We start from the raw sequence: 288358 nt of genomic DNA, 5'->3' as shown, positions 1-288358 counted from the left end.
GCCTGTCCGGAGCCAGGTATTCTTAGCACCCTCTGCAGCGTCGCAGGTCTGACCGCCGCCGTGGTCAGTTGCTTCGCAGCTGCTGGGGACTGAGGGCCGGGGTTTGATTGTTGTGTTCATATAGGAGGTTGTGGCCAAGTACTGCACCAGGGTGGCCAATCCTGCTCTGGTGAGAGAGTGCGTTACCGGTTCTGGTCACCGGGATCAGGCTGCACTCCAGGCCTGTTTGTGCAATTTTCTCAACACACGGTTGTTGTTTTTTTCTGGTATTTTCCGGTGGAGAATTCTGCGGTCCGGGATTTGAATCACGGTCCTCTTGCACGGGAGGCGGATACTGTACCGTCCCCGCAGGAGGTAAATTTAAAAATAAATTGTAGGATTTTACGTGACAAAACCACTTTCTGATTATGAGGCACGCCGTAGTGGAGGACTCCGGAAATTTCGACCACCTGGGGTTCTTTAACGTGCACCTAAATCTAAGTACACGGGTGTTTTCGCATTTCGCCCCCATCGAAATGCGGCCGCCGTGGCCGGGATCCGATCCCACGACCTCGTGCTCAGCAGTCTAACACCATAGCCACTGAGTAACCACGGCGGGTCCCGCAGGAGTTGTACGCCTCATTTAATATACAGTGGTGCCCTATTTGATCAGTCAAGGTGGACCAATCTGAGCTCGGTTATACCGCACGGATGGCACTCGGCTAGAGAACCTGGTATTTATGACCTGCACATGTGAGGACATACATATTGGAAGATATATATCTTTCATTTTTTTTTATTTTAGGAGGGTTCCCGTACAGTGATAAAATAAAGGAAAAGACATTAAAAGAAAGAAAAAGAAAGAAAGAAAAAGGGGCGAAAAAAAGGAACATAACAGGTGATTTGAACTCGTGACCCTTCGATGTTGCCCGGAAAGATAGCTCAGTCGGTTGGTTCGTCAGGCCCCAGGCTACTTTCAAGCGCCACAGCTCCTGCTCCGAGCCTCACACTTACGTGGAAAGGGACTCATGTTGTCCGCGATTCCGAGTGGTTGGAAGGCATACTTTCTTGGAAAAATGGCTGCCAGAGGAGAAGAGCGAACTCGAGCGGCTTTAGAGACAAGGAAAACTGCCTTAAAATATTTAGACTTGAGGGAAAGCTTCGTTAACAAACTATAACACGGCAATCAGCACTCGAATACGACGAGAGAAATTATTGAGACGTGGAAAATTTCCTTGAAATAAATATGGTTTGCGAGACAAATGCTTGTAAGTATTGAACCTCTTAAAAGATGAGGGGAAATTTGCGCTCACCGAGAGGGCATCGTCCGTACGAGACCACCACCAGGCACCTCACTGAGACGTGGAGAGCTTTGCGGCCGGAACAAAGCCTCCCGTCCCCGCCGGCCAAGAGGGGGAAACGCGCTTTCCGATCGCTCAAGGTTGCGTGGACATATAGTATAACTCTAGCGTCTAGGAGAAGTTTAACCAGGTGCGATGGCGGCACGCATAGCGTGGCAAGCTAGCCGCCAGAATAACAATCTCAAGGACTGCTGCTGACGAGGGCGAAATACCTTCGTGTAATTATAATAACCCTAATAGGACTACTTTCGAAAGAAAAAAAGGAAACGGCCCAGAGGGCTATACTACGAGAGCAATGACTGATAGTTTTATATATATATATATATATATATATATATATATATATATATATATATATATATATATATATTCACTTCATCTATGGGATCGCATGCGCGCGCTGTTGCTTTGTCTCTGCGTGTAGTAGTTAAGGGAGCCAGTTTAAGGGCGGAGAAGAAGGAAGGAAAGGAAAGCAAAAACTGCAGCGCCGTGGTTTTAAAGCGCACCCGTGGTAGAGAAACGGAAGGCGATATAAGCGTGCGTGGCCATGATACGCACCCGACAAACTGCCTTAAAATATTTAGACTTGAGGGAAAGCTTCGTTAACAAACTATAACACGGCAATCAGCACTCGAATACGACGAGAGAAATTATTGAGACGTGGAAAATTTCCTTGAAATAAATATGGTTTGCGAGACAAATGCTTGTAAGTATTGAACCTCTTAAAAGATGAGGGGAAATTTGCGCTCACCGAGAGGGCATCGTCCGTACGAGACCACCACCAGGCACCTTACTGAGACGTGGAGAGCTTTGCGGCCGGAACAAAGCCTCCCGTCCCCGCCGGCCAAGAGGGGGAAACGCGCTTTCCGATCGCTCAAGGTTGCGTGGACATAGTATAACTCTAGCGTCTAGGAGAAGCTAGCCGCCAGAATAACAATCTCAAGGACTACTGCTGACGAGGGCGAAATACCTTCGTGTAATTATAATAACCCTAATAGGACTACTTTCGAAAGAAAAAAAAAGCAAACGGCCCACAGGGCTTTACTACGAGAGCTATGACTGATGGTTTTCTATATATATATATATATATATATATATATATATATATATTCATCTCATCTAAGCGCCGTGCAAAAAGAGTGAGAAAGGCAGAAAATTGTTTACCGCCGAATTGCTGTGAAGTCTCAAGATTGATTTGGCGGTGATTTAGGAATGTGTGTTAGGAGTGGTGGCGTGGGCGTTGTGGAATGCAGCCTAATTTCGGGGGGGGGGGGGGGGGGGGGGGGAGGGCTCTGCCTTCTACCTTCTGGATACGTGCCTGAGCGGAGAGTTTATGCGCTCCCCCGGACTCAAGGCGGAGCCTTCGGCGACTTTAGACGCTCCGGTTGGAGGAAGGTGCGACCGCAGATTTTTCTGACCTTGTGATATAGGGGGGACCAAGGGCATTAAAGCGGACTGCAGGAGTGTGCTAGTGTGCTCTGGTGTGTTTTAGCCAGAAAGATGTAGCCTTCTGACCTCATGCTACTTTCTTTATGCTCATGCTTCCTTATACTTTCTTATACTTATACTTCCTTATACTTATGCTTCCTCATACTTCCTTTAGCTCATGCTACTGGAACGTTGTACTGCACTCCGTGCTCCGACGGGTAAGATACCCCTTGTTCTGTGTAAATAATTTTGCAGTTCCAATGTAAATAAACCTTCTGTTCCGTTCCTCGTCCTCTCGACCTCGTAATCTTCACGAAAGAAGCAACCCTCGTCAAGAAGATTCGGACGACGCCGTGGGTCCGCTTAGCCTCCGTGGGACGCCCCGGTACCGTAGGCCAGCTACCCGTTAGGAGACGCGCCGGCGGCGTAAGCTAGGGAGCGAACCTCTGTGGGACGCCAGAGACCAAGGCCACAGCCCCCGGCTCCTACAAAGAGACATTTCGCCAGATAATACCACATCAAAAACAGTAGCAACTAGCAAGCAGAAAAAAGCAATTATTCTGCACAAGTAAAAAAGGCTAATTTTTTTTAGCCACAGGGTCGTTCCACCGATTACACCCCCTCCCCGTCCTGATTATGTTATATCCGAACCGCATTGGAGACATGGGCCGACATTTCAGACATGTAAATGTAAAAAAAAGAGCGAACAAGGCCAGCTGGAAAAATAAACGTTTTCATTTTTTTTATGATGACAGAAGGCTAAGGAAACAAATTTTATGATAAGTTTATAAAAATATGCAGTAACAACGGAGTTGGATGACTTACACACAACAGTTTTCATCATCATGTGACATCTTTTTTTAAAAGTTCGGGTATTGTCGCTGCTTTTAAAGGCTCGCAAAATGTCGCATGCGTGGTCAAACAGAGAAATCGCCTTGCTCTACATTCCCAGATATCTATGCGCAGTAAAATAAGAGGAAGCTTTAGCTCAGGCGCTCCTATATAAATGCACGAAAAAGGATAATTAGTTGTTCTCGGCAACCACTGCACCAAATTTGACGACGTTTGTTGCATTTAAAATAAAAACTTAATAACTAGTGATCGCTCATTTCGAATTTTTGATTTAGGTCGACAACTTCTTATTAAAAATTGGCAAAAATCGCAAGGAAAGAATTAGTCACAAAAGACAAAAGACAGACAGAGAGGCCCACACCACAATGACTTACATGACCGAGACGGACGTCAGATTAGTTCAAGGCAAGGATAACGGATGTCTTCTCTAGAATTCCGGCGTCGGTCTTCAGGAACACCACTGAAGGTGTCATAAAACGGACAGTACTGCGTAGCTGCAAAAGGAGACCTATTCAAACACTTCCTTTATATAGGCCGCAGCTAGTGTTCGACGGAGCTTACGAATTGATAGATAATAAGGGCACACTGAAATCTGATATTTTTTTTCTTTTTTTTGCAGACATCCTGATTACCAATTCGGCTCATTTGGAAATGGTATATTTACTTTCTTTACCGCTTCGGTTTCGCATTTTCTCTACATGTTGCTCGCTTCCCGGAATGTTTATTTCGTTTTTATTTTTGACACGAGCCTGCTCTTGCAGCACATATACACTTTCATGAAAAATAAAACGGTCAATTTATTTTGGCTTTGGTTCGAAGCCAGTTTCTCGCCCAAAATATAGCTTCGCGCGCTCTCTTTTGACGCGGTGCGAGCAAGGCCGGGATCTTGAAACATTCTCAGCCAATTCCATCGCTTTTCGCATTTCTTGCGTGGTAAGAGCGGCGCTTCGGCCGCGTTATCAGGGGGCTTTTGTTATCAATGTGATCAGTCGGCCTTGAGAGACGGATAATAAGTGTGACGTAGAAATGAGAGGAAGGAATAGCTGCGAAGGCGCGAAACCTGCTGTTGGTGCTCCTTCCGTACCATTATGAAGATGATGCGCTGTCTCTTCGGGTTTGCGACAGGCAATGCAGTTGCTTTCAATCAGAATATGTGAGGGCGTTGCACACAAAAAACTGCTTGAAGCCTTCGACTTGACCAGGCTTCCTGTGCGTGCGTCGTAAATGTCACCTATTAGGTTAAGACTAAAAAGCCCCCTTGTAAAGCACGTATGTAGGAAATAACAGAACAACAGTTTCGAGCCTTTATGGGGAAATTTATTTTGAACCGTTTCCGAGACGCGTGCGCCAATGCTCCTCCAATGCACCGAGGGCGCTCATTAATTTCTCAACCTGGAACGGGCCGCCAAGATGAAGCCCAGGTGATGATTTTCGCTTGATCCGACAGGCGGGCTTCCTCGCTCACTGGGATCACTTCCGCTTGGCGCTTTTCGCCGCCTTGGCAGCACTCGCCCGCTTGGCCCGGCGAGATCTCGACGAAGATCTGCTCGCAGCCTTCTTGGACTTGGCACGCCCACCTCCACGGCTCGGCGAGGAGTGGCTGCTACGGGCGTGGCGGCGCCGTTTCCCGCCAGTCTTGGTTGCCGTGCTCGCTGCAGAGGAGCTGCTCACCGAGCGGTGGCGTCGGCTCTGGCGTCCCCTTTTTCTGCCCCGCGTGCTCTCCGAGCCGGTGGTTGAGGTCCCTCGGCGACTACCTCCGTGCTTGCGGCCACCTCGGCCGCTGCGGGACGAGTGTCGGGATCGGCCACGGCTCCTTCCCCTCCTGGCATGGTGGTGGCTGCTGCTGCCGGAGGAGTGACTCTGCGAGCGGTGGCGACGCTTCGTACCCTTGGCAGCGACCGAGGAGGCATCGCTCGGCGAGAAGCTCCGTGCTCGCGTCTTACGGCTCATCCTCGGCGCCTTTTGCGATGGTCCCTTGCTGGTGGATGGCACGTCCAGATCGGCGTTGGGTCCAGCTTCATCGGAGGCCTTCCTCACCTTGACAGGAGCCGCGGTCGCGATGGCTTTCGCCGTTGCCGATTTCACGGACCGAGATCCCGTCGTTGGTTTAGACGGGTCCTTTGGAGGCCTTCCACGCGGCCGCTTAACGACGGGTGCCTCTTCGGATGGACTGCCCCCATCGTCGGCAGCAGCCGGCTTCCTCTTCGCCTTATGGGTCGTCTCGGGCGGGGCCGTTTCCTCCTTCGCTGGTTCCTCCTCGTGCGTCATGGCGGCGACACCTCAACGTTCTCCTCCCCCGGCGTCCGTCCTCCGTCGGCACTGGCTGACGCGGTCTCCCAGGCGTCGTCCTAAGCCTTCGGGCTGACGGGGAATCGGGTTGAAGCACAGGTTTTCCTAGGAGCCGCGCCTGCAGGGGTTCGGACGGCCGCCTGCCGTGGTCCCAGCCGGGATTGCTCTGCCCACTCGAGCTGCCTTCGCGAGACCCGAGGAACGGCGCGTGGAGTGGCCGTCTTCGTTCTCCTTTGTCGTGCCAATTTTCTCGCGAGCGGCGCTAGCTTTTAGAGCATTCCAATACTTGACATTGTTAGCGATGCTAGTACTTAATAAAGGTATCTTTTTAAGCACAATGTTTAGTGTAAGCGGATGCTTATGGAACAGGTTACAAGAGATAATTGTACTGGTGGATTTTGTATGTACACGTGTTGCTGACAGAAGCCTTGAAGTGCAGTTTTAACACTAAATTGTACGGATTTTAATGTGCATAGCTTGCGAAGTGGACTTCTGCTAGTGCATATTGAAATAGTTGGCAATGAATAGGTGTGAAATTATTCGTTTATTTCACTCTTGCAATATAAGATGATATAGAAATATAGATACCCCAACTATATTGCTGCACGGTAACGAAATGGCCACGTCTTTCTCAAATTGTTGCTTCACATCTGAGCGATACTTCTAATGAAAGTTTAAAAATTTTTTTGCTGCTTTATATGGCGTCACGACACGATGCCTGCCCCATGGCGATACTATACGTGGAATCCGTTCTCTTCCTCTTCATTAGTGGGTCATTGGAGATGAGTTCGAATAAATCGGTACTCGTTGGCCATTTTGATCCACTCCGTAATTTTATATGTTGTGCCCAATCACCGTAACTGCAATATGTACATATATATTTGCCGATATATAATGTTTGAATTACAACAAAAAAGAAAACAAGCAAATTCATTGTTCCAAAATAAAAAGTTTCACCAACATTTTTTTTTTTTTTTTTAGTGCGTCGCTGAACTGAGGATACGAAGTCGATAAAGTTTAGCTAAAGCTTGCGTAATATTGCTGCTTAAACTGTGGTATGGATTTTATATAATGCAAGAGTTTGTCGAGTACGATGATGTAAGCTGAGACGGCGTAAAGCCCTTGCCGATCGAAGCAGTTCCGGATCGTCTAGCTTTCGTGGAGGAGAAGAACAAGCTGAAGTTACGAGCAAGGTACAGAAGAATATTACTCTACCATTCTATAAAGAAAGACAATGCATGATGACAGCTGAAATCCTGCGTTTACCTTGAGGTTTTAAGGTTAGAAACCCACCGCGCTTCAAAAGAACACTGAGAGTGTGATTTTTCGATGCTTAAGACTCATTGGGTGCGAGTTATGTTTCCAAAGTTTCTATTGTTGGGCGATCGTGCAAGGTAAATAAACTTATCCGACAAAATCTTGACCAAGTTTAACACAGAGACCACGTGACCTTACACCGGTCAACACTCGAGCCGATTCTCTCCAACCTGTATGCCTTTCTGTAATTGATTTTTTCCCTATTACTCACCTGCTGTGTTCTAAAACTCAGCATGATGTTTTGTTTTTTTTTTATAAATCTTGGCAATTTATTTTACAGCTGCGCTTGTGAAGGTCCATCAAAGCAGCCTACTTAGTGAAAATACAGAACCCGCTGCGTCAAGATGCGGTATGATGGGTTCCATGAAATAATAATAATAATAATATTAATAATAATAATAATAATAATAATAATAACCTTTACTGCAAATAATTAATTTGTACATATAATTTAGCTAGGTCTGCCGAAGCCTTCGGTGGGCTTGTATGGCAGAAACCTGGTAGTCAGGGCGATGCATTATGTAACCTTACTGCAGACAAACCAAATGTCAAACTGAAAAAATAAAAATAATAAAAAAATAAAAAAAACGTATCACAGGTTCTTCAGGTAAACATGCCCAGTAAACAAGACAATGCATGATGACAGCTGAAATCCTGCGCTTACCTTGAGGTTTTAAGGTTAGAAACCCACCACGCTTCAAAAGAACACTGAGAGTGTGATTTTTCGATGCTTAAGACGCACTGGGTGCGAGTTATGTTTGCAAAGTTTCTATTGTTGGGCGATCGTGCAAGGTAAATAAACTTATCCGACAAAATCTTGACGAAGTTTAACACAGAGACCACGTGACTTTATACCGGTCAACACTTCGAGCCGATTCTCTCCAACCTCTATGCGTTTTTATAATTGATTTTTTCCCTATTACTCTCCTGCTGTGTTCTAAAGCTCAGCATGATGTTTCCTTTTTTAATAAATCTTGGCAATTTATTTTACAGCTGCGCTTGTGAAGGCCCATCAAAGCAGCCTACTTAGTGAAAATACAGAACCCGCAGCGTCAAGATGCGGTGTGATGGGTTCCATGAAATAATGATAATAATAATAATAATAATAATAATAATAATAATAATAATATTAATAATAATAATAATAGTAACCTTTACTGCAAATAATCAATTTGTACATATAATTTAGCTAGGTCTGCCGAAGCCTTCGGTGGGCTTGTATGGCAGAAACCTGGTAGTCAGGGCGATGCATTATGTAACCTTACTGCAGACAAACCAAATGTCAAACTAAAAAACTATAAATTATAAAAAAATAAAAAAAACGTATCACACGTTTTTCAGGTAAACATGCCCAGTAAACAATACTTAAGGTTCAAATGAAAACACGTATCACACAACAACCATTAAAACTGAGTAAACATGGCACAATATGTAAACAAAGTTACAACCTATCGAGAACACAAAAAAAGATCGTGAAAACAGCGTAGACAACAGTCTTACATTCATTTTGGCAAACATCACACTACAACAAAATAGACTTTATACATCTGAAAACTATTCTGTCATTGCCTTGAGGGCCTTTTTTAATCCCGACAAATTTGTCTGATCAAGTACTGCACTGGGAAGGTTATTAAACAGGTGGGGGATACAGCATACCTTCTTTGTCCTTTTCCATAACGAGTTTTTGTCCGAGAAACTACATATCTGGAATATCTACGCAAAGCAACACTTTCATGAACAGGTTCTCGGAAAGCATTACTCCAGAAATAACGCATCACTATTGTCGAACCTAACAAAGACTCAAAATCGGGCATTTCTAAGTCTCGAAATAAGTTATCCGTGGCTTGGTTGTACGCAACTCCCTTTACTATGCTTTTTAATAGGCTGTCAATTTTATGTTTCCAAGATCCGCTCCAATTAAAGAAAACAGCAAATGCCGTACCTTATATGGGAGTAACCTAAAGCATGAACTATCACTTTTTTTTGTCTTGGTAGGTGCATAACCCCTTATACGGTAAAGCACACATGCAACATTACGTAATCGCGCACAAATTCGAGCCATTTGAATATTCCAAGATAAGTCAGCCTCAAAGTATACTCCAAGGTTCTTGACACTGTCCGCATATTGTACTGGGGCACAAACACAATCTAAGCAATCAAAACCGCGAAGGAAGACATGTTCACTTGTTACAAGAGTCTTTAACGGATTTCTGAAAATACTAATCGAGTTTTCCGAGCACTGACTTCTATACGATTTTTTGGAAACCAGTTCATCGCATTTCTTATGTCGCTTTGAAGTAAAGCGACAGCTGCGTCGTACTGCATGTGCTTAGAAACAAGCAACGTGTCATCTGCAGACTGGAAAATCGTACATCAAGTAGTTAACTGTGCCAAGTCACAAACATACAAATTAAAAAGAAGCGGAGTCAAAACGGAACCCTGTGGAACCACTGCGTTAAGAAACGGCAAACAACGCTTTTGGTTGCCAATACATACAATCTGAGACCGATTTACCAGGTAGTTTTGTATAAATCCATGGAAATGTCCCCGAAACCCGTAATAGTGTAGTTTAGCACATAGAATACTGTGGCTTAACGAATCGAAACAACAACATTAATAATAATAATAATACTAACCTTTATTATGCACCACTAGACGGAATACATGTTAGGCGGGCCTGCCGAAGCCTGAATGCCTTGTGTGACTAGGCCCGGCAGCGTCGGTAGCAGAGATAAGGTCAGGGTGTATACAGGCGCTACCAACGTTGTCCAGTAACGTTGGGCGCTACCTTAGTGCCGGAAAAACATTGTGCAAAATAACAAAATAAAAAATGAACGGTAATACGTGTTATTCCAACGGAAAGTGAACATTTTTCACACTCAAATAGAGATACAGGTGAAGGTAAACCAAATTACACCAAGTAAACAAATACCCACGCAACAGAGCAACGGAAAACTCAAATGGAAAATAACAATTTCTTGAAATCTCTTTTTGACTGAACCGAAAAAATTTCGTCAGGCAGATCATTAAAAATTTTTGGCACGAACCCACATCGTCGTGCCTCACCATATCTAGTTATTGAAGGAACAACTTTGAAGCGCTTGTTGTCCCTCAAAACTCGCGGGGCCACATAATTCTCTCTGAATTGGTAATTCCAAAAATTACGAAGAACCACCGTTCGCTTGAATAAAGACCGAAATGAATAAAAACCAATTACCAAAAGGAAATTGTCATCTGATACCTGGCCACAGACACACGCGACACTTGTCAATATATTTTTTAATAAACTGTCAATTCTCGTTTGCCATCGCAATGCGCAGAAAGCGAACGCAGTGATTCCGTATCGTAATATACTGTACGCGAGAGCGTGCACTGCGGTCTTCATTACAGATAATGGCGTGAAACCTTTTATGTTAAGAGGCAACCAAGCGACACTCCTAAGTTGACACACAAAGATAGGCCAGATGATGCTGCCACGACATGCTGCTATCAAAAAAGAAACCGAGATATCGAACACAGTTTACATACGCAACAAGGGTAAGTACATGTACGTGAAACACAGTGCTGATCATGCAAGTATACTGGGATGTTTATTGCTGCGGTCTTTAAGGGATTCCTAAAACATATTAACTGCGTTTATTGATATTACGTTAATGCACTTTTTCGCAAACCAGTGCATTACACTATGCATAGTATTTTGCAGGATACCCATAGCCTTTTCATAATTTAAATGCTTTGTTAAAATTGCCCTGTCGTCTGCATATTGGTAGATAGTATATTAAACAATAGGGGTGATAATATGGATTCGGCTATAAGCCATTGTTTGTTACTGACGGTTTCCTTGTCGACCATAACTTTCTGCGACTTACCACACATGTAGTTTCCTAGTACGTTGTGAAATATGATCCTCTGAATTCCATAAAAATTAGTTTCGCCAGTAGAATGTTATGGTTTACTGTATCAAAGGCCTTGGATATGTCTATAAATAGCGCACAGGTGAATAACTTGTTTTCAAATGCAGAATATATTTCATCTGAGAATTCTTCTAATAGCGCTGTGGTACCTCGATCCGCCACAAAACCAAACTGCCTGGGCGACAAAATCGAAAACTTAGTTAAAAAAGACGTCATGCATTCGTACAGGAATTTTTCGAGTATCTGGGAAAGTACCGGCAAAATTGAAATTGGTCTATAATTTTCTGCATTATCTTTCCTGCCTCCTTTATACAGCGGTTTAACGATAGCTGCTTTTAGCGTCTCAGGAATTACTGCGGTTTCTAAAAAGCAATTAATTAGAAAAAGCAAGATGTTTGAAAGCACATCCAAGTTTCTTAGCAGAGCGCCTACTGATATGCCATCTATTCCTGGTGATTCATTTGCCGAAAACTAAAAATAACCCTTTTATGTCAGGCGTTTATAAGCTATAGCTAAAAAAAAGCGGACGCCGACAAAGATTCCTGCAACGTGCAATGATTTCCCTGTTGGGATAAACCGTTTTCAGAAGCACGCGTAAAGAAACGGTTGAATGCATTAACAACTCCTGTTTTGTCATCTGAAAATGAGTCAATGGGATTAGAAAGCACACTGCTTCCACTCCTAAGATTATTTATTAATGAGTATGTTCTCGCGTGACTTTTGCGTGATTGGTTGAATTTGTTTAAGAAATACAATCTTTTCGCTATTCGCAAGAGCCCGACTGCCCTGTTTCTTGCCGTCTTAGAATCAGACTTCTTCAATAGCGCAAAGGACAAGGACGAGACGAATGCAAATACACAGTGGTTTTAATCCCTCATTTTTAGGAGCACGTTTGCACCGCTTGCATAGCCAGCATGCATCAGCATTATCAGCATCAAGCCAGCTAACAATATTTCTGCACTTTCTTTTATTTGATTGTTTGATGAGTGGGCTTTAATGGCGCAAGCGCAAGTTCTAGCCAAAGAGCGCCATCTGAAATTTTGCTGATGGCGCCTAAGCACATATTCTGCACTTTTCTCTTACAGAATATGTACTTAGGCGCTCAAAGTGTTTAAGGTGAGTGCAGAACTTTACGTATACGTTATTGGCAGCACTGCCATCAATAAACAAAGACGAGTCGAAATTAGACATGTATTGGTCCTACATTTTTGTATTAGTGATCTGAATTTCCATTTTATTTATTTCTGTACTCCCAGCTGAGTCATGTTCTTCAGCTGCAGAAGGCTTGGAAATGCGGCAGGCTACAAAGTAGTGGTCAGCTAACCTCTCACTTATGACGCAGGCAGTCAAGGAATGTCAGATGCATGCAGCGTTATGTGGTCTACGCTGGACGATACTATTCGGTTATTCAAGCACTCTTCTCTAGTCCGTGATTTATGATGGATTCCAGACCATAAGATGACAACACTGATAAGTAATCGGACACATTAGTTGACGTGCTGCAGAGCGCATTTATGTTCAAATCTCCGGCTAAGCATAACTGCGCAGCTGACACCCATTTGCCCAGTATTTCGTCGAGCTTCGCCAAGGATCACCTGACACTTTTACGTGGTATACGATATAGCGGATGAAGGATTGAATCGGCATTTCTGAAATATTATTTTAAGGCTAGATATTCCGCATGAATGAATGTTATGCTGACTGAATGAATGTTTACGTTGACGAGAGTAAAATTATGTTGCAACCTCAGGCCAAACACATCTTTGAAACTTCTGAAATCAGGAATCACGCACAAACGAGAGGCCATGCAGCTTACACAATCTTAGCAATATCAGCTGGACTAATTGCTCGGATCAAAGGCGCTCCGTCGTGCTTCTTTACACAACTCCTGCCGCCTTTAACTCGCGCGAACTTGTAACCATCGTCCGTAGACACTGTTATTGCACGCCAAAACAAACTACGATTTGCTTTTGTCCAATTATCGTTGAAAAACAACTTGTCTAGAGAACCATTCTGCTGTAGCCGCCGCAGTTTTCCTCGCGATTCAAACCAATCTTCTTTGGCTGCTACAGAAATGAACCCTATCAGGACTGTCGGGATCGATTTACGTTTATTAGGCACGCGACGCACAGCCGCTGCATCAGTACTTGAAAAGCTAGATAGTTCTAGTTTGATGGCTACATCTGATAAAACGTGCCTTAAGTTTTCGTTTTGATTCAGTGGTATGCCTTCGATTTTCGAGTTAGCCTTCCTAGTGTACTCTTCGTTCTCATTTTGTACATCCTCGAAAAGCTCAAACTGTAAGGCTTGGGCCTTCACTTCTTCATTCAAGTCAACGATTTCTTCTTCCTGGGCCTTCTCGCCCTCTTTGTTAGCTTTTACGTTTTCTATTACTCAATCACACTGCTTCAACTCAAATGAGACTGACTCCTCTAATTCCTTAACACTCATGGAAAACTTAGTAAATCCAGTCTTGAGCAGAAGCAGGGAATCCACTTTTGCATGCAGAGTTAACAAAGAAGCAATACTCTCGTTTGTTTCTTTGAGCTGACAAGCCAAGGATGGCTCAACAGAACTGCCTTTGCTTTTCTGGGTACACACTCCATCTGCGATGCGTCACGCTGCCTGCCTACTCGACATGTTTTGTAGATCCAAGTTTCTCGCTTAGTTTGACTCTTAGATGCAAAAGTACTAGGTGCTATGCGCGAGCAGGGTTGACACAAGTGAAAACTATGCTTAAATTCAACGCATAACATAAAAATACCATCGTCGGGTAACGCACCGCGAAAAGCAATGCACTCTTCCAAGACCATGATGAATATGATACACATGACGAAAAAAAAAATACCTGTTTGTGTTTTTTGTGAACTTAAATTGCACTAGGGATGAGTCAGCGAGGCAGATGAAAACAGGACGAACGCAGGCTAACCAGAGACCAGATTTTCTGTCTTCATTCGTCCTGTCTTCATCTACCTCGTTGTCTCGTCCCTAGCGCAGCTTAAGTTCACGAAAAAATGTCTTACCAACTAGCCTCCCAACACACTCTCCTCGACTGTATGTGTTGCTTTGCATTTTTGGTGGCAATTATTACTATTATTATTATTATTATTATTATTATTATTATTATTATTATTATTATTATTATTATTATTATTATTATTATTATTATTATTATTATTATTATTATTATTATTTCAGGGAACCCATCATACCGGGTCCTGACGCTGCGGGTTCTGTATGTTCACTAAGTATGTTGCTGTGATGGACCTTCACAAGCGTAGCAGTAAAAAAAATTGCCAAGACTTATAAAAAAAAAAACATCATGCTGAGGTTTAGAACACAGCAGGTGAGTAATAGGGAAAAAATCAACTCTAAAAGGCATACAGGTTGGAAAGAATCGGTTTGTAGTGTTGACCGGTATAAAGTCACGTAGTGGTCTCTGTGTTAAACGTGACCAAGATTTTGTCGGATAAGTTTATTTACCTCGCACGATCGCCCAACAATAGAAAATATGCAAACATAACACGGACCGAGTGCGTCTTAAGCCTAGGAAATTCATGCTATCAGTGTTCTTTTGAAGCGTGGTGGTAAACGCAGGATTTCAGCTGTCATCATGCACTCTCTTTCTTTATACAATGCTAGAGTAATATTCCTCTGTACCTTGCTCGTAACTTCAGCTTGTTCTTCACCTCCACGAAAACTAGACGAAGCGGAACAGCTTTGGCAAGGGCTTTACGCCGTCTCAGCTTATATCATTGTGTTGACAAACTCCTCCATTATATAAAATCCATACTACAGTTTTAGCTGCAATATTACGCAAGATTTAGCTAAATTTTATCGACTTCGTTGCCTCAGTATTGCGACAAACTCGAAAAAATGTTGGCGGCAATATTATATTACAACAATGAATTTGCGTGTTTTCTTTTTTTGTAATTCAAACATTATATATCGGCAAAATACGTGTACTTATTGCAATTACGGTCATTGGGAAGAAAGTATAAAATTATGCAGTGGATAAAATGGTCGACCAGTAATGATTTATTCGATCTCCCCTCCAATGACACAATAATCAAGAAGAAGGGAACGAATTCCACGTATAGTATCGCCATGGGGCACGGGCAGGCATCGCGTTGTAACGCTATCTAAAGCAGCAAAATTCTTTAAAGTTTCACTAGAAGGATCGCTGAGTGGTGAGGCAACAATTAGAGAAAGACGGGACCTTTTCGTTACCATGAAGCAATAGAGTTGAGGGTATCTATATCTGTATATTATCTTATATATTGCAAGAGTGGAAGAAACTAAAAATTTCACACTTATTCATTACCAGATATTTGAATTTGCACTAGCAGAAGTCCACTTCATAAGCTATGCATATGAAAATCCGTATAGTTCTGTGTTAAAGCTGCACTTCAAGGCTTCTGTCAGCAATACGTGTAAATACGAAATCAAGCGGCACAATTATCTCTCCTAACCTGTTCCATAAGCAACCGCTAACACTAGACATTGTGTTAAAAAAGATACCTTTATTAAGTACTAGCATCGCTAACAATGTCAAGTACTGGAATGCTCTAAAAGCTAGCGCCGCTCGCGAGAAACTTGGCACGACAAAGGAGAACGAAGACGGCCACTCCACGCGCCGTTCCATGGGCCTCGCGGAGGCAGCTCGAGCGGCCAGAGCAGCCCCGGCTGGGACCACGGCAGGCGGCCGTCCGCACCCCTGCAGGCGCGGCTCCTAGGGAAACCTGTGCTTCAAGCCGATTCCCCGTCAGCCCGAAGGCTTAGGACGACGCCGGGGAGACCGCGTCAGCCAGTGCCGACGGAGGACGGAGGCCGGGGGAGGAGAACGTTGAGGCATCGCCGCCATGACGCACGAGGAGGAACCAAAGAAGGAGGAAACGGCCCCGCCTGAGACGACCCGGGCGAAGAGAAAGCCGGCTGCTGCCGACGATGGGGGCAGTCCATCCGAAGAGGCAACCGTCGTTAAGCGGCCGCGTGGAAGGCCTCCCAAGGACCCGTCTAAACCAACGACGGGATCTCGGTCCGTGAAACCCCCAACGGCGAAAGCCATCGCGACCGCGGCTCCTGTCAAGGTGAGGAAGGCCTCCGATGAAGCTGGACCCAACGCCGATCTGAACGTCCCGTCCACCAGCAAGGGACCATCGCAAAAGGCGCCGAGGATGAGCCGTAAGACGCGAGCACGGAGCTCCTCGCCGAGCGATGCCTCCTCGGTCGCTGCCAAGGGTACGAAGCGTCGCCACCGCTCGCAGAGTCACTCCTCCGGCAGCAGCAGCCACCACCATGCCAGGAGGGGAAGGAGCCGTGGCCGATCCCGACACTCGTCCCGCAGCGGCCGAGGTGGCCGCAAGCACAGAGGTAGTCGCCGAGGGACCTCAACCACCGGCTCGGAGAGCACCCGGGGCAGAAAAAGGGGACGCCAGAGCCGACGCCACCGCTCGGTGAGCAGCTCCTCTGCAGCGAGCACGGCAACCAAGACTGGCGGGAAACGGCGCCGCCACGCCCGTAGCAGCCACTCCTCGTCGAGCCGTGGAGGTGGGCGTGCCAAGTCCAAGAAGGGTGCGAGCAGATCTTCGTCGAGATCTCGCCGGGCCAAGCGGGCGAGTGCTGCCAAGGCGGCGAAAAGCGCCAAGCGGAAGTGATCCCAGTGAGCGAGGAAGCACGCCTTTCGGATCAAGCGAAAATCCTCACCTGGGCTTCATCTTGGCGGCCCGTTCCAGGTTGAGAAATTAATGAGCGCCCTCGGTGCATTGGAGGAGCATTGGCGCACGCGTCTCGGAAACAGTTCAAAATAAATTTCCCCATTGAGGCTCGAAACTGTTGTTGTGTTATTTCCCACAGACGTGCTTTTCAAGGGCGCTTTTTAGTCTTAACCTAATAGGTGACATTACTTTTACGACGCCCGCACAGGAAGGCTGGTCAAGTCGAAGGCTTCAAGCTGATTTTTCTCGGCGTCTCGGCCGGCCGAGATGTCCAGGGCTGGCAGTGCTGTCAGGAGCGGACTTGCGAAAATAAATTAGGGTAGGCCATGGTCCCAGGCGTCGGATATTAAGTACATTAGGTACTTATGGCAATGTCGTTCAAACATGTGTATTTGAGATGGTTATTGGGTCTATCCTGTTCAAGACCGAGAAACGGGGGGTGGCACCATGATGCGTCGAAGTATTCTTGCCTTGCAAAGAAAGACGGTTATCTGGAACAAAGTTCACCCTCCTAGCAGTTGGCTGTTTCATTAAAGCTTGCAGAAAAAAAATACTAAGGCCGGAGTTCGGTAATTGTTTAGTTAATTTTTGAAGATAGGCAAGTTCAGTCTATTTCTTTAATGTTTGAAGATGTTTCAAAAACTCACATTCCGCTATTGCACCCAAATTTTCCTGTACACAATTTGTTCAGTTAATTGAAGGCTAATGACATAGTTGGTTGTTAGGATTAGAGTAATTTTCTTAACTCGACGATGCAGGCGCATGCAATGATGCAGGTACAATGTCCGTAGCGGTCTGGCTCGCCGTTAGGTATTATGTCTGTGCGTTATTACAGCGAAGCTGTCTATGGCTATAGGATCTGGCGTATCACTTCCGCGCGTCGACCAATAATTTTTCATACGTGGGCCCATCCCGAAAATAGTGAAATACCGGGCCGACCCGTGGCGGAGATGAAGCAGGCGTTAAGCACTCCCAATACGTGGACCGATCCGGAAGATAATTCAATACCAGGTCGACCCGCGGTGGAGGTGCAGTTCGCCATTAAAGGGCCCACATGCACAGCTTCCCTGGTCATCCTTCTTCACAGAATGGAATGGTCCTGTGTTAATTTCTTCGAACTTTAGCAGTACAATACACTGAAATTAAGGACCAAAGTGGCAGAGTGAGTTTTCTCCAACCCCACTATATAGACAGTATACCCAGAATCTACAAACAAGTATATCAGTGGTGCGCTGGACTACGCATGCTATTGGGGCTACACTGAAACTTTCTGCGTGGAGTGCATGTTAAAAAAAATTAAATTATGGGGTTTTACGTGCCAAAACCACTTTCTGATTATGAGGCACGCCGTAGTGGAGGACTCCGGAAATTTCGACCACCTGGGGTTCTTTAACGTGCACCTAAATCTAAGTACACGGGTGTTTTCGCATTTCGCCCCCATCGAAATGCGGCCGCCGTGGCCGGGATTCGATCCCGCGACCTCGTGCTCAGCAGCCTAACACCATAGCCACTGAGCAACCACGGCGGGTGAGTGCATGTTATTGAGTGTCTAATTAAATATTTCATAAATGGCGTTACCAGTGTGAAGCCACAAATTGGCGGGGGGGGGGAGGCGATTGTTGGGAAGAAAGGTGCTACCTTCGGCAGTCCAAGATGGGGGGGAAATGAGCAGAGCAGGGTGGCATTGATTGTACCTGCTTTGACTTAAGAGAAGCGGAGATTAATTATTTCTGAAGAAAGGTTCAGGAACACCGATGAAAATAAATGGGTGTATAAAGTGCACAAATATATCTATCTCAAATTCATGGACAATGAATGCATAAAGAGGTAGATGAAGTTCGAAAACAAATACAGGGTAAACAAAAGTACAAATAAACAATGCGGTGTCCTCAATAAGAATGTTAAAAAAAGACAAACTGTACGTTTGACGAAAAGTGTTGAAAAAAAATCCGCGCAGATTTTCAAATGCTGCAAGAACGAAATCGCGATAGAAAATCTGTACGATAACACAAAAAGCGAACTCAACAAAAAGCCCGAGCGCTGAAACATACCGTAGATAATTTCCGCAACAGGACAAGCTACGTGCCTGCTGCAGCAAAAGCCTGGAAACAACTCGGGACATCGTAATGGTTAACAAGGTATTCAGTCAGCAAGAATCGTACGGAACGTCCACCTTCCAGAAACGAAGTGATTCAAGTTGGATGGAAGGATTGAGTGGTCAGCAGTCGAAATAAGCAAGGGATGTTCGGAGCATCGGTGGAAAAAAGTAGATAAGAGATCGATAAAACTGGATTAGTTATAGGCATGTGTATGTGTACAATATGGAGATGCAGGTTTTAATGAAGAGAGGAAAGAACAAGGAAATGTAGGCAAAAATGCCAGACTGCAATATACAGTGCATTGAAAATTAGGCTTTACAGCTTTCTTAAAATTAGGCACTAGGAGGCACGCAAAGACCACCTATGCAAATAAGTTATGTTACCAGCGGGACACAAAGTAAAATTTTAATTATCGCTGTGAGCAGCCCAATTAACTAAAATTGAAAAATTTACTTTTTGTTGGCTGCAGGGAGTGGTTTATGTTTGTATTGAAAAGTTAGAGGAAGTTGTGTTTCAACACAGTATCAGTTTGAAAAATTGTAGTGTGCCTTTGCTCCGAAATATCCGACTCCAAATTTAATTGTCGTTCGCATGTTTACGCACGCAAAGGAGTTAGGATCGGCGCAAAGCTCCTCTCTGGTCTGACGCAGGCCTCCTCTCTGGTGTGACCTGCGGCGTTTACTCTGACGACGGGGCGGAGCCATTGGCAAAGATGATAATTGTCCGGCCCCCTTCCCCTCTCGGCTGGCGAAATCAAGATATGACCGCGTGCCTAATTTTAAGAAAACCATCAAACTTAATTTTGAACATCCGGTATGTATAGTAAAACATGGTTAGCTCAAGCAGGCTCGGTGACCATTTAGAACTGGTAATGAAGGGAATGCCAAAAAATTAAAAACATCATCATTACCATTCAAAGAAGCAAGTGTGATTGGCAAGTTTGATTACAAAGTTTTATGACAGAATTTGAGCCGATAACGACGATACAAGCGTAGCGTTGTGCAAATAGCGCCGTGACGACCGAATATATTTATTTAGCATGTCGCAGTAACAATTTTCAGGGAAGTGAAGAAGCACTAATCCCGCCCACCATATTTGTTTATTAAGGCCGATAACCTAATGAATCTGCTGTATAGATAATGGTGAAAGACGGATGGAGTATTAATCTCGTAAAGGCACACAACGTACCAATTTAAGAGATATGCACCAAACCTTTAAGGCGAAAAAACTTTGTCTTAGGTTCGTTTGTTTGTGCACACGAGCCACAAATTTTGACGGCTCATTATAAACAGGGAACAAACACAACTGGAACGACCTCGGTTGGATGCACCACAACACCGTTAGAAGAGAAAGGCTTACGAAATGCGTTCGCTGTTGCAAAAAAAAAAAAAAAACGAGAGGGGACTTTCTATGGCAATTCAAAATCTGGGGTCCTACTTTTTCCAAGCATTATTACAATATATTCTGGGCTGCAGAGTTACAAAATACTGTTCTAATTAAGAAAGCAATTTTTCCGCGTGCTCTTTGTATACCCTATCAATTTCATTCAAGAAACTTTTTTATTGGCAAAGTAACAATGCAAGTACAGTCGAGCGCGTCTACAACGAACGCCTCTACAGTGCGATTACCTGTATAACGAAGTATTGGTTATATACCGGTCGAATCCTCATCTTTCTTGTGTGCCGTGAACGCCTCTGCAATGAAGACGACTACGACGAATTTGCCTGTACAACGAAGAAGTTTAGCCGTCCCTGGCGGCTGATTTGCTGCTTTACAATGAACACCACGTAACTGTGCCGGTAATGTCCTCCACAGACGGGACCAAGGTGCACTCACCACTCGCTATAGCCGCACACTCGACGAGCGTGGCTTTATCAGAAATAGAATATGGCGCACTGAATCGCTCTAGTCGTGCGCGTCTTGTTGTAGCGCATCAGTGGGTGCGGCGGCTGACGAATACGTCGCAGTTGACGACGACGCGATGGTGTCATCGTAATGACGACCGACGACGTCTTCGAAGCAAACAACGGGGGAAAGGACGCGAATGGTGAATTCATGTCAAATAAAGGTTTTCTTTTGCTGAATATGCTCAGCTTGCGCTATTGTGAGCACTAAAATGCACGACAACGAAGCGACCTGTGTAACGAATGATACTGGAGACCCCGAACACATCGTTATTGAGGCGTTTGAGTGTATGTTGACGCTGCCATGCACTGTGCGTCCCACGCATGCGACGACTGGCACATTCATGTCCGGTCTTGACCGGACAGGGAAATCTCAGTGCTTGCGCGAGTGTTCGGGGTCATAGAGTGAACGACCCATGGTCAGAACGCTGACGTCAATTAGGAACGCTGCTAGTGGGGAACGCGCGTGTTTGTCCCAAAGAGAAACCGCCGTGCAGCCCCAGCCTTTTCCATTACGCTTCAGATTTCACATAGCTTGACCTGAAACACTCGCTGTTTCAGGCCAGTAAGTAGGAAAGTTTTAGAGGAAAATGTGAAACATCTAAATCATTCAACCTGGGCTTTGTTTACATCGATAGTCGCCACGTACAGTCGTCGAATCGCGTGCAATCCCGGATTGCGCTTTGTCGCATTCACGTGCGATAATGCACGACCATATTTTGCGCCTTCGAACGTGCGCTCATCTATTGTGGAGGACCTACGAATTTCATCTTTTCATACGTATTCCTTTAAAATTCAAGCGCGGATATAAAAATACTAAGGCTCCTTATTCTGCAAAATGCTGCCTGTGAGCCCGATAGACCATTGATGGATATTGTTTCTTGGCGCAAGGGCCAGGAATGCCCAAAGAGCGCCATGACACTTGGTGATGAATGGCAATGAGTATAGTTAAATATGGTGGAAATCGAGTGGCTGTATATTGGCCTAAAATATTCGCTGTATATGGTGTAAAACATGTATCTATTAAAATAATGTCAATGAAATGTCAGTCCTATGGTTTTAAAAGTACGTTGTGAAGGATTAGATACTAAAACGTGTTAATTTATAGCAGCACCAGTGCCTCTGCAGAGCCTTTCAGCGCAAGGGCTGCGAGGCATGTGCTCTGTAAGTGACTTCATTGCAGCTACAGCCTCTAAGCAGAGGCTGTGCTACAAATAGCCTGGCCAAATGATTTCTATGATATTCGTTTCTTTTAAGAACTTGAGTACTGATTTAAAATCAAATCTACTTCATCTAAATCTACATTAACGTCTACTTCCACACCTAGTGCATGTCGGAGGGGTAGTTCCAGTTAGAATATACGAGTGAGTGCTATAGGTGTGCCCAATTCTTAATCTACAGAGCAGTACTTCCTGGTGTCTTGTTGTTTTCTCAGAGATCCAGTTCCCTATTTTTGGTTTGATTAGGTGCAGTTTGTTGGATACGTGAGTTTCCCATCGCCTTTGCCAATATTTCCGTAGTTTATACAGTAAAGATGGCTTAAGGTCTGCGTAGGGTACAGGTACATTAATGTTTGCATTACAAAAAGGTACAGATGTAGCTCTTTCGTACGCAGCTACGTTGCCCTCTAGGCCTCTTTCTAAGACAATTCTTCTTGCCAACAGGCTGATCAGTGGCCTATGGTCCTGCTCGTCCTTGGTTCCTGCGTCGTCTGCGGCCACCGTGGGTTAATTTACACGTGCGCTTGCACTCATTGCGAGTACATTGAAGCGTGTGTGCCCTGTACTGCCTGTTGCCTCTGCGCGGACTGCACGTGACTTTAACTAGAACCATATAAGGACACGCCCAACGGCACTGACTAATTTGGCAGCAGCAGTTGCGGCGACATGTCCTCCTTCTAAGACAATTCTTCTTGATTACTTCTGTACACTATCTAAAACGTTCATTCTGCCGCAACTGCTGCTGAAACGTTTTGTTCCACTGTTAGTAGTGTATGTTTTCCACTATGCTATACTACAGCGGAACTGGCGAAAAAAATTGCATCTCTTGAGGCAGTGGCGTAGCCAGAAATTTCGTTCGGGGGGGGCTCACTTTGCAGCTCGGCCTCCTCCTAATAGAATTAGTCGAGGGATCAAATTATATATATGTATATATATATATATATATATATATATATATATATATATATATATATATATATATATATATATATATATATATATATATATATATATATATATATATATATATATATATATATATATATATGTATATATCTGTCATTCAACAACCTTGTTTACATTTTCGTACATATGCAACGACCTGGGGAAAATCTCAATGACGCTGTCCTTTGTTAGAATGTATTGCGCAGGAGCAGCTGTCACCGGTTGTGTATTGCGAGTAATTGCTCCGAAATTATAGTCGCAACAGAGAGCACATATAAAAAGCAGGAGTTCTGCAAAATATACGACGGCGAGTCAAATGAAAGTGAGGCAATGCGAATATAGGACAAACGGCGTACTTTATTTAAAAGTAGTCACCATGAGTATTTAGACACTTGTCCTACTAACGAGTCGCGTAATTCTCGTCTCATAAAACTCCTTGGGTTCATGCCTCAAAAATCTGTAAATGACTACACGTCAGCTTCCGACACAAATCTGGTTCCCTTGAGCAGTTTTTTCAAATTTTACAAGATGTGGAAGACGCAAGGCAACAGGCCTGGGCTGCATGAGGGATGTTGCAGCGTTTCCCACTTGAACTTCGCCAGTTTTGTATTAACCACATCAGCGACGTGGGGACGGGCAATGTCGTGAAGCAAGATGTTCCCAGTGCTCAATTTTCCACGTCGTTTGTTCTTGATTGCGAACGCAGCCGATCCGACCTTTAACAATATCTGAAACGATTTAGAGTCTCTCCAGGTTTAGAAAATTCGATCAATAATGGCCCCTGACGATCTAAAAAGAAGTCAACACTTTTCCGGCAGAAATGACGGCTTTTGTCTTCCTTGGGAGTGGTGAATTCAAATGTTTCCACTGCAAGCTTTGCCGTAGTGTTTCAGGCTAGTAGTAGCGGCACCATGAGTCATCCCCGGTCACAATTGCAGACAAAAAGTCGTCACCATGATCGTGATAACGGATTAGATGAGTCAAAGCAGCGCCGAACTTCTCCGTCTTCTGGCGATGGTTCAGAATCTTGTGCATCCATTGCGCACCCAAGAGCCGATAAGCGAGATGTTCATGAATTATGGTGTGACCCGAGCCGTCAGTGATGTTCACACGCCCTGCCACTTCATCGATGCTTATCCTCCGTTCTTGTCTAATCGGCCTTTGCATTTGTTTAAAAAAATATAAATTATGGGGTTTTACGTGCCAAAACCACTTTCTGATTATGAGGCATGCTGTAGTGGAGACTCCGGAAATTTCTCCCACCTAGGGTTTTTGACGTGCACTGAAATCTCAGTACACGGGTGTTTTCGCATTTCGCATCCATCGAAATGCAGCCGCCGGGACAGGGATTCGATCCCGCGACCTCGTGCTCAGCCGCCCAGCACCATAGCCATTGAGCAGCCACGGCCTTTTCAATTGTGTTGGGGGTGATTGCACGGTGGCTTTGGCCCGGCCATGGACCGTCTTTGTAACTTTCACGTCCTTCTTTGAACAGTTTGCTACAACGCTTCACAGTAGCCAATGAAACGCAATGTTCAACGCATACGGCAGCCATACGTCGAATAATTTCTTTTTGGGAAACATCTGCATTTGTCAAAAACCTCGCGACACCAAGCTGTTAAACTTTTGCAGTGTCCATTATGTCACGCAATCATGTTCAACCGAGTGTATGAGAGCATTAAAGAACATTTAACCTCATCTCTGCATGTCACTTGTAAATGAGATGCGTATGTGCTAAGCGCATGCCTCGAAAATAATGAACCGAACCATATTTCGCGGGGCGGGTTGTCTCACTTTCATTTGACTCGCCTTCGTACATTAGAAATGCGAAGATACAATGGAATATACAAATGTGAAGATACAGCTTGATAAAGGGCAAAAAATTGTCACTGGAAACAAAGTTCACTGCGCATACACACAAAACCTCGCAACAAGATATTTAAATATACGTATAAGTCTCCAATAAATCTACGCACCTAAGAAAAAGTCACTATATATAATGCGTCAAACAAGGCAAATAACCAGGTTGCGCAACCACAGATTCACAGATCACAGCACCCCCCCCTCCCTCTATCTATCGCGCGCGACGGAAGGCGGCGCGCTTCCTCCCCGCTTTTCTCCCTTGCGCACACAAGACTGAGCCACCATCGTCGGCTTCCCCCCTCCCGCCCCCCCACGCTTTCACTCGCACATAGAGCATGCGGCGCGCGTTCAGGATGTTATCGCCCCTGGCCTTTATTTATACGCAACATGAGGGCAATGGCAGGAATGCGCCTGGAGTCTTCTTATAGCTGCTATGGCAATATTATAATAGTATCCGGCAACTGAAGCGTCCCGTGGCCCATTACTTTCCGCAAAAGAAGTAACAAAATCGAACTTTCACCATGCGACAATTTGCTGCGCCGCAACAATATCTTCTTTCTTTCTTTTGTGGGGTGGGGGGCGGCGAAATAGAATAACGCAAAGGAAAGCATGTTGGCTACAATCGAATGCCTACTTTGGGCACCTAGTGTGGCTACCGAAGGAATATCGAAGAAAACCGTGTGACGCTTGGTCCACAGAAAACCATACGCATACTGCTCGGTATCTTACACCGGCGAGACAAATTTTTCCGGAGAGGTTGCGCTCAAGCGAACGCGTTGCAATCCGTCGAGTCCCCGCAGTGCTGGCGGCGAGTGACTATGCATTGTGCCGCTTCGGTGCCGCTTCGTCCTTTCTCTGTGAAGAAAAAAAAAAATTCAAGGCAAGGCGCGCGACCGCAGCTGTTTCGTCGGGTTTGTTGTGTCGTACCCTCGGTGCGCGCGTTCTGCCGTTTTAAAACGCTCCGCGAAAAGTCGCGACACTTCTTTGCCGATTCTTAAAGCAGAGATCTGCTCAGTAAAAGAAGAAAAGAATGGCCTCTATTGAACCGCACGGCTGGCCATATAATGCGCGTGCTATTGTATATTTTCGCTGAAATACGATGAATGTGAGTTGCATGTACCGCTTTCGGTTCCGTTGCTATCGTGCGTTGATAAAACTGTTCTTACTTTGCTTGACAAACTGCTTGCACTGCCTCCGCGAGCTTGCAGCCTCGAACGGCTTCAAGGTTGCGGTATGTGCTAGCTGTCCGATTCCGTTTGTATTCGTTGCTTTTTCGCGATAAAAATAAAATCGGAAAGACCATGCTTGTGTTTAACCTGTTTTTGTAGCGGTTTTAGTCACTGTAGATATATCGATATTGTTATCAAATTCCAAATGGTTCCAAGAATTGGTTTCTTGCAGTTCACTTTTCAGCAGCAAGCTGTATATATATATATATATTGGCGTATAACTGACGTATACGTGTTGCGTGCACGAAATGTAACATTGATTTACTGACGACGAGGTACGGACACTCCAAATTTTGCTTTTATAAGCTGCTGGCAGGTTGGGATTGTATAACCCGTTCATCGGGAAGTTTATACTGCTTGGCTCTAGATTGTGGTTGCATTATCAGCTTCTCCAGTATGCCTGTGTGTTTTGTGATCTCACTTATTAAGCTGTAGTATTGATCAAACTGATTAAAGCTTAATCTGTAACATATATCTTTATGTTTAGCATTATGATGGGAAATATTGTGCGCCAAGTTACACAAGGAGTCCTGTTATTATTATTTTTTTTTGATGCTTGCAGCAAATCTGACAGTGTCTGTATGTGTGGTGTGAAGCTTAACAATTTCTTAAAATATCTTTTAGTGCATGCGTGTGTGTGTTTCAATAAAGTAACATGAATGTTTTAACACTGTTAGATGTGCTAGAATATAGAACAGAAGTGATGCTTTAGACCTGACCATGCAAACATCTAAAACAAATGGTCAGGCATGCTTGTGCAAGTTTATATGTTTACAGAAAAAGTCAATGTAATAAAGAGAAAAGAAACATATATGCAAGGCAGCAATGAACGTAATGTGCATGAACAAAGAATTGTTTCTTCATGTATATGATCATCTCAATGTTATTGCTCAGTGTTACTGACATGTTACTGCAGCATGTTGTCAATTAACAGTATTAGAACGAAACAAATGGTGGATGATTAAATATTCCTAATGTTAGTGACATTATTTATTCTGGGACGCAGGGAGTTTTATATAGCAGAACTTGATGCAGAATTATGAAGAGAGCATAATATGAAATATCAGAAAAAAAAATACTTGCATACAGGCAAATTTAACATTTTTTTCTTACTTGGCAAAAGTATCTCAAAAGTAGCTGTGAATGTTGTCTATCGCAGCTTGACGTGAGAAGAGAGTAGTTGCGAGGTGTGCCAAATGGTTATTGAATAATTACAAGGGGTATGTTGGTAATGTTGATAAGGAAAACAAGAGATATTAGGAAACATGCATAAATCTCTGTTGAATAAGCTCATTAATTGTGAGATTTTTAACAAACAATATGTGTAAATGCTGCAAGTTTATTATTGCTGATTTTCTTTTGTTGCTAATATTATATACCCAGCTCTACCAGATAAGAATTTTAAGAAGTCGTCTGCATTTTTAGTTTTTTTTTCTAATACTTTATATTATGCTGCCTTAATGCAAGTGCTGTGGCCTCTCTTGTTCTTGCTTCTATACCAAAGAGCTGTCAATCTTGCATGTTTATAGGCTCAGCCAGTCACATTTTCTTAACAATTTCTCCTAGTTTTGTAAGCCAGCAATGCGACTCATGCTATGTTGAAATGCAAGGTGTTTTCACCCACACTGACCGTTGTTAAAAATGGAAGAGTGTGACCAGTTATCCCAGTCACCAGTGTTAAACACTACAGGCTTTCTTAATTTTACTTGATCTATGGAAAAAGTAAAAGGGAACATGTGGTGGTGTCTAGGCACATGCCAATGACTCGGACGTGCTCTAGGTGTAAGCCCTGGGAATTGTATACATTTATTTGTTGCAGAAGTAGCAAGAAAACCCAATCGGCTGGGCTGAAGTTTTATTTTACGATTTCCCCCTGTAAAATTCATCGGAATTTTGCCAGCCTTCTTTGTGATATCCCGCTTCTGGACAATGCACCATGTGTTCTCTACTTAACACTGGAACGTTGGCTGTTGGGAAAAACTGCAGAGTTGCATTGTTTGCTCAACGTAGATATGTGCAGCTTGAAGCATCTGAATAGCCTGCTTTTTCTTCGACTATTTTACCATCTCGTTTGTCTTTACTTGCAAGGCTAGTGCTAGTGCCTGTAAACCTAGTCATGATCATAGACTGTCCCTTTTGCTTCAGAACTGTTTTCTTTACCCTGAATAAGGGCACTTTAGACTTTAGTATGAGCCAGTGCAAGCAGCCAGAATGGTACATAAATAAAAAACACGCTCTCTCCGGACGATGTAGCGTCGAACAGACTGACATTGTAGTTTATATCACTGAAGTAATATTCCTTTCAGGATGGATAGTGTGCAAAAATCACATCACAGTGGCTGCCACCACACCTCCAACAAAGCATGTAATCCTCCTCGTAATGTAAAAGTGCCCGTGTACCATGCATTGGGTGCATGTTAAAGAAACCTAGGTGGTCAAAATTAATCCGGAGCCCCCCACTACGGTGTGCCTCATAATCATATCATGCTTGTGGCACGTAAAACCCAAGAATTTAATCCTCCTTGTATTTGTTATGGTAAGCGTAGCAAGATCTCTGATGGCATCCCGGTGATAGTTTTCTAATGTGTGTCAAATGAACTCACCCAAACACAAAATTAGCCTCTTTTTTTTGCCTGGTTCTCTTTGCAGAGTTTCTGAACCAGATGCTTGAAGCAAATAGCGTGCATGTTACAGAGTGGTACCTAGGAATGTACACAGTGTCTCAAGCTACACCAGCGCTGATCGTAAGATAGAAGTATCAGAGCGCGATTTTCACCCGGTAACTGACATATTATGAAGCAGCTAGTCTGGCGTCTGTGGTCCATTTAGCCAGTCTTCTTCTTCTTCTTATTTTTTTTTTTTCAGGTGAATGTACATTGTCATTTTCATTTCATCAACTTCATAACTGTCAAGGTTGTAGAGCCTTTACACCTTAAGCTGGGGGCATATTCTGTAAGTGTCCACCAGTGGCGTAGCCAGAAATTTCGTTCGGGGGGGGCTCACTTTGCAGCTCGGCCTCCTCCTAATAGAATTAGTCGAGGGATCAAATTATATATATATATATATATATATATATATATATATATATATATATATATGTATATATCTGTCATTCAACAACCTTGTTTACATTTTCGTACATATGCAACGACCTGGGGAAAATCTCAATGACGCTGTCCTTTGTTAGAATGTATTGCGCAGGAGCAGCTGTCACCGGTTGTGTATTGCGAGTAATTGCTCCGAAATTATAGTCGCAACAGAGAGCACATATAAAAAGCAGGAGTTCTGCAAAATATACGACGGCGAGTCAAATGAAAGTGAGGCAATGCGAATATAGGACAAACGGCGTACTTTATTTAAAAGTAGTCACCATGAGTATTTAGACACTTGTCCTACTAACGAGTCGCGTAATTCTCGTCTCATAAAACTCCTTGGGTTCATGCCTCAAAAATCTGTAAATGACTACACGTCAGCTTCCGACACAAATCTGGTTCCCTTGAGCAGTTTTTTCAAATTTTACAAGATGTGGAAGACGCAAGGCAACAGGCCTGGGCTGCATGAGGGATGTTGCAGCGTTTCCCACTTGAACTTCGCCAGTTTTGTATTAACCACATCAGCGACGTGGGGACGGGCAATGTCGTGAAGCAAGATGTTCCCAGTGCTCAATTTTCCACGTCGTTTGTTCTTGATTGCGAACGCAGCCGATCCGACCTTTAACAATATCTGAAACGATTTAGAGTCTCTCCAGGTTTAGAAAATTCGATCAATAATGGCCCCTGACGATCTAAAAAGAAGTCAACACTTTTCCGGCAGAAATGACGGCTTTTGTCTTCCTTGGGAGTGGTGAATTCAAATGTTTCCACTGCAAGCTTTGCCGTAGTGTTTCAGGCTAGTAGTAGCGGCACCATGAGTCATCCCCGGTCACAATTGCAGACAAAAAGTCGTCACCATGATCGTGATAACGGATTAGATGAGTCAAAGCAGCGCCGAACTTCTCCGTCTTCTGGCGATGGTTCAGAATCTTGTGCATCCATTGCGCACCCAAGAGCCGATAAGCGAGATGTTCATGAATTATGGTGTGACCCGAGCCGTCAGTGATGTTCACACGCCCTGCCACTTCATCGATGCTTATCCTCCGTTCTTGTCTAATCGGCCTTTGCATTTGTTTAAAAAAATATAAATTATGGGGTTTTACGTGCCAAAACCACTTTCTGATTATGAGGCATGCTGTAGTGGAGACTCCGGAAATTTCTCCCACCTAGGGTTTTTGACGTGCACTGAAATCTCAGTACACGGGTGTTTTCGCATTTCGCATCCATCGAAATGCAGCCGCCGGGACAGGGATTCGATCCCGCGACCTCGTGCTCAGCCGCCCAGCACCATAGCCATTGAGCAGCCACGGCCTTTTCAATTGTGTTGGGGGTGATTGCACGGTGGCTTTGGCCCGGCCATGGACCGTCTTTGTAACTTTCACGTCCTTCTTTGAACAGTTTGCTACAACGCTTCACAGTAGCCAATGAAACGCAATGTTCAACGCATACGGCAGCCATACGTCGAATAATTTCTTTTTGGGAAACATCTGCATTTGTCAAAAACCTCGCGACACCAAGCTGTTAAACTTTTGCAGTGTCCATTATGTCACGCAATCATGTTCAACCGAGTGTATGAGAGCATTAAAGAACATTTAACCTCATCTCTGCATGTCACTTGTAAATGAGATGCGTATGTGCTAAGCGCATGCCTCGAAAATAATGAACCGAACCATATTTCGCGGGGCGGGTTGTCTCACTTTCATTTGACTCGCCTTCGTACATTAGAAATGCGAAGATACAATGGAATATACAAATGTGAAGATACAGCTTGATAAAGGGCAAAAAATTGTCACTGGAAACAAAGTTCACTGCGCATACACACAAAACCTCGCAACAAGATATTTAAATATACGTATAAGTCTCCAATAAATCTACGCACCTAAGAAAAAGTCACTATATATAATGCGTCAAACAAGGCAAATAACCAGGTTGCGCAACCACAGATTCACAGATCACAGCACCCCCCCCTCCCTCTATCTATCGCGCGCGACGGAAGGCGGCGCGCTTCCTCCCCGCTTTTCTCCCTTGCGCACACAAGACTGAGCCACCATCGTCGGCTTCCCCCCTCCCGCCCCCCCACGCTTTCACTCGCACATAGAGCATGCGGCGCGCGTTCAGGATGTTATCGCCCCTGGCCTTTATTTATACGCAACATGAGGGCAATGGCAGGAATGCGCCTGGAGTCTTCTTATAGCTGCTATGGCAATATTATAATAGTATCCGGCAACTGAAGCGTCCCGTGGCCCATTACTTTCCGCAAAAGAAGTAACAAAATCGAACTTTCACCATGCGACAATTTGCTGCGCCGCAACAATATCTTCTTTCTTTCTTTTGTGGGGTGGGGGGCGGCGAAATAGAATAACGCAAAGGAAAGCATGTTGGCTACAATCGAATGCCTACTTTGGGCACCTAGTGTGGCTACCGAAGGAATATCGAAGAAAACCGTGTGACGCTTGGTCCACAGAAAACCATACGCATACTGCTCGGTATCTTACACCGGCGAGACAAATTTTTCCGGAGAGGTTGCGCTCAAGCGAACGCGTTGCAATCCGTCGAGTCCCCGCAGTGCTGGCGGCGAGTGACTATGCATTGTTTCTTTTTCTCGTCTGCTAGCCAGAAAGCGTCCAAAACCCTGCCAGGCGAAAATGCTGTCGGCCAGAGAAAAACGAACGCGCATCCAAGTGCACTGCGCGGTTGTCGATGCAGCACGAGAAAAACGCATGCGCTCTGGCTGGATCGGCAGCCCGCGGGCTGCCAGAACAAAAAAAAAAAAAAAAAAAGAGAAAGAGGCTCAATGTACCCTCGCGAATAAAAGTCTAGGTAGAAAAATAAATAAGAACTTAGTTACAATGGTGGCTTTAGTGTCTTGACATGGATGCTTTGGCGCAGGTGAACAAAAAAATGTTCATATTCTTTTCTGTGACCTGACGGCACAAATGTACCACCACAACGCTTTGTCTCATCGGACCTCGCTGCGTGTTTTGTCAACTTGTCTGATAGTATGTTGATTTGGCTTGTCTCGTTTTATGGCCCGATGTACGACTTTAGAAAAGTCGATGCACCTTTGGCGTCAAATGTTTACAACAGCATCATCAAACCTGCAAAGTTCCGGAATTGAAAATCTAAAGCACGACTTTGCAAATCCCAGTGCACCTTTCGCATCAAAATGTTATGAGAACTTTATACCCACAAAGTTTCAGTATTGAAATCCAAGCGCTCCGTAGATTCCGCGGCCTCCGCGAGATGCCGAGACGAGTCCGCTCGCCATCAAAACGTCCTAGAAATTTTGTGCTCGATGGGGCTCCTTGCGTTACGATATGTGACTCCCGATGCATGGGCGTTGCCGCGAAATCCAGCCTGATTTCGCAATGTTCGCGCTAAAATGTCTTTTCGAGCGTGAATTAAGGACATTCTAGACAAAATCGAGCATGATTTCCGGCGCAGGGAGTTGTTTTGGTCGGCAGCGCATAACAGCACGAAAAAATTTCGGGGGGGGGGGCTGAAGCCCCATAAGCCCCCCCCCTGGCTACGCCCCTGTCTTGAGGCGTTGCTCATTGAAAAGTTGGACACCTTGATCGATGATTTAGTGTCATGAATTAACATCAAGCTACAAAACTTAGGACTAGCTGAGCACGCTTCGCTTTGCGAAAGTGTTCAATTCATGAACAAAGAACTCGACACGGGGAAATTAAAACAGGAAGAACTAGTAATCTCAAACAAGGCACTCTTGTCACGTAACGAATCACTTAAAGAGTGGCTGATTTAGAGCAGTATTCGAGAATGAATAATGTGGAAATCGAGAGAGAGAGAGAGCAAATGATAAATGAAAGGTAGGGAGGTTAACCAGAACTGAGCCCGGTTGGCTACCCTACGCTGGGGAATGGAAAAGGGGACGGAAAGATTAAAAGAAGAGGAAATTAAGGGGATCCCTACATCGCAGGGTGAAGGCTGCGGAGTCATTCTGAAGCGAACTGGCGATGTTATTTAGTACCCTATCTTACCCGCTCATATCGACACGGCTAACCGTGTTGCCTCTAGTCAAATGAGAAGAGCATCATTGCTCGCTTCTGTTCACGCATAAGAAAAATGAGTTTATCAGGAAGGCGAGAATGGCTAGGCTTCGCACTGACCACATTGGTTTCACTGGTGGCACTAGCATGACGATCTATGTGAATGACCACTTGACCATTGACAACAAGAAGGTGTTCTCGAAGGAGCTGGCACTCAAAAAGGAAAACAAATGGAAATACTTATTGACAGAAAACTTCCAGGTAAAAGCCCGCAAAACTGATGACAGCAGGGTCTATCGCATTATCACTGAATCCGACCTTCAAATCTTCACGTGATTCATTCTAAATATTTTTTTTTACTTTTTCCCCTTTCTTTCTTCATGGCCTTGCTCTCCCCCATTGACGTAAAATCTTGTCTTACCACAAATAACCGATCACTCATTCACTTCAATGCTCGTAGCCTTCGTAAGAACATAAATGCAATTAACTTCATCGCCTCACTTCAGCATGTCTTTTTTTTTTATTGATATGATATAAGGAGATGTTGGCGCACAGTTTAAGGCGCCGGCTACTCCTCATCTCTTCAGTGGTTCTGTCATACATCCTACAGGGTTCAAGGTGGCATATCAAATAGTCTTTTCACACAAGCACCAGGACATATCACGCAACGTTTCCACAAGAAGACTATGACGTAAGGAACACATGGTACATACAATATACAATGTAAATGTCTCCACACTTATGTAGATGAAAGTCTCAAAAGTACAAAAGATATTGTCGCCTAATAACACATTGTCTAGTCAGCGGGTGGTGCATACATCGTGTAAATGCATTATCACATACAGTCAAAACAGAACAGTCAACATAACATAATTCACAAACAGATGGATATATACAGTGACAATGAAATGAAGGGAACAATGAAAGCACTAATAACGTCCAGCAATCCCGCTGTCTTCAAGAAAAATCTTTAGTGCTTTTAAAGCACTCTTCTGTAAGGCCGTTGTTGGCCAAGGGCCCAAAAGTTTCCTTAAACTGAAAGGTCTGCGGTCTAATTTAATTAGCGCTGATTTAAGTCGGCTTCTTGGTGTGTCGTGATGTGGGCAATCTAGAAGGAGGTGATATATATCTTCGTCTACAAATCCACAATCACATTCGGGGGTTTCCGCACGGCCAATTCTGTGTAAGAAATGCTTTGTGTAGGCAGTGCCTAGCCTTAATCGATGAATAAGAGTTTCCATAGTTCTATCTAATGACAATGAAAATTTGAATTCAATAAATGGGTCAATATGATATAAGTCCGAGCTCTTAGAATTCTGGTCAAACCAAGTGTTTCTAGACATTTTGAGAGACGTTGTCCTTATAATGCAGCGTAATTCATCCTTTGATATTGGGAGCGGAGCCGTATCATCTTTGAGGTGCGCTTGTCGTGCTGCTTCATCGGCTGCTGTGTTGCCAGGAATGTCGCAATGCCCTGGTATCCACTGGAATGCTATTGAATGTTTCGCTTCGCTTGCCTTTGTGAGGTTTTTAAGTGTTTCATATATTATACTGTCACTGAATGTTTCCCCCTTTGTGTTGCAGAGTGATGTTAGAGCCGCCTGTGAATCGCTGAAAATTAACCACTTTTGCGCATCTCTTACTGACAATATAAATTTTATGGCACAGGATTGCGAACAGTTCAGCCGTTGTGGACGAAGTCGCACGAGATAACTTAAAGGATTCTTTTTTGTTGAGGTGCGGTATAATGAATGATGAAGTTGAAGAGGTTGCTGTACTGGAGCCATCTGTATAGACGTGTGTGTATCCTGAATACCTCATATATATCTGGTACAGCGCTAGTTGTTGAGCAGCTCGAATGAACATGTCTCTTTTGCTGAATATCCAATCTACTGACAATTCGATTTTTGGAACTGTAAGCAGCCATGGAGGATATTCGATGCCTGAGTTACAAAATTCATTTCTTGGCAATATGTGAAGATTTTCTTGAATTTCTACATGAACATAACTTCTATCTCGTTTCATTATGTCTAGAGCCAATGGGTGGTTTTTATGCTGGGTTTGAAGACGGAAATAATGCCGGCATGTTTCTGTAGTTCGTATAACTGGAAATGGTGATTGGCGAGCCTCAGCTATTACAAGAGAACTAGAAGTCGCTCGTGGAACTCCTAGGCATAGGCGTAGTCCTCTAGCTAAAAGTCTTTGAAGTCGCTCTTCTGACGTGTGGGAAAGTCCGTGTAAGATGGGCGCGGAATACGCAACTTTTTGTCGTATTAATGCATTGTGAACAGTCAGCATGGACGATACTGATCCGCCCCATGATGTGCCTGCAAGTCTGCGAAGTACAGTCACTATGGCACTGACCTCGTTTTCGAGTTTTTTTATGTGGGGTGACCAGGATAGCTGCCTATCAAGTATTATGCCTAGAAATCGATGCTGTGTGACAATCATTAGAGGGTGTCCTTCCAGATTAAGAGTGAAATTTTTTAACTGCCTTCGAGTGAAGGGCAATACAGCAGTCTTTGCGTGTGATAGTACCATTCCTCTCTCTCTCTCAAAAATTTGTTGATTATATTTATACCGTCTTGCAATGCCATTTGAAGTAGTTGAGCATTAGACCCAGATGTCCAAATACACACATCATCTGCATACAGTGAAAACTTTAACTGTGATGGCAGCCTTCTTGTTAAATCAGCCATGACGCAGTTAAAAAGGAAGGGGCTGAGTACGCTTCCCTGTGGCACTCCCTGTTTGACAACATGTTCAGCACTCTTTCCTTCACCCGTCTGAACAAATATTTTGCGACCTGATAGAAATTCAGACATCCATCGCAAGGACCTGCCAGACAGACCAAGTTCCAACATGCTTAGCAGAACATGAACATGACTAACGGTGTCAAATGCCCTCTTGATATCTAGGAATACTGCTATAGTCATGTTTCCACGTGCACGCTCGTGCTCCACACAGGTTACTATATCTAATATTGCATCCATTGTGCATCTATGTTTTCTAAAACCTACTAAGTAGTTGGACAGCACATTCGTTTCATTACACCACCATTGAAGTCGCGCGTCAATCATTTTCTCCATTACTTTGCATAAACAACTTGTCAAGCTAACAGGGCGGAAGGATTCAAGGCACAAGGGCGTCTTACCAGGTTTTAAAATTGGTATGATTCGAGCGACTTTCCAAGAGTCAGGTACAGTTTCCTTTATCCATAAGTTATTATAGATGTCTAAGAGAGCATTTGTACCTGTCGGTCCGAGGTTTCTTAGCATATTGTACGTAATGCCGTCCGGACCAGCAGCGGACTTTTGGCGACATGATGCAATTGCACATTGAAGCTCGCTTAATGTGAAAGTATGATCTAATTGAGGATGTTGGGCCCAGTAGCAAGCAGTAATTTTTCGCTTAGCCAACACTACTGAAATATCGAATTCTGCACATTGCGATGAAAAAGCAGGTCTGGAAATAAGCTCACAAAATTCATCTGCAACTATGCAACATGCAACATCTGCAACATGACCGGTTTTCCATATTATCAAGCAGAGTATTGTCATCGTCCAACTGATAGTCATGTTGGTGCCGCCATTTTTATTTCGCAAGAGGTCGCCTACACGCACAGATTTGATCTGGCAATTAGCGTGAATCATTGTGAGTCATTTTGGATAGAGGTCGACCGGTCATTCCTTAACCACAATAATAAGAACTTGATTTTTAGTTGCATTTATCGCTCACCGTCATCTTCCCCTAACGATTTCTTGCTTTGTCTTGATGTCGTATTGTCAAAGCTAACTTTTGAAAATAAGGATGTATTTATTGTAGGTGATGTTAATATTAACTTACAATTGGCACTGATGCTACGTCGTACACAACTTACACTGACTGTTTTACTGGATTTGGTTTTGAATCACTCATTGACTGTCCAACTAGAGTAGCCTCTCGGGGGAGCAGTACGCTCATTGATCACGTGTTGTCTAACATATCACCATCGTCTTGCCCTGGGGTTGTTGATACTGACATAACCGATCATTTTCCAATTTTTCTTACATTTAACAATGAAATACACGGAATGATAATAGCTACTTTACTTCGGTATCTAGTGCAGATACTTTTGTTCAAGCCATCAATAAAACTGATTGGTCGCCAATTAATTCTATGTTTGATCCGGAAGCAGCACTAAACAAATTTTGCTCTTTATTTTTATTGGCCGTCTCGCTAACACAGGCACTGTAAGATGTGGGAAAAATATTAATATCCGCACAACCCATGGATGATGGATGGTCTTTTAGAAAGTTTAAGGAAGAAGGAAAACATGTACAAGAAAACTAAACGTCAGCCCTTTAATACTGGACTAGCTAGACGGTAGAGTAGGTACTGTAAATTACTGAACGTTTTACTTAAACAAGCGAAAAAAAGGTACCAGGAGAATAAATTTGTGGAGAATAAGAATAACTCCCAAAGGCAGTGGCACTTACTGAACTTTTTTCTTAACAAGTCATCTGTTGACGCCTCTATAACCAAAATAAATTACAATGGCCTTACTCTTTCTGAGCCCAACGAAATTGATAATGCTTTCTCGGACTACTTTTCTTCCGTTTACACTAATAATGACCTACATGCGCAGTTCTATAATTATTTGAGCCGTACGACACAATTATTCTTCTTGTTACCAGCTACATCAAATGAAGTGTGTTTCACGATTGCTAATTTTAAATATGCAGGGCCTGGCTTAGATAAAATTTGTGTTAGGCATTTAAAACTAGCTGCGCATTTAGTTTCCGACACGCTCTGTAATATTATCAACCTTATGTTTAAACAAGGTGCATTCCCTTCATTAAAAAAAAACCGCTAACATAATTCCTGTTTTTAAAAAAGGCGACAAACAAACAGTTAATAATTACCGACCAATAGCAATTCTTTCCTGCCTTAGTAAACTCATTGAGAAATTGTTAAATTTGTTAAACGTCTTAATAACTACCTAACAAAGTTTAAGTTGCTAAAAAACAACCAATTTGGTTTCCGCCCTGGAAGTTCCACTAATCTGGCTGGGCTGTTTCTAACTGACTACATAAAAAATGTATTGATTCGGGAAACTTAGTCGGATCTGTTTTTTTAGACTTCAGTAAAGCTTATGACACGGTTAACCATCGAGTACTGTTTAATAAACTTGACTCTTATGGTATAACCGGTCCTGCGCTAACATTCTTAAATATTACTTACTTGACCGGCCGTACACAGTACATGTTGCAAATACTTTCTCTGTAACAAAATTTATTAACCAGGGTGCACCACAGGGACCAGTTCTAGGTCCTTTGCTTTTCCTTCTTTATATTAAGGATCTTCCGGATTCTCTTAACTACTCCAACTACGTTCATTGCGTTTTATACACAAATAACACAACCATATCTTCATCTGATAAATCTGTTGCTGCTCTCACTTCAAAGTCAAATATTGCATTGAGTAACATAATGAAATGGTGAAGCAATAATTACTCAGTTCTTAAACCTCTAAAAACTAAATTCATGTTGTTTAAAAGTGCTCAAAGGACCTTAATTTCTATTCCTGAACTAAACTTGGAATTCATTCAATTCCCGTTTGCAACGATGTTACTTTTCTTGGCGTACATCTTGACCCTAACCTTACATTTCGCTGGCACTTCCAACATCTCAAGCAGAAGACTGGGTTTGTATCCGTGCATTAATCAAAGCTTGCCCTCTTTTTTCTCGTGAGGCTCTGCTAGCGTTGTATTATGCTTTCATTCAGTCACATTAATTACGGCATTGTTTCATGGGGCAGCACGCACGCTTGTCACCTATCATCAATTCAACATATTCAAAATCAGTCAATACGCATTATCACTTCTAGCTCCATGCAATCCAATGCCTCTGTGTTACTTCGCGCGTACAATATCTTGCCTGTTAATAATTTCTTCCAGTTTAATATACTCGTCTTATTCCACAAGTTGCTTCATAATAACCTTACGTTTCCGTTAATTGCAGTTAACTTTTTGCAGAATAAAAATATAACCAGATTTGCGGCTAACAATAATTTCTTGTTACCCGTGGTTCATACCAATTACGGCAAGAAAACATCAGTGTTCGCTGCAATTTCTCTTTGGAATGAATTACCATCAGCTATAAAACTCTGTACTTCTCTTGAAATCTTTAAAAATTACCTTAAGCATCATTTCCTGCGATAACTGTACTACGATCTGGCGGTGTATCGTTTACTTCGGTCTCACATGTCATTTCTTGTATTTCATCCATGCTTTTTCCCGACTTTCTTTTATAACGTGCTTTTTCGTGTTTGTTTGATTTTAAATGAAATGTATAATAATGTATATGACCTGTCGATGTTATTTGATAATAACGCTCATTTGCTGTCTATAGATATCACCATCAATGTTGTTATTATTAACCGAGGGTCCCACTACAGTTATTTCAGTTTGGGACCCTTATCTGTATATTTGTGATGTTGTAACGACTTTGTTTAAACTAATAAATCTGCATCTCAATCTAACCCCGGGGATTTAAGCTTTCGGCCAAACCATTACCCATATAACATGCACCCCCCCCCCCCCCCCCCTTGTAACAAAATGCCCTACCTATCCTATTTCCATGCATGTGAACTCGTTTTCACATACAGTTCTCCTAGGACACTGGGAAACATTGCGTATAATGCCTGTGATGCTCCTCTCGCGCTTGCGTAAGTAATTTACTGCAAAGGTCGTAATATACGTTAAATTTTGCATGCAGAACAGCCATCCCGTTCCCCCTATTTTCATTAAATGTGAACTCCGTGGCGATTATAGTTATCCGACTGCGTGCTAAATTCTGCGGAGTTCGTAAAACACACTTCTAACACTCTGTAGCGTTTGCATAGGTAATTTTCTAGAAAGGCTGCAGTGAACCTATACAGCTTGAACTTCGATTGTACATTACCCACCATATATTCCATCCGTCCCCATACAAATTGAATCTCGGTGCCACGTTTACTTCTCTCAGGAAACCGGGCAGACAAATTGTGCGTTTCGTATTACGCCCTAAAGACGAATGAAAACGAGCATTTAACAATTATTTGCAAAAGCCAGTAATTAACCTATCCGCTTCAGACTTTCGATGCACATCACCCATAACGTGGCCTCTGTTATTTTCAAATATAAAGGTCCTGCCTCCTTTGGTTCTCTCATGGTGTTGAGAAAATTTTGCAAGCGTTTTTAAGAGGCAGAAAACGAAAACTTTGTAATTTTCGTTTAGCCCGTAATTATAACCCCCACTCCTCATTCCCTCTAAATATGAACTTGGTACTTGACCTTATGCAGGAACGCAGTGCCTTACACTTTCTTTTATTCTTTTTATCATGGTCTACTTTTCCTAGCTGATTTAGTTCTGTTCTAATTTTTTTTTGTTAGATGCGGACGGCGCATGCATTCATTAGATGTATGCACGTGCCTAACAACGACACACTCACGAACAAACGCTCACGTACAAACAGAAAATCGCACACTGACACAAATGAAGAACGCACAACCGTTTTCTTCTTTTTTTAACGCTTCTAATTGCACTAACAGCTTTGCTATAAATATCAATCGATACATGCATGCGTCCTTCCGTTAGGATCACAGGAATCGGCCCATTGCAACTGCACCGCGCGCTATCTGGAAAATGGGGACGCCAAGTAGAAGAGTGCGCAACATTGCTACACATAAAGCCACCGCTAGATTATTTATCTGCTTCATTTTTCTTTTCTTTTTTTTTATCTTTAATGCCCGCTAAGGGTTGCTCTCCGTGCGTTCACACGCAAAACCCACTCGATCCCATGATCGCTTATATAAAGAACAGTGACGCAATGTGCGGATCAATCAAAGCACTCTTGCCGCTTGACCACGACTACACGATGATGGCAGGGCCCTGTGTCTGTTTATCGAACGGCCGTGTTCATGGTGAACGTTAAACAACGCAAAAGGACGAATTGGACAAGTCGAGCAAGCAACATGTACAGCCCCGTGCTTGTTGCTTTCTCGTCTTGGCATTCCTTCGTCCGTTCGAGCTGTTAACGTTCACCGTGATCCAGAACCGACTAGCTCGCCAACAAGCCATCACGAAGCACTACACAACTGTCTTATTCCACTTTCTCGCTGCTTGCCTTGTCTTTTTCTTGTATAATCAGCAGCAGGCAGAACCGAAAATTGCGCGCTAGGTATTATTTGCCCTCGGAGCTGGGAGATGGCGCTAAAGTACAAAACGCGTCTCTCCCTCTTTTCTTCCTCGCTACAGCTCTCCCTTGCGGAGTGCGGTCGTGTGGTCTGTACTGGGCTCACAATGGGTGCATTTGTTGGATGCTAATCTTCGACGAGCCGCACATCATCAACGGCCGGAAAGGTGACGTACCGCTACTTTAGCTGTTCGCCAATTGGCAGGACCGGATGTACGGAAAAGCGCGGAGGCGCCTGCGCGAGTAGAGACGCCGCTCAAACTGCCGCGCCGTTTTTGTGCCGTGTTTGCTGCTGCTGCTTGCTGTCAAGCTTTTGACGGCTCTGAGATAAACCATCATACCCGAAGCAGAGCGCTCTCTTTCTTTCACTGGTTTGCGAAGTCAAAGCTCGTGTTAGACGAGCGTTTGACAAGCAAGGTCTCAAGAGTGCGAGCGTTTGTGTGAACAAACGCGTCCGCTTGCGTGGAAGCGAAAGCGGCGTGTTCGTTCCGTTGCATGCGTGTCCCTGGTGTTGGGTAGGCTTCGCTGCAGTGCTTTGGCGGACGCCTCGCCCCTCTCGCTGGTCAGGGAGGAAATCTCCTCCGCATCCTTTTTCGCAGCTATTTCCAAACAAGGCCATGACGCTGGGAGTGCCGGATTTGGAAGTGCGGTGCCGCTTCGTCCTTTCTCTGTGAAGAAAAAAAAAAATTCAAGGCAAGGCGCGCGACCGCAGCTGTTTCGTCGGGTTTGTTGTGTCGTACCCTCGGTGCGCGCGTTCTGCCGTTTTAAAACGCTCCGCGAAAAGTCGCGACACTTCTTTGCCGATTCTTAAAGCAGAGATCTGCTCAGTAAAAGAAGAAAAGAATGGCCTCTATTGAACCGCACGGCTGGCCATATAATGCGCGTGCTATTGTATATTTTCGCTGAAATACGATGAATGTGAGTTGCATGTACCGCTTTCGGTTCCGTTGCTATCGTGCGTTGATAAAACTGTTCTTACTTTGCTTGACAAACTGCTTGCACTGCCTCCGCGAGCTTGCAGCCTCGAACGGCTTCAAGGTTGCGGTATGTGCTAGCTGTCCGATTCCGTTTGTATTCGTTGCTTTTTCGCGATAAAAATAAAATCGGAAAGACCATGCTTGTGTTTAACCTGTTTTTGTAGCGGTTTTAGTCACTGTAGATATATCGATATTGTTATCAAATTCCAAATGGTTCCAAGAATTGGTTTCTTGCAGTTCACTTTTCAGCAGCAAGCTGTATATATATATATATATTGGCGTATAACTGACGTATACGTGTTGCGTGCACGAAATGTAACATTGATTTACTGACGACGAGGTACGGACACTCCAAATTTTGCTTTTATAAGCTGCTGGCAGGTTGGGATTGTATAACCCGTTCATCGGGAAGTTTATACTGCTTGGCTCTAGATTGTGGTTGCATTATCAGCTTCTCCAGTATGCCTGTGTGTTTTGTGATCTCACTTATTAAGCTGTAGTATTGATCAAACTGATTAAAGCTTAATCTGTAACATATATCTTTATGTTTAGCATTATGATGGGAAATATTGTGCGCCAAGTTACACAAGGAGTCCTGTTATTATTATTTTTTTTTGATGCTTGCAGCAAATCTGACAGTGTCTGTATGTGTGGTGTGAAGCTTAACAATTTCTTAAAATATCTTTTAGTGCATGCGTGTGTGTGTTTCAATAAAGTAACATGAATGTTTTAACACTGTTAGATGTGCTAGAATATAGAACAGAAGTGATGCTTTAGACCTGACCATGCAAACATCTAAAACAAATGGTCAGGCATGCTTGTGCAAGTTTATATGTTTACAGAAAAAGTCAATGTAATAAAGAGAAAAGAAACATATATGCAAGGCAGCAATGAACGTAATGTGCATGAACAAAGAATTGTTTCTTCATGTATATGATCATCTCAATGTTATTGCTCAGTGTTACTGACATGTTACTGCAGCATGTTGTCAATTAACAGTATTAGAACGAAACAAATGGTGGATGATTAAATATTCCTAATGTTAGTGACATTATTTATTCTGGGACGCAGGGAGTTTTATATAGCAGAACTTGATGCAGAATTATGAAGAGAGCATAATATGAAATATCAGAAAAAAAAATACTTGCATACAGGCAAATTTAACATTTTTTTCTTACTTGGCAAAAGTATCTCAAAAGTAGCTGTGAATGTTGTCTATCGCAGCTTGACGTGAGAAGAGAGTAGTTGCGAGGTGTGCCAAATGGTTATTGAATAATTACAAGGGGTATGTTGGTAATGTTGATAAGGAAAACAAGAGATATTAGGAAACATGCATAAATCTCTGTTGAATAAGCTCATTAATTGTGAGATTTTTAACAAACAATATGTGTAAATGCTGCAAGTTTATTATTGCTGATTTTCTTTTGTTGCTAATATTATATACCCAGCTCTACCAGATAAGAATTTTAAGAAGTCGTCTGCATTTTTAGTTTTTTTTTCTAATACTTTATATTATGCTGCCTTAATGCAAGTGCTGTGGCCTCTCTTGTTCTTGCTTCTATACCAAAGAGCTGTCAATCTTGCATGTTTATAGGCTCAGCCAGTCACATTTTCTTAACAATTTCTCCTAGTTTTGTAAGCCAGCAATGCGACTCATGCTATGTTGAAATGCAAGGTGTTTTCACCCACACTGACCGTTGTTAAAAATGGAAGAGTGTGACCAGTTATCCCAGTCACCAGTGTTAAACACTACAGGCTTTCTTAATTTTACTTGATCTATGGAAAAAGTAAAAGGGAACATGTGGTGGTGTCTAGGCACATGCCAATGACTCGGACGTGCTCTAGGTGTAAGCCCTGGGAATTGTATACATTTATTTGTTGCAGAAGTAGCAAGAAAACCCAATCGGCTGGGCTGAAGTTTTATTTTACGATTTCCCCCTGTAAAATTCATCGGAATTTTGCCAGCCTTCTTTGTGATATCCCGCTTCTGGACAATGCACCATGTGTTCTCTACTTAACACTGGAACGTTGGCTGTTGGGAAAAACTGCAGAGTTGCATTGTTTGCTCAACGTAGATATGTGCAGCTTGAAGCATCTGAATAGCCTGCTTTTTCTTCGACTATTTTACCATCTCGTTTGTCTTTACTTGCAAGGCTAGTGCTAGTGCCTGTAAACCTAGTCATGATCATAGACTGTCCCTTTTGCTTCAGAACTGTTTTCTTTACCCTGAATAAGGGCACTTTAGACTTTAGTATGAGCCAGTGCAAGCAGCCAGAATGGTACATAAATAAAAAACACGCTCTCTCCGGACGATGTAGCGTCGAACAGACTGACATTGTAGTTTATATCACTGAAGTAATATTCCTTTCAGGATGGATAGTGTGCAAAAATCACATCACAGTGGCTGCCACCACACCTCCAACAAAGCATGTAATCCTCCTCGTAATGTAAAAGTGCCCGTGTACCATGCATTGGGTGCATGTTAAAGAAACCTAGGTGGTCAAAATTAATCCGGAGCCCCCCACTACGGTGTGCCTCATAATCATATCATGCTTGTGGCACGTAAAACCCAAGAATTTAATCCTCCTTGTATTTGTTATGGTAAGCGTAGCAAGATCTCTGATGGCATCCCGGTGATAGTTTTCTAATGTGTGTCAAATGAACTCACCCAAACACAAAATTAGCCTCTTTTTTTTGCCTGGTTCTCTTTGCAGAGTTTCTGAACCAGATGCTTGAAGCAAATAGCGTGCATGTTACAGAGTGGTACCTAGGAATGTACACAGTGTCTCAAGCTACACCAGCGCTGATCGTAAGATAGAAGTATCAGAGCGCGATTTTCACCCGGTAACTGACATATTATGAAGCAGCTAGTCTGGCGTCTGTGGTCCATTTAGCCAGTCTTCTTCTTCTTCTTATTTTTTTTTTTTCAGGTGAATGTACATTGTCATTTTCATTTCATCAACTTCATAACTGTCAAGGTTGTAGAGCCTTTACACCTTAAGCTGGGGGCATATTCTGTAAGTGTCCACCAGTGGCGTAGCCAGAAATTTCGTTCGGGGGGGGCTCACTTTGCAGCTCGGCCTCCTCCTAATAGAATTAGTCGAGGGATCAAATTATATATATATATATATATATATATATATATATATATATATATATATATGTATATATCTGTCATTCAACAACCTTGTTTACATTTTCGTACATATGCAACGACCTGGGGAAAATCTCAATGACGCTGTCCTTTGTTAGAATGTATTGCGCAGGAGCAGCTGTCACCGGTTGTGTATTGCGAGTAATTGCTCCGAAATTATAGTCGCAACAGAGAGCACATATAAAAAGCAGGAGTTCTGCAAAATATACGACGGCGAGTCAAATGAAAGTGAGGCAATGCGAATATAGGACAAACGGCGTACTTTATTTAAAAGTAGTCACCATGAGTATTTAGACACTTGTCCTACTAACGAGTCGCGTAATTCTCGTCTCATAAAACTCCTTGGGTTCATGCCTCAAAAATCTGTAAATGACTACACGTCAGCTTCCGACACAAATCTGGTTCCCTTGAGCAGTTTTTTCAAATTTTACAAGATGTGGAAGACGCAAGGCAACAGGCCTGGGCTGCATGAGGGATGTTGCAGCGTTTCCCACTTGAACTTCGCCAGTTTTGTATTAACCACATCAGCGACGTGGGGACGGGCAATGTCGTGAAGCAAGATGTTCCCAGTGCTCAATTTTCCACGTCGTTTGTTCTTGATTGCGAACGCAGCCGATCCGACCTTTAACAATATCTGAAACGATTTAGAGTCTCTCCAGGTTTAGAAAATTCGATCAATAATGGCCCCTGACGATCTAAAAAGAAGTCAACACTTTTCCGGCAGAAATGACGGCTTTTGTCTTCCTTGGGAGTGGTGAATTCAAATGTTTCCACTGCAAGCTTTGCCGTAGTGTTTCAGGCTAGTAGTAGCGGCACCATGAGTCATCCCCGGTCACAATTGCAGACAAAAAGTCGTCACCATGATCGTGATAACGGATTAGATGAGTCAAAGCAGCGCCGAACTTCTCCGTCTTCTGGCGATGGTTCAGAATCTTGTGCATCCATTGCGCACCCAAGAGCCGATAAGCGAGATGTTCATGAATTATGGTGTGACCCGAGCCGTCAGTGATGTTCACACGCCCTGCCACTTCATCGATGCTTATCCTCCGTTCTTGTCTAATCGGCCTTTGCATTTGTTTAAAAAAATATAAATTATGGGGTTTTACGTGCCAAAACCACTTTCTGATTATGAGGCATGCTGTAGTGGAGACTCCGGAAATTTCTCCCACCTAGGGTTTTTGACGTGCACTGAAATCTCAGTACACGGGTGTTTTCGCATTTCGCATCCATCGAAATGCAGCCGCCGGGACAGGGATTCGATCCCGCGACCTCGTGCTCAGCCGCCCAGCACCATAGCCATTGAGCAGCCACGGCCTTTTCAATTGTGTTGGGGGTGATTGCACGGTGGCTTTGGCCCGGCCATGGACCGTCTTTGTAACTTTCACGTCCTTCTTTGAACAGTTTGCTACAACGCTTCACAGTAGCCAATGAAACGCAATGTTCAACGCATACGGCAGCCATACGTCGAATAATTTCTTTTTGGGAAACATCTGCATTTGTCAAAAACCTCGCGACACCAAGCTGTTAAACTTTTGCAGTGTCCATTATGTCACGCAATCATGTTCAACCGAGTGTATGAGAGCATTAAAGAACATTTAACCTCATCTCTGCATGTCACTTGTAAATGAGATGCGTATGTGCTAAGCGCATGCCTCGAAAATAATGAACCGAACCATATTTCGCGGGGCGGGTTGTCTCACTTTCATTTGACTCGCCTTCGTACATTAGAAATGCGAAGATACAATGGAATATACAAATGTGAAGATACAGCTTGATAAAGGGCAAAAAATTGTCACTGGAAACAAAGTTCACTGCGCATACACACAAAACCTCGCAACAAGATATTTAAATATACGTATAAGTCTCCAATAAATCTACGCACCTAAGAAAAAGTCACTATATATAATGCGTCAAACAAGGCAAATAACCAGGTTGCGCAACCACAGATTCACAGATCACAGCACCCCCCCCTCCCTCTATCTATCGCGCGCGACGGAAGGCGGCGCGCTTCCTCCCCGCTTTTCTCCCTTGCGCACACAAGACTGAGCCACCATCGTCGGCTTCCCCCCTCCCGCCCCCCCACGCTTTCACTCGCACATAGAGCATGCGGCGCGCGTTCAGGATGTTATCGCCCCTGGCCTTTATTTATACGCAACATGAGGGCAATGGCAGGAATGCGCCTGGAGTCTTCTTATAGCTGCTATGGCAATATTATAATAGTATCCGGCAACTGAAGCGTCCCGTGGCCCATTACTTTCCGCAAAAGAAGTAACAAAATCGAACTTTCACCATGCGACAATTTGCTGCGCCGCAACAATATCTTCTTTCTTTCTTTTGTGGGGTGGGGGGCGGCGAAATAGAATAACGCAAAGGAAAGCATGTTGGCTACAATCGAATGCCTACTTTGGGCACCTAGTGTGGCTACCGAAGGAATATCGAAGAAAACCGTGTGACGCTTGGTCCACAGAAAACCATACGCATACTGCTCGGTATCTTACACCGGCGAGACAAATTTTTCCGGAGAGGTTGCGCTCAAGCGAACGCGTTGCAATCCGTCGAGTCCCCGCAGTGCTGGCGGCGAGTGACTATGCATTGTTTCTTTTTCTCGTCTGCTAGCCAGAAAGCGTCCAAAACCCTGCCAGGCGAAAATGCTGTCGGCCAGAGAAAAACGAACGCGCATCCAAGTGCACTGCGCGGTTGTCGATGCAGCACGAGAAAAACGCATGCGCTCTGGCTGGATCGGCAGCCCGCGGGCTGCCAGAACAAAAAAAAAAAAAAAAAAAGAGAAAGAGGCTCAATGTACCCTCGCGAATAAAAGTCTAGGTAGAAAAATAAATAAGAACTTAGTTACAATGGTGGCTTTAGTGTCTTGACATGGATGCTTTGGCGCAGGTGAACAAAAAAATGTTCATATTCTTTTCTGTGACCTGACGGCACAAATGTACCACCACAACGCTTTGTCTCATCGGACCTCGCTGCGTGTTTTGTCAACTTGTCTGATAGTATGTTGATTTGGCTTGTCTCGTTTTATGGCCCGATGTACGACTTTAGAAAAGTCGATGCACCTTTGGCGTCAAATGTTTACAACAGCATCATCAAACCTGCAAAGTTCCGGAATTGAAAATCTAAAGCACGACTTTGCAAATCCCAGTGCACCTTTCGCATCAAAATGTTATGAGAACTTTATACCCACAAAGTTTCAGTATTGAAATCCAAGCGCTCCGTAGATTCCGCGGCCTCCGCGAGATGCCGAGACGAGTCCGCTCGCCATCAAAACGTCCTAGAAATTTTGTGCTCGATGGGGCTCCTTGCGTTACGATATGTGACTCCCGATGCATGGGCGTTGCCGCGAAATCCAGCCTGATTTCGCAATGTTCGCGCTAAAATGTCTTTTCGAGCGTGAATTAAGGACATTCTAGACAAAATCGAGCATGATTTCCGGCGCAGGGAGTTGTTTTGGTCGGCAGCGCATAACAGCACGAAAAAATTTCGGGGGGGGGGGCTGAAGCCCCATAAGCCCCCCCCCTGGCTACGCCCCTGTCTTGAGGCGTTGCTCATTGAAAAGTTGGACACCTTGATCGATGATTTAGTGTCATGAATTAACATCAAGCTACAAAACTTAGGACTAGCTGAGCACGCTTCGCTTTGCGAAAGTGTTCAATTCATGAACAAAGAACTCGACACGGGGAAATTAAAACAGGAAGAACTAGTAATCTCAAACAAGGCACTCTTGTCACGTAACGAATCACTTAAAGAGTGGCTGATTTAGAGCAGTATTCGAGAATGAATAATGTGGAAATCGAGAGAGAGAGAGAGCAAATGATAAATGAAAGGTAGGGAGGTTAACCAGAACTGAGCCCGGTTGGCTACCCTACGCTGGGGAATGGAAAAGGGGACGGAAAGATTAAAAGAAGAGGAAATTAAGGGGATCCCTACATCGCAGGGTGAAGGCTGCGGAGTCATTCTGAAGCGAACTGGCGATGTTATTTAGTACCCTATCTTACCCGCTCATATCGACACGGCTAACCGTGTTGCCTCTAGTCAAATGAGAAGAGCATCATTGCTCGCTTCTGTTCACGCATAAGAAAAATGAGTTTATCAGGAAGGCGAGAATGGCTAGGCTTCGCACTGACCACATTGGTTTCACTGGTGGCACTAGCATGACGATCTATGTGAATGACCACTTGACCATTGACAACAAGAAGGTGTTCTCGAAGGAGCTGGCACTCAAAAAGGAAAACAAATGGAAATACTTATTGACAGAAAACTTCCAGGTAAAAGCCCGCAAAACTGATGACAGCAGGGTCTATCGCATTATCACTGAATCCGACCTTCAAATCTTCACGTGATTCATTCTAAATATTTTTTTTTACTTTTTCCCCTTTCTTTCTTCATGGCCTTGCTCTCCCCCATTGACGTAAAATCTTGTCTTACCACAAATAACCGATCACTCATTCACTTCAATGCTCGTAGCCTTCGTAAGAACATAAATGCAATTAACTTCATCGCCTCACTTCAGCATGTCTTTTTTTTTTATTGATATGATATAAGGAGATGTTGGCGCACAGTTTAAGGCGCCGGCTACTCCTCATCTCTTCAGTGGTTCTGTCATACATCCTACAGGGTTCAAGGTGGCATATCAAATAGTCTTTTCACACAAGCACCAGGACATATCACGCAACGTTTCCACAAGAAGACTATGACGTAAGGAACACATGGTACATACAATATACAATGTAAATGTCTCCACACTTATGTAGATGAAAGTCTCAAAAGTACAAAAGATATTGTCGCCTAATAACACATTGTCTAGTCAGCGGGTGGTGCATACATCGTGTAAATGCATTATCACATACAGTCAAAACAGAACAGTCAACATAACATAATTCACAAACAGATGGATATATACAGTGACAATGAAATGAAGGGAACAATGAAAGCACTAATAACGTCCAGCAATCCCGCTGTCTTCAAGAAAAATCTTTAGTGCTTTTAAAGCACTCTTCTGTAAGGCCGTTGTTGGCCAAGGGCCCAAAAGTTTCCTTAAACTGAAAGGTCTGCGGTCTAATTTAATTAGCGCTGATTTAAGTCGGCTTCTTGGTGTGTCGTGATGTGGGCAATCTAGAAGGAGGTGATATATATCTTCGTCTACAAATCCACAATCACATTCGGGGGTTTCCGCACGGCCAATTCTGTGTAAGAAATGCTTTGTGTAGGCAGTGCCTAGCCTTAATCGATGAATAAGAGTTTCCATAGTTCTATCTAATGACAATGAAAATTTGAATTCAATAAATGGGTCAATATGATATAAGTCCGAGCTCTTAGAATTCTGGTCAAACCAAGTGTTTCTAGACATTTTGAGAGACGTTGTCCTTATAATGCAGCGTAATTCATCCTTTGATATTGGGAGCGGAGCCGTATCATCTTTGAGGTGCGCTTGTCGTGCTGCTTCATCGGCTGCTGTGTTGCCAGGAATGTCGCAATGCCCTGGTATCCACTGGAATGCTATTGAATGTTTCGCTTCGCTTGCCTTTGTGAGGTTTTTAAGTGTTTCATATATTATACTGTCACTGAATGTTTCCCCCTTTGTGTTGCAGAGTGATGTTAGAGCCGCCTGTGAATCGCTGAAAATTAACCACTTTTGCGCATCTCTTACTGACAATATAAATTTTATGGCACAGGATTGCGAACAGTTCAGCCGTTGTGGACGAAGTCGCACGAGATAACTTAAAGGATTCTTTTTTGTTGAGGTGCGGTATAATGAATGATGAAGTTGAAGAGGTTGCTGTACTGGAGCCATCTGTATAGACGTGTGTGTATCCTGAATACCTCATATATATCTGGTACAGCGCTAGTTGTTGAGCAGCTCGAATGAACATGTCTCTTTTGCTGAATATCCAATCTACTGACAATTCGATTTTTGGAACTGTAAGCAGCCATGGAGGATATTCGATGCCTGAGTTACAAAATTCATTTCTTGGCAATATGTGAAGATTTTCTTGAATTTCTACATGAACATAACTTCTATCTCGTTTCATTATGTCTAGAGCCAATGGGTGGTTTTTATGCTGGGTTTGAAGACGGAAATAATGCCGGCATGTTTCTGTAGTTCGTATAACTGGAAATGGTGATTGGCGAGCCTCAGCTATTACAAGAGAACTAGAAGTCGCTCGTGGAACTCCTAGGCATAGGCGTAGTCCTCTAGCTAAAAGTCTTTGAAGTCGCTCTTCTGACGTGTGGGAAAGTCCGTGTAAGATGGGCGCGGAATACGCAACTTTTTGTCGTATTAATGCATTGTGAACAGTCAGCATGGACGATACTGATCCGCCCCATGATGTGCCTGCAAGTCTGCGAAGTACAGTCACTATGGCACTGACCTCGTTTTCGAGTTTTTTTATGTGGGGTGACCAGGATAGCTGCCTATCAAGTATTATGCCTAGAAATCGATGCTGTGTGACAATCATTAGAGGGTGTCCTTCCAGATTAAGAGTGAAATTTTTTAACTGCCTTCGAGTGAAGGGCAATACAGCAGTCTTTGCGTGTGATAGTACCATTCCTCTCTCTCTCTCAAAAATTTGTTGATTATATTTATACCGTCTTGCAATGCCATTTGAAGTAGTTGAGCATTAGACCCAGATGTCCAAATACACACATCATCTGCATACAGTGAAAACTTTAACTGTGATGGCAGCCTTCTTGTTAAATCAGCCATGACGCAGTTAAAAAGGAAGGGGCTGAGTACGCTTCCCTGTGGCACTCCCTGTTTGACAACATGTTCAGCACTCTTTCCTTCACCCGTCTGAACAAATATTTTGCGACCTGATAGAAATTCAGACATCCATCGCAAGGACCTGCCAGACAGACCAAGTTCCAACATGCTTAGCAGAACATGAACATGACTAACGGTGTCAAATGCCCTCTTGATATCTAGGAATACTGCTATAGTCATGTTTCCACGTGCACGCTCGTGCTCCACACAGGTTACTATATCTAATATTGCATCCATTGTGCATCTATGTTTTCTAAAACCTACTAAGTAGTTGGACAGCACATTCGTTTCATTACACCACCATTGAAGTCGCGCGTCAATCATTTTCTCCATTACTTTGCATAAACAACTTGTCAAGCTAACAGGGCGGAAGGATTCAAGGCACAAGGGCGTCTTACCAGGTTTTAAAATTGGTATGATTCGAGCGACTTTCCAAGAGTCAGGTACAGTTTCCTTTATCCATAAGTTATTATAGATGTCTAAGAGAGCATTTGTACCTGTCGGTCCGAGGTTTCTTAGCATATTGTACGTAATGCCGTCCGGACCAGCAGCGGACTTTTGGCGACATGATGCAATTGCACATTGAAGCTCGCTTAATGTGAAAGTATGATCTAATTGAGGATGTTGGGCCCAGTAGCAAGCAGTAATTTTTCGCTTAGCCAACACTACTGAAATATCGAATTCTGCACATTGCGATGAAAAAGCAGGTCTGGAAATAAGCTCACAAAATTCATCTGCAACTATGCAACATGCAACATCTGCAACATGACCGGTTTTCCATATTATCAAGCAGAGTATTGTCATCGTCCAACTGATAGTCATGTTGGTGCCGCCATTTTTATTTCGCAAGAGGTCGCCTACACGCACAGATTTGATCTGGCAATTAGCGTGAATCATTGTGAGTCATTTTGGATAGAGGTCGACCGGTCATTCCTTAACCACAATAATAAGAACTTGATTTTTAGTTGCATTTATCGCTCACCGTCATCTTCCCCTAACGATTTCTTGCTTTGTCTTGATGTCGTATTGTCAAAGCTAACTTTTGAAAATAAGGATGTATTTATTGTAGGTGATGTTAATATTAACTTACAATTGGCACTGATGCTACGTCGTACACAACTTACACTGACTGTTTTACTGGATTTGGTTTTGAATCACTCATTGACTGTCCAACTAGAGTAGCCTCTCGGGGGAGCAGTACGCTCATTGATCACGTGTTGTCTAACATATCACCATCGTCTTGCCCTGGGGTTGTTGATACTGACATAACCGATCATTTTCCAATTTTTCTTACATTTAACAATGAAATACACGGAATGATAATAGCTACTTTACTTCGGTATCTAGTGCAGATACTTTTGTTCAAGCCATCAATAAAACTGATTGGTCGCCAATTAATTCTATGTTTGATCCGGAAGCAGCACTAAACAAATTTTGCTCTTTATTTTTATTGGCCGTCTCGCTAACACAGGCACTGTAAGATGTGGGAAAAATATTAATATCCGCACAACCCATGGATGATGGATGGTCTTTTAGAAAGTTTAAGGAAGAAGGAAAACATGTACAAGAAAACTAAACGTCAGCCCTTTAATACTGGACTAGCTAGACGGTAGAGTAGGTACTGTAAATTACTGAACGTTTTACTTAAACAAGCGAAAAAAAGGTACCAGGAGAATAAATTTGTGGAGAATAAGAATAACTCCCAAAGGCAGTGGCACTTACTGAACTTTTTTCTTAACAAGTCATCTGTTGACGCCTCTATAACCAAAATAAATTACAATGGCCTTACTCTTTCTGAGCCCAACGAAATTGATAATGCTTTCTCGGACTACTTTTCTTCCGTTTACACTAATAATGACCTACATGCGCAGTTCTATAATTATTTGAGCCGTACGACACAATTATTCTTCTTGTTACCAGCTACATCAAATGAAGTGTGTTTCACGATTGCTAATTTTAAATATGCAGGGCCTGGCTTAGATAAAATTTGTGTTAGGCATTTAAAACTAGCTGCGCATTTAGTTTCCGACACGCTCTGTAATATTATCAACCTTATGTTTAAACAAGGTGCATTCCCTTCATTAAAAAAAAACCGCTAACATAATTCCTGTTTTTAAAAAAGGCGACAAACAAACAGTTAATAATTACCGACCAATAGCAATTCTTTCCTGCCTTAGTAAACTCATTGAGAAATTGTTAAATTTGTTAAACGTCTTAATAACTACCTAACAAAGTTTAAGTTGCTAAAAAACAACCAATTTGGTTTCCGCCCTGGAAGTTCCACTAATCTGGCTGGGCTGTTTCTAACTGACTACATAAAAAATGTATTGATTCGGGAAACTTAGTCGGATCTGTTTTTTTAGACTTCAGTAAAGCTTATGACACGGTTAACCATCGAGTACTGTTTAATAAACTTGACTCTTATGGTATAACCGGTCCTGCGCTAACATTCTTAAATATTACTTACTTGACCGGCCGTACACAGTACATGTTGCAAATACTTTCTCTGTAACAAAATTTATTAACCAGGGTGCACCACAGGGACCAGTTCTAGGTCCTTTGCTTTTCCTTCTTTATATTAAGGATCTTCCGGATTCTCTTAACTACTCCAACTACGTTCATTGCGTTTTATACACAAATAACACAACCATATCTTCATCTGATAAATCTGTTGCTGCTCTCACTTCAAAGTCAAATATTGCATTGAGTAACATAATGAAATGGTGAAGCAATAATTACTCAGTTCTTAAACCTCTAAAAACTAAATTCATGTTGTTTAAAAGTGCTCAAAGGACCTTAATTTCTATTCCTGAACTAAACTTGGAATTCATTCAATTCCCGTTTGCAACGATGTTACTTTTCTTGGCGTACATCTTGACCCTAACCTTACATTTCGCTGGCACTTCCAACATCTCAAGCAGAAGACTGGGTTTGTATCCGTGCATTAATCAAAGCTTGCCCTCTTTTTTCTCGTGAGGCTCTGCTAGCGTTGTATTATGCTTTCATTCAGTCACATTAATTACGGCATTGTTTCATGGGGCAGCACGCACGCTTGTCACCTATCATCAATTCAACATATTCAAAATCAGTCAATACGCATTATCACTTCTAGCTCCATGCAATCCAATGCCTCTGTGTTACTTCGCGCGTACAATATCTTGCCTGTTAATAATTTCTTCCAGTTTAATATACTCGTCTTATTCCACAAGTTGCTTCATAATAACCTTACGTTTCCGTTAATTGCAGTTAACTTTTTGCAGAATAAAAATATAACCAGATTTGCGGCTAACAATAATTTCTTGTTACCCGTGGTTCATACCAATTACGGCAAGAAAACATCAGTGTTCGCTGCAATTTCTCTTTGGAATGAATTACCATCAGCTATAAAACTCTGTACTTCTCTTGAAATCTTTAAAAATTACCTTAAGCATCATTTCCTGCGATAACTGTACTACGATCTGGCGGTGTATCGTTTACTTCGGTCTCACATGTCATTTCTTGTATTTCATCCATGCTTTTTCCCGACTTTCTTTTATAACGTGCTTTTTCGTGTTTGTTTGATTTTAAATGAAATGTATAATAATGTATATGACCTGTCGATGTTATTTGATAATAACGCTCATTTGCTGTCTATAGATATCACCATCAATGTTGTTATTATTAACCGAGGGTCCCACTACAGTTATTTCAGTTTGGGACCCTTATCTGTATATTTGTGATGTTGTAACGACTTTGTTTAAACTAATAAATCTGCATCTCAATCTAACCCCGGGGATTTAAGCTTTCGGCCAAACCATTACCCATATAACATGCACCCCCCCCCCCCCCCCCCTTGTAACAAAATGCCCTACCTATCCTATTTCCATGCATGTGAACTCGTTTTCACATACAGTTCTCCTAGGACACTGGGAAACATTGCGTATAATGCCTGTGATGCTCCTCTCGCGCTTGCGTAAGTAATTTACTGCAAAGGTCGTAATATACGTTAAATTTTGCATGCAGAACAGCCATCCCGTTCCCCCTATTTTCATTAAATGTGAACTCCGTGGCGATTATAGTTATCCGACTGCGTGCTAAATTCTGCGGAGTTCGTAAAACACACTTCTAACACTCTGTAGCGTTTGCATAGGTAATTTTCTAGAAAGGCTGCAGTGAACCTATACAGCTTGAACTTCGATTGTACATTACCCACCATATATTCCATCCGTCCCCATACAAATTGAATCTCGGTGCCACGTTTACTTCTCTCAGGAAACCGGGCAGACAAATTGTGCGTTTCGTATTACGCCCTAAAGACGAATGAAAACGAGCATTTAACAATTATTTGCAAAAGCCAGTAATTAACCTATCCGCTTCAGACTTTCGATGCACATCACCCATAACGTGGCCTCTGTTATTTTCAAATATAAAGGTCCTGCCTCCTTTGGTTCTCTCATGGTGTTGAGAAAATTTTGCAAGCGTTTTTAAGAGGCAGAAAACGAAAACTTTGTAATTTTCGTTTAGCCCGTAATTATAACCCCCACTCCTCATTCCCTCTAAATATGAACTTGGTACTTGACCTTATGCAGGAACGCAGTGCCTTACACTTTCTTTTATTCTTTTTATCATGGTCTACTTTTCCTAGCTGATTTAGTTCTGTTCTAATTTTTTTTTGTTAGATGCGGACGGCGCATGCATTCATTAGATGTATGCACGTGCCTAACAACGACACACTCACGAACAAACGCTCACGTACAAACAGAAAATCGCACACTGACACAAATGAAGAACGCACAACCGTTTTCTTCTTTTTTTAACGCTTCTAATTGCACTAACAGCTTTGCTATAAATATCAATCGATACATGCATGCGTCCTTCCGTTAGGATCACAGGAATCGGCCCATTGCAACTGCACCGCGCGCTATCTGGAAAATGGGGACGCCAAGTAGAAGAGTGCGCAACATTGCTACACATAAAGCCACCGCTAGATTATTTATCTGCTTCATTTTTCTTTTCTTTTTTTTTATCTTTAATGCCCGCTAAGGGTTGCTCTCCGTGCGTTCACACGCAAAACCCACTCGATCCCATGATCGCTTATATAAAGAACAGTGACGCAATGTGCGGATCAATCAAAGCACTCTTGCCGCTTGACCACGACTACACGATGATGGCAGGGCCCTGTGTCTGTTTATCGAACGGCCGTGTTCATGGTGAACGTTAAACAACGCAAAAGGACGAATTGGACAAGTCGAGCAAGCAACATGTACAGCCCCGTGCTTGTTGCTTTCTCGTCTTGGCATTCCTTCGTCCGTTCGAGCTGTTAACGTTCACCGTGATCCAGAACCGACTAGCTCGCCAACAAGCCATCACGAAGCACTACACAACTGTCTTATTCCACTTTCTCGCTGCTTGCCTTGTCTTTTTCTTGTATAATCAGCAGCAGGCAGAACCGAAAATTGCGCGCTAGGTATTATTTGCCCTCGGAGCTGGGAGATGGCGCTAAAGTACAAAACGCGTCTCTCCCTCTTTTCTTCCTCGCTACAGCTCTCCCTTGCGGAGTGCGGTCGTGTGGTCTGTACTGGGCTCACAATGGGTGCATTTGTTGGATGCTAATCTTCGACGAGCCGCACATCATCAACGGCCGGAAAGGTGACGTACCGCTACTTTAGCTGTTCGCCAATTGGCAGGACCGGATGTACGGAAAAGCGCGGAGGCGCCTGCGCGAGTAGAGACGCCGCTCAAACTGCCGCGCCGTTTTTGTGCCGTGTTTGCTGCTGCTGCTTGCTGTCAAGCTTTTGACGGCTCTGAGATAAACCATCATACCCGAAGCAGAGCGCTCTCTTTCTTTCACTGGTTTGCGAAGTCAAAGCTCGTGTTAGACGAGCGTTTGACAAGCAAGGTCTCAAGAGTGCGAGCGTTTGTGTGAACAAACGCGTCCGCTTGCGTGGAAGCGAAAGCGGCGTGTTCGTTCCGTTGCATGCGTGTCCCTGGTGTTGGGTAGGCTTCGCTGCAGTGCTTTGGCGGACGCCTCGCCCCTCTCGCTGGTCAGGGAGGAAATCTCCTCCGCATCCTTTTTCGCAGCTATTTCCAAACAAGGCCATGACGCTGGGAGTGCCGGATTTGGAAGTGCGGTGCCGCTTCGTCCTTTCTCTGTGAAGAAAAAAAAAAATTCAAGGCAAGGCGCGCGACCGCAGCTGTTTCGTCGGGTTTGTTGTGTCGTACCCTCGGTGCGCGCGTTCTGCCGTTTTAAAACGCTCCGCGAAAAGTCGCGACACTTCTTTGCCGATTCTTAAAGCAGAGATCTGCTCAGTAAAAGAAGAAAAGAATGGCCTCTATTGAACCGCACGGCTGGCCATATAATGCGCGTGCTATTGTATATTTTCGCTGAAATACGATGAATGTGAGTTGCATGTACCGCTTTCGGTTCCGTTGCTATCGTGCGTTGATAAAACTGTTCTTACTTTGCTTGACAAACTGCTTGCACTGCCTCCGCGAGCTTGCAGCCTCGAACGGCTTCAAGGTTGCGGTATGTGCTAGCTGTCCGATTCCGTTTGTATTCGTTGCTTTTTCGCGATAAAAATAAAATCGGAAAGACCATGCTTGTGTTTAACCTGTTTTTGTAGCGGTTTTAGTCACTGTAGATATATCGATATTGTTATCAAATTCCAAATGGTTCCAAGAATTGGTTTCTTGCAGTTCACTTTTCAGCAGCAAGCTGTATATATATATATATATTGGCGTATAACTGACGTATACGTGTTGCGTGCACGAAATGTAACATTGATTTACTGACGACGAGGTACGGACACTCCAAATTTTGCTTTTATAAGCTGCTGGCAGGTTGGGATTGTATAACCCGTTCATCGGGAAGTTTATACTGCTTGGCTCTAGATTGTGGTTGCATTATCAGCTTCTCCAGTATGCCTGTGTGTTTTGTGATCTCACTTATTAAGCTGTAGTATTGATCAAACTGATTAAAGCTTAATCTGTAACATATATCTTTATGTTTAGCATTATGATGGGAAATATTGTGCGCCAAGTTACACAAGGAGTCCTGTTATTATTATTTTTTTTTGATGCTTGCAGCAAATCTGACAGTGTCTGTATGTGTGGTGTGAAGCTTAACAATTTCTTAAAATATCTTTTAGTGCATGCGTGTGTGTGTTTCAATAAAGTAACATGAATGTTTTAACACTGTTAGATGTGCTAGAATATAGAACAGAAGTGATGCTTTAGACCTGACCATGCAAACATCTAAAACAAATGGTCAGGCATGCTTGTGCAAGTTTATATGTTTACAGAAAAAGTCAATGTAATAAAGAGAAAAGAAACATATATGCAAGGCAGCAATGAACGTAATGTGCATGAACAAAGAATTGTTTCTTCATGTATATGATCATCTCAATGTTATTGCTCAGTGTTACTGACATGTTACTGCAGCATGTTGTCAATTAACAGTATTAGAACGAAACAAATGGTGGATGATTAAATATTCCTAATGTTAGTGACATTATTTATTCTGGGACGCAGGGAGTTTTATATAGCAGAACTTGATGCAGAATTATGAAGAGAGCATAATATGAAATATCAGAAAAAAAAATACTTGCATACAGGCAAATTTAACATTTTTTTCTTACTTGGCAAAAGTATCTCAAAAGTAGCTGTGAATGTTGTCTATCGCAGCTTGACGTGAGAAGAGAGTAGTTGCGAGGTGTGCCAAATGGTTATTGAATAATTACAAGGGGTATGTTGGTAATGTTGATAAGGAAAACAAGAGATATTAGGAAACATGCATAAATCTCTGTTGAATAAGCTCATTAATTGTGAGATTTTTAACAAACAATATGTGTAAATGCTGCAAGTTTATTATTGCTGATTTTCTTTTGTTGCTAATATTATATACCCAGCTCTACCAGATAAGAATTTTAAGAAGTCGTCTGCATTTTTAGTTTTTTTTTCTAATACTTTATATTATGCTGCCTTAATGCAAGTGCTGTGGCCTCTCTTGTTCTTGCTTCTATACCAAAGAGCTGTCAATCTTGCATGTTTATAGGCTCAGCCAGTCACATTTTCTTAACAATTTCTCCTAGTTTTGTAAGCCAGCAATGCGACTCATGCTATGTTGAAATGCAAGGTGTTTTCACCCACACTGACCGTTGTTAAAAATGGAAGAGTGTGACCAGTTATCCCAGTCACCAGTGTTAAACACTACAGGCTTTCTTAATTTTACTTGATCTATGGAAAAAGTAAAAGGGAACATGTGGTGGTGTCTAGGCACATGCCAATGACTCGGACGTGCTCTAGGTGTAAGCCCTGGGAATTGTATACATTTATTTGTTGCAGAAGTAGCAAGAAAACCCAATCGGCTGGGCTGAAGTTTTATTTTACGATTTCCCCCTGTAAAATTCATCGGAATTTTGCCAGCCTTCTTTGTGATATCCCGCTTCTGGACAATGCACCATGTGTTCTCTACTTAACACTGGAACGTTGGCTGTTGGGAAAAACTGCAGAGTTGCATTGTTTGCTCAACGTAGATATGTGCAGCTTGAAGCATCTGAATAGCCTGCTTTTTCTTCGACTATTTTACCATCTCGTTTGTCTTTACTTGCAAGGCTAGTGCTAGTGCCTGTAAACCTAGTCATGATCATAGACTGTCCCTTTTGCTTCAGAACTGTTTTCTTTACCCTGAATAAGGGCACTTTAGACTTTAGTATGAGCCAGTGCAAGCAGCCAGAATGGTACATAAATAAAAAACACGCTCTCTCCGGACGATGTAGCGTCGAACAGACTGACATTGTAGTTTATATCACTGAAGTAATATTCCTTTCAGGATGGATAGTGTGCAAAAATCACATCACAGTGGCTGCCACCACACCTCCAACAAAGCATGTAATCCTCCTCGTAATGTAAAAGTGCCCGTGTACCATGCATTGGGTGCATGTTAAAGAAACCTAGGTGGTCAAAATTAATCCGGAGCCCCCCACTACGGTGTGCCTCATAATCATATCATGCTTGTGGCACGTAAAACCCAAGAATTTAATCCTCCTTGTATTTGTTATGGTAAGCGTAGCAAGATCTCTGATGGCATCCCGGTGATAGTTTTCTAATGTGTGTCAAATGAACTCACCCAAACACAAAATTAGCCTCTTTTTTTTGCCTGGTTCTCTTTGCAGAGTTTCTGAACCAGATGCTTGAAGCAAATAGCGTGCATGTTACAGAGTGGTACCTAGGAATGTACACAGTGTCTCAAGCTACACCAGCGCTGATCGTAAGATAGAAGTATCAGAGCGCGATTTTCACCCGGTAACTGACATATTATGAAGCAGCTAGTCTGGCGTCTGTGGTCCATTTAGCCAGTCTTCTTCTTCTTCTTATTTTTTTTTTTTCAGGTGAATGTACATTGTCATTTTCATTTCATCAACTTCATAACTGTCAAGGTTGTAGAGCCTTTACACCTTAAGCTGGGGGCATATTCTGTAAGTGTCCACCAGTGGCGTAGCCAGAAATTTCGTTCGGGGGGGGCTCACTTTGCAGCTCGGCCTCCTCCTAATAGAATTAGTCGAGGGATCAAATTATATATATATATATATATATATATATATATATATATATATATATATATGTATATATCTGTCATTCAACAACCTTGTTTACATTTTCGTACATATGCAACGACCTGGGGAAAATCTCAATGACGCTGTCCTTTGTTAGAATGTATTGCGCAGGAGCAGCTGTCACCGGTTGTGTATTGCGAGTAATTGCTCCGAAATTATAGTCGCAACAGAGAGCACATATAAAAAGCAGGAGTTCTGCAAAATATACGACGGCGAGTCAAATGAAAGTGAGGCAATGCGAATATAGGACAAACGGCGTACTTTATTTAAAAGTAGTCACCATGAGTATTTAGACACTTGTCCTACTAACGAGTCGCGTAATTCTCGTCTCATAAAACTCCTTGGGTTCATGCCTCAAAAATCTGTAAATGACTACACGTCAGCTTCCGACACAAATCTGGTTCCCTTGAGCAGTTTTTTCAAATTTTACAAGATGTGGAAGACGCAAGGCAACAGGCCTGGGCTGCATGAGGGATGTTGCAGCGTTTCCCACTTGAACTTCGCCAGTTTTGTATTAACCACATCAGCGACGTGGGGACGGGCAATGTCGTGAAGCAAGATGTTCCCAGTGCTCAATTTTCCACGTCGTTTGTTCTTGATTGCGAACGCAGCCGATCCGACCTTTAACAATATCTGAAACGATTTAGAGTCTCTCCAGGTTTAGAAAATTCGATCAATAATGGCCCCTGACGATCTAAAAAGAAGTCAACACTTTTCCGGCAGAAATGACGGCTTTTGTCTTCCTTGGGAGTGGTGAATTCAAATGTTTCCACTGCAAGCTTTGCCGTAGTGTTTCAGGCTAGTAGTAGCGGCACCATGAGTCATCCCCGGTCACAATTGCAGACAAAAAGTCGTCACCATGATCGTGATAACGGATTAGATGAGTCAAAGCAGCGCCGAACTTCTCCGTCTTCTGGCGATGGTTCAGAATCTTGTGCATCCATTGCGCACCCAAGAGCCGATAAGCGAGATGTTCATGAATTATGGTGTGACCCGAGCCGTCAGTGATGTTCACACGCCCTGCCACTTCATCGATGCTTATCCTCCGTTCTTGTCTAATCGGCCTTTGCATTTGTTTAAAAAAATATAAATTATGGGGTTTTACGTGCCAAAACCACTTTCTGATTATGAGGCATGCTGTAGTGGAGACTCCGGAAATTTCTCCCACCTAGGGTTTTTGACGTGCACTGAAATCTCAGTACACGGGTGTTTTCGCATTTCGCATCCATCGAAATGCAGCCGCCGGGACAGGGATTCGATCCCGCGACCTCGTGCTCAGCCGCCCAGCACCATAGCCATTGAGCAGCCACGGCCTTTTCAATTGTGTTGGGGGTGATTGCACGGTGGCTTTGGCCCGGCCATGGACCGTCTTTGTAACTTTCACGTCCTTCTTTGAACAGTTTGCTACAACGCTTCACAGTAGCCAATGAAACGCAATGTTCAACGCATACGGCAGCCATACGTCGAATAATTTCTTTTTGGGAAACATCTGCATTTGTCAAAAACCTCGCGACACCAAGCTGTTAAACTTTTGCAGTGTCCATTATGTCACGCAATCATGTTCAACCGAGTGTATGAGAGCATTAAAGAACATTTAACCTCATCTCTGCATGTCACTTGTAAATGAGATGCGTATGTGCTAAGCGCATGCCTCGAAAATAATGAACCGAACCATATTTCGCGGGGCGGGTTGTCTCACTTTCATTTGACTCGCCTTCGTACATTAGAAATGCGAAGATACAATGGAATATACAAATGTGAAGATACAGCTTGATAAAGGGCAAAAAATTGTCACTGGAAACAAAGTTCACTGCGCATACACACAAAACCTCGCAACAAGATATTTAAATATACGTATAAGTCTCCAATAAATCTACGCACCTAAGAAAAAGTCACTATATATAATGCGTCAAACAAGGCAAATAACCAGGTTGCGCAACCACAGATTCACAGATCACAGCACCCCCCCCTCCCTCTATCTATCGCGCGCGACGGAAGGCGGCGCGCTTCCTCCCCGCTTTTCTCCCTTGCGCACACAAGACTGAGCCACCATCGTCGGCTTCCCCCCTCCCGCCCCCCCACGCTTTCACTCGCACATAGAGCATGCGGCGCGCGTTCAGGATGTTATCGCCCCTGGCCTTTATTTATACGCAACATGAGGGCAATGGCAGGAATGCGCCTGGAGTCTTCTTATAGCTGCTATGGCAATATTATAATAGTATCCGGCAACTGAAGCGTCCCGTGGCCCATTACTTTCCGCAAAAGAAGTAACAAAATCGAACTTTCACCATGCGACAATTTGCTGCGCCGCAACAATATCTTCTTTCTTTCTTTTGTGGGGTGGGGGGCGGCGAAATAGAATAACGCAAAGGAAAGCATGTTGGCTACAATCGAATGCCTACTTTGGGCACCTAGTGTGGCTACCGAAGGAATATCGAAGAAAACCGTGTGACGCTTGGTCCACAGAAAACCATACGCATACTGCTCGGTATCTTACACCGGCGAGACAAATTTTTCCGGAGAGGTTGCGCTCAAGCGAACGCGTTGCAATCCGTCGAGTCCCCGCAGTGCTGGCGGCGAGTGACTATGCATTGTTTCTTTTTCTCGTCTGCTAGCCAGAAAGCGTCCAAAACCCTGCCAGGCGAAAATGCTGTCGGCCAGAGAAAAACGAACGCGCATCCAAGTGCACTGCGCGGTTGTCGATGCAGCACGAGAAAAACGCATGCGCTCTGGCTGGATCGGCAGCCCGCGGGCTGCCAGAACAAAAAAAAAAAAAAAAAAGAGAAAGAGGCTCAATGTACCCTCGCGAATAAAAGTCTAGGTAGAAAAATAAATAAGAACTTAGTTACAATGGTGGCTTTAGTGTCTTGACATGGATGCTTTGGCGCAGGTGAACAAAAAAATGTTCATATTCTTTTCTGTGACCTGACGGCACAAATGTACCACCACAACGCTTTGTCTCATCGGACCTCGCTGCGTGTTTTGTCAACTTGTCTGATAGTATGTTGATTTGGCTTGTCTCGTTTTATGGCCCGATGTACGACTTTAGAAAAGTCGATGCACCTTTGGCGTCAAATGTTTACAACAGCATCATCAAACCTGCAAAGTTCCGGAATTGAAAATCTAAAGCACGACTTTGCAAATCCCAGTGCACCTTTCGCATCAAAATGTTATGAGAACTTTATACCCACAAAGTTTCAGTATTGAAATCCAAGCGCTCCGTAGATTCCGCGGCCTCCGCGAGATGCCGAGACGAGTCCGCTCGCCATCAAAACGTCCTAGAAATTTTGTGCTCGATGGGGCTCCTTGCGTTACGATATGTGACTCCCGATGCATGGGCGTTGCCGCGAAATCCAGCCTGATTTCGCAATGTTCGCGCTAAAATGTCTTTTCGAGCGTGAATTAAGGACATTCTAGACAAAATCGAGCATGATTTCCGGCGCAGGGAGTTGTTTTGGTCGGCAGCGCATAACAGCACGAAAAAATTTCGGGGGGGGGGGCTGAAGCCCCATAAGCCCCCCCCCTGGCTACGCCCCTGGTGTCCACCCAGTGGACATGTCCATATTGTCTTCTGTTGCTGAAGTGCTGATTGGCTGGGAACACTTGTCGCCCTCCTCATGCCCTTACCCCAGCCCAGCCAATCAGAACGTCAGCAGCAGAAGATTATACGGACATGTCTATTGAGTGGACACTTGCAGAATATCTCCCCCTGGTCAGTTGCATGACCTAATATTAATTTTACATCTGCAGATAAGGCAAAACCTGTCCACACTTCTGTAAGTTCATTCCAATTCGGTTCTCCAAAGAAAGTTTGAGGACACTTTACGTGCCTTTGACACACTCTACATATGAGATAATAGACGTTGGCAAGGGTGCCCCTTTTCAGGAAGCCAAGCAAACTTCATAGCAGTGCTCTGCCCTCCCAAGACTCTTATTCAGCTTTTCTCTGTACTGGCACTGGCTAAATGCAAAGCTGCCAGACCTCTCAAGCAGATATTTCATTGAAATCCCACCAACACATTCTATACTTTTTTGTTTACAGTTATAATGTACATGTCTGTCTTGGATAAAGACCACCACAGATAATCTGATTTAAGATGTCACCATACTGCGACATTCACCCATGATACACCCGTTCGTAGCACTTTCTACAAAGGAAACCCATATGGGTTCCTCAAAAGAAAAGCCTCGCAGTTGAAGAAAAATTCATCCTGGCCTGGGACTCAAACCTGCGACCACCATCTTTCCAGGGCAGCCGCTCTAACATCTGAGCTAACCAGGCAGCTAGCAGATGGTAGGGCGAAGTCGAATTTGTCAACAACTCGAAGCAAAGGCAAGAGTTTGGCATAATAGTTCTACAGAAACCCACAAGGTGGAGAGAAGTATGGACCAGGACGAATTTTTCTTCAACTGTGAGGCTTTTCTTTCAAGGAACCCGTATGGGTTTCTTTTGTAGCAATTGCTACGAACGGGTGGATGTCTGATTTTCCCTTCATTAATTACTTCTCTCCACCTTGTGGGTTTCCGCAGAACTATTATGTCAAACTCTTGCCTTTGCTTCGAGTTGTTAACAAATTCGACTTCGCCCTACCATCTGCTAGCCACCTGGTTAGCTCAGATGGTAGAGCGGCTGCCCCGGAAAGGCGATGGTCCTGGGTTCAAGTCCCGGACGAGGACTAATTTTTCTTCAACTGCGAGGCTTTTTTTTCATGGAACCCGTATGGGTTTCCTTTGTAGCAATTGCTACGAATGGGGGGATGTCTGATTTTCCCTTCATTAATCGCCCATGATACACGATGAATTAATTGCATAAGTGTCAATACCATATAGTCTGCCTTTGAAAGCAAAGAAAAAGCTGCCTGTACTCATTGCAATTGTTCAAAACGTTGCTAGACCTTAAAGAAACTAGTTACTACTGTGTAAATATTTGTTACTTGAGGTCAAAGCATGGTTGGCACCCCTCCTATGGTAAAGAGCAGCATGTTCACATAATTCATTTCTCAACCTTTTTTGGTGCAGTCCCATGGAAAATGCAACCATTTCAATTAACCTGCCTTTCGTTTTAGTTATTTGGTCCATGAAACGTCAAACACCATGAGGCAAGTTTGAGCTTCTAGTGAGCTAAAGAGGGTCATTGGCCACCTCCTGTGCGCATGTGTAGGTGCAAGATGATTTTTTCAGGTGCAGGATGATTTTTTTTTCTGTGCTTTCCTTTGTACAGGAGAGCCATGGTCAAACGTTGCAGCGGGTGAGGTGCCCGCTGCGATGTTCGCATGGCGGGGGGAAGCCCAGCCTGGAGTCCCTTACACCCGAGCCCGGGCTTCCTGCTTAAGTGCGGCAAGGAGCACGAGAAACTCAAGCTCCGTATCCGTTCGCAGCTGCAGAGCCATATGCTGAGGTAACTACCACCATTCTCTTGAACCAAGGAGAGTGCAGGGTAATTTCTCTTTTTCTCATTGAAATGAGACGAAAAATTTTGTCTTGGATTGAAGATAAAAAGAGTGCCATGTCACCAAGCGGAACCAAACTTGTGACCTTTGCACCCAGCATGCAATGTACTATTACTTTATCTGCCCGTCTACTCACGAGTATAAATGTAAGCCTGCATGTGTAGTCTCTCGGGAGATTTGCCCTTGCCTGCTTCTGACTGTGGTGGTGGGTCCAGAATGTCTGCCTCCTGGAACATGGGTCTTAGTAGGTTACTAACTGAAGTACCTTTTCATGCTACATCTGTATCCTTGTTAGCTGTTTTTTCTAAGTACGGCTTGTGAGCATGGCTTGTCTGTAAAGCACATAAACTGTAATCAGTCTGACAGATGAAGAATGCATCGGGAGGAATAATGTATACATGTACAATGTGAAAGCCAATTAGCCTTAATGGTTCACCCTCTTTTCATATGCTTCCAGTCCACGTTATGACGTTAGCCTTAATTGGCAAGCTGTTCTGGCAGTGTGAATAACCTTCTCCCAATAGTGTGAGGGGGATTGTTCTGGAGTATCAAAATAATACTCTGTTAGGAGGGGCTTCTCAGTCTGCTGGGTAGCGTTAGCCCAGTGGCCATTAGCTTGACCAGGTTGATCAGCAGAGATGACCCAGGTAAAGACAAGGCTATGCAGAACAAATGCAAGATGTTTACTTTGTTACGTAAAGAGCAGTCAGCATGAAGAAGCCGCTCAAGAGCGAAAGGCGAACACTGCTGTGCTGACTTTCATACCCTCCAAGGAACGTTCTTGCCCAGGAGAGGGAAAGAATTGTCAGCTAAAGCATGGGTGCTCAATACTCTGTGATCATGTCTGGACTTGCAGGGGGGTCTCGTCGCCATGCTGGCTCCTTCCTGTGTCGAACATCACTTGCTCACCCACATGCAGCACATGTAGGATGGAAAGGGAGGAGGTTTTGTACTGTGCACTAACACACTCATAGGTGCTTACATGTGCACACACGCTCATTCGTGTTTGCTGTTGGAAACATGGGGCTTTCAGCGTTTTGAAGCATCTGAAATGTCTTTGTTGTTTGAGCAGTAGTTTGAAGCACTTGCATCATTTTTGGCTGCGTAACACAAATGTTTGTTTCAGAGGCAGGCCTTAACAACCTCAAGCTGTAGAAGAATGGAACTGGTCTTTGGAGGTGCATGTTAACAGAGTGCTCCTTGCAGTTGGTGTTCCCTGATGTAGGGGACAAAGTGTGACGGGGGAAGTGTGTGTGCAAGGTGTGCTTTGCAGGCTAGGTTGAGAATCTCTCGTAATGCATTTTTCACATTTCTTCTATTGTTGAATGTACATGTGCTTGTGCTGCGAGCTGTCTTCTTTGTCCTCCTGCACTTGCTTATGTGGACATTTGTGTGCGTGGTGCATGACTTTGTTCTTCCTTGATCAATGAAGTGCCTCCTCTTCATGCCTGTACAATCCATAAAAGAGCTAGCTTGGAGGGACAGAAAGCAGGCGCTGCACACTTTTTTGGGAACAACCTCCCTAGTATTCTTGTTCTGGCACTGATTGTTATGTACAGTTAAACCTCGGATACAACAAACTTCTATATAACGAGCTTCGATAAAACAAAATCCTCGATGTAATAAAGTTTAGAAATATTGATAACTTCATGTCCATGGAACACCATGTATACATAACCATATCATAGTGAAGTGTATTAAAACGTGATTTCATTGTAATTACATTTCCTGCTCTTGTGAAGGAAGACTGGGGCAATACATGGGAACTACCGCAGGTGCCAGTAGTCAGATGGTTGAATTAGGTGCAGTTGCTTGCAAGTGCGCCTTTCAAATCGCATGCCGCGCAACAGAGAGCGGCTTCTGAAGCAGAGCAGTGTCTTCGGCAGCTATTCATAGCCTCCGAAAGGCATCACCAGATTTCGGAAGCCATAAGCTGGTGAGTGAAATGTCGAGCAGAGGCACTAGGAGGCACATGTATTGCGCACGGAGGATTGTGCATTCTACGTAGCGCAGCATAGTTCTGTATTCCGTGTGTGCTTGCAGCAGCGCCTTATTTGTGCTTTTGTTGTCATCAATGGTCCCTGCCTAGTGTGGCAATTGACAAGCACGAATAACAGTAGAGGAGGTAGTACTAAACACAGCGTCCTCTTGCTTGAGGACAAGGCTAGTATCTTGCAAGCGATCTTGATCAGGGAGAAAAAGGATGTCGCCGCTTGTGTCGGAATACCACAGAGCTCGCTCTCCATGATCTTGGAAGTTGAAAGAAGTAGTCCTCGACGCACTGAAGAAAAGGACAAATTCTCAGTGAAAGAAATTGAAAGATTGAAGTTAACAGACTATATTTACCTTAGGTAAGTGTGTTTTCAAGGAGCGCAATGACTCCTGCATCAAGTTTTGGATATAAGTAGCAGACCGTTTCGCGGAACTGCTTGCACTTACCTGGCTGCGGCCACTACTACCTACTCCATGATACCATGTTTTGTGTTCTGTGATAATAGCGGCTTATAAGGGCTTCCCTTGAGCCAGTGCATAACGGTTATCAAAATTTCCAATGCCGTACCAGATCTTGCTCCATTTTTTGGACATGATGCACGCACTGCGTCACAAAACGGAAAATAGGGTGGCTGTGAGCAATGTTGCCGTAAATCAGGTTGTCGCCACGCTTCCATGCGATTTTAAAGCAAAGCTTTTTTGCAGCGTTCAACAGGCTTTCGTGAGGCATTAATCGGATTGTGCGGAGAGCGGTTGGGTTGGGTGAGCATAGCATCACTGTTGCGCTACTCTGGGCAACATCTGAGGTTATGTTGGCACGCCGTGGCAGCAGAGCGGATGTGAAATCTTCGCATACAGATCACCACAGTGCCAGAGACCTGCATTTTAATGTTTTGGATTTCTGTGTGCCATACAGCCGCTGTGAAGGGGCGACTTCAGTGGCTGCGCATCAAACCATAGCAGTTTTCACCTGCTCTCAAGTTCAACAAAATAGATTTTTTATCTTGTTATTGAAACTCTTGTTTTTTTGGGCTGCCCAATTATTACGACATATATAATGGCCCCTTCCATCTGAAAAAGAATGTCGGTGAATCTGTACTTTGCATGAAATGTCTAATTACAATGTAGCAAAATTTGTATATAATGAAGTGCCAATTTTACAAACATCATTATATTAAGGCTCAACCATATATTGTCCTGATGCCATGGTTCTCTTGTAATGATCGTTTCATTACCGTAAGCACTCGTTATGAGCATCACGCTAATGGAGTCATATTACACAGAAAATAAGACTGCTTCTCACATACTTAGCACGAAAGATAATTGCAGTTGACAAAAAGCAGGTCATTATGTTATAGAACTGCACTACTATGCCATGCAGCTTAAAGGAGTACTGACAAAAAAAAAATTCTCTTTTCTTTCCTTCTTTAGGTGGCTGTCAACTCCATAATTGCGCTACAAAGCCTCAGTTCCTCAGTATTGGCACAAATAATTACAGCATCTCTTACGCTACCCAATTAAAATGCGCATCAAGCGCAGTGTAGCTTCGGATGTTAAAAACAAACTCGTCATGTCGCCTAAACTGGCGGTAGCTGTCACGGCATATCACACACTTTAAGAGCCCTCCAGGCAGCTCACTGCGGTGGTTGATGGCCATACAATCACCATGCTACTGAAAGCTGTCAGATTGGCTCTTCTCTTGGAAACACAGAGGACACTTTCTTACCTACTGTCCTGTCGTGTGCGTAATGGACTTGGCCTTTGGCAGCATGGCTGTAGTGGGTGAGTACGCATCAGTGGTATCCGGTACCACAAGACTGCTGTAACTCCTTTATCTCATTTATAAAGTCTCTTTTATTGTATCTCAAGTTGCAGTATACTTGGTGTGCATTTGGAACTGGTAAAAGGTAACGCAATTAATTATTTGTTGCACTGTTGGGTAACTGAGGCTCCATATCATAATTACTAGGTTGATGGCTATGTAGTAAAGCAATAAAATCAAGACAAATGTTCTGTCATTACTCCTTTGAGTATGGCCATGCGGGCACATCTATTTTTGAAGCAAGAAACAACGCGGCAAGGCGAGGACTGACTAACAACATTCTATTTGTTGCATCAGGGCAATATATAAAATGAGCTTCCCCCCTTCCCCCCCCCTCACTTTCGCACACCCATTGTCAATGATAATAAATATGAACATGAAGATTTAAAAATGCAGAAAAAGGCGGCACATCAAATTGAAGAAACAACAAAAATACTTCTTTTTTTTTAATTTTTTTTGACGTGGTGAGGTACTTTGATGTTAAAGTAGTAGGGAGATGTATGTGCTGCGTTGCAGCATGGCTTATTCAAGACATTGTATAGCTTTAGAGGTGCTCATGACCGAGAGTTGCACAAGTAGCTAATGACAAAAGGCAAGGCTTGATAAGCTCCATGATTCATTGCAAAGGAACTCGGATGGCTTAAATTACTCAGGAGCAGCAACAACTCTGGTGCCTGTGCTCGTCCCTTAGGATTGCACCTCGACCATGGCGGCACTTGATCATTGTTTCAAATGCTGCGTTGATGTTGTCTTGCATGTCTAGAGTTCACTATGGACACTTTCTTGTGCAGTCTGTTTGAAGACGGACTCTTCTCGGATGTGACCATCGAGTCATCACCAGGTGACTCTTCCGAGAGGCTGGTGCTGAAAGCGCACAAGGCAGTTCTCCTGGTGAGAGTGCCTGCCTTCTGGAAGCTTCTTGTCGAAAAGTTTGCAGTCTCTGGAAAAGGCACGAATGAGTTCATTGTGCCTGTCGACAAGGACTTGTTGCGCGACTTCATCAGGTGAGGCACTGCCCAACCGATAGAAAAAATGTTGCGTGTTCTTCTCTCAGTACTATTTTCCACTTGCATGAAATTGCTGCATTGCTGCATTTATAAACAGCTGCACATAGCGGTCACAGTATCAGTGAAATGTTATTGTTCTGTATCAGATACAAAGCTTTGAAATTAGTGCAGATTATCAAGACATACTTGGTGTCCTGAACCACCCCTCGGGCTTAGTGAAAAAACAGCCCATGTTTAGCATGCGCTGCTGTGAACATCTAGGCAAATTTTGCAGTCGTGTGCGGTGCGTGGAGCTCGCAAACGGAGCACGAAGTCACCTTTTTCTCAAACACTCTTTTCAACAGAAGCATGCTCCTCACCCTTTTCTGGATGCTTTATTTTGTAATACAGCAGATTCCCATGTGCGGCTGCTATTGGCCAATAGCTGACATCAATAAAGAAGGGGTTTTGAATGGGTGCACGTCTTCCTACTGTTACTGTGTATACTTACCTATTTACATACTTTAATAAAGAGGCTTAAGGAAGCAAAAATCTGCTTTCGAATTTCGATAAGAATGAAATGCTTTTGGAAGAAGCCGACTATTGTCTGCTTACGCTCAGCCGCAGCCGCCTGTGTAGGAATTAAACTTTGGCCACCTGCTTATCAGTGTATTAGTCATCAGGTCTCACTAATTTCAACTAGTTTTAAACACTCAACTAGCCTTGAACCATGCAAAGCTTAAGGTCAAACCACATGCATGCTTGCCAGCGCTCACTCACTCCTGGCCACTCCTGGTTACTCCTGGTTAGATGTCTTGGCAGACTTCGCTCATATTGAGCTATTGAGAGGGCTTCAAAATGTATAAGTTAGATGTGGCCGCTGACGATGGTCAAGCTGGAGCAAGACAAGGCCGGTCCACGCCACGTAGCACGACCAGACTGGAGCATATGAGCACGAGCACGCACTAAAGCTCTGTCATGCACAAAACAAATGCAGCACATACGTACTACACTTGCATGTAGTTGTGGTCTGCTACATAGTGTAGATACCACGGTCGCCACAAGGTGCCGCGGCGAGTCCTCTGGCTGAGTGCCCTGCTGCTCGCTGACGACAACCGTGTTTAGCTTATGTTTGGCACATCCTAGGCGCCAAAATTATGAAGTAGGGGCATCTACGTGAACACCCAAAATCAAATTTGAACTGCGTGCCACGGTGACGTTCAGTAGGTGCAGCATTGTGGGCGTGCCCAACTCTGCCATAGCCTTCGCAGTGCAGGGCATTGAAGGAGTGGAAGCGTACTGCAAAGTGGGTATTTGATTGCTAATAACTCCACTTCTGCTGAATGCATTGAAGTACTTTTTGCTGCAAAGTACCATATAGACTCGTATAAGGGCCGCACCTATTTTTCACAATTTATACGAGGCGCGGCCCTTGCACAGGACTGAACTTTTTGATAAAAGTGGTGTCTGCATGGCTGGCGACTACTAGTACACACCCCGGATCCCTGAATGTACCATTGCATTAGAGGTAAATGCACAGCTCTCGCCATCCAGTAAGGGCACGCAGAAGTGTGCAGCATGTGAAAGTTCATCAATGCATGAGCGCGTAATCGCAACACCGAACACGATTGCTTCTCCGCTGGAAATCTTTTTTTTTTTTTCAATATTGCGGGCTGCCAAGTTGGGGTGCGGCCCTTATACGAGTCTATATGGTATTTCTGAAATAACCTACTTTAACTCCAAATGCATTTCTTCACTTCAATAAAAAGTGGTTCAGAATCCTTTTCAGGCCTTTAAGGCTCTTGAGTCTTAAGTAAGCTGACAAATCCTCATTTGGTTAGTGTGCAATGTTGCATTTGTTGATTACCAAGGCAAGAGTAGGTGCACATTTTCTTGTTCTTTTGTTTAATTGTAAAAACCTTTTATCTTGAGTTTTAATCATATAGTGTATATACAGTGGAACCCCGATTATACGACTTTCTCGGGACCGCGAAAAAGGGTCATAAAATGCAGGCGTCGCAACATCCGAACCTAAATTATGTGTATAAAAATACTACTTATTTTGCGTAACGGATTTACGTGAAACTTCAATGTAAACTACTAACATACTCTGCAGGGCTTGGAAACCCAAATTACCAAAAAAGTAAATGCGATAACAATTAATGCAGCAGTACAGGTACCAATCATGCTTTATTCAAACGAACCTTTACGGCACTCCACTGTCCACTGCCGTATTTCCCGCCAGCTGGCGCGAACTTTTAAAAAAAAAGTGTCTTTTGGACCTTGTTTGATCCGTGAACCAAGTGCTTTCGCTCGAGTTGGACAACATCCAAAAGGAGGTCCTCTGCGGCGTTGCGTTAACAGATGAAGTTCCGGATGCCGTCTATGTGCTGTAGCACCTCGGCGAACGTGGTAGGCACAGGCACGGCATCTGTGGTGTCGTCGTTGTCCTCGTCCGATGTCGCAGCGGTGTTGGCACTAGGCAAAGCCTTCTCGATGGCATCATCCAGCGACACCTCGCCACAGATCACAACGTCGTCGGCCTCCATGTACTCAGCAAAGGTCATGGTGAGGTTTAAACCCTTGAAATCGTCGTCAGCGAAGCCTGCATCAGCCTCGAGCAGCATCGAGGTTGTTGTGTCCCCAGCAAGGAGGCAGTCTCTCGCTTAAAGCCACAGTGCTTGAACGAGTTAGCGATTGTGCTTCGCGACACTGCGTTCCACGAACTGGCAATAAAATGCATGGTGTCGAGCACAGCGATCTTTTTTTGCGACTCTATGCTTTCGTTGCTCCACTCAACTTAAAACCTCCGCTGAACGCTGGTCACTAGGATTACGATGCAATGCCAGACGCAATGCCACAAGATCCACCTTTTCTTTTAGAATGGCACTGTCAACGTTGATCGCAGAGCTCCGTGCTTGATGCAGCCACTTTCTAACTTCTCATGCTGTCCTTCTTTTGCTGCTTTCTGTTTGAGCCTGAACTTGTTGGCATTCTGCAATATCACCGCTTTTTTTGCCAGGATCGTCTTAAGCGAAGATTTGGGTATCTTAAGGTCCCGGGCAATGCTGGATTTCGTGGCTCCATGTCGCTTTTCCACTTCCTCGATAATATTCAGCTTATCGCCGAGCGACAGAACTGTCCGCTTTCAGGACATCGTGCATCGCATTGCTCCACACAACTGAAAACCTCCGCTGAACGCTGGTCGCTAGGATTACGACGAAGAACACGTGCGATAAACCTAGGCCTCTCCGCGCTACCTTGTCGGCGATCTGCTGCTGGGAAACTGGAAGGAGAGAAACGCTTCCCTAATGCGACGAGAGGCGACGCCGCCGAGAAGAGAGGGAGAAAGTGATTGTGGAGAAGAAAAGGCGCTATTTCAGCACAGCGAGCGTCGTGGGCGGCTTCTGGTGGGGGTGAAGAAAGATGCGCCGGAGCGAACCGGTCGAGTGGTGTCAAGCACTCCGCATACGGAGAGGCGGAGCGAGGAAAGAGACCCGCGTCACTTATCTTTTGTCCGCTGTTCCGTCCCGCGCTTCGCGAGGGTCGTCGTATAACGCGGGTCAGGTGTAAAATTTCGTGAGATAACTGGGGTTTTTAATGCATTGCTTCCATGGGGACTTCGCCGGGACTGCGCTAATCCGTCGTAAAACCCGGGTCGTCGCAAAACCGGGGGACGTATAACCGGGCTTCTACTGTAGTTGAGGTATGGTGCAGGTAGAATTGCACTTATGTCTTCTGAAGTTGTGCCCAATCTGCTTCAGCTTGTGTCTACTGTGTTAGTATCTGCAGAAATGTTTTATAACCACTTCCACACCGATTTCTTGTGCATGCGTAATTGAGCGGGGCTAGCTGAATTAAACTTGTGCCTATATTGATTTCTTTAGGATGATATGCTCCATAACTACTTAAATAGTAGATTAGGTAGCTAGCTGATGAGTTATGTCTACAGGAATGTGAGAAAGCTCATCACAGCAGACCTCTCGTGTCAGTTTCGTAAATTTAATTAATTGTGATAGCAATTATATGGACACTTCAGGCGCATTTCTGCTGTCGCCGTGAGGTTCTGTGTAAAGTCCAAGGGTGGTGAAATCAGTGCTGCATGCAATATGCTGTATGCGTACCTGCCATCTCTTCCGAATTTTCCGTAAAATGTACAAATTTCGAGCAATCTTACTATTTTATGAATCTTGCTTGAAATTTATAGAAGACATTTTATTTGTGAAAAAAGAAAGTGAAAATGTAGTAGAACTACACCCTGGTACCTTGCGCACATGAGAGGGCAATACGTATGCGTGGTATCATCATCAGCAGCTGCAAGGTTGTAGTGACTTCTGTCGTCTACTGGTGTGGGGTCACGAATCCATATCTAAAGCTCGATAGTGCCGATAGCGCCTCCGCAAACCTGTTGCCATGCTGTTGCCTTTGTTCGTGCGGTCGTGCGGGTTTGGACTTCAGTCAGCTTCAGTGACTGCAGTGTTGGCCTCGCCTTTTGTGTGACTAGCTGCCGCGTCGGACGCAATGTGACTCCGGCCTGTAGCGGCTTCGCAGTTCAATGGCAGGCTCGATGCCCCGACAGTACTTCCAAGTGTTTTTGAAATCGTACATGGCAGAATTTCCATGCTTCGTGCTGTCGAAGAAAGGGGAGAAGTTCGGATTCTGCACCACGTGTGCCTGTGATATGAACATCTCGCATGGCGGCAAGTCTGACATCAAGGTCCACATCAGTTCAAGAAAGCATCAGGGATACGTGTGAGCCGCAGACAGCCAGCCAAGCCTAGCAAGTTTTGTACGCAGCGACAATCGCCTCAGTGTGATTCATGCAGAATGTCTCTTCACGGTATTTTTAGCTGAACACAACATCCCGCTGAGTGTCAGCGATCATGCCGGACCGCTTTTCCGGAAGATGTTCCCCAAGTGCGAAGCGAAATGCTACGCCTGTGGACAAACAAAGACAGTGTCAATTGTTCGGGAAATGGCCGCCAACGCGGAGACTCCTTTGCTGGATGCCCTAAAACAGCAAGTATTTTCAATCGCTGTGGATGGCAGTAACAATAGGGATACGCAGCTTTACCTTATTGTTAAGACATATTTCGTTAAAGAAACGAGTAGAGTCGAAAGCTACCTTCTTTTCCTCGGGACAATCCAAGGGTAAGCGACGGGTCCCAAGATTGCAAATCTGGTTCTGGACGAGATGAAGTCTTGGAATTGGCCTGTTGGAAACCTGTTGGCTATGTGTTCGGACATTGCCAGTGTCATGATCGGCAAGAAAAACAGTGTTTCTACTGTATTGAGAGAGGCTTAACCAGGTTTGATAGGGGTTGTTTGCCGTGCCATGTCATCAACTTGGCCGCTCCAAAAGGAGCTTCATGTCTTCCTGTAAAGGTTGATTAGGCTTTGGTTGACATTTTTTTTTTTACCTAGAGACAAGCTCGTAATGGAAAGATGGACTTAGACTTCCAAAAAATGCATAACGCCGAGGTCAGAAAGATGTTGAAGCATTTGCCAACACGTTGACTGTCGTTGGGAAAGTGTTTGAAGAGGCTACTTGACCAGTGGAAACCACTACTCAGCTTTTTTTTTATCTGAAACAAAGCAGTGCAACAAGCAGAGGTTGTTTTTGGAGTCATACCAAATTCCGAAGACTTCCTCACAAACCCCCAAGAACCGTGTGCTGACCCCAAAGTCTGCTACACATCTTCACAAGACTGCTGCAGGCCTTGGGAAAAGAAACACCGACAGTGATGAACTCTTGCTAAAGAGGAAAGGAGCTCATTCTGGACCTGAAGCAAAAAAACTGAAACTTCATACCAAGGATTCTGGGGAAGCCAGCCACGTGACCCGTGAGGAGCGCCTATTTTATTTTTTGTCATCGGAGCTAAACAGGGCATGCTGTCTTTTTCTCCAAAATGTTACACTGCTTTTTGAGAAGGCAAACTGCCTTCTTCAGGCACAGGCGCCTCAGATTTATGTGCTGAGAGTCCTCTTGAACTGCCTTTTCGAGGATCTCCTGACTAGATTTGTGCACTCAGGTGTTGTCAAGGCATGTCATTCATTGCTGGAAGTTGACTATGGAGCTGCAGAGAACCAGAAAGGTGATGAAGACATAGTCATTGGCAGCTCAACCTACTCTGTGGTTGATACACTGAGCTGCATGGAGAGAGAGCAGTTCTTTGCTGTACATCTGTGCTTAACGGCAGTGTGTGGTTACATTCGCCACAAATTCCCGCTATGAAACGTCAATCTCAAGATGGCTGAAGTTGCTCAAGTACAAGCTCTGGAAGCTGCTTCATTCAACAGCGTACATCATTTTATTTTGGTATTCCCTGCTATCCTACCCCAGCAAAGTGGCAAATCAAAAGAAGCAATCGACGCACTTGAAGTCAAGTTTGCCAACTTGCAAGCATATTAGGTTCCAGCCGACATATTGAATGAGCCAATGTGTGACGTGGAGTGGTCGCAATTAGGAAGGGTTTGAAGTCTCAATGGATAGCTCAGGTTCCCCAGAATTTCAATGGTTACGCTGGGTATTCTCTCCATTCCCCACAGCAATGCTGAATGTGAGAGAATATTCAGCACTCTGAACAAAACTCGAACGGAGTTTCACTCATCTGTGTGTGAGAAAACACCCAAAAGTCTGCTGATAGTCAAGGGGCACCAGAGTGGTACTTGCTTTGAGCAAACCTACACGGAGAAGTTTCTGAAGCAGGCAAAGTTGGCAACAGCAAAATCATCGCAAAAATAAATTGCACCCCAGTGGAGTTTTCGCTGTTTACTCTCCAAGACATGGATTTCACTTGTGGTTGAGAAAACGTGAGTAAGCTCGTCACAAAAGGTAAATCCCTTAAAAAAAAAGTGCTGCCCCCCCCCCCCCTCGCCACGATAGTTTTACGAATTTCCAAATCTTCAGGTTGGCAGGCATGTGTATGTGCGAGTGAAAGCGTGCGAGGGTAAGCCGTGGCTCAATCTCGCGCACGCAAGGGAGGGAAGCGGAGAGGAAGCGGGCCATCTTCCGTTGGGTGCAAGGCTCCTGGGGGAGGGGAGGGAGAGGGGGTGCATTTTACTCCGGGCCACTGTATCTTGAAAGCTATCTGCGACGGGGACAGAGTCCACCGTGTGCCGTGTTCACGTGGCTTAGTTTGCGTTGATGTGGGACGCAGCACGAAAGTCAATTCGCCTGCTGCTGCTGCCACACTTTCTCACTCCCAACGTTCTGACAGCAAGTTTCCGCAGTCATCGAGTGAGATGTGTTCACGTTTGCTTGTGTGCTTGTGACACCATGCCTGTTAATTAGTATGCATATGTTTGCAAGTTTATACGGCTGATAAAACTACTATCCTCACTTTGTATAGCTGTTCACTAATTTTCCATCGCAATCGATGCTTCGCCTTTGGGTGAAACTGCAACTTTTTTTTTTCAAGTTCTTTGCTTGTCTTGCAATTGAATGTTCAGCAAGTTGTCTGTGCTACCTGCTGCAAGTTAGGAGCTGACACTCGGCGTTGCCTAGCATTCCCTACACACTATAAAAAAATGGAGTAAGTGCGAGTTTTAATTATTGCAAATAGATTTCTAATGTGGCGATTATGATCAAAGAGAGAGAAAGGGGAACCATATATACTGCCTTGTTTCGTGCAGAGCCTGGTGCATTTTCATATTTATTATCCCATTTGGTGTTCCATGCAGGAGTGTCTACTCTGATGACGACATTAGAAAAAAGGAACATGACATCCTTCGGGCACTGTGCACTCGGGATGGCCCTCCGTCCTCTGACGATGGGGACGAAGACTTTCAGGACATGACTGGTGAGACGAATACTGAAGAAGGAACTCAAGGAACAGCTGAGAACAGTGCACCCACTGGGCCAGGCGGAGACATTGATGGCGCACTTAGTGGTTCACTGGGTCAAATGGGTGCGGAGGACTCATTGGAGAATTTCCGTGCATGCTTTGTAAATGACAATGATGCCTGCTGCACAGATAGCCATGCTCCAACAACTAGCAATTTGGAAGACCCCTTGGACAGCCTATGTGACAACAGCCAAGTGTATGACGAAAGTCAGGCTTGCGATGATTTGTCCGAGAACAGAGACGAGTGTTCTGTCAGCATGAGCAGCAGCATGGTGCGGAGTGGTACATTTGACCTGCAGAGCCAGATGCCACTCGAGGTGGCCATCGAAAAATGGAATGGGGATGAGACTGCAGCTCTGATCGGTACGCGGGAGTGTGAGGAGCAGCGGGCGAATGCAGAACCAAAAGCTGTGGATGACTGTAAGACGGGTGCAAAAGTGTGTGCAGCACAAGATGGAAAGTCCCTGGCTCCGATGCCAGCATTCTTCTTGCATGAGAGATCGTCTGCTCCTATGCCAGTATCGTACCAATGCCTTCCCAGGACACCCAAGGTTGCCGGGCAATTGGGCGAAAGGGAGGGCTCAACTGGTGCCTTTGGAATGAATGATTCAGGCTTTCTCTCCCAGAACACATCAGTTACTGAGGCGGTGGCTTATGACAGCCTCAATGACACAAGAGAAGCACCCCCGCAGAGTGCCACAGAACAAGGCGAAAGTAGGGCCAACCAAGGACGCCATTCATCTGGTGCACTGTTCCCCTTCTACATTGACATGAATAAGGCAAGAGCAGAAGAAAAGCAATCTCAGCAGCAGAGAGAGCCCTCAAACCAGGGTTCCTCATTATATATGTACATAGACGCCAATGGAGACACTAGTGCTAGCCAGGTGCAAAAGAGGTCACCATCAAGCAAGTCCAAGGCAGATGGCGATTCATCAAAGCGGCCCCAGTCCTGTTACATGTATGTCGACTTCAATACAGTTCATCATGAAGAATCTCAACCTGATGAGAGGTCATCTTCACGCACAATGCCGCGGACCTTGTCTCTTTCCATGTTCATTGACATCAATGACGACCACAATGATAGCGTCGTCTGTGCCCAAAAGGCCTACAGTAACTACCAGGGAAACCCAGCAAAAGATGGCGATAATGCTGTGGAGGGGCAGCGAAGCTTTGTTGAGCACCGCATGTGGGAACATTTCGAGCGTGAGGAGATACTGGTCGTGTCGGAGGAGATCCCTGCAGCTCCACAGCCCACTAGGCCTTGCCCCGCTGTCAGCAGCAACGTGTCTTCTCCGAGGCGGGCTGCAACTGACTATATGAAGGTCGAGCCTTCTGAAGTCTGCTTGCTCCCAATGAGCCCGATTCTCCGGCGCAAGGCAAAACCAGAGCCTGTTAAACCAGCACCTAGGACGTTGCCTGTAAAGTCGTCTATACGGCCACAGGATGTTGATGCCATGACCTTTCGCAGGCCTGAGCCGTGTGGTGGGGAGGACAGCGATTCCCTTGAGCATGAGAGTGACAAGGAAGCTGATGTGCCAAAAAAGAATTCACTGTCGAAAGAGGAAGAGGTGGCAGCAGCAGCAATGGTCAAAGGAAGTGATAGTGGGCCAGACTCATCAACGTCGCTTGGTAAAAAACCAGAACCTGATGTTCCTGTGATCAAGGCTCAAACAAGTGCAGTCCAAGAGTCTCCTGCAATTGCTGCCAAGGAATCTATAAGCAGGGTGTGTACTAACTTTTAATATTCTAGAGAATGCCAGTGTTTATGGTTTGCATTGAGTGCTATAACTTTGGGTGACCAATTGAGTAATTAACCTATCCTGTGGTCCTTGAGCTTTACTGCTTGTCATAGGTTCTCACTCTGAGAAAAAATTCACTTGAGCCATTGTTCTCAGAACGTTTTCACACTCAGGCCATGTTTCTTTGTTTTTTCCAAAACTCAGCTTTGCATTCCGCTATGTACCATGCGCAAAAACTGAAATGCAAACAGAAATTAACTCATTAGACTGCGTGTTATGTACAACTGCATGGAAGCACAACATGCAGTTGCTCTGCAGTCAATTCCTAAGCATGGAGTAACCCCAAGTGTACGTTTCGAAGTCTAAATTAAAGGGCCCCTCACCAGGTCTGACCATTTGGCCACAAGCGCAGTGCATACAACCTGCACTAATGATCGTGTCTTAGTACACTCGAAACTCATTATTACAAAATGTGATATAACGAAATAATGGATGCAACAAAGTAAATGAAATTCCCTTCAATATCCCCATAGAGATCCATGTACTTAAAACCTTGTTTTAACGAAGTGAAATTGTCATGCCAATGGATATTGCGAACTAGATTCTTATTCGAAACCAAAAAATATCCAACCGTTGCACGCAGAGTACTTCGCTTCCCATGGGGTTTGGCACTCATTCGCTGCAGAAGTTCAAAGCTCCTGTGTCCCTGCGTCGAATATGCTGTCGAGCAGCACTACTCTTTCTCACTGTGACGTGCGTAGCTGCTCACTTGCGCCCATGCTTGCGCCCAAGCAGCGGCTCACAATCGCACTTCTCTACTGACCTCTCTCTCTTGCGCGTGCCTGGCTGGGCGAGGTGTGCCACAGTTCGTGGCTACGCGCGGCGGTGTGAAAAATTGGTGCATTCACTTCTACTGCGCGGCGCTGCTGGGTGTGGCCTCCGACACCTCCCCGTGCAATCTCGGTAGTCACGCGCAAGCCTGTGCGAGTCGCACCATGCTGCATGGCTACACGTCGTTTTGCGAAGGATTGGTGCTTTCACTTCTCCCTGTCTCTACGGTGCGCAGCGCAGGCAGCCTGCAGCTGGGCCTGGCCTCCGATATTTCCCCAACGCAATCTTGGGGTTCGCAGCCAGGCCGTGCATTCACTTCTGTCCCTGCGGTGCATCGTGTAGGCTGGCAGCTGTGTGTGGCCTTCGAGATCGTATTAGCGCCGGTGCAATCTCGGAGGCCACGAGCTGAAGTTCACTTGCCTCCTTGGTCACACAGTGGAGTGCTGCGTTGTGCGCCACGTGCTGCTCGATCACGACGACCCAAGTGGAAAGCAAACGCGAAAGACCATCACAGTGGAAATGGAAGCAGCTATCTAAAGGCTGTCGCATCAGGTGCTAAGAAGTCGTGTGCATGCCAAAGACTCTTTTGTTGTTTTGTTCAAATTATTCCACATAGCGGCTCTGCAGCTGCAAAGCAGTCTTCTTATTTCCGTGTTTGCAAGTGCGCACCCCATTGGGCATATATTGCACCAAGTCGCAATAATGGCTATAACTAAGTAACAGATATTAGGAAGTAATTTCGGGTCTCCCTTCAACTTCGTTATGATGAGGTTCGACTGTGTTACATTCCTAGACACTGTGGAAAGAGCTTAACTTTCAAACCAAACGACATTTGCCCTTCTCCTCGCGGGCACCGCACTCCCAGCCGGAGAGTCAACGTCAATGGCAGTGCTGTAATGTCACTCGCAGTGACACGTCACCTCGAGAATTATTCAAGGCAACATCAGTTGTTTGTTTAATATATTGCTTCAGTTGACCACTTAAAGCTTAGAGAAATAATAAAACCTACAAACTAAATGTCTGTGTGTTTTTGTTTGACTTTGTACTGTAGCAAGAGAGATGTGCTTACGTTTAGTCTGCTTGTTCCCATGTCATGCAGTCACGCACGCAGAGAACGAAACTAGGTCACTATCTACTGTGTTCCAGCGCTGCGATCATGCTCTTTCATCCTGTCATGTCACCTCAGTGCTCGTGACTGTGACACCGACTTATAACGCTAATCAGGTGTTCTTGTGCAGAGCGTGCAAAATTTTCTTGTGCGCAAAACAAGACAAATGCAACAGCTCACATGCAAGACCATCACTGGAGTGCACCACTGAGTAAAAAGGCGAGAGGTAGAAAAAAAAAAAATGAAGGTGGGGACCACGATGTATCCGTCACGCAATCCTCCGGCTCTGGTATGGGAGAATGCTGGGAAGGAATTTCGCTTGTGGAGGCTAGGCGGGGAAAGTGGAGAGAGTGTCTATGTTTGTGGTGATGCTCACCTCCTGAAATTATGGGTTCATGGCACTTCAAATATTAATGCGATAGCATTAAGGGCCCTTGCGACGGTGTTGGCGTCACCATCCCATGTCCGGCGTCAGATGTCATTTCGGCCAAAAGAATTTTGAACCAAAATCCGAACCACGCATACCCAACCACTTTTCTATCACCAAAGTTGCTCATTACAAAGTTATTCCTCGGAATTTCGAGAACGGCAGCCGACAAACAAATGTAATGGAAAAAAAAAACTCTGTCAGCGCATATCTTTTATGCTAGCTCTTCTCAGACTGAAATAATAAAAGTGCGAAGCAATAACGGGAGATCAACCCATGCAAGAGGCCGTGTTTCTACCAGAAAGCTTGCCTTCGTGCATAGCGTTCAGGGCCAGTGTTTTCCGGTAAGCACTACGGTTACATAAGCTGCAGTTGCCGGGAAGCATGAAAAGCAGTCAGGGGTTTTTGAATGGGATCACATTCCACTCTTAAAGGCAAAGCTGAAGCATCCTCTAAATTTTTCTATCTCTGCTAATAATGAACTAATTTGAAAAATTATTGCGGTACAACACTCCTTAGAGGGCACGTAACAACTTCCAGCATGTAACCAAAATTTGCTATGTGACCTGGTGAGGGGCCCTTTAGTCACTGTTACGAGGGCAGGTGAGCCTGGAAATGGAAAAATGTATTGGAGTATAGTCTCGGAGTTCCCATTTGAATTTATTCTTATATAGTGCACCTTTGAGCAAAAGTGTGCTGTACACAGCTTTGGCAAAAATATTTTGCAACTCTGACTGACAACCTGAAGCTCAGAAATGTACTTCAAAAGATGGTGAAAGTGCTGTGGAGAGGCAGCGAAGCATTGTTGAGCACCGCTAAACAATGCTTCTCACTGTTCACGTCCTTGACCAAAAAATAGTGCATCACATATGAGGGAAAGATAGGTATGTACCAGGTAATTCGATGTAAAATTAAGCTTGGGTTTTTATGTAGGGAAATATGGCTTATTTATCACGAAAAATTTTTGGTGGAGGAGATCTAGGCTGTTTGCTACAAAACAAGTTGAGTAACATGCTTCTGCTACCAGTGGCCAATGTGTATCATTTGCACTTGCAACCAAAACTTAATACATTGCCTACTAGAGGTAGAAGTACGCACAAGTAATATAATTTGATGTAACCTGAGGTCCACAAGTTGCAGTTGTAATATATGAAGTACGTAGTTATATTTAGTAAAATATGTTGCAGATCGAGAACAACTGCACTGTGAAATGTGCCGACTGAGACTTCTATGTCTGCACTACTTGCGTATCTTCCACAGCGTTGCTTGATAAGCACTGCTGTCGGGAGCAGTCTTTAGTTTCAGGCCTAGCCTCCACAAGCGAAATTCCTTCCCAGCATTCTCCCATACCAGAGCCGGAGGATTGCGTGACGGATACATCGAGGTCCCCACCTTCTGCCAAGGCATCAAGGAAATTTTTTTTACAGCAAAGCTGTATATGGCTAGCCGATTCATCCATCAGTCCGTTTGTCGGTCGCATGTACGCCGAGATCTCCTCTGGCGCAACCCCATGCACATGCACGAAGAAAAAACAAGAAAGAGAGAGAGAGAGAGGTGCGCGATTAGCCAACACCTTCTAGTTAGCTCAAGACCTGTTTACTCCGATCCATGACGTCACGCTCCCTGGCCCGAAATTTCCATTGACAAGCCTGGTGTGATGAAAGCGGTGACGTCAAAATCACCGTTGGCTATTCAGGACCATCCGAATTAGATTCTATGGCAGTCGGGCCAGGTAACATGATGTCATGGATCAGAGTGAAAAGGCCTTGTGCTATCTGGGTGGTGTTGGATTAGCTGCACCAGTAGTAACGTCGTTGCTCTCCATCGCAGCCGTGTGCAAGCACAGCAGTTTCTCTCCAGCTCCGAAATGGGTAGTCCATGCATCATAGGTACTCCTGAGGAGCAGGCAGCTTTCGGTCAGCAACGTCGTGAGCAGTACCGGTATCAAGCTCATCTACACCGGGTCAATGCTGCAGCCTGGGCACAAGAACAGGCTTGTGCAGCCGAGTGCAAGCAGCAACTGCATACCGAGGATCCGGCAGCCTACCAAGTTGTCGTTTAATTAACCACCGGGATTAACCCAGTTATAAACACTGGGACCGAACCTTTCAGCTTCGCTGATTAACCATCTGTATGGAGTGCTAGGGCGGTGATTTTTTATTTTTTTTTCACAGAACCGCTGGTTTGTCCATTTTTGCAATAGAGTGTAAAATTTGGCCAGTTGGTTCAAGTTAATTACGATGGCAGCCCAAAGGGGACTTGTCCTGTGTCACTGCTTGTTCTCTGTGCTTCTTTTCTCTGTGTATCTGTTCCTTTGCACTGCCATCATAATGAGCTTATTTTTTAGTATAGATGAAAAGCTGCGCCTGTATTCATCATCATCAGCCTGGTTATGCCCACTGCAGGGCAAAGGCCTTTCCCATACTTCTCCAACTACCCTGGTCATGTACTAATTGTGGCCATGTTGTCCCTGCAAACTTCTTAATCTCACCTGCCCACCTAACTTTCTGCCACCCCCTGCTGGATTCATTAAGTCATTAAGGGTTGCGGACTGGATTCCCTTCCCTTGGAATCCAGTCCGTAACCCTTAATGACCATCGGTTATCTTCCCTCCTCATTACATTATGCTGTGTACCTGTATTGGGTCTCTTCAAATGCAAAGATTTTGTTATGTTGAACCTTGTGTACAGTGCTCATGGAATGAAACACATAAATTTAGGACTAACTAATGCACATACTTTTGTTTCTCCAGTCTCCAGTTCCTGTGATGTCCGTCTAATTTTGTCTCATACACTTAGATTGGAGTTTACATCACATTTAGTGACCAGATTTGTAGTGATTTGATATAATATTCTCGAGTAATTGCACATATGGAGAATTGTATCTAAAAATTTCCATGTTGCATTTAATTCCAGAACACTGTACATAGTACTTACTGTGCTGTGATGTGCACAGACAACTCTTTGCACTATGGTGTGTCCAGCAATATATTTTTCTAGTAAAATGAATGCTTTCCACTTCTTCCACAAATGTGATGTTGCACTCCATGTCGTGCTTTTTTTTTCTTTTTTAGCCTTACCACCATATAGCATGTGTTTGTAAAATTGTGCAGCAAAGGTGCAAGGTGACAAAAAAGTAACAGCATTAAAAAATTTAGCAAGACCTTTCTCAATGCATGCTTCGACCTGCTTTAAGTATAGAAGCTTTATGGCACTGTTTTCTTGTGTTTGAAAGTTAAGTGTAGCCAGTATAAATAATTGCCTCTTTTTTAATTATATATGTAAGCACCAAAAACAAGGGTGTCTACTAAATACAAATGCCACTTTCTTTAGGGTATATGGGCTGTATAAGGTAGTTGTACTTAAACCCCCGACACTGCTCAGCATTCATTACTCATTCTTGCATATTGTGTGTGGCAGTTCAGAGGTTCTTGTGTACTGTGAATGTTTTGAATAGCTAGGGTTTCTACGTCTGTAATAGCCAGTCAGTATCTGTGAGTATTCTTACGTCTTCCTTTCGTCCATATATTTTGTGTGGCTTTACCATTGCTAATGTCAAACCAACTAGCTCAAGCGTCCATGCTGGTTAGTCATGAGAAAAAAGAAACGACTACTAAATTTTAAAGGGATACAAAAAAAGTTGTCTGACGAATACGATATCCCCTAATGTGAAATTTGAGCGCAGCTCGATACGCGTTTTCATTTTGCTATATATTGAGGCAAAGAATTTGAGGCTGAAATCACCTCACCGACTGGCAGTGGGCCAGAGCTCTCAGTACCTTCACAGAGGGAGGGGCAGTATGGGAACGCTGGCATGATGAGTGCCTTTGGAGCCAGCTGTGGTAGAAGGCAACGAATGCGCGAGCAGTGGCACGAGTGCGTTCATGTGGTTACGCCGAGGGACGGCGACGCTCAACCCAGGAACGGGCGCCTAAGAGCTGCGGTCTAAAAGAAACACGAAGTCAGTTTAGGGAGATAAGTTATTCTTTAAAAACTCTATCTTTGGTAATGTCACAGTAGTGGATTGATAATTGGAAGCAAAAAGAAAGGTTAAAGATAAAAAATTTGTTACATTTTGCGTCGAAACCCCAGCGATCGTACGTCAGTGTGATATCGCAGATTTCAAGGTATTTTTCATATTTAGGCCATGGCGCCTTAGTAAAAGTTCAAGCTTAACTGTAAAGTCCAGTCTTTGGCTCTCTCAAAATACATTGTAATCTATTTTTCACCTATATAAAGTTAACTTGTCTTGTCGCCGTCAAAATCCGCGACGTCGCGGCGAGCTGGTGTGGAAACATCAAGGCAGCGTCGCCACCTGTCTGGTTTTTGCATTTTTTCTGTCTTATCAAGCCTCTCCGCATTGTAAGAGTGACTTCTTTTTGGTATTTTAGACAGGTAATTTGCTGATACAGCTGAAATATTTTTCTTTTTAGTGTCCCTTTAAACCAACACATATTGAGTGATATGGGGCACCACATCTGTAGTGTTGTTAAAATGACCTACGCAGTGCCATGGCATTGCCTTGAATGGGCCGAGTAATGATGGCTGTGTAGATTTCTAAGTGATTGCAGTTGATCTTAGTAAATGCCATTGAATTTGTTCATTTTTGGCAGTTTTACTAGTGGTGGAAATGCCTGTGGGGCAGTCCCACCAGTAATGGCACTTCCCGCCCAATGTGCAGAAATTGGATCATAATTTAAAAAATGCATATTTTTGTGCACACTTTTCATACTTCCAGCCCCCCTTTTCACCTGGAGATGGTGACGATGATTCAGAGACTGTCTACTCGGAGGTGTCTGAAGTGAGTTGCCTGTCAAGCATCGACAAGAGAATGCAGGAGTCGGGCTGCAGCCCAGAAAGGCTGGGTGCTTGCTCCAAGCTGGGAGATGACCTGCTCAGGATGTTTGTTGGCCAGGTGGAGACAGATGTGACAATTCGTGTGGAAGGCAAGGACATCGGCGCACACAGGTATAACACACATAAGTAATAAGAGGGGGAAAGTGGAAATTACCGGCCTGCCAAGTGACATAAGCAATCGGAATGCAACAGTTATTGAAACCAAAGAAAGTGGGGAGTAATTGAAGGCCGCTATATGTAGGGGGCCTGACTTGCCACATTTCTGTGAATGTAACATGACTGCAGATGTAATGTTTGAAGGGTGAACTTTTGATTGCTCAAAAATGAAAAGTTACAATTTTAATGTGAACTAGTGGTGCATAATGCAATCAAGTTTAAAAAATGCTGCATAAAATGTGGGCATAGAACATTTTAGCTTAGCGTGATCGGCTGCAGCGATGTGCAGCTGCGCAGGTGTCCACTTTCTGGAGCAGTATTCTCGGTCAATCACTTACGAGGGTACGATCACATTTGTGAGATTTCGTGTGACTCAGCACTGGATGTGTTGGTGTTTACGAGCAAGATGTCCGATGCGAAGTCTCACAAACTCTTGAAAGGGATCATATCACCAAAGGGGGTCAACTGAGAAAACAGCCCCTGCTTTGCAAGTTTGAACAAAAACAATACATTCACCACTCATAAAATTTGGCTGGGAAGCATTGGAACAGCATTGCATGAACAGCAAAGCACTTCTTTAAACATTTATCAAAGTAACCATTTTGTTAGTTAATCACATTTTAAGGCTATATATAGGGGCATTTTTCTTGTTTTTCATTCAGCAACATGTGTATGGTAGTAAGCCAGTTTCAAGCTTTGTTTTTTTCTTCAATATATTTTTGTAAGGATTTTGTTGCTGGAAGACAGTTAAAAGCACAGTTGAACCATGATATGGCAAACATGGATATAACAAATTATCGGATGTAGCCAAGTAAATGTAAAGTTTGGTTGGTCATGCTTTGTTTCAATGTTTCCTGCTATAGCAAAATGGAAAATGCATGATCTGACACAGTCTCTGTGATAGTGCAGGAAATATGTTTGCACATGCCTCAAAATGTATATTCTGGTAGCAAAAAATGTGAAATACAGTTGCCAATTGATTTTTCAGATGCCTGAATTTTCGGACCTGCACGATAACTGCATAACCGCCACGTACCTACCCTAACATACCCTTAGTACCAATGTATAAATACTGTAATCAAAATTTCGGATGCCGCACAGTGTTTCAGGGATGAATCACACATGCGATGCGTTCAGCATGGCAGCCATGAAATAAGTTGCCATTATGTTGACTTGCATGAAACTGTAACTTCGATTACTGACTCCCGACGAAGTGGCACTGGTTAGACCTAGTGGCCTAAGCAGTGCAGCTGGCAGAGTGGCTGGTGAGAAGCTGTCGCTGGAAGCTCACCGCCAATATGTTCGCACCCATAGACCTTATAAGCGATCGAGCGGAAGATCAGATGCACAGGCTAGACTGACGACTGTAGTTGTAGAGTATGGATCCACATGTGGTACCCTCTGTGACCGAAAGTCTTCAGGCGACATGCTTGTTTTTAGGTTCACACTCGTAGACTTTGTCAGTGATTTAGCGTTAAATGAGATGTACAAGCTATAAACAGGTGGCCAATAGTAGTGGTGTATGGAAGCACGGTGGCGTCCGTGTCCACAAAATCTGTTGGCAATGTACACGTTTTGGCCAGTGGCTTGTCTTGGTCGAACTGCAATTGGCAAGCCAACAAGTCAATACCGCTCGATGACACAGATTGCATGATTGCATATTGATGGTGGTGCAGAGCACGTGTATGTAATTTATTGATCCTGTGCCTTCTGTCGGCATGGCACGATGTCAGTGAGTCATCAGAATCTGCAGGAGACAATTTGCTGGTTCATCAGAGGCAGCTTGCTTGCGTTTCTGTCACATAAGCCTGATTTAGACTTCTGTTTTTCGCCGATAACTTTTTGTATGCTTATAACAAGATTCAGCTGTATTGTTTTACAGCTTTCCAGTGACTGTGTTCTGTCTACAAGACAAATATGATTACAAAGTGGTTATCATACACTTAGTACATACATCTGTGTGCATGCTGCTGCCAAAATTACTCCTCACTGCTGGTGTACCCCTCATATCTTCCATTCACTGCAAATCCAAGCCATCTTGCTCGTCCCCCTTGAATTGTAGCTGTTACATCTGGGACTTCCCCATTCCTTTTTGTATGTAGTCATTCCAGACTCTTCCAGTGGTTGTCATTCCAAACTCTCATAATTTGTAAAAGAAAAAAAATTTCGGCTGTCCCACGTATAGGATAAGGTGCAAGCATGAAGCCTATGTCACCATGAACCGCTACATGCTCATTATTTTTTATCTCGACATACAATCAATGTCATTGCGATGCACTTAACTCCTGTCACCACATACTTTTGAATGGCAATCGTGGGGACGTGTTTATTTAGGGCTGTGATTTCGTCTTCTGAATGATGGTACACGGCTAAAAAGAGAAAGGAATATACGACTGTGGTGGAATTTGATTCAATGCGGGAAGTTGCTCATGTAGGAATTGTATAGAAACGCTGTTGGAAGGTGGGCTATGCTGTACTTAGTACAGGTACTCTTTGCTGCACTGTGGTTGTGCGACTTAGTACCGAAAATTTATGCAGTATTTTGTTAGGTTTGTGTATCGTGTAAAACCACATTTAAACAGCACAATGCTTGTGCCTGGAAATGCAGTGGCGTTGTTCAATCCCAGCCGCTGCCGTCTCATTTGGATGGATGCGAAATGCAAAAACTCCCGTGTATACTTAGATGTAGGGGCACGCTAAAAAACTCCAGGTGGTCCAAGGTAATCCACAGTCCTGCATTGTGGCGTGCTTCACAACCAGATCGTAGTTTGGGCATGTAAAACCCCAGAATTTAATTTCTTGCAGTGGTATTGGACACATATTTTTTTTTATGTGTAACTTATGTGGGGCACAGTAAAACTATTCATTACAGAAATGAATAGGTTGACTTGGAAAGAAGCATTACATTATAACCAAAAGCACAGCATTCAGGTCAATCCTTGCTTATGCATACCCAAAAGACATTCATGACAATATCAGTTTTCCAATCAAAAACAGAACTACTATAGTTCCTTTAACGTGGGCCCACACCATTTATCACTTAGCAGAAGGTACAGAAATGTCGAGTACCATATATTGGTTGTGCACATGGCAGAGTAGTGTTCAGCAGCCTGGACAACTTTTCAAAGCATGAAAGCCGTGAAAGTGTGGAATCCTTGAACTTTTGAAGCACTTGGAGAGTGAATGAGGAGTACCTTCTGTGCTTGAGCCGAACTGGTGAAATGGGTCCCAAGGAGCTTGTAGTATCTCTAATATCTGGGTTCTGGTGTGACTGTGGTTGCAGAGCTGAAACTTCAAGGGATTGATAGAGGGGAACCACCAGAAGCAGAGCCTGCGGCCTAATTTGACTCTTAAAATTAATAAGACTGTGTTTCATTGTTTACCTTCTTTTCGACAGATTTATCCTGGCATCACGGTCTGACTACTTCTCACTCATCTTCAGGAAGGAATTTGCTGCTGAGGAGAGCGAGACAATCAGCATGGATGGGTAAGGCAGGCCTGTGTTATGCTTCTTTTGAATGTCATTTCCTCTGCCTTAACTTTGATAAACATGTCCACTTAATAAACAGCCTGGATGAACTTTACATGCTGTTAATTATTACTGCTTTCCAATTTTGTGATACTGTTTGAACAATTATTACTGAACTTTCATCACAGGCTCAGTGTGATGTGAAAAAAAAAAAAAAGCTTTCATTACTCTACCAATGAATGCTTCAGAGTTTGTTTTCAAAAAACTTGGTCACTTCATTAACTTTGCTGTACTATAAATAATTATTTGCAATGCATGCAGTATCCTTCATTTGGGCCAAACTTGGGAAGCACAATTGTTATTGGCCGCAGTTGCCATGTTTTAAAGGGAAGTGAAATGCAAAAATTCTTGCGAAATTTTACACTGCACTTAAGAAGTGTAGGTGGCATAATTTATACTGACCCCTTTAACCATGGTTTAGGCATTGTCTGGTTGTCCATTTCTTTTTTTCTGCAACTATGCAAGTATTGCTCATTTATATTCTTTAGTACACATTGCTTTTGTGTGTGTTGGCTGTACTGTATGTTCTTGTTTGAGGGCGGCACCTGTGTAAAGGCCTTACTTTTAAATTTGGGTCCAAGTGTTTAGTGAAGGAAATAGTTTCGAAATTATCTGGGCTTGAGCCATGCCTCTCTTTCCTAAGTGCGCACCTTGCAGGGGCGGATACACTGTGCCAATTGCTCTAGCTTGGTCCAAAGCAGGAAATTAAAAACTAGCCACTAAATTTAGTGGGATGTGTGCCATAAGTGGAAACCACATAGCCTTAGCTGTGTTAATGGCTAATGCTTAGCAGACAAATCCAAGTCCAATTTAATCCGTCTTGGTGGCCCCTTCTGTAGAAAGTTACTATGTTTTCATGGTGCATATTCCAACTCTGCTTCCCCGGAGTACCAGATGTAAACGGTCTTCTGTTTTTCACTTTATCATGTCAGCGTTCACTGCAGGATGAAAGCTTTTCCCAGCTATGTACACGCTCGTCCAATGTGAGAGGGAACACCTCGGCTGTGTTCAAGGCGTTCACTCACTCACTGCTATTTGTCCTGTTGAAGAATCCTGCTCATGGAACTTTTCCTCATTACAAGCACACGCAAGAAAAGTTGCTGGTTTTGAACGCGACTCCAGTGTTACCTTTCATATTGGACGACTCTGTACAATTACCCTTCTATTGTGCCAGCTGACACCACCTTATTTCTGCAAATTTACTGATTTCATCACGCCGCCCAGTTCTCCACCGTCCCTGACTGCACTCCTCTTCTCTTGGAACCCATTCTGTAACTCTGATAGACCACTGGTTATCTGCTGGTGTTACACATCCTGCCCAACCCCGTTTCTTCATCTTAATGTAAACTAGAATGTTGGCTACCCAGAGACTGCTCTCTAATCTGCACTGCTGCCTTTCTGTCTTTTCTTGTTGCACCAATCATTTTTTGTTTGATTGCTCTTTGCACACGGGTTCTTAACTTCTTCTCAAGCTTCCTTGTTAACCTCCAAATTTCTGCCTCATATGTTAGTATCAATAGAATGCAATGATTTATGCTTTTCTTTTCAAGGATAGTGGTAAGCTTCTGGTCATGACTCTGTAATGCCTGCTGTATGCCTGCTGTATGCGCTCCAACCCATTTTTATCCTTTTGTAAATTTCCTACACACGATCACGATCCCCTGCGACTAATTGGCCTAGATAAGCATACCCTTGCCCAGATTCTAGGGGCTGACTGCTAATCACAAATTATCTTTCTTTTGCCAGGATATTGAATATTCCATTATTCTTCTGCATATTAATCTTCTGACCTACTCTTACACTTTTACGGCTGAGGTCCTCCATTCAGTTTTGTCATATTATGCTGGAATCATTATTCAGGTTCCACAGGAAGGGAACAAATCTCTGGATTATCAGAATCCCAAATTAACAATGCACCGAGAAAACAAACAAATGCTTACTGCATCAACATGCCTTTACTTAGTGAAGAAATCCATTACCCTAATTTACACACTGAGCAGAACCTGTGCATAAACTACAATTTTCAATCATGATAGGGCTTGCTAGGTCTCCTGGCATTCTTCGTAGTGTAGTAGTGACAGTGGTGAGACATGCATGTTCATTCGTACAGACGTGCTCTTCACTATCGTGGGTATCTCCAAATTATTGTGGCATCAGTGAGCGCACTTTTTTCCTTGAAAAGTTTACTTAAATATGACATGCACTTTAGATTAAAGTGCAAAACTAACACTGCAATAGTGGCAAGTCATCGTCAGGCCTATTAAAAATTTCTTTAATCCAACTGAATCTGCACTTAGCTGTGGGAGGGCTGTTGTCAAAATCTGCCATGCTATTAAATTCGCTATCTTGTCATCTCTGATTGGCTCAAAGACTGACTACATTTTTTCTGATTGGCTCAAACTGCCAGCATGACAGAATTCGACAACATAGCGGAATTTGACAGTGTCTGATAGAACAGCGCCTCAGCTGTAGGAGCTGTGGTAGCTTTGTGTCCACTCCGGATGTTTGCTGGCATGCCGTGGTCTGCAAGGCATTCAGAGATGTGGTACCTCAAATGTCATAGAGGGTACTGAAGATGAGATAATGTGAGGCTGTTGACAGTGATAAGGAGGTGGCTGACAGTGACGATGAGTGATGCCCTGTCCACTGTAGCTCAGATGCAATAAATATATTTTTTTTCCAAGTCCGAACAAAATGTCATTGCTCTCTCTCTTATGATGAAAGATTGGTGTCAGAAGTGTCAAGGGCATCTCTTTTATTGTTTCTTGAAGTATGAAAATTAATGCATGTGTTACAATCGAGGACATTGCATTTTTTATTTCTGGCCATATTATTCTGGGCATATTACAATTGAGGGCATGTTACGATCGAGTCAATGTGGTAATCACCATTACCATTACGGTAAGCTTGTTCAATGCCCACTTGCAGGCCTCAGTGGAAGCACGTTTCACCCTTAATAACTTCTTTAATATTTATCACATTGCACACCTTGCCACTGCTTGCTACAACCATTTTTGTGACCACAGTAAAAAAATACAGTCGACTTCCATTAATTCAACCTTCATGGGACTGACGAAATTGATTGACTTATCTGGCGGGTTGATTTAAAGAAGAGGCAAAAAAATTTCCAAATGCATGGCTGCTTCATTGGGCACCATTTAATCAATTTTAATTCACCCCCTAATCTAATGCACAACAAGTTTTTATAAGTTATGGAGTCTTCAGGTCTCACAGGAGTACCGACTACAGCAGGTTCAAGCTTAGCGAGCCACAGTGCTGCGTCAGCCTTTGCCTCTAGTGTGCCACTGTGCGCGAGCTTAGGCTGCAAGGGGCTACCGAGCAATGCATGGAAGAACACAGTTAACGGAAAGAAACCCTTTATTGTCTCCGGCAGCACCCAACACTGCTCAAACGCCTGGTCCCGGGGCAGTGCGTGAATCAAAGCGGTCTCGCACCAAGTGCGAAAATACAGAAGGGGGCACCTGTAGCACGTCACTGTGAGAGCACAGACTCAAGCTGGGACACGCCATTAGAAAAAGTCCCGGCAGCTATGCTACTTGCTCTCGCAATGACCAATGGGTAAACTTTGCTAGAGCTCGGGCAATCTCCTATGGCTTGAGCCTCCGTTAAGTGCGGCTCGGCATGGTACAACCTCGTGCGAGCACTGGGCAGCTGTTCGGGTTAGCGTCCGGAAAGGATCAACACAAAGTGTGCGCTTCCCGCACAGGCAAAGGCACTGTGCGCGAGCTCAAGTCCAGGTCGCAAAGGTGTCTGCGGATGAGAGGAAACATGTACATAATCGGTGATGTCCCGGAAATAAGAGAGCCACACTCTGCCATGGGCCACCAAACATAGCCGCGCCCCACGCCCACCGCAAACACTCGCAAGTGGAGCGCCACCGCTGACAACCGGTCGCGAGTGGGAAAGGGGTGAGGTGTAAGGATGGCAGAACAGGTAAAAGCTCACTCAGTGGTGCCGGCACGTACCTCAGTCCCCGCAAAGTTCAATGTAGAAAACAGTGTGCATCCAGATCTAGTGTGCACCCAATTTTTAACAAGAAAAATGTATCATTCCTCCAATTCTGACAATTGGAAAAGGATGAAACTAGCGAAGTTTACCTTCACTGAATTGAAATTTATTTACTTACTGTCCATCGTCATCACTCTTAGACAGCTCTTTATCACTGGCTTTAGGCCACAACATGTCATCCTCCTGCAGTCCAAGGTAAAGTTTTCTAAAATAGCTCCCCGCAATGGTTGCCACTGTAAATCGTTCATTCCTGAGTGATAGTGTGTCAGTGCAAAGTCCGCTGCTTTGTTTTATGTGGCTGCTTAGCATGGCTGCAATTGCCAACCTTTAATTCAGACTGTATGGGGACTGCCTAAAGTTCGTCTAATAGGGGGTTAGAAATATCAAATTAGCCATAAAAGAAAAGGACTTTATTATTCGAGTGGCTAACTAAGCTTGTCAATGCACTGCTGCACACTCGCACACTTGCGAGTTACCTGGTCAGTCTGTATTTCGACCACTGTCATGCTGTCTCTACAGATATACGAAAGTGCAGTCAATGCATGCACTGAATATTCATCCCCTGGCAACTTAAACAGAGGTAGCCCACGCTCCAACAACTGAATGATTGTGAGTTGCTTTGCAACGTTCATGCACATTCAGCCAACAGGCGACACTTTCTTCGTTTAATTGTCCCCTTCCCCTCGGTGGAGACGTCAAGGGTAGAGTTGGCACCACTTGAAGCTGTTTGATGATTCTGAGTGACAAAAATTTGTAACCGCAATCAAAGAAGTTGTCCAGAAGGGACAGTGTTGCTTTTTAACATGCAAGGAACAAATGGTAGACACACGGAACATGCACAACAAACAGCAAATGCAGCCTTTTAACGTTAGCCGCTTGGCTTGACTTCGTCCTGTGGTATAGGTGTTGGCGACTACTGGATTGACTAGGTTTTGCTAATTTCGGTTTTGAGGAGGTGGTGGCAAAGTATCAAAGCAAAAAAATTGCTCATTTTGCTCGACTCGGTAGCCAAATTAGCATGTGGTTGTGTAGGTGGAGTCTAAAATCCTGCATGGAACTCTGTAAGGTGTCTGAAATTTTGGTCATCCGTATGTCTGTGAGGTGAGTGGAAGTGCGGCGAAGCTGTCCAAATAATCAAACATGTCCAGCTTATCAGTAGGTGACTGTATTGTGTTGCATATTTACAATGCTCTGCCTTCACCACACTTAACTGTTTGTCCCAATTGAGCTGCACAGTCAAATGCTTCTTAATTAACAAGCATTTGATGCCATGAAATGTCGGAACGAAACGGCAAGTCAAAGTTATCCTATTTTTCAGATTAATGATGGTCATATTAATTAGCATTTTATCATGCAAGGTAGATCAGCAAAAGGTGCTGTGGCCGTGCACCTTTTGCTGATCTTTTGCCGTGCACCTTTTGCTTCAGATGCTCTTTTTGTGATGCAGTTGGGGAAAAAAAGCAGTCGTGCTGCAAGGCCAGTGTCTCTTTATTTGATGCAAGAATGGCAGCCAGAAATATGCGTAATGAGCAGCTAATGACTGGTTGCGAGTGGGCAGTTGTTCGTTATAATATTGTTATTCTTTCTGCTTGCCATTTCTATGAATCCCCGAGTTGTACTCGGATGACGAATCTTTGAAGATCTGGAATGCACTGCACATACTCGATGTGTAGCTCTTAATTTCATTTATAGACTGTAGCAACCAGTTGTTTGTCAGATCATCCGGATACATTTCGCAGTGTACAAAATGTGCGATGTTGTCCCCATGTCATCTTTTAAGGTGCAGGCAGCCAACTGCACACATGTTGCATGTTTTGGTGGTACGTACTGGTATAAACATGCTGAAAACTTGCATTTTTGCGGTTTTCACTGTAGCAGGGATGACACTGTTAGCTTCCTGCACAACAATATGCTTTTACCAGGGTGGCATTGGCATTTTCAAAGGAAGGAATTTTAAGTATCATATGTTGCCTTACTGACTTGGTGAATTGCTGTGAAGGAAGGCTATCTTAATTTTTTCGCATTTTATTATTCCTGACGAGAGTGAGTGTATAATGTGAAGGGACAGCAAACAGGTGTGGAAAGGCAGCAAATAATTTTGTCAATGTTACTGAACCTGCTGTTCTACTCAACACCTACCATTTGTGCAGATTACGATATCTTTTCTGTCAATGTCAACTATGTCAATGCCAAAGTTCCTTGACTTAGTTCCACACTGGCTATTAACGAATAATGTTTTTCTCCTCTTGCGTGTAGTATTTTACCAATGTTGAGCTTTACTAAGCTGCTCAAAAGTAAGTTCTGCTCTAAAATTGATACTGCTGCTCCAAAGTGGCGATATTGCTGCTTCCAAGTCTGCTCCAAAACACTCTAGGCCGTTTCCACCCCTGGCCTTCTTATCTGCACCCATGCCTTGTGGCACAGGTTGTCCTGTTATTGTGTGGTATTGGCGCACCATCTAGAGATGATGTTGGGCTTCTGTCCAATCTGTTTGTTACTTCTACTGTTGAACATTCTTTGGAGGGACGCTTTTGGTCTAGCATTAATGTCGTCGCAAAATTCGTATCCTGGCACCCCACAGCTTGTCCCGTTGCACTTTCTCCCTGTGCATACACATTTGTGCAATGTATGCTGCTTTCTATAGGCAGCTACTGCTGCTGCATGGTGCCCTGAGCATGTGTGATTCCCACAGAGGGACTCTGCAATTCGTCCGTACTGAATATTCGTGTAGTGAGCTTCTGTCGCGCCTGCGCGGCTCAAGATGTCTGTGTCCTCTATCGACTGTGACATTTAGTTCACAGTTTGGGCAAAAACCGTGGTAGTTCTTTCATTGTGCAACTTTGTGTGTGGACGCATCGCGATAGCCCAGTGGCTGTGGTGTTGCGCTACTGAGCTCGAGGTCGCAGGAATCGATTCTGGCTGCGGAAGCCACATTTCGTTGAGGGCGAAATGTAAAAAATGTTCGTGTACTTCGATTTAGGTGCATGGTAAAGAAATCCCTGCTTGTCAAAATTAATTCAGTCTCCCACTATGGCATGCCTCATAATCAGACTGTGGTTTTGGCATTTAGAACCCCAGAATCAAATTTTTTTTTTAACCTTGCATAGGATATGACATCTGATCCTGTCTCGCCTTATAACAACGCACTCCAGGTGAGCCATACTGCTCCAGCTCTAGGATTTATACTAATGAGAATGATTGAGATAGCAAATAAAGCTAAACTTTTGACGTAATAGTTCTGTGGAAACCTGCAAGGTGGAGAGAAGTAATTAAGAAAAAATGAGACATCCACCTAATTGTAGCAAATGCTACAAAGGAAACCCATACGGGTTCCTTGAAAGAAAAGCCTTGCAGTTGAAGAAAAATTCGTCCCAGACCAGGACAAATTTTTCTTCAACTTCGAGGCTTTTTTTTCGAGGAACCCGTATGGGTTACCTTTGTAGCATTTGCTACGATTAGGTGGATGTCTCATTTTCCCTTAATTAAAGCTAAACTAGCATCTCCCAAGGTTGTTGGATTTGACATCAGGCATGTCTGCGTTCTTTTTTTTTTTTTTTTTTTGAACAGTGCCAAAAAGCACATGACAAGGAAGAGCTCAGGACCAAAGCAGAACAGCGCTGGTCCTGCGCTCTTTCTTTTCCGTGCTTTTTGGTGCTGTTTAAAATGAATGAACCGTGCTAACTAGCTTGCACCCAAGCCCTTCTATGTCTGCTTTGTTGCGCTAAGTTGTTAAAAGTTAAGTATCCATGTGTTCTTGTAACATCATGCTTACTTGTAACATCACTTTCAAAACCTCGGAAATGAAAAAAAGAGGAAAACATTCCCGAATTAGTTTAGATTTGAACCAAGAACTTCAACTCTGAAGCGGGTGCTCTGCCACTACTCCACAACAGCATTTCATTTGTGGCTCAGAAAAGTTGCATCATAGGCTTACTCTCCTAAGTTCAGAAGATGGTTTTAACGGGTCACGCTAATGGTACCATAGGAAAACAAATTCACTTTCAGCCGAAGGGGAAACATTGAAAGTGATAGCAAGGTTTAGTGTTGCACTTAAGCTCCTTGCACACTGTTCTAACAATACTCACAGGCAATATGGCGCAACCCAGTATGCAAGACAGTCACTGCTGCGCAGCAGGAACAAGTTCCCTGTCGGATACCAAGTGTGTCACTACATTGCTGCGATGAGGAATGCTGGAAGTGGCGTTACAGGCATTGCATCTAGATGGTGTGCAGAAAATGAGACCAATAGGAAAACCATTAGCATTTGCCAGCACCCGGTGAAAGAATGAGATAGATTTAGCTTGACGTTTATAATTTGTTCAGCTCGGACCAGTGTATGCGTCACGGTGCAATATGCATACAGCTCCACAGCAGAAATGCTAATGTGTGTACGCAACACTCATGCCAGCAGTGGAAGCCAGAACAGTGCCCTGGCTCTGGCAGAGCCGATTCGCCAGACCATGACAGCGCATCCACTTGGTTTCGGTGTTTGTAGCCAATGCCACTGCACGTCTCTGTCTCTGGAGGCCTTTTAACCTTCCCCCATGGGCTGTGCATATGTCGTCGATACCCAGACAGCGCTATGGCAGCAGAACTAACAGCGGCAGTAAGAGTATGCCTCGAGTGTCCCTATAATTGCTACGCAATAAATTTCTTTCGTAGTTGAAATTAAGCCTTATAAAGTTCTCAAGGGCAAACCAAACAAGGAACATTCCTCCTCTGTCTTTTCCCATGCTGCAAGGAAAGAAATAATTACTTTATAATCTCGCTGCGCTCCACAAAGTTATTTCAGCTAGTCACATTAAAGGTAGCATCACAAATTTCGAATTCCTTCTTTTTTTATATATATTACACCTTAAAGTATACAAAGGTACATTAAACAATGAACAGCACGCCTCTTTGTCTTCTTCCATTCAGTCATCCCTGGCTCAAGATCACATGGCTACCAGGTCACTGAGGCAGATCATCTTATAGCTCCAAATTTACCTAAGCAATGATCAAGATTGTTCTTTGCCTGTCACTTCATATTAGTTGGGTTCCAACCAATAAATGCACTGCTGGGGCAACCCAGGCGAATAAAATAGTAGCTTCAAGTGTTTTGTTTAAGTATACGAACTGTTTGTCAGTAAGTTGGACAGACCACATGAGTTGATTGTGGGTAGAGAGTGAAGTAGGTGGGAAAGGAAGCTTTGGTGAAGCTTTCAGGATCATGAAATTGGGAACTGACTTGTGTACAAGTGAACCATCCATCCAATTGATAGAAAGTTTGAATGTTTAAACCAAACAGTAAAGATATGAGGCCAAGCACATGTTCGTTGTAATTAAATTTTTCAGTTTTTTCTTCTTTTTTTTCTTTCTTTTCTTTTTCTTTCTTTTTTTTTCTTTTCTTTTTCCTTTTTTTCTTTTCTGCACACGCACAGCAGCAATCTGTGGGATTGTTTCCACATTGAAAACTTTCTCCCATCTCCTTCCTTTTGTTTACTTGTACTCGCTTTTTTTTTCACCTGCTGGAACCATGTTACCCTTTAACTTTATTAGTTGCAGTGCTGCAGATAGTTGGAGCTTTTGGTCCAGCACTGTACCTTGTTGCCTTTGGATGCTGCAGGTTCACACATGGTGCAGTAGTGTTTGCTCTTCACCACCTGTATGGCGGCGCAGCTAGCCCTCCACGAGAGGTGCACGTCTCGGAGCTGGCGCTACTGGCTGAGGTGCTTGGTGTTGACAGCTTGCGACGGGTGGTGCTGTCTCATGTACGCACCTACTACTGCCACTTCTTCCACAAGGTGGGCCTCGCACTATATTTGTACGCAGGACTGTGCCCGCTGTGTGCTCCTGACATATTGACTTCAGAATTGACCTCATTGTGCACTAGAATGTTCCAGTTCACAATGACAGAACCACCTCTTTTTAATACTTTGTTGTACAGTAAAAACTAGGGGCATGCGAATATTCTAAATTTTGAATACTGTTTACTGGTTCGTATTCAGTTTGAGAGTTAATTGTTCGAAGTTGTCCAATATTGGCCTCTCTTAATGTTTAAGGGTTAACACTTACTGAAGTCCCAAAAGAGAGAGAACGGTAGATGTGAGGGCTGTTCCGAATGGTTCTGCTGCAGGATAGCAACTGTTGTGCAGGGGCACCAGTTCCTCAGCGAACACAGAGGGAATACGTCTTCTGCTCAAATATTTCCAGTCGTTCAATACGAATGGGTCATAATGAGGTAGCCTGTGTATGGATTTGTTCAGACTTATTATTTGGCCAGTCTCGCAATGTTTGCATCCTCTAAAACAATGTGTGGTAGTGTAGCATCACACTTCTCTCCTTCAGTGAACACAACACTGTATATGTGCATCTGGTAACATGCTGTTCCCTTGTTTCATCACTGTCATTGCCATGGTACCACACTTAATTTGCAGGCTCCTCAGTTATCCAGATGTCTAATTGCGAATGGTATGAGATGCATGTCTCAGTGTATATAACCCTGATTTTTTTTTTCTTTTAACAAATGGACTCTGTGTAAACTTCATATTCTATGTTGCTTCAGAAATGAATCAGATATTCAACATTCGATCAGATAATCAATGGTCATGTTTCTCAAATATTCATATTAAATTCAACTAGGAAATGCCACTATTCGATCACCCTTAGTAAAAGCTCATTAATTTATGTCTTGCTGGACTGTCAAAAACATTGAGTTATAGGGTTCCCAAACCATCGAATATAGAAACAAAATCTACTGGGAAGACGTTTCAGTGTGTGATTGTTTCAATGTGTCAAAACAATAACATCCCTCTCTGCTCAATTGAGTCAAGCATGCAGTTGTGCAGGCGGATAAATTATCGAACAGCATGCTATAAGTTGTATTAAATTTTGGTTGTCCTTGTATATTGCATCTGTGGAGTGAGTGGGGGTGCTGCAAAGCTGTCCAAATAATCAGTTGGCAACTGTATATAAGCGTGCATTTTTTTTTTCGTTTCTCTCACACTCTTTCCTTCATCCTTCATCATTTTTACATCTGAAGTAGCATGCCAAACCTGTCACCAGGCTAACTGATCCAGTTATAAATTTTCACTATTATGTGCATGCACATTTGGGATGTTTTGGTTGATGCATATGGTTCCTAGTGATTCATTCTTAAAATATATAAGTTTTGTAGACAGTGGTTCAGCTGTATAGTGCGAATAACATGGTAGTGAGTGTTCAATATTCTGTTATATGGGACTAATGGTCTGGGCTGACACAGGGACAGCTTTCTCAAAAAAAAGCTGTTTAGCTCAGAAGGCTGGAAATGCAGAACATCTTTTTTGATAAAGGGAAAATCAGACATCCACCCGTTTGTAGCAATTGCTACAAAGGAAACCCATACGGGTTCCTCGAAAGAAAAGCCTCAGAGTTGAAGAAAATTTCGCCCTGGTCCGGGACTCAAACCCGGGACCACCACCTTTCCGGGGCAGCTGCTCTACCATCTGAGGTAACCAGGCGGCTAGCAGATGGCAGGGCAAAGTCGAATTTGTCGACAACACGAAGCAAAGGCAAGAATTTGACGTAGCAGCTCTGCGGAAACTCGCAAGGTGGAGAGAAGTAATCCCATCTCATGTTACTTCTCTCCACCTTGCAGGTTTCCGCAGAACTACTGCGTCAAACTCTTGCCTTTGCTTCGTGTTGTCAACAATTTCGACTTCGCCCTGCCATCTGCTAGCCACCTGGTTAGCTCAGATGGTAGAGCGGCTGGCCCGGAACGGCGGTGGTCCCGGGTTCGAGTCTTGGACCAGGACAAATTTGTTTCTTGTTTTTTTTCCAGTTCTGAGGCTTTTCTTTCGAAGAACCCATATGGGTTTCCTTTGTAGCAGTTGCTACAAATGGGTGGATGTCTGATTTTCCCTTTATCAATTACTTCTCTCCACCTTGCGGGTTTCCACAGTAGTACTACGTCAAAACTATGGTTGTCCATAGTGGTTCACCAATATGGATTCCCTTTGATGTTTGCTTGCCACAGCGTTCTCAGATTGTAACTGACTGTAGTCAAGTTTTATTGTGCTTTACCTCATTAGGGCACTGAATGTTCTTGGTGTGGTGAGCACCACTTGCACATGTGGCCTCCGGCACTGTTGAGCTTGTTCTGTATGTGTCATCATCATCATCAGCCTGTTTTACGTCCACTGCAGCACAAAGGCCTCTCCCTGCGATCTCCAATTACCCCTGTCCTGCGCCAACCGATTCCAACTAGCACCCGCGAATTTCCTAATTTCATTGCTCCACCAAGTCTTCTGCCGTCTTCAACTGCGTTTCCCTTCTCTTGGTACCCATTCTATAAGCATATTGGTCCCACGGTTATCTAACCGGCGCATTACATGACCTGCCGAGCTCTATTTTTTTCTCTTGATGCCTATTAGAATATTGTCTCACTGATCCAAACCGCTCTCTTTGTCTCTTAACGTTATGCCTAGCAATCTTCATTCCATCGCTCTTTGCGCAATCCTTAACTTGTTCTCAAGCTTCTTTGTCAGTCTCCAAGTCTCTGCCCCATATGTCAGCATTGGTAAATGCACTGATTGTACACCTTCCTTTTCAATGATAATGGTAAGCTTCCAGTCAGGAGCTGACAATGTCTGCCGTATGCGATCCAACCCATTTTTATTCTTCTATGAATTTCCTTCTCCTGATCAGGGTTCCCTGTGATTAATTGACCTAGGTAAACGAACTCTTCACAGACTCTAGAGGCTGACTGGCGACCTTGAACTCTTGTTCCTTTGCCCAGCTATTTATCATTATCTTTAATAATATGCATATCTGCATATTAATCGTCAGCCTTACTCTTACACACTCTCTGTTAAGGTCCTCAATCATTTGTTGTAACTCGTCTGTATTGTTGCTGAATGGAACAATGTCGTCGACAAACCGAAGGTTGCCGAGATATTTGTCGCCGATCCTTACTGCTAAGCCTTCCCAGTTTAATAGCTTGAATACTTCTTCTAAGCATGCAGTGAATAGCATTGGAGAGATTGTGTCTCCCTGTCTGACCCCTTTCTTTATAGGTATCTTCCTGCTTTTCTTGTGTAGAATTAAAGTAGCTGTAGAACCTCTGTAGATATTTTCCAAGATATCTACGTAAGTGTTCTGTACTCCTTGATTACGTAATGCCTCTATGACTGCTGGTATCTCTCCTGAATCAAATACCTTTTCGTTATCTATGAAAGCCATATAGAGAGGCTTATTGTACTCTGCGGATTTCTCAATAACCTGATTAATCACATGGATGTGATCCATTGTAGAATATCCCTTCCTGAAGCCAGCCTGTTCCCTTGGTTGACTAAAGTGTAATGTTGCCCTTATTCTATTGGAGATTATTTTTGTAAGTATTTTATATAATACTGGGAGTAAGCTAATGGGCCTGTAATTTTTCAATTCTTTAACATCTCCCTTTTTGTGGATTAGTATAATGTTTGCATTCTTCTAGTTTTCTGGTACCCTTGCAGTCGATAGACACTTTGCATTATGTCTCCTCCATCTTTGATTAAACCGGCTGTTATTCCATCTTCTCCTGCTGCTCTTCCTTGTTTCATGTCTTGCAAGGCCCTTCTGACCTCATCGCTAGTTATAGGAAGAGTTTCTGTATCCTGTTCATTACTGTTTCTAATGGAGGTATCCTGACTCCTCTGGGTATTGTACAGGTCAGTCTAGAATTCTTCTGCTTCTTTTACTATATCTTCGAGATTGCTGACGATATTACCTGGCTTATCTTTCAGTGCATACATCTTGGTTTGCCCTATGCCAAGTTTCTTTCTCACTGATTTCAGGCTGCATTCATTTTTTACGGCTTCTTCAATCTTTCTCACATTATAGTGTCGAATGTCACTTATTTTCGCCTTGTTGATCAGTTTTGACAGTTCCGCGAATTCTATCTTATATCTTGAGTATGACACTTTCATTCTTTGTCGTTTCTTTATTAGATCTTTTGTTACATGGGAGAGCTTGCCTACTGGTTGCCTTGGTGCCTTGCCTCCCACTTCAATTGCTGCCTGCGAAGCCAGCCTAGTTATGGTTTCATTCATTACCTCTATGTCATCTTCATCTCTTCGTTCTAAGGCTGCATATTTGTATGCAAGTACCAGCCTGAATTTGTATGCTTTTACCCTTACTGCCTCTAAGTTGACCTGTTTTTTCTTGACCAATTTTACCCTTTCTCTGTTCAAATTGAGGTGAATCCTAGCCATCACTAACCTATGATCACTGCACTTTACTCTACCTATCACTTCTACATCCTCCACTATGCTGGGATCAGCAGAAAGTATGAAGTCAATTTCATTTCTTGTTTCACCGTTAGGGCTTTTCCAGGTCCAGTTTCTGTTGCTACGCTTCCTGAAAAAAAGGCGTTCATTATTCTTAGCTTACCGTATTTATTCGAATCTAGGCCTATAGTTTGTTTCAAATAATCATATTCCAAACTCTAGGGTCGGCTTAGATTCGAGGATTTTAATAAACGTGCCAGTTTTTCATTGAAACTGCTAAATATGGTGCTTAGCTAGCGCCATCTAGAAAAGTCAGTATCGCAGCCGCTACTAACCGTGCCAGTAGGCAACTGTACACAAGCGAGGTCGCCATTTTGACCTGTGTCGTGTCAGCCATATTGGTGTGCGGCGTGGTGTTATCGCGATGGCACCAAGCAGGAGATGCCACTACAGTGCCGCTTTCAACCAAAAAGTTGTGATAGCCGCAGAGGCATCGTCGAACCTTCAAGCCGGGCGGGACTTCGGCGTCAACGAGAAAAACGGCCGTCGTTGGAGGGGACAACGACAGCAGCTTTTTGCACGCGCCACAACGAGGATGGCATTTAGCGGACCAAAGAAAGGCCGTCACCACAAAGTGGAGACAGTTTTGGCCGACTTTGTTCGGACGCAGAGAGCAGCTGCCCTTCCAGTGACAACAGAAGCGCTCCGAGCGAAAGCTAGGGAACTTTAAAGGAAGTGAGGCCTAACGCCAAAGGATTTCAAAGCCAGCCGGCGCTGGCTTCAGAAATTCATGAAGCGCTTCAGCTTCAGCCTCCGACGTCGCACTTCAATCACCCAGAAGCTGCCAAGCGATTTCGAAGAAAAGCTGATAACTTTTCAGCGCTACGTGCTGCAAAAGAGAGAAATGGCACACTACAACCTTGGGCAAATCGGCAACGCCAACCAGATGGTTGTGTATTTTAATATGCCAGTGGTTTACACCATGAATGAAAAGGGTGCCAAGGAGGTGAAGGAGTGCTCTGTGGGCTACGAGAAGCAGCGTGCAATTGTGATGCTGTGCTGCACAGCTGGTGGACATAAACTTCCTCCTTATATGATATTTAAAAGGAAGACACTGCCTGCTCGAGAAACTTTCCCAAGAAATGTCATTGTGCGGGCAAATGAGAACGGGTGGATGACGGATGCGATGGTGGAAGAGTGGGTTAAGATTGTGTGGCAACGGTGTCCAGAAGCCCTTTTGACAAAGAACTCGCTCCTTGTCGTCAACTCTTACCATGGGCACTTGACCGACAATGGGAAGGCTGCGCTCGCCCAAGCGAACACAGACCTCGCTGTCATACCGGGCGGCATGACGGGCCAGTTGCAGCCACTTGATGTCTGCATCAACAAACCTTTCAAGGATCATCTACAGAAATATTACATGGACTGGTTGACTGATGAAGACCACGTGCTAACGGCAACGGGCCGCGTCAAACGTGCATCGCTATCGTAGCTGGCGGGCTGGGTAGCTGCAGCGTGGGACGACATCCCAGGTACTTTGATCGTGTACGCCTTTAAAAAGTGCAGCATATATGATGCGCTTGATGGTACTGAAGATAGTGCACTGTTTGAAGGTGACAGTGACAAGGAACACAGCAACGAGTCTAGCAGTGACCATGACGTTCAATGAGCTCTGCACCTTCAGATTCAATAAATGCTGTTTGCATTTTGTGAACGCTGTCCTCACTTTTTTTGTTCGGCCTACATTCGAGGTAATATATGTATATATTTTTTTTGTTGGCTTCGGACTTTAGGGGGTCTGCTTAGAATCAGGGTCAGCCTAGGTTCGAGTAAATACGGTATGCCTTTCTGCGAATTCTACCAGCATCTCTCCTCTAGCGTTCCTAGAATTGACACCATAGTTACCAGTTGCTTGTTCACCAGCCTGCTTTTCCCCACTTTTACATTGAAGTCGCCCATTACTACAGTATACCGAGTTTGCACTTTTCTCATCGCTAATTCAACATCTTCATAAAACTGATTTACTTCCTCATTATTGTACCCGCCGTGGTTGCTCAGTGGCCATGGTGTTAGGCTGCCGAGCACGAGGTCACGGGATTGAATCCCGGCCACGGCGGCCGCATTTCGATGGGGGCGAAATGCGAAAACACCCGTGTACATAGATTTACGTGCACGTTAAAGAACCCCAGGTAGTCAAAATTTCTGGAGTCCTCCACTACGGCGTGCCTCTTAATCAGAAAGTGGTTTTGACACAAAAAAACCCCATAATTTAATTTTTTTTTTCCTTATTATTGGGACTGCATGTTGGAACGTAGGCTTGTACTACCTTTAATCTATACCTCTTATTAAGTTTGATTACGACTACTGCTACCCTCTTATTAATGCTGTAGAATTCGTCAATGTTGCCCGCTATTTCCTCATGGATTAGGAATCCTACCCCGTATTGCTTCTTATCTGGCAGACCTCTATACCGGAGGACATGGCCGTTATTCACCAATGTATAAGCCTCACCAGTTCTTCTAACCTCTCTAAGGCCGATGATATCCCAAACAATGTCTGATAGTTCCTCAAAGAGTCCTGATAAGCTAGCCTCACTCAACAGAGTCCGGGAATTAAAGGTTGACAGGGTCAGTTTCCATTGGCAGCCTGTCTGGACCGAGAGATTCTTAGCACCGTCTGCTGCGTTACAGGTCTGACCGCCGCCTTGGTCAGATGCTCCACATCTGCTGGGGTCTGAGGGCCATGGGTTTATTGAAGGAATCATTCGGGAGGTAGTGGCCGAATACTGCACCAGGGAGGCCAATTCCTGTTCTATTGAGGGAGTACCTTTGTTGAAGCTTAGTGGGCCTTCCTAATTTGGCTGTACCTGGATTAGTATAGCCCCATTTGCTCTCGGCATCTTTTGCCGGTGTCAGGCGTGACTCCAAGCTTGCAGATGTAGTGCACTGGAGGAGGCGAATTTCAAGCTCACTATCATCAAACTGAAAAAAAAAAAAAAGAAAGGAGAACCTATAGAAGGATTCGAACTTCCAACTATGGCAACCCAGCATTCCATATAGCTCAGTCAGATAATCCTGTAGGCGGCGAGGCTACCTTATCGCCGACAAGTACAGCCCAGAGGGCCCTACGTGCCTAAAAACATATTCGATTTATCCGCGATAGATGTGTTTTCCTGATCGCGATGGGTAACTCAGTATAGAACGATTTCTAAACGGTTGTGGCCTCGTAGTTCCGGAATCGCACGTGCAAAGACGGCCGTGGACTCGGCTAGGCAAAGCCTACAGGCGTACCGACGACCTTTCACAGTTGTGAATACATGCTCGTGATCTACAGGAGTACAAACGGAAACCCGTAAAAACAAGTACAAGTGCGAATGTAAAAAAAATGACGACGCAAACTATGACTTTTTTTTTTACTTGATGAAAATCTGTATGGGAACTTTGCAACTGTTGTCGTTACGTTATTTTTTTTTTCTTATTGTTTGCATGCTACTGCAGACCTCATCACTTTTTCTCTTCCTTTAGTGCTACAATTTTTTTTTTTTTTGTACTCGAGGATTACGTGTATGCAGTATACTTGACCCATGCATTTTAGGAAGTATTGTAACAAGACAAGAGCAGGGCTCACATTTTGTATTACTGGTCAGTATAAGGATACATGCTTCTGAACACACTTATAAAGGCAACATTTTGGTGGCTATACAGCAGTGAGCCTTAACTGCCGCATTTGCTAGCTGTGTCACTGTCATCTCTGCAGTAACATGTACAGCTGCTTTGTGTGCCTGAATTCCTAGAAGTATCATTCTGTTTTAGTTGTAGTGCCTACAGAAAGCGTGGCTGCTTAGGATTAACTAAATTTTTACTTGCTGCTGAGCTAGATTTCTGGTATTGCTTCTACCAATAATGCACAAGGATTACTTTAAACGACGAGTTTATCTTGTTGCACTTGTAAGTGTAGAGAACATCTTTTTTATGCCATATGACTACCTAAAGTAGTTGCAACTTGCCTGGTGCAGTTTGCACAACTGAATGGGGTTGAACATAAACTTTAAGTGAATGAGTCAAAATACTTATATCTGAGTGCTGCACAGCTAAAAGAGGCGATCACCGCTGGAGCTTTCAATCAGTGTAGTGCTCATGTTAAAAACCATATGCATTTTCTGTTGCAAAGTTCATTATTGTAATGGGATTTGCATGGTTATAACATGGTCATGTTCTTCCATTCCAGAAGACCTTAATGTTAGTCCTTGCAACTAATTTTTCATTGCTGGTGCTCACCATGTGCAGAAAACGAGGCATTCATTGTTAGTCATCCTTACTTGATGGTATATAAAGGGCAGGCCCAGGGTAGCTTTTGGGGGCTCCAACATGTGACAGAATGAAGGAGGCCAGGTATAGAAGGAGGCGTGCATACATTGTTGACAGAAGTCAATTGTCCTTCTGATGTGGACTTATAACTGGTGAGAATGAACTGCATCATGATTATAATTAATTAGGCTTGTGCAAATATTTGATCTAATATTATGCAATTCAATATGTGCATCTACTTGAATTTCAATATTTGAAGTTTTAAAATTATTTGAAATGAATGTACTATTTTTATGCTATAGCTTCACCCCCTATATTTATTATAGCACTCCGAAAAGCATACTGCATACGATGCTCAGTTTCTTTGTTTTTTTTAAGACAGTCTACATTAGCCAGATGCATGAAGCGTCCACATTGTATCTTCGGCCAGCAAGTGGCTCTGTTCATCGCGCCTTTGACGATGTTGATGGCGAGTAACTTTGCCTTAAAGGTGGTTTCATGGCAGCATGGAACGTGCTGCCATGAAACTACACCTCCAGGCAAAATTTGCACTCCCATGAAGCCACACTGTAAATCAAATTTTGCATACAACTCGCACTCCAATTTTACCTTCAAATGAAAAAAAAATTTTTTTGCACTAAATTTTGAAGTATACATAATCAACAGCTTCGGTTTTGGTGAGCAAGTCGAATCGTATAAATACAATGCAAAGACGAATTACTGATTTTGTGCACCTGCTTGATTATACATACATATTCGTATCAGCTGTATGACCACTTTAAATAGATTTGCTTCAATGCAGCACTAACCTACAACTTTGGTGGCTGACACGCGGCGAAACAGTGCTGGTTAGGCCAAACAGCCAAGGCAAGCACGGCGGTGGATGGCAAACTGTTGCGGGAAGTTTGCTGTTCATCGGTGATTAGGCCACAGATCATACACGTGGGCTTGACTGAGGATTGCAAAAGCAGCAAGTGTGCTTACCAAGTTTGTCTGTGCACTTTCAGAATGGAACAGGTTGAGCTCACGTGTAGACAGAAAGCATCAAGCTGAATTTGTGCAACACAGCCTAAACTGCCAACATAACGCAATGATATTCACACTTCACAGCATCGCAATGGCGCACGACGGACAAATGTGAAATGCGCCCGCGGTCTCAAGCACCACAAAATTTTAAGTAGACGGCAGCACAACAGTGAGCAAGAGCCTTTCAACAAATTTTCTGTAATGCTGGAGAATAAATATTGATTAGAGATGGTTTTAGGCACAAGATAAGACAAGGACAGGCGCACACTGAATTTGCGCCTAAAACTATTTCTAGCCAGGAACCAACTAGCCCAACAGCAGATGTTACTAAAGTAAATATTGAACTTGCCTTTTTGCATCAAAATATCTGATAATGGCACTTTGAAAATAAACTGATAACAGCGATTAACCTGTTCTTTTTTGGCAAAAAAGAAACAGCTTTTTATTTTGTCAACATCTAGCTCTTATGTCAAGTTTTTATGCAAATCTCGTAACTATTCGAACTGTTCACCTTGAACCAAAAAATGAATATTCGCACAAGCCTACAATTAATATACGTATCATTCTTATGTGCAGCATAGTGTATCATATTTGTGCCAAATTTGTGCTTTTGGTTCTAAAACGACAATTGAATATCAATAAATGGAAATCGCTTAAAGGGAACTGCCGCTTAAATGGAATGCCATCCTCATGGTTGGTTGGTTTTGTATTCATACAATGCTCTCAGCAATGTCTCTCAGTAAATGGAACTCCTGATAAATGGAACCAATTTTCCTTGTCCCTTGAGGTTCCATTTAAAGGGGCTCTGAACCATTTTTTATCGAAGTTGAGAAAGGCACTTGAAGTGAAAATAGGCTATTTCAGAAATACTTTGCTGCAAAAAAGTACTTTAATGCGCTCCGCAGAAGCGGAGTTATTGGAAGTCAAACAACGGCCTCCGATGTGCACCCGTTCTTTCTTCAATGCACGTACTGTGAAGGCTACGACGTAGTGGGGCAGACCTACAACGCTCCGCCTTCTATATGTCACCGTGGCACGCTGTTCATATTTCATTTTGGATATTAACGTAGATGCCACGACTTCCGTCTTTGGTGCCTATGACGTGCTGAGCATAAACCAAACGCGTTTTTCCTCAGCGAGCCGCAGTGCGCTTAGCCAGTGGACTCGTGGCGGCAACCTGCGACGGCCGTGGTATCTACGCCATGTAGCCGACCGCAGCTTGGTGTCAGCTATCGGCCAGTAGCGGTTATCTAAGAGAACGACGAAATACTACGTCTAGAAGAGAGTGAGGACAGGGCGTTCTGTTGAAAAGAGAGCGTTTCAGAGAAAGGTGACTTCGCGATCCGCTTGCGAGCTGCACATACTGCGTACAACAGAAATACTTGGCTGAGATGTTCATAGCAGCGTATGCTATCCGCAGACTATGCTATTTCACCAAGCCCGAGGGGTGGTTCAGGGCCCCTTTAAAGATAGTCCACTGTAATCTTCTTGGTTTGGGGCTCACTTCGTAGGCAGGGTGTCTAACAACCGGGAAAACCGGGAATTTTCAGGAAATTTGAGTAGTCTGGAAAACTCAGGGAACTTGTGCTTTTGTCGGGGAAAATTAGCTGTAACTTTATTGAAAGAGAACGAAAGTCATATTAATGCCGGCTCCAGTAACGGAGGAATCGCAACGAATCGTCATTGACGCCGTGTCATCGGCACGATGTATTGCCAGAGTAATTAACGACCGATTTTCCAGACGGCCGATTTTTCGGACATGCCCGATAATTCGCACGGCATTGCGGCACCACCATATACTCCATATAGTCAATGTATATTGCCCTGACTGCAGGTTTGAAATGGCATTAATCAAAGCAGCCGCCACCGCCGCCATATTGATTATCACACGGCCTCGAACCGGCACTCTCGCACGCAGATCCGCTGGCAGCCGTAACCACCACCACGGCAACGTTAGGCCTAGCTGCTTCTACGTTCGCTATTAAGCTTCTTGCCGTGCAGTACCGTGTTTTTCATTGAAAGAATTCGCCGCTGTCAGCAATGGCACGGACTCCGCCTTTGTAATCCTCGCGATTGGCTTCGAAGCTCGCAGAGCACACCGCGTTGCGTAATGCCAGTCTCCGAAAGTTAGCTTCGCCTCAGTACAGCAGTGTTAGGCGGTGAAGCATAACAAACGTGGGAAGGGGCAATTGTCACGGGACCCAGTATGTATTCCTTAATCGCGTTCACCCCCGTCTCCTGTCATAGTACGAGCACCAATATGCCTAATAAGTGTACTGACAGGCCGTAAGAGCTTTTTCGGACGTGCCTGTGGCAATTTTAGCCCTTAAGGGCAGTTAAAGGCATGCATTCATTTTTTTTCGGACTGCCCGATTTTTCGGATGTTTTTGCGGCCCCTAGGGAGTCTGAAAAATCGGACGTTGACTGTACAACTGACCAAGCAGATGCTTTAAATCATCCATGGGGTTAAAGCGTGGCAGAAGGAGGATGAGAACAGAAAGGACCGACGCACTGAGGAATTAACGGGAAAGGAAGCGTGCCGCCGCCTCTTTGAAGGAGCTTGAGCTCAAAAAACAAAGTGTTCACTGACGCCGAGATGCAGGTGTTCCTCATCCAAACCAAAATAAACTCTTTAAAGCAGTGAAACCCAACACTGAGATGTTGTGTATGGGCTGAGAGTATGTCAGGACAGTTGAGGGTGACAGCATCGGGCAACATGGTGTCAGCCTGTCTTGACATAAAACAAAGTTCTGGCTTATTCAGGGAATTTCGCAAAGGTGCTCAGGGAAAACCTGGAAAACTCAGGGAATTTGGAAATGTCAATTTGGTAGACACCCTGCTAGGGCATTTGACTTAATATGCACCGATTCACAGGTTATAGTTTATGTGACTGTTTTAGGAGCAGAAAAAGCACAGAGAAGTCTTGACTCTTCCGGTTTTTATCAGTATTGAAGAATGCCAACTGTGATCCAGGTTTAGGGTTGCAGCTAGCGCTCTGTGTTTACCAGTACCTGCCGCGGTTCCTTAGTGGCTATGGTGTTGGGCGGCTAAGCACAAGGTCCCGGGATCGAATCCCGGCCACGGCGGCCGCATTTCAATGGGGGAGAAATGCGAAAACACCTGTTCTTTAGATTTAGGTGCATGTTAAATGAGAATCCCAAGTGGTTGAAATTTCCGGAGTTCTTTACTACGGCATGCCTCATAATCAGATCGTGGTTTTGGCACGTAAAACTCCATAATTTAATTTTTAATTCGTGTTTACCAGTATCTCATGTCTGCATGGTTCTGCTAGAAAACTGACCGCACATACAGATCAATTGTTGGCATTCTTGTAATAATGTCATGGCTTGCAGATTTCCATCTATTGCCTCTTATAAGCTTTTACCGTATTTACTTGCATAATGATCGCACTCGCATAATGATCGCACCCCTGAATTTTGACGTCAAAATTCAATTACTTTTTCTTTTCCGTGTGATGATCACACCCCGAACTTGCCGCAGCAATATGCCGTGTGCCAAGTCTAGCTAATAATGATTGCACTTACCATCTGTCGAATGCTGTCAAATGTTACGCGAACAACTCTTCAAGACATACCAAGCAGTCTGCACACACCAAACATTCTTAAGCAGATGCCCCATTTTATTGCTTTCATCACTTTCCACACTTCCATGAAAAAAAGAAGCGCTACTACTAAACTTGCCTTGGCTTTAATATTTGTAGGCTTTATAATGGTTGTGGTCAACAACAACAACAGGAAAGGCACCTTTCGATTCTTGTCTGCACTTGTGGGCACACAACAAATCGCGAGCGACAACGATAGCAGCCACGTTTACACTGATACGTTAGAAGTGTACCCTATTCATACACCGACGCTTGTAACACAGCTAAGATATTTGCCCACACTTAGCGGAAACATGCTGTATTAGGATAGTAGTGAAGACAAATGCCGCAGTTTCTGCAGCATACCTGCCATGTATTTCTATGTCACTGGCAGCTAAGCACACCCATCTCTGTTTCTGTCCCCTCAAAGTGGACATAGCTACGTTATTTCCACAGACTTTTCGATATTAACGACATTATTCATTACTGATACGGAAGAAACTGTTTCAATGTGCGTAATGTACTCGCAAAAAGAAAAAAAATAGCGTTGGGCATGTTCGGCTTCATTCCTTCCTCCATGTTCGGCTTGCTCCGCTTGCCTCCATTTTTGTTTTGGTGTCACGCACTGTTACAGCGGCAGCCATCTGTTTGTTGACCTGTTGTCATCCCGCAGCAAATGCCGGATGAAAAAAAAATTTGTTTTCGTGGGAAATTTAACCCGCATAATGATTGCACCCCTGAATTTATGGCAATTTTTTTGACAAGAAAGTGTGATCATTATGCGAGTAGATACGGTAAATCTTGCTTTTGGTTTTTCGCTTCCTGTTGCAGCCTTGCAGTCAGTGCATAGCGGGTGTGGCTGAATGCCTGCAGATGGCACCATGCTGCAGTGGGCTGCGGGAGTTGCAGACACGTGCTGTACAGTGGGCAGGGCGCCACTATGTTCGTGTCTGGCCTCATCGGGCCTTTGCTACTGTTCCCGAACACTGGCAGCAGCAGTGCTATGCAGCCACACTACAGGCACTGGTAGGTTGTTCAAAGCTGGGTCATTGAGGCAGTGATGTGAGCTAGTAATACTGCGGCCATATTCTGCAACAGTTTTCTTTGGAACTGGTTCACTCTGGCTGTTGGGAGGCCAATGAACAAGCAGCAATCTGCTGAGAGTTAGCGCCATCATTTTTGTTTGTTTGTACTTTGGGGACACTATGATAATTGAAGGATGTTCCTAGTTCGATAAAAAATATTGGTTTGTGTAAAATACTGGCATGTTTAATTTCGAGTAACAGCTGTGAGCTCACACTGTAGACAGCTGCTGGTGGTTTAATTTTATATTGCATTATTTTATTTTTTTGTCACTAGGTGGTACGCCATACATTTTAAGCATAATTGCTTGGAGAATGTAGGCCGTGGCTCCAATAGAACCTTGTTACACTGGGCTTTCTTTTAGGGTGGACGATTGTGATGAGAGTTTCGTCCACACCCACCTATGGTGGTGTGACTATGGTGTTGTACTGTTAAGCATGAAGTTGCGTGATCGAATCCCGACCGCGGTGGCCGCATTTCAATGAGGGTGAAATGCAACAACGGCCATGTCCCATGCATTGGGTGCACATTAAAGATCCCCTGGTGGTCAAAATTAATTCGGAGTCCCTTACTACGGTGTGCCTCATAGTCAAATTGTGGTTTTGCCAACGTAAAAACCCAGAATTCTAGTTCCGTCCATACATTCCACCGCTTTGTGAATTTTACCATGGTCAAGGAAGCGTTCCTTGGCTGCGGCTTTCTGCTGTGCCATGGAAGGGAATCGCACCTACGCTTTTTTCCCTCTCAACTGTAATGGCCATCCTGATGATGGCTGTAATGATGTGACTGACTGACAGTTGCGACAACCCAATCATTTGACAGTTGCGACATTTGACAGTTGCGACAACCCAATCTTTAATGTGCACCTAAACCTAAGTACACAAGTGTTTTTGTTTTGTGCACCCATGAGGGGCAGTCACGGCGGCTGGGGATTAACCCAGCATTCTTTTGCTCAGTACCAGCAGAATGCCACAGCCAATGAGTCACCACAGTGTGTAGTTGCAAGCAGTGTCTGAGGTACTGCAACACCAATTATATAAGTTTTGTGCCAGAGTTATGGCACATTTTGTATGCGACTATGCTTTGTATGCTCACTTGTTATGGGGAGTGGTGTTTTTAATGACTTACCAAAAGCCATCATGTGTGCGCCTAGTGAGTGACAACTTCCGTACATCAAGAGTGGCTTCGAGTTCGTGGGGTTTTTCAAAGCTGGTTAGCTGTGGAAACTAGTTAGCAATGTGAAGGAGAGGCTGCATCTTCATGTCCAATTTACTGGTGGAAGCACAAGGGGTGGGCCGCCAGCTTGCATGGCTTGGTCATTAGAGCATTGCATGTGATAAACAGAGGCTTCAGCTTTGTTCCAAACCTCTGGTGCCTTCAGGTCAGTGATGTGATGGTTGCTCCAAGCTCCTCCAAACAGCAAATCCTGTTGCATCCTGCTACATTTTCGCTAATCTGCTCCAAAGCTGTGCCAAAAGGGGTTTTCTGCTACTTTCAAAAATGCAACCAATCTCTCAAGGTTGAAGTGCTTTTCTATCAAGTGACATTATTCTTCCATCTAATTGCACCAACAGAAAGTAGAAACTGTGAAGAAGGTGTTGGTAAATGCCGAGCTCCTCATTAACCATGGTGTAAATACTAAGCATTTCAGTGATGTTGGAAGTTTTCTGATAGCAAGAAAACATTATCTAGTGCTCCGTACAAAATGTCACTTAAGAAGACTGCTAACTAGTCAGTATTCGCAATTGAAACAAATGTATTCATTTTCACACACATAAAGGGCCCAGGACAAGACCCCCTCCTTTATGAGAGGTTATCAAGCTGCAATTTTCCTAGTCGCTTCATGTATATTATGAGCATACACATTTACATTGTGAATCATTGGTGGTCTTATCTTAGTGCATTGTTTCTTTTTAGCGAGCTAGTCACTATTTGCATATCTTATAATTTTAAATAAGTTCCACATTCACTTTTTTGTGCCACACAGAAGTGCAATCTTACAGACGTTTGGAAGCTACAGTACAGCACTGATTTGCACTTGGTGACATATCAGACGAAACAGTGTGCAAGTTTTCACATTTCTTATTTTGGGGCACTGATGTGGCTATACAATTGCGACTAACACCCATGTTTGGGCGCAACTATTTTTTACTTCAAGAAAGGCTTCCTTCTTCTGTCAGCTGTCTTGCTTCTCTCCAAGGCACATTTTCCACTCTGAAATATGCCTTTAGATGCACCAAAATCCTGTTTTTCTGCTCCAAAACACACTTTCAAAGTCTGCTCTGAAAAGCTGCTCCAAAATGGCCTCGGCAAATCACATTGCCGCATTCTTTTTTTCTTTTCTTTTCAATCTCGGGGAACGTATCTTAATTTGCACAAAGGTAAACCTCTTGCCAGATGACTCAAAATGTCACCTAAAATTGACTGAGACTTCTTTCTGGCATTGCTGTGTGACATAGTACACACAGGATTAAATTTGGTCAAAATTACATGCTTCTGTAATCCTGTGCGGAGATAAGGTGAAGATCTTTGCACACATTAGCTTTGTTAATAACCTCTTGTTTGACTGCTTCAAGGTTAGCCGCTTAATCTAACGCTAAAGGGAATAGGGGTGAGAAATTAAAGATCTTGCTGTGTATTCACAGGATTGGGCTTCATTTTTAATGGTTATGCCAGCACTTCCAATTTTAAGCTTGCAGTGACAGTTGTGCCAAGCAAGCAGGAGCAATTAGCTGTGGCAAAACATTGTCATCTTATACATCAGTGGGTTTTATGTCTGGTGTTTTTGCCTCAGTCTGGCCTCATCAGAAACTACTTGTGCCATGTTAATCATCTGATAGAGGGACACATTCGTACATGTGCAGTTGTGCATGAACACACAACTGCACGTTATTGTAGGCATATAGCACAGCCATCAATGTTTGAGTGATTTGTCATTTTATGGTAACCCTCTTGTTCAGCTTCTTCAGGTGGGAAATCATTTTTTTTATGTGTCAGAATTATTACATACATTTGTTAATTTGTTACGTCTGGAATGACTGATAGGTGGCCAAGTTGGCACGGATTCTATCCTGTCTAATTATTTCCTGTCCTTTCTGTCCTAGTGCCCTGTTTAGTTTCTGTGTCTATCTTTTTTTCCGGGTCACATTGTGCTACCCAGGCAAAGCTGGTATACTACCAACCCAATATGTGGTGCCCAATATGACTGACATACTGTGAACGCTGTATGTCAGCTGATTCTTTTCCTCTTTGTGCAGACAGCGGAGACAGCTGTTGACATGGCCCTCAATTGTGAACGTCTGTCTGTTACCCTGCCACGGGTGCGGTGGGCTGAGTCAGCATTGTCCCTGGCCAACCGCCTGTTGCATGACTGTGTTGGCCTCATGTCGCGGGAGTTTGACCAAGTGCTTCAGAGCAAGGGCTTTCTTGATCTTGGAAAGGTGAATTCAATCGGATCTTTTGCCTTTGTTGTGCTGATATGTCATCTTGAGTCATTATAGTAAAACACGCTGTTGGGCTACTTGGTGCATTGAATGAAGAAAAAAAACCAGCCAAAAAAAGACGTACATAGGAAACATGTAAGAACCTGTCTTCTTGTATGTTTCCTGTGTACGCCTTTTTCTGGCTGGTTTTTTCTTGAGTCATTATGTCTGCATTCCTTATGCACTTCTTTTTAATGTCATTGAAGTTATGTATCGCACTGATTCGTACAAGTTGTTGCAATATTATGCATTTTTTTCCATTTGTGATGTTCAATTTAGGAAGCCACATAAACAGTTGACTAAGAAGCTGCTGCAATATAAATCACTACACATTTTCCATGTGCTTCTGCAAATATTCAAGTTATTAAAAAGCTTTGATTGAATACACGGTTTGGCTGCATAAACAGTTGACTAAGTAGCTGCTGCATTATAAATCACTACACATCTTGAATACGATGAGCAAAACGAGAACAAGGTGAAAGCAAGAGCCAACATTTCGACAAGTGGACTTGTCTTCTTCAAGGCGACGTATGCTTTCCTCGCCACAGTATATCTAGGTGGGGTTCTAAAGGGGAGAGGGTGTAAGGCGGGTGGGTGGGGCAATGAGGGAAGGTGTGTTAGCGTGTCGAATTGAGAATAAAGGAATGCTGTGCACAAGGCCAAGGCCATACACCCATGTCAATGCATGCATGTTAGCCGGCGTGTCAACGGCGGCTACCGCTGTTGACATTCATTGACATGCCCTTTACACCAACATTCCCATGAGTGAAGGAATTGAAGCCGTTTCTAGATCCCTCGCAATCAATCCCCAAGCGCACGCTCCTGAAGTTTACTTATCGCTCCTTAGGTTAGTTCTCATGCTCAACTATTTCGAATTTGATTCTGTTCACTACTTGCAAACTTTCGATACTAGCATGGGTATGCCATTCGCTCCCACTTATGCGAACATTTTCATGGGACAGCTTGAAGCAGACCTGTTTAAATCCTACTCTTTAAAACCCCTCACCCATCTTCGTTACATTGACAACATATTTATAATATGGGAACATGGCACAAGCGCCTTAACCGACTTAATTAGCCATTTCAGTCGCTTTCACCCGAGTATTAAATTCACTGCTCACCACTCTCCTAGTCAGATCAGCTTCCTGGACACGACGGTCTACATAGAAAACGGAAAACTGAGAATGACACTTTACCGGAAGCCTACGGGGATAGCCAGCAATATTTAGACTACAACAGTCATCACCCGCGACATCGCAAGCAAGGAATGTTTGTTGGACAAGCGAAACGAATAAGAAGAATCTGCAGTGAAGACTACGATTATATCCACCACCTAAATGACCTTAAAACAATGCTAGCAGAAAGGAACTATCCCCAAGTTGCTCTCGATAGAGTTATGATGCCATGTCAAGATTGTAGAGACAGTCGGAATTGGCGAAGAAACAGCCCACACTAGAATCTGACAGACCGCCGGCCTTTATAACAAAATATTCTAATGCACTCCCAAACATAAACAACATCCTATGAAAATACCACCCAGTATTATCAAGTAACGAGCGTCCCAGAAAAGCGTTCCCGGATGTACCTAGGGTTACCTATCGCCAAAACAGGAACTTTAAAGACATGTTAGTGCGTGCAAAAGTCAGCCAACAGCATTCCCCTGTAATAAAAGCATGTTGTCGCCACAAGTGCAAAACCTGCAGGCACCTTCAAAGTGACATTAAAATTAAAAGCACCGCCAATAGTTATACACATGAAGTCAAATCTAGCTTCACTTGTACAAGTCCGGATGTGATTTATATGCTTGAATGTTCCTTCTGCAAGAAACAATAAATCGGTGAAACAGGACAATCAATGAACGTCAGATTAAACGGACATCGCGCGGACACAGCTAAAAAGCTTCCCAAAGCCGTCGCCGAGCATTTCAACCAACCAGGTCATAATTTTGATGAACTTAAACTCTATATCTTACAATCAAATTTCCGTTCTGAACGAGAAAGAAAATACAGAGCATCATACCGTATCCATAAGTTACGACCAATAGGCCATTACGACCAATAGGCATAAACGTTTCAAAGGGAGCTTTAGAATCTATTCGCTATGCTAAATTTCAAGCTATGGGCAACAACACTTAGTTTGGTTTCTTGGCGTATCCCCTTTTTTTTCTTTCCTTTCCTTTGTTTTATTTTTTTCAGCCGGCGTGTCAGACGCCGTTGACATGCCGGCTAACATGCGTGCGTTGACACGTGGTTGACAGACAGGGGGGGGGGGGGGGGTGGCCTTGGCCTTGTGCACAGCATTCCTTTATTCTCAATTCGACACGCTAACACACCTTCCCTCGTTGTCGCACCCACCCGCCTTACGTCCTATCCTCTTTAGAAGAACCCCACCTATATATACTGTGGCGAGGAAAGCATACGTTGCCTTGAAGAAGACAAGTCCACTTGTCGAAACGTTGGCTCTTGCTTTCACCTTGTTCTCGTTTTGCTCATCGTCTTGAATTTCCATCTCCCGCATTCCCCGTGTTTTACACATCTTGAATGTGCTTCTGCAAATATTCAAGTTATTAAAAAGCTTTGATTGAATATACGGTTTGGCATTTGCTTTAACCTGAATTCCAGTTCAGTTGACTTTCGTTACTTCGACCCTGACGGTACCGATGAAATTGATCTGATTATCGGGTGGGTTGAATTAAACAAGATGCAGAAAAAACGCCAAAATGCATTGCTGATCCATTTGGCGGCATTTGCCTGATTCTAATACTCCCCAAATCAAACGCACTTCCATTCTGATACACAGAAATGATATTAAACAAAGTAGAAATATAACTTGCACCTAATTTATTAGCTAGAAAGATTGGCAAGGGTCTAGTGCACAATGACGGCCGGTTTCCTAAAGTCAGCTTCGCCGTAATACATGTGTGTTATACATGCGTGAATGCGAAGAAGATGGTTTTGATTTCGTGTCTGATTTCACTGCACAATTAATTTCTGGCCCAATGCTCTTGAAAAACAAAACTAAAAAAAAAAGCCATGCGTTAGATTTGGGTAAACAGCGTAATCACATTGGTATGGGTTGTGCTTGCCAATACACAGGAATACACATGGAAAACAAACAGGAGTGTTTGTGTGCCTTCCTGTGTCCATGTATTGGCAAGCACAGCCCATACCAGTATGCAATTCCAACTCGTCTGAGAAGCAGCAGCTATAATCAGACATTGTGAGCTACGGTTATTGCTTGAAAATCTTTCTAAGGCAGGTCCAAAATAGGGATTTTCAACGGCAGATGACATGTGTTCAACACATTCACTGTCCCCTAAGCTGTCCCAAGACAGACGCTGCTGCTAAAGAGGTTGCTATTGAGGTCACCAGAGGGCTCAAGTGGGCGCTGACTGGTCAAGTTTGAATTATCCAACGAAGGCCAATTTTATAACCGAAATAACGGAAGTTTGGGCCCATAGAAATGCATGTGTGCCGGCAGGGACCTTCGGCCATGATTGGATGCACCAAAAAATCTCATTAACCGTAGTTGAATTAACGGATGTCTACTGCAAAATGTTGGGTGTGAGTGAATATAAAGATTATGAACCTATGCTACCGAGGTGTGGATCCAGGCTTCTCGTGCAGGATGGGTCAGCATCTTAAGACTGATGATGATAATGCTCATTTCACTTTATGCAAATTCACCCCGTTTCTACCAAAGCTTTACCCAGCCTCTGTACATGTACCGTCGAACCCACTTATAATGATACCGATTTAACAGTATACAGTGGAACCCCGGTTTTACGTCCCCCGGTTTTGCGACAACCTGAGTTTTACAACAGATTAGCGCAGTCCCTGCAAAGTCCCCATAGAAGCAATGCATTAAAAACCCCGGTTATCCGACATAATTTTACAGCTGACCTGCGTTATACGACGACCCTCGTGTTTCTCTCTCCCCCACCAGCAGCGGCCCGCAACGCTGACTGTGCTGAAATAGCGCCTTTTCTTCTCCACAATCACTTTCTCCCTCTCTTCTTGGCGGCGTCACCTCTTGTCGTGTTGGGCAAGCCTTTCTCTCCTTCCAGTTGCCCAGCAGCAGATCGCCGACAAGGTAGTGCGGAGAGGCCTAGGTTTATCGCATGTGTTCTTCGTCGTAACTCTAGCGACCAGCTTGCAGCGGAGGTTTTGAGTTGTGTGGAGCAATGCGACACATGATGTCCCGAAAGCGGACAGTTCTGTCGCTCGGCGATAAGCTGAATATTATCGAGGAAAGGAAAAGCGGCATGGAGCCACGAAATCCAGCATTGCCCGGGACCTTAAGATACCCAAATCTTCGCTTAAGACGATCCTGGCAAACACAGAGGTGATATCGCAGAATGCCAACAAGTTTGGGCTCAAGCAGAAAGCGGCAAAAGGACAGCATGAGAAGTTAGAAAGTGGCTGCATCAAGTACAGAGCTCTGCGATCAACGTTGACTGTGCCATTCTAAAAGAAAAGGCATGGCGTAATTCGAAGACGTGAGATCGTTCCCTACTTGCGGCAAGTTGTTTATTCATCCACTTTCATTGCCATTAATTTATCATTTCTTTAATTCAGTTAGTAAGTGCAAGTAATTTCTCCTATGTTTTCCTTGGTGTCTTTGTTTGTTGGCTTCTCATGATATGATTAATAATAATCGGGAGCCTCGGTTAACCCCCTTTCTTCTCGTAACTATCTCGGTTGTTTCTCAAGTTCCTAAAGCTGCAGCAACGAACATACTGGATGACAGGAAATTTTTATGCCGGTGATGACAGCTCGTGACTATCGTAAGTTTCATTTTCATGCTCGAATCTAATGCAACCGTCAATTTTTTAGAATTAAAAAGAAAAACATAGTGCTCGCTGGAGTCAAGTAAGTATGCTACATTTTATGGGGATAGCAGCTGTGTTATTGGGTACAAAGTGATGTTCAAGTTTCATTTGCATGATTGCTTAGCATCTACATTAAAAGCAAGGGTTAGACATAGACAAGATTGTACTCAAGGTTTTAGTGGAATATGCTGTTCCTTGCTATTGCCCATGCATGGCTTTTTATTGTGATAGCAATTAAATGGACACCCCAGGCAAATTTACACTGTCGCCCTGAGGTTCTATATAAATTCTGAGTGCGATAAGACTGTGGCTGCACGCTGTATGCTGTAGGTGCGAGAAAAAGCATGTGAGGGGGAACTGAGATGGATGGTGGCTTGGTGCAGCGGTGTCTTCTCACACATGCTAAGGGGGGAGTGTGTAAATGTTTGTGTGTGGGGCTGAAGTGGGGCAGGGTAGCGTGCATCGCGGCTTCTACTCTGGCCACGGCAGCGCATGGCGCAGCTGGGCCCGGCAAGGTCATTTTGGAGGTAATCTGCGGTGCGTTCAAAGGCTAGCCGACCCCAGATAGCTGATGGCTTTGTGTGCGCTATGTTCTCATGCACCTAGTTCCTCTTGAAGGTAGAGGCAGCATGAAGGGGAATTCGCTTGCCGCTGCTGCCACTCTTCATGATGCCAGCATCCCGACAGCGAGTGTCCATGGTCATTGAGTGAGATGGGTACATGTTTGCTTGTGCACACGTGACATCACGCTTGTTAACTTAGTTAGTAAGCAAATGTTTATAGCAGTTCATACAGCCGATAAAACTATTAACCTTACTGCATATAGCTGTATAATAATTCGCTATCGCAATGTATGCTTCGCCTTTCAGAGAAAGCTCCGACTTTTTTTTTTATCAGCTGGATCCTTGCAGCGGCTACTGCAGCTTAGGTCTCCTTTAGTGGAACTAGCAGAGGGATGTTCAAACATTATTGTGCACAAGGTCTGGTGAATGCATTGGTTTACAGGGAAGGTGACAGGGCATGAAGCAAAAGGACATTGTGAACAGCTTCAGGAGTGAGCAGTGACACTGGCGATGAGAGTGATGCCAGCTGAGCTGTAGCTGTGTGGATGGTCTTGATGCTGTTTTAAGCAGCGAGTTCTGTGCAACTGCATATCTCAGCTATGACGTGCCATATGCTTTGAAGAAAGTAAATTTACTGCAGGGCAACCTTTATGGGCATGGTCACAATGATTTGAAATCTGCCTTCTCTGCTCAGGGCCAGAGCTGGAACATCACTGCTCTTGAGGACACGTTGCTGGCAGCAGTGGAAGGACTGACCCCTGACGCTGCCTGTCTGTCGTGTATTGTCCTCGCGCGGCTGCTGCCTGAAGATGACAGCCAACAGTCGCAATGGACGCAGGTCAGTGTGCTGTTTCTTCCCTTAGTCGTGGCCTGATTCACTTTCTTTTCAAGCAGCAGTAACAAACTTATGGCTTGTGCATGAGTGTAGGAGGAAATAACAGATTGCCTTGTTATCTTTTATTTTTTTATAAACGGAGGAGGAGTTGTCACTGTTTGCTAGTGACGGCTACCCCTCTTTATATGGTTAGTATAGGATAAAAGAAAGTAAATAAAGGGATACATTTTTTAAGTACTACAGTCGGTGACTGATAAATTGGACAACGATAATCCGGACATGCTTGGTAATTTGGACAGCTTCGCGGCACTGCCAATGGCCCCATAGAATTAGTGTGTAAAGATGACCGATATTTTGGATGGCCACCAGTTCTACATTAGATTATCCGGACTCCATCCATGGCTGTAGCATATGCAGACTCTGCCGCCATTACCTTCTCTGGCAACCTTGGCGAGACATCAGGTATGGCCTCGGAGATTACATGTTAGGTGATAATCCCTGAGGCCTTGCCTTGGTCGCAGCACTGTACCTCAGAGATTTAACTGCGAATGCCAATCTTGGAGTCTTTGCCTGAATTGTGAGGTCACATCAACAACATGATCATCACGTCCATTCCGACACCACTAGTGCATGGCCCGCTGTTTGTTGAATTTGCCTTCTGGACAGCATTCTGCCATTTTGTGCTTGCTTGTTTGTTTAGTATGCATTCCAGACAGCACTCTGCTGGCTCCAAAAAGTCTTTCTCATGACGTTATCAACAGTCCATGGCAAATGTCGCCAACAGTGCCCTCGCAGTCCAATTCCGAATGAGTCTTGAGTCACAGTCCGAATGAGCCCGGCTCCCCAACTGAAGAGCCTGAACTGCCGCCTACCACAAAGAGCTTAAATGCGGATGTTATGAATGACCTGCTAGGCTATGGTGGGCTGATTCCTGCCACCGTTACATTTGCAAACGTCGGCAGCGTGGTGTTGTCGTGGGCCGAACTGAACGATGACGAAACAATTGAGGAAGTTCTCCCACCGTCAAACTGCGACTCGAATGATGATGTGTTGCTTGCTCTGGAGCCTTCACATGCAGATCTGACTTGAGCCTTTGCAGTCCTTGCATCGGCGTACAGAGGACCGTTTATTGCGTAGACGCGTGAAGCAGAAGGGTTGAAATCTGGGCCAGTTGGTACATACTTGAAGGAAAAAACCAGTCAAAAAACATAAAGGACAAGAGGAGAGGTTCACACCACAACGACTGGACTATCAACTGAGCTTTATAAGAATCGGTGTAGTCCCAGCAAGGCCAGCAGAGCATGCGCAACCGCACCATCGCTAATCACAGAGCATGAAAAGACAAGAATCACTTTTATCGTGACCGACCTAGAAATGCAAATTCTTTTTTAAGTAAACGCACCGAGGTCGTACTAACGCAGTCGTCACCTAATGAACTGATGTAGTACGCTTCCAGGATTTCTCGCTCTTCTTTGCCCTTGCCCCTACCAAGAATCGTTACATTGCTGAACAAAGGATAGCAACTACATTCATTGCAATGGCGAGGCAAGTTTGCACCGTTATCTGACTTCATGGAGGAGTGGTGCTCACGCAGGCGGTCATTAATACATCGACCGGTTTGGCCTATGTAAAATCTTTCGCATGTGAGAGGGAACTTATAGACAACCCCTGCAGCACATGCCGTTAAACGGTTTTCATGCTGCGTTGTACAAACGTGGTTCCTTGCCCTGCCTTGAGAAATGCGCGAGCACAGACCCGAAAGGATACAAGGGGCAGAAAACACAACACTTACTCACTGCTTGGCGGCAACCTGCTTGATGTTGTGGCTCACTTTATGCACATACGGCATAACTTCAAGTTTCCTACATTCAGTTGCCTGACCATCTACCAGCTTCGTACGTTCCTTCTTTAGCCTCTGAAGCAGCGATTGAGCCACCGCTTTCAAAAGGGGCGGAGGGAACCCTGCGGCTTCTTAACGTTGGAATTGTGCGTCAAAGCCACTTTTAATAGCGTGGTGACAGCTTCTTTCGAGTGCATTGCGGAAACAATTCATTGCAATCCCTCTTTTTACAATCTTTGAATGTGCAGATCCAAATGGTAAAAGAGCTTTCTTGCCCCTAGGTGAAAACATCCAGCACAAATGCCCGCCATCAAAGAATGTTAGTTGCAGTTCTAGGAACCTGATGGAATGATTGCAAGGAAGTTCGTGAGTGAAATTAAGAGTGCGTGAAGAAGCTTTAAAAGCAGTCAATACATCGTCTACTGCTGTGGGCAGAGTGTCATTTGGTAAAAGCTCTAAAAATAAAGTATTAAAAAATCGTCCACATACCTAAAAACTTTGCATACACGCATGTTTTGAAGGAAGCCTTGAAGTTCTCTGTCAAATTTTGCTAAAAATATCTGGGAAAGCACCGGAGCAACACTAGAGCCAATACATATTCCTTTTTTCTGAAGGAACAAGGAGCCTTTGAATTCAACAACAGTGGATGACAGATAAAAGGATAAGAGCTCTAGAAAGGCATCCACCGACATACCACATGCATTCTGGAAGTTTACAGCACTGCAGTGATCAATAAGTTCACGCACAGCTACAAAGAGTTCATCGTGGGAAATGCTGTAGAAGAGGTCTTCAATGTCAACTGAAAAGGCCATGTTGGCACCACGGATCCCTCTATTAAGGACCTCTACCAACGCTGCCGAGCTAGCCACGCTGAATGGATCTTGCACTGGGAGGGCCGTCAACTGTCGCTGAAGAAACTGACTCACTAACTTCTGCCATGAACCTGTCTCCGTGATGATGGCTCTCAGAGGGCAACCCACCTTGTGTGTTTTTGCTGAAAAGAACACTTGCAGGTGGTTCCCCTTGCAATTCATGACACTTTGCGAAAGTTTTTCCAAGTTGTTTTTTTTTTCAGGAGCTTCACCGCTGCCGTCTTCAACCTTGAGGGTTTCCAATTTGTAGACTCGAAGTTCTTCGCTGCAGCAGCCATTGCCTTCTCTCCAAAAGACCTTGTCGGAAGGACCACGAAGCCACCATCCTTGTCCGCTTGGAGGAGGGTCAGATCATTTTCAATGAAGTGGTCGACAACCCGGTTGAGTACTCAGTTGCTGTTTCCTGACTGCTTGCGATCTACCTTCAGAAGAACGTCAACCCCTTCAGACAGACGTCGCTGTTTTTCATCCTTGTGTGCTTTATCAGCCAGCCGATGTACGGTGGCGAGCAGTTCATGGCTCCTTAAGCTTGGAGTGAGGCTGTACTTGGGGCCATTTTGAAGCAGATCATCAACAACCTTGGTCACTGTCGTACTTTCCAAGTATGTAACTGAGCCTCTGTTCACCTTTAGCCTTTCCTTTTTTGGCAGATAAGCCCTCAGCTGATTCCAGAACACTTCTGTCGCCTGGCCTGCCAAACGGCGATGATCCCGGAAACAGAGAACTCCTGACAGTTCATCACGTCCCGCGAGGCACAACACTCGCAACCAATTGTGCAGAAGCCTCACCTGCCTCCAGCACTCCGATTTCCAAATCTTGACCATGCGTTTCCAATGGCCTGTCGAAGGCTCCAGCAAACCGAAGAAGGCGACAAGCTCCGGTGGAGTGAGGTTGACCTTGAGGCAATGGGAAAGGGTGCGTGCTCGACAAGTGATGGAAGCAATTGCGCTAATACAAAGCGTAGCCTGACTGCCGGGAGAACGAACATTTAGAAAGACGCCCAGGGGAGAAGAAATGCTTTGCAGAAGGGTTGAAATCTGGGCCAGTTGGTACATACTTGAAGGAAAGAAACAGTCAAAAAACACAAAGGACAAGAGGAGAGGTTCACACCACAACGACTGGACTATCAACTGAGCTTTATTAGAATCGGTGTAGTCCCAGCAAGGCCAGCAGAGCATGCGCAACCGCATCATCGCTAATCACAGAGCATGAAAAGACAAGAATCCCAAGAATCGCTTCTATCGTGACCGACCTAGAAATGCAAATTCTTTTTCAAGTAAGCGCACCGAGGTCATACTAATGCAGTCATCACCTAATAAACTGATGTAGTACGCTTCCAGGATTTCTCGCTCTTCTTTGCCCTTGCCCCTACCAAGAATCGTTACATTGCTGAACAAAGGATAACAACCACATTCATTGCAATGGCAAGGCAAGTTTGCACCGTTATCTGACCCCAGGGAGGTCACAATAGAAGCGATTCTTGTCTTTTCATGCTCTGTGATTAGCGATGATGCGGTTGCGCATGCTCTGCTGGCCTTGCTGGGACTACAACGATCCTAATAAAGCTCAGTTGATAGTCCAGTCGTTGTGGTGTGAACCTCTCCTCTTGTCCTTTGTGTTTTTTGACTGGTTTTTTCCTTCAAGCGTGGAGCAGAATACCGGTTATAGTGCGGTTCCTTTAAGCGCGCGACCATGAAATCGGCGCACGGAGCACTGCCTTTTCTCGGAGGCATTGAGCACGGCCCGCACGGTTGCTGGGCACGCAAATGCGGAGAAGGGGGAGCGTGGACGCACACGTGGAGACCAGCGGCGAAAAGCAAAACAAAAAGAAGAAGTGCGGGAGACTTCAGAGGAAGGAGGGTGAGTGTTTTCATCACTATAGCAGCACCTAATCAGGGTGCGCGCTGCACGGAGTGCGAGGTAGAAGCGATAGCGGTGACAGTGCACTCCTTTTTTTTTTTTCAGTCTCTTTGCTGCATTTGATGTGTACACGTCGTGATCTCATCGTGTCGTAGTTGTCCTCGGTTCACGTGTGTTGTCAGGCTTTTGTCACCATGGCATTGGCAGCGTCTTCAAGCAGTGAGAGAGAGAGAGGCATGCCTTATCGCTGGAGACGAAGGAATGCGTTATAAGGGACATAAAAAGTGGGCTGAAGAAGGCTTCGGGGGCTGCCAAATACGGCATTTCCGACACAACAGTGTCGACCATATACAAGAACAAGGACAACTTGTGGCAGCAACTGAAGCAAGATTCATCTTCCCTGTCATGGAAGAGAATACGTACGTCGAAGTACGAAGACGTGAAAGCAGCGTTCTTCAGATGGTTCCGTGAAGTTAGGGCTCAGAGCATACCAGTGAGTGGCCCCGTGCTTCAACAAAAAGCCAAGTCCCTTGGCGCTCTTTTAGGCCACGACGATTTCAACCCACTTAATGGATGGATGCAGAGATTCAAGAATCGCCATGGCATCAGCTGCAGTGTGGTGTGCGGTGAAAGTGGTGAAAGCGGTGATGTCAACGACGAGTCCATCGAAGTCTGGCTACGGACAGAGATGTATACACTGTCGACGAAGCTTGTGTATTTTATAACCTTCTGCCCAACCGCACTCTTGCGCAGAGAGGCGAAGCCTGCTCTGGCCGCAAGGCCTCAAAAGAGCGCATAACTGTGTTGTTCTGCGCTAACATGGATGGAAGCAACAAGCGCTGCCTGTTTGTCATTGGAAAATCAGCGAGGCCACGTTGCTTTAAAAAGCAAGAGTGCCTGGCAGTGACATACAAATCCAACAAAAAGTCATGGATGACGCCAGACATGTTCACAAGCTGACTTTGCAAGTTCGATGAAGACATGGTGGCAGAGAAGCGACAGGTCTTGCTCATTCTTTACAATTGCACAGCCCACAACATCAAGTCAAAGTTGACGGCAATCAAGTTAAAGTTTCTGCCTGCCAACACGACTGCAAAATGTCAGCCGCTTGACCAGGGTGTCATCGCAACAGTAAAGGCACTTTGCAAAAAATGCATTTGCTGAGCATGCAGCAGCAGCAGCCTCTTAAGGTGAATTTAAGGGGCGTGATTGATACGGTTGCCGCTTCGTGGTGTCAGGTAAAAGCCACCACAATAAGGAAGTGCTTCAACAAGGCAGGCTTTGTGCACAATGCAGAGGCTCTTGACGCCGATGAGCCGAGCGACAATATTGCTGATGAGACGGTCAACACCGACAACGTGTGGTCTGGCCTCGTTCAAAGCAAGTTTGTTTCCACCACAGGCACCTTCCAAGAATATGTGGATGCCGGTGAGTCGGAGCTTCCTGTCTATGAGGAAGCGAGCATGGATGATGCGATCGTCACAGCGGTGCGCGGTAGTGCGGAGCTTGCAGCTGAAGACGAGTCGGACGACGATGTCACCTCAACGCCAGACCCAGATGTCCCATGCGAAGACGTTTTGGAATACCTCAGCAAAGTGAAGATGTACTGCACGAAGAACAGTTTGAGTGAGAAAGCGCTTCAGTGCTTAAGCCTTGTAGAGGGTGAAATTGTTCGAAGCTCTTTAAAAAAAAAAAATATCCAGACGAAAATAACAGCGTTCTTCCGCTGATGCTGCATTTGTCAGGACAACTTGGTTTCTGTGCTGTGTTGCGTTTGTGTTGCATGTGTGTGTGAGTGAAATATGTAATAGATTGTGTTTGAAAGGTGGGTGGTCCGTTTGGCATAGGCAAAAGCCGAAAAAAATCATGCTTTGGTTATAACGCGGTACCGCTTATAGCACAAATTTTTACAACTACCGCAACTTACGTTTACTCGGTCTACACTGTATATTTATTTACACAGTTTAATAAACAGGCTGAACTAAACAAAAATCTGCTTTCAATTTTGATAATGATTACCTACTACCGGAAGAAGCCAACTATCGTCTGCTCACACTCGGCCACGGCTGCCCGTATGGGAATTAAACTTGCGTCGCCTTGTTTATCGGTATTGTAGCCATGAGGTCTTGCTAGTTTTGAACAGTTGACTAGCCTTGAAACACGCTAAACTTAATGTCGGACCACATGCACACTTGCAAGCGCGTGCTCCTGGTCAGACGCCTCGGCAGACTTCGGTTCGTGTTGAGCTACTGATAGCGCTTCAAAATGCACAAGTTGGATGTGGCTACTATCCGTTGGTCAAGCTGGCGCAGAACAAAGCCAGTCCACACCACATAGCACAGCCAGACAGGAGCATATGAGCGTGATCGAGTGCGCACTCTAACCGTGTCGTGCACACAGCAAATGCTGCAGTTGCATGTAGCTGCGGTCTGTTACGTAGTGCAGATATTGCGGCCGCTGCGGGGTGTTGTGACAAGTCCACTGGCTGAGCACACTGCAGTTCACTGAGGACAACCGCATTTGGCATGTTTCGTTTGTCGTAGGCACCAAAATCGAAAATAATGGTGTTTACATGAACATCCAAAATCAAATTTAAACTGCAAGCTATGGTGGCATTTAGTAGGCAGAGCGTTGTGGGCACACCCCGCTCCCTCGTATCCTTCGCAGTGCAAACCATTGAAGAAGGAGTGGAAGCACTGCAAATAGTATGTTTGAATGCCAATAACTGCTTCTGCGGAACGCATTGTACAACTTTTTTGTGGCAAAGTATTTGTCAGGGTGTCTACCAACTGGGAAAACCGGGAATTCTGAGGGATGTTGAGTAGTCGAGTAGTCTGGAAAAACTCGGGGAAAACTCGGGGAAATTGTCCTTGTATCAAGGAAAATTAGCTGTAATTTTATTGAAAGGGAACGAAAGTCGCGGTAATGCTGGCTCAAGTAGCAGACAGCAATTGTAACTAATAGTCTTTGACGCCCTGTCGTCGGCTGGAGGAGTTGCCAGTGTACAGTCAACGACCGACTTTCGGGATGCCCAATAATTCGGACAGCTTCATGGCACCACCCCGTACCCCATAGAGTCAATGCATCAGAACATCTGAAATTTCGCACTCAAGAACCCTTCGCCATCCGATTTTCCGGACTTTTTGCCGTGACCGCAGATCCGAAACGGCATTAATCAAAGCCACCACTGCTGCCGTTTTGATTATTTCGGCACCTCGAACTGGTGCTCTCGCACGCAGATTTACTGGAAGCCGTAGCCACCACTGCGGCAATGTTAGACCTAACTGCTTCGACGTTCGCTATTAAGCTTCTTGCCGTTGGGCACCGTGTTTTTAATTGAAAGAATTCACCACTGTCAGCAATGGCACTGACTCCGCCTTTGTGGTCCTCGCGATTGGCTTCGATGCTCGGAAATCATGATGCGTTGCATAATACTGGTTCCTGAAAGTCAGCTTTGCCTCTGTACAGAAATGTTACTTGGTGAAGCATTGGCACGTTAAACCCCATAATTTTTTACTTGGTGAAGCATACGCAAAAGTATTGTGGTGAAGCATAACAAGCATGGAAAGGGGCAATTGTCACGGGACGCGGTATGTATTCCTTAATTATACACGCGTGCACCCAGTATCTCCTGTCACAGTACGAGCACCGATAGGCCTAATGCATGTACCGACAAGCCTTCAGAGCTTTTTTCGAATGTCTACGGCAGTTTGAGCCCTTAAGGGCAGTAAAAGACATGCATTCTTTTTTTCCAACTGGCCGATTTTTCGGACGTTCTTGCGGCCCCTAGGGAGTTCGAAAAAATCGGACGTTGACTATACAACTGACCAAGAAAATGCTTCAAATGGTCCTTGGGGCGAACACGCGGCAGGAGGAGGACGAGAACAGAAAGGACCTATGCATTGAGGAATGAACGAGAAAGGGAGCGTGCTGCTGCCGCTTTGAGGGAGCTCGAGCTCGAGAAACAAAGTGTTGGCTGATGCTCAGATGCAGGTGTCCCTCATCCAAACCAAAATAAACTTTTTAAAGCAGTGAAAGACAATGCTGAAGTGTCGTACGCAGGCTTAGAGTATGTCAGGGCAGTTGAGGTTGACTTACGAGCTCTTGAGAGAGAATCTCAATTATGACAAAGTTCGGGCCTCATACCACTGATCCTGCTATCAGTTGATAGCTGAAATAGCTCATATTCAAAAATACTTGCTTCTGTATGCATCTCCTTTTTTTTCGTATTTGAGAATGTCCGGCTCGATTTGTAATTTTTTTTAAATACATTTTATTTGCTGTGCATATTACTAACCCCTCCCTTCTATTCTCTTTTTCAATAACATAAACACTGCTCCTTAGTGTTCAAATTGGATTGAGTCGTTCTTTTAAAAAAAAAAAATTTTCATGTGCTTACTAAGTGACAGCATTGGGGGATATGGTTTCAGCCCGTCTTGACATAAAACATAGTTCTGCATCACTCGGGGAATATTGCAAAGGCACTCGGGGAAAACCTGGAAAACTCAGGGAATTTGGAAATGTCAACTTGATAGACACCCTGATTTATGAAATAGTCTTTAACTTCAAATTTCTTGACTGCATTTCTCGACTTTGATAAAAAGTGGTTCAGGGTCTATTTAAAGAGCTTGACTTAATACCATGCAAAGTGTTTTGTTATAATTACATTCATAATATTTGAGTTTCATGTGACCATAATGGGGCAGTTATGCAAGTGAGCAATAAGGAGAACCAAAGGTCTCAACTTTCTTTAGTTACAACCACATGGAGCCAACAGACAATGAAGCCAAAGAAGGAATTGGGGCAAGGTACTGTTCTTGAAATGTAAAAATAATGATGAAAAAGGAAATGAAAACAGGGGAAACAACAGCTTACCACAGGGGGCAGCTAAACCCACATCTTGTGCACATTATGTGTGCAATGCCCTACAATGGAGCTACAGGATTGGCTGTCCCGTCGCTCTACTTTCTTGGGGATTTGTACATGTGTTTCGATCTAACCCTGTGAATGTTAGCCAGTCCCACTCGTGGCTATGGCAGTGGATGTACTCCCAGCGTTACATCTAGTGCACATGTACCAATACACTCGAACCCACTTATAACAGTACCTGTTTTAACACTATATCTGATATAACAATGAGCAGCCGCAACACTGTGAACCTTCGTATGTGTTCTATGGTAAAGTAAACTGCTTACTACAATGCTCCCATGCCGCATTATTGGTTATACCAAATAAATCTGGCTACTGGGTGTCTGCAGCTAAAGAAAGAGCGTAAAATCCTGGAAAAAAAAACACAAAAAAAACAAGCCATTGCAACCGCTTGCATGTCGCACACGCCACATCACCAGCCTTGCATGCCTCTCTCTCTCGTCATCCTTGCACCCCTCCAAAACGGGAGCCAACACCACCAATGAGCGCTGCTGAGGGCATCTGTCAGCGCTGTAGACTCATGTTTCAGAGGGGTGGAAGGGAGATGGGAGAGAGGAGTGCAGCATACACAGCAAGCAGGCAAGAGTGGCAGCTCGCATTTCTTTTAATGCGATTAGCATTCTTTGCCTACTTCGGGCATTTTGAGTCTATCTATCTATCTACTATCTATCTAACCTCCTACACCAACACAGCGACCCAAATTGCCTACCAACTTTGGCCTCTAGCCTTGCGCTTGGGGTCATGATGCGGTTGTGGTCATTTTATCATCATTTCAGCTTTGTCATCTGACTCTTGCTATGCCGTCATCGTCACGCCATTTATGCCGACCCAGTGGACCAAGTTGTCTAAAGCTTAGGCCACTAGGTACCTGCTCGTGGTTGTGATTCCGTCATGGTCATCATATCATCATCATTAAAGCTTCATCTACCAACTCTAGTCATGCTGTTCGTCATCACGCCATCATCATCATACAGTCATTATGCATTCGTTGTCTTATCATTGTCGTGATGCTATCAAGGTCATTATCAAGATCATATCATTGTCGTCGCAATGCCATCGAGGTCATTTCATTGCTGTCATTCCACCTTCGTCATCTGAATTTTGTCATGGTGTCGTTGGCGCACTTTTCACGCCGACCCAGCAAACCAAGATGTCCAATAGCTTGAGCCACTATGTGCTCGTGGTTGTGATGCCGTTGTGGTCACTGCATCATCATCATTGCAACTTTGTCCCCCAACTCTAGTCACGCTGTTTTCGTCACATCATCATTGTCATACAGTCGTCATGCATTCGTCGTCATACCGTTGTGGTAATTTCATCATCTTCACTGCAACTTCGTCATTGTATTGCTGTCGCCATACAGTCATCACGCATTCGTTGTAATGCCGTTGTCGTGATGCCGTTGTGATCTTTCCAATATCGTATTCAACGTCATCGTTCAACTCTCATCATTTCTGTCATCATCACGCCATCATCCACACACATTTGTCGTTGTACCATTGTTGTAATATCATCATCATCAATGCCATTGTCGTCATACAGTCTTCATGATACAATCATCGCCACACCATCATCGTCATCCCGTTGTCCTCGTGGCATTGTCGTCATACCACCTTCATTGTTCCATCGACATAACTCCTTCTTCATCATCCTATCGTCATCACTGTGTCGTTCTATAGTCATTGTCATGCCTTCATGCTCGTGGCTGACCTTGGCAAGCGAGTGCCATAGAAACTGTGGGCCAAAACCTGAACAGTGTATGTGCATATACTCGAAGCAACGCAAGTCTTAGAATGGCCACTGAAGATTCTAAATAGATGATCCTTCAGCAATACATTGTGTCTGCATTGCTTGAATGCTAATTGCATTACCATCGACAGTCATCATGAGATGGGTTTTGCCAAAATTTATTTTCTTTTCCAAGATTTTGCGTTCCTTTTCGTTTCAATAAACAGGCCCATTAGCCAGATTTAATTGTTTTAACCATTAATGTGGGATGGGAACATTATATGGAGCAGTTTATTTTACCACAGAACACATACAGAAGCTCATGGTGCTGTGGCTGCTCTTTGTTATATCCGAGTATTGTTAAAATCGGTAGTGTTATAAGTGGGTTCCACTGTACCTTTTTCTGTTTAATTGAAATGTTTTGATGTCTGTCCCTTCCTTTTTATGCAACCAGGTTATAAGAAGTATTGGTTATAACAATGGAGTTTTCTTGGCCCTTGAACATTGTTATAAGCAGGTTCGACTGTACCGCAAGGTTCCACTGATGTTTCCGAGTGCCCATCAAGCAGAAATGGAAAGTGCCGTGTGCAGATTCTAACAAGTTGCCAGGCTTCAAATGGCACAGCAATGCATTTTTCTTGGTGCTTCTACATGCATCACCCTGAGAGCTAGAGGCTGCAGAAAGGCTCATGTGGCATGTGAAAACTTCATTAAGTCAAAGCTGCAGTACAAAGGTTTAATGTTCTAATATTTAATGTTCTTAGTTTTAATATTTAATGTTTGAATTTTTCATTTAAACTGCAGTGCAATGAATAATAATGTTTATTGAATTCTGTGGAAGCATCCTATAAAAGGGAACCAAATTTAAGTAAAGCGAGTTTGATCAAAGTTTGTTAAATTAAGGTCGAAATGTAGTTTCATGGGTAGTGCTGGACTGTTGGTCTCTTTCTGGCTGCAGAACTTTACCGACTTGCTGCGCAAGATTCAGCGGCAGTGTGAACGATTCCTGATCCACAATGCCAATCGTGTGGTTCACTGCCAGAGCTGGTCATCCCTTTCCCCGCAACTTCAAAAGAAGATCAGGGATGGTAAGTGCCTGTTTCTCGTTAGAGAAGGGAGGGTATGAAATAATCAATGTGAGTGTATACAGGCTGTAGTGCATAACAGCGGTTTTGCTGCTACTGCCATATATCTTGTCACAATGAGTGGCATGGCATCCGGTTGCCTAATTGTTGCAGTAAAATTTTGTCTCAAGAACGAGTTGGTACATTGCAAAAAAAAAATTTAACTATGCTCCTACTTACAGGGGGCGTTACAGGAGATTCTCAAGTTTTACCTGAATTACCTGCTCCCTATAGTGCAGTATTCTGAAAACGCCAAAAACTAAAATTGTGGGCAGCTCAATAAAAAGCACTTTAAAACTTTTTTATTAGCGGTACTAAGCTGTAAAATTGAAATATTGTCCAAATTTAGCCACATTTTGCAAATCTGCATTTGTAGCCAAGGCACTGTGCAGTTCTGAGAGTTGCAGATGATCAGCAGACAGTAACTCGATCCGGATCATTGGACGGTTTTGCAGTGACCATTGTTGATTGCGATGATGACATGCGATCCAGATCGGCGTCGATCGTCATCAAAAGTGCACGTGTGACACCAGTATGAGGCACAAAAGATGCAACAAAATATTGTGCGTTGCTGGCAATGCCAGTCCACACATTTGCTTGGTGAGGTGTTCGTGAAGTATGAAGTTTTCCATTGCCTCCTTTCATTTTTTGTGCAAGTGAATTTACCACTAGTTGTGACCTGCATACCAGCATGCCTTTTTTGATAAGTCACTGCTGGCTGAGTGCCTGCACCCACATAATCTTAACTCATCCTCCTGAAAAAACCAATAATCAAACGTGGTGATGACTGGCTGTCCTAAAGGTGTTTTGACTCGCATTGCTTGAACGTGAATTTCAAAGGAATTCATCAAAACTTGGCACGTTTAGTGTTAAATCAAAATTGCTTTGTCATTTAGGCCTAGTGGCATAGTAGCACTCAGGAAGCCAAGAAATTGCCCTACCACCGAAAATGCTGCTAGTTCCGTCATTTACAAATGTGGCATTTAAAATGAGGTGCATGGTGATTTTATTCTAAAAGCCGAATAAATCATCGCATGGCAGTCATCGGTATACATTGGCTGTATACGAGCACATGGTGGTGGTGCAACAAAGTTCAAATAATCAATAAGTAACTGCATACAATGGCTGAATTTTTTGGGAAAAGAGTTACCAATCACAGATGAATGGATCAACTACCTTGTGTCTCTAGCCAGAGGCTCTATTTCCCACTTTTTTGACGACACTAATGGCTGAAAACTTTGCCCTAAAGCTGGTTTCACGGCAGTGAGGGCTGCGCCACCATGAAACCAAACTTTGAGGCAAAATTCACACTGCCGTGAAGCCATCCCTCAAGTCAAAATTTTCTTCTAGCCTGCACCTTGATATTATTGTTAAATTTTAAATATTTTTGGTGTGTGTTATATGTACAGAAATAAAGTAAATTTTAAAACACAAATAATTGAGTTTCGCTTTTCATGAGACAGCCGCATCGCATAGCTCATAGCCTATAAGGTGATTCGTTTACAATCAACTACTGATTTCTGCACCTACTTGATTATTCAAAGATATTATTCAAACATATTATTTGCGGCGGCTGTATGGCTGTTGGGAATAAATTTGCCTTAATTTGGCACTAAACCGTAACTTGGGTGGCTGACATCTGACGAAATGGGGCTGGTTAGGCCTAACAGCCAAGGCAGGCGTAGCAGTGGACACCAAACTGTTGCTGGATGTTTTCTGCTCATCGGTGATCGGGTCCCACCTCATGTGTGGGGGCTAGACTGAGGATCGCAAAAGTGGGGAGTGTGCCTTCTAAGTTTGCGTACTTGCAGAACAAAACGGGTTGAGCTCACATGCAGATAGAAAGCATCAAGCTGAATTTGTGCAACCCAGCATAAACTGCCAGCATCGCACAGTCAAGGTTGCACTTCACAGCATCACGATGATGCACAATGTACAAACACGAAATGCTCCTGTGGCCTTAACCATCAAAAATTTTTAAGTAGACTGAAGCAACAGTAAGCAAGAACCTGTAAACAAATTTTCTGTGCTGCTGGAGTTTTTGCATGAAAATATATGAATAATGGCACTTCGAAAATTAACTGGCTCATGAGGTGAACAGGTTTTCTTTTATGCAAGTAAAGAACCAACGTTTTCTAAATTTATCAATATCTGGTTCTTCAGTGAAGGTTTTATGCAAATCCCCAAAACTATTTGAAATATTCGCTTCGACTTCACTTCGGCTTTGCTTCCAACCAAGAAATTGATATTTGCGCAAGCCTACTTTTTTAGCATTGCCTCTTCATAGCCACGCAGCCAACAAAAGGAATGAAGTGCCTTGTAAACGAAGGTGGCATGTCCATATTCATAATTCTTTTCTGTACCACTTTTTTTTTTTTTACCTGTGACGTGGTCGCCTCACAGATCTTTTTTTTCTTTCTTTTTTTGTGTTTGAAATGTCGTGCATGCTTTGCTTTGTGCATTATTTCGTATGTACCTTGCCTCGGGCACTGTTTATTCAAAGCTTGACTCTTCGAAAGTTGATCTATTGCTAAAACTGCTCGCCAGAATGTTAGTTGACAAACTTGCCATGCCCACCGCAGTAGTTTAGTGGCTATGGCATTGCACTGCGAAGCACGATGTCACTGGATCAAATCCTGGTCACAGCGGCTGCGTTTCTATGGGGGCAAAATGCAAAAACCCCCTTGTACTGCGCATTGGGTACACGTTAAAGGCCGCCACGTTAAAGGCCGTACACAGGCCGCCATTGGAATATGAACCTGGCAATGTTTAACGCTAGAACGTTATCTAGTGAGGCGAGTCTAGCAGTGCTATTGGAGGAATTAGAGGGCAGTAAATGGGATATAATAGGGCTCAGTGAAGTTAGGAGGCCAAAAGAAGCATATACAGTGCTAAAAAGCGGGCACGTCCTGTGCTCCCGGGGCTTAGCAGAGAGACGAGAACTAGGAGTCGGATTCCTGATTAATAAGAACATAGCTGGTAGCATACAGGAATTCTATAGCATTAACGAGAGGGTGGCATGTCTTGTTGTGAAACTTAATAAGAGGTACAAAATGAAGGTTGTACAGGTCTACGCCCCTACATCTAGTCATGATGACCAGGAAGTCGAAAGCTTCTATGAAGACGTGGAATCGGCGATGGGTAAAGTCAAAACAAAATACAGAATACTGATGGGCGATTTCAATGCCAGGGTAGGCAAGAAGCAGGCCGGAGACAAGTCAGTGGGGGAATATGGCATAGGCTCTAGGAATAGCAGAGGAGAGTTATTAGTAGAGTTTGCAGAACAGAATAATATGCGGATAATGAATACCTTTTTCCGCAAGCGGGTTGGCCGAAAGTGGACGTGGAGGAGCCCGAATGGTGAGACTAGAAATGAAATCGACTTCATACTCTGCGCTAACCCTGGCATCATACAAGATGTAGACGTGCTCGGCAAGGTGCTCTGCAGTGACCATAGGATGGTAAGAACTCGAATTAGCCTTGACTTGAGGAGGGAACGGAAGAAACTGGTACATAAGAAGCCAATCAATGAGTTAGCGGTAAGAGGGAACCTAGAGGAATTCCGGATCAAGCTACAGAACAGGTATTCGGCTTTAACCCAGGAAGAGGACCATAGTGTTGAAGCAATGAATGACAATCTTATGGGCATCATTAAGGAGTGCGCAATAGAAGTCGGTGGTAACGCCGTTAAACAGGAAACCAGTAAGCTATCGCAGGAGACGAAAGATCTGATCAAGAAACGCCAATGTATGAAAGCCTCTAACCCTACAGCTAGAATAGAACTGGCAGAACTTTCTAAGTTAATCAACAAGCGTAAGACAGGAACTATAATATGGATAGAATTGAACAGGCTCTCAGGAACGGAGGAAGCCTAAAAGCAGTGAAGAAGAAACTAGGAATAGGCAAGAATCAGATGTGTGCGTTAAGAGACAAAGCCGGCAATATCGTTACTAATATGGATGAGATAGTTCAAGTGGCTGAAGGGTTTTATAGAGATTTATACAGTACCAGTAACACCCACGACGATAAGGTGAGAGAGAATAGGCTAGAGGAACTTGAAATCCCACAAGTAACACCGGAAGAGGTAAAGAACGCCTTGGGAGCTATGCAAAGGGGGAAGGCAGCTGGGGAGGATCAGGTAACAGCAGATTTGTTGAAGGATGGTGGGAGCACTGTCCTAGAAAGATTGGCTGCCCTATATACACAATGCCTCATGACCTCGAACGTACCGGAATCTTGGAAGAACGCTAACATAATCCTAATCCATAAGAAAGGGGACGCCAAGGACTTGAAAAATTATAGACCGATCAGCTTACTGTCCGTTGCCTACAAAGTATTTACTAAGGTAATCGCAAAGAGAATCAGGAATACCTTAGATTTCTGTCAACCAAAGGACCAGGCAGGATTCCGTAAAGGCTACTCAACAATAAACCATATTCACACTATCAATCAGGTGATAGAGAAATGTGCGGAATATAACCAACCCTTATATATAGCCTTCATTGATTACGAAAAAGCATTTGATTCAGTTGAAACTTCAGCAGTCATGAAGGCACTACGGAATCAGGGTGTAGATCTATAGCGGTTCCACAGCCACCGTAATCCTCCACAAAGAAAGCAACAAAATCCCAATAAAGAAAGACGTCAGACAGGGAGATACAATATCTCCAATGCTATTCACAGCATGTTTACAGGAGGTATTCAGAGACCTGGAGTGGGAAGAATTGGGGATAAAAGTTGATGGAGAATACCTTAGCAACTTGCGATTCACTGATGATATTGCCTTGCTTAGTAACTCAGGAGACCAATTGCAATGCATGCTGACTGACCTGGAGAGGCAAAGCAGAAGGGTGGGTCTGAAAATTAATCTACAGAAAACTAAAGTAATGTTTAACAGTCTCGGAAGAGAACAGCAGTTTACGATAGGTAGCGAGGCACTGGAAGTGGTAAGGGAATACATCTACTTAGGGCAGGTAGTGACCACGGATCCGGATCATGAGACTGAAATAACCAGAAGAATAAGAATGGGCTGGGGTGCGTTTGGCAGGCATTCTCAAATCATGAACTGCAGATTGCCACTATCCCTCAAGAGGAAAGTGTATAACAGCTGTGTCTTACCAGTACTCACCTACGGGGCAGAAACCTGGAGGCTTACGAAAAGGGTTCTGCTGAAATTGAGGACGACGCAACGAGCTATGGAAAGAAGAATGATAGGTGTAACGTTAAGGGATAAGAAAAGAGCAGATTGGGTGAGGGAACAAACGCGGGTAAATGACATCTTAGTTGAAATCAAGAAAAAGAAATGGGCATGGGCCGGACATGTAATGAGGAGGGAAGATAACCGATGGTCATTAAGGGTTACGGACTGGATTCCAAGGGAAGGGAAGCTTAGTAGGGGGCGGCAGAAAGTTAGGTGGGCGGATGACATTAAGACGTTTGCAGGGACAACGTGGCCACAATTAGTACATGACCGGGGTAGTTGGAGAAGTATGGGAGAGGCCTTTGCCCTGCAGTGGGCGTAACTAGGCTGATGATGATGATGATGATGAAAGAACCCCAGTTCGTCAAAATTCATCCAGAGACCCCACTATGTGGGTTCAGATCATGCTTTTGGTTTGTAATCAGATTGTGTCATGTAATCAGATCGATAATCAAATTGGGGTTTTGGCACGTAGAACCCAAGATTTTAATTAATTAAATACACTTTGCTGCAGCTATAGTAACTACATCCCATGGTTGTAACCACTTTCCTTTAGTGCAAACATTCCAAAAGCAGCTTCTACATTCTCTGAGTACTCAAGTCAGTGCATGCGTATCCCACCTTTTCTTTTGTGCTTAAAAACAGGGTCACCAGCTTTGTTTATTGCAAGTGAATTTGGACTTGTTGCTTTTGCACGTTGACTTGGGAATTCTTCATTTGCCTGTTGGGGCATTTCTGGATCCTTGGTGTTTAAGCTCATTTAGTTAAAAAGTGGAGATTTCTTGTACAGTGTAGGCCACTTGTAAGTTGTAACGCAAGTTGTCAATCACAAATTTCCGCACTGTAAGTGGTACTGCTCTATAACCAAAACAGATTTTCAATGTCCGCACACATGCAAGACATATGCAGACCAAGCAGCCACATGTACCTGACAATTGAAGCATGTCACTAGGAAGTTTGCATCCTTTTAAATTTGCAAACCTTGAAAATTAAACACCTGACGACCAGCCTTTCCACACGTTCTTCACCTAAAACAGTCGCAACAACGTAGAAAAAAAAAGCAGAACAGGAAGGTATTTACTTTCTGCGCGCAAACGGAAAAGCAAAGAGCAACATGCACGTGTGTCTGGTGCATAGATTGCCGTGGTGGGCACACTGCTGGCAAGTGGGTGCAGCAGAGGTTTCTCCATTGCCTAGGCATCCTCCACATGTCTGCAGCGGAGCACCTACACTGTACGCTGCTGCCATGGCAGGCGTGGTTTTCTTTTTTTTTTTTCCGCCTTCCTGTTCATTTGCTCTCTGTGACCTCCTCCTCCGCATTGTCCTCGTCACTCTCCTCTCCGCCGCTGGCACGCTCCATTGAAAGCGCGCTTGCTGCCTCACTTGTCTGTAGAATTTTCTGGCATTAAGACCGGTATTTCAACTTGTGAGGCCACACTGCAGTGTAGGCAGTATGCATATACATTACTTCTATGGGAGCATAAATGAGAGGCAGAAAAGCGGTCTGAGCTGTATATTGTCATGTACACCAGCCACTTCACATCAAGAAATTTTAACATGGCTGAAGATTTATATAGGCCTGCAACTCTCATTATTAACTAGACAAACAGGTATTACCATCAGGTAACACAAAGTAGTGTCTTAATTAGTGAAAGTGACCAGCCTTTTACAATTTCTTACATATATTATTCATTAGAAAAACGGTATGAAAATAATACATAATTTAATTTTTAGCTTGAACAAGGTGAATTTTCAAAAGATGCTTTGGATGAAATTCTGTTAAGCTTGTTTTAAACTAATTTCGGATAAGCCCAGCCTTTTATTGAGCTTGTCTTGAAAACACTGCACGCTTTTTGGCCTAAATTCACCTGGTTGCCCTATTTCAAATTGACTGTTCTCTCATCTGTCACTTGTATTTCACTCAGTATCATGCCATTTTTTAACTTACTTTTGTGTAATAATTCTTTAGTAAACCTTGCATATTGGTGAGGTTGAAGTGTGGCCAGGTATTGAAGGTCTGTGCACGTTCTTGCAGCATGCATATTCAAGGGGCCAGGAGGCAGGAATTTCTCAGTGATTTTTGAAAGTTGATGAGGGGTCTCTCCTGGCCAGTAAGTTTTATATTGCCAATTTACTGCGAGTGGCTTGTTAGGGAGCTTTAGATGCATGCTGAGCTTGCAGCCTTTATAAAAACAAAAGATAGATAGCTTTGCGCTGTCAATTTGGTTTAGGAGTCAAATTTACAACTCGCCTGTGTCCTGAGTCTTAGTAATCAAGTAAATTTTTTTTCTGTGTTGAAGGCTGGTGTGTGTGGGTCCCTAAACAATGTTTCTCATTTTCGTGTGTACAAATTTAAGCATGCTATGTTCTTTGTTGTTTCCCTTGCAGCTGCAGTCATTGTGTTCGAGTTTGAGAAGCCCATTGCTCCACCACCAAGGCTGTCCAGCTTACGACGAGTGAGTCATTACTCCTTGTTGCTTCTTTTTTTGTGGGGATTTTGCTTGCCAATTATGGTTAATTACTAAGCAATGGCCATTAATGTTGATGTTTTGCAAACCTGGCCTGACAGTTCTTCAGGAATTTTGCTTGAGTTAAAGGAGTGCTGACATGAAAATTTGGGGTTCTGCTTCTTTTATTTATTTATTTTTTTTTTTGCTTTTTCAATTAGCTGTAGACTCCATAATTACGGTATAAAGACTCAATTCCTCGAGAGCACCAAAAATAATTATATCACTCTTTAGTCGACCAGTTTGCAATGTGTGCCAGGTGCTGTGTGGATCTGGTCATGTGGCAATATAACAAAAAACTGAAGCAATGCACCATTTGACACAGTGCAATAGTGGAAGGTAATGCAATACCCCTGTTGCCAAAAGTTGCCAAATTGGCCCTTCCAATTGTGCGCTTCTCTTGCAAAAGCCAGAGGGACCCTTTGTCCCCTCTTGTGTCAGCGAGTTCCAAATGAATTCAGCTTTCAGCTGCATGGTCATACTGTATGTGTACACTTCAGTGATATCTGGGAACATGAGACCACCACATCAAGTTTCACTGACTTCAATAGTCTCCCAGTTCACATCCGAGGCGGTACTGCACTTGGCACACATTTTGTCCTGGTCACATTAAAAGGCAATCTGATCATCTGCTGCTATCTCAAGGAATTGAGGCTTCATAGCCTAATAATTGGGTTCACAGCAATTCAACAAAAAAAGAAAAACAAGACAAAAACATCGTGTCAGTTTGAAGGTTTTAGCAGCAACAAGTTTATCTGCTGAAACATTAGCTAGCTTCAGCAATGACATGCAATGACAGCAATGACATTTGCTCAGTACTACAGTGTTTCCTGCAGAATGTAATAGATGTTCCTTCATCTGCCTTTGAATTCTGACTCATTGTGCGGGACTAGCAGGGGAGTGCAGAGTGTCATGCAATAATGGCATGAAGACCTAGAACTTTGAAGTTACAAAAGAAAAAAAAACTCCCTTGGTTGTGTGTGTGATGTTTCATTCTGTGCATTAAAAGACAACACAAACCCAGTTGCATCACAGGTTGTGCGTAAAAGCGATATGGCTAGCCTGATCTTACTGTATAGACTCGTGTAAGGGCCGCACTTTCTTTCCCCAATTTTGACGAAGCGCAGCTCTTGCACCGGACCAAACCTTTTGGTTAAAATGGTGCCGACGCTGCCAGTGCCTTGTGCACGCCCTGGATGCCCGGATGTACCATTTCATTAGAGATCAACGCATAGCTCTCGGCATCTGGTAGCGGCATGCGGAAGTACACAGCGCACGAAAATTTGCCAAAGTGTGCACGTAACAGCGGGGCACTGAACGCGATTGCCTTTCTGTGGGAAAATTTTTTTTCTCTCCGAACTTTGCGCTGGCAAGTTGGGAATGCAATCCTTACGCGAGTCTATACGGCATGCAGTTTTAGTGGAGTTCTTGCTCTGCGAATGCTGGATTCCCATGATTGACTGAATCCCGCAGATGAGCACGACATGGCTAAGTGCTGCTGTACTGCACCACATGCAGACAAGCTGTTAGAAGTGCAATTCATGGCAGCTGAGCATCATCACTCTTTATGCAGAATGAATTGGTGATCTGGTTCGTCGTGTGAATCCAGCTTAAGAGCACTAACCTCCGTTCTTGACAAACTTTCTATTGTACAGGAAGGATGTGTGCATTGCTACCATAAACAAAAATGCTGGCAAAGTAATTTTTTTTGTGGGTGTTTGTGGCCACAAGCATATGCCTATGCATTACTTATAGCCAGCAGCCTCATTTTTTTGTGGCACACACTGACAGCGAAGATCTCTAAAGAAACATTCTCCGAGACATACTCTAATTTGATTTTATACCCTTGCTGAAGCACTTGTCCATGAGGGAAACACACATGCGTTGAAGCAGATGCCAGCAGCTGTTAGTACCATAACTGCTTGTGCTTGATGTTGAATCATCCCAAGGAACTAGGCTTAGTGTTCTCCAGACCATTGACTCAGCTTACTGCCTTGCAAGGAAGCAAGTAATGTTCCGGGTTGTTAAGCAGGCATGCATCTTCCTTTTAAAATGGCTGTCAATGCTTACCTGAGCATATTGGTGGTAGCCTCTATAAATGATGTGGCACCAATAGCCTTGAACTTGATGAGTTTTACATTCATCACTACATCAGTAATCAGCATGCTGCTTCTAATTAACAATTTTTAAGGTATTGAATAGTCACAGTTGGCTCATCTGCAGCATGTACTGTGGGTAACGGAATATCAAATGACATGTGGGTCATGGAGAAAAGTGGGTTTGTGTTCCTATGTGAAACTATTTTCACGTCATGCTCTGCTGGTGAGCTCCACACCACCTGCCTCAGGTGTTCTGTGACCCACCAGCGCATTGCATACTTAAGTCCTTTTCTCAGGTCATGAAATAGTCTTCATGGACAGAGCCCTCAGGTCTGGATGAATTGAATTGAATTCTGGGGCTTTATGTGCCAAAACCACAATTCAGTTATGAGGCACACTGTAGTGGGGGTCTCCAGATTAATTTTCAACACCAGGAGATCTTTAACGGGCTCCTACTGCACGGGACACAGGCATTTTTGCATCTCGCCCCTGTGAAAATGCTGCCAAGGTTGCTGGGATGGGGTCTAGGTGCAGTGCCCATTTGTACAGGCTGCTAAGTGGACAGACCAGGCAACTTCATTAGCCTGTTTGCAGTGGTTCCTCTGCTGCACCAAGCTGTGTGCAAAATAGAATTAGCTGCCCGAACCTGATAAAATTGAGCAAAATTGTGCCAAGCTCCTTCAAAACAAGTCAGAATTTCGTGGTAACACCTACCACTGTCAACTGCACGAAGGCAAGACGTACGCTGCCTGGCCAGCATTAGTGCTAGTCATTTTTGTTAATCCTCCACTTGCTGCCCTAAATCGTCCCAAAAAGCTTTTGTGCATCAAAAAAGTAGCATTCTGCATATGCACAGAATCCAAACTTGGCTTGGGTTCTTCTTATTGAAAGCAAATAGCTCACGCTAATTTTGGGTTTGCACTATTCCTAAACCTCCCTTGTGAATTGCGGCACCTTCTTAACTAGTTCACAAAGTGCAAGGGAATCAAATGGACCTAGGACTATCACCTTCCAGTAGCTCAATTGCATTGTGAGAAGTCACATGCACCGAGTCCAGTTTAGCTGTAGCCTTCTCAAGCCTATATACACTGAAATCTTGTTAAACCTTAGTTGGCCGGAGCTCAGAAAAAGTATGTACTAAACGGTTGTACTGCTTAGCCGAAATAGCGTGAGATCGCCCACTTACCTGCCAAAAATGCAACTACAAGAGAGTGCGGTAAAAGGGCAGAAAACATGCAGTATTTGTTCATTTCATGTGACAAAAGTCTGTTATTTTCGTTTGATGCTGTGGAGGGCTAGCAGCGACGATGGCGGCCTCACACTCACTTAAGCTCAAGCCAGCTTTTCCGCCAGCCCCCTCTTCTCGGTAAACATCCACATGAGAATGACGTAACGCACAGCATCTGCCACTGTTGGGCCTGAATCGCCCGTACTTTTGCTTTCCATGTTGTCCTCATCACTGTCATTAGATGACACTTTGGCAGTGACAGAGGCAACAATGGCGAAAAGTCGAACCTCATAGCCGACGTATTTTCATGGTCGCAGCAGCATTGCCGAGCAACCTCTCCATCGCATTCCAAATGCTACACGCCGTAGTCAATGGTAGACCCCTCTCACGTGCCAGCACCAACTTCTTCGTGCCACGTTCGGCAACACGAATGATGGCCAATTTTTCTGCTATGCTGAGCACCCAGTTTTTGTCCTAGCTTGCACGACACCACAACACGGGCCACGACGCTATCAGACTCTGGCACAGTGCCGAAATGATGTTGATGTTAATGTGGCTTCACCCTTCCAAGCGCAAACGCAGAGGGCACTTGGAGGCCGTTCCGATCTCCGAGGCTCGTTGTTCTGCTGGGCCAACGTAGCACGTGATTTCGCGGCGAAAAGTGAAAACACTACATGTTAACCATTACGTACGCAGTAAGCTGGTACAGTTATGCGGATACAAAACGCATTATGTTCAATGGCCGCTGAGTTGGAAATTTGACTTTACTACTTTTAAAATAAAACTACTGTTTAAGCAGGTACGGCTTAACCCTTCGAGGGTCAATGACGTAAATATACGGCGCCACGAACAAGTCCCAAAATGGTCGATGCCGTATATTTACGGCGCTGTCTGTACGTTTAAAAAGCGCGCCAATTTCCTAACTTTTTCTTTTCTGTCATGTGCTGCCATTATGTGGGAATACAGGGAATTTTTTTCGCTCACGTCCCTTCTTTGTTTTTGTTGCGTGGTTTGTTTTAGAGCTAGCTTGCTCCCGCGCCTCTATATACTACCGCTGGCGCATTGGTGCGCGCGCGCGTGCGACGGTTCGGGTTTTGTTCCGCGGGTGGTGCTGGCTTCTTGCGCTTGCAAAACTGATGGCTAACTCGCTACTAATCGCTCAAAGGGCGACTGCCTCTTTCTGGCTCGTTTAGTGCTCACAGGGGTGCACATAGGAAGGATGCCGTAGTGCATGCGTTACCGTTGCTTTTTCTTTTTTTTGTCACTCGCGAAAACCAATTGTATCTGGTTGGCGATAAGATTAAGATTAGCAGAAGTTTGTCACACGTTTTGCTTTTTTGACGGGCACAGAACCACACAGATTTCTTGAGTGCGTGCACCTACGCAGTTCGATTACGCTGTGGATGTACATATTAGTGTAAGAGCAGGAACATTTGAGTCTTGCAAAATATTCTCATGTGAGCATTTTTAAGGCCTTGAACTACGTGTATAAAAATGCATCAAATTTATAATCCTTATAAGTTTATTTCCTTTTTATTGTTATTATTCATGAATGAAGAGTACATATATACCAACGCAAAATATTTTTTTCTCACTTTATGGTCACCCTAGAAAAATTGCGGTAAAGTTTTTCTAAATAAGTCCCTAAGAAGAATTGAAATCTGCAATAAAAGAAATCGACCCTAGTCGGTCGCATATGGCGAAAGAAATCGACCCTCAAAGGGTTAACGAGGTTTTACTGTACCTCAGTGACAAGCCAGTATCTAAGAGCCATAAGCTTTGTGTGCTCTGACTGCAACCGAGCAGTGATAGGTGCAGAATAGCGAGGCTGAGTCATGTGATGTGCCGTCTGCGCTTGGTATATGCAAGTTCATCCATTGTGTGGGTTCGCCTTCATGAACAAGCTATACACCTGGAAGAGCCCGCCTGCTGTAGGAGCAATGACCACTTGCTATTCTCGAGGGAACAGAAAAAGTCACAATTTCGCCCGAAAGGCAAAGCATCAATTGTGATAATAAATTAGTGGACAGCCCTATGAAGTAAGGATATTAGTTTTATCGGCCATATAAACTTTCAAACGTTAGCTTACTAACTAAATTAGCAAGCACGGTGTCGCATGCGCACAGGTAAACATGAACACATCTTGCTCGATGGCCGCGGAAACACTGTCAAAGTGCTGGAGTCAGGAATGCGGCAACAGCAGCAAGCAAGTTGACCTTCGGGCTGTCTCTCGTTTCAACGTGAACTAAACGTCGAAAGCACAGCGCATACGAAGCTACAAGCACTCGGCGTGGCGTACTTCGTCCACATTGCAGATCGCTTTCAAGATGCGGTAGTCACGTGGCCATGCCATAAGCAGCAGCCGCCGGAGCAGAATGCCCCCACTCTCAGCTCCCCACCATGCCTTGCGCACCACAGAAGACTTTGTGCTTTCTCCCTGCCTTCCTGCCTCACGCGCATGACATTGAGCTGCGACTATCGGCTGACCCTCGTAAGCTTTCACTCGCACATACAGCGTACGATGCACGGTGACGATGGTATCGTTTGGTTTTTATACAGAACATGGTAAATCTCAGCCTGGGTGGGAATCGAAACCAAGCTTCCTTTGTGCAAGACAGGCACGCTTCCCCGACGTCACGATGGCTCCACATTTATACGGAACATCACAGTGACAGCGACTGTGGAAACGCGCTTCAAGTGTCCATATTGACACGGGAACTTGTTTATCTTTTTCGGGTGAGCGCTTTTCATCGTCTTAACAAATGTTATCGCTCAGCGCGGGACGTACCTACATGTATCAAAATTTTCTAGAATGTTATCGATGGTTCTGTTGTCACCAAAGCTTATGTAATCTGATTGCATGTGCGATGCAAATTGTGTAGAATTGTCGGGAAGACATGCGGGCACCATTGATTACTCTGGAACCTTCGATGACTCGTGTATAAAAGCCGACGCGCTTGACCAGCAGATCAGATTTCGAAGATCGCTGACTGTGTTCGCCACTATCGTTGTGCTTTAAGTGTAGCCTGTTTTGTGGGCACAGGTTCGCCTAATAAAAGTTAGTGTCGTCATTCACAGTATTGCTACTGTGTTCTTTACCGTCACTACTATGTGGCAATATAATTGCTATTGCAATGAAAGCAAAATTTTGTGGTGCTCTGCATTATGGCCTAGATGACCATCTGGTCATAGGTGGTGTTCAAATCCAGCCACCAGCAACCTGTTCCTCGGGGTAACAGAAATAAATCTCGAAGGCTGTGGTTTTGCATGCTGCATGTGGGGGAAGTAATTGCAAGAACTGAAAACACATTAGCTGGCAGACATTCTAACGTCCAAGTACCAATGTTTTCAATAGCTGAGCAACAGATGTATGGGCTCCCAAGCATTTGCTACAGTTGCCTCTCTTGTGCCAATTTTTTTCAGTCAAGCCTTTAAGCTTGTTATAAAATATTTTGTATATTAACTTATTTAAATTCAACTTTTTTTATTTGATTTAGTATCGAATATTTGAGGACTCTTATGCGGTACTCACTAGGGATTTCAGTGCTGCAATGGCTCTTTTTTTGCTGCTCACGAACCAAAGAAATGGAATCGCTTACCCTAGTACCCAGTGTTGGGCGCAAACCCATGACCCTAAGATTAAGAGGTACTATATGCTCTACTAACTTAGCTTGCCAACGACTAACCTAGGCCATGGTAAGGTGCAAATCTTATGCACATTGTATTTTTCCACGTATAGCCCACCTCCATGTCCTTAACCCCCATTTACAACACCCCTGAAAAGAAGAAAGGCCGGATGTGTAAGCCACGTAAATAATGCACACAACAACGCTCAAATTTTTGTGAAAACAGTCTCCATTCGGAGATGCACAACTTGTCCATTTTGTATCTTTGGCCAGCAGTTCCGTTCCTCATTTCTTTGCCGACACTGATAATATTTAGCTTCTGCTGCACTGTAGAGGATTGCTGTTGAGCACATCTGAGTTCTGGTTCTCTCGCGCTGCATGCACTATATTTGCTATCTACTAACCGGTGCTGCCAACCTCTGAAGCAAGTTTTCACTTGACCCAGATTTAAAAATTCTCTAGATTATCTTAGGCTTTTGCAACTCACGGTTATTCAGTTTGTCTATATGTATTCTGTAATGATGATATTTTTCTTCATGTTATAGAAATAGGCTGCTAAATTTCTAGTTTAATTTTATTTCCAAGTTCTTTATAAAATATTCAAATAATGAAGTCATTGCTGTCAAGCTGGAATAGTATCCATGATGCCCAAGCATAAGCTCATTGCGTCAGCAAATGTAGTTGATAAAAAGAAAACGAGCCAAAGGGTAGCGTGAAAGTCAGGAGACCTGAATATGCTTGCAGAAACTACAGAAAGCAGAGAAATTGGGATGTTGTAACGCTACTCCTGGAGAAAGAGAATGCATGTTAGCCAAAGCTAGATAAGCTGCAGGTGTGCGATGTTCTGAACAAGAAGTTTCCTCACCACTCACCACTACAGGCTAGGTCAAGAGTACTGATTGTTTGCATCCGCTTATAACTACTTTAAAAAAGATCACGGACGGCTTGGCTGCGCCAACCACGGAATATTGTGCGAAAGCTGTCGCAGTCATTGCTAAAGGCAGATATTCCTCGACCTTGCAATGCTGGTATGCAACATGTGCAGCTAACCATGCTTGTAATTCTTCATCCATCTTCACAGCGTGCTTGGCATGCTTGTGCAATCTGTTCTCCAGTCGCTTCTGTCATTCTTTGGCAGTTTCGTTGGCATGTTTCAACACCATGAATTGTCTTCTTTGTTGCTGCAGTCACAATCGCTTGGCCACACCTTTTCGTCGGTCGACTCCCGCTGCCTCTGTCACCAAGCTCGTTGTTGTTTGCTGCGCTTGGCACGATAAATCTGTAGTAAAACAGCGTCAGAGAACACACGGGACCAGACGAAGAAGAACGACACGTACACAGGGCGCACTAACAACTGAAGGTTTATTCACCGAATACACAGAATAAGTACTGGCTGAACATGAATAAACATAGGAAAATATGACACATGACGGAGCATCACATGGTCAAGCCTACTATGTGTGAAGAACAGTTCCTGTAAGAAATCTGATGTGTTTCTCTGAGAGCATGACGGACGGCTTGCTGACACAAAAATCACCCAGCTTTTTTTATCTTGGGCTTCAACGATCTTCCTTGTTAGCCTATCTGTTGATTTGGACATGATACTAGTTTTTTTCAATAAAGGTGTGCAGCCGCAGTCCCTACAATGAATACCTAGATGCCCTGATATTATTTTTGTTGTGTTGTACTCATGTTCTTTTAATCTTTCATTTAAGCATCTTCCCGTCTTGCCTATGTTGATGCGCCGCAATCCAAAGGAATTGCATAGAGCATGTTTTCAGCACACTGTGCAGGCTCATCGTGATGATTCTTGGTATACACAGATTCCCTGTCTCCTTTATTAATCGCTCTGAAAATTTTTGCTATCATGTCGGGTGTGGTAAAAACCACCTTTACTCCCGCCCTTTTCCGCAACTCTCTTCAGGTTATTCGAAATGGAATGTATATAAGGAATAGAAGACACATTCTTTGAACCTTCTTGTGCTCCTGCACGGTTGACGTTAGGGCCTTTCTTCTTCAGCTTAAGCATCTTTTCTCTAACTGCAGAAAGCATTGCTTGTGGGTATCCCACTTCAGATGGTCAATAAACCTGCTCATCAAAGCTCTTCTGCAGCCAATGAGTGCATAATTTCTTTAACCCTTTGAAGGTCGATCTTTTTTTGCCATATGCGACTGCCCAGGGTAAATTTTTTTTATTGCATATTCCAATTCTTCTTGGGGACTTATTTCGAAAGAAAGTTACCGTAATTTTTCTAGGGTGACCTTAAAGCGAGAAAAAAATATTTTTGCCTGGGTATATATATACTCCTCATTCATGAATAACAATAAAAAAGGAAATAAACTTGTAAGAATAAAAACTTTGATGCATTGTTATAGTTCAAGGCTTTGAAAATATGCACACAAGAATATTTTGCAAGACTCAAATGTTCCTGCTCTTACACTAATATGTACATCCATAGCGTAATCGAACTGCATAGGTGCGCGTACTTGAGAAAACTTTGCAGTTGTGTGCCCGTCAAAAAAGCAAAACTTGTGACAAACTTCAGCTAATCTTCATCTTATCGCCAACCAGAGGCAATTAGTTTTCGCGAGTCTCCAAAAAAAAAAAAAAAGCAAGAGAAATGCAAGCACGGCGGCATTCTTCCTATGCGCACCCCTGTAAGCACTAAACGAACAAGAAACAAGTGGTCGCCCTTTGAGCGATTAGTAACGAGATAGCCATCAGTTTTGCAAGCACAAGAAGCCTAAACCGCCTGCGGAACAAAACCCAAACCACCACTCGCCCACCCATGCGCCAATGCTCGAGCGCTACTATATAGACTCGCGGGAGCGAACTAGCGCTAAAACAAACCATGCAACGAAAACTGAGAGAGGGAGTTGCATGAAAAAAAATTCCCTGTATTCCCACATTGTGGCAGCACATGACAGAAAAGAAAAAGTTAGGAAATTGGCGCGCTTTTTAAACGTACAGACGGAGCCGTAAATATACGGCATCGACCATTTTTGGACTTGTTCGCGGCGCCGTATATTTACGTCATTGACCCTCACAGGGTTAAGGCATTGTTAAAGGATGAATGAATGATACTGCACTTTGCGCTATTTATGTGTTGACTGCTATTTACGCTTCCTTGATTTAGGGCTACATTTCTCATCCAAACAGGTCTGCTGGAAATTCCAGCAGATAAACAGCTTTTGTTGTTTCGTTCTTCACATTCTAGGCTCATAATGCACAGCTCGTAATGCGGTCCAGAAACACTATCTTGAATTTGGAATTTGCCTGGTGAAACTCGAAGGAGGTGGCAACTCGTGCTTCTGCCGCTTGGACGCAGACTCGAACGACCTAGCTTGACACTTACAAGCGGCCTATTCAATATATCGCCTATCCCCCACTTTTCTTAGCGTGGAGATTTCACGGTGTAATAGTGGCGTACGGCTGATACCAAGATTTTGGTTGGCTTGGCACCAAACAGCAACTTTTGCCATTGGATACTGAAGAAGCACCGCTGGTTCAACCTTGCTGTATCATATACAGCTGTGACAAAAATTTGCTGCTAGCTGATGCAGTGGTGGGCAGGCCATCGCGGTGAGGAGGCCTGCAATAAGTTGTTCAGACGGGTAAACCGCTTCGTTTATTGGACGTCAGATCACGAACTTCACTGGTTGCAGGAACCCGAAATTAGGTCCACGGGTGACATGTCGGCCACTACCATGAACACTTTCGCAGAGCTTGTTTTTGCACTTACTGCAAAGAATGACGAAAGCTTCCGTGTTTGAAACTGAATTCGAAACTGAATTCGCTGATAACAGCAGAGTCAAAGGTCATGCCTGTATATCTTCACTTAGCGACAGTGCGTGACGCCCATCGAGCTGCGTGACGAGCGAAAGTGAACCGCTCTGGCAGTATCGACCATCGCAGTATTTCAATTTTTTGTCGGTGAATTGCAGCACAAGGAAAAATAAGTAAATATTCCATACCAGTGGTGTGGTACCTTTTTCAAATGAGTGCTCCATCTTAAAGGATACATATATAAAAGCAAGATCAAGCTTAAGCTTTTCAAAACACTTCTGAATTCTGCATGTAGTACGTCCAAGTACTTCCATGCTTTACCATCGTTTTGTCGCAGTCCACAGTAAGGACTGTGACAAAAGAAAAGCGGGGGGGGGGGGAGGGGGGGGGTCATTTTTAGTGTTTGAATTTATGGACCAGTGACCACTTACTGCTTTCACATGCATTGCCCACTGTAAAAGCCCCATATAATATAGCTTGCAGTCGTCTTCATAAACCTGCGCCGAAAGTCCATTTTACTGCTACAAAAATGGTTTGGTTATCGTGGTGTCGCAGAAGTGGTTTCTCATGTCTAAAAGTTTTTTATCTTTCTTTTGTATCTTAAAGCAGTTTCTCTAGATTTGGAAAATGTTTTCCATTTACCGAAAGAATGCCTAAAATCCCTAGATATGGGGAAACTTACCTAGGGTTGGCAAGCACTGTTACAGTGAAACCTCGTTAAACCGTAGTTGGCCAGAGCTCTGAAAAAGTACGTACTAAACGGTAGTACTGCTTAAGCGAAATAGCATGAGATTGCCCACTTACCTGTCAAAAACGGAACTCGGAGAGAGTGCGATGAAAGGGGAAAAAACATACGGTATTTATTAACTTCACACGACAAAAGTGTTTATTTTCATTCGATGGCGCGGTTGGCCTAGCAGCGACGACAGTGACCTCAAACTTACTGAAGCTGCGAGCCAGCTTTTCAGTCAGCCCCCTCTTCTTGGCAAACACTCGCGTGGCAGATTCCTCGTTGGCGCTGCATGTTCTCCGTACATTTTGTACATTGGTGTCCTGAAGTGGCATACTGCTTCGGCACTGTTACATTCTGTAAGGGACATCGAGCACCCATCTTCCATACAATTCCAAGAAGGTTCCATGTAAATCTTGTTTTGTATGTAGAGAAAAGTATGAAATTACCGACATCTTTTTTTTGTGAGAGTGGCTTCAAGCAAGTCTATGTGCTTGCCTAACAACTTGCACTGCGACATCATTTCAGCTTGATTACAGTAATTTTTATTTAAATGCTTCAAATTGAGCTTAAAAATAAATTTAGACATCAAATTTGCAATCTATGTACATAACACAAAAATGTGTCTGTACTGAAACCATATTGACAACTGAAAACTGGTTTTGCAGGTTGGCAGCACTGGAGCTTTAACATACAAGAGCATAGTTTCATGGGATATAATGGAAGTTTGGACGGTAGAGAACTTTGCCTTGAGAAGTGGCTTTATGGCAGCGCAATGTGTGCTGCCATGAGGTTGCACCTCAAGGTGAAATTCACGTATAACCCACACCCTGATTTTACTCTTTAAATTATTGAAGTGTTGGTGTGGGTTATATGCGTGAAAATATGGTACTTGCTAGCTAAGGTAGCGCCAATATGTGCTGAACATCATGTGGCTGATTTGCCACCATCACATTCGTGGTGTCATGCGACGATGGTTGCTGATTCATTGTTCTAGTGAACTGTCAACAGAGTCTTGGCAATCGTGTTGACATTCCAGCAGTTAATTTCTTACCTATGCTATAGTCCAACATCTTGCTAAAATATTAAGTAATATCCTTCTCATTGTACTAGATGATGAATGCAGGTGCTTCTTTGCACATCTTGTTCCTTCTGCATGATTTCCATGACCTTGCTCACGTGACTTCCGGGCCAAAAGCCTCGGCGCAAGTCTGCAGGAGGTACAGGGACTACAGATACTGGTGGTGATGCCTCAAAGGATAGTGCATCACCTTCACCTGCTCGGAGGCCACGATCACTTGCCCGAGGTGTGTCATCTTCCTCACCCAAGACATCGGGGAGCGACTCATCTGAGCTGCATGGGCCAACCCCACTTTCAACAGCAGCAGCTTCACGACCCATTGCTCTTACCAGGAGGTCAACTACTGGCAGCACAGGTGGTCAGGTAGGAGTACTGAAAAAAAATTACGGTGTGCATCTTCTGTACGCTGTAAAACTTTCTGATACTAGCTTTGCCTTTCAGAAGTTAGATTCTTGGGGAAAGCAGAGACCAAACTGTGAGGGAATTCATTTAAGCATATTGCATATGAATGAAATAGTCTGACTGTGTTGGTAATACTTCTATCATACTGCATTCTTCAGAAACGCTGTTTTTTGAAAGGTAGTTGCCCTGGCAAAACGACGGTCACATTACTGTGGTGTGTATTGCACATTTGTGGAAGACTTCTTCACTATGTGCTTGTCTAGCAGTGGGGTTTGTCTGTCTTTACTGTTCCCCTGTTTTCAAGTTCTTTACGTTGTGCCAAGCAGAATTAAGTATATAGCAAACCTAGACACTGACTTGCTCAGGAACAAGTTCTTCAGCACCTTTTGGTACATTTGTGACAATATTAATGTGGAGGGAACTTCCTTATCTAAAACTTCTGCACTTTGAAACTTGGTGAACAAGTTGAATTTGCTCTAGATGAGCCACAGTACTATAAGCCAGGCAATCTGCATTAATACCTGGTGTTTGCTGTGGTGACCAGGTCTGTTGGTGATGTAGTGAGGGACACTTGTTAATTGCAGTGCAAGTGAAGTCAAGGCATCACTATGATTGGTGTAAGGCTGATATGTAAAACTGTATCACTGTTAGCACTCATATTTATTCCAAGAACAGTAGGGTTTCCTTACTCCTTCATGGGGTCGGGTAGGCAAACAAATTTCCCTCTGTGTTTCATTTTTGTGGTTTAGTGAACAATCAAACCAGTTTTGTGAGTGCTGGTGGTGTGGTGTGAAATTTGCCATCTTATAGGTAAACAAACTGAAAGGAAAATGAAGGCGCATGACATGGCTATGCTGTGCTCTGCTGTACTCATGCAAGACCTAGCAAAAACTGCAGGTTGTGGCCTGCTCATGTGGATATTTAGCTCTGATACACTTGCACATAAGTGTAATGCAGCTCCAAGATCATGCCATAAGCTCCCGCAGCAATAATTACGACGATAATTGCAAATGCTCGTACGATAATTGCAAGTGCTGATGCACCATGGTACAACCGCCACATAAAACATTTGTCGAATAAGAAAAAACGCACATACTGCTCAGCAATACAGTCCCCAGATGACAGCCGCTGGGCAGCCTACAAACAACCTTCCGCCGTGTACATAGCAGCCATAAAGAATGCTAAAGATACTTTTCTAAATGACACGTTACCTTCAATGCTCACATCCGATCCCAAAAAGTTCTGGCGCTTGTTTCATCCTAAAAGTGATAGCGCAATCAGTCTTGTTGATTCTGCAGGGAATACTATACCTGATGCGCAGTGTGCCCATGTGTTAAATGAAGTATTTGTCCGCAACTTCTCTACAACAACTCAAACAATGCTTCCTCATGTTAAACTTCTAGAATTTATAGTAATGTCTCGCATGATAATTGACTACAATGGCATGGTCAAAGCTATAAAAAATTTAAAAGCATCCTCCTCACCTGGGTACGATTCCATTAATCCTAGGTTTCTTATAAATACAGTCTATTACTCATCGATTATATTAACAAAAATTTTTCAACTGTCTATAGAGAACAGTTCCCTCCCCACTGACTGGAAGATCGTGAGGGTGGTTCCGCTTCACAAGTCTGGTAATAAACACTCGCCTCTAAATTATCGCTCCATTTCTCTAACTAGCATTCCATGTAACATTGTCGAGCACATTCTATTTTCAAATCTTGTTTCTTTTCTAGAATCGAATTCATTTTTTTCGCCTTCATAACATGGTTTCCGCAAGACATTCTCGTGTGATACTCAACTCGTATGTTTCACTCACCATCTTCATGTTATCCTCGATCGTTCTTCTTTAGCTGACTGTATATTTTTAGATTTTTCAAAGGCCTTCGATAAAGTATGCCATAATCTCCTTTTATATAAGTTGCAGTTACTAAATTTGGATTCCAAACTGCTTGCATGGCTTGAATGTTTTTTACTATATCGTTCCCAATTTGTCTCTGTCAATAACACTGACTCTCCTCCGAGTCCTGTTTCCTCAGGGGTACCACAAGGATCGGTGCTTGGCCCTCTCCGCTTTCTAATCTACATTAACGACTTACCTTCCTGCTTCTCTTCCCATGTCAACTTGTTTGCAGATGACTGTGTAATATTTCGAGAAATAACTAGTCCTAATGATACTATTCTGCAGTCTGATCTTGATGCTGTGTCCGCTTGGTGTAAGACTTGGTGCATGGAATTAAACACTAAAAAATGCAAAGTCATGCGTGTAACTAGATCTACTAATGCAAATGTTTCATATCATCTTGATAACTTTCCTTTGGAAGTAGTATCGTCATATAGATATCTTGGCGTCACTATATCTTCAAAACTAACCTGGAATGATCACATTGAATCCATAATCGCCAGCGCCAACAAAACACTTGTATATCTTCGCCGGAATTTCTCACGTGCTCCTCAGGCTCTTGAACTTTTACTTTATAAAGCACTAATTCGTTTGAAGGTGGAATATGCCGCCTCTGTTTGGGACCCTTTCCATGACAATCTAATCTACTCACTTGAAATGGTTCAAAATAACTGTGCACGTTTTATGTTTAATTATGCTCGAACCGCAAGTGTGACTAATATGAAATCGAGCCTTGAACTACCATCACTAGCATCTCGCCGTAAGATTCATCGCTTGTGTCTTTTTCACCGCATATTTCACCATCGTTCACTACACAATGATTTCATCTTTCCTCCCCAGTATGTATCATCACACATTGACCACCGACATAAAGTAGTCGTTCCTTTCTGTAGGACTTCTACTTTTCAGTATTCATTATTTCCCAGGACTTGTGAGGAGTGGAACCATCTTCCTACCACTACTGCAGAAATTACAGACCATCAATGTTTCAAAAATGCTTTAACTAAAAGTAACTAATTAGTTCTTTACCTCATGTTATTTTTCGTTGTTTTTTCTTGTTTGCTTGTGCTTACCTGTATCATCTAGTCATTTTACATTGTTTTGTAGTTTGATGATTTGTATTGATTTGATTTGTTAATTAGAGTATTGTATTTGTATTGATACATTATATAACTCCATGTATAAGTGTATCTTTTCACCAGAAATGTTTTTTTTTTTTGCCACTCCCCTCTGTAATGCTTCGGCCCTGGGGGTACAATAAATAAATAAATAAATAACTAGCTAACCAACTAACTAACTAATTAAATGTTACTTGACCTCAAAGCCTTGTTTAGTTTGCTGTGACTGGTTTCCTGCTATCAGTCCTGCGTGAAACAAGCACAGAAAAAAAATAATTGGAACAATAATCACTTGGAAGTGTGATGCGACCGCCCCAGTCCTAAGCTTCCAAGTATTAATCATACAAATGTCTCACACTGGGGCAACTGTGGAAAGGGGAATATGTTCGGCTTTGCTTCCTTTTTTCTTCCCAATCAGGCAGCATTGTAGCCTCAACACATCCTGATATTGACGTTTACTGTGCATTGTATGCGGGGAATGAAATCACTGGAAGTTACAGGGCTATAAGGAGGCACTGCCAGGCTAAATTGGTACAGTACAGTTTTGGAATGTTTTTAGCAATTGTTCAATGAGACTAGACCTTTAAGCACTTCTGGAACGCACTTAGTGTTTGTTTGGTAAGGTGGTACATAATGTTCTGAATGAATGCCCTTAGTGTTCACAGCTTTCTACAGTCCATTGCAAGTTTGAATTGAATTTGCGCCCACTTTGCATTTACAAAAGTTGGTATTTACACACCTTTGCATTTCAAGATTTTGCACGCTGCACTAGCCTTGGATAATGATTACCTTCAGCTTTGTTTGCTGTGATGTCTGCAACTAATGTGTGGTGAAATAGCTTTTCTAATTATCTATTTGTGAAATATGTACATGTACCCAAGTAACACAGCTGCACAAATGCTAATGCTTTTTTACAGGTATTTTATTTTAAATCTTAACCTTAAAGATATCTAGGCACGCGTATAGCTGCCAACAGAACCTCGTTTTCCCTGCTGATTAGGCATGCAGGTAGGAAATGAGGTGCACACTTTACACTTTTGAGTATGACCTGTGTAGTGCACCTCTCGATTCACCATGGTGGTTCAGTGGCTATGGCGATGAGTTGCTGAGCACGAGGATGCGGGTTCGTTTCCTGACTGTGGCGGCCTCATTCTAATTGAGACTGAATGCAAAAACACTCGCGTACCATGCTTTGGGTGTACGTTAAAGAACACCAGCTGATTAAAAAAAAAAAATGTGGAGCCTTCCACTACAGTGTTTTTCATAACCCACTGTTCAGTTTTGGGTTGTTAAACCCCACAATTTAGTACACCTCTCATCTTTTGAGTCATGCACTCAGGAGAATGCTTTTGTGAGTTTCTTGACCTGAAAGCTTCCTTGTGCACACCTATACTTTGGCTCACTCTTTGCTCTATGCACAAATGGCAATACTCGTTAAACCTGTGGTAGTCAGAAGAATTTTGTCATAGCAATTTAAAGACTTCATTGTTGAGACAGGTCTTGAAATACTGGTATAGTGTAATTGAATGTTTGACGACATATGGAAATAAGAGCAGTATGGAAATTTAACAGTAGGACCTCATTCATACGTTTTGGAAATACAATGCGAGAAGGAACGTACCGAATGGGAGAACGTACAATCCGATGTCACTAAAAACTTTGGCAGCCTCAACTGTAGTTTACATGTGCGTAATTCGAAGAATTGGGCTAATCGTTGCTGCACGAGACGCCAACGCGTGCTGAACTGGTGTGGCCGAGCAGCCTGAGAGACCTGATACGCGCATTGTCATTTTTGTTGCTTCAGCAAGCTTACATTTGCACTCTTCGAATTTGACCTGAGTCAGCAGCTGGGGCATTCTGGCGGGATGTTTTGACATGCCCGCTCGGCGAGAATCGTTATGGGATGAGATGCACTTTATCGTTTTCCTGTTGTGTAGTGTTTAAAGACGGTGACAGGAAACTGGAATGCAGTCGAGCTGTTGAGCGATGCTGGAGCATGATGCTGCCAGAAGGCACGCGTGTTCATTTTCCTGTTGTGTAGCATTTGAAAAATTGCAATGGGAAACAGACACTAATTGAGGTGCTGGATGACGCCTGGACACGATGCTGCCAGAGTAAAACATGGCACTCACTTCTTGCTGCCTGCAGCAGCGAACAGAAGTGTGTCAGGTTCTGGAGTGGCAAGGGGGAACAGTGTCTCATGCAGTCTGTCACTTAACTGGTCTTCACATTGGAGAAGGGCTCTGCTCAAGGCATCTGCGGGTATATTTGCCAGTCTGTGTCTGTGCTTGATTTGTCAATTAAAGCCCTGCAGTCATGCACACAACGCTTGACCCTGGGCGAAGCTTGGTCATTGCTAAATATCCATGACAAGGATGAGTGGTCACAGTGCATCTCAAACCTGGCAAATTCGAGATAGGCCCTGAACTTGTCCACTGCCCACACTACTGCAAGGCACTCCCACTCCTGGACACTGTAATGGCTTTCAGCCTGTGTAAGAACTCTGTTAATGAAGGAAGCAGGCTGCAGTCCATCAGGGCCAGCCTGCAGTAGCACAGCTGCAATGCCAACCCCACTTGCATCAGTTTTAACCTCAAAAGGTCAATTTAGATCTGGAAGGCCCACAACTGCATCCTGAGCTAAGGATTGCTTGATTGAGTGAAAGCCTGCTCTCGACTCTCTACCCACTACCACGGCTCATTCTTTTTCAAAAGGTCCGTGAGTGGACGTGCTGTCAGTGAGAAGTGTGGGATGAAGTTTCTATAATAACCAGCAAGACCCAGGAAGGCTTGCAACTGCTTAATTGTGCTAGGTCTTGAGTAATCTAGCACTGCACATACCTTTTCTTCATCTGGTCTGCACTGCCCAGGGGAGATGATGTGGCCCAAGAACTTAAGGGACTGACGGCACGACTGTATTCTGTCTGGGTTGATCGTAAGGCTGGCACCTTCAATACGTTGTAGTACTTCTCTCACCTGCACAACATGACTTTCAAACGTCTACAAGTAGACAAGAACATCATCTGAAAATGCCATGGTGAAATGGTGATTGCTTCCCTATAGCACACAGTCCATCTAGGTGTGAGAAGTTGCCAGGCCTCCTGCTGCCCCAAGGGGCATCCTGACGAATTCAAACGTACCCTGATGTCAGATGAAGGCCATTTTCATAATGTCAGCATCGCAAACAGGAATCTGAAAAAAACCCTCGGGAGAGATCAAAGTGTGAGAATCGCTGAGCTCGGCCAAGTTGTGGTAGCAGCCAGTTCGTTCGGGGCATTGGGTAGGCAGGCACCTTGGTTCGTGCATTCAGCGGTCGGTAGTCCGCAGCAAGCTGATAGCCTCCAGATATATTCATGATGAGCACTGGACTGCTTGTCCAAGGACTACTGCTTCACCTTGTAAGACCCTGCTCTAGGAGGTCATATGCGCAGCTTTCAAGGATTTTCTGCTCCTTAGTATTCACTGGACAGAGCTTGCATCTCACAGGCACACTATCCCCTGTGTCCATGCAGTGCTATGCAAGGGTGGTGCATCCAGAGATTGTAGTGAACAAAGGGCTGAAGTTGTCAAGCACTTTCTTCATGCTTGGTTATAGTTTTGTTGCTACAGCGCAGTGCTTGCCCTCTTCGGTTGGAATGCTACTCCCTATGTCAGGAGCCGCAAGAACCTCTTTGAGGAGGGTATGCAAATGGTAAGACTCCATCTTCCTCTATTACGAGCTCTGTGACTGGGCCCTTGTCGCCCTTAGCAAATGGCGCAATGCATTGCGAGTCGGGGACTATAATCCATCCGCCTAGTGCTGTATGTATAGAGGTGTCTGTTGCACTCAAAAAGTCCCTGCTGAAAACAATGCCCCTACATAGGTCTGGTACATACAGGAAGCGCTGGTTGCAGCTGCTTGTAGCCCATTGAATCTTGCACTTCGAGGATCTGGTAGACTGGGACCAACCTGTTGCCAGGCGGAGTGCATGCACCTGTGTCCTGAGCTTGGTGCCTGTCTCCTCTGCTACCTTTGCCCCTGGCATTTCAAGTAAGCTCACAGTCGAGCCTGTATCCAGGAGGGCTTGGAATGTAGTCTGCCTGATCTGAACCTCTAGGAGGGGTTCCTTTCTGCCGGCCGAAACCGCTACCTGTGGCACAGTCACGTAGGTGCTCGTTGAGGTGGCACCTACCGCTTCCTGTTTCCCAGACATTGTGTTCAGAAATGCCTGATTCTGTTGCATTCATAGCAGCGGGGCATGCCGGAACGCCGACCTGCAGGACAATCATGAGCTAGGTGACCTATACCTCTGCAGCGACGGCAGGTAAATCCCCCGGAGTTGCGCTGTTGGTATCCCTGTGACGGCGCTGCAAGAGGTGGCTTCACAGCATGAGCGGTCAGTCCGTGCTGCTGGTCTCGATGGTAGCATGGCTGTATTGCCACGGGATGCAGTGTCCAGTAGGATGGCGCCAGCGGAGACTGAAATGGCGTGACAACCGCAGCAGTCAGCATTGTAGGCTGCATTCCGGGCAGGCCAGTCATGTTCACAACTTACTGGAAGGCAAAGTCTCTGGCCAGCGAGTCACTTGGAGGTGGTGGTAACTTGTACTGCAATTGCCTCCAAACACGCTCCATGAGGCCATCAGCTGCCTTAGTCAACTCCACTAGATTGGCAAACTGTTTGTAAGTCTTGGAGCTGCGGGTGCATTTGCTACAACACATGGTCAACCTTTTCGGATTCCAAAACGTCGCTGCTGATCCAGTCATAATAGGCCGTGATTGTGTAAATATTCTTCTAAGTTTTCTTCTGGGTGCTTCATGCGGAGCTGGAGTTCTTGTTTCAATCGGTGCTTTGTGGGAATAGAAGGGAGTTCTGCAATGAAGGCCGCCGTAAATTTCTCCCACGACACAAGCGTGGTCATGAAGCGCCACCACAACATTGTGCTGCACTCCACAGCAACGGGCACAATGTGAATGATCCTTTATTTGGTGGCGACACCATTGACCAAACAAAGCGTCTCCAGCCGGTCCAAAAACTCTTCGGGGGACTGGATGTCATCAAATATGCTGTATTTAGGGAGCTGACCTTCAGCGGAGCAGCATCGCATGACGGTTGAACCACCACTGCTGTCACAGAACTTGCTGGCACTGCCTTGGCCGCCATCAGCCTTTGTTGAACTAGCTGCGATTTGCTCACATTGTAAGGAGGAGCCGTTGGTCTGCCTCGGCAGATGCTGCCGCAACTTTTAAGACACATTCACTGCCTCCATGTCTGTGTCGATCCCGGACAAGGCCCCACTTGTTACGAACGATGACAGGCCGACACGTCCGTCACAAACGTTCACTGTGAATGCAATGTGTCATGACCTGTGAGGGTGGCTGGTGGTGGAAGAAGAAACTGAGTGCCTGTCAGCATTTTCTAGTGACATCGGTCAGTGAACACTGCAGGGAAGCTGCCGAGGTGGGCGTCTACTGCTCTTGAATACGCGTGCCTCACACCTTTTCTTGTTCACAGGGGAGCTACCGGCCAGAAAACGTGTCATACAATTACAGTTCGGTGATGTACTGAACGTTGGCACTTAAAGATAATGTTTTCTGGGAACATATTACCTAACCAGTAAAAAAGAAACTTTACTGTATTGGGTAATATTTTGTGTCCTCAATGGCAAATGTTGATGCCGGGAAATTAGATGAAACAGGATAGTGTTGTCGACATTCTACTGTAAATGACTGCAGTAATCTGTTACTATAGCAGTTGTTAGAAATTCCTAGCAAAATGCATTTGCATGTGTACAAAATGATGCTGTTGCTTCACGCTTCATGTTTACTATCATTCTTGCCATGTTAGGGGGTTTCCAGCCAATCAGATGGCAAGCACCCTGCAGTTTCACCTGTTGACTCAAAAGCTGCTCTTACGGGTGCCATGTCTGAAAGCCTTGAGAGTTACCGGGAGTCTTCATCGGACTCTGGAAAGGAACAGGCAAGTGTCATTGAGAACTGTCTGCTCTCCCAGTAAAAAAAAAGACAATAAATGTCAGTTTGGCCTCATTGACTTGCATGTTCTTCCATGCTATAGCAGTGTCTCAAAGCATAAACCTTGGTGGTAGAATAGAAGCGGCCAAATGAGCACCACGAGCATGCCTCCGCACCTCTTGAGTTTCTTCAGAAGTCGTTCACAAGGTGGTGACGTGGTCTTACAGGCCCAGAAAAGTGCTTTGCAAGCTTTTCTACTCTATTCATACTTCAACTATTGGGACTTAGTATGGGGAAATACAACTTAACTAAGGTGCAGCTTAGCTTAGCTTTAGATGCTACAGAAAAGAATGCTCGGAAGCATTGACAGTGTTCCTTATGACTATTTGTCAGCTCCACTTTATTGTCAAGTGCAATGTAATGAGGGTTCATAATATCTATTCATATCACTTAGTTTCATCCTATAAGGATGAAATACAAAGACCACATTGTTTTTGGCTAACTTATATAAAAAGAACATTAGGTACATACAAAATGTGTAACACTGATAAATGGCACACTCCATTTTGTAAAACGAACTATGGATTGCAAACCATAAAACGAATGCTCCTGGAGGTATTAAATGTTGTGTTACAAGTTGGATATGTCTCTGAATGACTGGCAAAAAAAAAAAATTGCGCTCCTTTTTTTTGTAATGCCACTTTGAATATGTAAACATTTGTTTTCGTGCCCTTCACGCCTCATTGAGCTTTCTGCGTATTTTCATGCTTGTTTAATCTCTGTTACGCACATGATATGTTGTGCTGTTGCCATTTTATATATTTGTAAGAAAAATGTATTTACATTCAGAGAGGCAGGAGCTAGTCAAGCTTGTTTTTTTAGCTTTTCCTTCTTGCCTGCCACATCATATTACGATGGAAATAAACGTTGTTGTTGTTGTTGTTTGTTGTTGTTGTATGTTTGTGTAGCACCTGGGGGCCTGTGCAACTTCGATCACTTATTGCAAATTCAGTCGTTTGTTGCAACATATACATTCATTGCCTTTGTAGCAATGTGCGAGAGCAAATTTCTCTGTGCACTGCTAAATTTATGTGACAGCCTTGTTCAAATGCAACATAAGATGCTGGAACATTACAGAATGGCGACATATCAAGTGGAAACATAATACGTGGGAGTCAGTCATCATTGGCACCAGAGTATGTTTGTTGGGATGACAAGTTGCCTCATCATCGGCAGTTAAGGGACATTGCGACTCTGGGTCGAAGCAGACGAGGAGGAGATGAAAAGCTTTCTACATTATCTACAGATATAGCAGGTAATAGCACACAAGTAGAGGTGCCGAAGAACACACCAGACCGACGGGGCGGCTGGTGGTGACTCTCTTTGCTAACAATGAGCCGGTTCTGCCAGTTCTGCCAGGCAGGCACTGACGTCAACCGTGTCACCTTCCTCTTTCGTTGCGAGAGAAGTCCAAGTTGCATACCGCCAGTCTCCACGGTAACTCTATCAGTGTATTCATTGTGGTGCTCTGTGTCCCCGGACTCCTCAGTTCGACCCACGGAAAGTGGTCGGCAGTTTCTTGGAACCTTGAAGGTCATCAGTGGATGTTTGAAGCCCAGCACAAGGGCAACCATTTCAGAAGAACAAGGGGAACGGGGAGAGTGCTTGTTACCTCGTTGATGGGCAAGTAGTGTGGCACAACAGCACCCCCGCCGCCATCAAGAACTTGAGCTGTCCGATGCAGCTCAAGCGATTAAATGCGCTAGTTGAATGACGTTGATTGACTGGAGGAATAGGCTTTGCCGCTTTTTCTGCCGGTAGTCTTCCCTGCTGCTCAGCCCTGAGAAGGTCCACTGGAACAAATGAGAATCAACAACGACAAACCACTCCAGTCAAAGCAAGCACCCTCCGAATGCTCCTCAAACCGCTAGACCAAAATCATTGAACAAAACACTTTCTGAAATCTGGCTACTCTAAACGAAAGAAAATGAACAGGTCCCCGAACAACACGAGACACATATCCGGGAGAAAACTTGAGATATGGACCTTTCCTTAATTGTCAACGCGCAACAGAGTTAATCAAATCAGAATTGTTTCGTAAGTGTAAGCAATTCTCAACTGTAATGCAGGCAGGCTGGTAAAGACCAAGGTTGCTGAAGATGACCTAATTTTGCCCCTGAAAGCCATGACGCAAAGGCTGAGCATTGCTCATCTGTGCGCTTGGGCACCACTTCGCAAAAGTACGGAATGACATCCGACAACTGTAACCACCAACCCAAATAACCCTCCGCTTAGTGCTGTCTAAATGCACTTGGCAAAATGAGTACCACATTTTTAAAGCACAAAATGGTTCCAACCAACCACAAAAGAAAGTACTCAAACTCATGCTAACGACATAAAAACAAAGGTGAATCAAAATTCTGCAACTGACACTTACAGCTGACATGTACAATACATAAAACAATCACAATCGAAATTGAGAATTTCGGCTCTTACTAGCCTAGATATGTGTAAATACAACAAACAAACAGAAACACTGATGCTTTCTTTACTCAAGCGTTGAGCAATCGGGTTTTAGTAGAAAATGAACAACAAAGAAAGAAAATTTCTGTTTTCGTGAACAGAAAGGACTAACAGCCTAAAACAATGCGCTCTTCTTTACATCTCAAGCATTTCAGATGTGCTCAAGTGGGTCGTCCATTTGTGAGTCTGCACACTGTCCAGTCGCAAGAACAAAACTGAGTTGTCTGAAGCACCTGCAACTTTCAACCCGCGGCCTCCAAATGCTGAGAGAGCGGCGCATTCACGGACCCACGTGCACGCTATCCCTTTGTCCGCTAGGCAATCTCCTTTCTCCCAGGAAGGGAGCGGCCATTGAAGCAAACTTTCAAGCATATCTGACGCTTCACTACATTTTGCTGCTTACAATGCCTTGACACTACCGAGAACAGGTGGCATTTGTGGTGTCTGAATTTCTGTTGAGTTCTTCCAAATGTGCATCATGCCTGTTCTAGGTTTCAACAGCTGCCTAAGCTTCGGATTTCACCCACCCTGCTTTTTCCTAATGTATTGGTGGTTGGCGCACTTGACCCTGCTTGTGTCGCGCCGCACGAGTCTGACTTTCTCGGCTTGCACTTTCGTTGTTGGCCCTCAGCGTAGCTAGCAGAGCTTACGGTCTCGGCACTCATACTCCCAGGTATGCTGCCTTCTCGTCGCAGCGATACCACTCCGGGCGGCAAAACCAAGCTATGCTCGTGTTCGTCGCTAGATGTCTGTTCCTCTGACAGAGCATGACTGCATCCGACACCATCTGAGTTAGCCGGCTCGCCTTGCAGTCTCTCCTCAACAGGCTTGGTCTTGTTGCTGTCATCAAAATTAAAAGGGCCACTGCCAGCCACTGTTTTCAAAGTGACCTCTCTAGACGGTGAAACAACATTGTCCTCGTGTTGTCACACAATGTGTGCATCAATGACACCACACCATTTCCTACGCATCCTGAACTAGCAGCCATCTCGCTAGGCTTTCTGTCCTCGACAAGCTCACCATTGTCACTGTCATCTTGGCCTTTGCAGTCGACCTGACTTAAAGCATCAGAATTCCTCAACAAAGCCTTCTTAGCCTCATTGTAGTTTACCTCACCAAGCTGGCCTTCCAAAACACACACGACATTATGAGGGAGCAATGGGATCAACCTCTCGGACCAGAAGTCCCGGCTGGCACCTGCTTCTTCACACACTTGTTCAAAATCAGAGAAAAATATAACAAAATCTTCGTCGCTCTTGAAGGTGTGAAGATAGCTTCGGTCTCGCTGCCATTTAAGCTCTTGAATTTCCCGATCAAGCTCCTTCTTTCTAAGAGCGTGCTGTCGCACTGCCTCTCACTCGCACCTCTCAGCTTCAGGCTGGTGTACACGCTTATCTGCTTTTAGCTGTCGCTCTACAATCATTTCCCAAGCCATGTTAGCTTCCTCGACCATCACGTCCTCTGCCTGCTTCATGTCGAGAATCGCTTTCCTTGTTTTTGCGGAGCCGGTAGAAATACCCAACTCCTCGCAAATTTGAATAAGGTTCTGAATGTAGAATTCCTCCATCATGATCTCGTTCCTTGTGTTGTGAGGCCACTAAATTTACCCTTAATTCAAGATAAAAATCGCTGTTTAAAGAAGGTAAATTCTTACTTCACTGTCTACCAAAAAACAAAACACTGTCCTAACATCTGCCTGTGCTAGAAAGGTCTGGCGACATGAAAGCAAACATCAGGCACTCATCCAGCCAAAGTGGTTGATGCTGGTCGGTCTCATAGCTGCCATCGAGCGGTGTAGCAGGCGTCCCGAGGCCTCGTATCTCGCAGCTTGCCATCCACTGTTGAAGTACTGGTTCGCCAATCCCACCGCTGCCACCACTATTGCGACTTCGTGTCGAAGACGAGAGACGGACTCTTGGAGCAGACGAAGAGGAGAGGAAAAGCTTTATACGCTATGTACAGATATAGCAGGCAATAGCATACAAGTAGCGGTGCCGAAGAGTGCACCAGACCAACGGGGGGCGGCTGGTGGCGACTCTCTCTCCTAACAATGGGCCAATTCTGCCTTAAATCCCTTTGGTGAGGCGGGTGCTGATGTCACCCGCATCGTCTTCCTCTTTCATCGTGGGAGAAGTCCAAGCTGCATACCACCGGTTTCCACGACAAGGAGACAGCAGCTCTGTGGAATTTTTAAGGCTGTCAGTGGATTCGTCATAGTGCTCTGTTCCCCCGGACTCCTCAGTTCGACCCATCGAAAATGGTCACAATTTCTTGGAACTTTGAATGTCATCGGTAGATGTTTGAAGCCCAGCACAAGGGCAACTACTTCAGAAAAAACGAGGGGGGGATGGGGGAGTGCCAGTTGCCTCAATGATAGGCACGTAGTGTGGCACAACAGGGGCTAAATTGGGACCGCGAAAATGCGACTTAGTAGCCAGGAAAATGCAACAGCGAGGAACGTATCAACGAGGTTCCACTGTAGCATGTAGAGGCTTTCAGCCTGCCTTGCACACGAAAATAAGTGTACCAGGCAGCATGGAGCTTAAAAAACTAGAAATAGGATTGAGTGATCTCGACGCAACTGATACAGGTCGCTGATCATGAGCAACGAGCATCTATTATACTGGGAGCGTGAAACTTACTACTGGTGGGTGTACAGTGTAAAAAATATTTGGCTCACATGTCATGTGTAGTACTGAGTTATTGACACTTTTACATTAGTAAATGGCTAGGTTGTGCAATCAGCACTTCCTTAATTATTGTTGAGCTCCCTAAGAACGAAAGAAAAAAAAATATGAACAATATAATTTTATTGGTGACATGGTACTTCTGAATAACTGTTCAAGCTTACAATGCATAATGAAAACAAATGCAGTGGAAATAGCAGCACTATGATTGAGCGTAGAAAAGAAAATGAACGAGAACAACAGTTCTGAAATCTTCCCAACTTTTTTAGTTTTGTCTTGTAGATTTTTTTCTCTTGCATACTGATGCATTCTTATTGGCATGTACTAGTACAGCAGATTAGCCATGATAGTTTCCTTGTGATCTTCGAAAGATAATGGGTACATGTGGTTAACACACAGCGGGGTAAAGTAGAATTTTTGTCACTTGTTACCCCGAATAAACAATAGCTTTGAAGAGAAACTCTTAAATTTGATACCCAAAATTTTGCAGATAATCCCACTATTATTTCCTTGCAAGTCAGAAGCTCTTTTACACGAAAACCAGCTGTGGATGGATGCCACCGTGCTCACTTACAACCAGTGTTGCAGAACGTTGCAAGTGACGTACGTGCCTTATTTTATCCAGGATCCTTGTACGCACTCTAAAGAATGCAAACAGCCACTTCAACCACAGCAACAACAATAATAATAATAAGTAGAAAAATTAATAATAATGCAGTTAACACGTTAACAGTAAATTTTTCACTAAACAGTAAAGATTGTTCCCGCATATATGCTAAAAAGCATTTGTTATCAATAACATCGAGGATGCACTTGATCGTGAATATATAAAAATTCATTAATTTCAACAGTCTGACCTTTAGCAGCAGTGCAATTTAGTCCTCAGAACCAATCTGTATCCAGAAAAATAAATAAATATAGGTAACGAAGTAGGCTTGTGGGAATACAATCTTTAGGTTCAAAATGAAGTCGAAGTGAATAGCAGTTAGTGTCAAATAACTTCAAAGTGATTATTTTGAATAGTTGCAGGATTACCCGCCACGGTGGCTTAGCAGCTATGGTGTTGTGCTGCTCAGCACGAGGTCATGTGATCAAATCTTGGCCGTGGCGGTATTTCAATAGGTGCTAAATGCAAAAACGCCCATGTCCTGTGCATTGGGGGAACATGAAAGGTCCCCTGGTGGCCAAAATTAATTCGGGGACCTCCCCACGCCTCATTATCAAATCCTGGTTTTAGCACATAAAACTCAAGAATTAGAATAGTTGCAGGATTTGCTTGAAGCCGAGCTAGATGTTGGCAAAGCTTGTACAGTTGGTTCCTTACTTGATAAAAAGGAAAGAGGTTCTTCTCTGGAGTCACTTTATTTTCAGAGTGCTGTCATTCAGACATTTTTATGCTAGAATGCAAGTTCAACATATCTTACAACTCCAGCTGTACAGAAAATTTGTTTACTCACTCTTGCTCACTGTTGTGCTATAGTCCCCCCCAAAAATACATATATTCATTTGCTTCGAATACTGCAAAATTTTCGAATACTGAAGTTCAAGCCAAAGCGAACATTGAATAGCATAATATTCGATCGAATATTCGTAAATACAGTAAAACCTCATTAAACCGTACCCGCTTAAACAGTAGTTTCGTTGTAAAAGTAGTAAAATCAAATGCCCGACTCAGTGGCCATTGAACATAATGTGTTCTGTATCCGCATAAACCGTACCAGCTTATTGCGTATGCATCGGTTAAAACGTAGCGTTTCAACTTTTCGTCGCGCAAACACGGCGGTGCGCTGTCTCCATCGGGCGGCCGGCAGAACAACAAGCCTCAGAGATTGGAACAATGGCCTCCAAGTGCCCTGTGCATTTGCACGTGAAGCCACATCAACATCAACATCATTTCGACGCCGTGCCAGAGAGCGTTATGGCGTCGTGCAAGCGAGAACTCGCGTCGTGCTCCGAGACCCCGGGTGCTCAGCATATAAGAAAAATTGGACATCGTCCGTGCTATCAAACGTGACACGAAGAAGTCAACGCTGGCACGCAACAGGGATCTGCTGTTCACTACAGTGTGTGGCATTTGGAATGTGAAAAAGTTGCTCAGCAGCGCTGCTGCGACTGTGAAGACATGTCGGCTATGAGGTTCGACTTTTCGTCATCGTTGCCTGTGTTGTTGCCGAAGTGTTGACTAGCGGCAGTGATGAGGACGACACGGAAAGCGACAGCACGGGCGATTCAGGCCCGACAGTGGCATAAGCTACGTGTTACATCAGCCTCATGAATGTAATCGTCGCGACGAGAACAGGGCGCGATAACGTAACTCTATTCCAAATGAAAAGTATTCCAAACTCCAGCACCCGGCAATGAAAAAGGCGCCCCCGGGACTTCTGCAGTACTACTGCGAACGTGCACGGAGAATACGTAACGCCAACGAGGAATCTGCCATGCAAGTGTTTGCCGAGAAGAGGGAGCTGGCACGCAGCTTCAGTAAGTTTGAGGCCGCTGTTGTCGTTGTGTTAGGCCGCCGCGACATCAAACGAAAATAAAACTTCTGTCGAGCGAAGTGAATAAATACTGCATGTTTTTTTCTCCTTTCTTCGCACTCTCTCTGAGTTCCGTTTTCGACAGGTAATTGGGCGATCTCATGCTATTCCGTTAAACAGTACTACCGTTTAGTACGTACTTTTTCCGAGCTCCGGCCAACTACGGTTTAACGAGGTTTCACTGTATTGAATTTTTTCATGAGCTATAGATAAGGAAAGAACAACATGTATGCGGTCACTCTGCATGTGCAAATAATCTGCATTAGCAGTCTGTTTTCTGTTTTAAGCTATGAAAACTATTCAGCATCATTGAATACTTCTCTAATGTATGACATGACGACGTGAATCTCTTTCTCAAATGGCCGAGACGTAAAAATACACTTTGACTGCTCACGACTCCTGCGACTGTGTACTTTCACGTATGGCGGAGCCGCGGAATGGGCCTGGGTTACCCCTGCTGCCACCTTGCAGAAAGTTTCGGCAACTCGAGAGTAGTTGCGAAACACTTGGAGCATTGGCAAAGTGGCACCATTTGGCCACCGCTCCTGTTCTACCACCGTATCATAAACTTAATATTTTATGTCAGTAGCAGGTGGTGCCAGATCTACTGCAGCACCTTAGTGGCCAAGGTATTCTGCTGCTTTTGATGATGTTGCTGGTTTGATCCCTATCTGCTGCGGTTACGTTCCAGTAGGAACAGTACATGATAAAGTTCATGTGCTGTGATTTCAGTGTGCATAAGCAATGACACTCGCAGTCAAAATTAGCCTCGAGCACTCTAATACAGTGTCGCTCATATTTCAGGTACATCAACAGTTATGCATGCCACAAGATAAGGAAATTTATTGTCTGCAACACAGTCATGCAGTCAGTGTGATAGTGTCATGGGTCTGTTTTTCCCCTGACACTATAATCACGTGGCTGTCTATGATATACACATCACATTTTCCTGAGTTTTCATTAGTGGCTCTACTACTCCTTTGTGCTGTGGAGAAATCCAGAGGAAAAGCCCAGGCCACCTGGTCACAGCCAGCCATGCACTCTAGTTCTGCTTCTTCCTCAAATGGGATGTTGCTGCTGCTGTTTGGTACACTGTTCTGAGTAGGCAGGAGCTTGCACAATGCTTTCACTGCACATTCTATTAACAGTGTGCTGTGGTTATTTCTTGTTGGTATAGTTGATGAAACATAGCTATCAGAAGAAGAGTGCAAATTAACAGGCCTACACAGAGAAGTATAGACAAGATGAGCATTCTTCTTGCCTGTACTTCTTTGTGTTTTGGACTAATTTGCGACCATCTTCTAATAGTAATGCGGTTGTTTCATCCTTGTTAATAGCTTATATTCATTTGTTGCGGGTCTGTTTCACATCAAAACAGGTGCGGTCGGCCCCACGGGTAGAGAAGAAGATGGCAATAGGTGCTCGAAATGCCAGAGCTCGAATCACCAGAGGTGCTCGTTCTTCTCCCAATGTGCCGAGAGACCTCGGTGAGAAAAGGCATGCTCATGGCCATGGTGTTGAACTGGGTGTTTTGGTAAAGGCTTTAGGTATCATTGTATCATTCTTAAAAACACTGCAGTAAAGGTGAACAGGTCATTTTTGCAAAAATAAGTTACTTGCGGGAGTGCACGCCCGGAATTGTGTGATGATCACTGGTTAACTAAAAAGAAGTTTACTTCACTATGTATGCCTTGCATGGAATTTACTTAATATTGAATTCGTTGCATAGAATTGCTGGGCACTGCAACATCATGCAACATATAGAATAATTGAACCGCACTGCATTGCCTTCAAAATGCTAGTCGAGACAAAGAGAGAGAGCATTTTTGTTGATAGTGAAGCTTGCCTTCTGGCAGTATGGCAATGTGACATTTCAATTGCTTCTACTTCCTGTAATAATGAAGCAATTTGAAAAAATTATTGCAGTATTATGCTCTCTAAGCTGTGCTTTACAACTTAGTATTAACCAAAATTTCCTATAGGGCCTGGTGAGGGGTCCTTTAAGATTAACTTCAAGGAAACAGCTTCATCAGGCCTTTAATGCTTTTCACAACTTATCAAATAACAGTTGTGACCTAGAGTGAATATTTAACTGTGTGATTGATTTAATTATCGTATTATGCACACTAAAGAAAAATCTTGTCAATTGTCAAGACAACTGCTAGCAATGTACCATTGATTTCATCAGTCAATGAAGTGCCACTTGTTAAAGAAAGTTTGATTTGCTTTACATGAAACACCCTGCACTTTGTATTCTCTATTACTCTCAGACAGTTAGTTTATGCTGATGAAAGCTAGTCTGTGTGTTGACCTGCAAGGCACCAGACCTCATTGCTAAGCATGTCTACATGATTATAATCAAATCTTGGCACACCCAGAACTAGCCTTCTATGAATGAAGAAGTGCGACTTATGGTTGAGTCATGGCATATCTCTGGACAGAGGTAGTGTGTGCGTAAGTCAGGCCATGTTTATCTTTCATAAAGAGGAAGTGTGAGTTCTAAATAGCTAGCTTTTGCAAGTGTGCACACCTGTCCACGATTGATGAGTTGGTGTTGTCTTCCTTCTTATCCGCCAATGTGCGACCTTTCATTCGATAGTTGGCGTTTGTGTTGTCTTCGCTCTAGTACTTGTGTTTGTGTTGGCATGCCGGCCTTTCTGTGCCATGAATCCCTACAAACTTGCTCAGTATTCTGTGATAAAATTTTGTTTAGCTGTAGGAGATGGTGTTGGAAGAGGAAACTTGTTGTAATTATATCTCCTGTTTCACAAAGTCATAAGCATACTTCTCTGAAGTCCTGCTCATGAATGTATTTCACTTTTTCTCTTCACTTTTTTCTCTCGTGGCAGGTGCAAGGCCAAAGTCGGTGGCAACGTGGGCTGCCCCTGTAGCTCACAGCTCCCCAAATAATGGTGGTATTGCAGGTGAAAGAGGCAGCGATGTTGGCTCAAGCTCGCCGATTCCCTTGACAGTGTGGGCCAACCCACAGTCACGGCCACCAACGCAATACTTCCAGAGCCTGAGGCAGGTCCAGTCCAAAGTCGACTCTGGTCGGCCTCTTCATCGCTGTTCAGGACAGGTTGTGCGCGTGCCTCCATTCACCATCAAGAGTGACGTGCCACCCACCACTGCCGCCGTAGATGGTGGTACTGCGGCAGCAGAAGTGGCGAGACCATCTGACCAGCACCACAGCCTTCAACGTGGAAGTACCCTAGGCATTGCCAGCAACAATAACAACCTTGTGGGCAATGGTGGTGCAGACGGAGAGGAGGAAGAAGACGCTTGTGACAATTCGTCAGCAGCAACAGGCGAACCCTCTCCTGATGCCTCACCAGACTTCGTCGCTGAGATTGATGCGGAGTCTAACCTGGTCAGCCACTGCCTTCAGGTTTGTGTGCATTAGTGTTAGGACTGGAAACATAAGTACTTGTTTCTGGGTTAGATGGTTTTCATTAGGCTTGTGCGAATATCAATTCTTTGGTTTGCAGCGAAGTTGAAGTGAATACAGCAATTAGTGTTAATAAGTTTTGAAGTGAACATTTGAATAGCTGTGGAATTTGCATAAAACCTTTTCAAAAGTGCCAGATGTTGACAAATTGAGAAATGCTGCTTCTGTAGCTGCAAAGAAGGAAACAGATCAGGCACGTACCCAGGGGAGAGGGGCGCCCCCCCCCCCAAATTAAGCGGCATACCCTTCCCCCCCCCTATCCACCCATGCCACCACTGCTCACGCACGTTCCTAAAGCGCCGACAAATCAATCTACTTGGTGGTCAACATTTTGCTGCCTTTTACAGCGAAAGCATTGTATGACTAACTTACATAGGTTTTTTCGGCGTCCGTTTACAGAAAAAATCATCATGTGGGCCGACCTTGGTGATAGTGCAAAAAGGGTCCAAGATCAATGGCACATACCCCTGTTGACTCGAACCTATACCGCGCCCTTCGGAATCTTCGGGATGGGCCCACGTATGGGAAGTGCTTAACGCCTGCTTCATCTCCACCGCGGTTTGGCTCGGCATTGCACTACCTTCAGGATGGATCCACGTATGGGGAGTGCTTAACGCCTGCTTCACCTCCACCGCAGGTCGGCCCAGCATTGCACTATACCTTCGGGATGAACCCACGTATGGGGAGCGCCTAACACCTGCTTCACCTCCGCCGCGGGTGGGCCCGATATTGCAATATCTTCTGGATCAGCCTACGTATGGGGAGTTCTTAATGCCTGCTTCACCTCCACTGCGGGTCGGCTCGGCATTGCACCACCTTCGGGATGGACCCACGTATGGGGGTGCTAAATGCCTGCTTCACCTCCGCCACGGGTGGGCCCGGTATTGCAATATCTTCTGGATCAGCCTACGTATGAGGAGTTCTGAATGACTGCTTCACCTCCACTGCGGGTCGGCCCGGCATTGCACTACCTGCGGAATGGACCCACGTATGGGGGGTGCTTAACGCCTGCTTCACCTCCGCCATGGGTGGGCTCGGTATTGCAATATCTTCGGGATCAGCCTACGTGTGGGGAGTCCTTAACGCCTGCTTCACCTCTGCCGCTGGTCGGCCCGATATTGCACCATCTTCAGGTCTACCCGCAGCGGAGGTGAAACACTTTGCTTTTCGTTTGAGAGCTTTGGCTGTCATCTTTCGCTGCCATTCCATCTTCACATAGTGGAATGATTGTCAATTTTTTCACTTCTTTTGGATGGTGGTAGTAATCGGCATCTCCTGGGGTGTGGAGGCCAGCTTTCTCATCGATTCGGTGCCCGTGCTATTAACTCAAGATGAATTCAGTTGTCACCATCTATTGCAGCAGACAGGGCATTGTTTATTGTTTTAATTATAATATTTTATTTATAATGCCCAACACAATTTTTATGTCACCATCTATTCAACCATCACGTGCATCGTTGTTGCTTTGTTGGTTCAACCTTCTTTGTTTAGACTGATCCAGCGCCAGGAAAGGGATTCGGTTCATAGTCGGCTGGTCTGTATGCTCGTGGAACGAGTTGTGGCCGGGGAAAACGGCAGTTGCGTTTGACTTTTCCTTTTGCTTCATTATTTCCTCGAGTGAAAGCTCGCCACGACGCTGGCAGATCCTCGGAACCATATATCCACGATATGGGTTAGATAAGGTGAAAAATAAAATATTGTGAAACAGCGTCCATCATCAGACCCTGCAGTAACCGTTCAACCCATAAGCAATATGACTGTCACCCTTTACCTCGTCTGGTTTTTCCCTAATTGTACAGCACTTTTCGTGCAAAATTTACAGCTGGAAACAAGAGTCGCAAGGAGATGAGAAATTAAGCGATCTACTGAGGGAGAAAGCCAAGGCAACAGCCAAACAGGGAGGAAAAGCGACAATTGTTTGTGAAAATATTTATAGATCAACATCTTTTTATTTAAAAAGGAAGTAGAGAAAACGCCGCCGGAAATGGAGAATAATTCCGTGTGTTTTGAATGACGCTTCTGCAGTTACCAATCGAGCCACCTGACGTAGCCACTTCCCTGCTGTGCTTAATTGGGGTGTTTTTCTAACCTTCTGCGGTGGGCGCAGTATGTCCAGGTCTAGAACCCGCAATGTCCTGTGCTCTATGCAGTTGTACGGGACTGGTGATCACGCATCATTACGCAACTTAGCAGCAGGATGCCTATCTGTAGAATAAACAGGGACGGATTCGAAGGCTGCGTCTTTGTGATGCTGCCGTGCCTCTGAAACATTCCTCTGAAACGTTTGAGAATGCTCCACACTGTGTTAACGGTGATGGCGAGCATGCCACATACTCACAGTCCTGCCTGTCCTGAAATAAATAAAAGGAAATTGTCACAATCAAAGTAAAAGAAAATATATACAATTCAAGGAGGCAAGCAGGCGATCATCATACCTGCCAAAGAACAGCTTTGCCGAAATTGCGCGTCAGGGGGCTGCGCCACAACGGCCCCCGGTGGCTGCCCAGTGCCAGGTGAAAATCTCTTGACTGCTCCAAGAAAGAGAAACCCCACATCTCAGGGCCCGGCCTCTGTTTTTTCACACTAAACACGCAGCACAAACACCTTTTGCAATATGGAAGCATAAATATTGAAGTGGTACATTAGAGGGACTCCTCCACAATCTAGATGATCTTAAAGAGCTCCTTTTTAAACTCGGTCCAACGATGCTGTGTGCTCTGGAAACACACCTAAAATCTACACAAACTTTCTTCGACAATATGCCATTTTTTGAAAATACCGCAAAAACGCACTCACCTCGTTAAGTGGTGTAGCCATAATAGTAGGTAAAGGTGTTGCCCGCCAACAATTACAATCCGAACGCCCATTGAGGCAGTCGTTGTCCAAGCACTGCTGTTCTATAAGCATCCCTCCGACCCATCAACTTAACAAAACTGAATTTCGAAGCCTTATTGATGAAATTCCCGTGCCCTATATATCCTTTGCAGATGTAAATGCACATAGCACCCTGTGGGGAGGCAGAACCTACATTCTATAGCATTGTACATAAAACATTTTCCACGATAGACATAAGCACAGCATCAGGTGCACTCATGCCATACCTTGAGTGCAATGTCACAAAGACTTATGGAAGTGATCACTTTCTGATTGTTTTAAACCTAACAATACCAGATGAATGCTCTCCACAATTTCCCAGATGGAAAGTCGATTCAGGCAATTGGATGTAGTTTCATGAACCTGTGCAGTTGACCTGGGATCATGTCCGTGCACTCAGTATTGATGGTGCATTGGCCTACCTAACAGTGTTTATAATTGAGGCAGCATCAGTATGTATCCCACAAACTAGAGACTGCTTCTAAGCGACGCATTCCCTGGTGGAATGCCGAATGTGAAGAAGCACGTAAGAAACAAAACAGTGCACGGTGTCTCCTTCATAACTCCCCAACAGCAGAAAACCTCATCAACTTCAAACAAATTAAGTTGCAAGGAGGATGTACCTGACATACTACTGAGAGAGAGAGCTGGCAAAAGTGCATCCCAGACATTAATTCCTATACACAGGAAGGAAAAGTATGGAACAGGGTAACAAAATTATTAGGTCAGCCACCTTACCATTTGCTGTTGGTGGATGATCTAGGCAGTAGCCTTGAAGACCAAGCCAATGCTCTTAGCGAACATTTTGAGCATGTGTCCAGTTCAGTCAACTGTTCAGCATCTTTTCTCAACACAAAGTAATAGCAGAAAGTAAGGCACTTAACCAGAAATGTAGCAAAGAGGAACCATCCCTTCAATGTTGCCAAGTTGAGAGCTTTGAACAGTTGTGAGAAGTCTGTTCCCGGAGCTGATAGAATCATGTACTTAGTGAGAAAACACCTTCACACTAACCACACAACGAGCACTGCTCTCTCTTTTCAGTAATATCTGGGCAGCAGGATACCTTCCATTGGCATGGAAATTCGTTATTGCAGTCCCTGCCTTGAAACAAGGAAAAGACCCATCCTTAGTGTCAAGCTAATGTTCTATTGCATTAACGAGTGGTCTCTAAGTTATTCAAAAAGATTGTCAACCATCGATTATTACACTTTCTTGAAAAAAATTGCTCGACCAGTATCAGTGTAGATTTTCAAGAAGGCCGAGCCACAACTATCATCTCGTAAGGATTGAGGTATACATTCGTGAGGCTTTTGCTCACAATTTTTTCTATCTCTGTTTGTTCACATGGAAAAGGCCTATGACATTACTTGGCATTATGAAATTTTACGAGACCTTTCAGAAATGGGTATCCATGGCAATATGCTTAATGCAATAGAAAGTTACTTATCAAAGCGTACATTCCAGGTTAGAGTAGGTAATGCCTTGTCCAGGCTATTTATCCAGGAAACTGGGGTACTGCAAGGTGGAGTGCTTAGTTGTACCCTTTCTATTGTAAAGATGAACTCTGTATGTTCAATCATTCCACGAAGTATCTTTTACTTCGTATTTGTAGATGACTTGCAGTTAGGGTTTAGGCCATGTAACCTCATGATATGTGAATGACAAGCCCAGCTTGGTATGGGCAAATTAAAATGGCCTTAGGCTGAATCCCAGCAAAAGCTCATGCATCCTTTTCTCAAGAAAGAGATGCTTGATCCCTGATTCCGACATTGATCCAGATGGACAGCACTTATCTGTGAGAAGAACACAAATCGGAACACAAATCACAGAACACAAATCTTTAGGCATAATTTTGGACACAAAACTAACATTCATATCACACATGAATCTTAAGAAAAAAATCCTAAAAACAATGAACATTCTAGAAATTCTGTTGCACACAGCATGGGGTAGTAATCAGAAGTGTCTAACAAACCTCTAGCAGAGTCTTATACTTGCACTATTAGATCATGGTGCCATAGTGTACCAGTCCACTATGCCAAGTGCCCTAAGATGCTGTATTCTGTTCACCATCTGGGCATCCTTCTGGCCACAGGCACTTTCAGGACAAGTCCTGTTGCAAGCCTCTATGTAGAGCCGAATGAGTGGTTGCTCCATTTTCAATGTTCATACTTAAGCTTCACATATTTTCTGAAAGAGAATGCAAACTCTGAATATCCGTCTCATTCAACCTTAAACAGCATGACCAACGCCACAATGTTTATTAACCAACCGGCAGCGAGAGAACCCTTTTCACTGCGTGTAAGAAAACTTAGTGAGGAAATGGGTGTTCCATTCCTTAAAAATAGCCTGTTGGCCCCAGAAAAGTCATTGCCACCGTGGCAGTGGCAGCTCATAGAATGTGATACATCGTTATGTAGGTGACAAAACATGCTCCAGAGGCACATATTTGAACGCATTTTCTAGAACTTCAGTTGAAGTACTCGTGCACAGGGTTTTATACTGATGCTTCTAAGTCACATGCCAGTGTGTCTTATGCAGCAGTCGGTCAATCCTTCTTTGAATAAAAAATCCTGCATCCAGAAACAAATATATTTATGGCTGAGGCCTATGTACTAATATCGTCTGTGAAACATATAAGGAAATCAAAACTTGAAAAAAAATATATTTGCCGACTCCCTAAGTGTCGTAAAAGCCCTAATGTCACTCCACAAACACAAAAATCCTGTACTTGGTGAGCTCTATTCCATTTTGTGTAGAGCGTGTATATGTAACCAGCATGTTATTATATGCTGGGTGCCTGGCCATAGAGGCATCAAGGGTAATATTGCCACTTGGTAGTGACTGTCAAGGGCACAGCAACAAAACTGTGAATGGTGAAACTAACTTTATTGGGCGAACCTGTGCCCACAAAAACAGGCTACACTCAAAGCTAAACGAAAGGGGCGAACATAGTCGGCGATCGTCAAAAATCTGATCAGCGGGTCAAGCACGTCTGCTTTTATACATCAGTCGTTAAATGTTCCAGAGTAATCGCTGGGACCCGCATGTATTCCACAAAGTTCTACACTATTCGTGTCGCGCATACATGCAATCAGATTACACAAGGTTCGGCGACAGACAGCAGATGGAACCATCGATAACATTCCAGAAACTTCCGATACATGCAGGCGCGTCCTGCGCTGTGCGATAACATTTGTTAAGCGGTGACAAGCGGTTACCCGGAAAAGATAAACAAGTACACGTGTCAATATGCTAGCAGACCAAATTTCCACATCAATTGCATCGCCAACTAATAATCCTACTGCTGCTCTCCCTGCTACAGATCTGAAGCCTTTCCTTTAAAAGAAACTGAGACGCCACTGTGTGCGAGCTGAAACAAGTAATTAGCTACACCTAATTAAGCAACAGGTAGGTTTCTGGCCCTCCATAATGAAAACACAATGATATGAAGTCCTATTCTGTCGACTCAGGATAGGACACACATATGGCACCCACAATTTTCTGCTGACTGGTGCTGACTCTCCAACCTGTGGTATATGTGGTGAGAGGCTGACTGTCCTACACGTCCTCTTGGAGTGTCAGGAAGTAGAAGCTGAGAGAAAGCAATACTTTCCTCTAGCATACCGCCAGCACATCCCTCTCCATCCTGTAATATTTCTTGATGCATAACCATTTTTTGGCACCAAAGCAGTTCTTCATTTCTTGAGTGATGTTGTATTACATGTTTATTAACCCAAGAAAGTTCATAGCACATCCTCTCACCAGAGGATGCAGCTGTAATAGTAGTGTTCTGTATAGAATGTGCCTCCGGGCTCTTGAGTTGCCAGGGCTCTCTGCCAAGGCAGTAGTGCTTCTTACAGGTGCGCGAGGTCGCCTTGTTGAACAGTTCCTTTTTTCTTCTGGTGCGTGCCTGCTGAATAAGAAGGAATCGACATATTACTGTCTTGCAAACAGAACATTTTCTTCAATTGACCTTAGCATAGTTTCCCCGTTTATACTGCCTGAACTTGAATGGGAAGTTACCAACGATCCTTACGGGAGCGACCACTTCCTCATACTGCTAAGAACATCTAACAAAAACGAATATCCACCACAGGCTCCTAGGTGGAAGGTTGATACAGCCGACTGGGAGAAATTTCGAACTCTTACTAGTATCTCATGGGCTAACATGTCTTTGTTAGGAATTGATGCTGCTGAGGAGTATTTTACAGCCTTCATAATAGATGCTGCATCTAAATGCATATCTGAAATAAGTGGCTTGGCATGCAAACGGCGTGTCCCTTGGTGGAACGACGAATGTAGAATCGCTCGTAGGAAACAGAACAAAGTGTGGGGTTAGCTGCACGCTTCTCCCACTGCAGAGAATCTTATCAACTTTAAGAAAGTAAAGTCCCAAGGCAGGAGAACCCGCCAACAGGCCAGAAGAGAGAGTTGGCAGAAGTTTTTAGACTATCAACTCGTATACAGATGAGGCCAAAGTCTGGAACAGGGCTAATAGGATAAGAGGGCGACAAACATATTCACTCCCTTTGGTAAACACACAAGGCGATACCCTGCAAGGCCAGGCAGACTCACTTGGGGAGCATTTTGAGAGCATGTCAAGTTCAACAAATTATTCACAATCCTTTCTCAAATACAAACAAATAGAAGAACGTAAGCCATTCATAAGAAAATGTCGACAGAATGAACCAAACAATCGTCCTTTTAGTATTGCCGAGTTGAGAGCTGCTTTGAGCACATGCAAGAGCTCTGCACCGGGACCTGGCAGAATCACGTATGAAATGATCAAAAACTTACACAATGACACCCAAGTTACACTACTCGCACTTTTCAACACCATTTGGGCTGTAGGATAGTTTCCAACTGCATGGAAAGAAGCCATTGTGGTCCCTGTTTTGAAACAAAGTAAAGACCCTTCCTCAGTGGCAAGTTACCACCCAATAGCCCTCACAAGTTGCCTTTGTAAGGTATTTGAAAAAATGATTAATTGGTGACTCATTCATTTTCTTAAACTGAGCAAAATGCTTCATCCCTATCAGTGTGGCTTCAGAGAAAGGCGCTCCACAACTGATCATCTTGTACATATTGAAGGAAATATCCATGACGCATTTGTACACACAGTTTTTCTTATCCATATTCCTCGATATGGAGAAGGCGTACGACACAACGTGGGCGCTACGGAATCTTGAGGGACTTGTGAGAAATGGGCATTCATGGTAATATGCTAAACCTAGTATAAAGCTATTTGTCCAATCGTACCTTCTGGGTAAAAGTCGTCAATGTACTGTCACGTCCTTTTACACAAGAAACTGGTGTACCCCAGGGAGCCATGCTCAGCTGCACGCTCTTTATCGTGAAGATGAACACGCTTTGTGCTTCATTACCACCGGCCATTTTTTATTCTGTCTACGTGGACGACATTCAAATAGCTTTCAAATCCTGTAACCTCGCAGTGTGTGAGAGACAGGTACAGCATGGCTTGAACAAAGTGCCAAAGTGGGCAGAGAAAAATGGATTTAAAATCAATCCTAACAAAAGTTCTTGTGTTCTTTTTACAAGAAAGAGAGGCCTGGTCCCGGATCCTTGCTTAGAACTGTGTGGACAACAAATACCTATCAACAAAGAGCTCAAATTCCTAGGTATTATACTTGACTATAGACGCACTTTCATTCCATACAGTAAATATTTGAAGGAAAAATGACAAAAAAAGTGAACTTAATGAAACTTCTATCCCAGACTACATGGGGTAGTGACAGGAAGTGTCTAATGAATCTCTACAAGAGCCTAATTCAGTCACGATTGGATTATGGTGCCATAGTGTATAACTCTGCCGCCCTGAGTACGCTAAGGATGCTGGATCCTGTCCACCATCTAACTATCCGCTTAGCCACTGGCGCTTTCAGAACAAGCCTGATTGAAAGCTTATATGCCGAATCAATGAGTGGTCGCTCCACCTGCAGAGATCATACATCAGCTTTACATATTTCCTTAATGTGCACTCTAATCTTGAACATTCATGTTTTAATACCGTTACCGATAGGACGTGTGCTACACTTTCCCGCAATTGTCGCTCTATAAGACAGCCTTTCTCGCTGCGTGTGAAGGAGCTTAGCGATGAAATGCATGTCCCACTCCTCGAGCATCGCTTAATGTGCCTAACCAAGCTATTACCTCCTTGGGACTGGAGGTAATAGCTTGGTTACCACAACTACATTCTATCCATTCTATCCTAGTACATTCTATCCTTGTCTACATTCACGGATAAAATGTGACTTATCCTTTCTAGAAGTTACAATAGCATGCTCCAGAGGTCGAAATCCAAATGCATTTCCTAGAACTTCAGTACAAGCACTCGTGCACAAAGTTCGACACAGACGCTTCCAAGCCACATGCCGGAGTGTCCTATGCAGCCGTCGGTCCATCCTTCTCGTAATCCGATGTACTACATCCAGAAACAAGTATCTTTACGGCAGAGGCCTACGCATTATGGTTGGCTGTAAAGCATATAAGGAAATCAAAACTCCAAAAAGCCGTTATATGTACAGACTCCCTAAGTGTGGTGAACGCCTTAATGTCACTCTGCAAACATAAAAATCCTGTGCTCATTGAGGTCTATTCCGACCTGTGCAAAGCTTATCTAACCAGCATATCATTGTAAGCTGGGTACCTGGCCATAGGGGAATCGAAGGTAACATTCTGGCAGACCAGATGGCCACCTCAATTGCATCCCCTGCTGTTAATACTACTGCTTCGGTGCCTCTCACAGATCTGAAACCTTTTATACGAAAGAAACTGCGAAACCACTGGCAACGCATGTGGGACGCAGAAATAAATAACAAACTGCATGTGATAAAGCCACAGTTAGGTTCTTGGCCCTTTGCAACAAAATCGTGGCGAACAGATGGCTTATTCTGTCGTCTCGGAATAGGACACACATTTGGGACCCATCATTTTCTACTTACTGGAAGTGAACCTCCAACCTGTGGTAGATGCGGTGAGAGGCTGACCGTCCTCCACATGCTCCTGGAGTGTTGGGAAGCCGAAACGGAGAGAAAGAAACATTTTTCGCTTGCATACCATTATTATATCCCTCTACACCCAGATATGTTTCTTGATAAGGAACCTCTTTTTAACACCAAGGCAGTCCTCAACTTCATAAGTGATGTTGTCCTACATGTTATACGCCCATTAAATTCGTAGAGCATCCTCGTTCCAGAGGATGCCGCTGCGATAATTGTTTTGCATAGCACATGCCTCCAGGCCCTTGTGTTTCAAGAGCTCTAAGGAGGCAGTAGTGCTCTAGCCAATCTTATAACCTGATATATTTTACACATCGTATCATTCTTTTGAAATGCATCTTAATGTTCATAGTACACGTCATACGTCATCGCCATAATCTTATTATACAGATTTTACGTGCTTTCGAGCGACTGTTTTTAAGGCCCCTTTACAGCCACGTCACACCAACTTCATAGAACTCATAATTACACTGTGAACTCATTACCGCGGACATGGCGCTCTTTGGCCATACTTGGCCCTTGCGCCATTAAACATCAAACCTTCATTCATTCTTACAAGTTCTTACTACTGACATATTTAGTATATGTATTATCCTTCAAAGAAGTATCTTTCATATTCATAGCATACATCATTAGTCATTGCCGTAATCTTACTACAGTAAATATATATTTTGCGCACTTTACAGAGACTGTTTTAAGACTCTTTTACAACCGCATCATATCTACTTCTCGCAGTTCACTACTACATTGACAACTTATTAACACTAGCCTGGCGCTCTTTGGCCATACTTGGCCCTTGCGCCACGAAACACCAATTCATCATCATATGGTTAAGTGTCAAGCTAATGCAAATCTTTTCACAGTGACTGTACGGCTTTTGAGAGGTTGAGAAACCATCTTGCTTCCAAAAGTAAGAGTACACAGGACTACCTGAATGGTGGTTTCACGGCTGCCTCATTTAACGACATCATGTGTGCGGATCATGTCCGTAAAATCAAGCCAGACACCTTACGACGTCCAAAACTTCGGTAGTTGTTATACACTGTTTCGACAGAGAATGTTGTGGTTTTGCCGAATTGATGTTCAAGAAGGTGCAAAAGCCGGTTGGCAACCATAAACAAATTTGTCTTTGGCTTGTCTTGGCTATGAGCCATGTGGTGTAACTTGCTCATTTGAACCAAAACTGTCAATTATACATGTTTTTAAATTTATATTTGTTTGCTTCAAATACTTATGAAAACTTTGAATGCTAAAATTCGAGCTGAAGCAAGTATTGAATGCCATAATAATATTCAAGTGAATATTTGCACAAGCCTACTCCATTGTAGTAGACAAAGGTCAGATGGTGACCTTTGTCTACTGACACTTTACTGTAGCATACAGTTGCAATTCATATATACATTTCTTGTCCCTCCTTACCTTTTACCATTGTAGAGTAGCTGGCTAGATTATACTTGGGCCCACCTTTTTATCTTTTCCCATAAATACTCTCTCTCTACATCTTTGGCCACATTTCACAACTGAAATGTATACCTCTCATCAGCATCGACTTAGCATCACTACCTGCTTACTGTTTAAAATTTGAATTACTTCATCTTTATAGAAAGAAGCGATGCAAAGCCCATAACAATTCATGCTGACCAGAGGTATCATGCGCATCATTTAAAAATCTCACCTTTCACGCAAATATAGTCTGAAAAACACCAGTGAGCTCTTTCGAATAAAAGTAGTTGCCAAAAATGTAGAATAATTATCTTCCACATTGTAAAATTGAAATTCTGTTGTGACATTGCTACAGATTAGAGCAGAAAGTACTGAACTTGAGTTACGGCGGCTGCAGGAGGCAGAGCTGCTGGAACGGGAGCTCTCGCGGAAACTTCGTAAGCAGAAACGAGGCCCAGATCCCGATGTCGTCCCCTACACAAGGCCGCCTGCGCTACGAGGTGGCGCTACAGCATCTGCTTCCGGAGTAGCCTCTGGGAACCTTCCACACCGACGCCGTGCTGCTTCCACTTCTGAGACAAGAGTGAAGTCTAGTGGCGGTCCATTGACTACACACTCGCGAGCTGCATCACTGCATGGCCCATTGCCACCATCTGCAAGGAGCCCATCATCTGCTTCAGCAGCAAGATCTACACACATGACTAGGTCTCCCGGCACAGGTGGTGCCGCGATGGTTGTAAGGATTCCTGGAGTCTCTGCTCCTGCAATGCACCTTCACGGCAGAGCAGTCTCTGGGTCAGAGTCAAGGCCACCACAGAGAGTGTCTGGCATCGCTGTGTCCACAAAGCCAAGCATTCGCCGGTGATGACACTGCAAACTTACATTTTTACAAAAAGTTCGTTCATATAGTACCCTTGGCTCAAATGATGTGTGCCAGGACTGTATTCACCTTGCTTCAAGCAACTACAATGCAGCCGTGAGCTTGTAGAAATGAAGTGAAGGCTATTTTGATGCTCCGTTAGCCAGAGGTACCTAACAGCACGTTCGCTGAACTGCAAATGCTTTCTCTGCGTGAGAACGTTGCACTGCTGAGCTTGAGGTTGTGGGTTTGATCCTGGCTGTGGTGGCCGCATTTTGACGGGGACGAAATGTGAAAATGCTCGTGTACTTAGATTTAGGTGCAAGTAAAAGAACCCCAGATGGTCAAAATTAATCCAGAATCCCCTGCTGTGGCATGCCTTTCAGATCGGGGTTTTGGCACAAGAGAACCCAGAATTTAATTTAACCTATTAAACTTTACATTGGAGTTCTGAAGGTTTAATTTCTTGTGGCATGACTTTGCAGACTAGAATTTAGAGGTACAGTGAGGTAGCCACACAAAGAAGTCGATATTGTGCCTTTTAGTTACAGAATGCATGTAGTAGCTACAATCTTTTTTTTTTCTGTTTTCTTTTCTTTTCTTTTTTCTTTTTTTGCCATGTTTTATTGGCTTCTCAAACTGATAGCATCCTTAGTGGCCAAGGCAGAACAGAGCAGTCTCGCTGTGTGCTAGACTAGTGACACAACAGCAAAATGAAAGTGCGAGCATATCGCGCTCTGCTTTTTAGTCATGAAAGAACTTCCCTGCTGTATTATAGCAAGGCATGCTAAATCTTCAGTTTTTTTTATGCTGCTCTTGTCACAAAAAGAAAAGAATTGTCATCCACTTGAGAGCAGCATGAAGCTACAAAACAAAACACCAAAACGTCGCAGTTAGTCTTGGTCAGGGATTAAACCCAGGACCATCGCCTTTCCGGGGCAGTCGTTCTACTGTCTAAACTAACCAGTAGGCTAACATATTGTAGAGCTAGGCCAAATTAATCAGCAACTCGGAGCAAAGGTACACTGAAACAACATCCAGCGGTCAGGTAGATGACAGTTTTTCACTTTTATGAATACTCCGCCACCTTGAAGGTTTCCACACAACTAATTTGCCATGCTCTTGTCATGTCTTGTCATGAACAATAGTTGCAAGCATTCTAAATCTAGATGTAAATAATCTTGCAAGCTCTTGGAGGACTTTCTAATTTCAAATTTGCTTTTGAACATATCTGCCCATTGGTCATCTTAGCATGTGTGAGAGCAACGTGTATAAGATGTTATTTCCTTGGCAGCTGTATCCAAAACTGCTGATTGAGGTAGCAAGTTATAAAGAAAAAAATTGCAGTTTCACCCAAAGCATGAAGCATTAACAGTGATAGCAAGGTATTAGAATATTTCATGAACTAAAGCTGGCAGTTTCATGTGAAGTTTGAATTGCAGTAAACATTCTCTTACTAACTAAGCATGTATGGTGTCAAAGAAACTAGGAGAGAGCATGTTGTCATGCAGCCAAGCTTCACAAGGGAACGTTCCATGCTGTCGCTGCCTTTACCATTTCACTGTGCCATGCCTCCGAAATTCAACAGATCATGCGACCTCCAACGCTTGGTTCGCAAGAAGGGAGCACACTTCAAGGCACAAGCTGTATCGCCTTAACTGCTTGCCTTCACAGAATTGGCCGGGCACGTGTCACTTTCTTTCCTAGCCTTCTATCACTTTCATTGCCCTCTGGAGCATTGGGCTAAGTTTGCCATGTTTAAGGTTCAAGGACGATGTAGGTCGACACAGGCTTCGGGTGGTGGGAAATGGGGAGGGTGCAATCAGTGTTGTAGTTTCCCCCCCCCTTTTTTTTTTCATCGCCTGAAACAGGCTGTTGGTGACCTGAACAGCATGCATATGTGCATGTGCGTGCATGCATGCACTCTGGAGTGTCCATGTTATTGCTATCACTAATATTTCTGTACATGTGGGAGTCTGCTCTAATGCTAATGAGGCCGCCAAAAACAGTTACTAACTGGAAATAGTAGGCGGCATCGAGTTACCATTGTTTATAGAATGTCTGTAAAAGAACTGCAGCTTTTAGTCTAGTCCTTTGACTCAGTGATTGCACTCATTTCTTTTTTTTTATTCCTTTTACTGTGAAATTCACAGCAACACAAAGAGAAGCTTGTATATGAGCATAGTTGTATGTTTATTAATGAACTGCCAGCAGTTTTCAGCTTACATTTAAATGTCTGGATAACTGCAGGTTCATGTTCGTGTAACGTGGATTTGAATGGCATGTGAATGTGCCATAACCTTGACTTAAAAGACGAATATCCACAAACAAACCAGTGCGCTATTGAAACCAGTATTTACTAAGCTGTGCAGCTTGTGTAGAAAATAGTTGTCATTTTGTGTGTAATGATAACGTTTTAAATAGAAACTATTGCCTTTGATGTGGGTAAACATAGTGCATTGGGGGCATATTCATTGCTGCACACTCTCACTGACAGACAAAGTCATAATTATGTACAGGGACAGGGGAAAGGAAATACTACAGCTTTGCTAAAGTGCAGCTTACGCTCTTCATGTGTGTGTAATACGGTTGTGTAGAAGATGTGTGTACAGCCTTTGTGCAGGCTTTTTCCTTTTTCTTTTTCTTTTATTAAGCCTGAGTAGTGTCTGTGTACAAATTAGGCTGCAATATCTGGCTTGGTGTTCCAGACACTTGCACCATCGGCACTCAGGTCACCTTACCCAACTAGCATCAGTGTTGACACAAGATCTGAAATCATAGCAGAGGTTTGTTTCCATGAATTACACGTACAACTCCAAAGTCGTCCTCATAGTGGGAGCCTACTCTGTACCAAGGTCTTTGCAACAATGTTTTATTGAAGCAAAAGGCTGCACAAAGATGGGGCACTATACCCCGCTCACCTTTTCCATGCTGGCCGTTCATTTTTTTATATTTCTGAATGCTGCTGTAGAAACAGCTCTCCTTGGACCCCCACAACATGCAGGGCTGTGTTGGGCTTGAGTTATCCCTTGGCCAATGTCCAACACATGAAGCACCTCAGCAGACATTCGTGCCATTTGCTTTTACTTCTTTCCGTTCGTGTATTTGGAGATTTCTACACCTCCTGACATTGTGGGTTCCTGTTCAAGAGAGTATATATTGTTCATGTTTAGCTGAGTTGCAATATTTACATGATGTGTTCAACTCTTTATACATTACTGATGAAACAATGCTCATGTTGGTCCAAACACAGTCATATCTAATATGTATTTATGATTATATATGTTGTTTTTTTAAGATCTGTTTGGCAGATTTTGTATGTGCTGCTTATTTTACAGCTCTTTTTGTGTGTGTGGTTTCTTCTTTTTTTTTTAATGACCTGCTTGAGACCAAAGATTCTTTCACCATCTTCAAAATGCTGTTAACCAGTGGGAGTTGTTCCGTTGGCTATCGTTTTTCGTGACTGATGCTATGCAAAAAGCATGAAAATGAAGGCCTTCACAAGAGTTAATTGGTGGCCTGACACACCGCTAACCATTTCTTTTTTTATATACTATAATACAGTGATATCCACGTATGATACCACTTGTAGCAATCATCACTCATAACAGCGGGTACGTATTGTCTCCTAGTACAGCATATTATGAAGATTTGTAAAATCAGGCACCAGACATAGCAATACGTAATTTATACTTTCTCATGATCATTATAAGTGAACTGCATTGTGTTCCAGCTGCTTCCCAAATGCTATAAGTCTTCTCTTGTTTTTTTTTTTTTTTTCCTTCGTAAGTGCACTTAATCTGACAGTACCATGTTTTCCACAACTAAGGATTGCAAGTTTGTCATAGGACCATGTATGTTTTGGATTTATCTTTTGCAGTTTCAGAAGTAATTTTTTTGCAGTATCAGAAGTGTTTGCCTTCATATGCGACTTTACAGCAAATTTCCTGCTCCCATACATCCACAGAAGAAAATAGTCGACCAAAAGAAGCAGCAAAGGAAATTCTAATATATCCTCGCTGCTTATAGTTGCACTAGCCGGAATTGATAGCTGCGTTGGGGTAACCGTAGGCCTAAGCAAATAGAGCACATATTAGTACCTTTCAGCTTTAATGCAGTGACCTTATGGAGCTTACTATATCCAATCTGTGTAACAAGCTATTTCATGGATACCTTAAAAACACCACCATGGTGCGAAGGGGTTGACCTGTACAGATGGTTGTCATGCCTGCTGCTGGGAAATTTTGTATTTCAGGGTTTCTGAAGGTAGCTTGAGAATTATTGCACTCGTTAGGAGAGGTCATGGAACTCAGCCTTTCATATTGAAACCGAGTGGAATTAAAGCATTTGGGCATGTCCCACTACAAGTGCAATAATGTATATGAAGGCTACGTAGCGGAAATAAGCATTGAGAACATTCACCCCAAATCACCTGCAAATCCTAATGACATTTAAAATTTTTTGGGTTCATGTAGAGAGATCCCAGCATTGTAACTGTTGCCATGGTCCATGTTTAGTTTTGTCCATGGGTGTTCACCTATCCTCGTAAGGTTTCAGAATGCAGCCACTATAGAAAAGGCTGAAAATGTGCTTAGACAGGCAGCCAGCTATTGAAGCATGCATTATGCAAGCCTGTATGCCACAAAAGTAGTGAGTGTCCCGATTTCAGGCCTGTGCACTTGGACCATGACGCGATTTCAAAAGAACACTTCCTTCTCTTGAAATCTGCATTTCAATTACTTGTGTGAGCAGCTGCACATTGTGCATGTATGCAAGTTACAAGGTTTGTGTTCAGGCCCAAGGAGACTGCGCAAGAGATTTTATTTGAAGAGACTTTTTAATGCCATTCACATCTAACATTTTAAAATGCGAAAACACCCGTGTACTTAGATTTAGGTGCACGTTAAAGAACCCCAGGTGGTCGAAATTTCCGGAGTCCTCCACTACGGTGTGCCTCATAATCATAAAGTGGTTTTGGCGTTCAAAACCCCACAATGAATGAATTTGGCACTTTAGTTCATATCTGTCTCCCTTGCTTGAAGCAGTGTGCGTCATAGAATATTGCTTGAATGATGGTACTAATATTGCAGCTGTTGGAGTTGTTCAGACTTGAACTTGGAGTAGAGTCATAGAGGGTTTAATTTATAGTTGTATTTCATAACCAAGCTTACTATTATGACTATATATTCACGATATAATTTAGTTGGTATGCCTTTATGACAGGCTTTCTGTAGCATGTTTACATTGATCATTCTTTTTTCTTTTTTGATAGTAAGCCTTTACAGGTAGTGCTTATGTATTGGTGTTTTGCCTTGTGTCATGACAGTTGATCTTTTTTCCCCGAAGAAGCTGTGCTTATCTTTACATGTGCGATTATGTCTGAGGTGGAATGTGCACTAGTCTTGTGCATCAAAATTCCAAGTGCCATAACAAATTGTGTTGGCAGAAAAAAAAAAAAAAATGCAGCAGGTAGAGAGGTAATCGTTCCAAACTTTTATGTAGGAGCAACAGGTTTTACCAGTTTTCAGGCTGCTATATGTTCATTGCAAGTTGCAGTTTACGTGCACTATGAAAGTAATGATGTACAATTTAGTTACAAATATAAAACACAGAGGGTAGACTGCATTCTGGAACCCTTTCTGTACATTGAAAAAGTACACACGCAGTCACTTTACTACATCGTCGTGCCAGGTGAAGATATTAGACCTGAAATTTTACCCGAACAGTAATTTGCATTCCCCTGTGGCTTTCTGGAATCCCCACCAACCCTTGTTGTTGCAAACTGGTATAGCATTACAAAACAGCAGTTACCCAATTTTTTTAATAACTAACATAACTTGTCGCTGGGTGAATCACCACCCTTGCTTGATGAAAGCCACAGTCTTCAGCATCCTAGGAATTCTAGGACAACCTCTGGCTGTTCATTACTCTGCCTGTACGAAATGCTCTAGAAAAAAAAATTCTTGCAGGAAGGAATTCTTGATGAGGGTACCTTTTATACCCAATACATCTGGAAGCTTTGTTAAAACATGTCATGCAGCCCACTTGAGCGTGCGTCGATAGTGTGTGTAATACTAGTTGTCATTTAGTATTGTGAGAGCTGTATCTTTCATGCCCTGAAACATGTTTGTGGGTGCCTTTTATTAATCTTTCTTTTATTAGCTTATGCATGAATGTTTGCTGCACTCATCCATTTTCCATTTAACCTCGCTGTGAATGGCATAGCCTAGGAGGCAATTCAAGTTTGCATTAATTTGCTTGATAGTGAGATGGCTGGTGAATCTGTGTTAGCTACTTGACTTCTCAAAACAAACAAAAAACACAGGTGGTTGAGTTTATCATAGGTGTGTAGCAAATACTCCTACCCTCTCACTAGCTATGCAATCTCTAAGCCATTTTTCTTAGTGCTGTTCTGGCTGCTTGCTTGAATCTGTGCCCTAGGTATTGTTTGCCACCGATTAAATGTGCCTCTGAGCTGAATAATTAGGCAGAAATGGCATAGCAGGTAAATAAAATAAAGGAACAAAGTAAGCGAGCAGTCAGAAACTGCAACCATCTTCATTGCATATGGAAAAAAAGTGAGCAATGGTTGTGACTATAAAGGACTACTCCAGTCAAAATATTTTCTTGACTTTGCAAACATGTTACCCATCTGAGCATTTGTGCCGGAATGAGCTGGAACATATTTTATAGTGCTTTCAAGGATGTTCTGCTAGTTTCTCTAGCTGCCTTGTATGACAGTGGCACTAGTGGCTTTCAGGCACTACAAAGACAAGTGGAGTGGGTTATGTATAACTTGGCCCTCTTTCAAAGCAGCACTGTATTCCATGCGCAGTGCAGAGTGTCCCTGTGTGTCTCATTTAACTTACTGCATCCAATGCAGACTGCCTCCTGGACTTTTGTGAGTAGTGAACTACCGTGGTGGTACATTTTAAGTTAAAGTGAAGGAACAAACTGTAATGTGGAAGATGTATGATCGGAATCATGTCATCTGGATGGAATAGTCTTAAAAGCTTGCCCCCCCCCCCCCCCCCCTACCTCCCCTTTCCTTTGCGAATGCATGAAACGGGAAAGTTATGGACTATGAACATATTGGCAAAGTTCTGCTGTGTTTTGGGAATGATCTAGCTGTGTCCTCATATACACTGTCAAGGTGCTTACACTATATGGTTCCACAGAGTTATTAGTAATTGGAGGCTGATAAGCCTAATGTTTCTATGAATTTTGTATTCATTCTTGCATAAACCTAGTCCTTTAGATGCCTTAAAGACCCTTCTTTACGCATTACAAGAAATACTGTTCCCCAGGGTATTATACAATTCCAGCCTTTATTCCAATTTTATTATTTACTGAAACAGGTCAGGTTTCACCTGGAAACAGCACTTTTGCGCCATGCTAGAGCATATATTGATTTTTTATTTGCCTTGTTTCTTTCTGATTGGCACCACAACGCCTTGATATACTCCAGTAGCTGATTGATGTATGCTCCAGTGCTGGAGCAGACAGTTGACATTGTATTTTGGAAGTGCCACACTAGGGTGAGACAGAACAGCCTGCATGGCACATCTTTTAAGTTCCTGAGCTGCTGTGCAATTGTTTGGATTTCATTAAAGGTCAGTGGTAGCCTTTGCAATAGACTCAAGATAATTACTTCGAACAGGCGTGTAAGCTTTCAGCATTGTGGTTTTAGCCAAAAAGTGTAAAAAACATCTGCCACTAGAAACTTGTCAAAGCTGTAAAAACCTAAAAGCATTTGGTGCTTTGTCTTTAGGTACCTCTCTCCAAATGGTTGTGGTGCACTGATGTCATTGTGGCCACCACATGTGTATTTGCAGAAAGAAAAAAAAAATTTGTTGTATTATTGCTGAAGCAGGAAGTGGTGTAGGATGAGTGAATGGGCAAAGACTGAACAAGACTACCATGAAACAATAAAATCTTGCAGAAGTATCACTCCTCCGAACATTTTACCTATGTTCATTTCTAAGTAATGCTATAAAGCGCATAGGTCAGCGTGAAGTTCTTTCAAATAAATGAAAGGAAAATTTTAAAATTGGGGAAGTGCCCACACTGCTGGACTCTTTATTTGTACTGAACTTTTCCACTTTTCTGTTTTTCACCTAACATGGTTGCATTTTATGAAGGCTGTCGCACGTGACACATTTTCCGTGTTAGTCAGGAGAGTGGCAGGGGCCTCTCTAATGCTGCATTCATCACCAGGCCGACTCGGGTATCGCCAAAATCCTATTGAAAATTTGGTCATTCATGGGTTCATGTGTGTCTGGTGTATCGCAGAAATTGTGCACGTCATTGTGTTTGCTAGACAGGCTCACAGCAAGATGGAGACTCATCCGCCACGGTAGCTTAGCGGCTGTAGTGTTGAGCTGCTGAGCTCGAAGTTGTGGGTTTGAGCCTGGCCACAACAGCCACATTCCGATTGGGGCAGAATGCAGAAAAGGTTCTACACTTAGATTTAGGTGCACATTAAAGAACCCCCCAGGTGGTCAAAATTAATCTGAAGTCCTCCACTGCAGTCTGTGTCCTAATTAGATCATGGTTTTGGCACATAAAACCCCAGAGCTTAATTAAATTATTTATATGAAGACTTGAATTGACCGGCATTATCAAATAAGAGATGTCTCGGGCTGTAGCCACCTTTCGGCAAGGGGACTTGTTTTTGTCAGAGCAACAGCTGTCGAGCCGAGCTGTCCCCTCTTGTTGAAGTGTTTGCTGCAGCCCAAGACATCCCTTAGCCACTGCTGTTCTCTTCCATGAGTGAGTACATAGAATGAACAGGCACAAATGAGCACCTAGGGAACACAAGCTGTTGTTGATGATTCTCACTTGGCCTTGACCTGTGCATGCGCAGATGCGTTTATTGTGGCATTGTAACTAGTCGAACCTTGGCATAATGAAGTCACATCTGACGCAAATGTACATCCTCATCCAATGTGAAAGGGAACACTTCAGCTGTGTTCAAACCACAATTCCTGCAAATGTGCAAGTCAGAACTTCACTCACTGCTATTTGGTACTTATTTCTCCTGTTGAAAAATTCTGCCCATGGATCTTTTCCTCATTACAAGCGCACACAAAGAAAATTACCAGCTTTGAACTCAAATCCGGTGTTCCCTTTCATATTGGACGACCCTGTGCATTCGCTGTCTTTTTGTTATAAGCATATATGTGTTAGTGGCAATATTGGCGAGAATATCTTGATTTGCTTCATTATAACCATATTCTTTATATTTAGTTTAGACATTATAGTGCATATGTATGCTGCAAGCTGCACCAACCGGAGTTTACTTCTCACCAGTAATCACTTCTTGGCATTTGTCTGGTTGGCATGCCAAAAACATTGCTTTTCTGGCAGTAAATAAACATAAAACTGCCACCAATTCTTTTTTTAAGAAACACCACGAAACTTACTACATGGGCATGAATCAGTGTTGGCATTCTGTGCACTAAGTGTAGCGATAGTTGGAAATGGGAGTAACGGGCACTTTCTTTTTTAGAGTGAGAATCGGTGCGCCTTAAAAAAGCACATATAACTATCCCCAGCAGGTCACTAAATCTTAATTTTACTTAACACATTGCAATGATCTACCTTTTTAGATCTCTTTGAAGTATGTGATTACCACAATGAGTTCTCCGGTTTTCACTTGTGTGAAAGTTTGCTTTCTTGTTTTAATATGCTGTTGTGCCACTGTGGAAGTTATAGGAAGTCTTCCTGGGAGCCACCTGCAAGTATTTGAAATTTTTCTGTCATTGTATGTAAAGCAGTAGAACAACAGCCAGGGCTGCGTTACATTTTGTGGGATATTTCTAGATGTCCTAAGGTGTTTATGGTACTTCGTTTTTTTGTTTTTTTTTCGGACTCTATGCATGTTCTGTGCTATCAGTGAGAGGAACATTCTGTAGGGCATGCCAATGTGCTTGCCTTGCTAACAGCACTTGGGATCAGTTCATCAAATTACACCTTTCTATGAGAATAACCTGGCATGCACAGTAACAACATGGTTAGCTAACTGCTTAGTATTTTTCACAAATTCCATGCCCTGCATGTGTTGCATGTGTGCATGCATGCATGCATGCATGCATGTGTGCATATGTGTACATTTGGTCCACTGAGTTTGCTTTTGTTCTGGTTTTGTATTTGTGTGTGCCGGGAGAGGATGCAGTTTGGTTCCTGGATCCTTCTTTGTTCCTGTTGCTCTTTTCTTGATTTCTGGGGTAACTCCAAGGTTCTTTAGAAACAATTCGTGTAATGGCTGTGTGCATTTCCTCCCTTGAGTGTGCAAAGTTGTTCTTGAAAAGATTGTGTTAAATCACTTTAAAATCCTGGAATGCATAAAATCCAGACTCGGACTGTTGTGTAGCACTTTTGATGTAGCCATGACCTTGCAAACAATATTGGCAGAGCTTATAGTGTCTGCTAGTGAATTCTCTGTTTACTGAACGAAGTAGCTCTGAGGTATTAAACTGGGTCATGGTTTTTGTGTGCCATTGTACCTGTATTGCTTGGACATCCTCGCATGCAGTGGGACTCGTGTCACACATGTCAATGAAGAAACCAGGCTGGTGAGGAGAGCTAGCACACTGTTGTTTGCATGGAGAGCTGATGTCAGTGTTGACTGGGGGCGTCATCCAACTTGTGTGCTCCTGTCTAGGTGGTTGTACAATGGCAACACTTCTTGAAAGATGAAAGTTCCTGGGCCCAATAAAGTTGAGGTGAGTCCTTCATGTCGACTTACTGATGCTGATAAACCTTAAGCATGCAATGCTGCTGCAAGAGAATGGATGAGATCTTATTGAAGGCATCGCACAGAACTCTGTCATCAAGGCTTGCCTGAGGGTTTGCGTCAAGTGACAGTTTGAGGTTGACAGGCTATGGACAAGGTATGAAGAAGGTTGCAATTCCTGTGGAGAGAGATGTAGTACAGTCGTCCAGAAAAAAGATTGGCACAAGTGAACGATGACTGGAGTGGCAGAATTCCTGCAGGATGCTGCTTCTCATGTCTATGCAGATGAGTGTCTCAGGCCTTTCCCATTATGTAGCATGTAGGAGGCCAACAGCTGTTCATAAGGCATGTGTTTTTAAAATGCTGCATGCCCAGCATTGGCATGCTCTACATGAGTGCTCATGAGCTTAGTGGGTCTCCGCATGATAATTTACTCATGTCAGTTAACCTCCTCCCTCCCAGGACTGAAAAGTGGAAGTAGTCTGGCAGTCTCACGGTCAGCATGTCTGTGAACTGCAGTACCAAGCAGTGGAATTTTACTGCACTGGTCATCAGTCACTCAAGTTACTTTCCCGGATCACTGTGCAAGGGTCGTCTAAGGTATTTGCTTGAGGTGTGGCATCTAAAAGCAAGTTGCGTGGTGCCGTACTTGACTCGGTGTTGTCTTTAGCCTGTCGCTTTCTGTGTAACGCTTAAAAAAGGATGAAAATGAGTGATGTGGTTGAAAAAGAACACTTGACAATGTGTTTGCACCATTTTATTAAATAGAAGCAAATAGAGGGGGAATGTTAGTTCTATGGTAGAGAAACGCAATGAGGAACTGGAATTTGCTTGAAAAAAAGAAAATGTTGGGCTGCTGTGCTGTTTGGCTTAAATGAACAGGACACGGAGCAGAACCTGCAGTTAATGTTTCCTCAGCGTGCGTTGAGCCTCAAGAAACTCCTGAGAGGCCCCTTTATTAAGGGCAGTGGGCACAATTTATTGTGATACTGTTAATCTGTATTGTCTAATCGCTTAATTTGAATTTTCTTTATGAATATGTGTGACACAGAATAGTAATTTTTCTTAAGGCCATGCTACACTCGTGTACATTTGGGTCAAAGGAAACTTTGTTGTCGAACTACATAAATTGCTGCTCCAGTTTGAAAACAATATAGATATTATGCTATTTCAAATGCATGCTGATTCCACAAGTTTCAGCAGAAGAAAAAGAATGCTAGTGCGCCATTTGCTTTGTCTACACAAGGTTTTGTCTGCCTGAGTGTTGTGAAGTTATGCACAGATTGCAATTGTGAAGTGCTGCAGTTACTGCCATATATTCTTGACAGGTTTGCTTTCTGTCATTTCTAGTTTAATGGAGCTTTTTGTAATACATACAGCTTAATGGTTTGCATGGCAGGGTATTAAGATGGTTCAGAAGTCGAGCAGGCCAATCTCCATCAGGGGCAGGAAGTCGCATGCCTGCAGTTCTTGTTACTTTGTTCTGTTAGGGTGTATTGCCCTGTTGGGCGTGGTGTGTTAAATGAGGAAAGTGTGTATACCACTCTTGTGCAATATGTCTCTCCTACATCTTACCTGCCCAACAGAATGGGAGAGTGTCCTTGCAGCTACATTACAATCATAGTTTGTTGTGACTTTTGTAGTTTCTAGTCTTTTTTTTTCTTTTTATCTGGAGGTGCGAATTCTCATTTGCAGCTCTTTGCATGGTTACATTAGTATTTTATATATTGTAAGCATAAGTGGTGCATGTCACTTTGAGTGTGCCTAGTTGTATTTATTTGCATTTTCAATAAAATATGCAAATGCACATTGAAGTTCCCAGTCCTGATGTGGTTTTTACTGTCGTGGAAGATGGTTTTGAATGAAAGACAGAGCATCTGTGTAGAGACTTCTCACATAAATGGCCACTGTAACATTCGGGGCCCACTTAGAGGCATCGACCCATTACAATACAACCTGTTTCACTAGGAATGGTTGCAGTTTCAGCCATTGTGTAGCAGCGGCAGTGATGGCTGGCGTATTATTAAGCAAAGTGAGACCCCCACGCATTAGTTGTAGGTAGTATTCACAGCAACCATCTACTTTGCAAACCATCTACTTTGGAAAATCATGCCTGTTGCTTCACTTTTTCATTTCTTGCCAATGGCACCACTAAACTTTCTTCTCATCAGCATTGGTTTATTGGTCTTGTGCGCTGTAGCTGCTGTCAATTGGAAGATAATGATGTTCGTGGCTCTTGCACTTTGTCAACATCCTTGCGGCACAGTTAGTTTGAGTGTCGTAATTTTGGAAGTGAAGGACTTAGGTTTGATACTGGCCGAAACACTTTCTTTTTCTGGTGTTAACCAGCGTAGTGGGATTACAGTCTGTTTGCGGTGGTGTCTGTAACTAACAATCCCACTCCACCTCGTGCCCCCTGTGTGACACATAGGAACTACGTGGTTTTGTATGTCTGCAGCTAATGGTGCTAAAACCGCTTAACGATTTGCAGTGTGATGACCACATGGTGCATTCATTGTGTGGGACTAATTTCTTAAAGTAACAGTTTCAGTATAAGAGAGAACACAGTAAAGAGGTCTGGAACTATTTTAACTGCATAAACGTTCCTGCACATTACCTGCCACTGCCTGAATGTGGCTGCTGTGGTAAGGAATTTAGCCTGTGTGGAACACACTATACATAGTCACTGAGGTACTTTGGTGGGTTTTATTTATTTGATATACAGTGTGACATAAGATGTCATAAAACTCGCATTTTCTATGCACACCAATTTTCCAGGATGCCTCACTCCAAGATTGATCACACCGCTGCTGTGCTCTCGTATGAGCCAAAGTGGTTGATAGACAGTGAGCTTGCTCCAGAAAGCAGTCTCAAACAGTGCGTGCTTGCTCTTGTCGAATTGTCAGAATTGTTGCCTCCCATTAGCCACCGCCGTCTCACCGAGGAAGCATGTATAGCTGGCCAGCTATCAGCTTTCAGCTTACTTAAAGGGACGCTAAAAAACTTAAGTTGAGCTAGACTGAACGATTATACTTCTCTAATAACGAATTCATCATTCATAGTGAGAACAGAGCTTTTCTAAGCCAGGAAAAGATAATGTAGAAATCGGACGGGCATCACCTATGTTGGACTATATAGTGCGATGTCTGCACTGGCTGATTCGCAGAGAGGGGCAGAGAGTTAGGACACGTGGGAATTGCGTCAAATTGTTCATTTTGATGCAGGTGAGTCAAATTGAGGGGCAGCAATGAGAGTTTCTGTGGCAATTTTTTCTATGCAACAATGCTGTATATGGTCATGCAGAAAATGACGATAGATGTCTAGATGAATGACATATCAATCTAATGGCTTATTTTTTTTTTTAATGTCCCTTTAAACTGTTTTATAAAGTAGCTAACTAGAACTAGTTGAACTGTAGCGTCAGATATTTACAAGCCATCTAGCAGATCAAATTTTGCCACCCATGCTTACCAACTCCTAGATGTATCGCCAAGCTGTACTGTAGGTGTGCTCTGTAGGGTGTTTGGGCTTGTTACTGTAGATTTGCATTGCTTTAAGTACTACAGTTATGATTCTGCACGTTATGTTCATACCTTGCAACATTTCAATTCAATGATGTTCTTTACTGGTTTTTTTTTCTGCATATATTTTTAGGAATTTTGAAGATAGTGCAGTAGAGATGTTATCTTTCTGCAAAATTGTATTTATGCTGGAAGACACCAGATATCGTTACAACGATATCTGGTGGTTCACATGTATTTCTTATTAGTCGTTTGAATAAACTGATTTTTGAATTTGAATTTGAACCCCCATTAAACTTCTATATTATTAATATTTCAGTCAATTACCTGGGGCACATATAGAAATTGCAATATTAAAGCCAGTCAATTGACAAGGCATGTCCACCTGGGTGGAATCTCAACACTAGCACCGGCATTGAAATATCTTCCCTACAGACTGCAGTATAAAACTATGTAGAAAAACTATGTGGAACAGCTAATATACGTTGTGGAAGATTACGAGAATATGTTTCTCCATGCTGGTGCTAATCTCAGTATTTAACTAGGTAATTAACCTTGGTCAATTAATAAACTTGTGGGGGAATTTTTGTCAATTTCTTTGTCTCTGCCAGTGTGATTAATGTGACACTGAAGAAATAACCTACATCTCTACACCACTGTTTCCATTTCCGGCTGTGGCAGCTACTTTCCAATGGGAGCAGAATGCAAAAATGCTCATGTGCCATGCTTTGGAGGAACATTAAAGAACCCCAGGTGGTTGAAATTGATTTGGAGCCCACCCAATAAAGATTTGATCATCTCTCGTAACCTATATTTTGGTTTGGAATATTAAACCCCATAAACGAATCTACTGCACTGTTTTGGGGATTACTAAGAAGTTGCAGCTGAAAAACCTGTCTTAGTTCAGCCCGTATGTGCCTGAAAGGCACATTACTGAAATCCACTTATCACGTTCAGGAACTCTCACTGCTTGAGTGCGGTACCTCTACATTATTGTACCTTTATTAACACAACAAGGAACACTGTTTTGTGACACTAATACAGATCAGTATTATCAGCATGCAATATGTTGGCCGTAACACTGCAGTTGAGCATCAGTTCTATATGGCTGGTGTAGAACAGTGAATGTGTGGTTCCTTTATCTCACTTCCACAAAGCATGGGAGCAGTGGGCTGTGTATGTGTTCTATATATATATGTACTGGCAGATTGACCCAGGTATACAGATTCATATGCAAAAGCCATGTGTTAATGTATGCAAAGCATTTTTATCTGCACCAAATTTTTGAAAATTGCCCGTAGCAGACAGCACAATTCTAACCCTTTTACTAACTTACTTGATGAGCTGGCCCACTATTTCTGCGAGAAATCAAAATGCTTTTTTGAAAAATTAACGTAATTACACTAATGATCTTTTTAGTTACTTACTATACAACACATATTTCAATTGCAAATTGTAGCCGGTGAGTCCACAAGGCGATATATCCACTTGGAACGAATTCTCGGGACTACGCCCATTTTCAGATATTGATTTTCAAAGCGTCTGACAAAATGCATTGGTGTTCCAGTTACTTTTGTGCTACAATGCACGAAACCGATGCTGTCCTCAGAATTCGTTCCGAGTCTATATGCCTTGCAAACTCGCTAGCTACAAATCGTAGATTGAGATATGTGCTGTAAATTAATTAAAAAAGTTTAATAGCATAATTATGTTAATTATCCAATTACACATCGTGATTTCCCATAGGAGCAATGGCCACCTAATTGAGTAATTTAGATCACAGGCAATTTTTAAAAGTTTTGTGCAGCTAAAAAAGACCTTTATATAGCAGTACACAACTGAATACAGCCTGTTGCTTATTCCCCAAGTAAACTGCACTGTAATTTGCTGTAGGCAGTATTAATCGCAGCAGAACTTGCATGGTATGTAAGAGTGTGTATAGACTCCACGGCTAACTCCATGGCTAAGATCAGGTCTCCTTGATTTGGCTACACTAGTTAAGGGAGTGCAGCAATTTCATCGCACGTTGCCTGCACCGCGCTCCTTGATTTGAGGCCATGCAGGAACCAGTTCATGCACTCATCATCATCATCAGCCTGGTTATGCCCACTGCAGGGCAAAAGCCTCTCCCATACTTTTCCAACTACCCCGGTCATGTACTAATTGTGGCCATGTTGTCCCTGCAACCTTCTTAATCTCATCCACCCACCTAACTTTCTGCCGTCCCCTGCTACGCTTCCCTTCCCTTGGAGTCCAGTCCGTAACCCTTAATGGCCATCGGTTATCTTCCCTCCTCATTACATGTCCTGCCTATGCCCATTTCTTTTTCTTGATTTCAACTAAGATGTCATTAACTCGCGTTTGTTCCCTCACCCAATCTGCTCTTTTCTTATCCCTTAACGTTACACCTATCATTCTTCTTTCCATAGCTCGTTGCGTCGTCCTCAATTTAAGCAGAACCCTTTTCGTAAGCCTCCAGGTTTCTGCCCCATACATGAGTACTGGTAAGACACAGTTCATGCACTCACTGGTTTGCAAGTGCAGGCGGTGTAGGTGCCATGTGAACTGATGATCCTGCACCCATAGAGTTTATCCTGCACCTCACTATTCATTACAAAGGTCGTCATCAATGGATCCAATCTTTTTGTTCCTGCCTTCCTCTACTCCCACCCCTTCTCACATTGAGGCCACAGTGCTATTTGCTTGAAGAAGGGATTCAATCGATCAATTCGTTTCACCCAGTGTAGGTTTCATGCAGAATGAGTTCACAGCATTCCCTGTACTTGTGGAAGAGTTGCTGCACCGATTTTGCATGAGAACGAAACTGGCACTGAGCTGCAATTAGCTAGGCCACAAAATGTTAGGTGAATCAAATAAATGCATATGGTCCATTTGATTGATTCTGCACTTCCTGATCTTCTTTCTTTGTGGTTCGGCACTAGCTTGATTTGGCTGCAGAAGAAATCGTACAGAAACCACCGACGATGATTGTCATTTTAAGCAAATAGCTTAACGCTTCTAGCTGCTTTATTCAAGAAATTATGCGCTTGAAGGCATATTTTTGTTGCAACGAGGATATTGAGCTAGCATCTGTTGTTTCATTGATAATTACATAACTATATAAACATAGAAAAGAGAGCTGTTAACAAGCATATCTGTAGCTGTACATAGTATATAGGTGGATATAAACTGATTTGTCGTATGGCTGTTGTCTCTACTCAGTGAAATCACTGAGTAGAATATTTGAATCATGTCCTAATGTTCATGCACCGGCCATGTCGGAGAAAAATGGGACATGGCATTTTGTATATCCTACCACGGATGCCCCTAATATAAGGATAGCGCGCATTTTAAGGATATTGCACATGGACCTTTTTCGGCATTCACATGAATATTTGTCCTCCAAGAGGCAAATTTATCTTTCATCAAGTTTCCTCATAACAGAATTATGTGCTCTCATGTCTGCAGCTAATGTGTAAGTTGTATATAATTTGCACATTTTCTGACCCAACTTCCTTTGGAAACTTCAGTTAGTTCAATAAGCCACTTGCGCTTGGCAGAAGACCTAGAAGAATGAGGAGTATAGTGCACTTCCGCATGCGTGCGCGCCTGTGCACATAATGGACGTATGCACGCAATATATGTGTTCGTGATGTGTAGGCGCTGTGCCCGTTAATTGCAGCAGTCGCACAGCGTGTGCTGTGAACTTGCTAGGCATTAAAGAAAACACTGCGAAAGGACCTGGTATATGTCTGTAAAATACAGCAACATGTCCCCATGGTGTTCATCGTGCACATGCGAACGAAAAAATGCGGGCAAAAGATAGTGTGAGAGACGTGTACGTCCGGAGGACGTATTCGACACACCCCTCAAAATCCAATGTCCGGGCAATGGATGTTCATAGTATGCCTATTGGACAACGTTACTGCAGCGGTGCCTGTGCTGGCGTGGAAGGCGACTGCTAAATCCCTCTCGCGCAGCCGCCACCGGGGGAGGTGGTGTTGGGACAAAGCGGCGGGAGTAGAGGAGGGCTAGTCCTTCCAGACAGTCTAAATAAGATGTCTTCAAACTATGGCCTGGAGTGGCCTCCTGATGTGCCAGACCCCGGCGCCGGTCCAATCCTGATAACGGCCAGCACACAGGCTGGCCGTCAGAATTGGAATAGGAAAGTCCAGGGTTGGACCGGCGCCGTGGTCTGGCACATCAGGAGGCCACTGCAGGCCATAGTTTGGAGACACAGGCTGGCCGTCTTTCCTTGCCAACGCTCTGCTGTGCCTACACCTTGGAGCGGGCCTTCTGCACATAACCTTGCGCTCGTTTTTTAATGCGTTTGCATTCTTAGGGTACCTCACGCACTTTCCGGGGGCCAAGTATCTATATTTCTTATATAGTACATTAAATTTTCTTTCCGACCTCATTCAAATATGCTGGTTGGGAGACCTTTACGCTGCGGTGTGTTTGATATACCGTAATAACCGTAACTGTATTGAAGCACGCTTAGATTCAAGGGCAGCGTAAATATAGTAGATTCTTATTATGGCCCTTTTTGCAGTCTAAACTTATACGTTTTTCTTAAGTGCGGACGTCAATGTGGGAAGGAGGGTGAGTGGTAGAGATGGAAATAATTTTAAGGCGGAAAAAGATTTAGAAAAGGAAAGATTTTTCCCCGCTATTTGGAAATATTGGATCAATGTACTAAATTATTTTAGCATACCCGAGTAAAAGAACTGTAAAGGAGCTGCCAAGCAAGGGGATGTTTGGCTGGTTGCCAATATCAAAGCTGTCATTTTACTGTAATTATATCCCAGATCTTTGTTTGCTTTGCGTTATGTAGTTGTTTACTGCCCTGACGAAATGCCCTTGTCTAAACGTTGGCACGAGCCTGAAGCTTCCCTTGTTCGTCCACTGCTCACATCGTGTTCTTATTGTGAACCCTTTGTGTTGGTGGGCTTGTGGAATTCTCATTTACTGATACATTGCCTGCACTCTTGAGCGGGTTTAGTTTTTCAGAGCAGTTTTTGCGGATGTAGTGTGCTTGCTACGTGATTATTTTAATGTTGCACGTTCGGCATGCTACGCGAAAACGAGGTGAAGCATGTGGACGCTTTTAGATGTACAGAATGGTGGCAATTAAGCACACAGTCATAAGTACGTGTACAACAGCATAAACGAAGCGGGACATAAAGCAAAACGAACACAATGTGTTGACTCCCAACGCGTTTTTTTTTTTTTTTTCTGCCTTTTGTCCCTGTTCGTTCGCGCTGTGTTACAAAAGTTCATTGTTATTCAACTCAGCCACCTCGCCATATTTCTTCGGCCATAAGCAGATTTCGTTAAGTCACCCGCTTGTAGTTGCGTGTAATTTAAGGTGCCGATTGTACGCCTGACATTAAGTCTAGTAAATGAAATGACTCGTATGAAGCAGAATATTTAAAATGTCGCTCTAGGAGTCCAGTTATAGCTGTGCAGCCAGATAATCCGAAAAAAAAAAATACAGCGTAAAGGCACAGAAAAAATTTAGAAGGCGAGGCTGAACCTCTAGTTGATGTCAATAAAAGACTGCGTTTTCCTGGGCGAGGCTCGAGCCGCGCTTCCCGCTATAGTATTCGGGTGTCTCGGCTGTTCTTCAAGTACCTTTCACATCCCTGACCTGCTGAAGTCCAGCTTCCCGATCTTTGGGCGCATCCCTATACCTTCTGGAGTCGAGCTTCCTGTTCCTCGGGAGTTTCTGCAGCTTTCTTCGTCGCATTGCTGACGTCTGGCAGCCTCTGGACGTTTCTTCTTCCGTTCTTCAAAGTCCGCTTCGGTCAGAAATTTCTTCGGGCGCGGCATGGCAATGCGAAGATGAGTAGCGAGCCATCGTGATCGAACGCTGGCCCCAACTATTTCTCTGGCCCGAGCACATTGTAGCGCGCTGAAGTCGGGGTCGCAGAGCACGGGGGTTCTATTCTGTCACCCCTCGCGTAAGGGAAGGGAGTGTCGACCGATTTCTCTTCGCCTCCCCGTTCGTAATGTAGTTACGTGATCGAGGGCTCGCTAGGAAAGCTGGGGGGGGGGGGGGGGGGGGGGGGCGGGGGCGTGACATGAGAACGGTAACGGGATCCACGAAGAGGCTGAAGACACCCGTCTTTCCGCCAGCTTGACTGGGCGCAAATTGCAAAGAATGCTCCGGTATCAGTAGCCCGAGCTCATGCACCCGATGCGTTGCGCCGCAGAATTGTCCACTGCAGCTCTATCAACACCCCACGAAATAATTGCACGAATGTGCGGGCTAAAAAATTTAAATCGCGAAATGGTCACTAAACTACTCGCCTTAGCGGAACGTTTCATGTGGAGTGCGCTCGTGCTGTGCGTTCATGTTGGGAGCAGGAGTCGCTAAATATACAGTGAGGCGTTGTAAGGCGTTTGGGCTATTCGGTCCCTCTTCCGTTCAGAACGCGAAGACGAACAAAAAGACAGCAGCGAGCGGGCGTTCAACCAGCGGGCCCGGCGCTCTCGTTTACGGCGAAGCGTTCGTTGAGAGCGACGTTGCATAAGTGGGGCCGTCAAAAGTCGCGAATAGGATTCTCTGGATCGCCTTCAGACTCGGTTCGGCCGAAGAGTTTGGCGGCGTATGACTCGACAGGCTGTAGTCGCGGGCCCGCCGCGATGTCCGGCTCGCTTTTATGCGAAGCATATTACTAGAGCTCAACCCAGCTCCTCAGGCGCGGCCACGAAGTGGGCGCGGCGGTGTAGCCTTCAATACCACGTGACACCGGGACGTCACGACAGAGGAGAAACGGCTCCAACTCGCGCCGGCGCTCGCGGCTTCGCGGCGGTATATAAGCAGCTGCGGTTTTTCTAGGTGGCTTTGGCTCAACTCTTGCAAGATGGGCTCGGTGGGAATCGAACCAGGGTCTCGGGAGTGTGAGACGGAGACGCTACCACTGAGCCACGAGTACGATGCTTCGAAGCGGTACAAAAGCGCCTCTAGTGAATGCGGTGTTGCCTTAGAAACGAGCTGTTTCTAAGGCTCAGGCATGCGTCGCTTGCTCAGGCGCACATTTCGTTGCCGCGCCGAACGCTGCGTTGCTCGACGCTCACCGCGTCCAATGCGGGGCACGTAGTCGCTGCGCCGTAGCCCATTGTCTTACACCCCTTGGCGGGTCGACGGGAACACTGTCGCGTTCCACTCTTGAAGGCGAAGCAGAGTAACGCATGAGTTGTTTCTTCTACTAGCCGAACCAAATATAGCCAAGCAACAGCAGTTCACCAGGCTAAACAGTGGTTCAACAACTAAAATAAAGGCTAGTATGCTTCGCATCCTGGGCTTAACCTTAGCTAAGCCACAGCCATTTTTACTTCCCCTCTCCCGCTCGCTCCGAGAAGCCGCTGCGAAATCTGTCGTTATGTTTCACGCTTTCCTTCTTACCCTCGAAAGTTTCACTGTTGTTGTGTGACTTCATGTCACAAGAACAGTGTCTGTATCAGCTGCACAGAATTTTATAAAAGAAAAGGTGAATTTTGTAAGGATATTTCCTGATCGAGATTCTATGAAGTTATGTCTTTTTGTGATTACTAGGAACTCGGTAGCGCGAAAACTACGGCAGATAAGTAACAACCATATCCTTAATGATCCCGTAATTAGTACTTATAGAGGAAGCACTTCAATTCGAGAATTGAGGACTCAAAGTCATAATATTAACTCAACAAAAACTTCTTAAACAACATCGTTTTGGTTGCTACAACCTACAGTACTTTGGCACTGCGGGCGGCACCCAGTATATGGCAGCAGCGAAAGAAATACGAAATAGTGGACCAGTGAGGTTGATCCTTTATTCTCTCCATTGCGAGTGCAGACCAACAGTAGTGCAAGCTTTCGCTGGTACGGGCTTCATCGCGGCCTTTTCTTTCTTTTTTTATGGTGACGCCAAGAATCGACGCGAAGCGTGCTCTATTCTGTTCCCAATCTTGCGGTGGTACCGCAGCTCGGATAATCACGTTTGTACGTATAGCAGCAAATGAAAACAAGGCTTTGTTGATCAGAATGAAGAGAACTCGTAATTGCCGTAGCATTGGCGCCCGCGCAGCGGGGAGGCAGGTAGCATTTTATAATAGGGTGGGGAGATCAGCGTCACTGACAAACAATTTAATTTTCGTTTTCATTCAGGGCTGCCCACAGACAGAATACTGCGTGCCATAGTACCTACGACGATTTTTGTGAAGTTGTTGTTGGGCAAGATATGAATGTCGGGCTCCAATTTTGCAAATGCAATATTGCCGCTAAAATTGGTAATTAAAGCTTTATTATAAAGATATTTTTTGTTACTTGTGACGTGAGTCATGTTTCCCACGATGCCGCATTTGTATTGGCTGCCAAGCCTTACAGTCTGGCAGAAGATGTGCACATGGGCTTATCACACGTTATCAGTGCAGCACCCTGTGTTATTTGGCGCAGGAAAAAGAGCGTGTATATTTGCTGCATTCGAGATCTCTGGAAAAGAACCCGAAGGAGAGGGGGACCCGGGGAACGTGCGCGGTATCCAAGGCGGCTGTACTGGGGCTGAAACCCGGAAATTGTCGATATCCTCGCCTTCCTCGACTACATAAGGGGGGGGGGGGGTGACAGAAGACCTATGGGCCCCGGGTACCAGACGACCTATCTACGCCACTGCTAATTACCGAGCGTCCAACGTCGACAGACTTGAGGAACCCACGCCTGTACCCCGAGAGTACTCGGCCATTTTAGACAATTACAGGGGCAGCAGGAAGCAGTACCCCCCGCCGCACAAGTCCCTTAGCAGGGAAGAAGCTGTCACATGGAGACAACTACAAACAGGGTCGTACCCTAACCTCAACGTGCTAAGTAAAATGCACCCCACATTATATAATGTCAAATGTCCATGGTGCAATGAGAAACCCACATTATACCACATAACATGGGCATGTCAACAAACTGACGTAGTCCTAATCATATATCACACCCAAGTGCGGAGCAATGGGAGGAGCTGCTGTCTAGCAACGGCTGCGAAGACCAGTGTTACGTTTCGCCTACGGCGCGCGGTATAGCCGGCGCGGATGCAACGGACGCCGGGGCTTCGTTCAAAGCGGCGGACATTTTGGCCCGTTCGGAGCTCCCGCAAAGCCTCCCCGCCAAGCGCGTCCAGGCGTGTTTCAGTGCCACGTGTCTTCGTGTGTGCGTGTGTGTGTGTGTGCCCACGCTTGTCAAAGCGCGGCAGTCGGGGAGAGGAGCTCCCCAAGTGTGAAGCGAGGAGGTCTGATCGGCGCCGGGTTGGCGGATGCGTCACTACACTCGTCTCAACCTGTCTCTCAGCGTGTCCGGGCCCAGTCACGTGCGCATCTGACGAGACGTTCCTCCTTGCCCTCAGCTGCGAGACTATAAAAGCAGCTGCCCCCCGGACGCCGAGAGAGGCTCCGATTTCATCCGTTGAGTTACGTGCTCTCCCGTCTCTCCACTTCGGTCGACCTGACCGCGCGCTCTTTTGCGATGCTAGAATAAACAAGTTGTTCTGTTCCCAGTCGACTCATGCTTTGCCGGGACCTTCGGATGCTTCCAGTGCCCCAGGCCGCCAGGCCAACGCTACCCTTGGGGCTTGCGACCCATTTGCAATAACGGGCGTCAGCACTGAGGTTCCAACAACTGGCTGGTTGCCAGCGGTGAGATCGCGACAACGGAGGCCAGCAGCGAAGACATGCGGTTGACTGTATGCTGAGCAGCACAACGACCATCCGGGAGCAGTGCAACGAGCCCTGTGTGATGACTGGTTGCCTGCAGCGGAACGACTGCGCTGAATTCTTGGCTGCGAGGTTTGGTGAGTGCGGGACTTTCTTCTTCTGAGTTTTGCCAGGCTTTTGTTAGTGTCAGAAACAAAGCTGGTAATTGTGGTTGTCGTTGCTGCCGGGTTAGTTTGCGGCAAGACAATAGTAGGCAGTAGAGAAAGCAGCATTCAGAACAGCCATGGATTTGAAGTCGTTGCGCAAACCGAAATTGCTGGAGCTTGCAAGAGAGTTGGGTCTGGATGTCTCAGACAAACTCAGAAAACCAGAACTGCTAAGGGCTATTCTTGAGTTAGAAGCTGAGGATGACGAGCTGTCGGAATGCCTTGAGACCATTGAGGAGAGGGAGACGGCAAAAAGACAGGAGCGCGAACGAAAAGAACAGAAAGAAAAAGAAGATCGTGAACGTAAAGAACAGATGGAACGAGAGCAACAAGAGAAGGAAAGAGAGCGCGACCGTCAACACGCTTTGGAAATGAAGCGTCTCGAGTTAGAGATGGAACGCGCTCGTAATGGAAGTCAGGCACACGGTGCAGGAGAACGAGTATTGTTCAAAATGACTGACCTGATGCGGCCGTTTAAGCTTGGAGAGGACATTGGTTTGTTCCTGGTTAACTTTGAGCGAACGTGCGAGAAGCAGGGGTTCTCTCGGGAAACGTGGCCACAGCGCTTGCTCACTTTGTTACCCGGCGAGGCGGCCGACGTAGTCGCTCGCTTGAAGAGAGAGGAGGCAGAGGATTTCGACCAAGTGAAATCGAGTCTGCTAAAAAAGTACAGGCTGTCAGCGGAGGCGTTCCGTCGGAAGTTTCGGGAAAATGAGAAAGGCAAAAGTGAGTCATATACAGAGTTTGCCTACAGGCTTATGTCAAACATGCAGGAGTGGCTCAAAGAAGAGAAAGCGTTTGGTGACCACGAGAAAGTTCTGCAGTGTTTCGGGCTAGAACAGTTTTATAGTCGGTTACCTGAGAACGTGCGGTACTGGGTCTTGGATAGGCCAGACGTTAGTACGGTGGCTCGAGCCGCTGAGCTAGCCGAGGAGTTTGTGACGCGTCGGGCTCGTGGAGCTAAGGACGGTCAAAAGGGTGAATTTGGCTCCAAGTTCGAGAAGCCGAAGTTCACGCCCATGAGAGCAAAGGGGGACACACGTAGTGCGGATGCGAGTGAAAGCAGTCCGACCGAACGTAAGGAGACGGCGGCAACCGAAGCCGAACGCAGAAAGAGGTTCGAGACGAGGCAAGCGCGCGTTTGTTATACGTGCCAGAAGCCGGGTCACTTTTCGGCGCAGTGTCCAGAAACAAAAACAAAAGTCGTGTTTTTGTCATTATGCAGCACTGACGAGAACATGAAGCTTCTCGAGCCTTACATGCGAGACCTCCTCGTGAACGGGAAAGAGTGCCGAGTGCTTCGCGATTCCGCAGCTACAATGGATGTAGTTCACCCCTCTTACGTAGAACCCGATATGTTCACGGGCGAGTGCGCATGGATCAAGCAAGCCGTGGAAGCTCATAGTGTGTGTCTGCCCGTAGCAAAAGTGCTTATTGAAGGACCTTTCGGAGCACTTGAGACGGAGGCCGCAGTGTCATCTATGCTGCCCCCCCCCCCCCCCCCCCCCCCAGTACCCGTACCTATTTTCGAACAGGTCCGATCACCTCCTGCGCGAGAAGGGGCTTTTGTTTGGTGAGGCTAGCGTTCAGGCCTTAACCAGATCGAAGGTTCGGGAGCTCGCTGCAAAGGCGGTAGTTGCGGGGCCGACGTTGTCGAACAATGAGAAAGAGTCAGAGGCGCAGCAAGCTGATATTCACAGCACGCCCGAACTGAATAAAATTGAGCCTGTAGCGTTAAAGGCACCAGATACTGGAGAGGAAATTCCCGATGCGGGAAAGTTAGAAGAGCTATCTGCAGATTTGCTCATCGCGCCTACGTCAGATGGACTTAATAGGTTGCTAAAAGTCAGCCGGTCGGCTTTGATAGCCGAGCAAAAGAAGGATGGCAGCCTAGAAAACATACGCTGCATTGTCAAGGAAGGTATCGCCAAGAAAAATGCTCGCTTTGTGGAAAGAGGTGGGGTCCTGTACCGGAAGTATCTAGACCGCAGGGGAGTGGAGTTCGATCAGCTGATCGTGCCTCAATGCTATCGTCAGGATCTGTTGCGCTTGTCGCATGGGGGTTCGTGGTCCGGACACCTATAGGAGTTAAGAAAACTAAGGACCGTCTCTTGCAAGAGTACTATTGGCCAGGGTGTTTTCGGGACGCAGACCACTTTGTGAAGACATGTGACACCTGTCAGCGGGTGGGCAAACCAGGGGACAAATCGAGGGCGCCGTTGAAATTGGTACCTATCATTACGGAGCCTTTTAGACGGCTCGTTATTGATACAGTGGGACCTCTGCCGGTAACAACCACGGGGTACAGACACATTTTGACTGTGATCTGCCCGGCGACAAAGTTCCCTGAAGCAGTGCCGCTTAAAGAACTCAGCTCAGTTGAGATAGTCAATGCACTACTGTCCATATTTGCGCGAGTTGGTTTTCCTGCGGAAATCCAATCAGATCAGGGCACAGTGTTTACTAGCGCTTTGACGACAGCCTTTCTCGAAAGGTGCGGGGTAAAGCTGTTACACAGCTCAGTGCACCACCCCCAGTCGAATTCCGTTGAGAAGCTCCACTCCGTCATGAAGCGCGTGTTGAGAGCATTGTGTTTTGAACATCAAACTGACTGGGAGCTGTGTCTGCCTGGGGTGATGTTTGCATTGAGGACAGCGCCGCATGCGGCTACGGGGTTTTCGCCAGCAGAGCTAGTGTACGGTCGCTCGCTGCGATCTCCGCTTCGCATGCTTCGAGACGGATCACTGCCCTCTCCAATGGCTGCAGACCATATCTCCCAAAAATGGCCGCCTCCTGCGCTGGAGCCTCGCTTTGCAACAATATTCCTTTGAGGTGCGTTACAAAAAGGGGAGTCTCAACGGTAACGCCGATGGCTTAAGTCGAAGCCCCTAACGTGGGAATCAGCCTCAAAATTGTTTGTTACTAATGTTTTTCTTCCTGAGGCAGGATTTCTTTAACATATTGCTTTTGTGTAGTGTTTCAAAGTGATGATGTGCTTTCTAGTGCAATTTTCCGATTTGTGGACGCGTTCTGAGTGCTGCTAAACTACTGTAAGGAACTAGGCAGTAGTATAAAAAGGGAAAGAGCCTGGCAGGGCTTAGTGAGGGTTGTGCCGTGCTTGCTGACTGAGCGGTTGAGTTTCGGCGTAGTTCTAACGCTTGCCGGGAACGAGAACAAAAATGTCAACTCTCCCGAAGTCACTTTGCAGTGTCCTGTGTGAACCTGAACGAGAGAACGAAGCCTTCTCTGTGCGCTGCGCTCAAGAATCGCCGAAGGACGACCGACTTCGGTTATGAGCATCATCAAGCGACATCCCTCCGGACAGCGGATGCAGTCCCCTGACCATCGGGATCTCCTTCCCCCGGCGGGGCGGTCTGTTACGTTTCGCCTACGGCGCGCGGTATAGCCGGCGCGGATGCAACGGACGCCGGGGCTTCGTTCAAAGCGGCGGACATTTTGGCCCGTTCGGAGCTCCCGCAAAGCCTCCCCGCCAAGCGCGTCCAGGCGTGTTTCAGTGCCACGTGTCTTCGTGTGTGCGTGTGTGTGTGTGTGCCCACGCTTGTCAAAGCGCGGCAGCCGGGGAGAGGAGCTCCCCAAGTGTGAAGCGAGGAGGTCTGATCGGCGCCGGGTTGGCGGATGCGTCACTACACTCGTCTCAACCTGTCTCTCAGCGTGTCCGTGCCCAGTCACGTGCGCATCTGACGAGACGTTCCTCCTTGCCCTCAGCTGCGAGACTATAAAAGCAGCTGCCCCCCGGACGCCGAGGCTCCGATTTCATCCGTTGAGTTACGTGCTCTCCCGTCTCTCCACTTCGGTCGACCTGACCGCGCGCTCTTTTGCGATGCTAGAATAAACAAGTTGTTCTGTTCCCAGTCGACTCATGCTTTGCCGGGACCTTCGGATGCTTCCAGTGCCCCAGGCCGCCAGGCCAACGCTACCCTTGGGGCTTGCGACCCATTTGCAATAACGGGCGTCAGCACTGAGGTTCCAACACCAGCTATAGATCTAGTGCGGCGTGCACGACGGACAGCAGAGGCCAACGGAGCCCTGGACTGAGGGCAGCCGACCATTGCGATAGAGAACGGACGAAGCAGCGGGTGCATGAAGACCTCCGGGGAAGACACAAGGAGGAAGACTCCCCTCAAGAACCCGCCCCAGCTGCAGAAACACAATTACTAGAGCTCAGTAAAGTTTTCACTCACTCTGGAGCCTTTCCCTGTCTACCGATTGGAATGTGTCCTTGAATTGTGGTGGGAATGAGAAGATTGTGTATTATACTGACAGAAACGAGCATTATTGTGTTTCATAAACAAGGAATTATATTTTTTGATACCATTAAATACCTTTAAAGCGCGCAGGCAGTTTTTGCAATTCCCCTTTTGACAAGCTTCGAATGAGCAGACTGGTAGTTTAAAGTACCTTTAATCCATTAAAGGTATTTTAAACTATCAGTATGCTCATTCGAAGCTTGTCAAAATGGGAATCCGCCTCTTTCATGTTCCTGTGCTGCCCTCTGACGCACGCCGCTGGAAACGTTTTGGAAGGGTAACGGGGATTTCGCCGGTTGATTTGTGTACCGGCGGCTATGTTGAGTGTGGGTCAGTTGTGCGTTTCATGGATCGCAACTAATTATTAATTGTTTCTCCGGGGCAGCATGTCGTTCACCCATCGAGTATAGTGGGTGAATAGGCCCGAGTGCGCTGCTGTGGTAACAGCGCGGCCTATAAGGGCACGCTGAGTTCCATCTGCCGACGCGGCTGCCATGGAGTTCGCTGTCGCTGATGTCTGTGCTTGCACATCGCTTTTTGTATTCCTTTTAGTCATTCACTAAACATTTTGCATATTCAAGACGTCTTCAAACGCAGCCTTCCACGTCGGATTAGCCAAAGCGGTGCACTTGTTTACATCTATACATCTACAGCTTCAGATCGCTGTTAGTTTCGGATATTGTAGAAACGGCGCATCGCTGATGTGAAATAATCTCAGAACGTAGCAAAACATACATATCTGCACATATGAGCCGCGTTGTTCCTCTCTGAGACGAGTCAATATGAACGGCCGAGCTACTTAAACAACTACAACTATGACCTACACATATATATTACGGGCTAGCTGTTACTACTGCTTCTCGCTTTTCTTTAACTTCATCATACTTACAGTTTGCGCGTACCATAAAGTATTATTAGAGAAAACTGTGCTCGGCATAAGCCCCGCTTATAGGCTGTGTAGTTCTCTCGCGAAAACACGGATGCCATCGCTGACACCGTTGGTTACTGAGCGAGTTTATGTTGCTGTACCGAATGCACTGTCTATTCTTTACCGTTTGACGCAGAGTTAGACAGTGCTTCTGGGGAATTAAAAAATGTGTCAGCATACCAACACACACAGACCCACCATCTACGGGAATGCGACAGGCAGCGTTCGGGAACGGTGACTAAAGTACAAGCTGTTGGCACAGCGCTGTTTCGCCGCTTGCCGCTTATTGCGTACGTGCCGTGCGAAGTAAAGAGTAGTTCTCAAATCACTATAGGGCCACAAGTGAACTACAAGAGCGGTTTCCTTCGTCTTGACTGCTTATTCTTGAGGTTCAGGTCCATCGGTAGCGGGTGCACGAGCTCGACGGGGTCAGGCCTAACCAAACCTTCGCTAAACGTGATCAACGTATTGGCTCAAACTTCCCGTGCACGGCTTGACAAACTTCACTAGCACGGCTTGAAAGGACTGAAGCTTGTGCATTTCAACTTTGAAGGCACGTCGATGCATTTTGAGCGCGAATAATTATATTTACAAGTGCATGAGCTGCAGCCATCACGTTGTCGGTTCGATGGCTGAGCGATCACGGCACGCCGTTTTTGTCGGTGCCGTCGTTGACAAGAAAGCCCGTCGCGCTATATGACAACTCGCACCCGTCGGTTTCGTCGTTGTCGGACTATGATGATCAAATGGTCTCTGCGATTAAGTGCTGAACAGTCGGCCAATCATCGGCGTCAGCGTTTTGTTGGTCTCGTATCGACCCAGTGTTACCACGCCTTAAACAAGTACGTGAAGTCAGGCACGCGCTGCCGCCACCAGCAAGAATGGGCCGACGCTGCAAGAAGACCCCGTCAGCAACGTGTCCATGAAGTGTCGCCCAAGTGTAACGTAGGGGTTTATCGATAAATTTGACAGCCGTCAATGCAAGGCGGCAACATACGCGGTTCACGGCGCAGGGCGGACGAAGCCCTAGCCCTTTTCCATTTTAAAGTGGAGTTGCAGCCTTGCGCTACGCACGTTTTCGGCACCGCACCGGCGTCGAGCTACCAGTACAGTTTCAACGCGGTACACGGCACAAGTGTTCGCTGCAGTGAGCGTCCGTGCGCTTTTTTTTTCGGGTACTTTCCCCCGACATCTGGCCGCGCGGTCGCGCACGCGTCCCTTCCGAAACGTTTTGCGACTAATCCGCTAGGGCAGGGCGCATGCGCCGTCGTGCCGTGAAACAAGGCGGATTGCAAAAAATGACCTGCGTGCTACTCTTGATAAGTTCTGCCAGCATGAAATGCAACATAGCATAGTTTTACAGCTGCATAGACTGCACAGCGCAGGATTTCAGTATGAGATGGTCACTTCGGTGCTAGAAACCCTTGACAAGGAAGCGCGGGGCCCATCAGAGCTCTGCCCAAGCGAAGAGCCGCAACGCCGAAGACCTGTTGCCATCCCGTACTACCACCAAATCTCTCACCGCCTCAAGAAGGTGGCTGAAAAATGTGAAGTCCCGGTGGTTTTTACGGCGCCCAAGAAACTGGCGGGCATGTGCAACATGGTGCAGGGAAGGAAGCAAAGAAATGAATGCAGTATCAAGCACGTTGACAGGTTCGTTCCATGCAGAATAGGGGTAGTGTACCAGATACCCCTCTCTTGTGGCAACAGCTACATAGGGCAGACGGGACGGTGTCTAAACGTCAGACTGCAGGAGCACCGCGCAGGGGTAGAAGGATTGGCAGGGGGTGGCGAACTGGCTGACCATTGTCGCCACTGTCGTAATTGCACGCCTAGGTTCTGCGACACTAAAGTCTTGAAGATGTTCGCGTCACAACTGAGCCGAGAAATCTATGAAGCTTACTGAATAAAAATGCAATCTGGGAGCTGCGTAAGCAGCTCTTCAGTGTCACTGAGTGATAATAAAGAGTTCAACTATTTACATGCAAATTTGTGCCACTCACGCCCGCACGCCAATGCCGAGTGATGGTTGTCCGATGATTATCAAGTGTGATTATGATACATGTATAAATGTGGGCTTTCCCGGAGTAAATCTCAGTTGAAGTTCCGCGCCTGTCCTGTGTGTTTCCTTCGTCCGTTGTCGTTTGCGCGGTTACTTGATGCATTCCGATACCGGGAGAAAAAGTCCATGGTTCAAATACTGGTGCAAGCAAAGATAAAAGGTGAAAGTGAACGTTGGTTGTCAGAAATACGTGAGAAAAAAGGCCGCACCTAGAATATTTTGGAACCACATAAAAATATTAGGCAGGAAGTCAACAACAATACAACAACATATCCTAGACGAAGATGGAAACAGACTGGAAGTAGAAGCGGCAATAAATTACATCCGAAAAATAACAGCCGAATCTTTCCAAGGCGATGACGAGGTTGTATTTGAATAAAAAAGAGCATGAAAGAGACCCAGGTGGAAAAGGAGCTGGTGCTGACAAATTTCAACTGGAAGAAAGCCGAAGCAAAATTCCTAAGCGCACAGCCACAGGGCTAGACGAGGTTCCCGTTAGGCTTATTAATGAACTAGGAACAAAAAGTAAAGAAGCTCTGGGGAAAGCAGTGGAAAAAAACTTCAAAAGATAGACGAATACCAGACAGTCGGCGACAAAGTAGAACGAATTTAATTTATAAAGATAAGGGGGAGAAAGAATTCACTCGTATAGACCGTTGACCATTGCATCGGTAATATAAAGGCTAGCAATGCAGGCAATCAAATTAAAGCTGCAAGCATGGGCAGAGAATAATGGCATTTTGGGAGTACTTCAGGATATGGCTTCATAATAGGTAGGCGTTTAGATGATAACTTATTTGTTCTTCCTCATTGTATTGAAATATCAAAAGTAGAAGGCAGACCGTTATATGTGGCAATTTTAGACATTACAGGAGCGTATGACAATGTATATCACAACATTTTGTGGGATATTCTGGAAAGAGAAAGCTTGGGCGACGATTGTCTACAGCTTTTGAGAGAGATTTACCTAAAAAATAGCCGTCTGCGTTGAATGGGAAAGGATGAGGAGCGAGAAGAAAGTTGATATCGACAAGAGACTGAGGCAGGGGTGCCCTTTATCCCCACTACTCTTTATGATGTACATGGTGAGGATGGAGAGGACGCTAAAAGGAAATGTCGAGTGTAATCTCAAACAAGCCGGTACAGTAGTATAGAGCATCATCTTCCAGGTTTATTTTATGCGGACGACATCCTGTTGCTTGCCAACAAGCAAAATGATTTGCAACGTCTGGCTGACATCTGTGGACAGGAAGTCGGGAATTTAGGTTTGAAATTTAGCGTTAAAAAAACCGGTGTTATGGTATTGAATGAAAACAATGAACAGACAGTGGCAATACTGGGCCAGGAAATACCTGGCCCTGTATTGGAAAATGGAAAAGAAGCCTGCCATGAGTAACTACTTAAGAGGAAAAAACGAAATCAGGAAAGAAAGAATTTATGATGACTCAAAGGGAAGCTCATTACTTTTCGAAGCGAGATCGGGATGCCTTAGAGCACGCGCCTATGAAGCGAGGTATAAGAAGGAAGAAGAAGCATGTGCTTGCTGCAGTAAAGCTAGGGAAACTATGGCGCATGTTTTATTAGAATGTGAAGACGTATACCCAGCGGTCGATTTAGGCACCACTGGCCTTCTTGAAGCCTTTGGGTTCAGCGAGAGCAGTGTAAAAGTAAACATGTCCGCAATAGGGATTAGTAAGAGGCGATTGGAGTATTGGTGGAAGAAAAGTAGGAAAACGACAAAAGAACGGAGGCATAAAAAGGCAAAGTTCGCGATAGGGGATCAGAAAATTTGTTTGTGGGAGTGCATAGTGTTTTTTTTTTTTGTTTTTTTCTTTAACCTAGGTAGGACATTAGGCAGTGTAATAGCAAGAGCTTGGTGGCGCAACCCACTGCCCCGTTCCAGAGGAGACGCTCATAACATCCATCCATCCATCCATCCATCCATCCATGGGGATATATACAATATGTACTAGCATATGGTACTAGGTGCTAACGGGTATGTGGAAAGGTGCAATGTTTCTAGGGCTTTCATTCACAAGTGCAGTTGTTTTCTTGAAGTCGGACGTGCAATCAAGAAAATGTCTTTCGCCGTAAAGACATACAGTGAACTGTCCCTTCAGAGCGATAGTAACCGAAGATAGATTGTACTAGAAGGTACTCGGGCAGTACCTACAGAGCAAGCTCAACTTCCTGGACGCACATGATCCGTTCGAAACTCGCAGCTCGATAGACTTGGTTGTAGTTCTACAAGGACTGCCGAGGTCAAACAATGCTGTGTCAATTGACTTTGATGACCTATACTATTCGGTGCCCCACGAAGAATTGTTCATTGCTATTCGAGAATTGATTGCTGAAACAGGCGCCGTCAAATTTCAGAATGAGTGCGGTGTCAACGCCGGAGCATTTCTTGAATTGCTGACTATGTATTTTTCGTCGACTATAGTTCGATTTCGAGATCCCCACTTTATCCAGAAACAAGGCATCTGTATAGGTTCCGCTGTGGCGCCTGTGTTGTACAACATTTTTCTGTCAAAGTTTGACGAAAGGCTAATGGAGTTAACAGCTAACGACGTTAGAGTGCTTCGCACGTTCCGATACGTAGACGATTTTTTAAATAATTTTAAGGTTCGTGCCTTCTGACTGTATGAATGCTATGGCGGAAGACATTTTAACGTACTTCAAAGGGTGTTTGGCACTTTGAATTTTACCTTTGAATTTCCTAAGGAAAAAAGTATTAGGGTTTTAGACATAACACTAACAACCACGGTTGCTGGATTTACTCACCTAGAACTGCGAAGGCTTTGCTTCCGTTTGAGTCGAGCCATTCTAAGTGGGTAAATAGAAGTATAACCACTTTATGTTTCCAGTGTGCGCTACAGAAAAGCTGGAGCGGAATCTTTAACGGTTCAGAAAACGAACCGTTCACTTCGCCGCTTACGTCACTAAATGTGCCACTCCCAAGCCGGTGGTTGAAGAAGGGGAGGACACGACCCTAGATGAGAGGGTGCCACCTCTGAAGTGTACGTCATTATATGACAAGCTAATCGAGGAACTGCAGAATGTCTCTGCTTGCTAAATAAATGTAAAATGTAAATTAAATATTATACGGTGCCTAAAGTTCTAAAGTATAAACGTGTGATGCCGGGCGTTTACGCAATGCAGAAGTAATTTATTAATGTGGTTCTTTTTTATTTTCAGCCGACAGGTGGTATTGCAATAAGCGTAATGAGTAGGCAGAGCGCAGCGCTATGTCGTCTGCTACCGGGAGCTTGCATGATGCACGCAACAGGAACGCACTGCAAGCACTTCTTAATTAACGAGCGCAACAAAACCGTGAACAGGTTCTTAGGGTCACCTTTAGTTACCAGCCAACTATATCAATTTTCCTTTTTTTCTCGCCCTTCGTCATCGGCTCGGACATGACTCGCTCGCCGCCGCGCTGCCGCTATTCCTGCGATCTGCCCCACGGCGCGTCGCGTGATATAAGCAATGGAACTTGAAATCGAAACGATATACGGGCCCTGCATTTCCTGCGCGAAGTAAAAGAGTGTGGTGCTGACGGTGCGCGCTGTGCCGTGAAATTGAGGAACAAAGTGTGGCACTCCCGAAGGGCAGCCATATAAGGAGATCTCCACAATATCTTCCCGTCCTGACTATAGTTTTACCAGCCTAACGAAGTAAGCACTGAACCAGCCTAGGTTTAACCCTTCTGATTGCTGAACGGCGATCTGCAAGCTATTCACGCTCGCGATATAGCACTGGGAATTCGATCTCGCCATGCAAATATCTCCTTGGCATTGGCTTTGAAGCGGAGGTCACGGGAAAGCTGACCCAGCCCTTCTACCGGCGAACACAGTAATTGCGAGAGCAACTTCGTGGACAGTGTCGGCAGCAGAGATCTAGGTCATTCCGATGAATGCTTTGCTTCCGACCGACCTCTGGGAGCTGCAGGCCGGTGGCGATGAACCGCAGCGCGCAGTTCCGTCCTCTGCGTGGAATGACCACTCGTACGCTTGCACCCGAATCTCCTCCAGTTGATCTACTGGAGATCAACTGGAGGTCTACTTAGAAAGCCGGCAGGGGCGGTGCAAATAATTATCCGTAATTTCTTTCAATGCGTATCACACTTCCAGCCGTGGTCGACACCGAAAGAGAAACACCAAGCAGACGACAAAGACAAGTAATAGCCTCCGAAGCAACCAACGCACGGGCGCGCGACGCCCGCGTGTCTCCGGGGTCGCGCGGCCAGGGTCGCGAGCCAACAGCCAAGCCACAGTAACGGAACCCAAAGCGGACTGCCCCTTCGCCGGTTCCGCTCTTAGCCAAAGACGGGTTCGCTTTGGAAATGACTGACAGATGCGTGACGTGATCGTAATTTGCGGTGCCGCCCCGCTGTCTCTGACGGCCTCTGACGCAAGCAAAATTTTGACCAATCAGATGAGGCCAAGTGAACCGGTTCCCTTCCGAACTATTATAAGATTCTGCGCCCCTGTTGTCACGTCTTTCAGGAAAGCCTTGACTGTCAAATTCAAAGGCTAACTGCTGCGAGTTTTCCTGCACAAGTGCTTGAAGGGACCCTGAAACGATTTTGACGATTTTGTACCAACGTACTGAGTGGTTAGAGTAGGTCCTTCTGATCATTCGTTGACGCATCTAAGTGCTCCGCGTAAGGCGTGTAATTTATTAAAAGGTTTTAAAAATATACATCGCTGCCGATCGCAGCACAGTGCTCTGCGGAATTGTCAGCCTCCCCTACCCATATGACGTAAATCGTACAATTGACGTCAGTAGGGCGAGCTATCTGATTGGCTACCCAGGGCACATCATCGATAATTTTTCCACTTTGTTCGTAATAGTTGGAATGTTTGTTAATTTGTTTCTATAAAAAGAAAGTAACGGAAAGAGAATGCACAAGAACAATTTCTCACTACACTTTAGCACTTCCTCACACAGCAAGCGTCGTCTGCTTGTGTTACAACGTGCTCCATCTTGTCGAGAGTTCCGCGTTCAGAGTCGGTCTCAGTCTTTTCGCGAGCACTATGATTCGACTTTGTTGCGTTGTAGACGGCAAACGTAGCTACTGTCAAGCTGCGGCATCGTGTCTCTCTTCAAGGCAGCAGACGAGCGGACTGACTGCAGCGCATCGGACTGCCGCTATCCGGTCGGCGCCAGGATATGCGCGTTTGCGGCCGTCACTTTACGCAATAGCGTTTCTCAAGTTCGAAATTAGGGTAAACGTAAGCGCCAGGAGACAGGGCCTGGCCGTGTCGTTTCACGGGATGAGCAGAAGCGCAAATGTGAATGGTCTGCATGGTGCAGCCACCTGGTGGCACAGAGCTCAACCACACACAGTAGCAGTAACGAAATGTATTTTTCTTTGCTGCTGGTGTAAATTTTTCGCAGGAGTGTGATCGTTAACACGTTATTTTTGTAAATGTTTAAATTGTTTTACACTTGGTTAAAGCAATATTAGCACTTTGTTTGGCTGGTTAAGCTCTGCGCCAAAAGTTGGCTGGACCGATCAGGCCGCTCCCGTCCGTCTACGCTAAAGTTCCTTCATCAGCTTGAGTTTATGCCTCCAGCCATCCGTCGAAACGCCCAACTCGCCTGTGGTTACCGGAATACCAGACACGTTTGGCGCTGCGACAGAATGCTCGCAACGCACGCTGCTTCGATAGCTCTCGCTTGGGGTCGACTGCCAAGCAGCTGGCGGAGAGTTTGGAGAGGCTTCGCGCGCTCGCTCCTAGAGAACCGGAAGTCGACGACACGACGTGCAATCATGACGCAGAGCCAGTGAAGGCGGAGCTTAGCCCCGATTACTCGGCGAACGAGTTGAGGAGAAAGTGCATGGCTATGGAGGAGGGTAACTTGTAATCGTCCGTAGCTCTCTTTATATGAGGCGTTTCACACAAATTGTGGTGCGAATGATTAACTTTAGCTGTACCCTACGTGTCTACAAAATTTGTCCGAACCGTTTCAGGGGCCCTTTAAGGCGGTAGCTGAGAGCTTGCGTTTAAAGCTTAAAAGGCAAAACAAAGGTGGCCGAGAATATGACAGAAACAAGAAAAGTTGATGTGATGCCTTATATTCGTGAAGTGTCGCACAATATCAAGAAAGTCGCTGGGCGACATGGGGTACAATTAGTGTTTTCCGCTCCGTGTAAGCTGTCAGGACTGTGCACGCGCATTGAAAACGCTGGAAAGAAGGAAGACTGCAAAACCAAGCATGTGAACAAATGCGTCAAGTGCGCGACACATGTTATCTACAGAATCCCTTTGAAGTGTGGTAAGGTCTATATTAGCCAAACAGGCCGATGCGTCAATGACCGGATGCGCGAGCGTTGTGAGTTGACCAATTCTCAAGGAGCTGGTCACCTGGATTTTCATTGTCGTCACTGTCGTCAGCGTGACTGTGCACCACTTTTTTGAGAATGTGACGATTCTTGGCAGGGGCAGGACAAAAAGTGAAAGAGGAATACCTGAGGCATTTTATATCAGTGTACAAGAGGAAGGAAAAGGCATCAGTGTTCCTTCTCTCTGAGCGATAAAGAGATAGCTTTTCTAAAACGCTGAATTTAAAGATGCGGTAGTTAAGGCAAAATGGTGTGTTCATCAATTTAAAGAATTTGTACCTTGCTGAGAGCATTGCGCATGCGTCGGCGGTTTGATGTTCGAGGGTTGATCCGTATTTTCAAATATATGTCACTTGCTAGTCCAGCATTGTGGTGTGTCTTCTTTTTGTTGTGTTTGCGTCTCAATTTTTTCGCTGGTTTTCTCCAACTGTCAGCATATGAACCAACTGGCCCAGCGAGCAGCACTTCTATAGTACAAGCAGGACTCAATGGCAACCAAAGGTCAGTGGGACGCCTCGCATTGGGCGCTCACGGGGACTACAAATGAAACCGTACAGGGTGACATGGGCTGAACAAGTTTTGATGTGAGGGAAGCTCAGAGTAAAATTGATTTTGAAGAAAGACTAAGGAATATGAGAGAAAAGTAATTGGGTTGTGAGAGTGGGCAAGTATTTGTACAGGAAAAATATTAGCTTGCAGCGGAGGAAAAGAACTAGGAAGCTTACCAGCATGTATGTGGCTGGTGTAGTTAGGAACATGGCAAAAAATAACGTTAAACGCAAATTCGGATATACTGAGACAATCTCCTGGGTGGCGGTAATGGAAAATAAACCAGCTATGAGCAACTGTACGTAAGAGGTAAAAAACGAAATCAGGAAAGAAACAATTTATGATAACTCAAAGGGAAGCTCCTTTCAAAACGAGGTCAGGATGCCTTAAAACGCGTAGTTGCATAGCGAGGTACACCAAGGAAGAAGGAAATATGTGCTTATACTGCGGTAAATCTTCGGAAACGATGCAACATATTTTAGAATATGAAGATATCTACCCTGCTTTAGGTTTGGGCTCCGCTGGCCTCCTTGAAGCCCTTGGTTTCGCGCAAAGCCCTCGTTTCAGTAAAATCGGCAAGCTACGTCGTAACAATGCGAATTCCGCATTTATGATGCCCTCTTCCTCAAACGTATGAACAGGAAAAATACCTGTACTGGGAACGCGTCAGCAATGTTTCTTACAGCGTAAGCTGTTGTGGGCTCAATCCAATAGCCGTTTGGGTGGACGGTTGGTGATATTGTACGCCGCCGCCGCCGCCGCCGCCTGTGTCCTTCGCAGCTGTCGCCAGAAATGAGAAAAAAAAATACCCAGTTCCCCGCCGTGATCGAACCCGGACCCTCTGCGCGGGCGTCAGCGCAGAGGGTCCGGTACCACTGCGCCACGCCAGCGCTTGCTAGCTGCTGCTGAAACATGCCCTATACAGGCGTCCTAGCGCGCGAGCATGTCACGCTATGGGAGACGCGTGCCGCGTAGCGTCGATAAGTGCACACTTTGCATTGCAGTTGCATATTATTGAACCAGGTATCGCGCCATGTACTAGCTGTTGCATCGTATCGTGTCACTTATCACGCGATTAGAGTTACTGTATATGCTACCAAAGGCTACCTTTGGTAGCATATACAGTAACTCTACACGCGATGTGAGATGCGCGCCGCGTAGCGTCTATAGGTGCAAACTTTGCATTGCAGCTGCGTTGTATTCCACGAGGTGTCACGACATGTAGTAGTTGCATCGTACTTGTCAAGGGATGTGACATGTGCACCGCGTAGACTCGATACCTGCGTTTACTCTTCGGTACACATTATAGCGCCCCCTCGCAAGGTACGAACTGCTGCTGAAGAAGCGAATCGTAGCGCTTCGTGCAGGGCTACAACCAGGCAACGTCGGGCTCAACAGACCGCTTTGCAGAGAGCAGCACAAGCCGCCGCTCGCCGTCGATGCCGGGCGGCCAGTTCATCTCGTCCTCGTGAAAACGACCGTGCAGTGTGTCCGAGAAGAGCTCGGCATGTTACGTCCAATGCACAATGCAGCTGTTCGCGTACCGGGTCTTGTTTGGACTTTGTAGTTTTAAACAGCAAAGTACCCGCAGCGTCCCGCTGCATGTCCTTCGCGACCTACCTTTCTAATCATAAAGAACGCCTGAGTGTCTTTCAATAACTATGTGCAAATTAAAACACTACTTTCCGTGTACTTAGTACATGGGGTTACCGTCTCCAAGCAGTTTACGACGGTGTCCCACGGAGCCGCTCCTCCAGCTTACGCTGTGACTGTGATGCGCGCGCCGCGCAGGCCTGCGACTTTTTTTTTTTTTCGGTTCCCTGCATGTCCTGGTTTATATATACATACATGCTAGATTAAAAAAAAAAGAAAAACAAAACGCGCATTTAGGAGAAGTCGAACATAAACTCGTCTATAGTCGTTTACAACCTAAGAATTAAAGAGGTTATATATACGGCCTCCAGTTCAAACACACTTTGAGCTGGGTAGATGCGCCTAGCAATTAGGCTCGCTTACTTACCTGGCTTCAAGCGGTTTTGTGGATTTCAGACAACGTTTTTTTTTTTTTTTTTGTCGTCCAGATCAGTCCTTGTGTCACTGGTTTCGGGATGAAATCTGAACGTCTAGGCAAAGTTATGTGTCATCCTGATATCACTGTTCAGCCAACGGTTACATTCTATAGCTTTAAACAACTAGCTTTTATTTTCCAATTGGCCTAGAATTTACATTCGTAGAGCAATAGCGTTAAGCTGTGAGTGGATTCCAGATCACTAGGTTCTCTTTCACAGGTGAAGGGCAGGTGCACCGCGTTTATGTAGGTGGAGCTTGTTTGTAATTCTTGGGTTGTCACCGGCTCTATAGGTCAGCTTACGTCATACTACAGACACATCTGCTGTACATGCACGGAACTACTGTGTCGTAGAATTGACGGGTGCAGGCTGACAGTTATGTGACAAAGGGCTCTGTGAAATATGAAAACTCTTTACTGGGTGAACAGTTGTCTTACCGTAAGGTATTTTTTTGTTAAATAATTGAACTGTCGAGGTAGAAGGTAACTGATTATACTTCTTTACCGTACGGGGTCATAAGGAAACGTCGCAGCGCTAAAGCCTTCTATTAACAGCCTCCGTGAATAGCAGATAGGAATGAGTAGGGGTGTGCGAGACCGAATCGAATACGAATCGATTAGGGACAGGTGACAAGCGAATCGAATCGAATACTTTTAGAATAGTTTCCGAATAATGTACACCCTTCTCACCATTAATGTAGTACAATTTTCACATCTAGGTATTCAGAGCCTCAAAGAGCTTCTATCGTTACACTGTACATTATAGAGCCTGCTTTATTAGAGCACAGAGGGAGCATTCAGAACAACTACGCAGTTTGTTCGCAAACTCGGGGCTATTCAGAACATACACGTTCATGCGTTATCATACAGAGCTTAGAAAAGCAGCCTTGTTGGCCTAGCTAACATCTACTTTTACCTTTGCGGCCAAATCATAAACCTCAGCCGTCAGCGGCATCTATAAAGAGTACCATACTGGACCCACTGCCGAATGCCGTTTCTAAACATTTCGAGTGATCGTGTTAAGTCTGAAAAGTCTGGCTGCCTGAGCTACGCAGCGTGTCCTAGTACGTTATATCCCTTGCAGATGGCATGGAAGTTGTCGCATTTTTGCCTGTATTTCATGGTTTTATCGCGCACAGTCGACGACGTGAAGTATTAAAAAATTAATAGGATTTTGAAATAGTTACGATTCGATGCGAGAACCCAATCGAACAGGACAATATTGGATTCGTTGTTCAAAAGGCTTCGAATATTCGCGCACCCCTACGAAGGATGGCAGCGCGTAGCGCGACAAGTACGCTTCGCTTGCTAAAAGTCCTAACGATGACGTAGCAGAGATGGGCTGCTTTAGCGACGAGTCCAGAGGAGAATACGCACGTGATCAGGCTCATGACGGGGTCACTGCTTCGCGCGATAAAGCTGTTATCGTAATTCGCTATCCTCAGTAGTAAAGGGGCTTATCGTCAGCGACGGAATGCAGGAGACGCTCCTGTCAAAGAAGCACCGTGTGCCTGTATTTCGTCCCTCCGCGCTTCAGGGAATAGTCACAGATGCCACCGCGCCATCATGAAGCTGAGCCCCGGCTATTCAGCAACATTAAGCACGTTTGTTTATAGGATCGAAAAACTGAGCGATTTGGTGAACGTTGAACAATAATGTGGAAAACAAAGAGCGCGAACAACAGAATACACTAGGCGGAACATGTAGGGTCCTGTCCCTTCTTCTCGTGTCGTCTGTTCGCGCTGTTTGTTGTCCACCATGTTGAACAGCGAGCAAGTCGTGGTCACTCGGTACAAGCTTGAACAAGGTGCTGGGCCAGATAATGCAGTTCGCAGTACGAAAGGGATCACGAGAGGGATTTTCCTGAAACCTGACCACTGAGCTCGCGAATAAAAAAACTTCGCAACTTTAAATTTCCAGAGTATGCGTAAACATCGGTGAGTTCCTTAATGTGTTTCTGGCGAAATCCTGAAGCCCCTAAATAATTTACAAAACTGCAAATAACCTTTGGAACCGGGGGGGGGGGGTGCACTATAGGATGAACATAACTTTTGGTGACATTCCGCGGTCGGCATAACTGAAGGTTATGTTCGTAAATGTGTTTGCAAATTATCCTTACACACAGGAGAGTATAAAGAGATGCTGAGTTAAACTGTAAGAATTGAGCAAACCAGTACAGGCGCTGTAGTGAGACCCTTTAAGATTACAGAACCTTCGAGATTGTTGTAATATCCTAAAGCCGTAATTCAAATTTGCGAGGAACCCTCGATTGCATTTTGAAATCCTCGGGGGAGCAGGGTTCAATCGCAGCTGACGCTCTTCTTTGTGTACAGTCGGCCGTAAAAGCTAACGGGACGCCGGTTCCCCATTTGTGAATTTGCTCCGTTAAGGCATGACGCTTCTGATTTAATCGATCAACTACCACAGACTAACTTTGAACTTGAGGCTGTGCACCGGAAAAGGCATAATGGAAATTCAGCTTTCTTTTCTCGCAAATCATGTGTCCCGTGAACTTTTGTGCTTGACTGTACTATTTTATTCATGGATAGCGAGAACACGAGAGCGCATTCCAAGTTGCCGGGCACAGAAGTTGCCAGTGCTCGTGTGACATTGATATGCTGCCATCGATCGCATGGCTCACCTGGGGACGTATTCTGCGACGATCGCTTTCGGCGATGGTGTCGCCTCGGCGATAGTATCGCCGTCAAGGGCGCTGATCAGCTGGTTGAGCACTACGTCACGCGAAGGCGATAGAGTATCGCCGAAGTGATCGTCGCAGAATACGTCCCCTGCAGTCTGCTAGGCTGGCTTCATGACGTTGGCGGATAATAATAAGAGGACAGAAAATTATATACACGCATAAAATTCTCTCTCTCTCTCTCTCTCTCTCTATATATATATATATATATATATATAACAATGAAGAGAAGATTTTGCATAAACCGCCTGCAGCAACTCTTGTAATTCGTGTAAAGGAAGGAACGCGAAAAGGCAGCGTACGCTGTTATTTCACGTAAATGATACGAAATGTCGATTGGTACATCTGCACTGCACCACATTACATCTAGATCATCCCCAACCTTGAAACTTGCGATTTGTGTGATAGTGCGATATTTCTTTGCGACATCCGGTGCGCTTAAAAAAAAGTATAAATGTTGTGTAAGGTACTAAACACATAAATAACTTGCATAAGAAACAGATATCTTTTTCTGTCATGCAGCCCACCGCTACAGCGGATGAAAAACAGAGCAGTCGGCGCACGACTATCCGCGATAGCCAAGGCGCTATGGCGTTGCGCTGCTGAGCTTGAGGTCCTGGGCTCGATCCCCTCCAGGGCGGCCGCGTTCTGATGGGGGCTAAGTGCAAAAACGTTTGTGTACTCAAATTTGCGTGCAAGTTAAAGAACCCCAGGTGGTCAAAAGTAATCCGGAGCACCCCACTATTGTGTTTCTCAGTGGTTTTGGCACGTAAAACCTCAGACTTTTTTTTTATAGCAGACATTGCATGAGAGCTCCGATGGCTCGATCCACGTTAAGGTTACAGTGAGTCTTTCGGATTTGTCATCCCGGACTTCTTAGGACTGCCTCGAGACGTTGCGCATGCCAACATTCATTGGTTTAAAGCAGCGCCGCGAAACTTCCTGAGCGGTCTTCAACGATAGATCAATGACACCCTGTTTTTGCGCTTTATGCCAAGTGCGCCTGCGCAGCACATTTTCGGAGTGCGCCTGGACGTTAGAATGCGCTGATAGTACATGCGAAGCCACGCGATATGGCGTTCCTGCTAACAGCGCATGGTCTATACCAAGAGTTTGCCAATGACGTTTGAAGAATTTGTTTGAAATTTATATTGCGTTAGACTGGATAAGTCTTTCTGACGGCTGATTTGAGCCCGTTGCTTGGGACTTGTGAATCATGGAGCACACATGCCCCCGCCGAGGAGCTGAACGTCAAGACAAAGGCGCGCGATTTATTGACCTCACCGCGGGAAGGAATGGAAATGAAGTCCTCCCCGTGGCAGTGCATCACAGATGCTCCCGCGATGCTACGTGTACATCATTTTGGCCATCGCGGACATCTCCCGCGGGATGTGAACGAGGTTCTCGAAGTAAGCCGCCAGCTCGTTGACGGTCGTGTCATCCTGCGGTGCGCACGTCAGATCCGGGGCGGACGATGTCTTTTTCGCCGAATGGGCCATGGGACCTGGTGCAGAGGTAGACTCCGCGTGGTCGTCGGAGGTGCCTGGATTCTTGGACGTCGTGCTGGTTTCAGAGAGGCTGTTCGACGCACGTCGCGACCGTAACCTGCGCGACGGGCCTGACAGGTGGTTTTTTCCGTGGCGGTGCTTCTGGCGACCCGAGGTAACAGGGAGTCCCTCGCTGTTGGCGTTAACTCTCAGCTTCTTGATGGCCGTGTGCAGGTCGTCTACTGCAGCTAGAGCACGGTGCATTCGCTTGTTGCTCTTGTTCTCTTTCTCGGCATTGCCTGTCTCTCTAGCGGCTGCCATTTGCATGTCAGGCCTCCGTGGCAGGCTGTCTCGCACAGCGCGTGGTGGCGTGATGCCTGCTGCTGCTCTCAACCACTGGCACGTACCCAGTACGGGCCGCTCGACGTAAGGGGCTCGTAGATGAGATGAACGTATGAATAGCAATAATGGTATAAGGCAACTAGATCTTAAGTACCAATAGTTATTTGCTTTCCCAGCTAACGTATGATGCGCGCCATTGCTGGCTGATTGCCTATTTGATCCAGATGTGATGTTGATGTTGATGCGCCCATTAAAATGGGCGAGCGCAGCACTTTTGTGGGTTGACATTTTGATAGGGGATGCGATGTTGAGTGACTTCAGCGTTTAGAACTCGCGGGTGAAACAGTTGCGCCCGCCGTTCGGACTGCAAGTGCACGTTGAAGTCACGTGAGTGAGTGAGTGAGTGAGTGAGTGAAGAAACTTTATTGCAGGTCCTGCGAGGACGCAAACTCGTCGCGCACCCGGCTAGTCCCACGTCGGGACCGGCAGGTCTAGCCCACCGGCGCGGTCGCGGGCACACCGGACAGCCAGGATATGCTTTTCTAGAGCGGGGCTACGCAGAAGCGAGTCCCACTCCTCCTTGATGAACTTGGGGTATGTGGACCCGCACTCCCACAGCATGTGCGCTAGAGTGGAGGTCTGCCCGCAGGAGGGGCAGGCGTCGTCGCGATACACGTCCGGGTAAGCCTCGTGGAGAACGGACAGACACGGATACGTACTGGTCTGCAGAAGCCTAAGCGAAACGGCTTGCGCCCTATTCAACTTGGGGTGAGGGGGTGGAAAGACCCTTCTAGACATGTAGAAGAATTTAATAATCTCGTTGTGAGTAGCGGGAGCGTCCCTGTGGCCGTAGGGAGGAGGGGAGTCGGTGCTTCTTGCAGAGGAAGCGCGGTCGGTGAGGTCACGCGCAGCCTCGTGAGCAGACTCATTGAGGTTCGGGGGAGCACCCTCGACCGACCCTACGTGAGCTGGAAACCAGTGGATTGAATGATGCGTGAGAGCATATCGACTCGAGCTGCTAAGAAGACGAGCAGCTTGCTTGGCGATGCAACCCTTCTGAAAAGCCCTAACTGCCGTTTTGGAATCGCTATATATCTCGGACCCACGACCGTCTAGCAGGGCGAGGGCGATGGCGGGTTGCTCAGCAACTCCGGGGTCTGAAGTGCGAATGGAGGCGCAATTGGAAATCTTGCCGCTGGAGTCGACCACAGCGATGGCAAAGTTCTTGCCATCGCTGTACTCCACGGCGTCGACGAAGCTTGCTCTAATGTCTCGTTGCTTGATCTGTTTGAGGATGGCTGCTGCTCTGGCCTTGCGTCTGCCCTCGTTATGGACGGGATGGACGTTTCGGGGCACAGGGGCCCCTTCGAACTTGTCTTGAATGCACCTAGGGATCGGGGTACTGCAGGTTCATCCCGCAGGTTGGTAACCCAGCTCTTCGAGGATGTGTTTACCTGCCGCTGTGGTGCTCAGGCGAGTGAGTTGCGCGCGTTCTTGGGCTTCGGCAATCTCCTCGACCGTGTTATGCACCCCCAGCTTGAGGAGATCCTCGGTATGGGTCCTGATGGGTAGCCCGAGAGCCCTCTTGACCACTTTGCGGATGGGAGCGTTGAGCTTGTCTCGCTCCGCTCTCAGCCAGTTGTGCATAGAAATTGTGTATGTAAAGTGACATAGTACGAATGCATTGATAAGCCTGAGGAGATTGTTTTCCTTCATTCCTCGGTGCCGGTTTGCTATTCTGCGAACGAGGCGGAAAGCGTTGTCCGTCTTTGCGATGATCTTGCGGAGAGCCGTTCCGTTCCCGCCGTTGAATTCGACAAACATGCCCAGGACCCGAATAACGTCGACCCTGGGTATCACCCCCCCCCCCCCCCCCGTCACAAGTGCGAAGACTGATGCTGCTTTCGGAGAGTGGCTTCCAATCTTTGGGTCTGCCTCCCTTCTCTTTTCTGTAAAGCAGAAGCTCCCACTTGGCGGGGGAGCATCGAAGTCCGGTGGGGTGGAGATACTCCTCGATCACGTCGATCGCCTCCTGCATGGATTCTTCGACTCTGCCCTCGGAGCCGCCGGAGCACCATAAGGTGATGTCGTCGGCGTATATGGTGTGCTTGACGCCCTCTACGCGTGCCAACCTCTCGGAAAGACCAATCATACAGATGTTGAACAGGGTGGGTGAGATGACGGCGCCCTGAGGAGTGCCCCGCCCTCCGAGGGGCACATCGTTGGAGCGGAAGTCTCCAATGTGAAGCTTGGCCTTCCTTTCCGTTAGGAAAGAGCTGACGTAGCTATGGAATCTGGAACCGAGACCCAGGTCTGAAATGGTCTTTACGATGAAGGTGTGGAGCACGTTGTCGAAAGCTTTCTCGAGGTCCAGACCGAGCAAAGCCTTGACGTCTCTGGAACGGCCATCCACAATCTGATGCTTTATTAGCTTCATTGCATCCTGCGTCGAGAGTCCGGCGCGGAAGCCGATCATGTTGTACGTGTAGACCTCGTTGTCTTCGAGGTACCCGTTGACCCTGTTGAGGACGATGCGCTCCATGACCTTGCCGACGCAGGAGGTTAGAGAAATTGGCCTGAGGTTCTCGATGTTAGGGGCCTTGCCGGGCTTGGGAATGAGCACCGTGCAGGCCATCTTCCATTCTGCAGGAACAACGCCGCTATTCCAGGACTCATTGATTTTGTCGGTCAGGAAGACGATCATGATAGGGGATGTGACGTTCACATCACATCCCCTATCAAAGTACCAATTCAAGTGCGCCCGCCCGTTCTACCATCATACTTACGGTACGGCGAAATGAAACTGGGGTTTGCTATTCTGGACATTGACTAATTCTGCAACATTATCTAATTTTCGGCTTTGATTGACCCAAAGCAGGCCTGTAGAGGGCTTCTACGGCCTCTCTGATTGACTCATTATGCCGTCATTGCCAAATCTGACAATATTGACACGTGTACTTGCTTATCCTTTTTTCCGGGGACCGCATTTCACCCACTAATAGACTTAAAGTTATCGGTGAGCGCAAGATGCGCCTGCATGATTTGGAACTTATTCGAATGTTATCGTTGTTTCGATCTGTTGTCTATGTTCTCGCCAAGCCTTACGTAATCAGACTATATGCGCAACACGAGCAGTGTTGTACTTTCTGGAAGGTATACGAGCACCAGCAATTACGCTGGAACCTTCGACGAGTCGTGTATAAACGCCGACGCGCTTGACCCGCAGAATCAGATTTTCGATGATTGCCGACTGTGCTCGCCGCTATCGTTGTGCTTTGAATGTCACTTGCTCTTATTGACCCACGGCCCAATAAAGGGTTAGTTTTGTGATACACGGTTTTCGCTACTGTGTTCTTTGCCGTCACTACTATGTGATAATACGGCGGAAGTCCAGAATAGCTCTCCTGGGGCCCTGTTACGTAAAATTATTCCAATATGTTTTTATTCCAATCTCCTGACGTCAAATTTACGTAACCGCCGAGCGGGCGGTGACCCGCAGCGTTGCCTCAACAACCAAATCAAACGCTCCCCTCTTTTATAGATCACGTTTGTTTGCTTGAAAAACGAATAACATTGCCTGCACTGAGCGGCTTGTCTTATCTAATTGGCTGACAAGAGGTAAGGAGCGCGCTCAAGTGGAGAGGGTTTCGATGGAGAGAGAGATAGAGATTCTTGTTTGGGGAGGAGAAACATGGGGTAAAGTGCAGCGCAATAACTGTCTCTCAGATGAGAACACCTCAACCGCGCTGCACAGGGGGGAAGGGATAGAAAAGAGTTGTGGAAGAAAGAGAGAAGGAGCAGCAGCGGTCGAACCGCCGTAAGCGTGGGGAGGGGGCTCAGAGGCGATCAGCGGGGGCGATGTCCTCGGCGAACACCAGAATCGCTCGGAAGAGGCGCTTCTGGCTTGATATGCAGCCCGAGGGGTGCAGTAGATTGTCCACCGTTGCACCGGGAAGGTTGTGTGTACGGTAGACATTTGCGAGGGCCGCGCGCGCGTTCGAGAAAGTCGGGCACTCACACAGCAAGTGTTCTAACGTTTCGGTCGCGCCGCAGTCCGGGCCACGGTGTACGAATATACTTCTTACACCGTGGTCCGGGCAGAAAGGGGAGAGGGCTCCTTGCAGGCGATGCCTCCTCTCGGCGGGCCAGACGGAACCGCTCCGCAAGGCGAGGAAAAAGGCGCGCTCGCGCCTAGTGAAGCCGGCCTCCGGGAGATGGCATGGCGGGCGTCCGCGCGCAAGCCAGCGCGCTGAAAATGGATAACCGGATGAAGAGGGAGGGGCCGGCGTCTGCGATTGGTCCGCTTTCCCTTAGCTTGCGGTGGCTTGTCCACAATCGCGCCGGCGTGCAACGGAGAGTTAAAAATGCCGCTAAACCACATCCTCACCAAAGAAAAGTTGGCAGAGCGATGTCGTATACGTGCCGAAAGGGCTCGGTAACGTTATGCGGCCACGCAAAAAGCTTTCTTATGGGCAAATAAACTCATGCTCTCCGGCAGGTGCGAGCAGCCAGTGTCTGAGCGATCGGCGGCAGCCATCTTCTATTCCTTTCGGAACGGGGCAGTCTCCGGCCATTCCGAAAAAAGAAAATCCAGTTTTGTTCGGCATATTAATGCATCTTTAGCGCGTACACCTCACTTTGACGCAATGAGTTTTCGCCGTTTCGTGACCTCGAGTGACCGTAGCGTAGAGATCATGATCGTAGCGTTCAAAGTCGTCGAGGGCGAGAGCTCACGCTCTCACTCCCGCACCTTTTTTTCACTGAACGCAACAATGCCTTGGGGCGTCATAACGTAAAGCTATTCCAAACTTTTCTATTCCTATTCTGCAATCAGCCCTCCGCGATTGGTCACAAACTTCTTTGGACCCCCCCCCCCCTTCGCCTGCCTGTCACGCGACGTCACGAAAACCGCAATAACTCCCCATCTGATACGACGTGTACACATTGATTATGCATGATTGGATCGAATAAAAGAAAAATAGTTATTTCTGATTCGACGCCTTTTCGCAATTAGACCTCGGCTATTGGTAGAAAGTTTGAAGGCTGCACCCACTTTACCCGTCTGTCACGCGATCTCACAAACCCGCGAAAACTCACCGCGTCAAAGTTACGTGTACGCGTTAAAGATGCATTAATATGCCGAACAAAACTGAATTTTTCTCTGAATAGCCGCAGGCTGCCCCGTTCCGAAAGGAGTAAAAGATGGCTGCCGGCGATCGCTCAGGAACTGGCTACTCGCCCCTGCCGGGGAGCATGGGTTTATTTGCGTGTAATAAAACTTTCTGCGTACCCGTGTAACGTTTTCAAGAACTTTCGGCACGTTCACGACCTCGTTCTGCCAACTCCTCTTTGCTGAGGATCCGTTTTAGCGTCATTTTAAAGCTTCCGTTGCATGCCGCCTCGATTGTCGACAAGCCACCGCAAGCTAAGTAAGAGAAAGCGGACCAATCGCAGACGCCGGCACCACCCTCTTCATCCGGTTATCGATATTCAGTGCAGTGGCTCGGCCCCATCGAATCCCTCTCCACTTGAGCATGCTCCTCGCCTCTTGTGAGGCAATTAGATAAGACAAGCCGCTCAGTGCAGGCAATGTTATTCGTTTTTCAAGCAAACAAAAGTAACCTCCTATGAACAAGGGGAGCATTTGATTGGTTTGATCAGACAACCCTGCGGGTGACCGCCCAATGCTTGCGTCGGCGGTTACGCAAATTTGACGTCAGGAGATTGGAATAAAAGCATATTGGAATAGTTTTACGTTATTCGGCCCCAGCTAACAATACTCGGTCCGCCAAGCGTGTCTAGCCTTACTGGCGTCGTAGCGCTGTCAGAAGGGGCACATTGTTGGCTTCACAAAGCAGTTCGTCGCAGTGGGCTGGGAGAGGTTAGAAGGTCACTACCCCCACTGGCCGATCGTAACAATATATAGAGACACAGTTAGCTCCCGGGAAGTGCGTGGAGTATCCTAAGAATGCTAATTGCATTAATAAATAATTTCACAGGGGCGCCTTTGGCTACCTTTGTGTTTCCGGGAGAACAGATAGATAGATAGATAGATAGATAGATAGATAGATAGATAGATAGATAGATAGATAGATAGATAGATAGATAGATAGATAGATAGATAGATAGATAGATAGATAGATAGATAATTGTCCCCAGGAGTGTGTGAAGCCCTTGGCTGCCCTCCTGACGTTCTGCGGACAAGGGGAATGCGCTTACAGTAATGGGAGACAGCCAATGTTGGTTATTCTAGTGTCCTTGCAGAAGAAAGACAGTGCACATTATCTACCTATCTATTATGTATCTGCATTATCTATCTAGCTACCGTACTACAGCGCACATTAGCCACGTGCGGCAATATATGCAGGTCCTGCTCATAGCAGGTGACTGCACGTGCTAAGCCCAGTCGAGAATATTGGCCCGTACACATTGTTTATCATTTTCCGGTGACCGTCTGTCACCGGCTAACCATCGTTACAAGGTTATGGCTAAAACAAGTAGCGATCATGCGTTGTCTGTAAGGTTAAAAGAAAAAAGAACATTCTTTTTTGTCTTTTCTTTTTTATCCTTCGAGATCTCTCTTCAGCCCCTGAAAAAAAAAAATGTCACGCGAGGTGTTACGAATACCTGTCTGAAATATTCGCACTACACCCCCTTTTTTCCGGTTAACGCGTTGCAAACATCGATTGAGGTTTCTAGTATTAGAATTTTTTTTAGGTACGCATTCTTTTTTTCTTCGAATGGTGTGCGAGTCAATGAGAGGGGTATACGTTCAGCGCTAGCATTGTGTCTTTGTTGTCTTTTGTTTCATTCGTTGCAAATACACGCTGATGCTCATCATATCAGTAAGATGCTCACAAATGCTCATATCAGCAAGATATGAGAAATCGTGCTCGCAAGTGCTGACACGTCCTCTTACAAGCTTATCATGCAGGGGCATTCCTTTTTCAAAAGTAAATACGTAATTACGTAATTTATGGACAAAGGTTGTGATACTCAAATACTCCTAGAAAGTTGGCGACGAAATATCCATGCGTTCCCTGGGCAAACGAAAAAAGAAAGAAACGCAGCTAGAAAAACCTGCGCGAGCTGCTACACACACACACACACACACGCATATATATATACATATATATATATATATATATATATATATATATATACACGTTGCCAGCCTGATTCGAGTCTAATGGATTGTTATACAGACATGCTCGCGCCGAATGAGCCTACTGGCGAACTTCGAAAACGATGCCGCCGTGGCGGATATGTGCACATTCACGCGGCACTCTCAAAACGTCGTTTGGCCGTTATCGCCCGAGAGCATGAGACACTTTTGGTGCGGAGAACAAGCGAGAACGCCTCAAAAGAAAAATGGAGGGGGGAGGAGGGGGAAAGTGATGGTGGCGGCTCCGTAATAACGGTCGTTTCTCCAAAGTGGGGGGGACGACGACGATGACGACGACGCTTTGTGACACAAGTATATTCGGCGTGGAAAGGAAAGCGTCTCCTCGTGCCCGTTGTGGCTTTCAATCGGCGCGAAATCCCCACTTCAGACGGTTCAAATATCGTGTCAGACAATGGTGCGCCGCTCCGGGGCGGCTGCGTGTCTTTTGGGATGGCCTCTGTTCGGTCAGTGTCGCGAGCCGACTGAGCAGACAAAATGTGGACGGAGAAAACGGCAGAAAAGCGACGAAATAAAAAAAAAGTGAAAAAGAAAAGAAGAAATATAGTTTCCCTTTTCGTGTGGACGAAGGGCGAATGTCGATGAAGGACTGAATTTTCGGTGAGTTGGCATGAGGCATCGTAGTGCCTTATATAGTCGCCGTGTACGAAAAAAAAAAAATCGGAAGTGACGGATGAAACCGCTATTCTCGCTCAACTGAAAGCCTTTATTGAAAGCGAGACGAAGCAATATTTCTGCGAAAAATCCGCGCCAGAGTCACGCATGAGCGCAACACCAGACAACGAACGACAGAAGCGCGGACAGATACGCCATTCACGTGCCTTCCGAAAAGTCTCCTTAGCGGGTTAGTAATACTGAGGGAAAGCTGACGCAATCATCAGCATATTTGAAGATATAAGAGAGGCCTGTCTTATCTCCTCGCGTGATCCTTGTTACTGTGCCGGAACAAGATACCTGTCTTGTCGAACAATGGCGAGCTGCCAGAGCTCGCATAGTAATCTGCCAAGTGGTTTCCGGCTTTCTCGTTGGCATCCTTTAGTGTGGTTCCCTAATTTTATATTTTTTTACTAATTTATACACCTGCCCGTCTACTCCGAATAACGGGCACTTAACATAGTGCCGTTGTCATTTGTGTTCTTTCTTGGCGCGTAAGAGGCCACGGTGAATTCCGATGGTTTTGAAACCTTCCTATCGTGGTATCGCTGCGTGCCGCGGTCTGATGAGTGGAAAGTATAATTTAACATTTGCTTGCTCAAGTTGACCTTCTCACGGCCGTGAAAGTCACGTGCTAATGACTAGGGGCTGTTATATATTTCGTAACAGTTCTTTTCGTTTCCCACACTTTGTCGTTCGTCGTTTGCTCGTGTAATGCCGCACCTCCATTATCGCCGTGACGTGTCACTCGATGCGACGGATCATTACAATGGATAACAAAAGCGTGCAGATCCCACGAACTGGGGATGAGTGTTGATGCGAAATGTTGTGGGGCTATCTAATCTCGCTTGAGATTGCACAAAGTGTTACCAGAGGGCGCAACGTGTCCGTGTATTGGCGAGCAATTGTTTGTGTGACGGGAACGGCAAGACGGCAAGACGGCGGCAGTCCTAGCCGAGCGCCATTTATCTAAAGGGGCGCTTGCTGGTTACATTGTTGGATAATATTTTTCAGTTACTCTATCACTGAGGTGACGTCGGAGCCAGCGATAACGGGAGTGCACAGCGCTTTGAAAAATCCAGGAGGCTATGGCAGCGTAAGCTCCATAAAGCATCGCATGTACTAGACGCATTTAACCTATGCGTTATGTCATTATTTCAAATCAAGTAGCATCTTCTAAGATCAAATCGGGTCAGTACAAGTTCTGTGTGCATACACTTAAGTAATGGTAGATAAAAAAGCCAGACAAGGCATCTACGAATGAAATGACCGGCACATCTTTCTTAGTTAAGTGTCAGGCATACAAGAGACTGATATCAAGTACAACAAGAAAAGAAAAAAAAAGAAGAAAATACTTCGGAAAATAACGCTAATTCAAGTAACTCTTGCATGAAAGATAACGATGCTCTATATAAGGGAACTCGATCTCACATTCTTTGGAAGTCTTAGGGGACTGGCTTGACCTGAAATCTACTCAAGACATAGCAGATGATTCACTATATGTGATGCAACTTCGTCGCTATACTCGAGACTTTTCAAACGAGTCACTATAGTTCTTTCATCGTCATCATTTTTGCCTCCCCTGCAGAATGGAGGCCTTTCCCAGCCATCTGCAATGTCCACTGTCTTACCTCAGCTGACTCCACCCATATGCCTGCAAACTTCTTAATTTCCTGCAACCACTCTGTCGTTCTCTACTGTGTTTGACTTTCTTTGGTACACATTCGTTACACCGATTAGCATAATAAGCCTTGTTGCCCTTGCGCTTCGCCCCTCCATTGGCAAGTTTGTCATTCTGTAGGTGTGTTTCTTGCCTCCGGTTCAGTCTCGCAGCCCGAGCTATATAGCCGAGCTTTCGCTCTTGCCACCGTGTGGGGTAATAAGCGAATCAGAATCAGCGGCTCTCTATATGAGCGCTCACCGCTGAGGAGTGGAGCCGTTCCCTCGAGGATGCAAGATGTCACTTGCGCGAAACTTATGGTTGTTTCCGAAGCCCAAAAATATGTATTCACGGAACCTTCTGAAAACCCGGGAAAACTGCGATAACGACGCCATTTATAATGTTCTCACGCGAAGGCAACAACGGCATCCACTAGAACTGAGGTGTACATAGTAGTGTATAGGACAGCTCTGCAGTTTCCGCGCCTATGCTGAGCTCAGGGGCTTCGACCACCGTGTCCATTACAAACCGCCGCTCGGTGAACGCAAAGCTTCCCCTCCCCCCCCCCCCCCCCCCTCTTGCAGCGCAGCCCGCAGAAGCTGCGCACTCCATCAGGACGTGCTGATCGCGAAAGCATGCACCATTCTTCTCGAACCATTCCTTTCTCGCGCGCGCGAGTGAGAGGAATAGCTTATACGTCGTTATTTCTATTTTTTTTTCTGGCCCGCTTCCCTTTTCAAATATATCCCCCGCTAATGCTCTCAAAAAGCTCCTCCGATAAAAAAGTACGACCATTGTGCTGTCGACTCGAGCAAGACTAGAGGGACAGGGTATATATATATATATATATATATATATATATATATATATATATAGAGAGAGAGAGAGAGAGAGAGAGAGGGAGGGAGGGAGAGGAGCCGCGAGGAGCCCGTCTTTCTTTTTTTCCCACCTCACATTTCTTTTCGACGTGGCATAAACAAAGGCATGTTCTCCGCGAGCGCGCGGAAATAAACGGAAATGACGGAGAGTCGGGAAATAAATTTGAATATGCGACGAAAGAGAAGGGAAGAGAAGTAGAAGAGAATAGGGCGGGGGGGGGTTGAAAGGGGGAGGGTGACAGAAACGAACGGAGAGCTCGAAACGTACGCCGATGCGCGTCGGCACGTGGCGTTGGTGGTGCTGCGGCGGTATAGCCACCACTCATGGTGAGCGCAATGATTCTCTCTTTCTCTTGTTCATGTTCCGTTCGTCGTGCCTTTTGTTCCCGACAAGAAGAATAAAAAAAAAAGGGGGAATTGCTCTCGAAGAAAGGACAGCGAATAATCCCTGGCGCTGTCGTCTCAATGCGCCCCCTTCTCCTCTCCCCGCTCATTTTGTCATCTTTCCCGCCGTTTGCGCCTTTCTTTGCTCGCCGTGCGGGCGCGCGTATACGATTGTTTCTGCCCGTTTTGAGCTGGCGGCGGGAATCTCTTCTTTCCGCATGCCTATAAAGCGAGGGGGTGGGAGAATAAGTGGGCGGAAGAGACGGGGGTGGGGTTCTTTTGTCATCAGCGGCGCATAACGACGTGGTGGCGGTACTGCTGGCGGTCTCTCCAGAAGAAGACATCACGCGGGCTAGAAAGAACAGGCGATCTTCTTTGCGTGTGTGCGTCCCCCCGCCCTCCCCCCTCTTGTATCCACTTCCGCGCCTTTACTCGCGCTTCCACCAAAGCATGCGCCACCATACCCCCCTTCCAATTTTCTTTTTATCTCTTATTTCCACGCGTGGCTTTACACCGTACTTAGCTTTGCGCGCCTGTCTCGGCGTTTCTTTTGTGCATTCGTGCATATACGCACGGTCATTTCGTCTCTCTTTTTATAATGACAACCTTGCCCCTTATTCCCCCTCGGTCTTCGAAGTGCGTGGTCAGCGAGGAGGGCAGCGTTGCATGAACACATTGCGTTAGTCTGTACATTTGCTGCCAGCCCACCGTCGAGGAGAGATGGAAAGAGAGAAAAAAACTGATTTTGCTGTAGTTAATTTGTTGAAAGCTCTTGTGCTCGTTTACTGGAAAGTGAGGGGCGAAATAATAGGCTCTAGTAAGGCGCGGTCAAGTTCAACTGTGCATGGAACGCTTGCACGCCGCTCAATATTACACTCTCACATAAAGGATCATATCATTTACGACGTGTCGCTGACGTTGATAGTCGAGTTCGACGCTACGGATTACGACCGTGCCACAGCCTCCGAGATGACGGGTGAGGCGTGCTGCGCGATTTCTGAGCCCATACTCACGGTCTCAAAGTTGCTACAAAAGGGCCGCCCGAAGTTGAAGCGCTCAGTTCTCTTCCACATTAAAGCGAAGCTTTCTTTGTTTTGTCCATCACGATTTCGCTTTGGTTGGTCTGTCGGTCAGTCGGTCAATATTTAGTTCAGTATTTCGTGCGCATATAAACGTTATATTTGCACCGGCCTATACAAGCACAGCATGTTCACCTTCAATGTAGTGCCAGCGAGTGCACCTCTGTTTTTGCGTAATAAAGCGATAAATAACTACATATAACGTGTACCTAAATATCACCTGATAGGTGTGTCTATTGCACATTGATGTCTAATGGAATAGCTTGTGATATTAAATGATTTGCTTGAAATTTATGGTATTTGTGCTGCCCGCGTTCTCGCGCCACTGTGCATATGCTACTGCGTAAGTGCCCCTTCCTGGCCAATCTCCAAGATTGGGCATGCACTGTTGTTACACAGGGGGTTTACACGGCTTAAATGTGCTTACGTGTCTGTACTGTGACACAAAGAATACATAATATATTAGACCATGTCTTGTTTTGCTACCTGCACACACCGCTCCTCACAATTCTAAAATCGACATGGGTAAGATATCGCCTTCGTCTGCGTGACAGCGCTGCGTCGACGTCTCAGAGTGTAAATGCGCCAAAGCTCGTGTTTGCGTTTTGGCGTAGCTTGCGAATGGTGTAGTGCATGAACATAAAGCGTTGGGGGACCTGCGAGTCCTGACCTGTGCGGTAAACATCGCTTTTAGCTGAATAGCCTTTAACTATAAGGTGGAAGAATATAACCGTTTTTGAATACGAATCGAATACGAATAGTAAAACTCTGACGCATACATTCACAACAAGAATATTTCTTTCGGTGTAGTTAGGAACAGTCCTGTACTGACTAGTGCAAGAAATGCAGGTAGGTATCACGCACAAAAGCATAAGTTTTAAACGTAAAATCACTAACTGTCAGCCAAAATATTTCTTAATAGCCCATTAGCAACTTTAGAGCCTGGTGGCAAGCAAACTTTCTATGAAAGAATGACTGCTGTATGACTACACTCTACATAGTTGTTTGACATTCAACATAGTTGTTCAAATGATTCGATGAATCAGTGTTGAGTATATCTCTCTATTCTGTCTCTTGCTGTCTCTCTTTAATATTCATTATTCACTGTTCACTCATCTCATATTTTATTTGTATCGCATTTTACGCGTAATCTTGTTGGCGTTGTTATCTTTAGTGTCGACACGTGGTTGACGCTTTTCTTTTTTGACGTATATGCCAGGTGGGCACATCCCGGAAATAGTGCAGTCTGTGTTGCAATGTTGTGAATTTTTGGCTGAATAGGCGCTAAGTACGCCAGTACCGTTAATTTTACCTACTCTGCGACCAATTCCCGCTTCTTACGGGCGTCGCCGAAGCCGACTTTCAGGAACCATTGCCTCGCGACAGCCTTGCTTAGCCCAAGCGAACTCGCGCCATCTTCCAAAAGTATTTTGTATGGTGGCTTTGCCTCAATATGTTGGTATTTGCGGCGGTGCACTCTTTACAGGGGTATACGTCATTGTAATTTTAGACTATATTGGCGTTCATAACGCCCGTACGATTAATTTTACCTACTCTACGACCAATTTTTACTTTTTGGGGGCACTACTGAAGCCGCCTCCCAGACGTCATTGGTTCGCGAGAGCACTGCTTAGTACAAGCGAACTCGCTCCGTTTCCTAAAAGTGTACTGTACGGCGGCTTTTTCTCAACATGTCTATGTATGCGGCGGTGCACCTTTTACAGGGGTATAATGCAATGTGGTTAATTTTCGACTGCATTGGCGCGAATTGCGCCGGTACTGTATCTAGGTACTGTATCGGTACTGTATCGGTACTGTAACTAGCGCCGTAATTGCGGCATCCTGCGTTTATTGAACCGTACCTACTCTGCGACAAATTTTCGTTCTTGTCTCGTTGGTACTTACATTTTGGTACTTCATGCGACTCGCTACGACGCTCTGGAGGCGTGAAATGGCTGTTATCAGCGTTTGACACTTTGGAATGCACCCCTCGTCTAGGTTTTATTGCGATGACAACTATAGGAGCGCACCAGGCGCATTTCTGCCGTAGCCGTCATGCTCCGCATAAAGTTCACGGCCCATAACATCGTCACCGTGCGCTGTATGCTCTATGTGCGTTTGAAAGCGTGCGAGGACGAACTGACGATGGTGGCTCAATCGATAGGGGACCGCGTGGGCCCTATCTTGAAAGCGATCTGCGATGGGGACAGAGTGCGCTGAGTGCTGATAGCTTCGTGTGCGCTGTGCTCTCGTCGCTTAGTTCGCGTTGAAGTGACAGCCAGCACGAAGGTCAATTGTCTCGCTGCTGCTGCCGTGCTTACTCATTCCAGTGTTTTGACAGCGAGTGTGCGGGGTCATCGAGTGAGATGTGTTCATGTTTGTTTTTGCGCGCGTGGTACCATGCTTGTTAATTTGGGTAGCAAGCGAATGTTTACAAGTTTATACGGCCGATAAAGCTACTATCCTTACTTCGTATAGCTGTCTACTAATTTGTTATCGCAATCTATGCTTCGCCTGCGAAACTGCGACTTTTTTCTTCTTGCATTGCGGCGAGGCATAGTGCCTATTAGCCGTGAATGTTTACGGCTTCTTCAAAACACCTGCCCAGGGTTAGGGTGACGCACTCGTGCGGCCGGCAGCTCTCCTGCTTTCCCTGATTCTTCCACCCAGCTGTCCTCCATCCCGATGATGGTGGTGATGATGATGTGGTTTCTTGGCATCCCCTTCGAAACGGGGCAGTGACAAATATTCACCATGCCTGCTTGAGGTAATGAGGTAATATAGTATACATGCTTATCAGTGTATCATTTTGTCTATATCTGTTTAATGTTTTCTCGCTTCCTTAAAACATCTATATCTACGTTGTATAGTCAGTTAGCTATGCCTACAACGGATCCGCTCCTGTCAATATCTTCCCAGCTTGTTTCTCACCAGAACTCTAAACATCTCGACTGTTGACCGGTTAACGCTTCCATCCGCATTAAATCCCAGTTCTTCTAGAAGGTGGACGTTTCGTACTGGTCTCGCTGTGTGAAGAGTCTCACATTCAGTTACGGTGTGCTGAGTTGTTTGCAGATTTTCGCTGCAGCAGATACATGCCGCATCCTGTTGCGAATATTTCCTCCGGTATCTTTTTGTCCTTAGGCAAACAGCTCGAGCCTCAAACAGCAAGGCACTGCCCTTTATATTATCATACAGATTTTCCCTTCTAACTTCTTTCTTCCCATTCTTGTAAATCTCCATGGTCCTTTTTGGTTCCATTCTTTGCATCCAGTTCGCTGTCTCTGCTTCTCTCACTTTCTTTCTGATGGCTACTTGTTGTCTATTTACACTTTCAATTTCCCTGAACTTGGTGGCCAACTTTCTTGACCTCTTCCTCCATTCTGTGTCCACGCTTTTCAGATACAGATAGTTATGCACTTTAGCCGCCCATTTATTTATATTAATGTTCCTGAGTTACTTCAAAACTAATTTTGCTCTGCGCTTCTCTGACTTCAAAAGTGGCCAAACCCATGTCACCCTGCACTGCCTCATTTGTGGTTTTACCGTGCACTCCCAAAGCCAACCGGCCTATCAATCTTTGATGTAACTTCCAACCCCGACAAGATATCCGATTTTAAGCCCAGAATTTCATTTGCGAACGTTAGAGCTGGCACCATTATTCATTTCCGAATTCGCCATGCCAGTTCATATTTAGTGTAGCTGCAAATTAGTTTATGTTACATCATTGCTACACTCCGCTTCCCCTTCATTCTTAGATTATCTTGGTGGACGTTTAAGTAGGTCTTTCCTTCGTTTACGTGTACACCCCGGTATTTATATTGCTTGACTATGGATATGACTTGATGTTGAATTGATACGACGTCATTACTCGTCTCTTCATTAAAATTCACAGTTCCCGATTTCTCTGTGCTAAATTTTAGGCCTAGGTTTATCGCTGGATTGCCACACATATTCTCAATTCTGTGGGAAAAACTTGCATTGTCCGCTAGTAGCACCATGTTGTCCACATTCATGTCGTCCAGGGATTTTCTTTTGCACATTTTGCTAATAACGGATGTAAGATGCATCAAAGGCTGTGGTTCAAGGTATGTCTGACGTTTCCCTCCAACTTTTCGTAGACGTATGTTAGACGGATTCGGCAGTGTTTTTAGAGAAGTACGCACGACGTTTCTCGTTAGTTTTCCCCCGTTTCACGTATCACTGTGCGTCGCCCTAACCCTGGGCAGCTCTTTTGAAGAAGCAGTAAACGTTCACGGCTAACAGGCCCTTTCACGTATCACGTAGCCCGTGGCTTTTCACTCGGGAAATGCCAAGGAAGACGTCATTCCACGTATTGGAGTTGAGCTGGTAGCGGTGTATGCATGCAGCACAGAAGTGCGTCGATGGAGATTGACAACATTTTAATTACAGTAGAATCTCTTTAAACAGAACCTCAGGAACCGGAGAGATACGTTCGGATAATGAACCGGAGTTTTGCTTACCGAGAAAGATGGGCAGGGATGCACCCCTATATGTCATTCAGCCTGTTAATCCTGTTGTCAGAAACGTTGAGTTCAAGAAGTGAATGTAGCAGCTAGTTAGAAAGAAATAGAAATAAGATGCTTAGCACTTATTCTGGAACCATTACAATCACCTACCGATAATTCAGACTCGACAGGGTACGCCTTATCCAAGGGACAATAAAAAGAATAGAACAAGGAATAAAGGTTGCCAAACGCGTCGCTGCTCGCAAGTATGCTTATAAGTGACTTCTAAATCTGCAATCTGCTTCTAAGTGCTGTTGCTACATGTAGACGAAAGTAGGGTAAATGCATGCAGCGGATCCGCATTCTTTGTCAACTTGAACAGAGGTCGGCTGCACTCAGATAGCTGAATAGTAGGCATTTTTTTTTCTCTTTTTCTTTTTTTGCCAGCAATCATTTCCGGCACTTCCATCGGCTCATTGCCGCCTTCGTTGACCCAAACATCGTGGGTTGAATTGGCACTGTTTAAGCTTCGTTGTTTGTGGTTCGTACATGATATGATATATTTATCATATTAGGACCTTTGTGCATGCACGTCGTATACCGCGAATGCAGCAGCTCTGAGCAGACAACGTGGCACGGACGAACACATCTCGAGGCGCATTCGGCCTCCCTATTGGCCAAGGAGTCCTGCAGCTTTCAGAGTGCTGCAGACAACTTGTGTGAGAGAGAAACAACTTCATTTAGTCGCCTGCAGAACGACACCATGACTAAATGGCGCCGTGACGCGGGCCCTGACGTCTTCTCAGCGGCTGGTCTCTACTCAACTCCAGCGCGTGTTACTCCCGCGGTCGGTCGCCCTGAGGGGCAACGTTCCGTCGGTTTCGCTCGGCCTTTGTCTTTCAAGAGCCGCCGAGACCTGCTGGACGGCCCAGGTTTGGCCTGCATCGTACGTACTATTCTTACAACTTGTGGGATGGAGTATGGTTCTTTGTGTGTGTTTGTGTGCGTGTGTGTGTGGGGGGGGGGGGAGGCGGGAGGCTTATCGTTTCATTGGGTGGTGTGTCGTGTTGCGTAGGCCACGAAAGTGGTTCGACAAGTGAAGTTGAACCTGGAATTCTGCATTGGGCGAGACAGGCATCCAACTCATTATTCAAGTGGTTTCTCCAGGAACACCGCTACATAGAACGTGGTTGGCGTCCTAAAGTATCACAAAAGTGTGTTAAAAATGTGCCGGCTTATTCTTTTTTCGTTTTCTCGTTTTACAGGAAATATGGGGATAATCCGAGCACAAATTGTGCACAAATGTCACATTGTCCCGTCATCTCTTGCGTTCAGGTGTGCCATCAAGAAGGAAATAGACGAGCAAACAAAGGCATCAAGTCTGCGTATTTTGGTATGAGAGTTGGTGGCACTTCGACTTTCAAGATCAGTTTTTTTAATCTTGCATCTCGAACATTTCGCGTAAAGCATCATAATTCCTTTAAATTTTATTGGAGCGGAAACGGTCAAGAACTACTTTGGCAAAATGTCATCATCTATTATGATGTCATTTTTGCATATCGGAAATATATCGGAGGGTTTCATCCGGTACGTGCATGTTTGGCGTCAACGTTTTGTCGCAATACTGTGAGAAAAACGCGAGTATTTCGTACATATCAGCGAATGCAGAGATAGAATTTATATTAAAGAAGGCAACGAGGTCGGCCTGAGATAACGTGCTCTAGCCTGCTATTATGATGCACTAGCCTGCTATTGATGATGATGTCATAGAAAGAGGGATGTACAACGGTGAAAACAAGTTCAACATTCTGTTGATACATATTGCTATGGTATGAGCCGGGCGAGGAGAAGAGGAAGAAGACGTTGGCTGGTGCAGTCTCGGGACGCACCAGCCCGACTACCCGATTTTACGCCAATATTTCAAGCAGAGTTATTGGCAATCATCCTAGCTCTACGCAAACTTCCCACATCTATTTCTTCAGCCGTAATCTTAACCGACTCCTTGTCTGTTTGCTCCGCTTTATCTGTGCCCAATCCAAGTATCATTCTCCGAGAATTTCATTCACTGGTTCCCCAACATCTACGCCTCATCCACCTGGTATGGGTGCCAGGGCACGTGGGGCTCACTTTAAACGAGTCAGCAGACGCACTAGCAGCGGCACCTCTTAAAGGCCCGGTACTGAGGATCTTAAAACCTTCGGCATACGTCACTTCTGCAAGATTTAAAAAATTTTCCATTCAAGAAGAACATGCCAAATCATGTGTATTAGATAACGCCGATTTTCAGCACCTTAGATTTCCTTGGCACAGCGTATGGTGTGCAACAAGAAAATTTGAAGTTTCATTTACGCGTCTGCGTTGCCGAATACCACGGCTTAATTTCTATTCCCATAGGTCTGGTTTGGCACCTTCTCCTAAATGTTTTTACTGCAATGAACCCGAAACTATGGACCATTTTTTTATTGAGTGTCGTAGGTTCAAAGTGCATAGAAAACGACTTCTAGAAGGTCCCTTCCGCCAACTTGGACTAGCCATCACGCTACCTATCATTCTGTCTCTGGGGGCGTCGGCACTAGGACACTGTAATAGGAACGTATGTGATGCCATATATAATTTTATTATGGAAACAAGGAGACTTCCATGCTAATTTTACTGTTTTATTTTCCAAAACAAGAAACCAAAAAAAATATTAACTTCTAAATTTAAGAAACTCTAGCATGAAAATTATTATTAACGATTAGAATTAATTTAATATCACATTTTCAGTAAAAAAAATCCCATTTAGGCATTTATTCTTTTTGAACCCACTTCCGCCTGATTCATGGCCAATCCCCCGTAGTGGGTTGTGCTATATCTACAGGCTCCAAACCAAACCAAACCAAACCAAGCCATCTTCACTACTAGCCGGCGCGGCCAATGGAGGTAAGGTCGCCGGACAGTCTGCGTCTTCTTCCTTTCTCCTCGCCCGGCTCATGCCGTAGCAATATTATGAAATGTCATCTCTGAAGCCGCCACCGGGTTCTAGATCTTATCCAAGGTCACTGGTTCAAATGAACCTTCAGATAAAGGCGCTAAGACGAAGCTCGTTTGTAGACTTCTCCTACGTGAGAAGCACAGGCGCCAAGCAAGAGCTTTAGGACTTGTAAAGAGCTTGGGGAAATAGGCATTATGGTTTCTTATGCTATCCTTACATTCCGGTGTATTATGTTGCATAGGCCGAAAGTGGATAAAAGTGTTTTGACAAGTGAAATCGAACCTATATATATAGAGCACTGTGTTCCGCCATTCAGGCATTGAAATCGCTGTTTAAATAATTTTTGCATTATAGAACCGGCTCCAGAAATACAGAGTCCTGGTCACATCGGGTAATGCTGTGCTCAACCAGTCTATGAGGATGTGTTATCGCATTATGTGATTGTGTGCTCGTATCTCCGGACGTAACTGTTCTCACAGCGACATTAACTCCCTGTTCTTTCTTCTCCAAGAAGTGTCACGCAACAGAATAATGTACCGGCGTATTGTGGTTTGAAGGGAGTCAGTGGCTGTATCGCTCAGCTTCTAAGTACGAGGTCGTGGGTTCGATTCATGGGCGTGATGGAACCATTCCGGTGGAGCTGTGCGCACGTATTGTCAAAATTACTTTGGAACCGATAGCTACAACGCTTCTCGTGTTGTTTTGGCGCGGTCAAACCAAATCAGTCCATGAGTTCATTCTGGATAGACGGACACCATGAGCAACCCCTTTGAAGCGGGAGCTGTACCAGGTAACCGGCGCTTACAGGAATTCATGTTCATAACACTTCTCCCAGTAATTAAGCGAGACAAACTTGTATGCGTGGACGAAGGGCGTCATCTCTCCTGTTGAGGTATACGTACAACGTGGTAGTAATTCGAATTGTTGCTGATAACTACCGTATAAACCGGAATATGGGTCAGCTTGGAGTATAGGTCGACCTCCGACCTTGACTTGGCTGAACGATGACTCACAGTGCGCTAAATACCACTATATAAGACGAGGGGCGACCTTAGCTACTATTTTTCACGAAGAAATATCCCTCTATATATTCTGGTTTTTACGACTCCGCTAACACCACGTTCAAGCTCATGTAAGAACGGCTCCCTCCGAACAGGAGTAAAGTATCCTCACAACAATGAACGAGTCATTTTCAAAATTTTGATCCCAGCCACGTTTCACAACAACGTTCGCAGCGACGCAGTCAACTTCTATAACGGGAACTCACGGACCACGTGAGCGTCATCGATGGCACATTTATGGCTGAAAATTTATGAGCACCAAAAGAAAATGACTACAGTATTTTCCCGAAACCCGAATAAATAAAGCACGTTTGTTCATCGAACCTCGCGGTAGCAGACGTGCTAAACGCAGCGAGTTTGTTTTCGCTAAACGCAATTGCGACGCGCGAAACATCTCTAGAGGAACACGTGAGGCAATTCTGTTCACCTTTTTTTCAAGAACACCGCGCAAGGAACTTCATGAAAGGCCACGATTTCAGGCTGTAGGCGTTTTACGACAGTGGTTTTAATGTTTATTGCAAGCAGTGCGTGTTTTTGATTTTTGCTGTCGTTTTTTTTCCCCAGTTTTTCGTGTACATTGACTTTTGCATTTAGGCTACGTGTTCCTTAACCCTCGTTCCTCATCGAAATATTTGTTTGTTTATTTACACATGTCGGCAAAAATGATTTTCGAGTGATATGTGCTCTTCCTATGCTAATCACCTGTAGTCACTGAAAATGGAGATACATCGCATTGCGTGTTTGTAGCTGGGACTTCACGAGCCATGGCAGTTGAGCTTTCTTTAAGCGTTAGGAATAGCGTTTAGCAACATATGCCAGGTGTTCAAGCCAGGGCCGGTATTTTGTAGCGAAGCCTTTTCCGATTCTATGCTTTTTCAGGCTTTTCGCGCTTGGCCACTGGTCAGAGCGACGGTCTGCCAACATTATCAACGCGATCAGGCGGCCGTGGGTGGTGGATGATAAGAATAGCATAGAATAAGGCATAAGGCATCGCTACAAAATAGCGGCCCAGTGCGTCGAGGCCCTCTCGACCGAATAGAGAGCTTTAGATTAAAAAAAAGCAAGCGGTCTGCTTACGCAAGCCGCTTGCGTCTTCTAACCTAAAACTCTCCAATGAGACCGTGGCTGCCATCGAGCGGAGAAGGTAAAAGGGCTGCACTTAAACTAAATAAAAGTTTGGCTCGCAACGCCGCCGGAGAGTTGCGGCAATATGGAGCAACAAGCTTCCTTGAGCAGGCCATATCGCGCACCTACTCGAGTCCATCGCGCATGCGCTGCATTCCTCCGACCGTGACACGACTAACTGGATTGCCAATCCGCTCCGCGGAGGAGCATGACGTGGCCCAGTGTCAGCAAATCAAGCAGCACCTAGGGAACGCTCGTCGACGCTCAGCCATGGTGTCACGCTCGTCAGCGAAATTTGAGTCAGCGGATCGGCCCGTAGTGCGAATCCAGCTTAAAGCGTTAAAACGTATGCGTAGCGGCTTCAACTCTCATTTATGACAGAGCAGATCGCAGCTCCTCTTCCGACGGTAGTTGTAGAGCGGCAAACTCCCGCTTCGCCTCGCGCAGCAGCTCGGCGTCCGTGAGCAGATCGAGCGCCGTCAGTGCCAGGACTTTGGCCACCCTCAACGTGGGCGGCTGCGAGTCCGCGGCGTTGGCTACGGTGGCGAAACCTCGCGTGTGGTTCCCCGATCCCTTAGCGGTGGGAACGGCGAACATCGGGTGGATGGCGGGCACCCGGTACGACACGTTGCCGCAGTCCGTGGCACCTCCCGAAGGCGGCAGGTTCTTGACGTCATCCAGGAAGGACACGCCTATTGTGCGGAACAGGGTGGCAGAGCGGTGTATAAAACTGGTATTCACAAGAGATCAGATAGATAGATAGATAGATAGATAGATAGATAGATAGATAGATAGATAGATAGATAGATAGATAGATAGATAGATAGATAGATAGATAGATAGATAGATAGATAGATAGATAGATAGATAGATAGATAGATAGATAGATAGATAGATAGATAGATAGATAGATAGATTAGATAGATAGATAGATAGATAGATAGATAGATAGATAGATAGATAGATAGATAGATAGATAGATAGATAGATAGATAGATAGATAGATAGATAGATCTTGCGACAGATGTCACCACCGTACCTATGTAATCAAAATAAAATAAAAAATAAAATTAAATTATGAGGTTTCACGTGTCAAAATCACGATCTTAGGCACTCCGTAGTGGGGGACTCCGGAATAATTTTGACTACCTGGGGTTCTTTAACGTGCACCTAAATCTAAGTAAACAAGTGTTTTTGCATTTAGCCCCCATCGATATGCGGCTGCCGTGGTCGAGATTTGATGCCGCGGCCTCGTGCTTAGCAGCACAACACCAAAGCCCCAAAACAACCACGGCGGATTAAAATCAATTCAACTTGCCTATATGCATGCGGCCTATATTTCATATTGGATGTATTCCTTTTGCCTCCCTTTACCTCCATTTTTGTTCGGCCCCTTTTCTAGCTTGCATTGGCAGTTGGGCTCACAATGCGAGGACACCTTATAACACGGTGTGGGAATCTTCGAAATTTTGAATAGGAATCGAATAGTCCCTGCTACTTAAATAGTATTCCATGCGTGACATAACTATTCGAAGGTGACGCATATTCATTTCTGTCGAATATGTAAGGGTATAAAAACACTTATCGGAGTCTTGAGGAAGACCGAAGAATTTTAAATGTGAGGACTCTTCTGAATGATTCGTCCTGCAGAATTGAGCAGCAGTATTGTTGCGCTTGGGCACCAGTCCCTGATTGAACACATGGGAGCAGATAACTTCTGCTCAATAATTCCCAGTCAATCAATCAAAATGACTCATTTTTCGGCAGCCTAAGTGCGAATTTGTTCCGACTTGCTATATGGCCAGTCCCACTACGTTTACATTCCTTTAAAGCAATGCTGCGCTGTAGTGCCGCACTTCTCTCAAAGTATTGAGAACGAGGATTTTGAGTAAATACTGCAACATCTGCTATAATCAATGCGCGTGATTCTCTGCGGTCTACAGACTCAGGCCGGTAAAAGTGCTGTGCGGGTGCTTGCCGTACTGGTGCCGCTTATCGCAGCTCTTTACGAACAAAAGGATGGATAGACAGTTGGGCGAGTTGGTACGGTAACATGATTTTGGCTTCTAGCGCGAAGTGAAACACGGACACAGAAAGGAGCGCTCGTCCTGTCTGCTCCTTTCTGTGTCCGTGTTTCACTTCGCGCTAGAAGCCAAAATCTTTACGAACAGTAAAGACTTTTGTCGACGCCTGTGCTGCTCCCGATGGAGAAGCCCACGCAGCAGCCTCTTCTTTAGACCTTTGTTTCTGAAGTTTCGTTTGATTAGCGACCCCAGCCAAAGATACGGAACCCGGTGGCTTCTTGGATTACAATTCTGAAGGACACTTCTTTGTAACTTTCCTGACAATCAGCAGAATGCTAAACTTGCATTCACCGCTGTGCACGCCTCTTCTATGTCACCATCGCCACCTTTATATCCCCATCACTCCCCCGCCTCCCCTTTCTGTGCAGAGTTTCGAAGATATAAGCGGGCGCACTGCTTCGCTTTGCGTCGGCTGAAGTAGCATTCGTGACGGATACCTTCGCGCCACCCTGCGCACCCTAGAGGAACGAGAAGCCGCTTACGGAGGCGCGCCGCACGTTGCCGGAAGCGAATGCGTGCAAGAACGCACGAATGCGTAACCATTACCGCTTCTACCCTACAACTGTGACCCGCCGTGGTTGCTTATATAGTGGCTATGGTGTTGGACTGCTGAGCATGAGGTCGCGGGATCGAATCCCGGCCACGGCGGCCGCATTTCGATGGGGGCGAAAACACCCGTGTACCTAGATTTAGGTGCACGTTAAAGAGCCCCAGGTGGTCGAAATTTCCGGGGTCCTCCACTACGGCGTGCCTCATAATCAGGAAGGGGTTTTGGCACCTAAAACCCCATAATTTTTTTTTAACCCTACAACTGTGCGATCGGCTTACCGAAATGGTCCCGCGCGAGTGTGGAGGGATTAGGGAGGCCGAGCTTTCACAGTGCAACTTCTTGGAGGTAGCGCGTGACTCAGGTGGTGAAAAAAAAAAGATAGGGTTGTCAGAAACAACATTGTTAATTCCACCATGCAGGAGTGAGATAGTAATGCAACGCGTGCCGGCAAAAAGCTCGACAATTATCACCCGATTTGGGCGTGCGAGGGGAAATAGAGGGGACTGTAGTGCTCGTACCATGCACAACAGCGCTCCGCGAAATTTGATTTCAAGTTGGAAGTCCGCAAAAAACCGCAGTCATCCACTAAGCAGCAGAGTGCTGGCTGGGCCGACAGCAGCGAAATGTTTGCTGACAACGGCACGTCGACAATCCTGACGCCGTCGACAGCGGAACTGCTCAAACGTTTATGATTGGACTGGTCGGTGATTTATGCTTTAGTAAGCGACCAGAGTAAAGGCAGACAACCTTGGGCATAAACGAGACAAAGACAGCGCTCGTATTTCTAAGATGCTCAAACGTCTCCCACTGCAAGCTGGCCTCCGCTACAGTGCTACGACCAGCTATGATCGCTATGGGTCCACAACAACAAATACCACAGAACACTGCTTCAATTCCTAGAGAGTTATACATGCATATAAATTACGCCAAAGTTTATGCCTTAAAGCAAGACATCATCACAATAAAAAAAAAAATGCGTCTGGCAGAGTCAGGATGAGTTACTGGGACAGACTCCAGTAAAGCTAACGAACCTTGACAAATATACTCGTCTCAGTGTGAAAATTTGTTGTTTTCTTATTCTACTTGCGGAACGATTGATTGATTGATTGATTGATTGATTGATTGATTGATTGATTGATTGATTGATTGATTGATTGATTGATTGTAGATGAGAAATGCTGACAAGTACACTATGTTGCTGGCTTCTCGACAAGCCTCAGTGGCTAAATAAATGAGGGATGACCGACACGAACATTTCAGCTACTTTCAGTTCGCTACCAAACGCGGGACAGGCGCTTGCAGTTTGGCACGAAACACGGCTCATATCACTTGCAACTGAGCACAATCAGCCATACTCAACACAGCACGGCGAGAGATCATACCGAATGCGTGGGCGTGCTTTCGGTAGGTTTCCGCGATGGCAGCATTGTGCACGAGGTCCATGTACGGCAACTTCTTCTCCAAGTCCAGGGAGCAGCCCGTGGCGTCTGCCGCTGCTCTGAAGCAGGGCTCCACCTTCCGCAGGAGCTGGGCCAGTTCCTCGGCACTCGGGGCCCGAACGGTGAAGCACATCTCCGTCTCCTCGGGGATCACGTTCGGGCACTTGCCGCCTTCAGTGATGACGCCTGCACGGCCGATGTCGGAGGTGTACAGTTCCTACGCTTTCCTATGGACCGCCTAATGCACAAAAGCTCCGCAATTATGCAAGAAGCGGCCATTCATGTACAGGGTGTCCCAGCTAACTTTAGCCAGAGTTTAAAAATATGCGAATGCCACGTAGCTGGACAGAACCATGGTAATGCTGTTTGCCGTCGCTTGGAAATACTCGGGTTACTTTCTGCATTCCGCCTGATTAGATAGTTAGTCTTCATTAATCAACTTATCAAATATTGTAATTAGAAGAAAAGTGTCAGTTAGAAAATTGTAGAGCTACATGAAAAACTCACGATACACATTTATGTTGCTCAATACGTGCTTTATCAAAGTGTTTTTCCGAGCCTGAAGCAAGCCCGCAAACGCACGCAAAGTGGATGAATGGATGAATGGTTTATTTCATCTCGAGTACAATTTCAAGAAAGGTGCAGGGGCAAAAGGCGCACAGCGCCTGACAGGGGCCCCTGTACCCACAATGTACGCTTTTATTATACATTATTTAGTGGTAGTTGATTGGCAGTGAGCGGACACACATAACGTTACATATTTTAACACAATGTACACGAGTTTACACAAACTGAGAACAGAATTGACAAAATTATTGGGTTACAGTATGTTTACTAATATATACCGTGAAATAAAAATGTTCCCCTTAACCCCTCGTCCCCTTTCCTCTCCCGGCCCACAAGCAGTAAAGTACAGGTTATACATGTAAATTACCATAGTACACTAAAGTGCAGCATATAACCGTGAACATGTATGTATGCACGTAAAACAGAAAAAAAGAAAAAAAGCGGGTCATAATATATTTATCTTGCAACAATCCCTCTCTCAAACACTGTGTTAGTAACAATTCCTTCACATGGTTGTTGAAGGCGTGTCTAGTCATAATGAAATCAATGTTATATTCTAGTTTATTTAGGATTGTTAGTACTTGGTTCCTAGTTGTTTGTTTACGATAATTGGTCCTTGTGTTTAGGGTCCGTTTTCTTTTTAGTCTCATTTCGTAAGGAACTTCATTGATGTTTTCGTGTATATATAGTGCATTCTTATATATACACTGCAGTCGTTTAAAATCATAAACGTCGTTAGCTTTAAGCATTCGGTATTTAAAAAATAATGGTAGTGTGCTTAGTTCATAACATGGTCTCTGATAATTTTCATAAATGCGAAATATTTTCTTTTGTAGAATAATGAGCCTGTTGTAGTTAGTTTTTGTTGTGGTACCCCATACCAATATGCCGTACGATAATCTGGAGTAGAACAGTGAAGTATATAAGTTTTGTTTCAGCCAGATAGGCATTAAGCGTGCAATTTCATACAAGCATCCAACAGATCGGGAGAGTTCGGTAGCTAAATTATTAATGTTTACATTCCATGAAAGGTGTTCTTGGAACCAAACACCAAGAAACTTTTGCTCCTTAACCCTGGTTATTTGTTGCCCTTCAAAAGTTAAAACTATTTCCCTATTTAGCGGTTTGTTAATTGCACGAAATATTATGTACTTTGTTTTCGCTGTGTTAAGCTGCAGCCTATTTTCCCGGAGCCAGGGCGCGAGGGACGCAAGGTATGCGTTGGCCCTTCTTTCTAAATCTGTTAGATGTGTGAACTTGAAAAAGATGTTAATATCATCGGCATACATAATAAGTTCAGGAGAGTTGGGTATAGTTACAATGTCATTAATGTAAACAAGAAATAAAAACGGTCCTAATATTGACCCCTGTGGAACTCCTTGTGTTAACTTTAGCTGTGATGATGTGGTGTCTTTTATTTGCACGATTTGATAGCGGTCACTCAAGTAGCTTTTAATGAGCTCTAGTACAACTCCCCGCACACCATATCTAGACAGTTTGTGCAGTAGGATTTCGTATTTTATTGAGTCAAATGCTTTCTTTATGTCTAGAAATAAACCAAGAGTTAACTTTTTACTGTCAATGTTTGTAAGTATGCTATCTTTAATACGGCACAACGCTTTAATACGGCACAACATCTGTTTTTTTGAAATCCATATTGGCTACTAGACAAGATTTTGTGTTTATCAAAGAAAAAAAAAAGAAATCAGCCTTTGGTTAAACACACTTTCAAATATTTTCGACAAAATGGGGAGCACCGATATCGGTCGGTAATTTGATAAATTATTTCTATCGCCTCCTTTAAATATAGCTCTTACTCGTGCTATCTTAAGTTTATGTGGGAAAACACCAGTTGTTAGCATGAGATTAATAATGTGAGCAATAATAATAGCAATTGTCCCCGAAGCAGTGCTGCGAGCGACCAGTCGCGACAACTTTGGGTGCATTTGCCTGCATTTGTACACTGCTATGTTGTACTTGCACCCTGCTGAAATCCCTTTGGGGATTGCAGTATCTGTAAATAAAAAATTTATCTTAATTGCGATGCATGTGCCACAGCATTCGTGTGCTACTATTAACCATACAGTGCAAAAGAACGGCAGGAACTGTCCACCTCCAGCGCTCGCATCCTCGATCAAAGCATTCACTTCAGGGAAAAGCAACTGCCAGCTCCATGCACTCTTTAATGACGGGACTATGCTATCGATTCGAGCCAGTGCCGCATCGCGTGCGTATGGGGCCGTATCCTGGCCGGTGACTTTCAGGTGACACCGCTTTCAGCGGATATTAATTGGCTAAACCAAGGGGGAAAACTAGGGGTGTCGCTACTGCGACGCGGCGTGCCCGACGAGACCCGAGCGATCAATCCAGATTATGCGGCTCCGGTGTGTGGCAAACTTACAGAGGCCCAACGCACTGTCTACGTACGAAGATTTATTGCCCACTGGCCTACTCCTGTGACCTCACGTAGAACGTGATGCCTCCGGTGGAAATAAAGGTTGCTCCACGTCCGCGGCCAAATGCCGTGTTTGGCGCTGGCTAGCACTCCCACAGCTAACCGTGCACACCTACGCAGATACTCACGGACGGTATTTACAGCAGTACTGGCGTGACATTTTTAACTCGTCACTTTTTTTTTGCAGTAAATGAAAGTAGGGGACATCTAAACTCCCTCCCTCCCCCTCCCCCCTCCCCTACCCCCCCCCCCTCAAAAAAAAAAAAAAAAAAAAAGAAGAAGAGACACTTGGAGGAAGCCGCGGAGTGTCCTAAATAATGTTCTATAATAGCCTGTTAATAACCACTGCCGTCGACTGTGTCGTAACGTCGTGATACGGAAGGTGGCCGCATGGGAGCGGTACACTGCGACTGTTTTGACGCCGTTTATTGCATGCGAAAACCGCGTGTAAGGAAAACATGTAATGCCATTATTCCTTATATCGTAGCAACAGTACATTTTTGCCGAAAGTTGTGCGTCACCTATCTTGAAACCGGTGCCATCTTCAGAATTTTCTAAGTCCATATGCCTTGCACACTCACTAGGTACAGTTAGGATATTGAAATATGTGCTGTGAAGTAATAAATTAAGGTTAATTAGTGTAATTTTGTTAATTATTCAATCAAGCATTCTGATTCCTCGTAGAAATAAGGACCGCCTCGTCGAGTAATTTAGCTCAATGACTGTAATTGTGCTATCTGTTACAGGCAATTTGTTTATTTAGGTGCCGCAAAAGAACAATATATATATATATATATATATATATATATATATATATATATATATATATATATATATATATATCTTCATCGTCATCAAGATATATATCTTCGTCTTCATCCATGCATGTTTTTAAAAGGGAACAATTCACTAAGAGCTCTGCGTCCAACAGTTACTGCTAGGCTGTATATATTAGTGGAGCCTTACTGGAAGGCTCCGAATTATTTCAGATGAACGATTCTACAGCCGTGCACCTATTTCAGAGCACACGGGCTCTCGAGGTTGTTGCTCAATCTTTATTATTAACGATAATAATCACGTTACGTATAATATATATTAAGTATTACGTATATATATTACGTATTATATATATATGACGCGAGCAGGAGGTTGCGGACGTAAAACGACAGGGTCACCCGAACACTACCTTTGGTTCTTCGTCTTATCTTTATTTATTTATTTCAAGTACTGCAGACCATGTTGGTCCTTGGGACACAGTCAATCATTTTACAAAATCAGAAATAGCAAGCACATTCAAAAAATATTAGCAGAGAAATAAAAACAAAAACAAACAAGCAAAATCAATCAAACAATGACAAGCATAGAAAAACCAAACCAAAATCTCATGAAACAAGGAGCTGACATTGCAATGGTGTTGCAATATTACTGGCCTGAAAAAATATGAGAAGGTAAGGCATTCCAATCAGATACAGTTCTAGGGAAAAATCTATTTTTAAATGTGTTAGTGCGGGCGAAAATTCCTCTCCTTTCAGCTACAGTCCATCTGTACACCGTTGCGTATTCCGCCTTCCCGAATTCAACGAACGAATGCAACGTTTTGCAATAAAGAAAGGTCGCCAAACACACCTTCAGCACCCCATCTCAGGACTGCTCCCACCCCAAGGACTCCTGCGACAACGCTGTGCGCAACGACGAAAAGGACAAGGACACTTTCCCGGCATACCGGACCGACAGAGACGTCGCCTTAACCAATCAGTCCACCGAACGTTCGAACAGGAGACCCCGCATGTCTACAAGTCGCCATGGCATCTGATGCAACTTTCCTTCATCGGGGCATGCGTATGTCGTCCGGAGTGCAACAGCCAGCCTCGGCCACCTGAGCTCTTCTGGACGCCACCGGACTGCCGCACAATTCTCGGAGTTTGTAAGGAGCTTAAAGTCAAAACATTGTAGTAATTGTACTTTCTCATATTTTTATTTATGACCTCTAGGCTCCCTCTCATTTAGTTTGTTGTGCGCGCTCTTGGGGGAAGGGGAATGTGTAACGGTAGACAGAACGGTGTGTGAAAGAAATGGACGAACTCGAAGGGACCATGAAAATTTGTTCGTGCCATCAAAAGTTCGTCTTATCAGAAGAATAATCGGCAACATGACCACCTGCATCCAAATATCTTACTTCAAAACGGTAAATGAAGTAAACTTAAAACGGGCGAAAATGCAGAAAAGGCATTTACCTAGCTGAACTTAACACACAGCTGTTTTCAAGTGCTACTTTTGCTTAGTTTCATACAGTCCGTGATGGCTGTTATGCGTTTCTGTGCAAATCAGCGTGCAGCCCCAAACAATGTCATCGCACCTAATGACCTTAAAAATCCTTCTGTGCCTTGTGCTGCTGAAAAAAAAAAGTTTGCTAGGGAGTTAAAGCAGGCACCTGCCGCCTCACAGGTCATTGGTGCAGGCTCAGAGCTAGAGAAAGTACGAAGGTACGCGCTGAGCGCGTGGCAAAGCAGTGCCAGCTAGAGGAAAGTCTAGGTGACGTAGAGAGAAGTGGGGAAGGAGAAACGAGGTGAAGCGTGGCGGAGGAGTAAGTTAGGCGGAAGCACGCTGGGTTGATCTCCTCTGGCAGTTGCTACAGGTTTCGTTTGCGATACGGACGTATGCCGGGTTTGTCTTGTTATAACACCGTCCTCGCGTGCCATACGCTGTGTGTGCGAGTGAAAGCTTGTGGTGGTGAGCGGACGATGGCGGCGCACTCTCGCATGCGCAGAGCAGGAAAGGGCGAGGAGAGCGCGACGTCTTCCGTCGCGCGAATGGCAGCTGGTAGGGGGGGAAGAGGGTGTTGTACCTCGGCCGCGCACGGTCGCGCAGGATTTATCTTGAACGCGATCTGCTTTGGGGGCACAGTCTAGGTGGGCCCATGGCTAGCAGTTTTGCGTGCGCTGTGTTCTCGCCACTCAGTTTGCGTTGAAGCGATAGCGAGAAGGTCACTTCGCTCGCTGCTGCTGTCGAGATTCGTCACGCCAGCGTTCTGACAGCGAGCGTCCGCGGTCACCGACTGTGATATGTTCATGTGTGCCTGAGCGCACTCGCACCATGCTTGTTAATTTAGTTAGTAAGCGAATGTTTACAAGGGGGCGTTCTACTCGAGCGGCTGCTGCGTATAGCGCGGCCACGCGAGCCCTGTCTTGAATACGATCTGCAATGAGAACAGTCTAGGCGCACCGAGGGCCGATAGCTTCGTATGTGCTATAGCACCCATACGCTTGCGCGTCGCCATAGTTAGCGAAATGAAACGTCACTGTCGCTTTTTGTTTCCTCTTCTTGTTTTCGCCTCTGTCCAAGGGCGACATGCGCTGCAGGCCTCCAGCACCCTAGGTGCCTTGATGCACGTGCCCCCGGGCGCTGCGCATCGAGGCACCCTAGCCTCCATGATCGGTAGCGAGGGCGGTCACTCCGAATGTTCGTCTTAACCTAAGAGCACGTCTGAGGCGGTTCGTCTTAAGCTGATTTTTTCGCCCATTGAGTCTATGGAAAACAAAACAAACGTTCCCATGTTGTTCGTTGGATGCGAGCATTCGGCCTAACCGAGTTCGCTTTAACGAGAGTTCACTGTATACACGTGGGATTTATGAGTTGTTATCCAGTAGACGCTCATTTTTGTGGTTGAAGTGCATGAACGAGGCGCTACATGTACCATGAATCCTAGTGGTCGGCTTCAGCTGCAGTCGGAGGAGGCTGATGTTGACGTACGAAGCGACAGCAGCGTCGAGGGCGCTCACTCCCTCCCACGGCCATGCTCCGGCATGGGCTGTTTTGCCTTTGAAGCGGAGTGACAGCTGCAGCGGGTTAAACAAAATGAAATAGCTGAGGACAGTTCGCTACCTAGAGACGCTGCTTTAGCTGAGGCCTTATCTCTGACCACGCTATTCGAATGCATAAAAAACGCACTGAGGCACCCTTGCGGCAAACGACGCACTGATCCGAACGACATTTGCCACGTTTTAAGGAAGGAGTCTTATTCGTACCAGTACTGGTCGCAAAATATTAGTTTAAACAGTTACATATTTCTAATAGGTTTTCCAAAATAATAAAACATTTGAAAAATATTCGTAAAAAAATTTTCAGCACCAGACCACCTCAATAAAACCATGCAGACGACTTCCGATAATTAGATCTTAGTTAATTCGACAACTCGTTTATTTCGAACACACTGGAAAGTCCAAGCAAGAAAATCATACATCGCTATGGAAAGAAAACTTGTTTAGTTCGAATTTAAAAGCATGTTTCTTAGGTTAATTGGACCCCCATTTGCCTCACCTCATGCACGTGCAGTGATTACAAAAGCTTGAAAACACAAGAAATTCAGCAGTCGGCGCTACTGGTTGCCTAGGCGCAAGGTACCTGGATGAGTTTTTTTTATTATTATTTATGTACTTTACGGAGGCAACGAGAGTGACGGCAGCAACCTTTCCTGCAGTGATGATCACGACTTTCGCTGTGCCCTGGGCGATATCTTTTTCGACGATTTTGCGAGAGCCGCCGATAGTATTGAGGTTTGTGGGCCACTTACCGTAAAGCGACGACTTGTATAGTTATTGTAATACTGATGTGGTCTGTCGACGACAGCCGACCACTTCAAGCAATAAAGCAAGATTAGAATCCTTTCATCGTTACGCTCTTTGTTTATTCGTCCTTTCAGATCATTCGACCAAGCCTCGTGGTCCTGCAAGAATCAAATTAACGGGAGTTGACTGTATCACAATTTTGTGAACCAATACTGGAATATGTGGGATCACTTTTTGACGACTGTTGTTTATATCAGCTATCTCTGGTGACGTCAATTAACCACCCTTAAGCGTGAGGAACGCTGTGTATTGCGACATTATGCGAACGAGGAGTGGTTTCGTGGGTTTCAATGCGGATGGAAAGGTTCCATGCACGAGCAGCGGTAACCGTATTTGATCGATGCGGACACTGGACACACAGAGTCATCAGAGCGCAGCGTTCACTGCTGTCTGCGGTCACGAGCGCAGACTTTGGTCACTAAGCGTAGATACAGACAACTTGTGATGAGGACGCAGCTTGTTAGTACAGCTCGCTAGTACAAATGAAACGTGTAGGGCGCCCCACGGTTACCGGCGGTCTATTATCACCCGTAGCACGAGGCGGGGGTGCCCACCGCCCAGGTAGTCTGAACTAACTTGTCGTCGCCGCAACGAATAATACACCTCGGCTGTCTGTTCCTAGTGGTCCCTGCGTCATGAGTGGCGGCCATGGGTGAGTCCGCGAACGACCTTTATCTCCACACGCGAAAGATACTCGCAAGCGAAAGCAAGACGAATCTTTTTTTTTTCCATTTGTCGTAACAGAAAAGCTGATAGACAGGCCTGATTAACTAATGTCTGAACAGCCACGCAGTTTTAACGTAGGGACAGAGCAGAATGACGATGATGACGTTTAGGAGGCACAAGCCGAAGCATGCACGTGGATAAAAAGAACAAGAATAATCTGCACACTTCAGCGATTCGTGCGACTCGGAACTCATTTAGTCCAGCAAGTTGCTGCCGCACAGGCTATGGTCACTCTTTCCAAATCGACTTCTTTGCGAATCACATAACGACCGCTACCTAAATTCCTGCAGTGGCCTCCGAAATGCGTGCGCAGATGGCGCCACATAGTCTGCGTAGCGCACAGAGGGCCCGCGCAAACTGCTGTTGTAATCGCACCGCTGGCCCGAGTTGTTGGGGTCTCGGTGCTGACGCCCGTTATTGCCAATGGGTCGCAAGCCCCAAGGGTAGCGTTGGCCTGGCGGCCTGGGGCACTGGAAGCATCCGAAGGTCCCGGCAAAGCATGAGAAGACTGGTAACAGAACAACTTGTTTATTCTAACATAGCAAAAGAGCGGCCGGTCAGTTCGACCGAAGTGGAGAGACGGGAGAGCACGTAACTCAACAGTACAAATCGGAGCCTCTCCCTTGGCGTCCGGGGGCAGCTGCTCTTATACTCCCGGCGTCGCGGTCCAAAAGGGAAGGAGGGAAGGTCACGGGATGAAGGTCACGGGACGGCGCAGCAGGAGCCCACGACGGCGCGAACTGTCGGGCCGAGAAACCTGCTGAACCGAGTGTAGTGACGCATCGCCAACCCTCACCCACACGACGGCGCGAACAGTTGAGCCGAGAGACCTCCAGGCTCCTCATTCGGGGAACTCCGCTCCCCGGCTGCCGCGCTTTGACAAGCGAGGGCACACACACACACACGCACACACGAAGACACGTGGCACTGAAACACGCCTGGGCACGCTTGGAGGGTAGGCGTTGCGGCGGCGTCGGACGGGCCAAAATGTCCGCCGCTTTGAACAAAGCCCCGGCGTCCGTTGCATCCGCGCCGGCATTACCGCGCGTTGTAGGCGAAACGTAACAGACCGCCCCGCCGGGGGAAGGAGATCCCGATGGTCAGGGGACTGCATCCGCTGTCCGGAGGGATGTCGCTCGATGATGCTCATAACCGAAGTTGGGCGTCCCTGGGCGTTTCTTGAGCGCAGCGCACAGAGAAGGCCTCGTTCTCACGTTCAGGTGCACACAGGACACTGCAAAGTGACTTCGGGAGAGTTGACATTTTTGTTCTCGTTTCCGGCAAGCGTTAGAACCACGCCAAAAGTCAACCGCTCAGTCAGCAAGCACGGCACAACCCTCACTAAGCCCTGCCAGGCTCTTTCCCCTTTTATGCTGCTGCCTAGTTCCTTACAGTAGTTTAGCAGCACTCAGAACGCGTCCACAAATCGGAAAAATTGCACTAAAAAGCACATCATCACTTTGAAACACTACACAAAAGCAATAAGTTAAAAAAAAATCCTGCCTCAGGAAGAAAAACATCAGTAACAAGCAATTTTGAGGCTGATTCCCACGTTAGGGGCTTCGACTTAAGCCATCGGCGTTACCGTTGAGACTCCCCTTTTTGTAACGCACCTCAAAGGAATATTGTTGCAAAGCGAGGCTCCAGCGCAGGAGGCGGCCATTTTTGGGAGAGATGGTCTGCAGCCATTGGAGAGGGCAGTGATCCGTTTCAATGATAAACCTCGAGCCAGCTAGGTAACATGACAATTTCTGAACGGCCCACACGATACACGCACACTCTTTCTCGGTGGCGCTATACGCCTGCTCACGACTCGTCAGCTTACGACTAGCATACAGGACGGGGTGTTCTACTTCTCCATTTTCCCGTTGGCACAGTACAACGCCCATGCCTCGCTCACTAGCATCACACTGAACAACGAACCCTTTTGAGTAGTCGGGCGATCGTAGCACAGGCTGGCTTGTTAGGGCGCTCTTTAGGGCGCTAAAAGCTCTTTCCTTTGTCTCGTCCCAGACGACTGTTTGCGGCTCTGTCTTTCTTAGAGCATCCGTCAAGGGAGCCGCGATATCAGAGTACCTGGGGAGGTACCTCTGATAGTAGCCGGCGACACCTAAGAACGACCGAATATCGGTCTTCGTGCGCGGTTGCGGGAAGTCTCGCACAGCGGCCACTTTTATTTCAGAGGGGCGGCGACGACCCCGACCAATCACGTGTCCGAGGTAGAGAACCTCGGCCTGTGCTAACTGGCACTTGGGAGCCTTGACTGTCAAGCCCGCATCGCGCAGGCGGGTTAGCACTGCCCGCAAGTGCGCCATATGTTCCGGCCAGGATGCGGAGAATATCGCTACGTCGTCTAGATACGGTAAAGCGAATTCTTGCTGTCCCCGCAACACTTTATCCATGAGGCTTGAAAAGCAGTATGGCGCGTTCTTCAAACCAAAACTCAAAACTTTAGGACGGAATGTCCCCATGGGTGAAATGAACGCCGCATACCTACTAGCCTCTTCTGTAAGTGGAACCTGCCAATAACCCCTGACAAGATCTAGGGTGGAAATAAACTGAGCGCTACTCACTCTCTCAAGGCGCTCCTCGATGTTAGGGATCGGATAAATTTGATCCTTAGTGATGGAATTAAGCCTGCGGTAGTCGACGCAAGGACGAGGTTCCTTGCCCGGTACCTCAACTAAAATCAAAGGGGAGGTATAATCACTCTCACCCGCTTCAATAACACCGAGCTGTAGCATTTTCTTTACCTCAGCCTCCATAATATCGCTCTGGCGGGGTGACACCCGGTACGCCTTAGATCGTACTGGCTCTGGGGAGGTAAGTTCTATGTCATGAGTAAGGACAGAAGTCCTACCAGGCCTCTCAGAGAACAGACCTTGAAACTCTTGTAAGAGCTGGTGTAGTTCGGTTTTCTGCTCAGGCGACAGCGATGCTTTACTTACTAAGTCCCTAATGACTTGATCGGTGTCTTTCCTGTTTGTCACTGAGCCTAGTCCCGGAAGCTCGACCGGAAGCTCTTCTAACTTTCCCGCATCGGGAATTTCCTCTCCAGTATCTGGTGCTTTTAACGCTACAGGCTCAATTTTATCCCGTTCGGGCGTGCTCTGAATACTAGCTTGCTGCGCCTCTGACCCTTTTTCATCGTTCAACAACGTCGGCCCCGCAACTACCGCCTTTGCAGCGAGCTCCCGAACCTTCGATCTGGTTAAGGCCTGAACGCTAGCCTCACCAAACAAAAGCCCCTTCTCGCGCAGGAGGTGATCGGACCTGTTCGAAAATAGGTACGGGTACTGTGGGGGCAGCATAGATGACACTGCGGCCTCCGTCTCAAGTGCTCCGAAAGGTCCTTCAATAAGCACTTTTGCTACCGGCAGACACACGCTATGAGCTTCCACTGCTTGCTTGATCCATGCGCACTCGCCCGTGAACATATCGGGTTCTACGTAAGAGGGGTGAACGACATCCATCGTAGCTGCGGTATCGCGAAGCACTCGGCACTCTTTCCCGTTCACGAGGAGGTCTCGCATGTAAGGCTCGAGAAGCTTGATGTTCTCGTCAGTGCTGCATATAGACAAAAACACGACTTTTGGTTTTGTTTCTGGGCAGTGCGCCGAAAAGTGACCCGGCTTCTGGCACGTATAACAAACGCGCGCTTGCCTCGTCTCGAACCGCTTTCTGCGTTCGGCTTCGGTTGCCGCCGTCTCCTTACGTTCGGTCGGACACTGCGCCGAAAAGTGACCCGGCTTCTGGCACGTATAACAAACGCGCGCTTGCCTCATCTCGAACCGCTTTCTGCGTTCGGCTTCGGTTGCCGCCGTCTCCGTACGTTCGGTCGGACTGCTTTCACTCGCATCCGCACTACGTGTATCCCCCTTTGCTTTCATGGGTGTGAACTTCGGCCTCTCCAACTTGGAGCCAAATTCACCCTTTTGACCGTCCTTAGCTCCGCGAGCCCGACGCGTCACAAACTCCTCGGCTAGCTCAGCGGCTCTAGCCACCGTACTAACGTCTGGCCTATCCAAGACCCAGTACCGCACGTTCTCAGGTAACCGACTATAAAACTGTTCTAGCCCGAAACACTGCAGAACTTTCTCGTGGTCACCAAACGCTTTCTCTTCTTTGAGCCACTCCTGCATGTTTGACATAAGCCTGTACGCAAACTCTGTATATGACTCACTTCTGCCTTTCTCATTTTCCCGAAACTTCCGACGGAACGCCTCCGCTGACAGCCGGTACTTTTTTAGCAGACTCGATTTCACTTTGTCGAAATCCTCTGCCTCCTCTCTCTCCAAGCGAGCGACTACGTCGGCCGCCTCGCCGGGTAGCAAAGTGAGCAAGCGCTGTGGCCACGTTTCCCGAGAGAACCCCTGCTTCTCGCACGTTCGCTCAAAGTTAACCAGGAACAAACCAATGTCCTCTCCAAGCTTAAACGGCCGCATCAGGTCAGTCATTTTGAACAATACTCGTTCTCCTGCACCGTGTGCCTGACTTCCATTACGAGCGCGTTCCATCTCTAACTCGAGACGCTTCATTTCCAAAGCGTGTTCGCGCTCTTCTTTTTCTTTCTGTTCTTTTCGTTCACGCTCATCTTTCTCTTTCTGTTCTTTAAGTTCAAGCTCCCTCTCCTCAATGGTCTCAAGGCATTCCGACAGCTCGTCATCCTCAGCTTCTAACTCAAGAATAGCCCTTAGCAGTTCTGGTTTTCTGAGTTTGTCTGAGACATCCAGACCCAACTCTCTTGCAAGCTCCAGCAATATCGGTTTGCGCAACGACTTCAAATCCATGGCTGCTCTGAATGCTGCTTTCTCTACTGTCTACTATTGTCTTGCCGCAAACTAACCCGGTAGCAACGACAACCACAATTACCAGCTCTGTTTCTAACACTAACAAAAGCCTGGCAAAACTCAGAAGAAGAAAGTCCCGCACTCACCAAACCTCGCAGCCAAGACTTCAGCGCAGTCGTTCCGCTGCAGGCAACCAGTCATCACACAGGGCTCGTTGCACTGCTCCCGGATGGTCGTTGAGCTGCTCAGCATACAGTCAACCGCATCTCTTCGCTGCTGGCCTCCGTTGTCGCGATCTCACCGCTGGCAACCAGATGTTGGAATCGCACCGCTGGCCCGAGTTGTTGGGGTCTCGGTGCTGACGCCCGTTATTGCCAATGGGTCGCAAGCCCCAAGGGTAGCGTTGGCCTGGCGGCCTGGGGCACTGGAAGCATCCGAAGGTCCCGGCAAAGCATGAGAAGACTGGTAACAGAACAACTTGTTTATTCTAACATAGCAAAAGAGCGGCCGGTCAGTTCGACCGAAGTGGAGAGACGGGAGAGCACGTAACTCAACAGTACAAATCGGAGCCTCTCCCTTGGCGTCCGGGGGCAGCTGCTCTTATACTCCCGGCGTCGCGGTCCAAAAGGGAAGGAGGGAAGGTCACGGGATGAAGGTCACGGGACGGCGCAGCAGGAGCCCACGACGGCGCGAACTGTCGGGCCGAGAGACCTGCTGAACCGAGTGTAGTGACGCATCGCCAACCCTCACCCACACGACGGCGCGAACAGTTGAGCCGAGAGACCTCCAGGCTCCTCATTCGGGGAACTCCGCTCCCCGGCTGCCGCGCTTTGACAAGCGAGGGCACACACACACACACGCACACACGAAGACACGTGGCACTGAAACACGCCTGGGCACGCTTGGAGGGTAGGCGTTGCGGCGGCGTCGGACGGGCCAAAATGTCCGCCGCTTTGAACAAAGCCCCGGCGTCCGTTGCATCCGCGCCGGCATTACCGCGCGTTGTAGGCGAAACGTAACACTGCCATGCTCGGAAGCGCTCGCGGCTGGTTAGCGCATGTTGCTGCCGGCTGGGTACTACCGCATCGGGCATGAGTTCGGTCTCCAGCAGTGCGCAAAGTTTCGTTTTCTTTCGCCATGTGGCGAGGCTATAGTTGATGATGACGAGATGGCCTGAGGATGACGACTCGACGACGACCTTGGCATAACAGAACGGGCGAACACCGCAACCATATATCTTCGAGCTTTGGGCAGTACTCCGTTGGAGCTATAGTTGGGTCATTCTGAACCACTTTTGTACCGAATTGCGCAACATGCAATAAGAAGAGAATATATGACCAGGTGCCTTTGAACTGCTTTGAACTGCTATCGAAAAGAAAACGTAGAACAAACGCTAGAATTAGGTTACTAAACACCTTTGTAGGTACACTAGCGTGAAAAGGAAAAGAGCTATAGACAGACTTGATGCATGTTTAACTGTAGCGCAAAAAGCATGTGTGACTGAATCAAGATGCTCAGGGCCCTGTACATTTTAATTCAGTATGTTCAGGGCCGTTGGCGACACCACTCTGCAACACTCTGGACTGACGAAGCACATGTGACCTCACAGACTTGCGGCCTGAAGGCTTTCCTTGCTATATCGCAACATCGCGCCAAAGTTGTAGGTATGGTGAATTCAGAAGCACAGGCTTTTGGACTAGTTGTTCTGATACTGATACCGGGAACATAGCGTTAAGTTGCGTGGACGTCAATAGACAAGGGTGACGCGCTAACTTTCAACAGGGCGTTTACTTCCAAAAGTGATATATTCATTGATGAGCTCAACAAGCTATAGCTAATTGATGTTTTTCCAAGAGCATTAGACAAGGGCGACCGAATGGACAGCGCTGGGTGTCTCCATTGTGTCCCCCTTGTCTAATTCGTTGGGAAAAGCATCGATCATGCAGCACTAACTAACCCAATGCTCAACCTTGGTGAGTATAGTTAGCTTGATTGCAAAATTTCGAAATGCATCCGGGCTTCGTCTGTAGCACTCAGATGAAGAAAAATAACTTATCCGCATTCCGCAACAATGGACATGCGATAATCTCGCTTGTCTCCTTTCTATAGGCTGCTTGTTGTTTTACTTTTTGAGCTCATATATTAGTAGGTCATTTTTCGAAACAACCACTAAGTGAAAATAGCACCATCCTTGTCTATCTACGTCCTCGTCAATTAAGCGCTATGCTTCGATCATAATAACAAAAACAAATATCGCCTTCTTGTACACTTCCTCTACAAAGCAAACCCCGAACATGCGATTCAAGACGCGTAAACGTGGCTTCACCCCCCGCTCCACCATTTCTGCATGATATTCACGAAACAGTGGTTAATTGTTAGGAACTGACGAATTCCATTACAGTCTAGGCTTGAGCATAACACTGTCGAGCATGTCACACTGAACTGGTCGGCACGCGCTTGCAGAATGCGGACGCAGGCGCGTAATGCACCCACCTGCTGCGTCGCAGCGGAGCCGATTGCCAACGCGTCATCTGGAGCTGGATGCGCCATGAGCACCGCGTCGACGCCCTCCAGGGCGCCCTTTCGTATCAGCAGCTCCTTACCGCAGTTGCTTTCCTCCGCCGGCGTGCCTAGTACAACCACCTGTTGAGCGGTACACGAGACGGCAACACTGCAGCAGCGTCTACTTGCTCTAAAAGAATCAACGAGTGAAAAAAAGGTGGTTCTTCTCTCTCAGTGATAGCAGTTATTCGGGTTATTCTGCTGCTAAAAAGACACCAGAGACGAATAATGATTTATAATGTTAGATTAGTAAACGACGTCATCTTAACGCATAAAAGTAACTGTTACCGTAATCGGATTACTCGTGGGCCAGAAATCTTTCGCGAGCTAAAAAAAAAAAAAATTTGGAGGACGCTTAAGCTTCGCCTTTAAGAGTGGAACGCGATAGCATTCAAAGATCTCTGACTGCTTCTCACGCTTCCCGGCAACTGGAGCGTGTGTAACTGTAATGTTCACCGGGAAACGCTGGCCGCGAACGCTATGTACGAAGGCGGGCTTTGTAGTAGAAACGCGGTCTCTTGCGTGGGCCGCGATGCGGCGGAGACGAGCGCCAGCTAGAGGTATTGCAAGGAACCGGGCGTGCCGCTCTGTGGCCCCCGAGACACCCGCACGCCGGCGCTCGCAAATGGCGGATGCCACGGCTGGACTGTGAATTGTAGAAACGCTGAAAAAAAAAGGTTTCTTTGAGTTTTCGCGTAACAGAATTATGTTTTCTTGTATAGACAAATTACAACCCGAGAGATATCATGACTGTAGGTTGTGTGTAAGCCGTAGTTTACAATTTTTCCACGTATTTTAGCTTGAGAAATTCAATTAGTTCAGTAAATTGCTTGTGCCACATGGAGGGCTTGGGTATGTGTGGTTCGAAAATCTCTTAGCCTAACCGACGTCCGGCGCCGACACCGATTTTTATGCGACGCGGGCTCCTTGGAAGTTACAGCACCATTTGCTTGTTGGTTTATTATTTATCTATAATCTGAATTGCCCCAAGACTGCACGTATGCAGTTTCGACGGGCGGATTCACTAAGCGAACTTACGAAAAATCTTACGAAGAAAGCGTATTCATCAAGCAAAAACTGATCGTAAGATCAGCGAGGTTGGGACGCCCGCCGCTGCAAAGATTAGCGCTTTAGTAAAAAAAAAAAAAATGCGTATGTGCAAGGGTAGCACTGGTGCGAATTTCAGTACTTCTGCCAGTAGTAAGCGTAAGTCGGTTCAAAATCCTAAGAAGTCGTCGCAGATTACGACCTTAAGAGGAAATTCTTACGAACATAATTATGTCTAGCTGCGCCGCTCAACCTGACGCGGGTAAGCGTTGAAACGCGTTATTGCGGCTGATTGGCCAAAGACCGCAACTGATAGCCGAGAATGCTGCCTGCTTTATATTTTTGTGGCGCGCACTGATTGGTCATCTCAAAGTACATTGATTTGTTATGTCCATAATTGTATTGAGCGTGCGCTTCTGTGGAAGACAGTAACATGAATGCTGTGCGAGGAACTTCTGCCTAGTATCTGATAGACTGTGTTTGTGTATGCGCGCAATAGCCTGAATTCTCATAGTCTTCATGACACTCCATTGGGTGTTAGCAAATAGAAGTGTAGTGTCCGTCCCTGACAACCGTCAAGTTTGTCATTGATGTGTTTTGAGTACTTCTATCGTGTTTCTTTTTGTCTAGTTTGATTTTTCTCTTATTCATAGGGATGCAGATGATTATCTTTTCCAATGCTTTGAGGCTATAATTCTCCATGCGAGATGAAACAATGAAAAAACGCTTATACGCTTCTAATTATCAAAACTTTTTGCTCTTGCACAATTCGCTGTCGTCTTCCTTGCAGTTAGCCTCAATCTATTATTATATAGCTCACAGTTTCAATTCAGCACTACGTCGAAGGGACTAGTGTCTGTGCCCACGGTTTTGCTCATTCTGTGGCCCATGGTGTGAACCAACCTATGCGTATAGGACGGATGGCAATTCTGTCTATGACATGAAGCGGGACGTCAGTACGATGACATAAAGAAACAGAAATGGGGAATAAAGTCACGTACCATTATTGATACGAAAATCATGTGGACTGCTTGAAGAAGAGTGATGCTGCGAAATAAAATACACCTCACGAACTAAGCGAATTGTCGCACGTCGAATTGCTGCGCGCGCGCGCGCAAGCACACAGATTTATATTTATATAACCACACTGACGAGTATCACTGGAGACACTTCGTTTTTGGTAAAAAACTGGCACAGCATTACACTCACAAACATGTCACTAAGTTTTTGTTTTGCACGCACAAAGCCTGCAACAGGGAACACACCATTAAAGACCAGACGACAAAAAAGAAAAAGAAACAAAATAAAGGCGACAACAGACGACAGCCATCTTCGCCTCACGTTGACTGGAGATGCTTATTGTAAACCCCAGACTAATGTCAGTCCAAGGCAAAACGACGTCACTCACGTCTTTCAGTGGCTTCATGCGATGTTCTTTCTATAGTTTCCTACTCTCAAGAAACCCTTCATAGGCGTTTGGGAATTCAGCGCAAGAATTTTCTTCCAGCCGGCGAGTCTTACGGTGCTCCGTGCGTGCTGCACAGCAGTCAGGTCAAGATGACGGCCTAAAAAGCCGCTCGCAGTGGCACGGTATCGCGAAATGAACAACGTGAAGCGTGCACGACGCTAAATGCGGTCACTAAAACGCGTCATATAAGCAAGATCAGCATTTACGTCGTTCGAATTATGTTGCCTTCTGCGCTCTCCCGGCGGCGCACAGTTCGATCTCTTAATTCAGTCTGTTTGAACGAATCTACAACATTTGTGTGTAATTAGCGGTGCAAGTGCATATCGTGTGGACTGTAATGATGGACTCAACGACCTTCACAACCAGGGCGTGGTACTTGCAGCAGACGGCTGACAACTCAATAATTATTTCATTGGTGTGTAATTTCCATATTTACGTTCAGCCACAGCGCACGTATCCGTAACTTCTCAGGCTTCGACTCTGCCTCAGTGTTAGTTCCGGCTTCACATGTTTTGATTATCCGCAAGAAAAGTGGAAAAATACTTATCTAGACAGCGGTCAAGCACTAAGACACAATCACTCCAATTATATTCACTGCATGCTTAGAAGTATACAAGCCATTAGATTGGGAAGGATTACGGGCGATGATCAACGGCGAATATCTCAACAACCTTCGGCTTGCCGATGACATTGCCCTGTTCAGCAACGCCGGGAACACATCGCAACAATTTATTGAGGACCTTACCCGAGAAAATGTAAGAGTAGGTTGAAATATATAATATGCAGAAGACAAAGGTGATTGTATCAGGTAACGTCGGTAACCTGTCAAGTGAACAAGAACTCATGAACCGCAGTCAGCCTCTAGAGTGTGTGCAGGAATACGTTTATCTAGGTCAATTACTCACAGGGAACCCTTATCGTGAAAAGAAAATTTATAGAAGAATGAAAATGAGTCTGAGCACAGATTACTGGCATAACCAAATCGTGACCGGGAGCTCACCGCTGTCGTCGAAAAGGAAAGTGCCCAATAATTCCATTCTTAGAGTACGCTCATACGGCGTAGAAACTTTTAGATTAAGAAGGAAGCTTGTGAACAATTTAAGGACCACTCAAACAAGCGATGTAACAAAAATGTTAGGCCAAACTTTAAGAGACAGAGAAAGAGCGGGGGTGGATTAGAGAGCAAATGGGGGTAGTGTTAGCTGAAATTCAGATGAAAATTTTTAGCTCGGCAGGGCACGTAATTCGTAGGGCAGGTAATCGGTGGTCCATTAGAAATACAGAGTGGGTGCTAGGGGTAAGGAAGCGCTGTCAAGGACAGCGGAAATTTAGGTGGGATAATGAAACCAGGAAATTTCCAGGCATAACTTGGAATCAACTAGCGCAGGTCAGGGGTAATTAGAGATCTCTGGGAGAGGCCTTCGTCCTGTAGTGAACTTAGAAGTACGCTGATGACGTTTTACTACACCCAAAATTCGTTCGGAATTTAAAGGGACTGTTGCTTTTTAGCCGCAGTTCGCTTCGCGCTGAGAGGCCGCATTCGCATATTTACAGAACGGCGTCGGACGTCATTTGGATACCCCCACCCAAACCTTGGCATCGTACTGCATGTGCAACGACTGCACTGTAAAATAATTTACACCCTAAAAAGTGAAAAAGGGTGCAAATGTGTCTATAACTCACACCCTTAGGGTGTACTCTATATAACGGACACCCTCAGGGTGGGAGTTATAGACAAATTTACACCCTCTGTCACTTTTTAGGATGTAAATTATTTTACAGTGTGGTTTGAACAAAGTACAAAATCGACCACTAGAACCTATTTGACCAGAAACAAACAAGAATGTTGAACCGCTATGTGCTTTGTGTACATTGCTGTGCTTTATTTTGAAGTGCACTTGAGCGCGTGTTCTGATGTGGCCGGCTGCTAAATTTATGGCAACGTTGGCGCTGAGTATCGCGGTGATGTTTAATGACTAGCCTTGACTTCTATAAGGTACCACTTGTACTATAATAGACAGGGTAGTTAGGGGCGCCAGGCCCTGACATCAGCAACCTATGGTTTATTACTGGCCTCCAAAATTAATGCTTAAGCACCTTTATGTATTTCGCCTCTGTCGGAATGCGGCCGCCTGAAAGTGCGAAACAAACTCTTGGCCTGGTAAAAGGCATCATTCATCATCAATCTCAATATGAGTTCCCACAAACGATGAAGACGAAGAACCCGATGTGATGATTATCATGTGCAGACGATGAAAAAGCGCATAAGAAATGCCCGCAATATCATGAATTTTTTTTGTCTCATTTCCGTAATTAAAGACATTTAGTCGCTTTGTAATACGGTGGCGGTGGTGGTGGTGGTGATGATGATGTATACAGGCGGGGTTAGCCTGGCAGACCTGGCCGGCAATTGCTCCGACTGAGCGTCTCTTTCTGCGCCCAAATATGTCACCATGTGTCCACCAGTCTTATCTCTCGCAGAAATGTGGGAGAACGCGTAACACTTCCACTGCAATTATTTTCACTGCGGTGCAGTGAACGGGCGAGTGCGGTTGCGCTTGTCGGTGCTGTAGTAGATGCCCGGAATATGAAGCTGTCGAATAGGGATGTGTCGTGCTTTGGCCGTAAGAATATAGCCTCAACTACATGTGCATGATGTGTGATCATGCCGTCTGTTGACCACGCTTCTTTCATATCTTGTGGTTTAATCCGAGCTTCGCTTCCTCCACTCTCTGACACGACGCCGTAAGGTAAATGCGCTGCCACTTCGGTTGCACCCTTATCTTAGCGTGAGCACTTTTTGGCCGAGAAAGTACGCACGCAAAGCGCAGCTTAGTGAATTCTCCTCCAGAACTTTTTCTTCCGTAAGATGTCTGAAATACGAGAAAATTTGAAATCTGTGACGTCACACTGACATACCGGCGCCCTGATACGGACGCCCACTTCGGAATGGGAACGTTTGACCTTATTTTATTTTTTTCGTTTCGTGATCAAAAGTGTTCGGTCTAATGAATGACCCTCCCCCTCCCCCCAAATAAAGTTATTAAACAATACTTCGTCAGTCTAAACAAATCTGTTGTTTCTCTTCAGAATACTTTAAAGCAACATTAGAGAGTGGTGCTCGTTTTATGCTGATCAAGCATTTCTAAGGCGCGAGCCGGATTTATTGATAGTCAGAATGGCGTTTATTAGTGGACAAAATGTGGGGCAACTTTTTCTTCCTTGAACGCCCAAATTGCAGCGGTGGCACGCAGCGTCACGGATTCTGAAGTCTACCCCTCGTTTAGTTCAGGAAATGCTTTCAAAGATCGCTCTAAGTGTACGCTTTGGCCACGACAACAAGTGGTTCGATAATTTGTAAACCGCCACTTTATTACAACAGGCTCCACATACATTGCCAGGACAACCGGTTTAGTGCTTTACCACTATTCTCTGCCACAAGTGCTATCACACTTTGCAAACCAGTACTTCGGTACTATAACAAGTATCACTGCTCTTTGAAACCGACGAGCAGCACTTCCATAGATTGCCGGCACTATTTTCTCACAAAAAATATTAAAAATAGGCGTTTTGATACTTGGCCAAAGGAATCGATTCGCTGCTTTGCCACTATTCTTTGACACGACCACTAGCGATGCCGCCCTTTGCGAGAACTATTTTAGTACAGCTTTAACATATTTTTATGGTTGTATTTTTTTTTCTCGCTCATATTGTTTCTGCTCTTTCGGAATAGCAGATATTCTCGATTACATGTTTTGGCGGCTCTAATGTGCGCGATGGCAAGAGTTTTGATTGGAATGTGGCACTCAAGAGAGACCTCATTTGCAACTACTCAGACAGTTATATTTCGCGATCATTTAGGTCCGTGTAAACATTCATGCTCTGTTTAAGCGAACTTTAAAAAAAAAAAAATGTGCCACCGTGTTTTCAGGGTGAAGCTGTGCGACTCCTGTGTCGTTATTCGCTGTGTCACCCCGTCTCCCAGCATAATTGTGCGTGGCTGACGTGCGTGCAAAGCAAAATGTGTGTTCATACGGCCTTGGCTCAATAATCATTAAGCGAGTGTTCGAAAGCTTTACATACCGGTAACGTTGCGAACGGGTAAGTCGCACGTGGGCAACGATTTAACGTGTGCGGTTTAAAACTGCAGGCAACTGAAATTCTTATTGCAACTGCTCGAAAGGAACAGTTTCGCTGGGAATTGGGCTGCGATTTTGCAAGGTCGCAAAAGTCTACTGTCCTTTATTTTTACATCTTTTTCTTGGGGAAGATTTGCCGCGAGGCGTAAAGTATAAATGAAAGTTAAATAAATGCTTCCAATTCTGCTTCGTGCAAGAACCATTTGTTTTCCGGCCGCTGCTTTCGTTATGGCCATCATCTTGAGCGCAATTGTTACCTCAGAAAGCAGGAGTTGCCGGCGCCACCCATTGGCACCAACATCCCTCGATTCAGCTAATGAAAAATATACTTTGCTGCGACAAAAAAGTGTTTGCACGCTTTGGAGCGTATACACATGCCGCGGCAAGCACCTCTCTGCTTTGCCACCACGACTTTGCCACTGCAACTAGCTGTTTAATTACCTTGCCGAAATAAAAGGCTCCTATACTCTGCCTCGTATTCTGTGTCATCATTCGTGAAACAAGTGTTGTCATACTTTGCCGCCAATGTCCTTGTGGGTCTTCATGGCCTCGCTCAGAGCCAGCGCAGCGCCCACGGAGGCCTCGGCGATCAGGTTGTGGCCGCAGGCGTGGCCGATGTCGGGCAGAGCGTCGTACTCGCACAGCAAGGCCACGCACGGCCCTGCGTAAAGATAACACGCTGTAAAACCCACGATAAAACGAGAGAGGGCCCTCAGTGCAAGGGGCTACCGTATTCGGCGATAGCACTGACGAATCGTTCGGTTAGCCTGCATCCCTTTAACTGTTTTACAAGATGATAGTAGCTTTCTTCGTTTCCCGATTACTGGTCAATCTGTTATCGAGACCTTAGCTTGAAGCGGAGCCGTGCAAAAGATAACAATATCGCGACGACGCATTACGCGTAATATCTCTTAAACAACCATGATCTATTTCTTGAGTTAAATTAAATTAAATTATGGGGTTTTACGTGCCAAAACCACTTTCTGATTATGAGGCACGCCGTAGTGGAGGACTCCGGATATTTCGACCACCTGGGGTTCTTTAACGTGCACCTAAATCTAAGTACGCGAGTGTTTTCGCATTTCGCCTCCATCGTAAATGCGGCCGTCGTGGCCGGGATTCGATCCCCGCGACCTCGTGCTCAGCAGCCCAACACCATAGCCACTGAGCAACCACGGCGGGTATTTCTTGAGTTGGTGACCTGATATTACGTGCAATGAGTATTTGCCGCGAATTTTTTTTTATCATCATTGATCGCTATACTTTCACTTCCCTTCCCTGTTTCCCAGTGCATGTGGAGTAACTGGATAGAGCGCACCAGCCAGGCTGACCTCGCCGTCTTTTCTGCGGAGAAAAGCACTACCTATACCAGGTGTTTTTTTTTTTTTTTTTAGCTGCACCAAATTAAAAAAATACCGCCTGTGGCAGACAGCACAATTCTAACCCGTGAAGTAAATTGCTCGATGAGGCGAGTATTATTACTTCTATGAAAAATTGATTTGTGGGAGGCGGCGCGATGAGGTAGCCACCGTAGCCACGGTTTTATTTTTGCCGCCCAGCCATGATGCAGCAGGATCTCGGGCGTGCCGACACTGCGGCCGCTCTGGTCTAGTGCGCTAGCGTGTTCTATATCTCGCGCTACCTGCACGTGTGCCCATCTTCTTCTTCGCCTGCTTTGGAGGCGGTAGCCGCGCCGCTACAGATTAATTAACATATTTGCAGTAATCAACTTTTAAAATTAATTACCTTTGGGCACATGATGCAATTTACGAATTGTAACCGGTGAGTTCCGAGTCGACGCGCCTTGCGGACTCATTAACTACAATTGGTAAATTGCAATATGTGCTGTAAAATAATTAGTAAAAATTTTATTAGTGAAACTTATAATTAGTCAAGCACGTATTTGATTCTCGTGGAAATAATGTCCACCTCATCGAGCAATTTATTTCACGGGTTAAAATTGTGCTATGCGCCACAGGTGATGTTTGGAAATGTCGCTCAGGTAAAAAAAAAAAAAAAAAAAAAAAGACCCCGTGCATAGAAGTTTAGCTTAACGTAGATTGCAACAAGTCCGTTGGATCGGGCGTTACACTTCTGCCTTCTCACACTTTTGTTCGAATACAGAAAGAGGTCTTAAGTTTAAAAATTGTTTGGGCAAGCTGCCACGCAAAATCGAAATGCATATTTCTGCCAAATAACGGGCGACCAAAGAAAGACAGTTGTCGATCGTACGTGCTCAATCATACTCGATTCTATTCCTTTCATATATTATTCACCGTTGATGGTCTTCCGATCACCGTGATAACGCGGACAAAGGTCTACTCTGACCACCGGCGAAACGCGAAAAAAACCAAAAACATACAGTATTGGAAAATAATCGCCGCAATACTCTGGATCACGTGGCTCCTACCTTCGGCGCCACCGGGAGCTTCGAATTCCACTTTGAAGGCCGTGTCCAGGAGGTAACGCCGCTTCACGCTGAAGCCACGCCGTTCCAAGAAGTTCGTGAGCCAGTCGTGGCATTGCACCTCGTTGAATGCGAGTTCCGGATGCGCCCAGATGAAGCGACTCAGCTTTCAGAGATCTTGCGAGTTCGCCTCGACGACGTTGTGCACGAGTTCCTTGAGATGCCTGGCCATCTCTGCTCGATGTAAGGCGAGACTGCCGTGAGTGCTATCTCGGCGCACGTAGCTGTTTCCTAGATTGCCTCGAATTTTTTTTGTTCTGGGTGAGGACTTGCATTGCATTACATAGTTGCTATCGCGGCCTTCCCTCTTTTCCCCCCTCCAACTTGAACGGGAGGGCAATGCACTTGTAACTCTAAGGTGAGAGGCCTTATCGGATCATATTTTTTTATGCATCGCGGCAAAACGAGAGAGGTTAACTGCGTCGCTCGTAAGTGTGCAGTCTGAAAGCACTTGTGTCCTGTCTTCTTTTCCCTTTTTGTTTAGCGCCCAACGTTGTGTGCTCGTATACGTAACTGGCTGGCCACATGCTCAGTGAAAAGGAAAACTAGCAGTGTGAGGAAGCTAAGTAGTCTATTTCTGGCTAATGTACATTCAGTACACGCCTTGGAAGCGCAATACAGGAATCAATTTCCTACGAGCACCCATCCGTCGACGGTGAAAGTACACACAGGTTCATTAAAGGGTAGTTAGTTGCGCAACGGTTCTGTGTGGTAGTGTGGTCGGTATCAAGTGTCAATCAGACCTCATCGATGCCATCAAGACCAAGTGCTATGGAGATACCACTCCCACACAACCATGGAGAACACCCTACACAGGACAACCCAACCCACTAATGGACGAACCTATCACCGAAAACGAATTAAGAGCAGTCATCGCAGCCACCACCCGTAACACAGCGGCGGGCACGGACCAAATCACGAATTCGATGATCAGAAACCTGAGCGACAAGTCTATCTCCACGCTCACGGCCTTTCTCAACCAACACTGGGAACAAGGTACTGTACCGGCGATGTGGAAACACGCACGAATAATCATGATCC

The 288358-nt window shown here is 45.0% G+C and overlaps 2 protein-coding genes across 2 annotated transcripts; one reads left to right on the top strand and one right to left on the bottom strand.

Annotated features, from left to right (window-relative positions):
* Positions 1-56424: 56424 nt before the first annotated feature.
* Positions 56425-204589, top strand: LOC126548168 (uncharacterized). Its single transcript, XM_072285248.1, has 18 exons — positions 56425-57964; positions 67151-67327; positions 71985-72197; positions 79863-81750; positions 88869-89098; positions 92541-92630; positions 102307-102484; positions 116696-116890; positions 120205-120387; positions 126518-126661; positions 138846-138975; positions 146600-146667; positions 159387-159632; positions 168520-168655; positions 172027-172043; positions 177794-177878; positions 179241-179779; positions 191576-204589. The coding sequence occupies exons 2-18, from the start codon at positions 67203-67205 to the stop codon at positions 192041-192043; spliced, it is 4935 nt and encodes a 1644-aa protein (XP_072141349.1). The 5' UTR covers positions 56425-57964; positions 67151-67202; the 3' UTR covers positions 192044-204589.
* A 54162-nt stretch (positions 204590-258751) lies between these two features.
* LOC126548167 (xaa-Arg dipeptidase-like) lies at positions 258752-287426 on the bottom strand (the record flags this gene model as incomplete). The annotated part of the gene is made up of 6 exons (XM_050196293.3): positions 258752-259090; positions 262415-262657; positions 269188-269329; positions 278128-278277; positions 285366-285511; positions 287261-287426. Coding segments are annotated over 6 exons (1167 nt in total), but the record flags the coding sequence as incomplete, so codon positions are not given.
* Positions 287427-288358: the final 932 nt, after the last annotated feature.

Source organism: Dermacentor andersoni, chromosome 1, assembly GCF_023375885.2.
Source record: "Dermacentor andersoni chromosome 1, qqDerAnde1_hic_scaffold, whole genome shotgun sequence".
Classification (NCBI taxonomy): Eukaryota; Metazoa; Arthropoda; class Arachnida; order Ixodida; family Ixodidae; genus Dermacentor; species Dermacentor andersoni.
The sequence above is the reverse complement of the archived record's forward strand: the minus strand, read 5'-3'. Positions and strand labels throughout refer to the sequence as shown.

Excerpts from the sequence above, each read along its gene's own strand:
- LOC126548168 (XM_072285248.1), top strand. The coding sequence starts at position 67,203 with ATGGCGGGGGGAAGCCCAGCCTGGAGTCCCTTACACCCGAGCCCGGGC. Across the intron at positions 116,891-120,204 it reads CAGCCACACTACAGGCACTG|ACAGCGGAGACAGCTGTTGA; the intron begins GTAGGTTGTTCA and ends CTCTTTGTGCAG. Across the intron at positions 177,879-179,240 it reads CAATGTGCCGAGAGACCTCG|GTGCAAGGCCAAAGTCGGTG; the intron begins GTGAGAAAAGGC and ends CTCTCGTGGCAG.